The sequence below is a fragment of the Ranitomeya variabilis genome, chromosome 2 (assembly GCF_051348905.1).
Source record: "Ranitomeya variabilis isolate aRanVar5 chromosome 2, aRanVar5.hap1, whole genome shotgun sequence".
Lineage (NCBI taxonomy): Eukaryota > Metazoa > Chordata > Amphibia > Anura > Dendrobatidae > Ranitomeya > Ranitomeya variabilis.
In genome coordinates, this window is record NC_135233.1 from 743,221,555 (window position 1) to 743,509,912 (window position 288,358).

The following is a 288,358-nucleotide window of genomic DNA, read 5'->3' on the forward strand; positions in this document are numbered from 1 at the left end:
ACATGAGCGGTCACGCGACCAATCACAAGCCGCAACGTCATCGAAGGTCCTTCACTCTGCATTCTTAGGAACGGAGGCTGCCGGTTACATCGCTAAGGTCCAGGGTCCGCCGGAGGTGTTGAGTATATCCATATTTTTTATTTTTATTCTTTATTTTTTACATGAATATGGATCCCAGGGTCTGAAGGAGAGTTTCCTCTCCTTCAGACCCTGGGAACCATCCAGGATACCTTCCGATATTTGTGTCCCATTGACTTGTATTGGTATCGGGTATCGGTATAGGCAAGATCCGATATTTTGCCGGTATCGGCCGATCCAATCCGATACCAATACTTTCGAATATCGGAAGGTATCGCTTAACACTACTGGAGAGTAGATGAGAATATCATCCAGATAGACTACGACCGAGGTGGTGAGCATCTCCCGGAAGATGTCGTTCACAAAGTCTTGGAAAACAGCTGGGGCATTACAGAGCCCGAAGGACATCACCAGATATTCATAGTGCCCATCCCTGGTGTTAAAAGCCATCTTCCACTCGTCCCCCTCACGGATGCGAATCAGGTTATAAGCACCCCGCAAATCTAATTTAGTAAATACCCTTGCTCCCCGTAGCCTATCAAAGAGCTCAGATATCAGGGGTAATGGGTACTTGTTTTTAACGGTGATGGCGTTAAGACACCTGTAGTCAATGCATGGACGTAATCCTCCACTCTTCTTCTGCACGAAGAAGAACCCAGCCCCTGCAGGTGACACTGACTTCCTAATAAAACCTCTTGCCAGATTCTCTTGGATATACTGAGACATTGCCTCTGTCTACGGGAGAGATAACGGATAGACTCGACCCCGGGGAGGCTCAGCACCATGTAAGAGATCGATAGGACAGTCATAGGGGCGGTGAGGCGGAAGGGTCTCCGCAGCCCTTTTGGAGAACACATCTGCATAAGGCCAATAGTGCTTGGGGAGAGAGGAAATATCTGCGGGTACCTCAGTTGTGGCAACCTGAACGCACTCCCTCTGACATCTACCCTCACAGGATTTACTCCATCCCAAAATTTTCCCAGAGGACCACTCTATATGAGGAGAATGAAAATGAAGCCAGGGTATCCCCAACAGGACCTCATCAACTCCCTCAGGAAGGACCAAAAGAGAGATAATCTCCTGATGTGATGGAGATACAGAAAGAGTGAAAGGGATGGTTTTGTGTGTAATCTGTGAAGGTAGTGTCGACCCATTTACCACTCGAATGGTTATTGGCTTGGCGAGCATCACCAGGGGTATTGCGTGTCGCTGAGCAAAAGCGGATGACATAAAATTACCCTCCGCCCCAGAGTTCATGCAAAGCTCTACCATAAGAGTGGATGGGCCTATGGTAATTGTCCCCTTGAAGGACAATTTTGAGGTAAACGTCGCTGTGTCTAATGTACCTCCTCCAACTGCCACTAGACGCTGACGTTTCCTCGACCGCTGCGGACACTTGGAGGCAAGATGTCCGGACTGCCGGCAAACATGACAGACCTTAAGGGCACGAGCTGCCTGGGACTTAGACCCCGCTCGCGACCCCTCTATGGCCTCATGTGACTCGGGCGCCTGGACCGGAGATTCCAAAGGTCTGGCGAAGGTGGGAGCCAGCCGAAACCTCTGCTTACACTGGGCTCGCTCCAACCGCCGCTCGTGAAAACGAAGGTCTATGCGAGTTGATATAGATATGAGCTCCTCCAGTGTAGCGGGAATCTCCCTAGTGGCCAAAGCGTCCTTCACATGGTCAGCCAGCCCCCTCCAAAATACTGGGATGAGGGTTTTATCTGACCACTCCAACTCAGACGCTAAAGTCCGGAATAGAATGGCAAATTGGCTGACCATGGCCGAACCCTGAGTCAATGCCAGCAGTTGGAGTGCCGTATCATGGGTTTTCTGCTCTATGTAGTGACTTTCCTATGTCACTCTCTTTCCAAGTATTATTTGATATTGGAAATATTCATTTGTTGTTTTTTTTTGTCAATTATTTGAATACATACTGTAGCTCTACATACAGCACATGTACAGAATTTATTCAATATAACTTAAAATGCATGTATTTTATGCAAAGCAATTTATAAAATAATGCATAACATATAATAAAATAATAGTTCACTTTTAAAGATGACATATTTCTACACAATATTAAAATGTAATAATAAACTCATAAATGTTATAAATTATTATTATTAGTAGTAGTAGATTTAGTAGTAGTACTACTGCTACATTTACTATACTTTTATTTTCTATATATCATACATAGCACATCTATATGTCTAATAATAAAAATATCATTATCAGCAGATGCATAGATTTGACATGTCGTAAATACAGTATATAACATGAAGAATAAAGTCTGTTTTTAACTCAAGTGAGTGCTGGACACATCCTTTCATCTTGCTTATCTAACATCCTGTTGTCAAGTCCACGCACCAGATCTCTGATTGATCTTGTGTGCTGTTTTTATTTCTTAAAAATAGTTATGAATGCTAAAATAGATCAGTTTTTTGATAGATGATCTTTTTAGTTTACACTTTGTATTTAAGCAAATTTTTTTAATGAAATTTTGCAAATATTATGTGCTATTGTTCAAAGGAAATAGAACATGAATAGCATCTTCCAAATATCTGATATACAAATATGTCCGGGGTGAGTATATGGAACCAGTTTTGGATCTGAGCCCACACATACAGTTCTGGAACACTTCAATGTATCCCACTGATTTTGAAATAGCTTTTCGTGACATATTGTACTTCATGTTAGTGGTAAAAGTTCTTATATATAACTTGAGTTTATTTATGAAAAAAATTGAAATTTGGCAAAAATTTAGAAAATTTTGCAACTTCCAAACTTTTAATTTTTGTACCTTTAAATCAGAGAGCGGTGTCACAATAAATAGTTAATAAATAACATTTCCCACATGTCTACTTTACATCAGCACAAGTTTGGAAACATAATTTTGTTTTGCTAGGACGTTATAAAGGTAAAAAATTGACCAGCGATTTGTATTTTTCGAACAAAATTTACAAAACCATTTTTTTAGGGACTAAATCACATTTGCAGTGAGATTTCGGGTCAAAATAACAGAAAATACCCAAAAGTGACACCATTCTAAAAAGTGCAACTCTCAAGGTGCGCAAAACCACATTCAATAAGTTTATTAACATTGTGGGCGTGCGCTAGCGATGCGTCTGACATTACATTCAATGGCAGCGTTAATGGACTACTTTACACCGCGTTATGCCGCGGTATAATGTAGTCCATTTAACGGAGTCACTGAACGCAATGTGAAACCAGCCTAATCAGTTGTGATTGTGGACTGGCGTCCAGCTGCTTCTTCCAAGGTTGAACTTGTGAGACTTTACTTGCATTTCTCTAATGATTAATAAACACTATATGTGTATATATACTGTATATACTGTATATCTTTATATACAGTGAATGAAATAAGTATTAAACACATCACCAATAGTGATGAACGAATGTGCTTGAATAACATCTTATCCGAACACGCTCGGGTGTTATCTGAGAATCTGGGAGTGCACGTATATTATGTTCGAGTCCTTGCTGGCTGCATGATTTGCAGTTGATAGACGGCCTGAATACATGCAGGGATTGCCTGTTTGTTAGGGAATCCCCACATGTGTTGAGGCTGTCTTACATCCGCAAAACATGCAGCTGCAGGGGCTCGAACATAAAATACGAGCACTCTCAGATGCTTGTATAACACCCGAGTAAGCTCGGATAAGACATTATCCGAGCACATTGGTTTATCACTGGTTGCCAATATTGTAAGTAAATATATTTCTGAAGGTGCTATTGACAAGATACTTTCACAAAATGTCCGTAACGAGCCATCAAATACGCACAGATAAAGAAGTCAAACCATTGATGTCTATAGATTAAGTTATGTGTAACAATAATAAATTATAGGAAAGAATAAAGAGAGGTGCAAAAAGCCATGGAAAGTCATGACACCAGCTGAAATCTACCAGGTATTAGAAAGCAATCCTGCCACTTAGTAAAAAAATAACATCAGCTGATTTAACTGATGACCTATAAAAAGGTGTCTCATTAACAAGGTGCCATACAAGAAACATTTCATGATGGGTAAAACGAATGAGCTGTCTCAGTCCTTCACAACCTTATTATTGCAAAACATACTGGTGGCATTGGTTACAGAAGAATTTCTAAACTACTGAAGGTTCCAGAGATCACAGTTGGGACCATAATGTGGAAGCAGAAAAACATCACAATAAGCCAGCAATGGACAGCTGCCTTCTGAAATATTTCAGAGAGAGAAGTAAATAGAATTATCAGAAAAGTTGTCCAAGAGCTAAGGACTACCCGTGGAGAGCTACAGAAAGATCTGGATTCAACAAGTACAATTGTTTCAAAGAAAACAATAAGTAATGCACTCAATATCCATGGCCTGTGTGCACACTCATCATTTTGATACAGGACTGCCCCAGCTCCAACGGAAGAGGCATCCATCTCCAAGATGAAGGACTTGTCAACATCGGGCCAATGCACAACTGGTGCCCTAGTGAAGTGATACTATAGGGAGGTAAAGGCCTTGGAGACTTCCTCGGACCACTGTCTAGGGTTAGCTCCCTTCTTGGTTAGGGCTACCAATGGAGCTGCTGATGTTGAAAAGTGGGGAATGAATTGGTGGTAATAATTGATAAACCCCATAAAGCGCTGCACCACTATAAGGGAATGCAGTTCCTGCCAGTTCAACACCGATTCCAGCTTGGCAGGATCCATAGCTAATTGATTGGCCGAAACGATGCACCCAAGGAATGGTAAGTAGTGTTGAGCGATACCGTCCGATACTTGAAAGTATCGGTATCAGAAAGTATCGGCCGATACCGGCAAAGTATCGGATCTAATCCGATACTGATACCCGATACCAATACAAGTCAATGGGACTCAAGTATCGGACGGTATCCCTGATGGTTCCCAGGGTCTGAAGGAGAGGAAACTCTCCTTCAGGCCCTGGGATCCATATTACTGTGTAAAATAAAGAATTAAAATAAAAAATATTGCTATACTCACCTCTCCGATGCAGCCTGCACCTTACCGAGGGAACCGGCAGCCTTCTTTGCTTAAAATGCGCGCGTTTACTGCCTTCCGTGATGTCACGGCTTCTGATTGGTCGCGTGCCGCCCATGTGACGGCGACGCGACCAATCACAACAAGCCGTGACGTAATTTCAGGTCCTGAATGCCTAATTCTAGGCATTCAGGATTTGAAAATTACGTCACGGCTTGTGATTGGTCGCGTCGCGTTCACATGGGCGGCACGCGACCAATCACAAGCCGTGACGTAATTTTCAAATCCTGAATGCCTAGAATTAGGCATTCAGGACCTGAAATTACGTCACGGCTTGTTGTGATTGGTCGCGGTCACATGGGCGGCACGCAACCAATCACAAGCCGTGACGTCACGGAAGGCAGTAAACGCGCGCATTTTAAGCAAAGAAGGCTGCCGGTTCCCTCGGAGAGGTGAGTATAGCAATATTTTTTATTTTAATTCTTTATTTTACACATTGCTATTAATCCCGATACCCATTCCCGATATCACAAAAGTATTGGATCTCGGTATTGTAATTCCGATACCCGCAAGTATCGGCCAATACCCGATACTTGCGGTATCGGAATGCTCAACACTAATGGTAAGAACTCTTGCTCAAACATGCACTTCTCTAGTTTGGCAAAAAGAGAATTGCGCATAAGACCTAAAAAACCTTACACACATTTTTACGGTGAGTATCAACATCTGGGGAATAGATGAGTATGTCAAGATATACTACCACAGATGTGGATAATAATTCCCGAAAGATGAAATTTACAAAGTCTTGAAAGACTGCCGGAGCATTACAGAGACCGAATGGCATGACCAAGTACTCACAATGACTGTCCCGGGTATTAAAGGCGGTTTTCCATTCATCCCCTTCATGTATGAAGATAAGATTATAAGCCCCACGCAAGTCCAACTTCGTGAATATCCTAGCACCCCGCAGCCTATTGAAGAGCTCGGACATTAATGGTAGAGGATATTTGTTTTTAATAGTCACCGCGTTTAAATCCCTATAATCAATTCAGGGATGTAATGCTCCATTCTTCTTTTGAACAAAGAAGAAACCTGCCCCAGCAGGAGACACTGACTTCCTGATAAACCCCCTTGCCAAATTCTCCCTGATATACTCAGACATAGCTTCTGTCTCCAGGAGAGACAAAGTGTAAACAAATCCACGAGGAGGCTCTGCCCCTGGAATGAGATCTATAGGGCAATCATAGGCATGACGAGGAGGAAGCATCTCCGCTTCCATATTGGAGAAAACGTCCACGTATTGCTAGTAGTGCTTAGGTAGGGAGGTTAGCTCAGTTGTGACCTTGAACGCCCCAAACTGAACTTGGGCCCTAAGACATTGTTCCTCATATGAAGTACCCCATCCCTGTATGCTCCCTGTTGCCCAATCAATGCGGGGTGAATTACGATGCAACCAAGGAATGACCAGAAGTACCTCATCCATGCCCTCTGAGAATTAACAAGAAAAGAAATTGTCTGCTGATGTTTTGGAGACATCATGAGGGTAAGAGGTAAAGTCTGATGAGTAATTTGAGTAGGAAGGATGGACCCATTAACCACCAGAAAGGTGATTGACTTTGGGAGCATCACTAAGGGAATTGCGTGCCGTTGGGCGAAGGTGGAAGACAAAAAATTGCCTTCAGCCCCGGAATCCACACAGGCCTCTGTAGTGAGAGTAGTTGACCCATATGACAGGGAAACCTTAAAGGTTAACTTGGAGGACAAATCTACCGTGCCTAGTGAACCTCCTCCTATAGCCACTAGACGCGGTCATTTCCCTGAAGCCTGTGACACTTATTGGCCCAATGGCCAACCTACCTACAAACAAAGCAGATCGGTTGAGAACATATGGGCCAGGAGTTAGCTTCCACCCAATAGACTTCCATGGGCTCCTTATGATCGCTTGTCAGAGTCAGAGCTTTCAAAGGATTAAGAAAGTTTGGGGCTAACCGAATCCTTTGTCTACAGTGGGCTCACTCTAATTTTTGCTCAGTGTGTCGAAGATTGATGCGAGTGGACACAGATATGAAGTCCTCCAGAGTAGTAAGAATCTCCCTGGTGGCCAAAGCATCCTTTACATGGCCAGCTAGGCCCCTCCAGAATATGGGAATCAGGACCTTATCTGGCCACTACAACTCAAAAGCTAAAGAGAGGAACTGGATGGTGAACTGACTGACCATGGAAGAGCCCTGGGTTAATGCCAACAGTTGGTGTGTGGCATCATAGGTAATTCAAGGTCCCAAAAATAAATGTCTCAGAGCATCCAGAAAACAAGAGGTGTTCTGGACCACCTGATAGATATGCTCCCATAGTGGCATAGCCCACTCCAATGCCCTATCGGTCAAAATGGACACCACAAATTCCACCTTGGCCCACTCGGATGGGAATCGTGAGGCCAGTAGCTCCAGCTGAATAGTGCACTGGTTCATGAAACCCATGCAAGCCTTGCTGTGCCCCGAGAACTTATCGGGCAGCGAATAGCGAGAAAAAGGTGGGTCAAAGGGCAGAACAGAAACCATAGTGGTGGCTTTGCTGGCTGCTTGTATGTCACTGTGGAAAGATCCACAGGTTAATTTGCCCTCTCAAGAGTGGACAACCTGCCCTCTAGCTTCTGGATGTACCACTGAAGCTGCTGCTCGTCCACCATTACTAGCCAGACCCTGGTGCCAGTGTACTGTTAGGATTGGTAGATTGCACTTAATAAAATATAAGATGAAGTGCAATAGCAACCCGGGGTCCACTGTGCAGAGATGAACCCTGCTGCTAGTGAACCATGAGGGCATACAACAGCAAGCGTTACCTTGAACACACAGAGTTAACGCCACTCAGTGTGAACAAAACACTGCGTTCCAAGCTCAGTTACTTTACTGAGAGGTTTGGCACAAGTATACGAAGTGCTATACCCTGTTAATGTCACTGGGATAATAGCACATGGATTGGGCTAGCTCTGCAACTAAACAGTGCTAACTGCACACATGAATTAAACAGATGCTGAGCTATGAGAGAGCTCTTTGATGCTAGATACAATACCCTGTCACGTTCACAGAGACGTATATCATAAGGGTTGAGCTTGCTCTGTAACTGAACTGTGCCAAACACGCACATGTATGAAACAGATGCTAAGCCAGGCGGCTAGTTAACCCAGTCCTGACACTACTGAACCTGTGCTTTATTGGTACCCTAGCATGTAGCAGACTAGAGACCCTGGCGTTGAGCCAAGACATACACACAAACGTGCAAAGTGGTAGAGTAGCCACCCACACACACCAAACATAAATGACACTATCATGCCTGCATGCACCGCTGAGAGCCTTTTATACGCAAAGCTTCACCCCAAACACTCATGCCCAGTCGACTGATACATCGCCCATGAGCCAATTCGGGGCTACCACATCATCAGAGCAGCTAACACCAATGAGAAGCTGCCACATCACGGACATGCTCATTAAAGTGATCTCAGGACTTAGACTCCAGAAATCAAGGCTGCATCCGCATATCATTGGTTACCATAGACTTGATTGGAGAGCCAGCTGTAACCAATCATATACCCCGAGCCTGAGCAAGACACTGGGACTAATGTCTATGCTGAGCAGCAATTGCAGCCGCCGGACCTGAATGGGAGACCGTAGAAGCAGATAATCCTTGGGATCTATCCTGCGCAGCAGGAGAATCCTGACACCTAACACACAGCCAAGGAAATTTTCAATTGGTTTTAGAAAAAAAAATGAAGCTACTAGAATGGCCCAGTCACTCCCTGACCTGAAACCAAAAGAAAATTTATTGAAGGAGCTAAAGCTCATAGTTCACAGAAGGAGACAATGGAAGTTTCACAATTTGAAAAGTGTTTTTGTGGAAGAATGAGTCAAAATCACAACTGAGCAATGCATGCGACTAGTTTCACCATACAGGACGCATATTGAAGCTGCCATCTCCAACAAAAGCTTTTGTACAAAATATTAAATAGAATGGCGTCACTTTTGGATATTTTCTGTCATATAAGCCCCTCAAAGTCTCTTCAAATGTGATGTGGTCCCTAGAAGCATAGTTTTGTAAATTTTAATGGAAAAATGAGAAATCGCTGGTCACCTTTTAACCCTTATAATTATGCTTCAAAATTGTATTGCTTTAAAGTAGACATGAGGTAAATGTCATTTATTAACTATTGATTTAAGGTCATAAAATATAGTTTGATAATTGTGAAATTTTTGCCAAATTTCCAATTTTCTCACAAATAAATGCAAGTCATATTGGAGAAATTTTACCTCTATCTTGAAGTGCAAAATGTCATAAAAAATACATTCGTAGAATCACTGGGATCCATTATAGTGTTTTAGAGTTATTACTTCATATAATGATACTGGTCAGAATTGTAAAATTTGGCCTGATCACGAAGGTAAAAACTGGCTTGGGGGGTGAAGCAGTCAAAGCGTGACACCATTTTTATCAGCAGCGATATGGGATTCAGAGATGCTTCCTGAGGACTTCCCCATGCTGTTCTTCTTCTACTCAGCACTTTTTCCATCCATTTAAATTTTTTCATTCCCCCCACCATGACCTCCTTGTAGGGGCTGCCTGTAAAATGCTCAAATTTCACATTGACTACCATTATACTCTCTACTCGAAACGAGCATCCGAGCATTACGAATTGGGTTTGTACATGCAGGCTTTTTTATATCACTAAGAGCAACTAGTTTTGTAGGGTAACTGTTTCAGGAAACATTAATTCTTTTGCAGATTTTGGAGGAGTTTTTTGTTTGCTTAAGCAGTTTTTGCAGTCAATTCATTAGACTGTGTCTAGTTTGAGCATATTCCATGAGGATCTGCTTCAAAGAAGTGACCTATGCATGTATTCTTTTCAAAACCTACAATTAGAAACAAAAGCTTGGAAGACTAAATGTATGAATAGCAAAGTCTATCTATAACAATAAAAATAAGTAGGAGCTTTTTAAGCATTTTTGAAAAGAGTTTTCAGAAATGTATTCTTAATTCACTTACTCAAAAACTCCTTTGAAAACTCTTTGCGTACATACCCTAACACACTGTTGTGAGTGACATCTCCTCAAGGATTCTTTTAGTTTTTTGTTATACTACATTCTCTGCTTTTGTGGTGTCTTTTTTTTGAGAAATGCTCTATTTGTCGTGCAGCCTTTCAAAGCCAGTGGTACAAGTTGTCTGAGCCATCCTTCATTAGCCAAATTTTCAAATTTTTACAAGGGACCATCTCCAATAGCTCTTGGTCAGAGCAGTAAGGTTCTATTTATTCTTGTACTGCTCAAAGATCTATTCTGGTCCTGTTGTTTTTGGCTTTGACCTGGTTACTTCTGACTATGACTTAGCTGTGCATTGTAATCTCTGCCCTTCTGCTATCTACAATGAAACTCTGCTTTGAATGTGTCTGATTTCTGTTTGCATTTGTTAACAGTCACTTCTCTGGGTGACCTGGAAATTTTCTGTGATAAGTCAAAACCTTCTTGTGGGGATTAAGAACAATCCCATAAATTCTGTTCTCTATTGTTTTGAAAATTTTAGATTTCTTTTGTGTTATAAACATGCATGTGAGACGTGAAAGTGTAGTTGTCATTAAACTTTTTTTTATATAAATTATTGACACTGCAAATAGCTGTTTGGAAACCGGAACCTAGTGCTTGTACAAGACACTGCTCTAAAGTGTGCAGGTCTTTTTAACAGATGTCCAGGATCAATAGCATGTCTAAGGATCAGTACATTCCACCTCACAGAGCAATGGTCTATTAGCTTACTATTGACCAGTTACTCCACACATTCTGCGTGCTTTTCTAACAAGAGCTATGCACTTAAGAGTCATGTTTTGTGTGATTGGTAGAAATTTCTGGACCGAGATCCTCACCGATTGACAGCTATTTGGAGAGTCTACAGTATAATGAAATATGTAAAAATAAATATTTTACTGACAGTTACACTTTACCATAATGAATTCACATGCCCTTCTTTTGGCTTTTTACAGTCTATATATTTTTTCAATTTTTTCTGTTCTACATATAACATTTTCTGTAATTCAAAGGCATAGTGTAGATCTTAATGAACTCTGATGGATAGCTTTGTCTAGATTTTACTCAATGCATGATGAAATAATGATATCTTTGAAAGATTTTGCAGTTTCCTTTGTATAGACTAGTTGTATGACACACTTCATAGCTCCTCTAAGACAGATTTTATCCTTGAGTGCCAGTCAGATGGGATACTTTATGTAAATTACAACTTTTATAGAACTCATTACAGAATTAGGCCCATAGTAATCAGTCCTTTATGCACCTGTTCTAAAGCTTTCCATGCTTCGTCTTTGAGAAATATTCAGTGCATAATGTTAAAAAGCAGGACTGATTATGAATTGACAAAGTGTTGTAATTAAATGTAATCTAATACAAGGCATATGTCTGATTTTATTTTAAGTGAAATAACTTAAGGCTGATGTTTTAGAGTAGTCTGTTCTATGAATACACAGGTGTCCATATTTTCATAGATAGAGATATTAAGAGTATTTAAAAAAATGTTTTAGTTATACCAGGCCAATATTTAGAGCTGTTAAAAGTATTTATACATAAGTTATTTCATGGTAAAAAAAAATCCTAAATCATTATACATATTATACTATATTTTTTAGGTTTTCCTTAATATAAAAAATATGAATATTAATTTTTCACTGCAACATTCAAAGAGAAATGCAATGGTTTGCAATGCACAGGGTGGCGCTCATAGAAATCTGGCATCAAAAAGCATAGAGGTCTCAAGGAAACCTCTGATTGTCATGCCGATGCACCGATGACCCCTGATCATGTGATGGGGGTCACCGGTGCGCGCATTTCCGGCTGGATGGCCGGAAGCACTTGTTAAATGCCTCTGCCAGAGTTTGACTTTGGCATTTAACTAGTTAATAGACGTGGGTGGATCGCAATTCCACCAGCACCTATTGCAGGCACATGTCAGCTGTGCAAAGCAGCTGACATGTCCCAGCTTTCAGGTTGGCTCAGCACTGGAGCCCACCTAAAAGTGGGGGATACTGCCAGCTGACGTACTATTCCATCAGCTGGCAGAAATGGGTTAAATCGTTTTTTTTACTTTTGAGGGTGTTTTTTACCATCAGATAAGAGGCACTGCTATGGGGTCGAAGGTTGCACCAACCTATGCAAATCTTTAAATGGGGGTTTTTGATAGTATTTTTATAGATAATCATGATTGGTCAGACTTTTTTATATGGAATAATGCCAACAATGACCTAGATATTTTTATTTCTCATATTAACCCTAGAACGCGTACCTGGGGCCTCGCAGGCCTGCTAAGTTAATTGATTTCTATTTTCTGCAAGATTACTTTAGTTAGAATTCTGAAACTCTAGGTATTCCTCAGGAATATAGTTGTTAGTAATTTCCAGTTGTTCATATATTTTTATGTTACAGGCATTTCGGTATAACAACTCTTTGGGAATACCCCATATTCACATACCTGGGGCCTTTTAGGCCTGTACTAGGTTTATATGTGATTACATGTGATTATATTGTAGATGATGTAGTTTTGTGTACTAACTTAGAAGGAAAACGTATTGCTTCAGTAAGATAAAAAAAATGGAAAAATATAACAAAAGAGGAACTGTATGCTTATATTGCCCTTCTAGTGAAACTCATCCAGAATTCCATGCCAACAGGAAGGACAAGAGACGTCTATTCTTGAAGGAACTTTGCTATGTACTTTTAATGCCTACCATGATGGAGCAAAGCAACACGAAATGCTTGCCAAGGCAAACTACGGAAGCTATGATCCAATGTGGTATACATTTTCAGGAACATCCAGAGCCAAGAGAAAAAAAAAAGTGTTGTTATATTTGTCCAGGAAAGGAAATCTGAGCTTATCTGTATGCTCCTTAGCTGGAGTCACCAGGAGGTCAGATCCATTATGGATCCCCTCCTGACGGACCCCAGTGCTGCTAGTGGGAATGCATCCTTACTTTGCAATTTCAAATAAACTTTGAACAGTATTTTTATTTGAGTTATTCCATGTTATTTGCACAGAGGCCTAAAAGGCCCCAGGTATGTGAAAGTGTAGATTTCTATGGTTGCACGTTCTAGGGTTAATGATAATAATTGGGGTCCTTCTTTCTCTCCTATATATAATGCGCATAATATACATTTTTTGGACATTAATATTTTTGCAGAAAATAATATCATTTCTACTAAAACTTATTTAAAGAAGTAGACAAAAACAGCTATATTCACTACAAAAGTGGACATTACATAAAATGTCTGAATAATATTCCCAATAATCAATTTCTTAGAATTAGAAAGAATTGTACCTCTGAGAAAGATTTTAGAAAACAAGCACACATTCTACAAGAGAGGGTCTCAGTTCAAAAATATCCGGACAAATTGATAAAGAGTTTTATCACAAGTCCAAAGACAGTGTTGTGCACACCTCAAAATTGACATATTTAAACAAAATCCCCATTTGTCAAATATTAGAGAGGCATAGGCAAAAGCATGAATTCAATAAAAACATCTTTTAAATAGAAAAATAGTTAAAAAAACAGTAATATTCAACAGGAGAATCCTCTTAATAAAAGCAGCTGGGAACAGTATCAGAGTAAGGTAATATACCAATTATGTTAATATAGCAACAAAAACCTGTGTCACAATCTAAGAAGGCAGCACATTCAATAACCTATAGCCAAACCTAGCTAGAAAAATGCATTCAATATGTCAGATTATCATGGAACATATGCTCCTATGATTGTAAAGCAGCCATGAATATACTCTATAACCCTTAGTGGCATGCTCAGCCTAAGTAAAGTGCATCGTGCATATCAAATAAACTGCACACAGTAACGTTGCTTAAATTAGTAAACTCACATAAATAAGACTCCAAGTGAAAAGTGTTCCACCGTGACCCCGACAGCGCCGTTTCGCCTGACTGGCTTCCTCAAATAGGGGGCATTGCCAGTCAGGCAAAAACGGCGCTGTCGGGGTCGCTGTGCAACACTCTTCACTTGGAGTCTTATTTATGTGAGTTTACTAATTTAAGCAATGTCACTGTGTGCAGTTTATTTGATATGCACGATGCACTTTACTTAGGCTGAGCACGCCACTAAGGGTTATAGAGTACTAGCTATTGAACCCGTTCTACGCCCGGGTGGCGAGCATTTATATTGGTATATGGTCTCCATCCTGGTATGTGCTGCTCCCATCTTGCTCTCCCATCCTGTCATGTGCTGCTCCATCCTGCGCCCCCATCCTGTCATGTGCTGCTCCACCGTGTCATGTGCTGCTCCATCCTGCATCCCCATCCTGTCATGTGCTGCTCTGTCATGAATCCCCAATGGCTAGGGATAGCACAGGATTAGCAAAGTATAATAAATATCGGACGAGCTCTAGGGTGATGGAACCTGGGCTGACCGCTGCCCTACGCCTGACAAACGCAACTAGAGATAGCCAGGGAGCGTGCCTACGTTGGTTCTAGACGCCACGCACCAGCCTAAGAGCTAACTAGTACTGCAGAGGAAACAAAGACCTCACTTGCCTCCAGAGGAATTAACCCCAAAGATATAGTTGCCCCCCACAAGTATTGACGGTGAAATGAGAGGAAGGCACACACATAGAGATGATGTATATAGCTTTAGCAAATAGAGGCCCGCTGAAAACTAGAAAGCAGAATGACACAAAAGGGGACTGAGCGGTCAGCAAAAAACCCTAATCAAAAAAACCATCCTGAGATTACAAGAACCCATGTGCCAACTCATGGCACATGGGGAGAACCTCAGTCCACTAGAGCAACCAGCTAACAAAGAGACATTCTAAGCAAGCTGGACAAAAAAACCAAACAACTGAAAATCAGCACTTAGCTTATCCTGAAAGATCTGGGAGCAGGTAGGCAGGAACCAAACAGAGCACATCTGAACACATTGATAGCCGGCAAGGGAAATGACAGAAAGGCCAGGTAAAATAGGAAACACCCAGCCTCTGATGGACAGATGGAAACCAAAGGCCGCAACCCACCAAAGTCACCCAGTACCAGCAGTAACCACCAGAGGGAGCCCGCAAACAGAATCCACAACAGTACCCCCCCCTTGAGGAGGGGTCACCGAACCCTCACGAGAACCCCCAGGGCGATCAGGGTGAGCTCTATGGAAGGCGCGGACCAAATCAGTCGCATGAACATCGGAGGCGACCACCCAGGAATTGTCCTCCTGACCATAACCCTTCCACTTAACCAAATACTGGAGTTTGCGTCTGGAAACACGAGAATCCGAGATCTTTTCAACAACATACTCCAATTCTCCCTCCACCAGCACCGGAGCAGGAGGCTCGACCGAAGGAACAACAGGCACCTCATACCTCCGCAACAACGACCGATGGAACACATTATGAATAGCGAACGATGCTGGGAGATCCAAACGGAAAGATACAGGGTTAAGAATCTCCGAGATCCTATAAGGACCGATGAACCGAGGCTTGAACTTAGGAGAAGAGACCTTCATAGGGACAAAACGAGAAGACAACCACACCAAGTCCCCAACAAAAAGTCGGGGGCCCACGCGGCGACGGCGATTAGCAAACTGCTGAGTCTTCTCCTGAGATAACTTCAAATTGTCCACCACCTGATTCCAAATGTGATGTAGCCTGTCCACCACCACGTCCACTCCAGGACAATCCGAAGACTCCACCTGACCAGAGGAAAAACGAGGATGAAACCCCGAATTACAAAAAAAAGGAGAGACCAACGTGGCCGAACTAGCCCGATTATTAAGAGCAAATTCGGCCAGTGGCAAAAAAGCAACCCAGTCATCCTGATCAGCAGAAACAAAACACCTCAAATAAGTTTCCAAGGTCTGATTAGTTCGCTCCGTCTGGCCATTCGTCTGAGGATGGAATGCAGACGAGAAAGACAAATCAATGCCCATCTTGGCACAAAACGTCCGCCAAAATCTAGACACAAACTGGGATCCCCTGTCAGAAACGATATTCTCCGGAATCCCATGCAAACGAACCACGTTCTGAAAAAACAAAGGAACCAACTCAGAGGAGGAGGGCAACTTAGGCAAGGGCACCAAATGAACCATCTTAGAAAAGCGGTCACACACAACCCAGATAACGGACATTTTCTGTGAAACCGGGAGATCAGAAATAAAATCCATGGAAATGTGCGTCCAAGGCCTCTTCGGCATGGGCAAGGATAACAACAACCCACTAGCCCGTGAACAGCAAGGCTTAGCTCGAGCACACACTTCACAAGACTGCACAAAGGTACGCACATCCCTAGACAAGGAAGGCCACCAAAAAGACCTGGCCACCAAGTCTCTTGTACCAAATATTCCAGGATGACCAGCCAACACAGAAGAATGGACCTCGGAGATGACTCTACTGGTCCAATCATCCGGAACAAACAGTCTTTCTGGTGGACATCGATCCGGTTTATCCACCTGAAACTCCTGCAATGCGCGTCGCAAGTCTGGGGATACGGCGGACAATATTACCCCATCCCTAAGGATACCAGCAGGCCCAGTGTCTCCAGGAGAGTCAGGCACAAAACTCCTGGAAAGAGCATCTGCCTTCACATTCTTTGAACCTGGCAGGTATGAAACCACGAAATTGAAACGAGAAAAAAATAACGACCAACGAGCCTGTCTAGGATTCAAACGCCTGGCAGACTCAAGGTAAATGAGATTCTTGTGATCAGTCAAGACCACCACGCGATGTTTAGCACCCTCAAGCCAATGACGCCACTCCTCAAATGCCCACTTCATGGCCAAAAGCTCCCGATTACCCACATCATAATTGCGCTCGGCGGGCGAGAATTTTCTAGAGAAGAAAGCACATGGCTTCATCACCGAGCCATTAGAACTTCTCTGTGACAAAACCGCCCCCGCTCCAATCTCGGAAGCATCAACCTCCACCTGGAAAGGAAGTGAAACATCTGGTTGACACAACACAGGAGCAGAAGAAAACCGGCGCTTAAGTTCCCGAAAGGCCTCCACGGCCGTAGGAGACCAATCAGCAACATCAGCACCCTTTTTAGTCAAATCAGTCAAAGGTTTAACAATACTGGAAAAATTAGCAATGAACCGACGATAAAAATTAGCAAACCCCAAGAACTTCTGAAGGCTCTTAACAGATGTAGGTTGTGTCCAGTCACAAATAGCCTGAACCTTAACGGGATCCATCTCAATAGTAGAAGGAGAAAAAATGTACCCCAAAAAAGAAATCTTCTGGACTCCGAAGAGACACTTTGAGCCCTTCACAGAGAATTGGCCCGCAAAACCTGAAACACCTTCCTGACCTGTAGAACATGAGACTCCCAGTCATCAGAAAACACCAAAATATCATCCAAATACACAATCATAAACTTATCCAGATATTCACGGAAAATATTGTGCATAAAGGACTGAAAGACTGACGGAGCATTGGAGAGTCCAAAAGGCATTACCAAATACTCAAAATGGCCCTCAGGCGTATTAAATGCGGTTTTCCACTCATCACCCTGTTTTATCCGCACCAGATTATACGCACCACGAAGATCTATTTTAGTGAACCACCTAGCCCCCTTAATGCGAGCAAACAAATCAGTAAATAATGGCAATGGATACTGGTATTTGACTGTAATCTTATTCAGAAGGCGATAATCTATACAAGGCCTCAAGGAACCATCTTTTTTTGCCACGAAAAAAAAACCTGCTCCCAGAGGGGACGAAGATGGATGAATATGTCCCTTTTCCAAGGACTCCTTAATATAATTCCGCATAGCAGTATGCTCTGGCAGTGACAGATTAAATAAACGACCCTTAGGGAACTTACTGCCAGGAATCAATTCTATAGCACAGTCACACTCTCTATGGGGAGGGAGCGAATTGAGCTTAGGCTCCTCAAAAACATCCCTATAATCCGACAAAAATGCAGGGATCTCCGAAGGAGTAGATGAAGAGATAGAAATCGGAGGTGCATCATCATGAACCCCCTGACATCCCCAGCTTAGCACAGACATTGTTTTCCAGTCCAGGACAGGATTATGAGTTTGTAACCATGGCAGACCAAGCACTAGTACATCATGTAAATTATACAGTACAAGGAAGCGAATCACCTCCTGATGAACGGGAGTCATGCGCATGGTCACTTGTGTCCAATACTGCGGTTTATTCATAGCCAATGGTGTAGAGTCAATTCCTTTCAGAGGAATAGGAACTTCCAGAGGCTCTAGACTAAAACCGCAGCGTTTAGCAAATGACCAATCCATAAGACTCAGGGCAGCGCCTGAATCCACATAGGCATCGACGGAAATGGAAGACAGTGAAAAAATCAGAGTCACAGACAAAATGAACTTAGACTGCAGAGTATCAATGGCAAAAGATTTATCAACCCTTTTTGTGCGTTTAGAGCATGCTGATATAACATGAGCTGAATCACCACAATAAAAACACAAACCATTTTTCCGCCTATAATTTTGCCATTCACTTCTGGACTGAATTCTATCACATTGCATAGTCTCAGGTGCCTGTTCAGAAGACACCGCCAACTGGTGCACGGGTTTGCGCTCCCGTAAACGCCGATCAATCTGAATGGCCATAGCCATAGACTCATTCAGACCTGTAGGCGCAGGGAACCCCACCATAATATCCTTAATGGCCTCAGAAAGACCATTTCTGAAGTTTGCAGCCAGGGCGCACTCATTCCACTGAGTAAGCACCGACCATTTCCGAAATTTCTGACAATATATTTCCGCTTCATCATGCCCCTGAGAGAGGGCTAATAAAGCCTTTTCAGCCTGAATCTCTAGGTTAGGTTCCTCATAGAGCAATCCCAATGCCAGAAAAAACGCATCCACACTGAGCAATGCAGGATCCCCTGGTGCCAATGCAAATGCCCAATTCTGAGGGTCGCCCCGTAGGAACGATATAACAATCTTGACCTGTTGAGCAGGGTCTCCAGAGGAGCGAGATTTCAAAGAGAGAAACAATTTACAATTGTTCCTGAAATTCAGGAAGGTAGATCTATCTCCAGAAAAACACTCTGGAATAGGAATTCTAGGTTCAGACATGGGAGTGTGAACAACGAAATCCTGTATGTTTTGAACCTTTGCCGCGAGATTACTCTGGCTGGAAGCCAAACTCTGGACATCCATGATAAACAGCTAAGATCAGAGCCATTCAAGGGTTAAGAGGAGGTAAGAAGCAGCTAGACAGCAATTAAGGGCTAGGCAGCAAAACTCTGAAGGAAAAAAAAAAAAAAATATCCCTTGAACACTTCTATATCTCCTGCTTCAGCCCAAACAATTAACACTTTGTGGGCCGGCTATACTGTCATGAATCCCCAATGGCTAGGGATAGCACAGGATTAGCAAAGTATAATAAATATCGGACGAGCTCTAGGGTGATGGAACCTGGGCTAACCGCTGCCCTACGCCTGACAAACGCAACTAGAGATAGCCAGGGAGCGTGCCTACGTTGGTTCTAGACGCCACGCACCAGCCTAAGAGCTAACTAGTACTGCAGAGGAAACAAAGACCTCACTTGCCTCCAGAGGAATTAACCCCAAAGATATAGTTGCCCGCCACAAGTATTGACGGTGAAATGAGAGGAAGGCACACACATAGAGATGATGTATATAGCTTTAGCAAATAGAGGCCCGCTGAAAACTAGAAAGCAGAATGACACAAAAGGGGACTGAGCGGTCAGCAAAAAACCCTAATCAAAAAAACCATCCTGAGATTACAAGAACCCATGTGCCAACTCATGGCACATGGGGAGAACCTCAGTCCACTAGAGCAACCAGCTAACAAAGAGACATTCTAAGCAAGCTGGACAAAAAAACCAAACAACTGAAAATCAGCACTTAGCTTATCCTGAAAGATCTGGGAGCAGGTAGGCAGGAACCAAACAGAGCACATCTGAACACATTGATAGCCGGCAAGGGAAATGACAGAAAGGCCAGGTAAAATAGGAAACACCCAGCCTCTGATGGACAGATGGAAACCAAATGCCGCAACCCACCAAAGTCACCCAGTACCAGCAGTAACCACCAGAGGGAGCCCGCAAACAGAATCCACAACACTGCTCCACCGTGTCATGTGCTGCTCCATCCTGCGCCCCCAAGCTGTCATGTGCTGCTCCACCGTGTCATGTGCTGCTCCATCTTGCGCCCCCATCCTGTCATGTGCTGCTCCACCGTGTCATGTGCTGCTCCATCCTGCATCCCCATCCTGTCATGTGCTGCTCCACCGTGTCATGTGCTGCGCCATCCTGCGCCCCCATCCTGTCATGTGCTGCTCCACCGTGTCATGTGCTGCTCCATCCTGCATCCCCATCCTGTCATGTGCTCCCATCCTGCGCCCCCATCCTATCACGTGCTGCTCCATCCTGCGCCCCCATCAGTGCGGGCGGCTGTGCTGAGTGCGGGCGGCTGTGCTGAGTGCGGGTGGCTGTGCTGAGTGCGGGCGGCTGTGCTGAGTGCGGGCGGCTGTATGTGGCTGTGCTGAGTGCGGGCGGCTGTATGTGGCGTGGCTGTGCATGGCTGTGCTGGGTGCAGGCGGCTGTGGGTGGCTGTGCGTGGCTGGGCTGGGTGCGGCGGCTGTGGTGGCTGTGCTGGGTGCAGCGGCTGTGCGTGGCTGTGGGCGGCTGTGCTGGGTGCGGTGGCTGTGGTGGGTGTGGCGGCTGTGGACGGCTGTGCTGGGTGCGGTGGCTGTGCGTGGCTGTAGGTGGCTGTGCGTGGCTGTGGGCGGCTGTGCGTGGCTGTGGGCGGCTGTGCGTGGCTGTGCTGGGTGCGGCGGCTGTGCTGGGTGCGGCGGCTGTGCGTGGCTGTGCTGGGTGCGGTGGCTGTGGTGGGTGCGGCGGCTGTGGATGGCTGTGCTGGGTGCGGTGGCTGTGCGTGGCTGTGCTGGGTGCGGTGGGTGCGGCGGCTGTGGACGGCTGTGCTGGGTGCGGTGGCTGTGCGTGGCTGTGCTGGGTGCGGTGGCTGTGGTGGGTGCGGTGGCTGTGGGTGGCTGTGCTCGGTGCGGCAGCTGTGGACGGCTGTGCTGGGTGCGGTGGCTGTGCTGGGTGCGGTGGCTGTGCTGGGTGCAGCGGCTGTGCGTGGCTGTAGGCGGCTGTGCGTGGCTGTGGGCGGCTGTGCGTGGCTGTGCTGGGTGCGGCGGCTGTGCTGGGTGCGGCGGCTGTGCTGGGTGCAGCGGCTGTGCTGGGTGCGGTGGCTGTGGTGGGTGCGGCGGCTGTGCTGGGTGCGGTGGCTGTGGTGGGTGCGGCGGCTGTGGACGGCTGTGCTGGGTGCGGTGGCTGTGCTGGGTGCGGTGGCTGTGCTGGGTGCAGCGGCTGTGCGTGGCTGTAGGCGGCTGTGCGTGGCTGTGGGCGGCTGTGCGTGGCTGTGCTGGGTGCGGCGGCTGTGGTGGGTGCGGCGGCTGTGCTGGGTGCGGCGGCTGTGGTTGGTGCGGCGGCTGTGGACGGCTGTGCTGGGTGCGTCAGCTGTGGACGGCTGTGCTGGGTGCGGCGGCTGTCGCCACCTGATTCATTTCCGCCACCATTTTCTTGTCCTGCTCCCGGAATCGGCGCCTGCGCAGTCCGCGCTTTCCGGCGCCATTTTCTTGAAGACACACTGCAATGTGTCTTCAAGAAAATGGCGCCGGAAAGCGCGGACTGCGCAGGCGCCGATTCCGGGAGCAGGACCAAGAAAATGGCGGCGGAAATGAATCAGGTGGTGTAAGTAACAAATAGCTGTGGCATGAAGTGCCACAGTCTCATGGCACAGCAATTTGTTACTTGCGCTACCTCATTCATTTCCGGCGCCATTTTCTGTGTCCTCCTGGTGCCGGAATTGGCGCCTGCGCAGTCCGCGCTTTCCGGCGCCATTTTCTTGAAGACACACTGCAATGTGTCTTCAATAAAATGGCGCCGGAAAGCGCGGACTGCGCAGGCGCCGATTCCGGGAGCAGGGGGACATTCATGGCCCGGAATCGCGTCGGTGGAACGGGACAGGTAAGTATACTCACCCTCCGCCTCCTGGCTCATCCCTGCTTCTCCGTTGGAGATCGCCGTGTGCGTTCAGCGCTTACGCATACCGCGATCTCCTGGGAGCATCGCTCTGTGGGGTCCAGACTGCGCCGGCGCTTGCGCTTGCGCAGTCTATAAAGGCTTCGGACAGAGTGACGCTCCCAGCGTTATATTATAGATATTCATGGCTGCTTTACAATCATAGGAGCATATGTTCCATGATAATCTGACATATTGAATGCATTTTTCTAGCTAGGTTTGGCTATAGGTTATTGAATGTGCTGCCTTCTTAGATTGTGACACAGGTTTTTGTTGCTATATTAACATAATTGGTATATTACCTTACTCTGATACTGTTCCCAGCTGCTTTTTATTAAGAGGATTCTCCTGTTGAATATTACTGTTTTTTTTAACTATTTTTTTTTTTAAAAGATGTTTTTATTGAATTCATGCTTTTGCCTATGCCTCTTTTTCCCTAATATTTGACATATGGGGATTTTGTTTAAACTGATAAAGAGGGCATTTAGAAATTCATTGTCCACTGACCAAAATTCTCTTTTAACAAGTAAAAGTAATAAAAATTAGGTAGACAATAAATTTACAATGAATTTTGTTATGACATATAATTCCCAGCATAGAGGAATTAGGATGATTTTGGAAAAGAATTGGCATATTTTATTAAATGACCCCATTCTAAGCAGCTGTATAACCAGGAACCTGGGTATCACATTTCGTAGTGCACCTACTGTAAAGCTCATTTTCGCTCCCAGCCATTTAAAAACAATTCGAAAAAATGATAAAACCGCATCTAAATATGGGATTTTTAAGTGTGGATCCAGAAATTGTTTATGTTGCCAAACAATTAATCATAAGAGAAATTTCCTATAAAACAAGTCCTAAATTGTATGACCGATTTTGTGATCTATTTAATTGAATGTAAATGTGGAAAACAATACATTGGTAGAACTATACAACCTTCACATTTAAAACTAATTCGCACTGACACAATATCAAAAAAAGGTTTTTTATTACTTGGACTTTCCAAACATTTTTTCACAGAACATAACAAAAACCATAAAGATTTGAGGATTGAGTCCTATTGAACATATTCCAATAGGCACTAACAATAGAATTCAAAATCTGAATCGTAAAGAAATCTACTGGATATATAAACTCAATAATTTAACGCCATATGGACTAAACTTAATTACTGAGGTTCTTCGCTAAAATAAAATAAAATAATTTCCCTTCTGAAATTTCTTTTTAAGTATATCTATTAATCACTTAGGAACAGTGATTGGTTTGTATTGAAGAAATATTTTTAAAATGCTAACAGATGATTTATTTATATAATATATTATTATTTTTATATTAATAATCACTAAACTATTAGTCACTTTTTCAAAATTATATTTATAATCATTGGTCACTTTTTTCTAAATTATATTTATAATCATGATCACAAAAATTTATTAAATAAGACACCTGACATTGAAGAGTGTTATGCTTTTCACTCACTATTAAAACACTACAATTTTACTAATTTATTTCAATTAATTAATTCATTTCCCATTTGTCTCACTATCATTGGCAAATGGATACTATATGCACTAATGAAAGAATATTTGTTTATCTTTTACATAAAAAAAAATTCCAGGGATAATTGAACCGGTGATATCTAAGCTAGTGATGGTCTGCACAGGATCACCTTCAACTCCTTCCAGTTGGTCCTGTTTTGGGTTGTGCGTTACAGGTCCAGCAAGCTGTGTTTCAGAAGATCTGAGGTTATATGTTTTTATCTATCAGTAATTATATAATTTTTTCAACTATACAAAAAGCTGGGTGATATGTCTGCTGGGGGATCCTGCCTCTGTCTTTGTTAGGTGTCGAGTTCCCGCTTCTGCACAGGGGGAATATCGAACCACCTCCGCTGCAGTCTCCCATTTTCCTCCAGCTGCAGTGGAGCTTGCTCAGCGGAGACGTCGGTCCCAGCATCTGGCTCAGGCTGATACTGGGCGACTGATTTCTACTGTTCTTCCAGGCTCTGCCTTTGTAGCCAGTACTGGTCAGCAGCAAGCAGACGTCTCTGGGACTAAGTCCTGCTTTTCCCCTTCTGAGCATGCCCAGGGTAAGACCTCTCATTGGTGGTCGGGGGTCACATGCTCAGATACTGCAGCAGCTCCCATTGGTCCTCTAGGAAGGTCCTGAAGTTGCTCAGGTACTGTAGCAGCTCCCATTGGTCCTCTAGGAAGGTCCTGAAGTTGCTGCAGCTATAAAAGGTTTGCATGGCTGCACGGCCATACGCTAGTATCAAACCAATGTCTATGAGCTCAGAGCCTGTGTGGTCATGTCTGGATGCAGTTAGGGTTTGGCTGAAATAAGCCCCTAGAATACTGGCACCTCCGGTGAGGAGTTTGTATGAGTGTATTCAGGGCCTTGGCTGAAATAAGTCGCTAGAATACCGGTACCTCCGGTGAGGAGTTGTTTGTCTGTTTTCTCTGACTGCATGACCACAGTTTGCTCTGGTTGGTAGCTGTGTACCTCTGTGAGGTTAACAGGGCACAGCATCTTGTACCTAGTGACTCTGTGGAGTTAACAGAGTTCGCTTATACCGCCATATAGCGCAACCATTTGCCAGCAGCAGGTTCCTCTCATGCATGGTGGACCCCGGGTTTCGAACACACCTAATAATGCATATATATACATATATATATTCGGTGCGTTCCGCCATCCCTAACAGTCTTGATCCTGTTGATTGGTGGGACCACCTCTTCTCGAGTGCTGATGTGTATAGCAGCAGTTTATGCCATGTGCTATTTCATAATGATTAGGATCTCATTGCGGATTTCCTTTTGAACATTTCTATAATGAATCCACACCTTTTATGGTTTTAAAGGTTTTTATATGAACTGTTATTTTTTAGTGCAACCCTTCAAGAACCCAGTGCCTCCTTTTACATATATATATATATATATATATATATATAATAAAAAAACACTTGTTTTTTTATTTTTTTAGAATGTATTTAATCAAATTAATTGGTTTTACTATATTTCCTTTCGATATAAGATACAGTATATCCACATGGATGGTGGCGCATCTGAAGATGACATTTGGATAAGTGAATTCACTCATGAAAAGTTCTCTTTCTTTTTTTTGAACGGTAGGTAGTGTTGAGCATTCCGATACTGCAAATATTGGGTATCAGAGTTCCGATACTGAGTTCCGATACTTTTACAATATCGAATACTGGAATCGGAAGTTCCCATATTGCAATGAGCCAGTTGAGGATCCTAAGAAGTGTGGGCACATCCTGTTAGACATGTTAGCCATGTTAACTAATGGCATGGCTGTGATTGGCTCCTGAAATGATGTCATGATGCAGTATAACGGAGTGTGGGCGGTGCGTGGGCGGAAACTGCATGTCTGCGTGTGTGGACGGCGTCTGTGCGTGACCGTGGGGGGTCTGTGCGGGCCTGCCGGGGGTCTGTGCAGGCTGCCGGGGGGTTGTGCGGGCCTGCTGGGGGTTGTGTGTGTGCAGGCATCGTCCGATGGGACTACAAGTCCCATCGGGCTATGCCTGCTACAATGACAGTGATTGACACGTTAGCCAATGATGGGACAGTAGTAGTCCCATCACACGGCTAATGTGTTGAATGTAAAAAAACACAAACATACATATTACATACTACATACATACAACATACTACATACATACAACATACATGCAACATGCATACTACATACATACAATATACTACATACATACTACATATACTACATACATAAAACATACATACTGCATAATAGGGGGACATTGTATGTATGTAGTGTGTATGTAGTATGTTGTATGTATGTTGTATGTATGAAGTATGTATGTAGTATGTATGTATGTAGTATGTATGCAGTATGTATGTAGTATGTATGTTGTATGTATGTAGTATGTATGTAGTATGTATGTAGTATGTATGTAGTATGTGTGTAGTATGTTGTATGTATGTATGTAGTATGTATGTAGTATGTTGTATGTATGTAGTATGTATGTAGTATATGCTATGTTGTATGTATGTATGTATGTTGTATGTATGTAGTATGTAGTATGTATGCAGCATGTATGTAGTGTGTATGTAGTATGTTGTATGTATGTGGTATGTAGTATGTATGTAGTATGTTGTATGTATGTAGTATGTAGTATGTATGCTGTATGTATGTAGTATGTATGTTGTATGTATGTATGTATGTTGTATGTATGTAGTAAGTAGTATGTATGTAGCATGTATGTAGTATGTATGTAGTATGTTGTATGTATGTTGTATGTATGTAGTATGTATGTAGTAAATAGTATGTTGTATGTATGTATGTATGTTGTATGTATGTAGTATGTAGTATGTATGTAGTATTTATGTTGTATGTACAGTACAGACCAACAGTTTGGACACACCTTCTCATTTAAAGATTTTTCTGTATTTTCATGACTATGAAAATTGTACATTCACACTGAAGGCATCAAAACTATGAATTAACACATGTGGAATTATATACTTAACAAAAAAGTGTGAAACAACTGAAATTATGTCTTATATTCTAGGTTCTTCAAAGTAGCCAACTTTTGCTTTGATGACTGCTTTGCACACTTTTGGCATTCTCTTGATGAGCTTCAAGAGGTAGTCATCGGGTATGGTTTTTACTTCACAGGTGTGCCCTGTCAGGTTTAATAGGTGGGATTTCTTGCCTTATAAATGGGGTTGGGACCATCACTTGTGTTGTGCAGAAGTCTGATGGATACACAGCTGATAGTCCTACTGAATAGACTGTTAGAATTTGTATTATGGCAAGAAAAAAGCAGCTAAGTAAAGAAAAATGAGAGGCCATCATTACTTTAAGAAATGAAGATCAGTCAGTTCGAAAAATTGGGAAAACTTTGAAAATGTCCCCAAGTGCAGTGGCAAAAACCATCAAGCGCTACAAAGAAACTGGCTTACATGAGGACCGCCCCAGGAAAGGAAGACCAAGAGTCACCTTTGCTTCTGAGGATAAATTTATCCGAGTCACCAGCCTCAGAAATCGCAGGATAACATCAGCTCAGATTAGAGACCAGGTCAATGCCACACAGAGTTCTAGCAGCAGACACATCTCTGCAACAACTGTTAAGAGGAGACTTTGTGCAGCAGGCCTTCATGGTAAAATAGTTGCTAGGAAACCACTGCTAAGGACAGGCAACAAGCAGAAGAGACTTGTTTGGGCTAAAGAACACAAGGAATGGACATTAGACCAGTAGAAATCTGTGCTTTGGTCTGATGAGTCCAAATTTGAGATCTTTGGTTCCAACCACCGTGCCTTTGTGCGACGCAGAAAAGGTGAACGGATGGACTCTACATGCCTGGTTCCCACCGTGAAGCATGGAGGAGGAGGTGTGACGATGTGGAGGTGCTTTGCTGGTGACACTGTTGGGGATTTATTCAAAATTGAAGGCATACTGAACCAGCATGGCTACCACAGCATCTTGCAGCAGCATGCTTTTCCATCTTCCATCCGGTTTGTGTTTAGTTGGACCATCATTTATTTTTCAACAGGACAATGACCCCAAACACACCTCCAAGCTGTGTAAGGGCTATTTGACCAAGAAGGAGAGTGAAGAGGTGCTATGCCAGATGACATGGCCTCCACAGTCACCAGACCTGAACCCAATCGAGATGGTTTGGGGTGAGCTGGACTGCAGAGTGAAGGCAAAAGGGCCAACAAGTGCTAAGCATTTCTGGGAACTCCTTCAAGATTGTTAGAAGACCATTCCCGGTGACAACCTCTTGAAGCTCATCAAGAAAATGCCAAGAGTGTGCAAAGCAGTCATCAAAGCAAAAGGTGGCTACTTTGAAGAACCTAGAATATAAGACATATTTTCAGTTGTTTCATACTTTTTTGTTAAGTATATAATTCCACATGTGTTAATTCATAGTTTTGATGCCTTCAGTGTGAATGTACAATTTTCATAGTCATGAAAATACAGAAAAATCTTTAAATGAGAAGGTGTGTCCAAACTTTTGGTCTGTACTGTATGTAGTATGTATGTTGTATGTATGTAGTATGTATGTAGTATATTGTATGTAGTATGTATGTTTTTTTTTTTCATTCAACACATTAGCCGCATGATGGGACTACTACTGTTCAATCATTGGCTAATGTGTCAATCACTGTCATTGTAGCAGGCATAGCCTGATGGGACTTGTAGTCGATGCCTGCATACAGACACAAAGACTCCCGAGAGGCCCGCACAGACCCCCAAGAGGCCCGCACAGACCCCCGAGAGGCCCGTATAAGCCCCGGCAGGCCCGCACTGACACCCGAGAGGCCCGTACAGGCCCCGGCAGGCCCACACAGACCCCCGAGAGCCCCATACAGGCCCGCACAGACCCCCAAGCGGTCTGTACAGGCCCCGGCAGGCCCGCACAGAACCCCGAGAGGCCCATACAGACCCCGCCCGCACACACAGACATGCACAATCTCGCCCATGTACCGCCCACACTCTTCCCACCTCCTGAACTGGATGTGTAGGGAAAGAAAGGGTTTATTTTCATTCTGATATGTGTGTCCCATTGACTTACATTGGTTTCCGGTATTTTTGGGGTATCTGTTTGATCCAATCCGATCTGATATTTCCCGATATCGGAAGGTATCGCTAAACACTATCGGTGTCAATTTATTCTTTAATAGCACTTCGCTTGCTTTTGTTTTCCCTGATTTCTTCTGTTCCTACAATGGAAACATAAAAGACATTGTTAGAAAAGGATTATTTTATAATGAATTATACTGTTTAATATTGGATTTTTTTCTATGTACTTTGACATGTCATGTGACGTTGTTTGGCGCTGAATTTTGAACCTGGTACCTATTTAAGAACTGTCAAACAAGTATCTATGTATATACATTTGTGGTGTCCTGATGAAGGAATCATAGTGCTCCGAAATGCATTGAATACAACCACATTTTCATTTGATTTTCTTTTTTGCCTTGTAAGTTTTGTCATTCTCGGCAACCTGTGCTGTCTCAGAACGTGTCTACAGGGCTGTTGGTGGTGTCCTGACCACTGTTCCCTGAAAGTGTAGACCACTTTCCTCAAGATGAACAAGTCATAGATCTCCAATGACTTTTGCATCTCAGTTACAAACTGGGCAGACTAGATGATGGTGTCGTCTTTAGTGTGCTGCATTGATCTTGCACAATTGCTCTCTGTTATTCATGTTAGTGCATCCTGTAACATGCTGTAATGTGCCAAGTACTGATGCACTGTTATTTCCTTTGTAGTTTTTACCTGACCATCTATTATATCGCATATCTCATAATATCTGTTATGACCCCAATGGCGAGGGTCTCAGAGGAACGTGGAAGTCTGCAGAATACAAAAATCCAGCTCATAGGGCAGTGGTAACTGGGTTGACCATATATCTACTCCTAACGCCAACACTAGAAGTAGCCGGGGATCATTCCTACGTTGATTCTAGATGACACGCGCCAGCCGGAGAATCTAGCTACCCCTAGCCGAGGAAAACAAAGACCTTTCTTGCCTCCAGAGAAGGGGACCCCAAAGCTGGATAGAAGCCCCCCACAAATAATGACGGTGAGGTAAGAGGAAATGACAAACACAGAAATGAACCAGGTTTAGCACAGAGAGGCCCGCTTACTGATAGCAGAATAAAGAAAGGTAACTTATATGGTCAACAAAAACCCTATCAAAATCCACACTGGAAATTCAAGAACCCCCGAACCGTCTAACGGTCCGGGGGGAGAACACCAGCCCCCTAGAGCTTCCAGCAAAGGTCAGGATATAGATTTGGAACAAGCTGGACAAAAATACAAAACCAAAACAAATAGCAAAAAGCAAAAGGCAGACTTAGCTGATATAACTGGAACCAGGATCAGTAGACAAGAGCACAGCAGACTAGCTCTGATAACACGTTGCCAGGCATTGAACTGAAGGTCCAGGGAGCTTATATAGCAACACCCCTAACTAACGACCCAGGTGCGGATAAAAGGAATGACAGAAAAACCAGAGTCAAAAAACTAGTAACCACTAGAGGGAGCAAAAAGCAAATTCACAACAGTACCACCCCCTTAGTGAGGGGTCACCGAACCCTCACCACGACCACCAGGGCGATCAGGATGAGCGGCATGAAAGGCACGAACCAAATCGGCCGCATGAACATCAGAGGCGACCACCCAGGAATTATCCTCCTGACCATAGCCCTTCCACTTGACCAGGTACTGAAGCCTCCGCCTGGAGAGGCGAGAATCCAAGATCTTCTCCACCACGTACTCCAACTCGCCCTCAACCAACACCGGAGCAGGAGGCTCAGCAGAAGGAACTACAGGCACAATGTACCGCGGCAACAAGGACCTATGAAATACATTGTGAATAGCAAACGACACAGGAAGATCCAGACGAAAAGATACAGGATTAAGGATTTCCAATATCCTGTAAGGCCCAATAAAACGAGGTTTAAATTTGGGAGAGGAGACCTTCATAGGAACAAAGCGGGAAGAAAGCCATACCAAATCCCCAACGCGTAGTCGGGGACCCACACCGCGGCGGCGGTTGGCAAAGCGCTGAGCCTTCTCCTGTGACAACTTCAAGTTGTCCACCACATGATTCCAGATCTGCTGCAACCTATCCACCACAGAATCCACCCCAGGACAGTCAGAAGGCTCCACATGACCCGAAGAAAAGCGAGGATGGAAACCAGAGTTGCAGAAAAAAGGCGAAACCAAGGTGGCGGAACTAGCCCGATTATTAAGGGCAAACTCAGCCAACGGCAAGAATGTCACCCAATCGTCCTGATCAGCAGAGACAAAACACCTCAAATAAGCCTCCAAAGTCTGATTGATTCGCTCCGTCTGTCCATTAGTCTGAGGATGGAAAGCAGACGAAAACGACAAATCAATGCCCATCCTACTACAAAAGGATCGCCAGAACCTGGAAACGAACTGGGATCCTCTGTCTGACACAATATTCTCAGGGATGCCGTGCAACCGAACCACGTTCTGGAAAAACACAGGAACCAGATCGGAAGAGGAAGGCAGCTTAGGCAAAGGAACCAAATGGACCATCTTAGAGAAGCGATCACATATCACCCAGATAACGGACATGCCCTGAGATAGCGGAAGATCAGAAATGAAATCCATGGAGATATGTGTCCAAGGTCTCTTCGGGACAGGCAAGGGCAAGAGCAAACCGCTGGCACGAGAACAGCAAGGCTTAGCTCGAGCACAAGTCCCACAGGACTGCACAAATGACCGCACATCCCTTGACAAGGAAGGCCACCAAAAGGACCTGGCCACCAGATCTCTGGTGCCAAAAATTCCCGGGTGACCTGCCAACACCGAGGAATGAACCTCGGAAATGACTCTGCTGGTCCACTTATCCGGGACAAACAGTCTGTCAGGTGGACAAGACTCAGGCCTATCAGCCTGAAATCTCTGCAACACACGTCGCAGATCCGGAGAAATAGCTGACAAGATAACTCCATCTTTAAGAATACCAACAGGATCCGCGACTCCAGGAGCATCAGGCACAAAGCTCCTAGAAAGAGCATCGGCCTTCACATTCTTTGAACCTGGTAAATACGAGACAACAAAATCAAAGCGGGAGAAAAACAATGACCAGCGGGCCTGTCTCGGATTAAGGCGTTTAGCAGACTCGAGATACATCAGATTTTTGTGATCAGTCAAGACCACCACACGATGCTTAGCACCCTCGAGCCAATGACGCCACTCCTCAAATGCCCATTTCATGGCCAACAACTCCCGATTGCCCACATCATAATTTCGCTCGGCAGGCGAAAACTTCCTAGAGAAAAAGGCACAAGGTTTCATAACAGAGCAACCAGGGCCTCTCTGCGACAAAACGGCCACTGCCCCAATCTCCGAAGCATCCACCTCAACCTGAAAGGGAAGTGAGACGTCAGGCTGGCACAAAACAGGCGCCGAAGTAAACCGGCGTTTCAACTCCTGGAAAGCCTCCACGGCAGCAGGAGCCCAGTTAGCTACATCGGAGCCCTTCTTGGTCATATCCGTCAAAGGTTTCACAATGCTAGAAAAATTAGCGATAAAACGACGGTAGAAGTTAGCGAAGCCCAAGAACTTCTGAAGACTCTTAACTGACGAAGGCTGAGTCCAATCAAGAATAGCTCGGACCTTGACTGGGTCCATCTCCACAGCAGAAGGGGAAAAAATGAACCCCAAAAAGGGAACCTTCTGTACACCAAAGAGACACTTTGAGCCCTTGACAAACAAAGAATTTTCACGCAAAATTTTAAAGACCAACCTGACCTGCTCCACATGCGAATCCCAATTATCAGAAAAAACCAAAATATCATCCAGATAAACAATCAAAAATTTATCCAGATACTTCCGGAAAATGTCATGCATAAAGGACTGAAAAACTGAAGGCGCATTGGAGAGACCAAAAGGCATCACCAAGTACTCAAAATGACCTTCGGGCGTATTGAATGCGGTTTTCCATTCATCACCTTGCTTAATGCGCACAAGGTTGTACGCACCACGAAGGTCTATCTTGGTGAACCACTTGGCACCCTTAATCCGGGCAAACAAGTCAGACAACAGCGGTAAAGGATACTGAAATTTGACAGTGATCTTATTTAAAAGCCGATAATCAATACAAGGTCTCAAAGATCCGTCCTTTTTTGCCACAAAAAAGAATCCCGCACCAAGAGGGGAAGAAGACGGACGAATATGTCCTTTCTCCAGAGACTCCTTGATATATGAACGCATAGCGGTATGTTCAGGTACCGACAGATTAAACAGTCTTCCCTTAGGAAATTTACTGCCTGGGATCAAATCTATAGCACAGTCACAGTCCCTATGAGGAGGCAGTGCACTGGACTCAGACTCACTGAAGACATCCTGATAATCAGACAAATACTCCGGAACTTCCGAAGGCGTAGAAGAAGCAATAGACACAGGCAGGGAATCCCCATGAATACCACGACAGCCCCAACTTGAGACTGACATAGCCTTCCAGTCCAGGACTGGATTATGGGTCTGTAACCATGGCAGCCCTAAAACAACCAAATCATGCATTTTATGTAAAACCAGGAAACGTATCACCTCGCGGTGTTCAGGAGTCATGCACATGGTAACCTGTGTCCAATACTGCGGTTTATTTGCTGCCAATGGTGTAGCATCAATACCCCTAAGAGGAATAGGATTTTCTAATGGTTCAAGAGTAAAACCACAGCGCTTAGCAAATGAGAGATCCATGAGACTCAGGGCAGCACCTGAATCTACAAACGCCATGACAGGATAAGATGACAGTGAGCAAATCAAAGTTACAGACAGAATAAATTTAGGTTGCAAATTACCAACGGTGACAGGACTAACAACCTTAGCTATACGTTTAGAGCATGCTGAGATAACATGTGTAGAATCACCACAGTAGTAGCACAAGCCATTCCGGCGTCTATGAATTTTCCGCTCATTTCTAGTCAGGATTCTATCACATTGCATTAAATCAGGTGTCTGTTCAGACAACACCATGAGGGAATTTGCGGTTTTTCTATCACATTGCACCGAATTAGGTGTCTGTTCAGACAACACCATGAGGGAATTTGCGGTTTTGCGCTCCCGCAACCGCCGGTCAATTTGAATAGCCAGTGCCATAGTATCATTCAGACCTGTGGGAATAGGAAAACCCACCATAACATTCTTAATGGCTTCAGAAAGGCCATTTCTAAAATTAGCGGCCAGTGCACACTCGTTCCAATGTGTCAGCACGGACCATTTCCGAAATTTTTGGCAATACACTTCAGCCTCGTCCTGCCCCTGAGACATAGCCAGCAAGGCCTTTTCTGCCTGAATCTCAAGATTGGGTTCCTCATAAAGTAAACCGAGCGCCAAAAAAAACGCATCAAGATCAGCCAATGCCGGATCTCCTGGCGCCAGCGAAAAAGCCCAATCCTGAGGGTCGCCCCGTAAGAACGAAATAACAATTTTTACTTGCTGAGCAGAATCTCCAGATGAACAGGGTCTCAGGGACAAAAACAATTTACAATTATTCACGAAATTCCTAAACTTAAACCTGTCTCCGGAAAACAGTTCAGGAATCGGTATTTTAGGTTCTGACCTAGGATTTCTGATAACATAGTCTTGTATGCCCTGCACACGAGTAGCCAGCTGGTCCACACTTGTAATCAAGGTCTGGACATTCATGTCTGCAGCAAGCATAGCCACTCTGAGGTAAAGGGGAAGAAGAAAAAAAAAAAAACTCAGAATCTTCTTTCTTATAATCCCTCTTCTGCAATGCATTAAACATTTAATACTGGCCTGGCAAACTGTTATGACCCCAATGGCGAGGGTCTCAGAGGAACGTGGAAGTCTGCAGAATACAAAAATCCAGCTCATAGGGCAGTGGTAACTGGGTTGACCATATATCTACTCCTAACGCCAACACTAGAAGTAGCCGGGGATCATTCCTACGTTGATTCTAGATGACACGCGCCAGCCGGAGAATCTAGCTACACCTAGCCGAGGAAAACAAAGACCTTTCTTGCCTCCAGAGAAGGGGACCCCAAAGCTGGATAGAAGCCCCCCACAAATAATGACGGTGAGGTAAGAGGAAATGACAAACACAGAAATGAACCAGGTTTAGCACAGAGAGGCCCGCTTACTGATAGCAGAATAAAGAAAGGTAACTTATATGGTCAACAAAAACCCTATCAAAATCCACACTGGAAATTCAAGAACCCCCGAACCGTCTAACGGTCCGGGGGGAGAACACCAGCCCCCTAGAGCTTCCAGCAAAGGTCAGGATATAGATTTGGAACAAGCTGGACAAAAATACAAAACCAAAACAAATAGCAAAAAGCAAAAGGCAGACTTAGCTGATATAACTGGAACCAGGATCAGTAGACAAGAGCACAGCAGACTAGCTCTGATAACACGTTGCCAGGCATTGAACTGAAGGTCCAGGGAGCTTATATAGCAACACCCCTAACTAACGACCCAGGTGCGGATAAAAGGAATGACAGAAAAACCAGAGTCAAAAAACTAGTAACCACTAGAGGGAGCAAAAAGCAAATTCACAACAAATATCATCCACTATTGTTGTTCATCGTTCACCATCTCAATAAATAAAGACTTAAGGACCTATACAGTCTGTTTACTGAGGAAGTGGATGAAGGTTTATCTGTATACTGGAATCCATACAGCATCATATGTGGAGGAAGGAAGAGCAACGCTATTACTACAAACAATTTAGATTCCTAAATGTGGACTCCTGGCTGGATAGAAAATAGCAGCACTAAATATTTATTTACTGAAATGTGGCCTTGTTTCAGGACCACAGTATTAGCACAAAGAATTAGTATTTTCCCCAGTGTAAACAGGCAATTTTTGCACTTTATGGGTCACCAATGATGCATTTAATTTTACCGCTACTATATGTTCCCTTATCAGCATCTGTCAAGGGTATGGTGCTGTGACTCTGCAGCACATGTATCCACTTTCATCCTAAATATGTGAATCTTCTTATCATCTATCTTTGCATTCAGGTACAATTGTACATTAGATTTTTCACCTCAAAATATATATTCAGTTGCACTGGACCTCATATATGATGAATTTACAGTGTTTCTGGTAGCTCTCCCTGTGAATTAGCTTTCTGCAATCTATTGTGATTTATTTTAAATATGTTCAATAAAATGTATGCTTTTTATAAGAAGTAAGTTTTATACTTTTTGGGGGGTTCAAAAGTTCCAGTCTGACCTCTATCATTGTCCACATTGTGTGGTCCTTTCTCATGGTTCTCGCATATTTGTTACAAATGTGGACTCCTGCCTAGCTCAAAATATTATCAGCCCCAAATATGTTTCTGCAGAAATGTAGACTTGTTGCAGGATCACAGTATTAGCACTAAAAATGTATATTTTTTAAAATGTGGACTCCTACCTAGCCCAAAATATAAACAGCCACAAATTCTCTTCTGCACAAATATGAACTTGTTTCAGGACCACTGCATTAGCACAAACAATTAATATTTTAAGAGAAAAAGAAAAAAGAGATTACCTCCGCACAGCTGCAGCCAAGCTAACCACCTAGCATAACAAACAAAAACAATACTGAGAGTCCCTCACGGCAGCTCCAGTGGTGCAGTATCCAAGGAAAACAAGACAATAAATATCCAAATGTATAGGAAGAGAGGAACGCACTCACCGGGCAGGTAAAATCCAATCCTTTATTGAAGCATGGATAAACTTAGCAGGGAGGGGAGTGGAGGGTGACGGACGACGGTCGTTTCATCCTGACGAGCGCTTCTACGGGTCCTGACAACAGGAAGCGGGGAGATCCCTTTTCACCTGTGTTAGCTCAAGGTAAACTCCCACACGTCCTGTGTCATAGTCATCAGCTCCGCCTAACAGAGCAAAATACATGTGACTTAAAATGCATAAAAACATTGATACAAAAGACCAATTTTTTGGAATACAAAAAGGACCTTCATGATAATCACCTTATTTCACAAACCCTTTTTACAAAAGAACCGCCATGTCGATTTTATCATTAAGCCCAACAGGACCTGCAGCATTAGTGTGTATTATCCACCTGGCCTCTCTTCTCAAGAGAAGCCGGTGCCAGTCTCCTCCATGGCGTGGTGTATCCACCCATTCTAAACCCACAAAACGCAGCATACTTACGTCACCCGCATGGACCTGTCTAACATGGGTGATCAGGCGGGGGGCTCCCTTCCCAGTGTGAATAGAGTGCAAGTGTTCCCTAATTCTTTTAAATAGAGGTCGAATTGTTTTGCCGATGTAAAAGAGCCCACACGGGCAAAAAATGATGTAGGCAACATGTGTAGTTCGACATGAAATAAAGTCCCGGACCTGATGGTGGATGGGACCCACCTGCACTCTATCGCCTGTAAGATGTAATTGGCAAAAATTGCACAGGCCACATCTAAAATTGCCCTTAGGAATGCTGGTTACCAACCAATTATCTTTTTTTGTTTCAAAACGATTCTGCACAAGTAAATCCTTAATGTTCTTACCACGCCTGCAAGCAAAAAGCGGACCTTTTGCTACCATCTCCTTCAAATCAGCATCACCCCCCAGAATATGCCAATTCTTTCTCACTGCCGACCTAATATGTGCATCCATAGGACTGTATTTGAAACTAAAGACAAATTTTTTGTCATTTCTATTAGTCTGTCTTCTATTTGCCGCATGTCCCTCAGGATATCCGTTGTCCGTTATAGCTCTATCCAATGCTCTGTCTAACACAGGGCGAGGATAATATTTTAAAATGTGGACTTCTATCTACCCCTAAATATTACCAGCACAAATAGTTTTCAACACAAATGTGGCCTTGTTTCAGTACCACGGTATTAGCACAAACAATTTAGTCCCTGCTTAATTGTCATGTATGATTATCTCTACTCAGATTGTGTCAGTCGAACAAATGCTAGATACAGAAACACTATTTTTAAACCAATAGAAAATTTAGATTTTTTTTCAATCTTCTTGCTGACACACCTCAAATGCGGAGTAATGAAGATTATTGCCTCTGCTAAATTATCATGCAGGATTATCGCAAAACAGCTAGATAAAGATACGCTATTTTTTAAAACAGCTGAAAATTATGATTTTTATTTCAATTGCCTTGCTGACATGTTATGGAAATTTGGTTTGGATAAATCTATCCCTGTGTGTGCTGCGGCCGTTCCCAATAAGACTGAGTATTTTGAGCGCTCATCAAGAATGGACTGTACACCATTGTGACAGAGAAACATTCCATCAATACTGATGATTTATTGTACATACATGGATTTATAATTGCATATAGAAAGGGGTGGTTAGGGGTGGTTAGTTAATTACCATATTGTCTAGCTCCTCTGTTATTGGTTATCTAAATATATATATGGAATATTGTGATTAATGCACATATGAATGCTGATTAAACAACTAAAGTGTAGCTCTCTGCATCTATGACAAAGTTGAGACATCTGATCATCACTTAATACATCTGGTACTGTTCTGCTTTTGGGGCGTCTGGAAAGTACCAAGAAACCATCTGGCCTAGCTCATGTGGTCAAGTCGAGCAATTGATTACAAACTAGCTGAGTATATATTAGCTGTGGATATATGAGTATATATGATTATAGAGGAGTATACATGCAAGTGAGATCTACATGATATATATATATATATATATATCACAAGCCCCCCTTAGATATCACTTGCCCTAATCCTAGCCTTCTGTCCCAAAGCCGTGCAACTCTTTTGTGCTGCCGGTGAACTGACGCATGCCTAGCGCATATGCCCCACTCGGTACAGACTTTTCGCAAATGGGCGGTCAGGAGATCTGTCCCTAACGGGGGTTCTTTGCAATCAGACTCTCAGTCAACGGCATGTGTAGTCAGCGGTGTGTATTCTTTATCGGGTAGGTCATCTATTCGGTCAGGCAGGGCATCCACAACATCATTCTGGCTTGGGTGTCATCCTCTGGTGGGGGAGCTTTCTTGCAATGCGATGAGTGGATCCAAGTGGGTGTTCCCTCCAGCTTCACAGAGGTTGGTGTCATCAGCAGCACTTGGAAAGGACCATCAAATCTGGGATCGAGCGGTGTTCTCCTTACAAACTTTTTTCACCAACACCCAGTCTCCTGGCTTCAAGGAGTGCGTACCGGACGCTGAATCTGGATCTGGCAATGAAGAAAAAAACTTGAGAATGGATGTTAGCAAGTTTCTTGGTGAGTTCAATTACATGAGCAGACAAAGTATCATATTGCATAATCAGCTGCTGGGGGAAAGAATACCCCTAACCTGGGACTATACCCAAACAAAATTTCATATGGTGACAGTTTTTCTGGGCCTCTGGAAGTGTGCCTTACACTAAGTAGTGTGATTGGGAGTGTCTCATGCCATGGTTTGCGTGTCTCTTGGGCAACTTCCAACATCCTGTTCTTAAGTGTCCCATTCTGTCTTTCCACTTTCTCGCTACTCTGGGGATTGTTAGGAGTGTGTAGGCCTATATCTGACCCTACTGCTGACCAGATCTCCTGTGTGAGATTTGCTGTGAATGCGGGTCCCTGGTCACTCTCTATGACTTCTGGGACCCCATATCTGCATACTATCTCTGAGAGTGGCTTCTTTGCAGTAGTCTTTGCTGACTGGTTCCTCACTGGGAAAACTTCTGGCCATCCTGAGAACATGTCCTCGACCATAAGGGCATATTCGAATCCCTCACTTGGCGGCGTCTGGATGTGGTCTGGCAAGATGATGTGTGGGAACTATCTCCATTCTTCCAGGGTTGCATTTGCCGCAGGTCAAACAGCTGCTAGTGAACTTGGCTGTTAGGGTGGAGATCCCTGGAGTGAACCAGTAAACACCAATCAGATCATTCATGTGTCTTTGATCTTTGTGTGGGCCCATGTGCCCACTGTACATGCTTCTGGGTAAACAGGGTTTGTAGTCCATTGCGTATACCCTTCCTTCTTCATTTGTTGCTCCCTTCCGCATCCAGCATCCCTTCTTGTCATTTTGGGGCTTGCTCTTGCAGCTTTTTGAGCAGATTCCAGGACGTCATTTGGTCAGGTTTCTTGTCTTCAGTCGTCATGTAGTAGCCATCCAGCTCTATGACCTCTCCCACTTCTCCATATTGTCTTCCTTTGACTGCTTCTTTGGCTGCCATATCCACCATGTTGTTGCCTCGTGCCTCTACTGGGTTTAGTTTTCCATGCGCTTTGACTTTTAGTACTGCCACCATTTTGGAAGGTGAAGTACGTTCAGCAGGTCCTTAATGGCTCCATGATGCTTCACGGTTGTTCCGCTTTCTGTGATGAAGTCCCTTGCAGCCCAGATGGGTCCAAAGTCGTGTGCTATGCCATGCGAGTACCTTGAATCGGTATGTATGTTGGCAGTTTTGCCTTCTGCAATCTGGCAGGCCTTTGTCAGAGCTATCAGTTCTGCTTCCTGGGCTGACAGGCTAGGCGGCAGACTTCTGGACCACAGGATTTCTTGATTGCTGGTCACTGCACATCCCGTGTGGAATCTTCCTTCATCATCTTCAAATCTGGAGCCATCCACATAGAGGATCAACTCTGGGTTGGTCAGTGGCTCTTCTGCCACCTTGGGTAGTCCTGATGTTTCCTGTTGCATGATGCTGAAGCAATCATGGTCACCTGTGCAGAGCAAATCCAGATCCCTACGGAAGGTGTCATGCAGATTTTGATCAGAATTTTGATCTGAGGGTCCATATCTGTATCCCCCCTTGGGAGAGGGAGTAGAGTGGACAGGTTGAGGACTGTGCATCTGGAGATGGTGACATTGTTGGTCAGGAGTAGAGAGCACTGGAGGCGAAGATGCCTGGTGGTGGAGAGATGTTTTGGCTGGGTTTGATTGAGGATTGCTGAAATGTCATGCAGAGCCAGGATTTCCAATGGATATCCAAGAATGATGTCAGCAGTCCTGTCCAGGAGGGCGCATGCTGCAAATGCTACTCTCATGCAGGAGGGCGCTCCCTTTGCAACTGGATCCAGGGGAGCTGAAAAGTAGCCTAAAGGTCTCTGCTTTCCCCCCTGAAGCTGCGTCAGGACTCCAGTAGCAAGTCCTTCTTTTTCCATCAGGTAGAGATGGAATGGCTTCTTGTAAACAGGTAAGCCTAGTGCTGGTGCTGAGACTACAAAGCCTTTTAACTTCTTGAATGAGCTGAAGGCTGCATCTGTCAGGAGTAGTGTTGAGCAATACCTTCCGATATTTCAAAATATCGGTATCGGTTTGGATCGGCCAATATTCGAAAAATATCGGATATCGCCGATTCCGATACCCGATACCAATGCAAGTCAAGGGACAAAAATATCGGAATTAAGATAAACTCTTTCTTTCCTTGTAGGTTCATTCAACATGAAGGAAAACAACTAAGAATAATGTAGGATGTATTGGGGGAGGTGGAGGACACATTAAAGGCATAGAGATTTAGCCCAATCAAATGGAATAGCAGGAATTAATTTTTTTTAAAGACGTTCGGAGTTACAAAGATATTGACTATGTTAAGATTTTTTATATTTTGTCAGATATTGATGTTTCACTAATTCCATGCTCTTCACCTTCTGTTTTACTTCTCCGAAACTTTCTTCTTCATCATCCTCAGCAGCAGCATCTTTTGCATCAACTTTTTCACCTTATTCATCTTCTTCTTCTTCTTCTTCACCTTCTTCCTATTATTCTTTTTTGTTACATTCTTCATATTCTTTTTAGTCAACTATTATTCTTCTTCATATTCTACTTCTTCATCATATTCTTATTTGTGACAGGTATTCCTGAAGTTGTTATCTATAAAAGTTTGAAGATTACACCTTCCGTTCTGCCTGTCACAAAAGAGTTACAACAGGATTTGCCCGCGCTCAGTTTGGCCTGCAGCAGCAGGCTTTATCCAGGGGCACCACGAGGAGGAACAGACTCACCCCCATACACTGCTTAGTCTTCTTTTGCTTATAATTTAGATAATATCTTTTGCTCTGATGTTTAGTCTTATGCTTAATGTTCTTCTGCTCTTTGTTCTGCAGCTTCTTGTTCTTCTGCTTCTCGGTCTTCCGGGTCGTCGTCTCCAGGGTCGTCGTCTCCGGGGTCGTCATCGTCATCTTAGGGGTGGTCTTCAGGGTCGTCATCTTTAGGGTCTTGAACTTGGAAATGTAGCAGAAGGTACAAGAAGGCTGAGAAAATGCCGAGAACCAGCTGATGGAACTGGAACCCGGATGGCTACCCAAAGGTCCAAGAGCCAATGGAACTACCGAGGACCAGCTGACATTACTGGAACCCGGTTTCTAAGCAGCAGGTACCCGTGCCAGAAAGCACTACCAAGGACCACCTGACGTTGGTGGAACTCGGATACCCAGAAGGAGGCACCTAAGCCAAAGGCTCTGCCCAGAACCAGCTGACGGTACTGGAACCAGGATGGAGAGCAGAAGGTAGAAGAGCAAAAGACACTGCCGAGAACCAGCTGGAGCCCAGGGTCAGCAGGAGGAGCAGAGTGTAGGCCGAAGCCTGCACTTGAGGCAGTTTAATACATGTTGTTGTGTCTGTGTGGCAGTCGCAGGACACATTGCTGGCTACACAGCAGGGGAACAGCTGGCATTACTGAACCCCACTGACACAGTGGCGAGTGTTTTTCTCTGTGCAGCCAGCACTTCCGGGCACCAACTGGCGGTGTTGGAGCCCAGGGTCAGCAGGGGAAGCAGAGTGTAGGCCGAAGCCTGCACTCGTGGCAGTTTAACATCTGTTGGAGTGTCAGCATGGCAGTCGCAGGACACATTGCTGGATACACAGCTGTTGATCAGCTGACAATACTGAAACCCAATAACACAGCAGCAAGTGTTGACTGTGCAAACAGCACTTCAGAGCAGCAACTAGTGGCGTTGGAGCCCAGGGTCAGCAGGAGGAGCAGAGTGTAGGCCGAAGCCTGCACTCAAGGCAGTTTTATAACTGATGGAGTGTCCGCGTGGCGGTCGCTGGACACATTGCCGGATACACAGCAGGGGAGCAGCTGACGTTACTGAACCCCACTGACACAGGAGCAAGTGTTTTTCTCTATGCAAACGGCACTTCAGAGCACCAACTGGCGATGTTGGAACCCAGGGTCAGCAGGAGGAGCAGAGTGTAGGCCAAAGCCTGCACTCGGGGCAGTTTTACATCTGATGGAGTGTCCGCGTGGCAGTCGCTGGACACATTGCCGGATACACAGCAGGGGAGCAGCTGACGTTACTGAACCCCACTAACACAGGAGCAAGTGTTTTTCTCTGTGCAAACAGCACTTCCGAGCACCAACTGGCAGTGTTGGAACCCAGGGTCAGCAGGAGGAGCAGAGTGTAGGCCGAAGCCTGCACTCGAGGAAGTTTTATATCTGATGGAGTGTCCACGTGGCGGTCGCTGGACACATTGCCGGATACACATCAGGGGATCAGCTGACGTTACTGAACCCCAAAAACAGAGGAGCAACTGTTAACTGTGCAGACAGCACTTCCGGGCAACAACTGGCGGTGTTGGAACCCAGGGTCAGCAAGGGGAGCAGAGTGTAGGCCGAAGCCTGCACTTGAGGCAGTTTTATATCTGATGGAGTGTCCGCGTGGCAGTCGCAGGACACATTGCCGGATATACAGCAGGGGAGCAGCTGACGTTACTGAACCCCACTAACACAGGAGCAAGTGTTTTTCGCTGTGCAAACAGCACTTCCGAGCACCAACTGGCGGTGTTGGAACCCAGGGTCAGCAGGAGGAGCAGAGTGTAGGCTGAAGCCTGCACTCGAGGCAGTTTTATATCTGATGGAGTGTCCGCGTGGCACTTCCGGGCAGCAACTGGCAGTGTTGAAGCCCAGGGAAAGCAGGAGAAGAAGGCTAGAGTTATTGCCGCAACACAGCAGGGGAGCAGCTGGCGGTACTGAACCCCAATAACAGAGGAGCAACTGTTAACTGTGCAGACAGCACTTCCGGACAGCAACTGGCGGTGTTGAAGCCCAGGGAAAGCAGGAGGAGCAGAGTGTAGGCTGAGGCCTAATTGGAGCAAGTTGAAAGGGAACCTTTAACCCCCCTGCAGGCGTTTGTAGCTGAAAGAGCCAACTTGTGCAGCACTAATGTTGCAAAAGTAAAAGGTGGCTCTTTTAATTATGCTCCTTGCAAACGCACAACTAAACACTTATAAAATGTGTCCCCTGATACCGTGAAATCATCCCGGAGGTGGGACTTTCCTTCGTGATGGGACGCAGCAGGTTATTCCTAACCCCTTGGCGGCGTGCACCGCCTCCTCAGTGTTGTTTGAATCTGTCACCGAACCTGCGATGTTATGTTCAACCTTGGCCATGCGCAGTTAGCGCTGCCCGTCTTCTCACATCATTTGGTGTCAGGCGGGCTGTGCCGGTGCGGCCGCGCTGCCCGAGATCCTACCTCGCAGTGTCGTCTAATGTAATCACACTGCGGGCCTGGGATCCATGGGCATGCGCAGTGCATATCTTTGCCTCTCACTCACCTCCTTTCGTCTTCTTCAGACTGTGTGGCGTCACAGCCGTGGCATGCTATTAGGGATCAGCTGACGACGCCCAGTCTGAAGAAGGCAGAGGGAGATGAGTGAGAGCCTTAGGTGAAGATATGCACTGTGCATGCCCATGGATCCCAGGCCCGCAGTATGATTAAATCAGAAGAGACTGCGAGGCAGGATCTCGGGCAGCGCGGCATCACAGGCCCAGTCCGCCTGACACCAAATGATGTCAGAAGACGGGCATCGCAAACAGCGCATGGTAAAGGTTGAACATTTTATAAGTGTTAAGTTCAGCGTGTGCAAGGAGCAAAAGTAAAAGAGCTACCTTTTCCTTGGGGATCAGCTGACGTTACTGAAACCCAATAACACTGGGTCATGTGTTTTGACTGTGCAGATGGCACTTCTGAGCATCAACTGGTGGTGTTGGAGCCCAGGGATTAAAGTTCAGGTGGTAGAAACATGAACGCAACAGGAGACCTGGATACTGTAGACAACCAATTATTTAATCTGGAAGAGGAGTGGCAAATTCCTTTGAGATCCAGGCCTGGTTCATTTTCATAAAAGTAAGCTGGTCAATGTTATCGGAGGATAGTCGCATGCGACAGTCTGTTAATACACCACCTGCAGCACTAAAGACGCGTTCTGATAATACACTAGCAGCAGGGCAAGCCAGCACCTCCAATGCATACTGGCTTAGCTCTGGCCATGTATCCAGCTTAGAGACCCAAAACTTGAAAGGGGAAGAGCCGTCTGGGAGTACAGTAAGAGGGCAAGACATGTAGTCTATCACCATCTGACGGAAACGTTGCCTCATGCTGACTGGAGCCGCCGGTGATGGTGTAGACATTTGTGACGGGCACACAAAAATGTGCCACAGTTGGGCCATACTGGTCTTGCCTTGTGCTGAGGCACTGCTTCTGCTCCCTCTTTGTGCAGAGCCTCCTCCACTGCCTCAATGCACTGAACTGCTTTGTAAAGCACTAGCAGCACTGCTCTCAGTTGGACTGGAGAAGATGATGGAATTCACCAGTGTGTCTTGGTACTCCCTCATTTTACGCTCCCGGTTCAACGGTGTTATGAGGCTTTGTAAGTTGTCCCGGTAGCAAGGATCTAGGAGGGTGTACACCCAATAATCAGCCGTGTTGAGAATGTGGGCGATGCGGCGGTCGTTTCTCAGGCACTGAAGCATGTAATCAACCATGTGCTGCAGACTGCCAACTGGCCAAGAAACGCTATCCCCTGCTTGAGGTGTGATCTCTGCCTGCTCTGCATCATCCCACCCTCGCTCTACACACTGACTATTGGAGAATTGTGTAACTCCCTCTTCTGGACCGATGTCTTCCTCCTCCATTGACTCCTCCTCATCCTCCTCACAAAGTGTCCCCTGCCTAGGCCTTTGTGAGGAACCACATAGCGCTGACTGTCCAGAAGCTGATGGAATTGGTGACTCCTCATCCTCCACCTCTTCCAAAACATCATCCCTTAGCGCTTGCAGTGTTTGTTGAAGCAGGCAGATAAGGGGGACAGTAATGCTGACTAGTGCATCATCTGCACTCGCCATCCGCGTGGAATCATTGAAGGAACGCAAAACCAGGCAGACGTCCTTCATAGTGGCCCACTCTGTGGTTGTGAAGTCTGAACGGCACGCAGTGCGACTTCTTTGCGCCTGATGCAGCTGGTACTTTATTACTGCTTGCTGCTGCTCACACAACCGCTCCAACATATGTAAAGTGGAATTCCTCCTGGTGGGTAGGTCACATATGATGCAATGTTCCGGAAGGCGGAATCGGCGCTGCAGAGCTGCAATGCGCGATCTTGCCATGCTGGAACGCTGCAAGTGAGCACACTCTAGGCGGACCTTGTGCATCAAGATCCAGATAGTCCCTCAAATAACTCTGCACAACCAAGTTGAGCACATGTGCCAGACATGGGATGTGAGTGAGGTTGCCTAGGCCCAGAGCTGCCACCAGATTTCGGCCATTGTCACACACCACCATGCCTGGCTGGAGATTCGCTGGCACAAACCACACGTCGCTCCCCTACTTGATGGCATTCCAGAGCTCCTGCGCTGTGTGGCTCCGATTCCCCAAAGAAATTAATTTCAAGACGGCCTGTTGACGTTTGGCCACGTCTGCGCTCATATCGGTCGTAACAGGTAAATGTTCACGGGTCCATGTGGAGGTGGACTGTGACGGCTCCTGCAGTGATGATTCTGAGTAACTTGTGTATGAGGAGGAGTCAATGCATACAGACTGGATTCCTGCAATCCTTGGAGTTGGCAGAACACGTCCTGCACCACTCGCACGATCTGTACCTGACTCAACAACATTAACCCAATGGGCAGTGTTGGAAAGGTATCGCCCCTGTCCATGGTGACTGGTCCACGCATCAGTGGTGAGGTGGACCTTGCTACTGATGGTGTTCAGTAGTGCGTGTTTTATGTGTCCATCCACATGCTTGTGCAGGGCAGGGACGGCTTGCCTGCTGGAATAAAAGCGGCTGGGCACATTGTATTGTGGGACTGCCAATGCCATCAAGTTATGGAAGCTGTCAGTCTCCACCAGCCTGAATGACAGCATTTCAAGGGACAGTAGTTTTGCAATGCCTGCATGCAGAGCCTGTGCTCGGGGGTGATTTGCCGAGAATGGCTGCCTTTTCTCCCATGCCTGTGCTACCGATGGCTGTAGACTGGGCTGGGAGTCTGAGGATGACTGGGAATATGGTGATGTGGGTGGAATTACACTGGGTCTGTGGATAACAGTGCCAGAGGTTCTTCCATGGCAATCCTGTGAGGAAGCCGAACCAGCTGTGTGGAAGCTGGAGGAAGAGGCAACAACATGAGCTGAAGAGGTGGTAGGTACCGCTGTAGGATGGCCTAGGTCTTCAGTGTGTTTTTGTAACTCCACCGCGTGCCTGGTCCGCACATGTTTCCACATATTTGTGGTATTGAGGTTGCTGACATTTCTCCCTCTTTTGACTTTCTGATGACACACCTTGCATTTGACAAAGCAAATGTCATCTGCAACTGTGTCAAAAAAGGACCAGGCACTGCAAGTCTTGGGAGCGCCCGTTTTGGCTTTTGGAAGAGGCATGCTCCTAACGGGTGCCAAAGTGGAGGCTACAGGCTCCACAGCCTTCCCCCTCCCTCTCCCTCTTTGGGCCGTTTGGGGAATCTCTTCCTCAGAGGTGCTCCCACCACCTTCCTGTACCTCATGCCATGATGAGTAAAGGACCTCATCATCTACACTACCCTCTTCCACCCACTGCTTCTCCTGGGTAGTCTCAGCAGCACAGTATGCACCTGAAAGTGGCACCTGAGTCTCATCATCAGATGCGTACTGAGGTGTGCTGACCAGAGGCACTGGCCCACCCATCTCTTAAGAGCCAGAGAGACAAAGTTGTTGGGCATCACTGCATACTGCCTCTTCTTCCATTTCTCCAATGCTGCTTGGCTGGCCCCCTGTTTCTAAGCCAAGAGATTCAGAGAACAGAAGTATAGATGGCTCCTGTCCTGGGCTCTCTGACTGCCTGGGTAATTTGGCAGGTGGTGTAGAGACAGATGGGTGCTCTCTAGTGCTCTGTGCCTGAGAGGATGTGGCACTAATTGAAGTCAATGCGTTAGCTGCCATCCATCCGACAATGGCTTCAATTTGTTCTTCACGCAGCAGCGGTGTACGGCGATCTCCTACAAAGCTGTGCATGAAGGACTGTTCCCTGCTGAAACTGGGTGATGATGAGTCACCGGTGCCCGCAGCAGGCACAGAATCCCCACGTCCTCTCCCTGCTCCACGCCCACGCCCCTGTGCCTTACTCCCTGCCTTCTTCATCTTGGTTGACTGTTGTGAATTCCGTTCTCGGACTCCCTCCCGTGGTCATGAATGGTACTTTGGTTAGTTCTGCTCTTAGACTCCCTCTGGTTGCTTTGAGCAGAACTGTTGGTCACTGAGGTTGCTTTGTCAGCTGCTCTCATTTATTGCTATGCTGGCTTCCCTATTTAACTCCACTCAGATCGTTACTTCATGCCAGCTGTCAATGTTTCAGTATTGGTTCAGATCTCTCTTGGACTTCTCTGAGGACCTGTCTACTCCTGCAGAAGCTAAGTCTTTGCTAGTTCATTTGTTGTTACTGCTTCCTGAATATATTTCTTAGTACTGCTAATTTCTAGTCCAGCTTGCTATCATGATATTCCCTTGCTAGCTGGAAGCTCTGGGGTACAGAGTGGCACCTCCACACCGTGAGTCGGTGTGGGGAGTCTTTTTGCTTACTCTGCATGGTTTTTTGTAGTCTTTTGTGCTGACCGCATAGTTCCCTTTTCTATCCTCTGACTATTTAGTGAAGTCTGGCCTCCTTTGCTAAAACCTGTTTTATTCCTGTGTTTGTGACTTTCCTCTTAACTCACAGTCAATATATGTGGGGGGCTGCCTTTACCTTTGGGGAATTTCTCTGAGGCAAGGTTAGGCTTCTATTTCTATCTTTAGGGGTAGTTAGCTCTTAGGCTGTGAAGAGGCATCTAGGGAGAGTTAGGTACTCTCCACAGCTATTTCTAGTGTGTGTGATAGGAGTAGGGTTTGCGGTCAGCAGAGTTCCCATTTTCCCAGAGCTTGTTCCGAATACTAGTTTACTCATGAGGTCATTCCGGGTGCTCCTAACCACCAGGTCCATAACAGTACAGCTGGCCCACAAAGTGTTAATGCATCTCAAAAGAGGGATAAGAGAAGTTCTGAACCCATTTTTTTTTCTTTGCAGTGTGTTTTGTCTCTCTTTTCCCCTTAATCTCTGGGTAGTTCAGGACTCAGGTGTAGATATGGATATTCAAGGTCTGTCCTCTTGTGTGGATCATCTCACTGCAAGAGTACAAAGCATTCAAGATTATGTAGTTCAGAATCCGATGTTAGAGCCTAGAATTCCAATTCCTGATTTGTTTTCTGGGGATAGATCTAAGTTTCTGAATTTCAAAAATAATTGTAAACTGTTTCTTGCTTTGAAACCCCGCTCCTCTGGTGACCCCATTCAGCAAGTAAAAATTATTATTTCTTTGTTGCGTGGCGACCCTCAAGACTGGGCATTCTCCCTTGCGCCAGGAGATCCTGCATTGCTTAATGTAGATGCATTTTTTCTGGCGCTTGGATTGCTTTATGACGAACCGAATTCAGTGGATCAGGCAGAGAAAATCTTGCTTGCTTTGTGTCAGGGTCAGGATGAAGCGGAGATATATTGTCAGAAGTTTAGAAAATGGTCTGTGCTTACTCAATGGAATGAGTGTGCCCTGGCAGCAATTTTTAGAAAGGGTCTTTCTGAAGCCCTTAAGGATGTTATGGTGGGATTCCCCACGCCTGCTGGTCTGAATGAATCAATGTCCTTGGCCATCCAAATTGATCGGCGTTTGCGTGAGCGCAAAATTGTGCACCATTTGGCGGTGTCCTCTGAGCAGAGGCTTGAGCTTATGCAATGTGATAGAACTTTGACCAGAACTGAACGGCAAGAACACAGACGTCAGAATGGGCTGTGTTTTTACTGTGGTGACCCAACTCATGCTATCTCTGATTGTCCTAAGCGCACTAAGCGGTTCGCTAGGTCTGTCACCATTGGTACTGTACAGCCTAAATTTCTTTTGTCTGTTACTCTGATTTGCTCTTTGTCATCCTACTCGGTTATGGCATTTGTGGATTCAGGCGCTGCCCTGAATTTGATGCACTTGGAGTTTGCCAGGCGCTGTGGTTTTTTCTTGGAGCCTTTGCAGTATCCTATTCCATTAAGGGGAATTGATGCCACGCCGTTGGCCAAGAATAAACCTCAGTACTGGACTCAGTTGACCATGTGCATGGCTCCTGCACATCAGGAAGATATTCACTTTTTGGTGTTGCATAATTTGCATGATGTGGTCGTGTTGGGTTTGCCTTGGCTGCAGGTTCATAATCCAGTATTGGATTGGAATTCAATGTCTGTGTCTAGTTGGGGTTGTCAAGGGGTACATGGCGATGTTCCGTTGGTGTCAATTTCTGCTTCCACTCCTTCTGAAGTCCCTGAGTTTCTGTCGGATTACCAGGATGTATTTGATGAGCCCAAATCCAGTGTCCTACCCCCTCATAGGGATTGTGATTGTGCTATAAATCTGATTCCTGGTAGTAAGTTTCCTAAGGGCCGACTTTTCAATTTATCTGCGCCAGAGCACGCCGCTATGCGGAGTTATATAAAGGAGTCCTTGGAGAAAGGGCATATTCACCCGTCTTCATCACCGTTGGGAGCAGGGTTCTTTTTTGTGGCCAAGAAGGATGGTTCTCTGAGACCTTGTATAGATTACCGCCTTCTCAATAAGATCACGGTCAAATTTCAGTACCCTTTGCCTCTGCTGTCTGATTTGTTTGCTTGGATTAAGGGGGCTAGTTGGTTCACCAAGATAGATCTTCGAGGGGCGTATAACCTTGTGCGTATTAAACAGGGTGATGAATGGAAAACAGCATTTAATACGCCCGAGGGCCATTTTGAGTACCTGGTAATGCCATTCGGGCTTTCAAATGCTCCATCTGTGTTTCAGTCCTTTATGCATGACATCTTCCGAAAGTATCTGGATAGATTCATGATTGTATATTTGGATGATATTTTGGTCTTTTCGGATGATTGGGAGTCTCATGTGAAACAGGTCAGAATGGTATTCCAGGTCCTTCGTGCGAATTCCTTGTTTGTGAAGGGTCTAAATGTCTCTTCGGAGTTCAGAAGGTTTCCTTTTTGGGCTTCATTTTTTCCCCTTCTACTATCGAGATGGACCCTGTTAAAGTTCAGGCCATTTATGATTGGACTCAACCTACATCTGTGAAGAGCCTCCAGAAATTCCTGGGCTTTGCTAATTTTTACCGTCGCTTCATCGCTAATTTTTCTAGTGTGGTTAAACCTTTGACTGATTTGACAAAGAAAGGTGCTGATGTGGTGAATTGGTCCTCTGCGGCCGTTGAGGCTTTTCAGGAGCTGAAACATCGTTTTTCTTCGGCCCCTGTGTTGCGTCAGCCAGATGTTTCGCTCCCTTTTCAGGTTGAGGTTGATGCTTCTGAGATTGGAGCAGGGGCTGTTTTGTCTCAAAGAAGTTCTGATGGCTTTGTGATGAAGCCATGTGCCTTCTTTTCTAGAAAGTTTTCGCCTGCTGAGCGTAATTATGATGTTGGCAATCGGGAGCTGCTAGCTATGAAGTGGGCATTCGAGGAGTGGCGACATTGGCTTGAGGGAGCCAAGCACCGCGTGGTGGTCTTGACGGATCACAAAAATCTGACTTATCTCGAGTCTGCCAAGCGGTTGAATCCTAGACAGACTCGATGGTCGCTGTTTTTCTCCCATTTCGATTTTGTGGTCTCATACCTTCCAGGTTCTAAGAATGTGAAGGCGGATGCCCTTTCTAGGAGTTTTGTGCCTGATTCTCCGGGAGTCCCTGAGCCGGCTGGTATTCTCAAAGAGGGGGTAATTCTGTCTGCCATCTCCCCTGATTTGCGGCGGGTGCTGCAGGAGTTTGAGCCGGATAGACCTGACCGTTGTCCAGCGGAGAAACTATTTGTCCCTGATAGATGGACTTGCAGAGTTATTTCTGAGGTTCATTGCTCAGTGTTGGCTGGTCATCCTGGGATTTTTGGGACCAGAGATTTGGTGGCTAGGTCCTTTTGGTGGCCTTCCTTGTCACGGGATGTGCGTTCTTTTGTGCAGTCCTGTGGGACTTGTGCTCAGGCTAAGCCCTGCTGTTCTCGTGCCAGTGGGTTGCTTTTGCCCTTGCCAGTCCCGAAAAGGCCTTGGACGCATGTTTCCATGGATTTTATTTCAGATCTTCCTGTCTCTCAAAGGATGTCTGTCATCTGGGTGGTTTGTGATCGCTTTTCTAAGATGGTCCTTTTGGTACCCTTGCCTAAATTACCTTCCTCCTCTGATTTGGTGCCATTATTTTTTCAACATGTGGTTCGTTTGCATGGCATTCCGGAGAACATTGTGTCGGACAGAGGTTCCCAGTTTGTCTCTAGGTTTTGGCGGTCCTTTTGTGCTAAGATGGGCATTGATTTGTCTTTTTCTTCGGCTTTCCATCCTCAAACAAATGGCCAAACCGAACGAACCAACCAGACTTTGGAAACCTATCTGAGATGCTTTGTTTCTGCTGATCAGGATGATTGGGTGACCTTCTTGCCATTGGCTGAGTTCGCCCTTAATAATCGGGCTAGTTCAGCTACTTTGGTTTCGCCTTTTTTTTGCATTTCTGGTTTTCATCCTCGTTTTTCTTCGGGGCAGGTTGAGCCTTCTGACTGTCCTGGTGTGGATTCTGTGGTGGACAGGTTGCAGCAAATTTGGACTCACGTAGTGGACAATCTGACGTTGTCCCAGGAGAAGGCTCAACGTTTCGCTAACCGCCGTCGTTGTGTTGGTCCCCGACTTCGTGTTGGGGATTTGGTTTGGTTGTCTTCTCGTTATGTTCCTATGAAGGTTTCTTCTCCTAAGTTTAAGCCTCGTTTCATTGGTCCTTATAAGATTTCTGAAATTCTCAACCCTGTGTCATTTCGTTTGGTCCTTTCAGCTTCTTTTGCCATCCATAATGTGTTCCATAGGTCGTTGTTGCGGAGGTACGAGGCGCCTATGGTTCCCTCCGTTGATCCTCCTGCCCCGGTGTTGGTTGAGGGGGAGTTGGAGTATGTGGTGGAAAAAACTTTGGATTCTCGTATTTCGAGACGGAAGCTTCAGTACCTGGTTAAGTGGAAGGGTTATGGTCAGGAGGATAATTCCTGGGTTGTTGCCTCCGATGTCCAAGCTGCCGATTTAGTTCGTGCCTTTCATTTGGCTCGTCCTGATCGGCCTGGGGGCCCTGGTGAGGGTTCGGTGACCCCTCCTCAAGGGGGGGTACTGTTGTGAATTCCGTTCTCGGACTCCCTCCTGTGGTCATGAATGGTACTTTGGTTAGTTCTGCTCTTAGACTCCCTCTGGTGGCTTTGAGCGGAACTGCTGGTCACTGAGGTTGCTTTGTCAGCTGCTCTCGTTTATTGCTATGCTGGCTTCCCTATATAACTCCACTCAGATCGTTACTTCATGCCAGCTGTCAATGTTTCAGTATTGGTTCAGATCTCTCTTGGACTTCTCTGAGGACCTGTCTACTCCTGCAGAAGCTAAGTCTTTGCTAGTTCATTTGTTGTTACTGCTTCCTGAATATATTTCTTAGTACTGCTAATTTCTAGTCCAGCTTGCTATCATGATATTCCCTTGCTAGCTGGAAGCTCTGGGGTGCAGAGTGGCACCTCCACACCGTGAGTCGGTGTGGGGAGTCTTTTTGCTTACTCTGCGTGGTTTTTTGTAGTCTTTTGTGCTGACTGCATAGTTCCCTTTTCTATCCTCTGACTATTTAGTGAAGTCTGGCCTCCTTTGCTAAAACCTGTTTCATTCCTGTGTTTGTGACTTTCCTCTTAACTCACAGTCAATATATGTGGGGGCTGCCTTTACCTTTGAGGAATTTCTCTGAGGCAAGGTTAGGCTTCTATTTCTGTCTTTAGGGGTAGTTAGCTCTTAGGCTGTGAAGAGGCGTCTAGGGAGAGTTAGGTACGCTCCACGGCTATTTCTAGTGTGTGTGATAGGAGTAGGGTTTGCGATCAGCAGAGTTCCCATTTTCCCAGAGCTTGTTCCGAATACTAGTTTACTCATCAGGTCATTCCGGGTGCTCCTAACCACCAGGTCCATAACAGTTGACTGATAAAGATAAGCAGAAAAGTACTAAGGGCTTAGTGTGCTTAGTCCGGAAAAGCTCGTAACAGGCATAAGAAACACTAATTTTCTAAAGAGCGGACGAGACTTTAATATGAGCTAATGTGGCCTACACAACTGTAAAGTGGTGTGTTTGGTGAACTTTATTAATTTTTTTTTGCAGAACTGACTACAGAGTGAGCTGCACTCACACACAGACCATGCAGACAGCCGTGAACGGCACTGCAAGGCCAAAACAAGCTCTTCTATGTAATCCTATATAGTGTTTTTCCACAATCTAGCAGGATACGGAGGGAAAGCCACTAATAAGATAAATTTGAAAAAATGTGCAGCAGGCTGCACTAATTGAGAAACAGACAATGGAACGGTATGAGGCAGTGACGCACCCTGAGCTGACTACAACCGGCTGTGGCTGTGGACAGACTACAGAGCGATGTGCACCCACACAGAGACCATGCAGACAGCCATAAACGGCGCTGCAAGGCCCAAAAAAGCTCCTCTATGTAATCCTATGTAGTGTTTTTCCAAAATTTAGCTGGATACGGATGGAAAGCCACTAATAGGAAATATTTGAAAAAATGTGCAGCAGGCTGCACTAATTGCAAAAAAGGACAATGGATTGAACAGTATGAGGCACTGACGCACCCTGAGCTGACTACAACCGGCTGTGGCTGCAGACAGACTACAGAGCGATTTGCACTCACACAGAGACACTGCAGACAGCCGTAAACGGTGCTGCAAGGCCAAAAAAACCTCCTCTATGTTTTCCTATGTAGTGTTTTTCCACAATTTAGCTGGATACGGATGGAAAGCCACTAATAGGAAATATTTGAAAAAATGTTCAGCAGGCTGCACTCATTGCAAAAAAGGACAATGGATAGAACAGTATGAGGCAGTGACGCACCCTGAGCTGACTACAACTGGCTGTGGCTGCGGACAGACTACAGAGTGAGCTGCACTCACACACACAGAGACCTTGCAGACAGCTGTGAACAGCGCTGCAAGGCAAAAGCAGGGTTCTCACCCAGTGGTTGCTAACTTAGCTTGGGTAAAGCACAATGAAGCAAATCGCTATCTCTAAACTGGCCCTCATTCAGAACACAGCGTCCTGTCGGTAACTGAATTCACAGCAGAGTGAGCCCAAAATGGCATCAGCGACTTTTATAGTGCATCATGACATCGTTTCAGCAGCCAATCACAGTCATGCCAGTAGTTACATGCCCTCCATGCAGAACAGGATGTGCCCACACGTCTAATCATTCCTCATTGGCTGAATTTGGGCACTTTGAATTCTGGGAACTTCTGATTCCGGTATCCGATATACTTAAAATATCGGAACTTGGTATCGGAATTTCGATACCACAAATATTGGCCGATACCCGATACTTGCGGTATCGGAATGCTCAACACTAGTCAGGAGGAACGGGGTTACGTTGACGCAATCATACAGAGGCTGCATTGGGACTGAGGCATCAGGATCCAAGCTCTGCAATAAGAAACTAGACCAAGGAAGGCCTGTAGCGCCTTTGGAGTTGTTGGAGGAACCATCTTCTCCATTGTGGTCTTCCAGTCATCTGTCAGATGTTTCGTCTGGTGAGCAATACAGTGTCTCTGGAACGTAACTCGCTTCAGACACCACTTGACTTTGTGTAATAATTATAGGGGATAACTCAGGAGACTCTTTGCGTCGAACAAGACAACTACAGGACACAGTTTTATAAGTGGTAAAGTCTATATTATCACACGGTGATTCAATCAGGTGCAGAGAGAAACTTAAGTCCACAACACTTGGTGCAAATATCAAATGCAGCTCAGCAGTCTATAGGAAACTTCAGAGGAAAATGCAATCACGCAGAAAGTCTATGAAGCACAATTATTCTTGAGGATACTTGACACGAATAAGTCCTTCCTTAGTCCAAAACACAGATAGATATGCTTATAAGGCAGTTCAAATAATATCTTAGCTCAACAAGGGAGGTCTGGGTAATAGTCTGAGGTTCTTGCAGAGCAGAAACAGCTTAAATGTCCAGCAAATGCAGATGGAAGCAAACATGAGCAGCAGATGACGGAGGATTACTGGAACTGGTGTATGCAGCAGGAACTCAGAGCAGAGTAGCAGGATAACCCCACAGGTTCACAGGAGCAGGTATATAGCCAGGGAGTAACCAGAGGTCAGGAGCTGGATGCAAGGCAGAATACTCTAGCACAGACTGAAGGCTGGGGTGGAGTTCTATAGCAGGAGGACACAGTGAACATGAGACCAAAGACACCATCTTGGAAAAGGGCAGTAATGCACAAAAAGGTAATAAAAAATGTTCAGAGTCCTGACATTACTCCCTCCTTAGAAGCGGCCACAGGACGATCCTGGACCTGGTTTCTCAGGGAATCTCTGATGAAAACGAGAAATCTTCTGTTGGGCATTGATGTTTTCCACAGGTTCCCAAGAGTCTTCCTCAGGGGGATATCCCTGCCATCTTTTCAGATATTAGAGCCGATTCCTGCGAATCCTGGAATCAACAATTTCCTCCACCACAAATTGTTCTTGCCCATCAATCACCACAGGCTGTGGAGGTGGCACAACATGTCCCTGGAAGGTATTAGGAGATACAGGCTTTAGTAAAGATACATGAAAAACTGGGTGTACCTTCATAGTCCTAGGCAGCTTCAGCCGGCAGGCCACAGAGCTCACAATACCGTTGATCTTGAAAGGGCCAATGAATTTCTGTCCAAGTTTTTGTGAAGGAACGTTTAATTTCATATTCTTATTTGCTAACCACACGGACTCTCCTACCTTGAACATGGGTGCAGGTTTACGGAATCTATCAGCCGATCTCTTATAACGTTCTTGAGCTGTGGTCAGGGATTCATTCAGAACCTCCAGATTTTGCCTCATCACAGTCAGCCTTTCCTCCACTGCCGCAACCGGAGAATTAATTGGAGACCTAGGTAAGATACATGGATGATAACCCAGATTGGCAAAGAAAGGTGTAAATTTATTGGAGGCGCTCTGAGAATTGTTATATGAAAATTCGGCCAACGGCAGCAACTCCAACCAATCATCTTGGAGATGGCTGACATAGCATCTTAGATTTTGTTCCAGCGTCTGGTTGGTATGCTCAGTCTGACCATTTGTCTGGGGATGGTAAGCAGAAGAGAGACAGACATTAATATTGAGTGCAGAGCAAAACCCCTTCCAGAATCTTGAAGTGAACTGTACTCCATGGTCAGAGATTATCTCATCCAGAACCCCATGCAACCGAAAGACATTCTGTATAACCAAGTTTACTGTATCTTTAGCTGAGGGAGGCCGCTGCACGGAACAAAATGAGCAGCCTTAGTCAGGCGATCAACTACCACCATGATTGTATTCATGCCCCCCGATGTAGGCAGCTCCACAATAAAGTCCATTGACATAGACCCCCAAGGGCTGGATGGAACAGGTAATGGTTGTAGAAGACCCGTAGGTGCCACATGAGGAGTCTTGTAACGTGCACATACCTTGCAAGAGAGAACATAGTCCTTGGTATCCTTCAGGCAAGATGGCCACCAGAAGAATCGGCTCAGGAACTCTTGTGTCTTCTGTACCACCCTGTGACCAGCCAACTTGGAGTCATGTACCAACTTGAGGATCTGCAGACGGACGACCTCAGGGACATAGATACCTCGATCTCTGAACCACATGCCACCCTTAAAGACAAGATTAATATCCACAGGTGGGTTGGCCAGAAGTACATCACCGTCATAGGCCTCCCTGCACTCCTTCCACAAGTCCTGATCGTGGATAACTCCGATGAAATTGGCATCAGATAGAATGGTCTTGGACGGGGCTCCAGGTACGGAATCCGCAGCATGGATTCGGGATAAAGCATCAGCCTTCCCATTACGAGAACCTGGACGGTACGAGATAACAAAGTTAAATTGATTTAAAAATAAGTTCCAACGAGCCTGATGAGGAGAAAGACATCTAGCGGATCCAAGGAACTCTAAATTGCGATGGTCAGTTAGCACTATGATCTGTTGTGCAGCTCCTTGCAGATGATGCCTCCATTCTTTGAAAGCCGCAATAAGAGCCAGCAATTTCTTGTCTCCCACGTCGTAATTCTTCTCTACTGAGGTAAGTCTATGGGAAAAGAAAGCACAAGGATGTAGCAGACCCTTCTCTCCAGTTCTTTGGGAGAGAATAGCCCCCAAAGCATTATCAGACGCGTCCACCTCCACAATGAAAGAAAGTGTTGGATCTGGGTGTATCAACAGCGGTGCTGATGTGAAACAGATCTTAAGCCGATCAAAAGCTTCTTGAGCCTGTGATGACCACTTAAAGGGCTTTTCCTTCTTTGTCAAGGAAGTAATGGGACGGACAATATCAGAAAAATTTCGAATGAAGCGTCTGTAGAAATTTGCAAAACCAATAAAACGTTGGACCTCCTTAACGTTCTTGGGTACCGGCTAGGGTTGAGCGAAACGGATCGGTCATTTTCATAAATCGCCGACTTTCAGGCAAAGTCGGGTTTCATGAAACCCGACCCGATCCCAGCGTGGGATCGGCCATGCGGTACACGATCTTCGCGCCAAAGTCGCGTTTCATATGACGCTTAAAGCGCCATTTCTCAGCCAATGAAGGTGCACGCAGAGTGTGGGCAGCGTGATGACATAGGTCTCGGTCCCCACCATCTTAGAGAAGGGCATGGCAGTGATTGGCTTGCTTTCTGTGGCATCACAGGGGCTATAAAGGGGCGTGCACGCCGACCGCCATCTTACTTTTGCCGAACTGAGCATAGGGAGAGGTTGCTGCAGCTTCGTCAGAAGCAGGGATATTGTTACGGAGGGAAGATTAACCCCCAAACCGCTTGTGCTGTAGCGATTTCCACTGTCCAACACCACCTTTTTGTCCAGGGACAGTGGAGGTCATATTTTAGTTCATCATCTGCATAGCTGTGTGCACGGTGCTGTGCAAACCAACTGCTTTTTTGAAAGCAAAAATCCTGTTGCTCCTTTCTGCACAGTTACCTGTCTTGTTTATTTGTCCACACTTTTTTGTTCTGAAGTCCTTTTTTATTGCTGCCATACTTGTCCTGAGATCATTGTAGGGACTAGGGAGCATGTTATTGCAGTACCTTTTTTTTTCTTTATAATAATTCCAGCCACTTTCTGCCACGTTCATAGTGTTGTGTTATACCACAGGGCCAGAGTTAGGTTTCAGTGTCTCCCCCCAAAAAATGGAGATTCAAATTCTCACACAGTGTATATTCAGCTGTACTGCTAGTGCATTGTATATCAGGCAGCCACTTTCTGCCACGTTCATAGTGTTGTGTTATACCACAGGGCCAGAGATAGGGTTCAGTGTCTCCCCCCAAAAAATGGAGATTCAAATTCTCACACAGTGTATATTCAGCTGTACTGCTAGTGCGTTGTATATCAGGCAGCCACTTTCTGCCACGTTCATAGTGTTGTGTTATACCACAGGGCCAGAGTTAGGGTTCAGTGTCTCCCCCCAAAAAATGGAGATTCAAATTCTCACACAGTGTATACTCAGCTGTACTGCTAGTGCGTCGTATATCAGGCAGCCACTTTCTGCCACGTTCATAGTGTTGTATTATACCACAGGGCCAGAGTTAGGGTTCAGTGTCTCCCCCCAAAAAATGGAGATTCAAATTCTCACACAGTGTATATTCAGCTGTACTGCTAGTGCGTCGTATATCAGGCAGCCACTTTCTGCCACGTTCATAGTGTTGTGTTATACCACAGGGCCAGAGTTGGGGTTCTTTGTCTCCCCCCAAAAGCAAGTCATCTTTCAGGCAAGCTACGTGTCAGCAGGGGAAGGTGGGCAAAAGAATGTGAAATCCATGATTGATTAATTTAAATGAAGGTTAGCTAATCAACATTTTTGGTAGCCAGACGTGTTCTTTTTTTCGGTCAGTATTGAACCAGCAGCACTGAACACTCTTTCTGAAAGCACACTGACAGCAGGGCAATCGAGGTCCTGTAATCCATATTCTGGCAATTCAGGCCAGGTGTCTAGTTTAGATGCCCAGTAATCAAAGGGGAATGACCTGTGAGGGAGAACATCGATAAGGGTGGAAAAGTAGTTTGTAACCATACTGGACTAATGCTGTCTCCTGTCACTTTGAATCGATGCAGCTGTCCCTGTTGTGTCAGTGGTCATTGCAGAATCATTCCACAACCTTGTCATAAAACCCCTCTGTCCAACGCCACTTCGGATTTCTGCACCTCTAGCACCTCTTCCATGTTGCCCCCTGCAGCTCGTGTGAGAACCATCACCGCCGCTGTGTGCTGGGAATGCCTGAACCAAACGGTCTACAAGAGTTGCTTGTTTGGTTGCCTGTTATGATCCGGTGACCTTGGAGCCGCATGAGACTTTCTCAGGAGTAGGTGGAACCTGTACTGACCGCAAACCCTAAACTGTCACTGCAACTAGAAGTAGCCGTGGGGTGTACCTAACACATCCTAGACACCTCAACACAGCCGGAGGACTAAATACCCCTATAGGAAGGAAATGGGAATTCTATCTTGCCTCAGAGCAGAACCCCAAAGGATAGGCAGCCCCCACAAATATTGACTGTGAGTATTAGAGGAAAGACACACGCAGGCAGAAATCAGGATTTAGCAAAAGAGGTCACGCTAGCTAAATAGGAAAGGATAGGACAGAATACTAAGCGGTCAGTATTAAAACCCTAAAAATATCCACAGCAGATAATACAAAAATTCCACCATCTAAGTAAAGACATGGAATGTATATCTGCATCTCCTGAGAATCCAACTTGACTGAAATATCCAAACACAGTCTAAGCTGGGCAAGAAAAAACATTGAATAGTACTGAATTGTAAAGCACACAGCATGTGTGCTGTAGAAACAAAAACAGACACTTATCTTTGCTGATTTGGCAGCAGGGCAGGAGGAACCAGACAGAGATGCAAAACCTCCAAGAACAATGGACAACTGGCAAGGGCTAAAGAATCCTGCACACCTAACTATCCCAGTCAGAGCTGCAATCAACAGGGACACCTGCCCAGGATTGCAACCCAGGGACAACTGCATTACTACCAACAACCACCGGAGGGAACCAAAGAGCAGAATTCACAACAGTACCCCCCCTTGAAGAGGGGTCACCGAACCCTCACCAGAGCCCCCAGGCCGATCAGGACGAGCCAGATGAAAGGCACGGACCAAATCAGCAGCATGGATATCAGAGGCAAAAACCCAAGAATTATCCTCCTGGCCATAACCCTTCCATTTATCAAGATACTGAAGCCTCCGCCTCGAAAAGCGAGAATCCAAAATCTTCTCAACCACATACTCCAACTCCCCATCAACCAACACAGGGGCCGGAGGATCAACAGAGGGAACAACGGGCACCACATATTTCCGCAATAAAGATCTATGGAAGACATTATCGATAGCAAAAGAAGCCGGAAGGGCCAATCGAAAAGACACCGGATTAATAATCTCAGAAATCCTATAAGGACCAATAAAGCGAGGCTTAAACTTAGGGGAAGAAACCTTCATAGGAACATGACGGGAAGACAACCAGACCAGATCCCCAACCCGAAGCCGGGAACCAACACACCGACGACGGTTAGCAAAACGTTGAGCCTCCTCCTGAGACAATACCAAATTGTCCACCACATGAGCCCAAATCTGCTGCAACCTGTCAACCACAGAATCCACACCAGGACAGTCAGAAGGCTCAACCTGCCCCGAAGAAAAACGAGGATGAAAACCAAAATTACAAAAGAAGGGCGAAACCAAGGTAGCCGAACTAGCCCGATTATTAAGGGCAAACTTGGCCAATGGCAAGAAAGCCACCCAATCATCCTGATCAGCAGACACAAAGCATCTCAGATAAGTTTCTAAAGTCTGATTAGTTCGCTCGGTCTGGCCATTTGTCTGAGGATGAAATGCGGAAGAAAAAGACAAATCAATGCCCAGCTTAGCACAAAAGGCCCGCCAAAACCGAGAAACAAACTGGGACCCTCTGTCGGACACAATATTCTCCGGAATACCATGCAAACGAACCACATGCTGAAAAAACAATGGAACCAAATCAGAAGAGGAAGGCAATTTAGGCAAAGGCACCAAATGGACCATCTTAGAGAACCGGTCACGCACAACCCAGATGACAGACATCTTCTGGGAAACCGGAAGATTAGAAATAAAATCCATAGAAATATGCGTCCAGGGCCTCTCAGGGACCGGCAAAGGCAAAAGAAACCCACTAGCACGGGAACAAGGCTTGGCCCGCGCACAAGTTCCACAGGACTGCACAAAAGAACGCACATCACGTGACAAAGAAGGCCACCAAAAGGACCTACCAACCAAATCTCTGGTACCAAAAATACCAGGATGGCCAGCCAACACAGAACAATGAACCTCAGAAATCACTCTACTAGTCCATCTATCAGGAACAAACAGTTTCCCCACTGGACAGCGGTCAGGTTTGTCAGCCTGAAATTCCTGAAGAACCCGTCGTAAATCAGGGGAAATGGCAGAAAGGACCACCCCTTCTTTCAGAATGCCGACCGGTTCAAGGATCTTAGGAGAATCAGGCAAAAAACTCCTAGAGAGGGCATCAGCCTTAATATTCTTAGAACCCGGAAGATACGAGACCACGAAATCAAAACGGGAAAAAAACAAGGACCATCGAGCCTGTCTAGGATTCAGCCGCCTGGCAGACTCGAGGTAAATCAGATTTTTATGATCGGTCAAGACCACAATACGGTGCTTAGCTCCCTCGAGCCAATGTCGCCACTCCTCAAACGCCCACTTCATAGCCAACAACTTCCGATTGCCGACATCATAATTGTGTTCAGTGGGCGAAAACGTACGGGAAAAGAAGGCCCACGGTTTCATCAAGGAACCAACAGGATCCCTCTGAGACAAAACGGCCCATGCCCCAATCTCAGAAGCGTCAACCTCAACCTGAAACGGAAGAGAAACATCCGGTTGACGCAACACCGGGGCAGAAGTAAATTGGCGTTTAAGCTCCTGAAAGGCAGAGACAGCCGCAGAGGACCAATTCGTCACATCAGCGCCTTTCTTCGTCAAATTGGTCAAGGGTTTAACCACACTGGAGAAGTTAGCAATGAAACGGCGATAAAAATTAGCAAAGCCCAAAAATTTCTGAAGGCTCTTCACAGATATGGGTTGAATCCAATCATGAATGGCCTGAACCTTAACCGGATCCATCTCTATAGATGAGGGATAAAAAGTAAAGCCCAAAAAAGAAACCTTCTGCACTCCAAAGAGACACTTAGACCCCTTCACAAACAAAGCATTATCACGAAGGATCTGAAATACCATCCTGACTTGTTTCACATGAGACTCCCAATCATCGGAAAAAATTAAAATGTCATCCAAATATACAATCATGAATTTATCAAGATAAGTCCGGAAGATATCGCGCATGAAGGACTGAAAAACAGATGGAGCATTAGAGAGCCCGAATGGCATCACAAGGTATTCAAAATGGCCTTCGGGTGTATTAAAAGCAGTTTTCCATTCATCACCCTGCTTAATACGAACAAGATTATATGCCCCCCGAAGGTCAATCTTAGTAAACCAACTAGCCCCCGTAATCCTAGCAAACAAATCGGAAAGCAGAGGTAAAGGGTATTGAAACTTGACCGTGATCTTATTCAAGAGGCGATAATCAATACAGGGTCTCAAGGAGCCATCCTTCTTAGCAACAAAAAAAAAACCTGCTCCCAACGGTGAAGAAGATGGCCGAATATGTCCTTTCTCCAAAGACTCCTTAACATAACTCCGCATGGCGGTATATTCAGGCACAGACAGGTTGAAAAGTCGGCCCTTAGGAAACTTACAGCCTGGAATCAAGTCAATCGCACAATCACAGTCCCTATGCGGTGGAAGGGAACTGGACTTGGGCTCATCGAATACATCCTGAAAATCAGACAAAAACTCTGGAATTTCAGAAGTGGAAGAAGAGGAGATTGACATCAAAGGAACATCATTATGAACCCCCTGGCATCCCCAACTAGTCACAGACATAGACTTCCAATCCAACACAGGATTATGTGCCTGCAACCACGGAAAACCCAGCACGATAGCATCATGTAAATTATGCAACACCAGAAATCGACAATCTTCCTGATGGGCTGGCGCCATGCACAAAGTCACCTGTGTCCAGAACTGGGGCTTATTTTTAGCCAAAGGTGTAGCATCAATGCTCCTTAAAGGAATAGGGTTCTGCAAAGACTGCAAGGGAAAACCACAACGCCTGGCAAACTCAAAGTCCATTAAGTTCAAGGCGGCGCCTGAATCCACAAACGCCATGACAGAAAATGATGATAATGAGCAGATCAAGGACACAGATAATAAAAATTTAGGTTGTACAGTACTGATGGTAAATGAACTAGCGATCCTCTTTGTACGCCTAGGGCAGACTGAAAAGACATGAGAAGCATCGCCACAATAAAAACACAACCCATTCTGACGTCTGAATCCCTGTTGTTCCATTCTAGACAGAATCCTATCACACTGCATTGACTCAGGCATCTGCTCTGAGGACAACGCCACAGCGCGCACAGTTCTGCGCTCCCGCAAACGCCGATCAGTCTGAATGGCCAGAGACATAGAATCACTCAGACCGAAAGGCGTGGGAAACCCCACCATAACATCTTTAACGGATTCAGAAAGACCCTTTCTGAAAATTGCCGCCAAAGCATCATCATTCCATTTAGTCAACACAGACCATTTTCTAAATTTCTGACAATACAATTCTGCCGCTTCTTGACCCTGAGACAGGACCAATAAGGTCTTCTCCGCTTGATCCATAGAATTTGGTTCATCATATAATAATCCTAAAGCCTGAAAAAAGGCGTCTACATTAAGCAAGGCCGGATTCCCAGATTTCAGGTAAAAATGCCCAATCCTGAGGATCACCACTCAGCAGGGAGATGACAATTTTAACCTGCTGAATGGAATCACCAGAGGATCGAGGTCTCAGAGCAAAAAACAGTTTACAGTTGTTTTTAAAACTCAAAAATTTTGACCTATCCCCAAAAAACAAATCAGGGGTAGGAATCTTAGGCTCTAAAACTGGAGTCTGAACAATATAATCAGAAATACCCTGTACCCTAGCAGCAAGCTGGTCTACACGAGAAGCTAATCCCTGAACATCCATGCTAGCACAAGACTCTTCAGCCACCCAGAGAAAGAGGGAAGAAAAGACAAAGCAGGCTACAGAAAAAAATGGCTCTTTCTTCCCTTCTTCTGAGATGCATTTAACTCATTGTTGGCCAGTTGTACTGTTATGATCCAGTGACCTTGGAGCCGCATGAGACTTTCTCAGGAGTAGGTGGAACCTGTACTGACCGCAAACCCTAAACTGTCACCGCAACTAGAAGTAGCCGTGGGGTGTACCTAACACATCCTAGACACCTCGACAAAGCCGGAGGACTATATACCCCTATAGGAAGGAAATGGGAATTCTATCTTGCCTCAGAGCAGAACCCCAAAGGATAGGCAGCCCCCACAAATATTAACTGTGAGTATTAGAGGAAACACACATCAGGCAGAAATCAGGATTTAGCAAAAGAGGTCACGCTAGCTAAATAGGAAAGGATAGGACAGAATACTAAGTGGTCAGTATTAAAACCCTAAAAATATCCACAGCAGATAATACAAAAATTCCACCATCTAACTAAAGACATGGAATGTATATCTGCATCTCCTGAGAATCCAACTTGACTGAAATATCCAAACACAGTCTAAGCTGGGCAAGAAAAAACATTGAATAGTACTGAATTGTAAAGCACACAGCATGTGTGCTGTAGAAACAAAAACAGACAGTTATCTTTGCTGATTTGGCAGCAGGGCAGGAGGAACCAGACAGAGATGCAAAACCTCCAAGAACAATGGACAACTGGCAAGGGCTAAAGAATCCTGCACACCTAACTATCCCAGTCAGAGCTGCAATCAGCAGGGACACCTGCCCAGGATTGCAACCCAAGGACAACTGCATTACTACCAACAACCACCGGAGGGAACCCAAGAGCAGAATTCACAACAGTAGCCAGTATTTGACCTAGGTTCTCATGTGGCATGATATTTTGCAGTTTTCCTTTATATCTTGTATCCATGAGGCAGGCCAACCAGTTGCCGTCATCGGTCATCATTTTAACAATGCGGGGGTCCCTTTTTAGGATACGCAAGGCATACTCAGCCATGTGGGCCAATGTTCCAGGTGTCAATTAACTGTTTCTGCTGGGTTAAGGTCCACTTTCTCGCAAATCAACATCACAAGTGTCTCGCAATAAACCTGTACCAGACCTTGCAATGCCACCAGTTTCTATTGCCACCTGAGAATCATCCTCCTCCCATACATATTCATCCCCATCATCCTCCTCCTCATCCTCTTCATCTGCCAATTCGTCCTGGACAGTTCCTGAGCAGACAATGGCTGTCTGTCATCAAGGCTTCCCTCCTCCTTGGCTGCAAATGCCTGCTCCTTAATGTGCATCAAACTTTGCATCAGCAGACGCATAAGTGGGATGCTAATGCTTATGATGGCGTCGACCACTGCACACCAGACAACTCCATGTCTGCCATCCAAGTGCCTGCCCGTGTATCCTCCCACAAATTAATTACAGCACGCCTCTGTTCGCACAGCCTCTAAGTCATGTGCAGTGTGGAGTTCCACCTTGTTGCAACGTCGATTATTAGGCGGTGCTGGGGAAGATTCAGCGATCGCTGATGGTTCAGCATACGGCTGGAGTGTATGGGCATCCGGCAGATGTGCGAGCAAAATCTTCGCACCTTCAGGAGCAGGGCTGGTAACTTTGGATAATTTTTGAGGAAGCCCTGCACCACCAGGTTAAAGGTGTGAGCCAGGCAAGGTATGTGTTTCAGTTCTGAAAGGGCTATGGCAGCCATAAAATTCCTTCCGTTATCACTGAATACCTTGCCTGCCTCAAGATGTACACTGCCCAGCCATGACTGAGTTTGTTGCTGCAAGTACTTGTAGGGATTTCACTCACTCAGGTGCAACGGCTGACACTTAGGAGGCAGGTTCCAACAAAAGTTCAAAGGTTTATTGCTCCATAAACCAATTAGCATAAACAGAAAACAAATAGCCTTTAGCTCAGGCAAAGGGAAAAACAAGTGTCCATTCCTTCAGGCTCAGTCCTGTAGCCTTAACACCCTCTGGAGGCTAGCACCTCCACACATATCCACTGTGTTAAGCATTAGCCTGTCTTATATAGAGCTAACCACACCCAGTAACCCATCACATGATTAGCCATGTGGTCTGACATCACCACAGGTCCTGAAACAGATATATATACATGGTTATGTGCAACAAAGAAATACTCCGGGCTACATTACAGCAACAAGCCACCTATGCGACACATATCTCCCGTCGACTACACACCCTTTAACCATGCTACATACCTCCCCCCTCTGCCTAAAGCTGTGGGGCTTGGCACTTTCCCCCACTAAACAAGGGATTCTTGATAGGGCATCCGCATTACCGTGCAGCTTTCCCGCCCTATATTCCACATGGAAACTGAAGTCCTGCAGGGCTAAGAACCAACGGGTGACCCTAGCATTTCTACCTTTTGTTTCCCTCATCCATCTAAGTGGGGAACGGTCAGATATTAGTCTGAATTTAGGACCCAGCAGATAGTACCGTAACGTGTCCACCACCCACTTTATGGCCAAACACTCTTTTTCTACGACTGAGTAGTTCTTCTCAGATGAGGACAGCTTTCTACTCAGATAGAGAACAGGATGCTCCTCCCCATGTAGCTCTTGGGAAAGGACTGCTCCTACCCCAACATCTGAGGCATCTGTCTGAAGAATAAATTATTTCTTGAAGTCTGGGGCCATCAGAACGGGCTGCTTACATAGAGCCCCTTTCAACTCTTGGAAGGCTGACTCTGTCTCTTTGGACCATTTAACCATCACCGATTTTGTCCCCTTTAGCAGATCAGTCAGAGGCGCAGCCACTGTGGCGAAGTTCGGGATGAACCTCCTGTAATATCCCACGATTCCCAGAAAGGTTTTAACTTGCTTTTTGGAGAGTGGTTTCGGCCATGTTTGCATTGCCTCCACTTTCCTGATTTGGGGCTTTATTTCTCCACGACCCACTATATAGCCTAGGTATTTAGCTTTTTCCTTACCCAAGGCACACTTCTTCGGGTTTATTGTAAACCCCGCCTCTCTTAGAGCATCAAACACCGCTTGGACTTTCTCCAGATGACTTTCCCAGTCCGGGCTAAAGATGATGATATCATCTAGGTACGCAGCAGCGTAGGCCTTATGGGGTGCAAGGACTCTATCCATAGCCCTCTGGAAGGTCGCCGGAGCTCCCTGTAGGCCAAACGGCATCCGGACATACTGGGAGCATCCATCAGGTGTCGAAAAGGCCGTCTTCTCCTTGGCTTCCTGTGCCATGGGGATCTGCCAATACCCCTTTGTCAAATCCAAGGTGGATATATATCTGGCATGCCCAAGCCTTTCGATGAGCTCATCAACGCGGGGCATGGGATAAGCGTCAAACTTGGAGACCTCATTCAACTTCCGATAGTCGTTGCAAAACCTCCACTCTCCATCAGGTTTTGGGACCAGGACAATTGGGATCGACCAACCGCTCTTGGATTCCTCAATGACTCCAAGCTTCAACATACGCTCCACTTCCTTGGAGATAACTTCTCGACGAGCCTCAGGAATACGATAGGGCTTCACGTTCACCCGCACATGTGGCTCTGTTAGGACCTCATGCTCTATGACCTTCGTGTGTCCTGGCAACTCTGAAAACAGGTCCCTGTTTTTCTGGAGTAACTCCCGGCACTGCTGTTTCTGGGTCTTTGATAGCGTCTCCGCTATAGTAACCGCTCCAACCTCACCTTCTGGGTTGCTTAACAACGATGGAGTTACTGTCGGCTCTCTATCTTGCCACGGCTTGATGAGGTTGACATGGTATACTTGGAATGGTTTCCGTCTTCCTGGTTGGTGAATTTTATAATTTACTTCACCAAGTTTCTCGACAACCTCATATGGCCCTTGCCATTTGGCCAAGAACTTGCTTTCCACCGTCGGAACTAAAAAAGAACTCGGTCTCCCGGATTGAACTGCCTCACTCTTGCAGACCAGTTGTAGACTCTGGCCTGAGCTTCTTGTGCCTGGAGGAGGTGTTCTTTCACGATAGGCATCACCTTTGCAATCCTCTGCTGCATCAGGGCCACATGCTCAATGACGCTTCTGTGGGGCGTGGCTTCGGCTTCCCAGGTTTCCTTGGCTATATCCAGGAGTCCTCGCGGATGTCGGCCATATAGAAGCTCAAACGGTGAGAACCCTGTGGAGGCCTGTGGAAATTCATGAATGGAAAACATCAGATAGGGTAAGAGACAATCCCAGTCTCTACCGTCTTTCTCTATTGCTTTTCTCAGCATGCTCTTCAGTGTCTTGTTAAATCTCTCAACAAGGCCATCTGACTGGGGTTGGTACACCGAGGTCCTCAACTGGGAGATTTTCAGGGCTTTGCATAACTCCCTCATCACCTTGCTCATGAAAGGTGTCCCCTGGTCAGTCAGGATCTCCTTCGGCAGACCTGTCCGGGAAAAGACATGGACCAACTCGCGGGCTATACTCTTCGAGGAAGAATTTCTCAAGGGAATTGCCTCAGGATAGCGTGTGGCATAGTCCAGGATGACTAATATATACTGATGGCCCCGGGCTGATTTAACTAAGGGACCAACCAAGTCCATGGCAATTCTCTCGAACGGCACCTCAATAATGGGCAGTGGCACAAGGGGGTTCCGGAAATGAGGAGTGGGAGCAGTTAGCTGACATGTAGGGCAGGACCTGCAATAGTTCACTATTTCCCGGTGACACCCAGGCCAATAGAACCTCTGCACAACCCGTTCCTGCGTTTTTTTCCACCCCTAGGTGTCCACCCAAGATGTGTGAATGGGCCATGTCCAACACCTTCCGTCTATATGGACCCGGCACTACCAACTGCTCTACCAACTCCTCCCTTATTTTCGTGACCTGGTACAACATCTCCCCACTCATCAGAAAATGGGGAAATCTTGTGTCTGCCCCAGGCTCCTGTACCACCCCATCAATAACTGTGACATTATTAAAGGCTTCCCTCAGAGTGGGGTCCCTATGTTGGGCAGTCCCAAAATTTTCACCGGTTACCTCTAACTCCATAATGTCAGATGCAGGGGACACTTCCTCCTCATCCCCAACCAGAACACAAAAAGGAAACCTGTCTGTCTCTGGGTGTGGAGACACCCTTCCAGGGTTCATTGGTTCCCTACTCTTGCTAGGGAGCTCAGAACCTTTTCCCCACAAATCCCAAAACAAACAGAAATCCCGGCCAATAATTATAGGGTGCAACAAGTCCTGCACGACGCCGACTATGTGGGACTCAGTGCCACATGCCGTTTCAATGTCGACCCTGGCCAAAGGGTAGTCCTTTGCATCACCATGTATGCACCGCACTCCGACCTTCTTTCCCGGGAGCAGGTGGAGAGGAAAAGTGGCCCTCACCAGGGTCACTAGGCTCCCCAAGTCTAACAGTGCCGTGACTGCTCGACCATTCACCTTTACGGGACACGCTTGAGGTCCCTCGTTGGGAGGAGAGTTCACACTGCAGGCTGGATATGCATAGTATGAACAACGGCGTCCCATGCTGCAGTCCATCTGCTCAGTGGTCTGGGAACAACGGGCAGCTATATGTCCGGGCCCGTGGCACCTCCAGCAAATAATATCACCCGTAGGGACCTTGGGCACCACCTCCCCCGCCCTTTGTGACCTTGGACGCCCCACCCCTTTTTGGGACTCAGCACCTTTCTGGGACCCCCAGTACGGCATGGGCTGCCTCCCGAAGGTGCCTTCCATCCCTTGGTATCTCTCGACCAGTCCGATCAGTTCGTCGTCATTCTGGGGATCACCCTGGGCAACCCAAGTCTGTATGGACCTCGGGAGGGAATACACAAACCGATCCATCATCACCCGTTCTACCTTCTGTGCAGGCGTAGAGGTCTCTGGCTGCAGCCATTTCTGGACCAGGTGCAACAGGTCAAACATTTGGGAGCGAGGCGGTTTATCCCGGTGATAGGCTCAGCAGTGAATTCGCTGTGCCCTAACAGTCAGTGTCACCCCCAAACGTGCGAGAATCTCGGCTTTCAATTTGTGATACTCCTTGGCATCCTGCAAGGTTAAATCATAGTACGCCTTCTGAGGTTCTCCCGTCAGGTAAGGCGCCAATACCTCTGCCCACTGCTCTGGCGGAAGTTTCTCCCTCTCAGCGACCCTCTCAAACACCGTCAGGAAGGCCTCAACATCATCCCCAGGAGTCATTTTCTGCAATGCGCGTCTTACCGTCTTCCGGACGTGGGTGTCATCAGCCAGACCTGGGATTGGGGTGCTCGTCTTGCCATGGATGGCGGATGCCAGAAGCTGCATCTGCTGCTGTTGCTCCTGCTGGCTCTGCCGTTGCTCCTGCTGGCTCTGTTGTATCTGCTGCATCAACAGCCTGTTCGTCTCTTGCTGTACCTGCTGCCGTTGCTCCTGCTGTGATTGCAACTGGACCAAGTGTTTCAGCAGGTCCTCCATTTTCCCTGGCAATGCTTGCTGGCTTACAGCAGACTTGACCCAGGACATTCAAAAATAGACTTACGTCTCCACTGGGAACGCTGCCCGCACGTCTACCACCAATTGTAGGGATTTCACTCACTCAGGTGCGATGGCTGACACTTAGGAGGCAGGTTCCAACAAAAGTTCAAAGGTTTATTGCTCCATAAACCAATTAGCATAAACAGAAAACAAATAGCCTTTAGCTCAGGCAAAGGGAAAAACAAGTGTCCATTCCTTCAGGCTCAGTCCTGTAGCCTTAACACCCTCTGGAGGCTAGCACCTCCACACATATCCACTGTGTTAAGCATTAGCCTGTCTTATATAGAGCTAACCACACCCAGTAACCCATCACATGATTAGCCATGTGGTCTGACATCACCACAGGTCCTGAAACAGATATATATACATGGTTATGTGCAACAAAGAAATACTCCGGGCTACATTACAGCAACAAGCCACCTATGCGACACATATCTCCTGTCGACTACACACCCTTTAGCCATGCTACATACTCCACCAGTACTTCCGCGGTGTGTCTATTGTCACCCAAGCACTTCATTTGAAACACAGCCTGCTGACACTTACCACTAGCTGTTTGATAATGGGACACCCCGTGTGCAACACTGGCAGCTGCGGATGGAGTGGTAGGGCGACTGCGCTCTGTGCACGAGCTTTTGCTTCTTGAGGAGGAGGAGGAGGAGTGGCGAACGCCTTATGCCAACTGTTTCCTTAGACTGTGGGATAGGCTGAACTGTCCCACTATGGCTGCCCCCTGTGGACCCTGCATCCTACACATTAACTCAGTGTGCTGTGATGGACACGTAACGTCCCCGGCCATGCCTACTGGTCCACGCATCTGTTGTGAGGTGCACCTTTCCACTGACTGATTGCCTCAAGGCATGGACAATGCGGTCTTTGACATGCTGGTGGAGGGCTGGGATGGCTTTTCTCGCAAAGAAGTGGTGACTGGGTAGGTCATAGCAAAGTACTGCGTGGGCCATCAGGTCTTTGAAAGCTTCACTTTCAACCAAACGGTAGGGCATCATCTTTAATGAGATTAGTATAGCAATGTGGGCGTTCAAATCCTGTGTACGCGGATGAGAGGATAAGTACTTTCTTTTTCTAAAGAGAGTCTCTTGTAGAGTGAGCTGGACTGGAGAGCTGCATATGGTGGAACTAGCGGTGGTGGTGGTGGACATGGCGGATTGAGAGAGAGTTTGTTATGGTATTCTTGTTGGCCTACATACAGTCTTTCCTACCAATAACCTTGTGATTCCCTGACTGCTTTGGCCTTACGATGATACCTCCACTTTTGCTGCTTGTGGTGTCCTAACCGGTGGGCTTACAGTGAGGGAAGCAATGTAGCATTGCTGACTACCTTCATTCCGAGCAGGTGCACCAACGGTACGGGACGTTTGGTAGTTAGTCCAGGCTTGCAAGTGCATGCTGGTTAATTGTCTAAGCATGCACGTTGTATTTAAATTTTGAAGATTCTTCTCTCTGCTAAAGGTCTTTGAGCATTTCTTACAGATAACTTTTGACTGATCATTCTGATCTTGGTTAAAAAATTGCTACACTACACTCTTCCTACTATCGAAAACCTTTTCAGGCATTGTGCACTGTGCTACTTTCACTGAATGGCCACGCTCTCCTAAAACTGTTTTTGTTTTTCGCAAACATTTTTGGCCTGATACGGGCCTGCCAGATGACAGCTGTTGCAATGTAGATGGCTGCTGCAGATCATCCTCCTCCGCTTCTGAGCTAGTGGCAGTGGCACCCTCTTCCCCCAATGGCTGCCAATCTGGGTCAACAACCGGGTCATCTATCACCTCCTCCTCAATGTCATGTGCACCTTCCTCAGTGTCACCGTGTAAGGTGCTATAGCATTCGGCACAGGGCACCATAGTCTCATCAGGGTCACATTCTGGCTCAGTAAACTGCGAGGGCAATGTAGTGATCAGAGTCAATGGAACAGCTTCACAATCTAGCTGTGGCTGTGCATCACTGCACTCCATGTCCGATTCTTCTTGTAATTGGCAGTGTACAATTTCCCTTTCTAACCCAGGCACGGTATGTGTAAAGAGCTCCATGGAGTAACCTGTAGTGTCGCCTGATGCATCCTTCACTTTTGGTTTGGGAGAAGGACACAAGGAAACGTCTTTTTCCTGACCGGGAGCATCCACTGACGACTGGCTGCTCTTACATTTAGAACTTTGGGAAGAGGAGGCGAAAGAGCTAGAGGGTGAGTCAGCAAGGAAAGACAACACTTTTTCCTGCTTCTCCGGCTTTAAAAGCTGTTTTCCTACTCCCAGGTAAGGGAGCCTTCGAGGCCTTGTGTAGCCAGACGATGACGCAGGCTGAACACCTCCAGCCTTAGGTGCTACTGTGCTTTTGCCACTACCATGAGATGCAGCACCACCAGCACCATCAGTACCAGCTGGCAACCCCCGCCCGCGGCCTCTTTCACCAGACTTCCTCATTTTTTGGGGGGAGACACTGAACCACAACTTATATTACACCGTCGTAATATGAGGGGCCCTGTGCCAGTACCGCCGCCCACGAGAGAGTGTTCCCCCCCCAGCTTGAACAGTGCTCTACCACTTGCAATACTACCTCTCCCAGCTCCACCACTGTGTAGTCTGTGCGGTTAAAACCTTAAATGGCACTGCCAATACTAATTATTTGAAATGATAGATGATAGTTAAAATATACAGGGGCCCTGGCCTCCATTTAATACTTTGCGCCTACTACCACTGTCTTTATTATTTGGGCATAATAACGGTGTCTGCCGCTGCTTCTTTTTTTTCCTTCACTGAACAAAGCTGAACTTCAACTGTTGTCCCGTTTCAAATATTAAACTGCATTTGGCCTACTTGTTGGGTTGGGGTGTCTGCCGCTCCTTGGTGTTTTCCTGGTTTATTTTTCTTGCGCTTCAATCTTCAGGCTTTCGTTTAAATATTTTTTATATTAAACTGCATTTGGCCTACTTGTTGGGTTGGGCCTAGTAACATTGTCTGCTGCCGCCTCTTGTTTTCCTCTACTAAACAAAGCTGAGCTTGAAGCTTCAGGCTTTCGGCCTGTAACAACAATATGAAACTACATTTGGCCTAGTTCTTGTTTGGGCCTAGTAACGTTGTCTGCTGCTGCCTCTTGTTTTCCTCTACTACACAAAGCTGAGCTTCAATCTTTAGGCTTTCGGCCTATATTTAGAATATGAAACTGCATTTGGCCTACTTGTTTGGTTGGGCCTACTAACGGTGTCTGCCGCTGATTGTTGTTCTCCTCCCCTGAACAAACCAATGCCGCCTGTTTACTCCTGTTACCAATTTTTAACAGCTTTTAGCCTACTTTTTTTATTTTGGGCCTATATCTGTGTTTCCTCCTCATTCCTGCCCATTGCCCAGCCACTGCTAGATGAGTCAGCTGGTACATTGACACAGACCACTACATTCCCCTTGCACTTTACACAGCCTGAATCTGACCCTGCTGAAACTCAGGTTCCCCTTCCCGCATACTATACCATCTTACATGGGGACAAAGAGGAAGGTGCAGATGAAAGTGCAGGTTCCTTCAACAGTTGGGGGGCATACTCAATGGTGACGTCACTGGCACAGGGCCCCTCATAGTACGCAAAAGTGTCTCTGCCGGTGAGAGGCGCCCCCGCCGTCAATCACAACGCCGTACTTTGAGGGGCCCTGTGCCAGTGGCAATGCAGACGAGTGTGCCCCCCCTGCTTGCTCAGGATCACAGCACTTGCAAAGTTGAAATACTTACCTCTCCCTGCTCCACCGCCGTGACGTAGTCCGCATTTCCTAGGCCCACAAAAAACTTGAGCCAGTCCTACTCCCCCCACAACTGTTGCCAAATGACCCCCAAATTTTCAATGGCTAACTATTATTATAAGGTAAATTAAGATTGACAAGCTTAAGTAACAAGAAGTGATGTTTTTGGCATTAAAATGGGCTCTGTTGGTGTTTTCCTGTCCTCCAATCACTGCTGACTTTGATTCTCCATTGACTTGCATTGGGTTTCGTGTTTCGGTCGGATCCCCGACTTTTCGAAATAATCGGCCGATTTCACCCGACCCGAGTTTTGACAAAGTCGGGTTTTGCGAAACCCGACTCGATCCTGAAAAAGTAAAAGTCGCTCAACCCTAGTACCGGCCAGTCAAAGATAGCCTGAATCTTACCAGATTCCATGTTCATCCCCTGGGGAGAGATGATATAACCTAAAAACTGTATCTCAGAACGATGGAACTCGCATTTCTCCGGCTTAATATACAGATGGTTGTCTTTCAGACGTCTTAAAACAGTTTTGACATGTTCTTCATGTTCCTGTAGAGAGTCAGAAAAGATTAGTATATCGTCCAAATAGATCACTACAAACTGGTCCAACAAATCTCTGAAAATGTCATTAGCAAGGTGTTGAAACGTTGCAGGGGCGTTACAAAGCCCGAAGGGCAACACAACAGATTCAAAGTGTCCATACCGGCATCTGAATGCTGTCTTCCACTCATCCCCTGGATGAATACGCACCAAATTATAAGCCCCACGAAGATCCAGTTTAGAGAACACCTTAGCATGGCGGACTCTTTCCAGTAATTCTGGAATCAGAGGCAAAGGGTAACGGTTTCGTACGGTTACCTTATTGAGTTCCTGATAGTCAACACAGGGTCTCAGGGTCCCATCCTTCTTCTGTACAAAAAAGATAGGTGCCCCTGCTGGTGAGGAAGAAGGATGTATGAAGCCTTTGGCCAGAGTTTCATCAATATACTCCTTTAAGGCTTGAAGCTCAGGTGCCGCCAAAGGGTATACGTTATCAAAAGGAATAGCTGCCCCAGGAAGCAACTCAATAGGACAGTCGTAATGCCTGTGTGGAGGAAGCTGATCTGCATTCTTCTTGTAACAGATGTCAGAGAACTCTTTATATGCTGGAGGTAAAGAAAATACCTGTACATGTGGTTCCATAGCCGTGGACTCAGGGACAGCTTCTGTTAACGCTGAGTTGCTCCATGTTGGAAAGATAATCTCCTTGGTCTCCCAGTTGATAATTGGGTTCTGAGAACGCAACCAAGGAATGCCTAAAATCACAGGAAAATGAGGAGAAGAAATTAGCAAGAAAGAAAGTTTAAGTTTAAGCCCAGAGATTAAAGGTGACCCATCCACTGTTTCCATGGTAATTGGAGAGGCTCTTTGCTGAATTTCAATACCATGTTCTTTGGCAAATGTGATATCCATGAAATTGCCACCTGCACCAGAGTCAATCATAGCTGCACTGGAAATCCACTGTCCTGAACACAGGATCTTAATAGGGAGAGAAAAGTGAGAGTTCTTTTCCTTAAGCTCCTTGGGGGGTGAAGTCATAGAAAGTGAATGGAATACAGCGTTTAAAGGCAGGCTACATTCAGAAATGTCAGATTCATCATCAGAGTTGTCATACTCCCCTACTGCTGCTAGCACCTTGTTAGGCCGTCTAGGACACTTAGGACAATTGATCAAGAAGTGGTCAGACTGGCCGCAGTAGAAACATAGACCTTCACGAAGGCGATGCTCCCGGCCCTCATTGATCATGCGCCTCTAAACGGAATCAATTTGCATGGGCACCTCCTCCACCTCCCGAGATGTTTTACCTGCAGGCTCTTTGGAAGGAAGGGAAAAGTTAGAAATACGGTTATATGCAGCAAACTTCTCCTGCCTACGCTCAGTAAGGCGAATGTCAATGCGCACACAATGCTGTATAAATGTCTCTAGCTCTTGTGGTGACTGAGAGCGAGCTAGTTCATCTTTTACAATACTAGACAGACCCCTTTTAAAAATAGGCAATTGTGCATAACTGTCCCAATTGGTATCTACCGCTAATCTCCTGAATTCAGTAGCATACTCAATAACAGAACGTTTTGCCTGGCGTAAAGACAATAAAGCAGATTCAGCGGTTGCACAGCGATTAGGATCATCAAACATTAATGCCATAGCGGCCAAGAAATCATCCAAGTTATTTAACCGTGGGTCACGAGACTCAATCATCGGATTCACCCAGGCGAGCGCTCGTGCGGTCATCAGCATTATTACACACAATACTTACTTTGGATCTATCATTAGGAAAACGGTCAGCATGCACATCAAAATATAGCATACATTGATTCACAAAGTCACGAAATTTGTCGCAATCACCATTAAATCTGAATGGGGCAACTTAGGTGGGCTAGCTGGTGGCGGTTGCCCAGAAGGAAAAGTCGCTTGTGCAGCTATTTGCGTGCTTATGTCTTGAAAAGCCCATCCATACTGGGACTCTATGCCAGCAAGTTTGTTTTCCTGGGATGCCATGCGGGTGCTTAAGTCCTGCAAAGTCTGTCCAAACACTTGTTGATTGAGTTCAAAGCTTCCAAACTTCTTTTGCAGACCTTCCACATCTTTCTGCAGTGATCTAATTATGGAAAACACCTGCTCTAGTCTGCTTGCTGCAGTCATTGTTCCAGCAGTCTCCTTTTTTTTTTTTTTTTTAGACTAGAGTATCCGGTAATAATTATAGGTTATAACTCAGGAGACTCTTTGCGTGGAACAAGACAACTACAGGCCACAGTTTTATAAGTGGTAAAGTCTATATTATCACACGGTGATTCAAACAGGTGCAGAGAGAAACTCAAGTCCACAACACTTGGTGCAAATATCAAATGCAGCTCAGCAGTCTATAGGAAACTTCAGAGGAAAATGCAATCACGCAGAAAGTCTATGAAGCACAATTATTCTTGAGGATACTTGACACGAATAAGTCCTTGCTTAGCCCAAAACACAGATAGATATGCTTATAAGGCAGTTCAAATAATATCTTAGCTCAACAAGGGAGGTCTGTGTAATATTCTCAGGTTCTTGCAGAGCAGAAACAGCTTACATGTCCAGCAAATGCAGATGGAAGCAAACATGAGCAGCAGATGACGGAGGATTACCGGAACTGGTGTATGCAGCAGGAACTCAGAGCAGAGTGGCAGGATAACCCCACAGGTTCAAAGGAGCAGGTATATAGCCAGGGAGTAACCAGAGGTCAGGAGCTGGATGCAAGGCAGAATACTCTAGCAGAGACTGAAGGCTGGGGTGGAGTTTTATAGCAGGAGGACACAGTGCACATGAGACCAAAGACGCCATCTTGGAAAAGGGCAGTATTGCACAGAAAGGTAATAAAAAATGTTCAGAGTCCTGACACTTTGTTGTTTGAGACCTTGCAGTGGTCAGAGGCAGCTTGACTCTGGGCGATGGACAGGGGATACTGGGCCTTACGAGGATATGGAGTGCCTGGCTTGAGTGATACCCGCACTGGGGCAACTTGAGGTTTTCCCACGTCTTGGGGTCCCTTAGACCATAGACTTTCTGGTACTACATCCAGTACCTCCTTAGGTAGGTCTCATCGGTTGTTTGAGGTTCCTGAAGGGCCGCCAGCATGACTGACTCTTCCAGGGTCAGAGGTGAAGAAAGGGTTACGTCCCATCTTTCTGGAACACTATGGTTGCCTTTCGTTTTTGTAATAGGTCTACCCCCAGTAGGTTGAGTGGGCAGGTTCTTGACACCACAAACTGGGACAGGATAGAGTGTCCTGGCTGAGTGCACACGCTCAAAGGCATTGTGGGCTGGGAGTGTCTGACTTGACCATCAATGCCCATGCGAGACACAGAGAATTCTGATAGGCAGGTGGGATCGGGGAGTTCCACCGGTCTCATCACTAGTGTTGAGCATTCCGATCCCGCAAGTATCGGGTATCGGCCGATACTTGCGGTATCGGAATTCCGATACCGAGATCCGATACTTTTGTGGTATCGGGAATTGGAATCGGAAGTTCCCAGTGTATGGTTCCCAGGGTCTGAAGGAGAGGAAACTCTACTTCAGGCCCTGGGATCCATATCCGTGTAAAAAATAAAGAATTAAAATAAAAAATAGGGATATACTCAACCTCTGACGCGCCCTGGTAGTAACCGGCAGCCTGCTTTGCTTAAAATGAGCGTGTTCAGCACCTTCCATGACGTCACGGCTTCTGATTGGTCGCGTGCGCTCATGTGACCCACACGCGACCAATCACAAGCCGTGACGTCATTCTCAGGTCCTAAATTCCTAATTCTAGGAATTTAGGACCTGAGAATAACGTCACGGCTTGTGATTGGTCGCGTGGCGGTCACATGAGCGCACGCGACCAATCAGAAGCCGTGACTTCATGGAAGGCCCTAAACGCGCTCATTTTAAGCAAAGAAGGCTGCCGGTTAACAGCGGTGAGGTGCAGGGGCCTCCGGAGAGGTGAGTATATCAATATTTATTATTTTAATTCTTTATTTTACACATTAATATGGATCCCAGGGCCTGAAGGAGAGTTTCCTCTCCTTCAGACCCTGGGAACCATCAGGATACCTTCCGATACTTGGTGTCCCATTGACTTGTATTGGTATCGGGTATCGGTATCAGCGATATACGATATATTTCGGGTATCGGCCGATAAAATCCGATACCGATACTTTCAAGTATTGGACGGTATCGCTCAACACTACTCATCACACTTCTGGCTGCATCGGTGTGCAGAAGAAGAGATCTGACAACGCCATCCACTTTCAGGGTAATTTGAGGTATTGGTCCTGCAGATGGGATTTTACATGTCAGGAGCATAGTGTCTTGTGGACCTGGCTTGCTTGCCTTGACCTGTTTCTCTGGACCAACTCTTGGGTTGCATGGGTGTTCTGCACTGGTTCCGGAAATGGCCAAACTTTCCACAGATGTAACACTGGACACTTCTGTCTTTGTAGGGTGGTTGCGCTTCCAGGTCAGTGGTGACCATCAGAGGGGCTGTCTTCTGCACCCCTGGTTGGGACTCAATCCCTTTGGCTACTGTGGGCAATGGCATGATGGGCACTGTAGCAGCAGCGGGGTCCAGCCTGCTGATTGAAGCTGTGGGCCCTGTGGGGTCTGGTGGTAAGATGGGGCCTGCAGATGCGTCCGTGGTGAGGCCCGGGGGTGCCATGAGACCGGCGGCTGCATTCAACCAGAGATCTTGGGGCATTACAGGGGCTGTGGCTGCATCTGCCACCACTTCTTCCCCTGCTAACCTTACTGAGGTCAGTGTCTCCTCTCTGGAGTCTGCAGCGGTTGTTCCGGTGTGTCATTTGACACTTTGCAGCATCTTCACTTCAGGCTCCCCTTCCGGCATTCTCAGCAGCGCGGCACCCGTTTCCTTCTTCGTGCTCTTTGTGGCGCTATGATGGCGGCAGTTTTGGTGACAATCGGCAATAAACAGTCTCCTAGGTGCACATAACCCGTTTTGCTGGGTCAGTCCACTGCTATTGACCTGTTCTCAGGCTTAGCCACTATCAGTGGTTTCCTGATTGGTCTCCGTCCATGAGCAAAGGCCTGTGCCGACATTTGCCTGTGTATCTGGTCATGAATGGTGAAGCCCAAGTCTTGGAATACTTGCATTACTCTGCCATGAAACTTCTTTACAGACTCTGTCTTGTGTTGGCTCATGTCATGGAAGCAGAGGGCTTGTCCTGCCAATCTGCCTTTGGCCCACTCTCTGAGCTGCTCAATTAGCTGTGGCCCTGACTCCCAAGCGTGTACATCTAATTCTGTTGGAGATTTGAATTGTTCCTTCATGATTGGCCAGAGTGCATCACCTGCTTGTATTTCCATTTATGGCCCGGAGATCATTCCAGGAGGCTGCATATGTTCGCTAGTTCTGCTACATTCTTCATTAAAATGGCAAGGGATGCATCCCTGTGTCTGGAAGATTGTCACCTGACTTGGGGTGAAGTGCACATAGTGTAATGGTGGTGCCTCTATCTGCCCCTGCATTCTTGGTGCCTGTGGGTTTCTCTTTCTAGTACTGAACAGCATGTATGATGTTCCCTCCTCATCTTCATCAGAGGAATAGTTGTGATAGTATGTGCTGGGGTCATACACTGACTGGTTTTGGACTTAGAAGTTGCTTTTGTAATGATGTCTCCCCCTTGCTGCAGCTGTGGTGGATTAGGCTTATAGTTCTATGTTGGTGTGAATGTAGGCAGCTCTGACCAGTGCTGAAGTTGTACATTATCAGCAGATGGTGATGTCAGTCCTCCCCCTCTGCACCCAGGGCTGAGCTGTCTCCTGCCTGATATGTCAGGGGGCTGCCTACTGCATTGTGTGTAGGGGGATTTTCACCTTCTTTCCCCGATATCACAACTGGCAATGGCTGGACTATGCCAGGGACATAGAAGGGGTGCCTTGTGCTGTAAGCACCACATTGTTTGAATTAGGCCTTGGCCCAGCCTGAACAAAGAAGAAGAGTGGGAAACAGGAGGAGATATATCAGGCAGAGAAGAAGGAGAAGATGATGGGAGGTGTGGAAGAGAGAGAAGAGGAGGAGAAGAGAGGTGTGGAGATGGATGTGAAGAAGGAAGAGCAGGAGGAGATAGGTGTGGTGGGGGAGTGAAGAAGGAGGAGAGAAGGAGGAGAGACAGAGTGAGTGAAAAAGGAGGAAAGCGCTATGGAGAAGAAGGAATAGGAGGAGTAGAGAGGTGTGGAGGAGAGAGATAGAGAGAGGGAAAGGAGAGTGAGAGAGAAGAAGGAGGAGAGAAAGAGTGACAGAGAAAAAGGAGGATAGAGAATTCCTCCCCCCTCTGTGCAGTCTTAGAGAGCATGGTTGGAACAATGGTGCCTTCTCCCTGTAGGGAGGGATGAGGAGCGCCACATACTGTGCAAAAAAACTCCCTATACCATGGATTCTGCTGAGAGCAGACTGCACATGCCTAATGTATGGGGAGGCGCTGATGGCTTAATACATTCCCCCATCTTATACACATAAAAATCACTTCCTGGTTTGCTCACATATGTTTCTGTACCACCTAAATGATGTTAGCTCTGCTGCTGCTGTATACCATGTATTAGCATTCAGCAATTTAACATCAGCTAACTTCCCTTATTTTCCTTTCTACGTCATGCCATTCCGCAGCTCGAAGTCTGCCATTCTTATGAATTTCACATACTTTATACCTTCTAAAATTCTTCACATACTTAACACCTTCGTGTTCTGCCACTATCTGGGGGGTTGTTTTCTCATCAGGAAGCAAAAGACCCTCCTGTTGCTTCGCCACTCTATTTCCCATTGCAAAAAGAAAAAGAAAAAACACAACAACAAAAACCTCAAAAAGATGGGTATATCAAAACACAAAAAAACAAAAAGAAAAGAAAACCTTCAAAAAGTTGGTACAAGAAGTTGAAACCAAAAGAAAAGAAAACCATCAAAAACTTGGTACACAACCAAAAGCTTAAAATTTTGATACAGAAAGAAAAACTTTAAAAAGTAAAAAGGCAGAAGGAAAAACTTCAAAGAGTAAAAAGTTAAAATGGCTTTTTTCTCTGTGCTCAAACGCAGTCAGACACACACACTTCCCCTTTTCTTATGCTGCTGTATCGAAAGTTACTAAAATCGCATATCTGAAAACAAGTATGTCACAGCAAAAATGATAGATACCATTTAGTTTCACTTCTTCAAAAATTGCTACACTGTAGCACTACTCAGAATGCAGAAACAGGAAACTTTGCAAAAACAGATGTGACAGTGTGATTTACAATGCATATATCTGCTAGCAGCGTGAAGAAGGGAAAAAACTTCTCTATACAGTTGTATGCACTTAAAGCAGCAATATGTGACATGAACAAACAGATACAGATGTCCGGGAGAACAGATGCTCTCTTTATTATTCTGTGACACGTGCAGGTTGCTCTGGGAACAGACTACTGCCAATCGCACTGGGCACACCTGTGGCCGGGCCGTCTGAGTGAGAAACACAACAAGCAGGAAATCTACCACCCTGGTCCGGTCATCCTAACTGGCTCATCGGCACTACGGGAATCTGCAGTAGCCCTCTAAGTTATCACTACCCGATCCTGGAGCCTGGGACCACCTGCCCCAGGATTACCTGTCTCTCCTATGCACGAGAATCCTTCAATAACTTATCGAGCGATTTGACCTCCTGCGGTCTGTTACCCAGCAACCACAAGCAAAACAGTCACCGTTCCAACTGTCTCCCAGATCTTACACAAACACAGAACACATACACGGCACACAGCAGACACCTTGACTTATATCCCAGGGTTTGGATATGGGCTTGGACTTTTTACACTACCTGGGATTGCAGTGGTGACAACACCTGACCAGCAAGAGGCATAGAGCCGGACTGGGCACAGGGGACTTTCAGGTAAGATGATAACATTTTCTTACCTTACTTATGGAGCTGCACTGTCTCTGTCCCATGAACCAAGCCCATGGCCAACACCTCCATCTCTCTGGTCAGCAGGTTCCCCTGTGTGTTTTGTCCATTGCCCCACATTGGGCGCCAGATGTTATGGAAATGTGATTTGGATAAATCTATCCCTGTGTGTGCTGTGGCCGTTCCCAATAAGACTAAGAGTATTTTGAGCGCTCATCAAGAATGGACTGTACACGATTGTGACGGAAAAACATTCCATCAACACTGATGATTTATTGTACATACATGGATTTATAATTGCATATAGAAAGGTGTGGTTAGTTAATTACCATATTGTCTAGCTCCTCTGTTATTGGTTGTCTAAATATATATGGAATATTGTGATTAATGCACATATGAATGCTGATTAAGCAACTAAAGTGTAGCTCTCTGCATCTATGACAAAGTTGAGACATCTGATCATCACTTAATACATCTGGTACTATTCCGCTTTTTGGGTGTCTGGAAAGTACCGAGGAACCATCTGGCCTAGCTCATGTGGTCAAGTCGAGCAATTGATTATAAACTAGCTGAGTATATATTAGCTGTGGATATATGAGTATATATGATTATAGAGGAGTATACATGCAAGTGAGATCTTCATGAGATATATATTTCTATCACAGACACACTCCAAATGTGGAGTATTGAAGATTATTACCCCTGCTAAATTGTCATGTATAATTATCTCTACCCAGATTGCACAAAACTGCTGCACAAATATTAGGTATTTTAGGTGGAAAATAGCAGAATGCTGCAGTGCAGCGCCCCAGGGTCCTGGTTGTTGCAGTAATGTCATTTTCCTCTAGGGGAGAGTAATATTACATTTGGAGGCAAAGAAGGACAACTGCATCCAGGTATCACAAACATGCAACATATTTTACACTCCAGGCCACCAGGGGGAGCTCTGCTCCTATTTATTAGGTCACTCCTCACATTGGTAAAACTGTTTGCCTGTAGGAAAAGTTAGTTAGTTGCTGGCTGAGCTTCGCTCAGGTAGATGGTCCCTGGCAGGGGTGGGATCCTGTCAGAGATCGAGACAGGAGGACATGGAGCTGTGCATGCCCTGAGAGTTGCAGCTTCTAGAAAGAGACACTGAAAGAGAACTGTATTGCAGAGAGGGTGAAAGAAGTTGTAGCAAAGGAGTGGATACCAGGAGGGGAACAGCCCTACACAGGCTGCCTCCTTCTGAGGCACAGGATCCCAGTACCGGAACACCGAGGGAGCAACGATCCTTTATGCCTTGCTCCAGAGATCGGTAGGACAGCTAATTTCATGTTACCTGCCCGCCCTATACCCAGGAGGCAAGGTGGCACCCCTTAGAGGCCTGGGCATGATAGAGTCCCTGTAAAATGCCTCAAGCCACCAGTCATAAAGGTTTGTCCCATCTGGGGACAGAGAGAGAGACATAACATCCACAACATCTGTGAGGACCTTATGAGAAGCTTAGCAGTAAGGGACTATAACACTGCAGCGCTAGAGGAAGGCTACTGATTTCCACCTGGACAAGGGGACTCTGGACTTGCCTCCAAACCAGCCGGACTCTGCCTGCCCTGTGATCTGGTGCCCTGGACTGTGGATGTTGAAGCCTTCAGTAAAGGTAAAGAGACTGCAACATTGTGTCCTCATTCTTCACTGCACCTCTCACCAACCACCATCTACACACTGGGAAGCCCTGGGGAAATACTTCACCTGTGGGAAGGTATACCATCTAGCTGCCATAACATCACCCCAGCGGACCCCTTAAAGCAGCGTCGGTCATCCTGACCGAACACCACAGGTGGCGTCATGAACATTTCCCCTTTAAGACCTTTCCCTTTAATACGGACGTCCCAGGACGTCCGTAATACGGACCGGGTCAGCCACCGTGACATTCCCCCTGTGAACCGAAGGACCTGGTATCGAGTACCCCACAGCCCCATGGGGGCACTCCAAACTTTGGCGTCACGAACAGGATCTACTAAAGCCTGAAAATGCGGTCATGTGCGCCTAGAGACTGGAATCGTGCTTGAACTGTGATTTATTGAAGACTGTGTATTGCAAAACACCTCCAAAATTCCCACCAAAACCGCCACCATTACAGCACCACAAGGAGCACAGGAGAAGAAGAAGGACATGCCAACATTGGAGGAGACTACCAAAGCGGCGCCAAAAGTGGTGAATGCCCCCTCCGGCTGCTGCTACATGATGAGGACGTGCCCAGCAGCCAAGGAGGTCCGCCCCCTCATTGGCAATGGCGGGAACAAGGAGAAGAAGGAGTCCCGCCCCCAGAAAATGGAGAAGCAGCGTGCATGTACGGCCGCAGATCCAGGAGCAGGGATGGCGACCAATGGGTACCTGAACGACGACAAAGTGACCCTTGACTATCCCAGGCAATCGGAGGTGAACCCAAGCTAGCTGCTGCTGGAGGATCCGGACTTCTTGGATCCACAGGTGGAGGAGCCGAGCCACTAGCTCCTGGACGTGGAGCTGACCGCGGTGAAGAAATGGAAGTTGACCCTGTGCAGGAAGATCGCGCTGGAGGAGTCGCAGTCCATGCAGCAGCTGACTCCAGCATCCTCATCAGCGGAGTGGACCGGCATCGATGGAACCACATCAGACGCAGGTACCGAAAGCGATCCTGCCCCAACGACCAATCCTGCTCCAGCGACCGTTTCCCCCAGCTGCTGATCCTGCTTCAGTGACCGTTCCTCCTCCAGACTGTGACCGAACACCAGCCATCGCTCCAGGTCCAGCGACTCCCCACACCACTGAGGAGACACCACTCCCATCCCTAGCGACTGAGGGCATACCGCTGGACGTGAGCCCTGAGGGGGTGATCTTTCGATGGGTTCTCTGAGAGATGGGTTGAACAGGGCCTATATTGGAATCCTCACCTGGGAGGAGTACAGACAATGCCTGCTGTTACACTGGAGAGACAGAAAGGAGCGAGAAGCCCAATGTAAAGTGCAGACCCATAAAACCAAATGCTGTAATAGGAGTCCAGCGACGTGGGGGATAGTCATAGCCTTTCACCCAAAAAGGGGTTGGGGCTTCATTCAGGAACCGGACTGCAGACAGAAGTCTATGTCACCAGCCGTAACGTGGAAACCTGTTATGACCCCAATGGCAGAGGGTCTCAGGAATAATTGCTAAGTCTGTAAACACAGAAAACCAGCTCATAGGGCAGTGGTAACTGGGCTGACCATATATCTAATCCTAGCACCACAAATACCAGCAGCCGGGGAACGTTCCTACGTTGATCCTGGACGTCTCGCGCCAGCCGGAGAACTAACTAACCCTAGAAGAGAAAAGAAAGACCTTTCTTGCCTCCAGAGAAAATACCCCAAAAGTTGGATAGAAGCCCCCAACAAATAATAACGGTGAGGCAAGAGGAAAAGACAAACATAAGAATGAGCTAGGTATTTAGCAAAGAGAGGCCCACTAGCTAATAGCAGAATATAGAAAGATAACTTATCTGGTCAGCAAAAAACCCTATCAAAAATATCCACACTGGAAATTCAAGAACCCCCGAACCGTCTAACGGCCCGGGGGGAGAACACCAGCCCCCTAGAGCTTCCAGCAAGGTCAGGAATCACATTTAGTACAAGCTGGACAAAAATGAGAGCAAGCAAATAACCCAAAAAACAAAGAAGCAGGACTTAGCTTAATTTTGCACGAACCAGGACCAGCAGATAGGAGCAAACAGAATGTGTCTGATTACAACGATGCCAGGCACTGGACTAAGGTTCCAGGAGGTTTATATAGCAACACCCCTGAACTAACGACCCAGCTGGGTGCAAACTGAGGGAAGAAAATCCCAGAGTCATATCACTAGTAACCACAAGAGGGAGCCAAAAAGTCTAATTCACAACAGTACCCCCCCCTTAAGGAGGGGTCACCGAACCCTCACCAAGACCACCAGGGCGATCAGGATGAGCAGCGTGAAAGGCACGAACTAAATCGGCCGCCTGCACATCAGAGGCAACCACCCAGGAATTATCCTCCTGACCATAGCCCTTCCACTTGACCAAATACTGAAGCCTCCATCTGGAGAGACGAGAATCCAAGATCTTCTCCACCACGTACTCCAACTCGCCCTCAACCAACACCGGAGCAGGAGGCTCAGCAGAAGGAACCACAGGCACAACATAGCGTCGTAACAAAGACCTATGGAACACGTTGTGAATGGCAAACGAAACCGGAAGATCCAAGCGAAAGGACACTGGATTAAGGATTTCCAATATCTTGTAAGGACCGATGAAGCGAGGCTTAAATTTAGGAGAGGAGACCTTCATAGGAACAAATCGAGAAGACAGCCACACCAAATCCCCAACACGAAGTCAGGGACCCACACCGCGGCGGCGGTTGGCAAAACGCTGAGCCTTCTCCTGTGACAATTTTAAGTTGTCTACCACATGATTCCAGATCAGCTGCAACCTATCCACCACAGAATCCACCCCAGGGCAGTCAGAAGGCTCCACATGTCCCGAGGAAAAACGAGGATGGAAACCAGAGTTGCAGAAAAATGGCGAAACCAAAGTAGCGGAACTAGCCCGATTATTAAGGGCAAACTCAGCCAACGGCAAGAAGGTCACCCAATCATCCTGATCTGCCGAAACAAAACACCTCAAGTAAGCCTCCAGAGTCTGATTAGTTCGCTCAGTTTGTCCATTAGTCTGAGGATGAAAGGCAGACGAGAACGACAAATCAATGCCCATCCTAGCATAAAAGGATCGCCAGAACCTGGAAACAAACTGGGATCCTCTGTCAGACACAATATTCTCAGGAATGCCGTGTAAACGAACCACATTCTGAAGGAACACAGGAACCAGATCGGAAGAGGAAGGCAGCTTAGGCAAAGGCACCAAATGGACCATTTTTGAAAAGCGATCACATACCACCCAGATGACAGACATACCCTGAGACACCGGGAGATCAGAAATGAAATCCATGGAAATGTGTGTCCAAGGCCTCTTCGGGACAGGCAAGGGCAAGAGCAACCCGCTGGCACGAGAACAGCAAGGCTTAGCTCGAGCACAATTCCCACAGGACTGCACAAATGACCGTACATCCCGTGACAAGGAAGGCCACCAAAATGACCTAGCCACCAGATCTCTGGTGCCAAAAATTCCCGGATGACCTGCCAACACCGAGGAATGAACCTCGGAAATGACTCTGCTGGTCCACTTATCAGGAACAAACAGTCTGTCAGGTGGACAAGAGTCAGGTCTACCAGCCTGAAATCTCTGCAACACACGTCGCAAATCAGGAGAAATGGCTGACAAGATAACTCCCTCTTTAAGAATACCAACAGGTTCTGTGACTCCAGGAGAGTCAGGCACAAAGCTACTTGAAAGAGCATCAGCTTTCACATTCTTTGAAACTGGTAAATACGAGACCACAAAGTCAAAACGGGAGAAAAACAATGACCAGCGGGCCTGTCTAGGATTCAGGCGTTTAGCAGACTCGAGATACATCAAATTTTTGTGATCAGTCAAGACCACCACACGATGCTTAGCACCCTCGAGCCAATGACGCCACTCCTCAAATGCCCACTTCATGGCCAGTAACTCCTGATTGCCAACATCATAATTCCGCTCAGCAGGCGAAAACTTCCTAGAGAAGAAAGCACATGGTCTCATTACAGAGCAACCAGGGCCTCGCTGTGACAAAATGGCCCCTGCCCCAATCTCAGAAGCATCCACCTCGACCTGAAAGGGAAGTGAGACATCAGGCTGGCACAAAACAGGCGCCGAAGTAAACCGGTGCTTCAACTCCTGGAACGCCTCCACGGCTGCAGGAGCCCAGTTAGCAACATCAGAACCTTTCTTGGTCATATCCGTCAAAGGTTTAACAACGCTAGAAAAATTAGCGATAAAACGACGGTAGAAGTTAGCAAAACCCAAGAACTTCTGAAGACTCTTAACTGACGTGGGTTGAGTCCACTCATGAATAGCTCGGACCTTGACTGGGTCCATCTCCACAGCAGAAGGGGAAAAAATAAACCCCAAAAAGGGAACCTTCTGTACTCCAACGAGACACTTTGAGCCTTTAACAAACAAAGCATTCTCACGCAAAACCTGAAACACCATCCTGACCTGCTCCACATGTGAGTCCCAATCTTCAGAGAAAACCAGAATATCATCCAGATAAACAATCATAAATTTATCCAGATACTTCCGGAAAATATCATGCATAAAGGACTGAAACACTGAGGGAGCATTAGAGAGCCCAAAAGGCATCACCAAGTACTCAAAATGACCTTCGGGCGTATTAAATGCAGTCTTCCATTCATCACCTTGCTTAATGCGCACAAGGTTGTACGCACCACGAAGATCTATCTTGGTGAACCACTTGGCACCTTTAATCAGGGCAAACAAGTCCGACAACAGAGGCAAAGGATACTGAAATTTTACAGTGATTTTATTCAGAAGCCGATAGTCAATACAAGGTCTCAAAGATCCGTCCTTCTTGGCCACAAAAAAGAATCCCGCACCAAGAGGGGAAGAGGATGGACGGATATGCTCCTTCTCCAGAGACTCCTTGATATACGAACGCATTGCGGCATGCTCAGGTACAGACAAATTAAATAATCTTCCCTTAGGAAATTTACTACCTGGGATCAAATCTATGGCGCAGTCACAGTCCCTATGAGGAGGCAGAGCACTGGATCTGGACTCACTGAATACATCCTGATAATCAGACAAATACTCAGGAACTTCCGAAGGAGTAGAGGAAGCAATAGACACCGGCGGGGAATCAGCATGAATTCCCTGACAGCCCCAACTTGACACAGACATTGCCTTCCAATCCAAGACTGGATTGTGGGTCTGTAACCATGGCAGACCCAAAACGACCAAATCATGCATTTTATGCAGAACAAGAAAACGAATCACCTCCCGATGTTCAGGAGTCATGCACATGGTCACCTGCGTCCAAAACTGCGGTTTGTTTTCCGCCAATGGCGTAGCATCAATACCTCTAAGAGGAATAGGATTTACTAACGGTTCAAGAACAAAACCACAGCGCTTGGCAAATGACAGATCCATAAGACTCAGGGCAGCACCTGAATCCACAAACGCCATAACAGGGTATGAAGACAAAGAGCAAATTAAAGTCACAGACAAAATAAATTTAGGTTGCAAATTACCAATGGCGACAGGACTAACAACCCTTGTTAGGCGTTTAGAGCATGCTGATATAACATGTGTAGAATCACCACAGTAAAAACACAACCCATTCTGACGTCTATGATTTTTCCGCTCATTTCTAGTCTGAATTCTATCACATTGCATTAAATCAGGTGTTTGTTCAGACAACACCACCAGAGGATTAGCGGTTTTGCGCTCCCGCAAACGCCGGTCAATTTGAATAGCAAGCGCCATAGAATCATTCAGACTTGTAGGAATGGGGAAACCCACCATCACATTCTTAAAGGCTTCAGAAAGGCCATTTCTGAAATTTGCGGCCAGAGCACACTCATTCCACTGAGTAAGCACGGACCATTTCCGAAATTTTTGGCAATACACTTCAGCTTCATCCTGACCCTGAGAAATAGCCAGCAAGGCTTTTTCTGCCTGAATTTCAAGATTGGGTTCCTCGTAAAGCAATCCGAGCGCCAGAAAAAACGCATCAATATTTGCCAATGCCGGATCTCCTGGCGCTAGCGAGAAAGCCCAATCCTGAGGGTCGCCCCGCAAAAAAGAAATAACAATTTTAACTTGCTGAGCTGAATCTCCAGATGAACGGGGTCTCAGAGAAAGAAATAATTTACAATTATTCTTGAAATTCCTAAACCTAAATCGGTCTCCAGAAAACAATTCCGGAATAGGTATTTTAGGTTCAGACATAGGACTACTGGTAACAAAATCTTGTATGCCCTGCACACGAGCACTTGTAATCAAGGTCTGGACATTCATGTCTGCAGCAAGCATAAGCCACTCAAAGGTAAAGGGGAGGAAGAGAGGAAAGAAAAAAAAAAAACTCAGAATTTCCTTTCTTATTATCCCACTTCTGCAATGCATTAAACATTCAATGTCGGCCTGGCATACTGTTATGACCCCAATGGCAGAGGGTCTCAGGAATAATTGCTAAGTCTGTAAACACAGAAAACCAGCTCATAGGGCAGTGGTAACTGGGCTGACCATATATCTAATCCTAGCACCACAAATACCAGCAGCCGGGGAACGTTCCTACGTTGATCCTAGACGTCTCGCGCCAGCCGGAGAACTAACTAACCCTAGATGGGAAAAGAAAGACCTTTCTTGCCTCCAGAGAAAATACCCCAAAAGTTGGATAGAAGCCCCCAACAAATAATAACGGTGAGGCAAGAGGAAAAGACAAACATAAGAATGAGCTAGGTATTTAGCAAAGAGAGGCCCACTAGCTAATAGCAGAATATAGAAAGATAACTTATCTGGTCAGCAAAAAACCCTATCAAAAATATCCACACTGGAAATTCAAGAACCCCCGAACCGTCTAACGGCCCGGGGGGAGAACACCAGCCCCCTAGAGCTTCCAGCAAGGTCAGGAATCACATTTAGTACAAGCTGGACAAAAATGAGAGCAAGCAAATAACCCAAAAAACAAAGAAGCAGGACTTAGCTTAATTTTGCACAAACCAGGACCAGCAGATAGGAGCAAACAGAATGTGTCTGATTACAACGATGCCAGGCACTGGACTAAGGTTCCAGGAGGTTTATATAGCAACACCCCTGAACTAACGACCCAGCTGGGTGCAAACTGAGGGAAGAAAATCCCAGAGTCATATCACTAGTAACCACAAGAGGGAGCCAAAAAGTCTAATTCACAACAGAAACCCATCTCCGGGAAGGACATCCTGACAGAGACTTGAGTCGAGGGGTTCATGTGATCTACACCCATCACTGGAGCAAGAAAGGTTGGTACGCCAAGAATGTTAAATGATGTGCACCTGCAGTAGCGCCACCTGGTGTGAAAACTAAAACCACCAGCACTACCCCTCCAGTCCCTGAAACAGCAATTCCACAAACCAACACTACTACTGTGTGCATAATCACCGCCACTGAAACTGCTGCTGTGGCAAATGCTAAAGCTGACATCCATACTCAGGCAGCTAATGACTTGACCACACCTGAGAGACAAACCAATGATGTTGATATAGCATCAGATGAGGACTCGGATACAAACCTTCCCCGACCAGGAAGTGTTCGTTACGGACTGATGCCTTGCCAGCAACTATAAGAGATCCACACAAATCTGAAAATGACTGTAAATAGTTTATGTTCATCATTCTGCTGCTAAAGTTTATTGCACCCGGCCAGGGTATTTCTTAAAGGGGTCCCATGTTAAAGGGATCCTGTTTTTCTGCACAAGTTACCTTCCATTTAAAGAACATTGGAATCATGGACGGTGAATGATTTACAAACTGTCTTGTAAATAGGTTGCACCTTCTTAAGGGTGCTTCCAACTGGTTTTACAACAGAGGCTTTTACAGAGACTGCCTCCAACAGAGACAGTTGCTAATCTTGTTATGAGAACTGCTTTGTTTTTCAGAGACCTGAAGAAAAACCCGTTGGTGTGGCAGAATTCCGGGTCTGGATACACGCCTTGTAGCCCACTCAAACCCACCGTTGGGGGTTAATAGCGGGTCCCTCACATCGTTCCTGCTGTTATAATGTTATTAATTGACTTGAATATTGATTATTTGCACTACCTCATTGAGTTGTTTGAAACTTTAAGGGGAATGTTGAATTGTTGCACTTTGATAAACTTGTGTTTAGAGTTGAGTTGTTATGCTAGTTAGTTGGTACACTAGAGAGTTAATGTATTAAAGAGCGACGCCGAAAGGGAACTTGTCGTGGAACATCAGCTAAGGCGGAGCTGGTAGGATAGGATAATAACTGAGCAGACGTGGGAGTCTGTAGCTCCTGGCAGGAAAGAGGAACCGGAGAAGGAAAGTACATCATCCAGTTAGTTAGATAGTAGGAAGCTGATATTGTAGAGCACTTTGAATAAATTGAAGAAACTGCAGCGAGCCCATGGGGGTTGATAGACTGTTCTGCAACTGAATAAAGTAAACCCTTGGGGGTTGGTTGAAACTTTGCACTTAGAAAAGAATAGGAGTAATAAAATGTTGATTTGCACTGTAAGGTTTTAAGATAGTATACCCGTATGGGTAGTTGCATTTCATAGTTAATGTACTGTTTTGCTAAATTGTTCCATTCTACAATAAAAAATATGTTTTTGTTATGCAACGTTCAAGAGACCTCACCTCCCATAAAGGAAAGCATCAGTTTATATTATTTGTTTTATTGCATTCAAATTTTGTCTGTCTTTTGCTAATGTACTGTTGTTTTCTTTCCCAGTCTGGGAGTACTGGATTTAACGGGGAGGGGGGGGGAGTGCAGTGCCCTAGGGTCCTGGTCATTGCAGCAATGTCATTTTCCTCTAGGGGAGAGTGATATTACGTTTGGAGGCAAATATGGACAACTTCATCCAGGTATCACAAACATGCAACACATTTCACACTCCAGGCCACCAGGTGGAGCTCTTCTCCTATTTATTAGGTCACTCCTCACATTGGTAAAACTGGTTGCCTGTAGGAAAAGTTAGGTAGTTGCTGGCTGAGCTTTGCTCAGATATTTGGTTCCTGGCAGGGGTGGGATCCTGTCAGAGATCGAGACAGGAGGACACAGAGCTGTGCATGCCCTGAGAGCTGCAGCTTCCAGAAAGAGACACTGAAAGAGAACTGTATTGCAGAGAGGGTGAAATAAGTTTTAGAAAAAAGTGGATACCAGAAGGGGAACAGCCCTACACAGGCTGCCTCCTTCTGAGGCGCAGGATCCCAGTAGCCGGAACACCGAGGGAGCAACGATCCTTTATGCCTTGCTCCAGAGACCGGCAGGACAGCTAATTTCACGTTACCTGCCCGCCAGGGGGCAAGGTGGCACCCCTTAGCGGCTGGGGCATGATAGAGTCCCTGTAAAACACCTCAAACCACCGGTCATATGGGTTTGTCCTATCCTATCCAGGGGACAAAGAGAGAGACATAACATCTACAACATCTGTAAGGACCTTATGAGAAGCTTAGCAGTAAGGGACTACAACACTGCAGCGCTAGAGGAAGGCTACTGATTTCCACCTGGACAAGGGGACTCTGGACTTGCCTCCAAACCAGCCAGACTCTGCCTGCCCTGTGATCTAGTGCCCTGGACTGTGGATGCTGAAGCTGTCAGTAAAGGTAAAGAGACTGCAACCTTGTGTCCTCATTCTTCACTGCGCCTCTCACCATCCACCATTTACACACTCGGAAGCCCTGGGGACAAACTTCACCTGTGGGAAGGTATACCATCTAGCTACCATAACATCACCCCAGCGGACCCCTTAAAGCATCGTCGGTTATCCTGACCGAAATCCACAGGTGGTGTCACAAACATTTCCCCTTTAGAAACATTTCCCTTTAATATGGACGTCCCAGGGCCATGGACCGGGTCAGCCACCGTGACATCCCCCTGGGAACCGAAGGACCCGGTACCGAGTACCCCACGGCCCCATGGGGGCACTCCAGCAGCATGTACTTGCAATGATCAGAACACCCAGGTGCTTGCCTTTCACCAAGCTACCCTCCCTCCCTCCTATTAAAACTCTCCCTACTAAATCCTCACCTAACAAACAAAAACAAGCAATCTTGACAGTGTTCAGTTCTTAAAAGAGCTTTTTGGAATAAATAAAGCTAAACATAACTTTCTTCTTGTCCCTGCGCTCCTTTCACTTTCCCTTTCCCTATACTGAAACAATGCTCTCTCTACACTGTTTCTGGCTGCAATGTGTGCAAGATGGCATTGGCAGCCTTTAAATGGCCTCTATGATGCTGGAAGGCCAGCCAATCACATTAATGTCACAGCAAATATGGCCCTGGCATTACTGTGATTGGTAAGCCAGCCCAGCATGTTCATTGGCTGCAAATAAAGTGCCAAACATGCTGGGTGGGTCACTCGAATGTACTGAGGCATATACCAAATTACTTGCAGAGTAACGATTAGTCTGAATACCATACTATTCATATGAGTAAGGATAAATATAGCTAGGATTGTTGACTATGCCACCCTGTTGAGTTGGATGGGTTCATGACCAACAGTGTATCATTAGACAAGAAAACTCACAAGAAAGTTGAGTTAAATTTCTCAGAAGCTCATGGGGTGTAATAGTATATTGCTGTCAGACCCCTGTTTGGTGTGGGATCCAATGCTGAGTGTGCACCTTTCCGGGCACATGACAGCTGATATATACAGCTGACATGTGGCCACAACAGCAGCGGGTGAAATCGCAATCCACCCATGCCTGTTAACTAGTTAAATGCTGCTGTCCATCTCTGACAGCGCCATTAAACTCACGCTTCCAGCAAGCGCTCTGGAAATCCCGCCCATCAGTGACCCTGTCAGGTGATTGCGGGTCACCGATGGGTTGGCAAAACATCAGCTAGGCACACAAAAAATAAGCCCTCACCCAACTCGATATCACTAAAAATAGAGACGCTATGGGTATCGGAAAATGGCGCAAATTTTATGTTTTTAACATACTTTGTAACTTTTTTCACCACTTAAATGAAAAAGAACCTATACATGTTTGGTGTTGAGGACTATGGGATGCATTATACTGTATGGAGGACGTTTTGGTGTGCACTCTACTATGTGTAGGACTATGGGGAGTGTAGTATACTATATTGTGGACTATAGGGAGCTTATTATACTATATGGAGGACTATGGGGAGTGTATAATACTATATTAAGGACCATGGTGAGTATATTATACTATATTGAGGACTATGGGTTGTGCATTATACTATACGGCGGACAATGGGGTGCATTATACTAAACAAGCAAAATGCTCCCTATTCATCGAGTAATTGGATTGTTTATGATGGATCAAAAAGAATTGTTTTCTGAAGCACATCACCTGTTGAAAACTGCAGGTATGCTAATTAAAAAAATGATACTGTATGGGAACAGATTGATCTACCAGTGATCGTTCTTTGCTCATCATTCTTCCTCAGACAGTGTAAAGAGGCCGAGAAACAAGCATCAACTTAAATATTGTCGATCATGCTCATTTAATAGCCTGAACCCAGCATATGTAAATGCAACCAAAATATTTCTGTCTGTTGATGCAATATTTTATTATTTGGGGCCCCACTTTAAACTTTTGGCCAGCGCTCCACTTTGTTTAAAACCAGCCCTGACAGACTTTAAAACTTATACTTAATGGACTCAGGGTGGTTTAACCCTTAATGACAGCCAATACTTCTTTTAGCTGACCTGAGATATAAGAGAATAGCATCCCCATACAGGTGACAATCCCGCTGTACACTATAGCTGACAACTTGCTGCATCAGCCGTGATCAGTGTTTGCACCATCCAAATCTGTTTAACCCCTTAGATGCTGCTTTCAATAGTGACTACATCATTATACTGTAAATGGCTAACAGACTGTGGGGGCTTCCTCCTAATCCCAATTGTTGCCCTCAGATCATGATTGTGTGGTCCTGATGTTTGCAATTGGCAATTCATGACCAAATTCTAGCCTAAGAGTCTGCCAGCTGTTGTAACCTGTTCAGAAGTTAGAGGCATTTAGGTGGTAAAACTGCACATTTTCTTTTCTGTCATGTCACTTTGCATTAATTCCTGAAAAGCAACTAAAGGGTTAATAAACTACCTGACAACAGTTTTCAATATGTCAGGGGGTGCTGTTTTTAAAATGGTATCACTTTTGGGGGTTTCCAAATATATGGGACCCCTAAAGTCCCTTCAAACATGGCTAAGTCCCTAAAAAAATAAAATTTTGTAAATTTCCTTGAAAAAATGAAAAATTACTGCTATATTTTTAAACCTCCTAATATGCTAACAAAATAAAAGAACATTTTACAAATGGTGCTTATGCAAAGCAGACATGAGGGAAATGTTATTTATTAATGTTTTGCTGTGGCATGACTATCTGGATTAAAGGGATAATCATTCAAAGTTTGAAAATTGCTAAATTTTCAACATTTTTCTCAAATTTCTGATATTTTCTATAAATAAACACAAAACATATCGACCTAAATTCACCATTATCATAAATTATAATGTGTCACGAAAAAACAATATCAAATTCACTGGGATTTGTTGAAGCTTTCCAGAGTTATTACCACATAAAGTGACACTGGTCAGATTTCAAAAATTTGGCTCCGTCACTAAGGGGTTAAGGAAAAAGCCATGTCCCTGACCAGTCTTCTAGAATCAACATGTCCTGGGAAGGACAGTTTGATTATCAGCAGTATTGCTGACAATGGAATTCTATAAATAATAACATATTAGGGTATTGCATGCTACAGTATATAAAGAGATTTAACTAAAATGTATTGGATTCTACTACTAGAACTGGAACTAGTCTGATTGCCGTATGTGGAGTCGGAAAGGAATTTTTTTCCCCAATGTGGAGCTTTCTCTTTGCCACATGGTTTTTTTTTGCCTTCCTCTGGATCAACATGTTAGGGCATTTTAGGTTAGGCTATGGGTTGAACTAGATGGACTTAAAGTCTTCCTTCAACCTTAATAACTATGTTACTATGTTACTATGTTACTTGATTATTGGATTGTAAAACAAGTTAGAATAACAAAAAATGTATACTTAACTTTTTCCTTTGACTGAAGACTATAGAACTTGTTTGCTATGCATGATTTTACAGAAATCACAGAGAAAAGAGTAAACCAAGTGTTTGTATGTGTGGTGAGCAGCATTTCCAATAGAAGGAGGGGCAAATCTACTCTCTGTCAATTAAAATAGAGTCTAGATGCAAATAGCATATCAGCACCAATTTTATCACTTGAGAACTTTAAGATCAAATGCAATTACCTTCAATGGCATCTTGTTTTTATGTGTCTACCCGTCATAGCAGTGGCTAGTAGGGCTGACTAAACCATAATTTACACTGACATCTAATTTCAGCAGATCTGCAAGCAATCTAACTGGAGATGGAGATAGAGAGAAAAGCAGAATCTAGCTTTATTCTGGCTGGCATAAAGATGTATTATTTTTGCCAACACTGAAATACAGAACTGTATAAAAATGATTATTCTATATCTCTCTTGTTTTGCATATCTAATTCCAAACATTATATTTCCATTTTAACAAAATCTTATCTATCCTTAACTAAATGATTACATATCATGTACATATTTGCAAAAATGATAGATGCTCCAAGATTCCTAATCTTTTATACAAATAAGAGAAAAAACTGAAATAAACCCTTTCATGCGCTTGCACTAATCATTTTTCAAGAAGCATTTAAGAACCTGGCAAACCTGTGCTGTGTGAAAAACATAGTATTGAGGCAAGATTGCTGTATGAAATACTTTTATCATTAGAAATCTGACTGAAAAGTAATTGATGTAAATGACCAAAAACTGGTTCGTTGGTCTGTACTGGAATCTTGGAATTTTTAATTAAAGACATTTTAAGACTACATTATTCTGATTCAAAAAATTTTTGGCACGAATATGTCATCTAAAATATAATATTATCAGTTTTGCTTTTTCGTCAAATATTTTGGACGTTGTGTGAAGGAACAAAAGAAAATATGGCAATGAATATACTGTAGGTTACAGACAGGTCATTAATGCTATAGAAAGGTTAGAGATAATTTTAGAACATTTCTGACTGCTTGACACAGTACCTCAGCTCTCCAGGGTGCAAGACTCATCTAATCTACATCAATGTATAAAGGAAAAGTATTAGTAGAATGAAAACTCAACTGAAAAAACACTGTCTGGTCCTATCCAAAGACCACTGACAACATCTGTTACTGGTCGGCCTACTCGACTTCCTTTCTTTGTCAGCCGCACAGCAGTATGCCTTGTAGATGAAGCTCAAAAAGAGCATGTGCTCGAGTGGATGGCAAGCGCTGCATCAAGTGGCATCTCCTCCTCTTCCTTTACCTTAACATCACACACAGTACAATCTTCAGAGGTGGCACCTTAATCACCCTTGTTTCACCCTGATCAAAAATTTCCAAACATCCAAATGACTGTGGGGAACCACAGATGGGCCATTCTCAAGAGCTGTTCACACATTGTATTCAATAGGCATAAGAGATCTGCTCAGAAGAATCACAGAATCCAGAGGAGGAAAGTATCTACACCTATGCCCAAAATGTTTTTTCATATTTGATGCATGGCCGGAGAAAGTAGAGTTCGAGCAGAATCCAGACCCTCATCACCAGACGTTAACCACTAAGGGGGAAGTGATCCTGATGAGACTCAAATATCAGAGGCGCATGCTGACTGTACTGTGGCGTCAGGGCAGGAAGAGGAGGAGGGTTCACACTCAGGGTGAGGAGTGTGAGAACAGAGAGGATGTTGCGGCTTCCCACACAAACACGAAGTGACACAATCACAACAAGCACTGCATCCTCAGCTCCTACTCTTGCTGTGGCCATCACCGGCCATGAGTGTGAAGTTCGCAAGGGTGGCAAGGGTTGCTTAGGCTGGGTGATTTTTTAGACCACAAAGGATTACCCAACACACGTTATCTGTCAAATTGGCAAAAAAACCTCAGTAGATGATAAATATGCAATAATTTGACAGCTAAACTGGCACATGTGTGATGAACATGCCTTTGTGTGGGAATCTCACTGCACTAAAATGTGGACTAGCGGACCTCACCAACCCACGGCCGTACTATCAGCATAATTTTCTGCTTCTTCCTCCTCGTTACCATTCCAAGTCTTTACAAAGTGGTCTTCGGATGCAGAAGCTAATTGTTTTCCGTACCAGAGTTGGGGTGAGTGAGAGCCAGTCAACTATTATGGAAGTAAATATGACTGCTGTTTTTGTGTCACTTCTCCTGAGCTGAAAATCACATTTAAAGAATTCCCTAGACTGGTGTCCACTAGTGATGGGCGAGCACAAAAATGCTCGGGTGCTCGTTGCTCGGGTCGAGCAAATTGGCATACTCGGGTACTTGACCCGAGCAACGAGCCCAATGTAAGTCTATGGGAAACCCAAGTATTTTTACCGCAATCCCCCAGGGCTCCTTTTAAGGTCTAAAAACATTTAAAAATGATGGAAACACTGCTCAAATGATACAGGAACATCATGGGGATCGCCCCTGGAAGCATTTCTGACTTCTAGATCACAGCTGTAAGCAATGTTGTCAGAGTTTCATGCCATTTTTGCAGGTGCACCAAAAAAAGAAACCAAAATGGATTTTGCTGGGAAATATGGTAAGGTACATTCTTTCCAGGATAATGACTTGTATATAAGGCAAAATAATTAACTCATGACCAAAATGTTCCTCCACCACTTGGGCTATGTTCACAGGCAGCACTTTTGATGCATTTTTTAACTTTAACATTGCTTTCAACAAATACAAATGCATTCACTAGGAAATGTCATTGTAACATTGAACAACCCTAGCTGGCCATGTGTTTTGTGACATATAACGAGACATATCTTGTTTCATTTATGAAGGAGCGACTCTTAAAGTCACAAAGCCTATTTTTAGAGGTGCATCAGGCGGCATTAATATTCTTAAAGGGCCATTATTAAACAGTGGGTCTTCTATGCTGCTATTGCCTATGCAGTGAGTGGCTGGGCTGCCAAGAGTAACGACACACCTCAATACCCCTTTCACGAGAGGTACAGGAGGGCTTCTGAAAAAATGTTGCATTGAATGCAAGGCTTGCCCTGCTATCAAATCATATGCACCCCAAGAATCCTTTGAACCCAGGTACTGGATGGCCACAGGAAAATCCACTTCACATTAGTCATTTTGTAATACTATACTGTTTTCTTATGTATTGACTGCAAGGCCTGCCCTGCTACCAAGTGATATGCACCCAATAAGCCTTTGAATCCAGGTACTGGATGGCCACAGGAAAAGCCACTTCACATTATTCAAATGGTCCTGCCATACTGTTTTCTTATGTATTAACTGCAAGGTCTGCTGTGCTACCAAGCCATATGCACCCCAATAAGCCTTTGAACCCAGGTACTGGCTGGCCACAGGAAAATCCATTTCACATTCTTCAGTTGGTCCTGCCATATTGTTTCCTTATGCATTGAATGCAAGGGCCGCCTTGACCCAAATTTGCATGCAACACAATTTCCCCTTGGAAGAAATATGGAGGAAGGCCTCATAAAAAAACTGTCCCATTACAAATTAGCAGGTCTCCTAGACTCGTAATGCCCATACACTAAATGCATGGGCTGACAAACATTTCCCCATGGGGGGTACATTTTTTAAAGTATTTATGGGGATCATAGACACATTGCCAAAAATTGGACTGGATATAGCAGCACGGAACATGTTAACCCTGGTGATCTAGTGGCAGTGGATGATGAGACGTTGAGGAAGGCATAATTAAAAACTAGGCCCAATTTTAAGGAGTGGGTCTACTAGACTTGCAATGCCCATACACTAAGTGCATGGACTGACAAACATTTCCCCATGGGGGGTACATTTTTAAAAAAATATTTTATGGTGATCATAGACACCCTTGCCCAAGAATTGACTGGCTGTAGCAGAAAGGAACACTTTAACCCTGGTGAACTAGCGGTGGAGAATGATGAGACGTTGATGAAGGTATCATTAAAAACTAGGCCCAATGTAAAGGAGTGGGTCTCCTAGACTTGTAATGCCCATACACTAAGTGCATGGGCTGACAAACATTTCCCTATGGGGGTATATTTTAAAAAAATATTTCATGGGCATCATAGACACCCTTGCCAAAAATTGGACTGGATGTAGCAGCACGTAACACCTTAACCATGGTGATCTAGTGGCGGTGGATGATGAGACGTTCAGGAAGGCCTCATTAATAACTAGGCCCAATTTAAAGGAGCGGGCCTCCTAGACTTTTAATGCCCATACACTAAGTGCATGGGCTGACAAACATTTCCCCATGGGGGGATACATTTTTAAAAATATTTTATGGGCATCATAGACACCCTTGCCAGAAATTGGACTGGCTGTAGTAGCACGGAACTAGTTAACCCTGGTGATCTAGTGGCAGTGGATGATGAGATGTTGAGGAAGGCCTCATAAAAAACGTGGCCCAATTTAAAGGAGCGGATCTCCTAGACTTGTAATGCCCATACACTAAGTGCATGGGCTGACAAACATTTCCCCATGGGGGGTACATTTAAAAAAAATATTTTATGGGGATCATAGACACCCTTGTCCAAAAATTGACTGGCTGTAGCAGAAAGGAACATGCTAACCCGGGTGATCTAGTGGTGGAGAACGATGAGACGTTGATGAAGGTATCATTAAAAACTAGGCCCAATGTAAAGGAGAAGGTCTCCTAGACTTGTAATGCCCATACACTAAGTGCATGGGCTGACAAACATTTCCCTATGGGAGTACATTTTTAAAAAATATTTCATGGGCATCATAGACACCCTTGCCAAAAATTGGACTGGATATAGCAGCACGAAACACCATAACCATGGTGATCTAGTGTCGGTGGATGATGAGACGTTGAGGAAGGCCTCATTAATAACTAGGCCCAATTTAAAGGAGCAGGTCTCCTAGACTTATAATGCCCATACACTAAGTGTATGGGCTGACAAACATTTCCCCATGGGGAGGTACATTTTTAAAAGTATTTTATGGGCATCATAGACACCATTGCCAAAAATTGGACTGGCTGTAGCAGAAAGGAACACGTTAACCCTGGTGATCTAGTGGTGGAGAATGATGAGATGTTAAAGAAGGCCTCATTAATAACTAGGCCCAATTTAAAGGACCGGGTCTCCTAGACTTGCAATGCCCATACACCATGTGCATGGGCTGACAAACATTTCCCCATGGGGGTACATTTTAAAATATATTTTATGGACATCATAGACATCATTGCCAAAAACTGCACTGGAAGTAACAGCATGGAACACGTTAACCCTGGTGATCTAGTGGCGGTGGATGATGAGATTTAAAGGAGCGGGTTTACTAGACTTGCAATGCAAGTGTATGGGCAAGTGTATGAGCTTACAAACATTTCCCCATGGGGTTAAAAAAACGTAAATATTTTTATGGGGATCATAGACACTCTTGCCAAAAAATTGACTGGCTGTAGCAGCATAGAACACGTTAACCCTAATGTTCTAGTGGTGGTGGATGATGAGACGTGGATGAAGGCCTCATTAAAAAATAGGCACAATTTAAAGGAACGGGTCTCCTACATTTTGAATGCCCACACTAGGGTTGAGCGACTTTCATTTTTTTAAGATCGAGTAGGGTTTTGGGAAACCCGATTTTGTCCAGAGTCGAGTCGAGTGCAGTCGGCCGATTATCGCTAAAAGTCGGGGATCGACCGAAACACGAAACCCAATGCAAGTCAATGGGGAAGCATAGTCGGCAGTGAGTGGAGGCCAGGAAAACACCTACAGTGCCCATTTTAATGCCAAAAACATCCATTCTTGTTTCTGAAGCTTGCCAATCTTAATTAACTGTATAATAATAGTTGGGCATAAGGAATTGGGGGAAAGTTGTGGGGGGAGTAGGGCTGGCTCAAGTTTTTCGTGGGCCCAGGAAATGCGGACTACGTCACGGCGGTGTTGCAGGGAAAGGTAAGTATTTAAAAGTTGCAAGTGCTGTGATCCTGAGCAAGCAGGGGGGGCCCACTCGTTCGCATTGCCACTGGCACAGGGCCCCTCAAAGTACGGCGGTGTGTTTGCATGGCGGGGGCGCCTCCCACCAGCAGCGACACTTTTGCGTACTCTGAGGGGCCCTGTGCCAGTGACGTCGCCAACGAGTATGCCCCCCCACCTGATGAAGGAACCTGCACTTTCATCTGCACCTTCCTCTTTGTCCCTGTGTAAGGTGGTATAACATGCGGGAAGGGGAACCTTACTTTCAGCAGGGTCAGATTCTGGCTGTGTAGAGTACAAGGGGAATGTAGTGGTCTAGGTCAATGTACCAGCAGACTCATTTAGCAGTGGCTGGGCAATGGGCAGGATGAGGAGGAAACAGATATAGGGCCAAAGAATAAAGTAGGCTACATGCAGTTCAAAATTGGTAACAGGACTAAACAGGCGGCATTGCTTTGTTCAGTGGAGTAGCAAACCCAAGAGCAGCAGACACTGTTTCAAGGGCCTAACCACACTAGTAGGCCAAATGCAGTTTAATATCTGATAGTATAGGGCGAAAGCCAGAATGTGGAAGCTCAGCTTTGTTCAGTTGAGGACAACACCAGGGAGGGGCAGACACCTTTAGTAGGCCGGAAAAGCCTATTGCATTTTTTAAAATGGTAATTTGGAGCAGAAGGTTGAAGCTCAGCTTTATTTAGTTGAGGGCAACACCAGGGAGGGGCAGAAGCCGTTAGTAGGCCCTAACCACCATTTTTTTTTTTTTTAAAACCACTTAATGAGAGCCGGAAGGTTGAAGCTCAGCTTTATTTAGTTGAGGACAACACCAGGGAGGGGCAGAAGCCGTTAGTAGGCCCTAACCACCATTTTTTTTTTAAAACCACATAATGAGAGCCGGAAGGTTGAAGCTCAGCTTTATTTAGTTGAGGACAACACCAGGGAGGGGCAGAAGCCGTTAGTAGGCCCTAACCACCATTTTTTTTTTAAAACCACTTAATGAGAGCCGGAAGGTTGAAGCTCAGCTTTATTTAGTTGAGGACAACACCAGGGAGGGGCAGAAGCCGTTAGTAGGCCCTAACCACCATTTTTTTTTTTTTTAAAACCACATAATGAGAGCCGGAAGGTTGAAGCTCAGCTTTATTTAGTTGAGGACAACACCAGGGAGGGGCAGAAGCCGTTAGTAGGCCCTAACCACCATTTTTTTTTTAAAACCACTTAATGAGAGCCGGAAGGTTGAAGCTCAGCTTTATTTAGTTGAGGACAACACCAGGGAGGGGCAGAAGCCGTTAGTAGGCCCTAACCACCATTTTTTTTTTTTAAACCACATAATGAGAGCCGGAAGGTTGAAGCTCAGCTTTATTTAGTTGAGGACAACACCAGGGAGGGGCAGAAGCCGTTAGTAGGCCCTAACCACCAATTTTTTTTTTTTTAAAACCACTTAATGAGAGCCGGAAGGTTGAAGCTCAGCTTTATTTAGTTGAGGACAACACCAGGGAGGGGCAGAAGCCGTTAGTAGGCCCTAACCACCATTTTTTTTTAAAAACCACTTAATGAGAGCCGGAAGGTTGAAGCTCAGCTTTATTTAGTTGAGGACAACACCAGGGAGGGGCAGAAGCCGTTAGTAGGCCCTAACCACCATTTTTTTTTTAAAACCACTTAATGAGAGCCGGAAGGTTGAAGCTCAGCTTTATTTAGTTGAGGACAACACCAGGGAGGGGCAGAAGCCGTTAGTAGGCCCTAACCACCATTTTTTTTTTTTAAACCACATAATGAGAGCCGGAAGGTTGAAGCTCAGCTTTATTTAGTTGAGGACAACACCAGGGAGGGGCAGAAGCCGTTAGTAGGCCCTAACCACCAATTTTTTTTTTTTAAAAACCACTTAATGAGAGCCGGAAGGTTGAAGCTCAGCTTTATTTAGTTGAGGACAACACCAGGGAGGGGCAGAAGCCGTTAGTAGGCCCTAACCAAAGTTGAAGGCCAAATGCAGTTTAATTTCTGATACTATAGGCCGAAAGCCAGAAGGTGGAAGTTCCGATTTAGACAGTGGAGGACAATTTGAATTAGGGACTGCAGACAGACTTAGTAGGCTGTCCCCTGTGGACCATGCATCCACCACATTAACCCATTGCGCCGTAATGGACACGTAATCTTCCGTGGCCATGCCTACAGGTCCATGCGTCTGTTGTCAGGTGCACCTTTGTACTCACAGATTGCCAGAGTGCATGGACAATGCGGTCTTCTACATGCTGGTGGAGGGTTGGGATGGCTTTTCTCGCAAAAGAAGTGTCGACTGGTTAGCTTGTAGCGTGGTACAGCGTAGTCCATCATGGCCTTATTAATAGTAAATAAAATATATAACTAGGCTCTATGAACTTTTAAATAGGTTCCAGGGGTACACGGGCAGCATTGGTGTGGTCAGTGGAGGAGTATTGCAAGTAGGGGCTGCAGACAGGCTATCAAAGGCCTAAAATAACAAACAGTAGGCAGTCATGGCAGTTTTACATCGGTTACATGGATACACAGGCAGGCACTCCAGGCAGCATTGTGCTCAGTGGAGGAGTATTGCAAGTAGGGGCCGCAGACAGGCTATCAAAGGCCTAAAATAACAAACAGTAGGCAGTCATGGCAGTTTTACATCGGTTACATGGATACACAGGCAGGCACTCCAGGCAGCATTGTGGTCAGTGGAGGAGTATTGCAAGTAGGGGCCGCAGACAGGCTATCAAAGGCCTAAAATAACAAACAGTAGGCAGTCATGGCAGTTTTACATCGGTTACATGGATACACAGGCAGCTAGGTGGTGAGTGGAGGAGTATTTAAAGTAAGGACCGCAGACAGGCTATCAAAGGCCTAACATAACAAACAATAGGCTCATGGCAGTTTTACAGCGGTTACATGGATACACGGGCAGGCAGCTTGGTGGTGAGTGGAGGAGTATTTAAAGTATGGACCGCAGACAGGCTTCGAAGGCCTAACACAATAAAATGGGCTGGCTGTAGGCACTTTAAAATTGGTTCCAGGGGTACACGGGCAGCAGTGGTCTGGTCAGTGGAGGACTAGTGGAAGTATGGACCGCAGACAGGCTTCGAAGGCCTAACACAATAAAATGGGCTGGCTGTAGGCACTTTAAAATTGGTTCCAGGGGTACACGGGCAGCAGTGGTCTGGTCAGTGGAGGCCTAGTGGAAGTATGGACCGCAGACAGGCTTCGAAGGCCTAACACAATAAAATGGGCTGGCTGTAGGCACTTTAAAATTGGTTCCAGGGGTACACGGGCAGCAGTGGTCTGGTCAGTGGAGGCCTAGTGGAAGTATGGACCGCAGACAGGCTTCGAAGGCCTAACACAATAAAATGGGCTGGCTGTAGGCACTTTAAAATTGGTTCCAGGGGTACACGGGCAGCAGTGGTCTGGTCAGTGGAGGCCTAGTGGAAGGAGGGACCGCAGACAGGCTTCGAAGGCCTAACACAATAAAATGGGCTGGCTGTAGGCACTTTAAAATTGGTTCCAGGGGTACACGGGCAGCAGTGGTCTGGTCAGTGGAGGCCTAGTGGAAGGAGGGACCGCAGACAGGCTTCGAAGGCCTAACACAATAAAATGGGCTGGCTGTAGGCACTTTAAAATTGGTTCCAGGGGTACACGGGCAGCAGTGGTCTGGTCAGTGGAGGCCTAGTGGAAGGAGGGACCGCAGACAGGCTTCGAAGGCCTAACACAATAAAATGGGCTGGCTGTAGGCACTTTAAAATTGGTTCCAGGGGTACACGGGCAGCAGTGGTCTGGTCAGTGGAGGCCTAGTGGAAGTATGGACCGCAGACAGGCTTCGAAGGCCTAACACAATAAAATGGGCTGGCTGTAGGCACTTTAAAATTGGTTCCAGGGGTACACGGGCAGCAGTGGTCTGGTCAGTGGAGGACTAGTGGAAGGAGGGAGCGCAGAAAGGCTTCAAAGGCCTAAAATAACAAACAATAGGCTCATGGCAGTTTTACAGCGGTTACATGGATACACGGGCAGGCAGCTTGGTGGTCAGTGGAGGAGTAGGGACCGCAGACAGGCTATCAAAGGCCTAAAATAACAAACAATAGGCTCATGGCAGTTTTACAGCGGTTACATGGATACACGGGCAGGCAGCTTGGTGCTGAGTGGAGGAGTAGTGCAAGGAGTGTCTGTCCCAGTACTCCCAAAATATAAATAGATGTTAATGTCTCGCAAAACAACCAAAACAAAAAAAAAGATGGCATACTTAGGTACAGGGGTGGGCTCATCTGCTGTGTTTCTGACATAGTAATTTGGCAGTAACTATTTAATGGTGCCAATATAGGACACAGACACAGACTACTTTAAGTTGCATCATAGATGTCTACAAATTTGTATTGTCAGTGCCAGACATTGAATGATGTCAGCGAATAGACTAAAGATTGGTGGAGCTGTGCGACATAATTTTGCACGTAGTACAGCCCAGTTTGAGCTGGGGTAGGGGGGAACTCTCTTGAGGCCGGCGGGACCGCCCCAGGGCCACTCATGTTACAACGGTGTGTCTGACGTTGGGTGCGCACCACCACCGCCAGAGACACTACATTGTACTATGAGGGACCCAGTAGCAATGCCGTCAACCAAAAGCGAGCACACCCACCTCTTCAGACAAACAGCAGTCTCACGGGTGCTTGCGCCAAGTCGCGATACCACGGCCCCGTGTGGGGAGTTTGGCCATTTAGGGAGGTGTAAACATGTCGTATGCTGTACAATCTGCAGCAGCAAATTAGACATTAGAAAAGTAATTCACAGGCAAGAGCTTTTCATAGGAAAGCTAGGTGTCGGCCGGGCAAGGTGGGGCAAAAGATTTTGAAATCCAGTTGTGGTTCATTTTAATGAATGTTAGATCGTCAACATTTTGGGTAGCCAGACGAGTCCTTTTTTCGGTTAATATTGACCCTGCAGCACTGAATACTCTTTCTGATAGGACACTTGCTGCCGGGCAAGCAAGCTCCTGCAATGCATATTCTGCCAATTCTGGCCAGGTGTCTAATTTGGAGGCCCAGTAATCAAATGGGAATGACGGTTGAGGGAGAACATCGATAAGGGATGAAAAATAGTTAGTAACCATACTGGACAAATGTTGTCTCCTGTCACTTTCAATTGATGCAGCAGTACCTGTCCTGTCTGCGGTCATAGCAAAATCACTCCACAACCTGGTCAGAAAACCCCTCTGTCCAACGCCACTTCTGATGTGTGCACCCCTAACACTCCTAGTCTGCTGCCCCCTGGAGCTCGTGTGAGAACGATCACGTGCGCTGTGTGCTGGGAATGCCTGAAGCAAACGGTCAACAAGAGTTGATTGTTTGGTTGCTAATATTAGTTCCAAGTTCTCATGTGGCATAACATTTTGCAATTTGCCTTTATAGCGTGGATCAAGGAGGCAGGCCAACCAGTAATCGTCATCGTTCATCATTTTCGTAATGCGTGTGTCCCTTTGTAGGATACGTAAGGCATAATCCGCCATGTGGGCCAAAGTTCCACTTGTCAAATCTCCGGTTGTGATTGGTTGAGGGGCAGTTGCAGGCAAATCTACGTCACTTGTGTCCCTCAAAAAACCAGAACCCGGCCGTGACACGCAACCAATTTCCTGTGCCCCCGTGAAAGTTTCCGCATTAAAAATATACTCATCCCCATCATCCTCCTCGTCCTCCACCTCCTCTTCGCCCGCTACCTCGTCCTGTACACTGCCCTGACCAGACAATGGCTGACTGTCATCAAGGCTTCCCTCTTCCTCTGGTGCAGACGCCTGCTCCTTTATGTGCGTCAAACTTTGCATCAGCAGACGCATTAGGGGGATGCTCATGCTTATTACGGCGTTGTCTGCACTAACCAGCCGTGTGCATTCCTCAAAACACTGAAGGACTTGACACATGTCTTGTATCTTCGACCACTGCACACCTGACAACTCCATGTCTGCCATCCTACTGCCTGCCCGTGTATCCTCCCACAAATAAATAACAGCACGCCTCTGTTCGCACAGTCTCTGAAGCATGTGCAGTGTTGAGTTCCACCTTGTTGCAACGTCTATGATTAGGCGATGCTGGGGAAGGTTCAAAGACCGCTGATAGGTCTGCATACGGCTGGCGTGTACAGGCGAACGTCGGATATGTGAGCAAAGTGCACGCACTTTGAGGAGCAGGTCGGAGAACCCAGGATAAGTTTTCAATAAGCACTGCACCACCAGGTTTAAGGTGTGAGCCAGGCAAGGAATGTGTTTCAGTTGGGAAAGGGAGATGGCAGCCATGAAATTCCTTCCGTTATCACTCACTACCTTGCCTGCCTCAAGATCTACTGTGCCCAGCCACGACTGCGTTTCTTGTTGCAAGAACTCGGACAGAACTTCCGCGGTGTGTCTGTTGTCGCCCAAACACTTCATAGCCAATACAGCCTGCTGACGCTTGGCAGTAGCTGGCCCATAATGGGACAACTGGTGTGCAACAGTGTCATCTGCCGATGGAGTGGTTGGCCGACTGCGTTCTGTGGAAGAGCTGTAGCTTCTGCAGGAGGACGAGGAGGAGGAGGAGGGGGTGCGAACGCCTACAGCCAACTGTTTCCTAGACCGTGGGCTAGGCACAACTGTCCCTAAATTGATGTCGCCTGTGGACCCTGCATCCACCACATTCACCCAGTGTGCCGTGATGGACACATAACGTCCCTGGCCATGCCTACTGGTCCATGCATCTGTAGTCAGGTGCACCTTTGTACTCACAGATTGCCTGAGTGCATGGACGATGCGCTGTTTAACATGCTGGTGCAGGGCTGGGATGGCTTTTCTGGAAAAAAAGTGTCGACTGGGTAGCTCGTATCGTGGTTCAGCGTACTCCATCAGGGCTTTGAAAGCTTCGCTTTCAACTAACCGGTAGGGCATCATCTCTAACGAGATTAGTCTAGCTATGTGGGCGTTAAAACCCTGTGTACGCGGATGCGAGGATAAGTACTTCCTTTTTCTAACCAGAGTCTCATGTAGGGTGAGCTGGACTGGAGAGCTGTAGATCGTGGAACTTTCGGGTGTGCCGGTGGACATGGCAGACTGAGAGACGGTTGGAGACGGTATTGTTTCCGCCGGTGCCCTACATGCAATATTTCCTCCTACAAAACTGGTGATTCCCTGACCCTGACTGCTTTTGGCTGGCAAAGAAACCTGCACAGATACTGCCGGTGGTGCGGAAAATGGTGGCCTTACAGTGACGGAAGGGATGTTGCGTTGCTGACTAGCTTCATTGGCCGAGGGTGCTACAACCTTGAGGGACGTTTGGTAGTTAGTCCAGGCTTGAGAATGCATGGTGGTTAAGTGTCTATGCATGCAACTAGTATTTAGACTTTTCAGATTCTGACCTCTGCTTAAGCTAGTTGAACATTTTTGACAGATGACTTTGCGCTGATCAGTTGGATGTTGTTTAAAAAAATGCCAGACTGCACTCTTCCTAGACTCTGATCCCTTTTCAGGGATTGCAGACTGAGCTTTAACCGGATGGCAACGCTGTGCTCCAACAGGTTTTGGCTTTGACACGCGTTTTGGTCCAGATACGGGCCCGGCAGATGGAACCTGTTGCGATGTTGATGCCTGCTGCGGCCCCTCCTCCACCTCCGCTTCTGAACTACTGCCGCCTGCACCCTGTTCCCCCAATGGCTGCCAATCGGGGTCAATAACTGGGTCATCTATTACCTCCTCTTCGAGCTCGTGTGCAACTTCGTCTGTGTCACTGTGTCGGTCGGTGGTATAGCGTTCGTGGCGGGGCAACATAGTCTCATCAGGGTCTGATTGTGGATCTGTACCCTGAGAGGGCAATGTGGTGGTCTGAGTCAAAGGAGCAGCATAGTACTCTGGCTGTGGCTGTGCATCAGTGCACTCCATGTCAGAATATACTTGTAATGGGCATGGCCTGTTAAATGTTTCACTTTCTAAGCCAGGGACGGTATGTGTAAAGAGCTCCATGGAGTGACCCGTTGTGTCGCCTGCTGCATCCTTCTCTCTTGTTGTAGTTTTTGCTGAGGAGGACAAGGAAGCGACTTGTCCCTGACCGTGAACATCCACAAGCGACGCGCTGCTTTTACATTTACCAGTTTCGGAAGAGGAGGCAAAAGAGCTAGAGGCTGAGTCTGCAATGTAAGCCAAAACTTGCTGTTGCTGCTCCGCCTTTAAAAGCGGTTTTCCTACTCCCAGAAAAGAGAGCGTTCGAGGCCTTGTGTAGCCTGACGACGAAACTGGCTCCACAGCTCCAGACTTAGGTGGAATATTTTTATCCCCACGACCACCTGATGCTCCACTACCACTACCATCATTACCAGCTGACAATGAACGCCCACGACGACCTCTTGCACCAGACTTCCTCATTGTTTTAAAATCTTAACCAAAGTAACTTTATTTGTTGCTATCAAACAACTTACACGGTGAGCTATAACTTCAGTATGATTTCAATATCCCTTAACAGGTTGGTGAGACCACAAGGAAAATCAGGCACAATGTTACACACTCTGTTTTCTGTGGCACAAAATCACAGAGATGACACACACGCAGGACTGTCACTCAAGCACTAATGTCAATATTAATCTCCCACCTAATTTATTTATTTTTTTTTCTCAGGGAGACTTTAGAAACCAAATAATATTAAAAAAAAAAAAAAAAGGCTTTCTATGGCCCACAATTAGAGAGAGAGAGGTGGCACAACCAGGAGTCAAGACTGGCACACAAGCTGAAAGGGCAATATTACTCTCCCACTGTTTTTTTAGGTTTTTTTTTTTTTTTCAGGGAGAATTAGAAACCAAATAATATTAAAAAAAAAAAAAATAGGCTTTCTATGGCCCACTGAATGAAAGGGAGAGAGGTGGCACACCCAGGAGTCAAGACTGGCACACAAGCTGAAAGGGCAATATTACTCTCCCACTGTTTTTTTAGGTTTTTTTTTTTTTTTCAGGGAGAATTAGAAACCAAATAATATTAAAAAAAAAAAAAATAGGCTTTCTATGGCCCACTGAATGAAAGGGAGAGAGGTGGCACACCCAGGAGTCAAGACTGGCACACAAGCTGAAAGGGCAATATTACTCTCCCACTGTTTTTTTATGTATTTTTTGTTTTTTCAGGGAGACTTTAGAAACCCAATAATATTTTAAAAAAAAAATAAATAGGCTTTCTATGGCCCACTGAATGAGAGGGAGAGAGGTGGCACACCCAGGAGTCAAGACTGGCACACAAGCTGAAAGGGCAATATTACTCTCCCACTGTTTTTTTAGGTTTTTTTTTTTTTTTCAGGGAGAATTAGAAACCAAATAATATTAAAAAAAAAAAAAAAAAAAAAAAAAATAGGCTTGCTATAGCCCACTGAATGAGAGATAGCACACACAGCAGTGGCACACAAGCCCTTACTGAGGCCAATATTTTTCTCCCACTGATTGATGTAGTGTTTTTGTGTTGAGGTAGAATTTAGAACACAAATCACGGAAAAAATAAATAGGCTTTCTATGGCCCACTGAATGAAAGGGAGAGAGGTGGCACACCCAGGAGTCAAGACTGGCACACAAGCTGAAAGGGCAATATTACTCTCCCACTGTTTTTTTATGTATTTTTTGTTTTTTCAGGGAGACTTTAGAAACCCAATAATATTTAAAAAAAAAAATAAATAGGCTTTCTATGGCCCACTGAATGAGAGGGAGAGAGGTGGCACACCCAGGAGTCAAGACTGGCACACAAGCTGAAAGGGCAATATTACTCTCCCACTGTTTTTTTAGGTTTTTTTTTTTTTTTCAGGGAGAATTAGAAACCAAATAATATTAAAAAAAAAAAAATAGGCTTTCTATGGCCCACTGAATGAAAGGGAGAGAGGTGGCACACCCAGGAGTCAAGACTGGCACACAAGCTGAAAGGGCAATATTACTCTCCCACTGTTTTTTTATGTATTTTTTGTTTTTTTCAGGGAGACTTTAGAAACCCAATAATATTTAAAAAAAAAAATAAATAGGCTTTCTATGGCCCACTGAATGAGAGGGAGAGAGGTGGCACACCCAGGAGTCAAGACTGGCACACAAGCTGAAAGGGCAATATTACTCTCCCACTGTTTTTTTATGTATTTTTTGTTTTTTTCAGGGAGACTTTAGAAACCCAATAATATTTAAAAAAAAAAATAAATAGGCTTTCTATGGCCCACTGAATGAGAGGGAGAGAGGTGGCACACCCAGGAGTCAAGACTGGCACACAAGCTGAAAGGGCAATATTACTCTCCCACTGTTTTTTTAGGTTTTTTTTTTTTTTCAGGGAGACTTTTGAAACCAAATAATATTAAAAAAAAAAAAAAAAAAAAAATATAGGCTTGCTATAGCCCACTGAATGATAGCGCACACACAGCAGTGGCACACAAGCCCTGACTGAGGCCAATATTTTTCTCCCACTGATTGATGTAGTGTTTCTGTGTTGAGGTAGATTTTAGAACACAAATCACGGAAAAAATAAATAGGCTTTCTATGGCCCACTCAGTGAGAGATGGCACACACAGGGATGGCACTGTAGCAGAAATGCCAATCTTAATCTCCCACAAAAAAAAAACAAAACAAAAAAAAAACTGTCCTACAATTACTATCTCCCTGCAGTAATGTAAGCCAGGTATGGCAGGCAGCAATAGGAGTGGACTGATGCACAAATTAAATAAAAAGTGTGGACAAACAAAAAAGATAGCTGTGCAGAAAGGAAGGAACAAGAGGATATGTGCTTTGAAAAAAGCAGTTGGTTTCCACAGTGGCGTACACACAGCAATACAGCTATCACGGAGCCTTCTAGGGCAGCCCAATGAGCTACAGCGCTGAGGGGAAAAAAAAAAAAAAATAGCTTCCACTGTTCCTGCACACCGAAGGTGGTGTTGGACAGTGGAAATCGCTGCAGCACAAGCGGTTTGGTGGTTAGTGGACCCTGCCTAACGCTCTCCCTGCTTCTGACGAAGCGGCAGCAACCTGTCCCTAAGCTCAGATCAGCAGCAGTAAGATGGCGGTCGGCGGGAACGCCCCTTTATAGCCCCTGTGACGCCGCAGACAGCAAGCCAATCACTGCAATGCCCTTCTCTAAGATGGTGGGGACCAGGATCTATGTCATCACGCTGCCCACACTCTGCGTTCACCTTCATTGGCTGAGAAATGGCGCTTTTCGCGTCATTGAAACGCGACTTTGGCGCGAAAGTCGCGTACCGCATGGCCGACAAGCACAGGGGTCGGATCGGGTTTCATGAGACGCCGACTTAGCCAAAAGTCGGCGACTTTTGAAAATGATCGACCCGTTTCGCTCAACCCTAGCCCACACACTAAGTGTATGGGCTGACAAAAATTTCCCCCAGGGGGTACAAAATTTAAATTTTTGATAAGTATTTACGGGCATCATAACAACACCCTTGCACAAAAATTGAGTGACTTTTGCATCACAAAACACGTTCACCCTGGTGTTATAGTGGTTGTGAATGATGAGGATGAGGATAAGGAGGATGATAACACCAAACAGACAAAATCAGGAAGTGTATACCTATGTGTGGTTGTGAAGAGGTGCATGAGAATACACCTCCACAAAAAAGACAATGTATTTGAGGTTATGTTTCGCTGTTTTCATTCAGTGGTGTACAGAAGTCTTACCCAATCCAGCCCTTGTTCATTTTTATAAGATTCAGCCTGCCAGCATTTTCAGTTGATAGGAGGATGTGCTTATATGCTATAATTCTGCCAGCAACACTAAAAACCCACTCTGACAGAACGCTAGCAGCAGGGCAGGCCAGGACCTCCAAGGCATAGAGAGCCAGTTCAGGCCACATGTCCAGTTGGATACCCAATAATTAAAAGGCACAGAGGAAGCACGGAGGATGTTTGTGCGATCAGCAGGGTACTCCCTCACCATCTTCCCAAACATTGCACTTCTTGTGACAGCACCCCTTGCCTCTGTGCCGCCACAATGGGAGGGTCTGAGAAAACTGTCCCAGAACTTGGCCATTGTTCCCCTGCCTGAGCTGTATTGTACTTCTGTCTCTCTCACTTGGACTCCTTGGTTGTACAACAAACTCTGACGTCTGCTGCCAGTGTTCTCACATGGGAATTTTCTAAGTAATTCCACTACAAGGGCTCTCTGGTACTGCAACATTTTAGTACACCTCTCTGCCTCTGGTAGAAGAGATTGAAAGTTCTTCTTGTAGCGTGGGTCTAGAAGTCTCACCAACCAGTAATGAGTGTCACCCAAAATTTTTATAATGCGAGGGTCATGGGAAACGCAGCGCAACATAAAGTCAGCCATGCATGCCAGACTGCTAACAGGCAAGACTTCCGTATCCTCACCAAGAGGACGACTGACCATGCTGTCCTCCTCCTCCTCATCCACCTCCTTTTTCTCCCTGTCTTCAGGTCATCCACGCTGAACAGACGATATGACCGTTGTGCAGGTAGTACCATCTATAGCGCGTGAAAGTAGCTCCTGTTCTTCCTCCTCCTCCTCTTCCTCATTGTCTACCAATCCACGTTGGGACGACATAAGGCTAGGCTGTGTGTAATCACCCTGTATTTTTCCTTGCTCCATGTCCTCGTGCTCCACCTGCAATGCATCCTTTTTAAGTGTGAGCAGAGAAGTTTTCAGAATGCAGAGAAGCGGGATGGTGATGCTAATTATGGCGTCATCGCTGCTCACGATCTTGGTACAATCCTCAAAGTTTTGGAGGATGGCACATATGTCTGACATCCATGTCCACTCCTGATGTCTTATGTGTGGAGTCTGAACTGAATAACAACGGCCTTGTTGATGCTGGTAGTCAACAACTGCCCTCAAATCCTTTCCAACATATGCAGTGTAGAGTTCCAACGTGTGCCGGAAGCTGCAAACACTGCTGAAGCAAGGCAAGGGCGGCTGAAGCTGTAGCTGACTTTGAAAAATGGGCAGACAGGTGGCGTACTTTAACTAGCAGATCTGGCAGCTCTGGGTAGCATTTCAGAAAATTTTGAATGACGAGGTTAAGCACATGGGCCAGGCAAGGTACCTGTGTGAGCTCACCTTGTCTCAGAGCCACCACCAGGATCCAGCCATTGTCACACATGACCATGCCTGGCTGTAGGTTCAGCGGTGACAGCCAAAAATCTGACTGCTCTTTCAGCGCTGTATACAACTCTTCAGCATTGTGCAGTTTGTCACCTAACCAGATTTGCTTCAGCAGAGCCTGTTGCCGCTTGGCTGAGGCAGTGCTGCAGTGCTTTCAGCTTCTGACTGATGTGCTCATTTCAGAGATAGAGGCTGAAGAGGAGGAGGAGGAGGTGCAGGAGCTGTAGACTGTGGGGGCAACCCTGATTGACTTAGGGCACGCAATCCTTGGCATCGGGAGGATGTGTTCCATCTCAAGGTCCGACTGGGTCCCGGCTTCCTCTATGTTAACCCAGTGTGCCGTCAGTGAGATGTACAGTCCCTGCCCACAAGTACTTGTCTACATTTCCGTGGTTAGGTGGACTTTTCCAATGACAGCATTGTTGAGGGCATGGCTTATGTTGTGGGACATGTGCTGTTGCAATGTAATAGTGGCGACTGGGGACCGAGTACCTTGGGGCCGCCGCCATCAGGTTGCAGAAAGTTTTCATCTCAACAAGCCTAAAAGGCAACATTTCGAGCACAAGCAGATGAGAAATGTGAGAATTTAGTACTGTGGCCTGTGGGGCGTTGACTGCGTATTTCCGCTTGCATTCCAATGACTAGGGTATAGACAACTGAAGGCTGTGCTGGCACAAGGACGTGGACATGCTTGATAATTGTGTTAGTTGACTGTGGGCAACAATAGGTGCAGGGCATGAGGCATCTTCACATGCACCGTGGACTGGGGATTGGCTTGTACGCAAAACAGTGGCAGAAGCAGTGGTGTCACCTGCAGATAGTGTTCCAGGAGCCTGGGGTTCGGCCCACAAAGTTGGGTGCTTTGCTGCAATGTGCCTGATCATGCTGGTCGTGGTCAGGCTGGTAGTTTTGCCACCTCTGCTGATGCGGGCTTGGCAGGTGCTGCAAATGGCCTGTTTGGGGTTATCGTCAGAGTTTTTTAAAAAATAACCATAGATTAACATAAATAAACTTGGCACTCAACTTAATGCAAAAAGAGTTTTTAATGCAGTCCCAAAATAAGTATAACAAACATTTCTGTCTTAATGGACCTTTATCAGTATACTGCAACATACAGTAATAGAAACAGAAAAATAATAAATTACTCATCAATTTGAGGAAAGGAGAAGACAGAGAACTGCATATAAATTTAATAAATCAATAAAAAGAAAAAAATTATTTTGCAGAGCGTACAGTATGTGGTAATACATGCAAAACACCATGGATGTGGAGAAGGAGAGGTGAGGGTAAAATGAGGAAAGGAACAAGGATACCTACCCGACTGCTTAATTGTAATTGTGTAGAAAGGGCTGTAAGATTTTTCTTACTGAGTGTATTGGGGGACACTCACTTGGCGCGGGATTAATGTAGCCAGGCACAATTTTCTAACAAAACAGTCCATGCGGTATATTGAATATGCCATAAACCGGGTTATGCAAAGTTCATTACTTATATCACATAAAACACAACAGGCACCAACAGTCTCTTTGGTACCTGACGGGAGCTCCTGCTCCTCATGCCGACTCCGTTAACCTCTTCTGGGTAAGCTGCCTAACGGGGATCACCAACTTGCCTGGTCAATACACAGTAGTCAGTCCAGACCTCACCGAAGGACTCCAGCTTCCCCACACTCCATTAACACTCTTCTGGGTAAGCTGCCTAACGGGGATCCCCAACTTGCCTGTCCGGCACACAGTAGTCAGTCCAGACCTCACCGAAGGACTCCAGCTTCCCCACACAGTAACTGTCACTGGCTCCGCAGATCCGGTCCTCACCTCGTGCTATTCAGGGATCCGGTCCACCTCGCAGGACCTCCCAACACCCAGGTAGCCAGGACCCCGCCTGGTGGCCTAGTCCGGGTACTCTTCAGGACGTCCTTCCCCAGCCGGGAATGTCCAATACCCAGGCCACCCGAAGCCAAGTCTCATGGTCTCAGGTGCTTGCAGGACCCTAGTCATTTCTAGGACAATCCAGCAACGACCATATATCAGGTTCCTCGGTTCCAGGTGCTCACAGGACCCTAGTCATTCCTAGGACGATCCAGCACCTTCACCGGTCAGGTCCATACACAGGAACCACACAGGACCTACCGGACACACCTCTCAGCTCCACACACAGGGAGCTCACAACCAACACTGACCCACACCCTGGTCACGTTACATACTGGTAACCACTCCCCTGGGTGGGAGTGTGTGTGTGGCTAGTCTGACCCTCCCATCTCTCATGACTAGCCCTGCCAATCTCCCATGAGAACTACACACATAACACAAACTCTTGAGGGACTACAGGTCCCAGCAGACCAACTTACACTCAGATTGACAGTGCAGAGTAACCTCCTCTGCAACACACATATTGGCCATTCACAATCCTGCCAAACTTTCTCTCTATACCATCACGTATCCAAGCGCATACTGGGGAGATCATGCAGCGCCCCCTACCTGTTACAGGGGTTACTGCATCACATATATCACATATCCCCCCCTCTGTTCACACCTGTAGGGTTGAACACCTGTCAAACACCCGAAACCTCGAGACAGGTCACACACACTACCTCGACCTACCAGTCGAGAAGGTTTTGAACAACACTCATAATCATACCCATGTTGGGTTTACCCCGCTCCCAGCGGTCAACACGTAGGCCTTGAGCTTTGGCCCTTAAGTCACAGTCTGTCTGTGTCACCAAATCTTTAGTCACCACATTTTTTCTACCAGGTCTCCCACCTAAGTCACTCACCACTGTTTCGTCTCTAGTGCCCAATGCACACTACACGCTTCTACTGCCTTTTGAAGGCTTCATGCACACCCTCACCGGTACACGCATCTTGCGCCTCTTCGGGTACATCTATCACACACTTGACGAGTGGATTCTCACTTTCTTCAGGAACGGATGGCCCCTGTTTTGCCATCGACCTTTCCGACAAGACATCTGCCACAACCGGGTGACTATCTCGTTCGACATGTTCTTTCACTGTCTCTTTAATCAGCTCTATTTCAGATGGGTTAGTTTGCTCACCCACACTCTGGCTCTTCAGAGATCTTCCTATCTCTTCACTAACAGGTTCAACCCTCTCTAGGGCTTCAGTAGTGACAACCTTAGCCTCGTCCTGATTCACAGGGACTTCAGAGTACTTCACACACTCCAGGTCTTCCGTATCTCCCATCAAATCTTCACAAGGCGCAACTGGTTCAGCCCCTTTGCCTCTTTTACGTCTTCGGCGACGGGAGGAAGTTTTGCTCCTTATACCAGAGTCAGTCTTACTGCCCTCTTTACCGCCTTCGTTACCTTCTGATTGGGAGTCACCACCACCCGATCTGTCATCCAGGAACCAGCCGTCCCTTTCTAAACAGGTCACAACTTCTGGAATGGCTGCCCCCGCTATCATGACTTCAGTCTGTGGAGCCCTGTCGTTTCTCTGTGTCAGTACGTGTGTTAGCACAGGGTCATACTCCGCTCCAGCGCCTATTACTGGCCATGACCGGTCATAGTCACCACCCAGAGTATGAAGATCCCGCAAGTCCCTCTCTGTCTGGGTGTCAGCTCCACTTATTTCATCCACCAGACCACTACCAGTCGCATTGTGGCACACTTCAGGTGGCATGTCCGTAAGTTGGGCACGTTTATCATTTTCTTTGGTCCCGCCCACCTTAGGACTGTCAACTCTAGGGGGCGCATTCTCACTAATACTACCACCCTTCCACATAACATCCACAAACACTTCACCCTTTTTCCACCAGTCCCACAGTGTCACCAAATCTTGTCCTATAACCATAGGACATGGCAAGGTCGGGACTACAACCACCTCATGGTATGTGGAAACATCAGCTGCAGTAACAGAGAGAGTGGCTGCCTGAAGACATTTAGTGTCCCCAGGTGATACAGAACTTCCTGGCAGGGTTCTCAGTAAAGACGCTTCTCTCCCCGGGTCTAACAACCCCTGCACACGCTCTCCATTCAGCCAAAAAGGACTCAGACGTGGCTCCTCACTGATTGCCAGCCAAAATAGGACATAGTCGTGACTCCTCACTGATTGCCACCCCTTTTTTGGCTCCGCCCCCTTTTTTGGACAAGTGCTCTGTTTTTTGACACCACCCCTGTTCGGGATATAGCCCCCTCTTGTGATTCCACCCCTTTTTGGGCTACTACCCCTATTCGGGTTACCGCCCCTTTTTGGGACTCCGCCCCTTTTTGGACAACCATCTCCATTTGGGACACCGCTCACAATTTGGGATAGACCCTTCCCTGGGATACACCCCGTGGACTTCCCCACGGCACTCAGACCCCAGTTCACACAATACACTAATGTGACTCTGGCCCTTTAAGAGTCTGCAAACAGAAAAAAAAGTCCCTCTTTTGTTTTTTTTTGTTTTTTTTCGACTCTTCACCAGCACCTGCTGGCACTGCCACAGCTCGCGCTGCAGTCACACATAACCGGCAGCAAACCACAAGTCACCGCTGCTGTCACTGCAGCTCTGGCTGCTACGGAACCTCTCGCTGCAACCGCGGCTACTCTCCACACGGCTCTGCACGGCTCCACCGCTGCCGCTTGTCACCTTCGTGACCCCGCCGAGTCACAGCAGACGCTTGTCACCTTCGTAACCCCGCCGAGTTACAGCTAGACGCTTGTCACCTTCGTGGCTCTGCCACAGCAATTAACTCCACGTGTGCCACCTGGATCGTTGCCAAAATTCTCCACCACATGTAAGATTTCTCTTACTGAGTGTATTGGGGGACACTCACTTGGCGCGGGATTAATGTAGCCAGGCACAATTTTCTAACAAAACAGTCCATGCAGTTAATTGAATATGCCATAAACCAGGTTATGCAAAGTTCATTACTTATATCACATAAAACACAACAGGCACCAACAGTCTCTTTGGTACCTGACGGGAGCTCCTGCTCCTCATGCCGACTCCGTTAACCTCTTCTGGGTAAGCTGCCTAACGGGGATCACCAACTTGCCTGGTCAATACACAGTAGTCAGTCCAGACCTCACCGAAGGACTCCAGCTTCCCCACACTCCGTTAACACTCTTCTGGGTAAGCTGCCTAACGGGGATCCCCAACTTGCCTGTCCGGCACACAGTAGTCAGTCCAGACCTCACCGAAGGACTCCAGCTTCCCCACACAGTAACTGTCACTGGCTCCGCAGATCCCGGTCCTCACCTCGTGCTATTCAGGGATCCGGTCCACCTCGCAGGACCTCCCAACACCCAGGTAGCCAGGACCCCGCCTGGTGGCCTAGTCCGGGTACTCTTCAGGACGTCCTTCCCCAGCCGGGAACGTCCAATACCCAGGCCACCCGAAGCCAAGTCTCACGGTCTCAGGTGCTTGCAGGACCCTAGTCATTTCTAGGACAATCCAGCACCGACCATACATCAGGTTCCTCGGTTCCAGGTGCTCACAGGACCCTAGTCATTCCTAGGACGATCCAGCACCTTCACCGGTCAGGTCCATACACAGGAACCACACAGGACCTACCGGACACACCTCTCAGCTCCACACACAGGGAGCTCACAACCAACACTGACCCACACCCTGGTCACGTTACATACTGGTAACCACTCCCCTGGGTGGGAGTGTGTGTGTGGCTAGTCTGACCCTCCCATCTCTCATGACTAGCCCTGCCAATCTCCCATGAGAACTACACACATAACACAAACTCTTGAGGGACTACAGGTCCCAGCAGACCAACTTACACTCAGATTGACAGTGCAGAGTAACCTCCTCTGCAACACACATATTGGCCATTCACAATCCTGCCAAACTTTCTCTCTATACCATCACGTATCCAAGCGCATACTGGGGAGATCATGCAGCGCCCCCTACCTGTTACAGGGGTTACTGCATCACATATATCACATATCCCCCCCCTCTGTTCACACCTGTAGGGTTGAACACCTGTCAAACACCCGAAACCTCGAGACAGGTCACACACACTACCTCGCCCTACCAGTCGAGAAGGTTTTGAACAACACTCATAATCATACCCATGTTGGGTTTACCCCGCTCCCAGCGGTCAACACGTAGGCCTTGAGCTTTGGCCCTTAAGTCACAGTCTGTCTGTGTCACCAAATCTTTAGTCACCACATTTTTTCTACCAGGTCTCCCACCTAAGTCACTCACCACTGTTTCGTCTCTAGTGCCCAATGCACACTACACGCTTCTACTGCCTTTTGAAGGCTTCATGCACACCCTCACCGGTACATGCATCTTGTGCCTCTTCGGGTACATCTATCACACACTTGACGAGTGGATTCTCACTTTCTTCAGGAACGGATGGCCCCTGTTTTGCCATCGACCTTTCCGACAAGACATCTGCCACAACCGGGTGACTATCTCGTTCGACATGTTCTTTCACTGTCTCTTTAATCAGCTCTATTTCAGATGGGTTAGTTTGCTCACCCACACTCTGGCTCTTCAGAGATCTTCCTATCTCTTCACTAACAGGTTCAACCCTCTCTAGGGCTTCAGTAGTGACAACCTTAGCCTCGTCCTGATTCACAGGGACTTCAGAGTACTTCACACACTCCAGGTCTTCCGTATCTCCCATCAAATCTTCACAAGGCGCAACTGGTTCAGCCCCTTTGCCTCTTTTACGTCTTCGGCGACGGGAGGAAGTTTTGCTCCTTATACCAGAGTCAGTCTTACTGCCCTCTTTACCGCCTTCGTTACCTTCTGATTGGGAGTCACCACCACCCGATCTGTCATCCAGGAACCAGCCGTCCCTTTCTAAACAGGTCACAACTTCTGGAATGGCTGCCCCCGCTATCATGACTTCAGTCTGTGGAGCCCTGTCGTTTCTCTGTGTCAGTACGTGTGTTAGCACAGGGTCATACTCCGCTCCAGCGCCTATTACTGGCCATGACCGGTCATAGTCACCACCCAGAGTACGAAGATCCCGCAAGTCCCTCTCTGTCTGGGTGTCAGCTCCACTTATTTCATCCACCAGACCACTACCAGTCGCATTGTGGCACACTTCAGGTGGCATGTCCGTAAGTTGGGCACGTTTATCATTTTCTTTGGTCCCGCCCACCTTAGGACTGTCAACTCTAGGGGGCGCATTCTCACTAATACTACCACCCTTCCACATAACATCCACAAACACTTCACCCTTTTTCCACCAGTCCCACAGTGTCACCAAATCTTGTCCTATAACCATAGGACACGGCAAGGTCGGGACTACAACCACCTCATGGTATGTGGAAACATCAGCTGCAGTAACAGAGAGAGTGGCTGCCTGAAGACATTTAGTGTCCCCAGGTGATACAGAACTTCCTGGCAGGGTTCTCAGTAAAGACGCTTCTCTCCCCGGGTCTAACAACCCCTGCACACGCTCTCCATTCAGCCAAAAAGGACACAGACGTGGCTCCTCACTGAATGCCAGCCAAATAGGACATAGTCGTGACTCCTCACTGATTGCCACCCCTTTTTTGGCTCCACCCCCTTTTTGGACAAGTGCTCTGTTTTTTGACACCACCCCTGTTCGGGATATAGCCCCCTCTTGTGATTCCACCCCTTTTTGGGCTACTACCCCTATTCGGGTTACCGCCCCTTTTTGGGACTCCGCCCCTTTTTGGACAACCATCTCCATTTGGGACACCGCTCACAATTTGGGATAGACCCTTCCCTGGGATACACCCCGTGGACTTCCCCACGGCACTCAGACCCCAGTTCACACAATACACTAATGTGACTCTGGCCCTTTAAGAGTCTGCAAACAGAAAAAAAAGTCCCTCTTTTGTTTTTTTTTGTTTTTTTTCGACTCTTCACCAGCACCTGCTGGCACTGCCACAGCTCGCGCTGCAGTCACACATAACCGGCAGCAAACCACAAGTCACCGCTGCTGTCACTGCAGCTCTGGCTGCTACGGAACCTCTCGCTGCAACCGCGGCTACTCTCCACACGGCTCTGCACGGCTCCACCGCTGCCGCTTGTCACCTTCGTGACCCCGCCGAGTCACAGCAGACGCTTGTCACCTTCGTAACCCCGCCGAGTTACAGCTAGACGCTTGTCACCTTCGTGGCTCTGCCACAGCAATTAACTCCACGTGTGCCACCTGGATCGTTGCCAAAATTCTCCACCACATGTAAGATTTCTCTTACTGAGTGTATTGGGGGACACTCACTTGGCGCGGGATTAATGTAGCCAGGCACAATTTTCTAACAAAACAGTCCATGCAGTTAATTGAATATGCCATAAACCAGGTTATGCAAAGTTCATTACTTATATCACATAAAACACAACAGGCACCAACAGTCTCTTTGGTACCTGACGGGAGCTCCTGCTCCTCATGCCGACTCCGTTAACCTCTTCTGGGTAAGCTGCCTAACGGGGATCACCAACTTGCCTGGTCAATACACAGTAGTCAGTCCAGACCTCACCGAAGGACTCCAGCTTCCCCACACTCCGTTAACACTCTTCTGGGTAAGCTGCCTAACGGGGATCCCCAACTTGCCTGTCCGGCACACAGTAGTCAGTCCAGACCTCACCGAAGGACTCCAGCTTCCCCACACAGTAACTGTCACTGGCTCCGCAGATCCCGATCCTCACCTCGTGCTATTCAGGGATCCGGTCCACCTCGCAGGACCTCCTAACACCCAGGTAGCCAGGACCCCGCCTGGTGGCCTAGTCCGGGTACTCTTCAGGATGTCCTTCCCCAGCCGGGAACGTCCAATACCCAGGCCACCCGAAGCCAAGTCTCACGGTCTCAGGTGCTTGCAGGACCCTAGTCATTTCTAGGACAATCCAGCACCGACCATACATCAGGTTCCTCGGTTCCAGGTGCTCACAGGACCCTAGTCATTCCTAGGACGATCCAGCACCTTCACCGGTCAGGTCCATACACAGGAACCACACAGGACCTACCGGACACACCTCTCAGCTCCACACACAGGGAGCTCACAACCAACACTGACCCACACCCTGGTCACGTTACATACTGGTAACCACTCCCCTGGGTGGGAGTGTGTGTGTGGCTAGTCTGACCCTCCCATCTCTCATGACTAGTCCTGCCAATCTCCCATGAGAACTACACACATAACACAAACTCTTGAGGGACTACAGGTCCCAGCAGACCAACTTACACTCAGATTGACAGTGCAGAGTAACCTCCTCTGCAACACACATATTGGCCATTCACAATCCTGCCAAACTTTCTCTCTATACCATCACGTATCCAAGCGCATACTGGGGAGATCATGCAGCGCCCCCTACCTGTTACAGGGGTTACTGCATCACATATATCACAGGGCAATTGAATATACTTGGACTGCAATGGAAGAATAATAATGAAAGTCACGTGACAATCAAGTGTCAATGGCTATGGTCTAAGGTATAGTTGTAAGCATACCTTTAGGTATGAAGTGGCACAGTTGGAGGCTTGCTTCAATAAAGCTATGTTTATCAGTAGTGTTGAGCGATACCTTCCGATACTTGAAAGTATCGGTATCGGATAGTATTGGCCGATACCCGAAAAATATCGGATATCGCCGATACCGATACCCGATACCAATACAAGTCAATGGGACTCAAGTATCGGAAGGTATCCTGGATGGTTCCCAGTGTCTGAAGGAGAGGAAACTCTCCTTCAGGCCCTGGGATCCATATTCATGTAAAAAATAAAGAATTAAAATAAAAAATATGGATATACTCACCCCTCCGGCGGCCCCTGGACCTTACCGCTGTTAACCAGCAGCCTCTGTTCCTAAGAATGAGGAGTTTAGGACCTTAGATGACGTCACAGCTGACGTCGAGTTGTGATTGGTCGCGTGACCGCTCATGTGACCGCTCACGCGACCAATCACAGGCCACGACATCATCGCAGGTCCTAAACTCCTCATTCTTAGGAACGGAGGCTTCCGATTAACAGCGGTAAGGTCCAGGGGCCGCCGGACGTGTGAGTATATCCATATTTTTTATTTTAATTCTTTATTTTTTACATGAATATGGATCCCAGGGCCTGAAGGAGAGTCTCCTCTCCTCCAGACCCTGGGAACCATACACTGGGAACTTCCGATTCTGATTTCTGATATCACAAAAATATCGGAACTCGGTATCGGAATTCCGATACCGCAAGTATCGGCCGATACCCGATACTTGCGGTATCGGAATGCTCAACACTATTTATCAGGTAACATTACTATGATAGATAGTGAACATATAATGAAAAATATAATGAAAAATAATTCCAGAAAATTAATGAAATGTACGTTAGTTATAAAAGGTAATGATGCCTACCATAGCATAATATCAAATTGAGAAGGGGACTACACTGTCCAGAGGTTGGTATAGTAGTCCTAGAGAAAAGGAGGAAAAATTGATAACTCAAGGGGAATCCTGGAATTGTCTCCCCAAAATAAATAATCTATATGAAATAATGCTCACTGGTGTTGCAAGAATATGCTCAATCTTTTTTAGCTCTGGTATATGCCGGTAGAGCCAGGGCAAGAGGAGCTCTGTGGAACCCATATGGAAATAAGTAGCCATAATATAATAAAATAATTTAAATGTTAGGATCTTACCAGAGCTGGTTAGTGGTGCTGTGCCTGCTTCTAACGCAGTATCTATCGCTTGTTGGAATGTAAGGGTGCATGTACATGGTTCTATTTAGATGTTTGCGTTCCACATCCATAGTAACTGGAAATGCATCGCCGGAAGTGAAGTATCTATGTGTTCCATCATGTCAAAATGTATGTTTTCAACATCTAATTGCTAAAATAGTGTATGCAACTAGTGTGGGAGCAATTGTGGATGTTGGCAGTGTTATTAAGGGCGAAGGCGGAGTCAGTCGAGTAGGAGGGAGGGAGAAGGATGGTCCAAGGGAGCAGGTCAGGCAGGGGAGTTACTGGACACGATCAGTATAAACCACTCTGTAGAGAAAGACAATTGAATTAGTATGACATTCAGCATCAAAATGAATAAAAGTAGAGTTAACAAGAATACAATCCATCTTAAGAAACATAGAGATAGTGCAACAATGATTATATCAATCGGTTAATAGTAATAGTATTCATATTCAAGCCTTCTCGTTTATAAAAACGCCTGTACTTCGGATTCTCTATTTAGATCTCGTGGAGACATTGTCTGCAATTCATGGATCCAATAAGATTCTCTCCTTTTAAGAAAGAGAATCTGATCACCCCCACGTCTGGGGGGTGGGATATGCTCAATCACCTGGAATTTAAGCTGTGCAATTGTATGGCCCCTGGAAATAAAATGGTAAGGTAATGGTAATAACATATTTTTACAACAGATGGTGGACTTGTGTTTGGAGATTCAATCTTTAATGGGTTGGTTGGTTTCACCGATATATAAAAGGCCAGAAGTGCATTGGATAAGATATATAACATAAGAGGAAGCACATGTAGAATAATCCCTTAAGGTATATTTTTTCCCAGAGTGTGGCTGATAGAAAGTATCACCTTTTAGTACATTATTGCACTGGTTGCAATGTAAGCATGGATACATCCTAGGGTTCTGAAGGAATCTTTGTGTTGTGACGCGTCCCTTAGTTCCTATGTCAGCTTTTATCAATGAATCGCGAATGTTGGGTGGACGTTTGTAACATGGTAAAAAAGGTTGTTTGAATTCCATAACGTTAGGGTATGCAGTTTGAAGGAGGACCCAGTGTCTTTTGATAGTCTGATATAGAATATGTACATTTGAGTGGTATGTATGTACCAGGGGAATACGTCTTTCTACTTGGCGAGTATGAGTTGGTTCCAAGGCTTCTGTTAATATTTTAGGAGGGTAACCGCGTTCCCTAAATTTGGTCTGCATTTCTTGAAGTCTCCGGGAACTCTGTAAAGGATCAGTGACGATCCTCTGTACTCTCTTAAATTGCGATCTAGGGAATGCTTTTTTATGGGCATAGGGTGTGAACTCTGAAAATGGAGAAGGCTATTACGATCTGTAGGTTTAGTAAATAAGTCAGTGCTTAATAGTCCCTTATCATTTTTAAGGACTAATGTGTCAAGAAAGCTCACTTTGTGCCCTGGCTCTACCGGCATATACAGTGCTTTGCGAAAGTATTCAGCCCCCTGGAACTTTTCAACCTTTTCCCACATATCATGCTTCAAACATAAAGATACCAAATGTAAATTTTTGGTGAAGAATCAACAACAAGTGGAACACAATTGTGAAGTTGAATGAAATGTATTGGTTATTTTAAATTTTTGTGGAAATTCAAAAATTGAAAAGAGGGGCGTGCAATATTATTCGGCTCTTTTAACTTAATACTTTGTTGTGCCACCTTTTGCTGCGATTACAGCTGCAAGTTGCTTGGGGTATGTCTCTATCAGTTTTGTACATCGAGAGACTGAAATTATTGCCCATTCTTCCTTGGCAAACAGCTCGAGCTCATTGAGGTTTGATGGAGATTGTTAGTGAACAGCAGTTTTCAGCACTTTCCACAGATTCTCGATTGGATTGAGGTCTGGACTTTGACTTGGCCATTCTAACACCTGGATACATTTATTTGTGAACTATTCCATTGTAGATTTTGCTTTATGTTTGGGATCATTGTCTTGTTGGAAGACAAATCTCAGTCCCAGTCTCAGGTCTTTTGCAGACTCAAACAGGTTTTCTTCAAGAATTTGGCTCCATTCATCTTCCCATCAATTGTAACCATCTTCCCTGTCCCTGCTGAAGAAAAGCAGGCCAAAACCATGATGCTGCCACCACCATGTTTGACAGTGGGGATGGTTTGTTCAGGGTGATGAGCTGTGTTGCCTTTACGCCAAATATATCGTTTGGCATTGTTGCCGAAAAGTTTGATTTTGGTTTCATCTGACCAGAGCACCTTTATCCACATGTTTGGTGTGTCTCCCAGGTGGCTTGTTGCAAACTTTAAACAACACTTTTTTTTGGATATCTATGAGAAATGGCTTTCTTTTTGCCACTCTTCCATAAAGGCCAGATTTGTGCAGTGTACGACTGATTGCTGTTCTATGGACCGACTGTCCCACCTCAGCTATAGATCTCTGCAGTTCATCCAGAGTGATCATGGGTCTCTTAGGTGCATCTATGATCAGTCTTCTCCTTGTTAGTGATGAAAGTTTAGAAGGACGGCTAGGTCTTGGTAGATTTTCAGTGGTATGATACGCCTTCCATTTCAATATAATTGCTTGCACAATGCTCCTTGGGATGTTTAAAGTTTTGGAAATCATTTTGTATCCAAATCTGGCTTTAAACTTCTCCACAACAGTATCACAGACCTGCCTGTTGTGTTCCTTGTTCTTCATGATGCTCTCTGTGCAGAACCACGAGACTATCATAGAGCAGGTGCATTTATACGGAGAGTTGATTACACACAGGTGGATTATATATCATCATTAGGCATTTAGGACAACATTGGATCATTCAGAGATCCACAATGAACTTCTGGAGTGAGTTTGGTGCACTGAAAATAAAGGGGCCGAGTAATATTGCATGCCTCACTTTTCAGTTTTTGAATTTCCACAAAAATTTAAAATAACCAATAAATTTCGTCCAACTTCACAATTGTATCCATGTGTTGTTGATTCTTCACCAAAAAAATTACATTTGGTATCTTTATGTTTGAAGCATCATATGTGGGAAACGGTTGAAAAGTTCCAGGGGGCCGAATACTTTCGTAAGGCACTGTATCAGAGCTACATGAAAGATTGAGCACGTTCTTGCAAAACAAGTGAGCATTATTTCATATAGATTATTTATTTTGGGCAGACAATTCCAGGATTCCCCTTGAGTTATCCATTTTTCCTCCTTTTTTTCTAGGGCTACTATACCAACCGCTGGACAGTGTAGTCCCCTTCTCAGTTTGACATTATGCTATGGTAGGCATCATTACCTTTTATAACTGACGTACATTTCATTAATTTTCTGTAATTATTTTTCATTATATTTTTCATTATATGTTCACTATCTATTATAGTAATGTTACCTGATAAATATTGCTTTTTTGAATCATGCCTGCAACTGTGCCGCTTCTTACCTAAAGGTATGCTAACAACTATACCTTAGACTATAGCCATTGACACTAGATTGTCACTTGACTTTCATTATTATTCTACTATTGCAGTCCACGTTTATTCAATTGCCCTTCCTACACAATTATATTTGAGCAGTCGGGTAGGTATCCTTGTTCCTTTCCTCATTTTACCCTCACCTCTCCTCCACATCCACGGTGTTTTGTGTGTATTATGACATATTGTACACTCTGCAAAATAATATTTTTCTTTGTATTGCTTTATTCAATTTATATGGGGTTCTCTGTCTTCTTCTTTCCTCGAATTGATGAGTAATTTATTATTTTTATGTTTCTATTACTGTATGTTGCAGTATACTGATGAAGGTCCATTAAGACCAAAATGTTTGTTATACTTTTTTTTTTGGGACTGCACTGAAAACTCTTTTCAACAGATTGCATTAAGTTGAGTGCCAAGTTTATCTATATTAATCTATGGGAAGTTCTAACAGTTGGAATGGAACTTCCGTCATGTTTGTGTTATGGGGAACAGATGCACGCCTTCCGTCTGCGGCCACCACACTGCTTCTTCCTACCTGTTGGAGTGCTATGCCTCCTTCCCCATGTGGGCTTCTGTCCTTGCTCTGCATGCCCTCCTGCCAGGTTTAGTCAGTTACTATGTCATACACCACCTTGTCTTCCACATCTGCACCCTGCTCATCCTCCTGACTTTCTGGCAATTGTGTCTTATCATCGTCCACCTCTTGTAACACTTTACCACCATTGCGTTCGTATGTCCGTGGCTGCTCAAATCTTTGGGCATCGCTGGATGCGATTTCATCTTGCCCCAATTCAAGTTGACCGGCCAAGTGTCTGGAATCTTTAAAGTGAAAAGTGAACAGCTCTTTGGAGTGTTCAAGTGTGGGATCAGTTTTCTCAGGGCACTCAGCATGGTGGGAGGAAGGAGGATCAGGGTGAGTAACATGTGGTCCAGACTCACGACTACTCAGACTTGACCATGTGGAAGACGTGGTGGTGGCTAAGTGACTGGAAGCATTATCCGCTATCCAACCATCAACCGTTTCCCACTGCTTTGGCTTCAATAGTGGTGTGCTGCAGTCCCCTAGAACAGGACAGGAAGGTCGAGCGAGAAGTTGTTGGTCTTTGTTGTGGCCCACTTTCAGCTTGGCCTCGGCCTCATCCTCTGCATGCACCATCAGCATCACATCCACTTCCCTATTCCTTGGCTTTTTCCTTGCCCATTTTAAATAGACTACTGAAAATATTTTAAAAGTTCAATACGAATGGATTAATTTTGAGAGTACTTATATGTGTGCTGAAAAACACACTTTTAATTCAATGGAATGTTAGTAATTTTATTATTTTGTTTTTAACTAATTTTATTAATAATTAGGGTAAAACACACCAAAACCAGTTCAAAGGAGCACTCAAATGCAACAATTTTTAACCCACAGATAGAGGAAGTGTCTGACAGAGAAACCACAATGTTCAATATGTAGCCTTTTTTTAATTTTTTTAAAGGCAAATTACTGTCATGAAGTAGGCTAACTCAATGCCAAAAAAGTGGAATGCATGCTTGAAAAGCAAGTATTTGGAGACCACAGATAAACTGCACATCTGACTGAGATAACCGACTCTTTCAATATGTGGCCTGGAGTTTTTAAATTTTTTTAACCCCTAAATACTGTATAGACCAACGGTAGCAGACAGACAAAAAAGCGGAATGTAAGCCTGAAATGTAAGTATTTGGAGACCACTTATAGACTGGGTGTCTAACTGAGATAACAGACTGTTTCAATATGTGGTCTTGTGTCTTTTTTTTTTTTTTAACCCCAAAATGCTGTATAGACTACGGGTAGCAGACCGACAAAAAAGTGGAATCACAATGATAAATATAAAAACTGTAGCTAAATATTTTGGGGCCAGCGAAAGATTTTTTGGTCAGAAAAATGGTGTCCAAAAATGTTGTAAGACACTCCAAAAAAAGGCCAGAATTTTCTGAGCACTCACATCTGATGCCTGTGACAAAAACCCATTTTAAATTGTTAGATTTTCATGCTCTTGTATTAAAATGACCTGCCTGTAGTCTGCAGTATGACCAAGCATATGAATGTAGAAAAAAGAGGGCTATGGATTAGCAGGCATAAGTTGCAAAAAAAAATCCTAGCCACGGATACCTGCAGCTAGGTTTATATAAAATTCACAGCAGCAGACAGTAATGGAGCCTTTTGATGTATGCAGTGAGATCTATATACTCACATGCTGTGCCTGCATTCCTTGCACTGATGTGGATATACGCACATAGACTACCCTGCCTACCTAGCACTGCAATCTATATACCCCCGAATTAGCCCTAAAAAGGACTGTTGGTTTATCAGGATTTGTGGATTGAACAATAGTAGACCCACACTAACTAATACAAGAATGAATCTGACTATCTCAGCAGCAGCTCTCCATACACTAGCTAAGTCCGGAGCATAGTGCGCCCAGCAAGGCGGCGCCAGGTCTCTTAAAGACCTGATGATGCTGTGAGGCCAGCCAATCACTGTAATACCACAACAAAGATGGCTGTGGTATAACAGTGCATGTTCAAAATTGAAAGAAGAAGAAACCCAAGCTCCCGCCAAATAATCACGGAAATATTCGGTGCTCACCGAGTACACCGAGTACCGTGATACATGCTCGCTCATCACTAGTCCCCACGTGTTGGAACTCTACACTGCAGATGTTGGAAAAGATTTGTGAGCAGAAGAGGACAGTTGTTGACTACCAGCATCAACAAGGCCGTTGGTATTCACTTATTCAGTTCAGACATTAGACCTCAGGAGTGGACAAGGATGTCAGAAATATGTACCATACTCCAATACTTTGAGGTCTCCACCATGATGATGAGCGGTGATGCCATAATTAGAGTCACCATCCTTCTTCTCTGTGTTCTGAAATGCTCTCTACTCACAATAAAAGAGAATGCATTGCAGGCGCAGCACGATGAGATGGAGCAAGGAGCCATAAAGAGTTATTACACACAGCCCAGCCTCATCTCATCCCAACGGGAATTGGGTGACAATGAGGAAGAGGAAAATGATGAGGAGGAGCAAGAACAGGAGCTGGTTTCATGTGCTATCAACACTACTACCTGCACAACTGTCATACCGTCTGTTCAGCATGGATGGCCTAAGGACAGGGAGGAGGAGAGCATGGTCAGTTGTCCTATTGAGTGAGGACATGGAAGTCTTGCCTGTTAGAAGTCTGGCACGCATGGCTGAGTTTAATGTTACACTGCCTTTCCCATGACCCTCGGCTTCTCCAAATTTTGGGTGACAGTCATTACTGGTTGATGACACTGCTAGACCCACACTGCAAGGAGAACTTTCTATCTCTTATTTCCAAGGTGGACAGGTCTACTAAAATGGGGCCATACCAGAAAGCCCTTGCTGCGGAATTAAAAAAAAATTCCCATCTGAAAACAGTGGTGGCAGAGGTCACAGTTCGTTGGACAACCAAGGAGTACAGGCGAGACAGACACAACTCCAATCCAGCAGAGGCAGGGGAACACTGGCAAAGTTCTGGGAGAGTTTTCTCAGACCCTCCCATCGCACAGGCCCTGAGGCACAGGGTACTCTCACAAGGAGTGTAAAGTTTTGGAAGATGCTGAGGGAGTACCTTGTTGACTGTACCAACGTCCTCCGTGATTCCTCTATGCTTTACAATTATTAGTTATCCAAGCTGGACACGTGGCATGAACTGGCTCTCTACGCCTTGGAGGTCTTGGCCTGCCCTGCCTCTAGCGTTTTGTCAGAGCGGGTTTTTAGTGCCGCTGGTGGAATGATAACTGATAAGCGCATCCACCTGACAACTGAAAAATGCTGACAGGCTGAATCTTATAAAAATGAACAAGGGCTGGATTGGGCCAGACTTCTCAACACCACCGAATGATAGCAGCATTACATAAACTCAAATCCAGTGTCTTTTTTTGGGATGTCTATTCCCTTGCACCTCTTCACAACCACACATAGGTATACGTTTCTGATTTTGGCTATTTACTGTTGTCCTCCTCCTTTTCCTCATCCTCCACCACCATATCACCAGGGTGACCATTGTCCGTGATGAAACACCCACATAATTTTTTTAAAGGGTGTTTATGATGCCCGTAAAAAGAATGGTTATACAGTATGTCATGTATACTCCCCAGGGGTAAATGTTTGTCAGCCCATACACTTAGTGCTTGGGCATTACAGGTATAGGAGACCCGCTCCTTTCTAATGGGATCATTTTATATGAGGCCCTCCTCCAGGTCTCTTCCAAGGGGCATTGGAGTGCTTCTAAATTTTTGTCAGCCCTTGCATTCACTGCATAGGCAAACAGTATGGGAGACCAACTTCCTAATAATGAGAACAATGTTTTCAGGAGGCCCTCATGTATGTTTCTTCACAGGGGCATTGGAGTGCCCTCCTCTACATCTCTTCAAAGGGGCATTGGAGTGTCTCCAAATTTTTGGCAGACCTTGCATTCACTGCATAGGCAAATAGTATGGAAGACCAACTTTCTAATAATGGGAACATTGCTTTTAAGAGGCCCTCCTGTACCTCTCTTCAAAGGGGCATTAGAGTGCCTCCAAATATTTGGAAGCCCTTGCATTCACTGCATAGGGAAACACTATGGGAGACCCACTTCCTAATAATGGGAACATGTTTTCATGAGGCCCTCCTATATGTCTCTTCAAAGGGGCATTGGAGTGCCTCCAAAGTTTTGGCAGCCCTATGGGAGACCCACTTCCTAATAATGTTAATTCTAACATTATATTCAGGAGGCCCCCTTGAAAGGAGTATTGGGGTGCAGCCAAATTTTGGGCACCCTTGCCACTCACTGCATATGTAATAACAGTATAGGACCCACTTTTTAATAATTGGAAAAACATAGTATAGCCGGCTGGGCTGACTGCTGGCCCTTTAAGAATAGTAAAGGCCACCTGATGGCCCTATAAAAATAGGCTTTGTGACTTTCAGAGTCCCTCCTTCGTAAATGAAACAGGATGTGTCTGTTGATGTGTCACACACCACATGGCCAGATAAGGTTGTAAAATGTTAAAATGACATTTCACAATGAATGCATTTGTCTTGGTTGAAAGCAATGCTAAAGTTCAAAACGCATCAAAAACGCTACGTGTGAACATAGCCCAAGGTGTGGAGGAGAATTTTTGTTTTTGGTTATTTATTTTGCCTTATATACAAATCATCACCCTGGAAAGGATGTTCCATTACATATTTCCTAGGAAAATCCGTTTTGACTTTGTTTTTGTATGTTTTATTGTGTCTGTAAAAGTGGTGTAAGACTCTGACAGCATTGTTCACAGCAGTGTCCTGGGAGTCAGAATTGCTTCCAGGGGGTCTTCCCCATGCTTTTCCCATCTCATTTGAGCACTGTTCCCATCGATTTCCACAATTTCTAGTCACTCTGCGGAACGCCGGCAGGCGCCAGAAAAATGCTCGAGTTTCGCATAGACTTACATTGGGCTCGTTGCTTGGGTTGAACACCCAAGCATTCCAATTTGCTTGACCCGAGCATTTTAGTGCTCACCCATCACTAATCGCTACAGAGGTCTTTCAGTTTACCAGTTAACTATTTGATTAGTGATGTTCCAACACAGTGGAATTCCACTTTGCACATTTTGTAGCAGTTGTGGCAGGAGCGATGAACCCTGGTGCAGTATGTCTTTTTGAATAACCTGGGCCAACGCAGTCAGGATGGGGTGCAAATCATGCTTGTGGAGTGAGCACAGATGAAAGACCTCTGCACTAGTGATGAGCGAATAGTGAAATTAAGGAAATCGGCACAAATAATTTCTAATATCTGTGTGTTCGTACCAGGGGTATCATGTCTGGGGGCCTGAGAAAAAAAGGTGAAATGGATGGGAAAGAGCTAAAACTATATGGGAACAGCATGGAGAAGATGCCTGCATGACTTTCTGACAAACATATGGTATCTGCGAATAATCTTGTCAGACTACTGCGGCGGTTTTACGGATGAATAAAAAGACCTACCAAAGCAAACCTAAATTGCTTTTAAAGGGAAAAATGTTAAACATTTTTTTCCTTTATAATTATTTGTATAAAATGCAAAATAAAAAAAAATAAAAAAATTATACCTCCCCTTTGGCATATGTTCACACGGAGCGTTTTGGCTTTATTTTTTCCTATAACATTTGTGAGGGCACTCCCTCATTCCAAATTCTCAGCTAGATAATGGAATACATATTCCATATCACTTTAGAATGCCAGCTAGTGATGAGCGAGCACAAAAATGCTCGGGACGAGCAGATTGGAATGCTCGGGTACTCGACCCGAGCAACAAGCCCAATGTAAGTCTATAGGAGATTTTTACCTTGATCCCCCCGGGGGAGCTTTTAAGGTCTAAAAACATCTGAAAATGATGGAAACACTGCTCAAATAACACAGGAACATCATGGGGATCGCCCGTGGAAGCATTCCTGACTCCTAGTTCACAGCTGTAAAAAAAAAATTCCGAGATTCATGCCATTTTTCCCGCTTTCACAAAAAACACACTAAAACAAAACCAAAGCAGATTTTGCTGGGAAATATGTTAAGTTACATCCTTTGCAGGTTAATGACTTGCCTGTAAGGCCAAATAATTAACCCCAGACCGAAAATTTCCTCCATCACTTGGGCTTAGTTCAGACGCAGCATTTTTTAAGCGTTTTTCAACTTTAACATTGCTTTCAACCACTACAAATGCATTCACTGGGAAATGTCATTGTAACATTTAACACCCCTAGCTGGCCATGTGGTGTGTGACACATAAGCAGACCCATCTTGTTTCATTTATGAAGGAGGGACTCTTAAAGTTACAGAGCCTATTTGTACTGATGCATTAGGCGGCATTAATCTTCTTAAAGGGCCATTATTAAACTGTGGGTCTCCTAAACTGTTGTAGCCTATGCTGTGAGTGGATGGGCTGCCAAGAATTACGACGTAATACCCCTTTCATAAGATGTCCAGGAGGGCCGCCTGAAAAAATGTTGCATTGAATGCAAGGCCTGCCCTGCTACCAATTCATATGCATCCCATTACGCCTTGGAACCAACATACTGGATGGGCCCATGAAAATCCACTTCACAATATTCATTTTGTACTCCCATACTCCTTTGTTTTACACAGTGACAGCAATGTCTGCCCTTCTGCATAGTCATATGCACCCCATTACGCCTTGGAACCCACATACTGGATGGGCCCATGAAAATCCACTTCACAATACTCATTTTGTACATCCATAAGTCGCCAACGATAGACATTAAAGGTCTAACGTAATGTACCCAAGTGATTATTAATGAGGCTTCAGTGCAAGATTTCCAACATATAAAAGTAAATGGAATTTCCACGCCAAAAAAATTAATTACACCTCCATGCAAAGTGTGCATTTTCTCCACAGAAACACTTGAAGATCATGATATTTTTTCTTGACTGTTATTGTATCAGATAAAGAAAATAATGTTGCTTCTCTGAAATCGTCTTCTGATGGAAAAGAAAAGCATTCAGTGAACTGTTAAACTCTAGACACAGATCGTACATTGCAACACGGTGGACGTTAAACAAGGCATGGTTCCAAAGGTTTTTTTTCAGATGTCAGAAAAGTGCGTTCTTCTCCTACCAAATCCACTTCTCAATGTTCAAATAAAAAATCACATATAAAATCACACAGAGTTAAGGAGAACTGACTGCAAGGAGAAAAAAGGAAAGGATTTTTTTTCTCTTCCACCAAAACTTGCTAACACTTCGGAGTTGTGGCTGATAAAAATATCACCAATCAGTCCAAAAGCGAGTGAAACAGATTACTTTAAATCTTTGTAAGACTAAAAAAGTTTACTAATGTGACACAAAACGATGTCTGTTTTCGGTTAAGCTTTTGAGAATACCCAACAATGCAGTCTGAATGACGTGATTGGAGACAGGAGACTGTTACTTTGAAAAAAAAAATTGTGCACCATGAAACCTCAAGCTGTCAAACCATTTCTTGTTTTTCAAATGGTAATGGAATCCCGACACTAAGGTTCAGATACGGCTTTAAAGAAGGCTAATACTTGAAAATACAACGCAATTTTATTTCAAAATACAAAATTCAAGGAATAGTATGATTGAATAGTATGAGTGCGTACACTTTTGTATATGTTAACATACAAAGGTTAAGTACATATTTGAATTAAATACATATAATGATTAAGTATATATAAAGATTAACTACTTACAGTATACTTACATCATCACCAAGAGGCTTTTAAACATCATCCGTCTGGAATATCAGAGAAGCAACACCAAGACAGATAACTCCTGGGAAATTACCTACACTGCATGGGCGTCCCCATTTATGCAGGTATGAGCACAATGTACATGTACAGGTACCCCAGTTTTGACATCTGTCTTAGTCATGTTTCTCTGGTCTTATATTGTGATTTACATGATGTAGTAACTCTAGTTTCACCCAGCCCTTCAATTGGCCAGCTTTCAAGGTCAGATGAAACTGAGATATCATGGAGTCATCATACGAGGGGCCCTAAACCCTTAGAATATAAAAGACACAAGGATTTAGATAAAACCACCACAGGCAGAGGTTCAGTAAACCTTAATGTTTTACAATGGCAAACAACAGACACATAGAAGCTTAGAACTGTTTGTGAAGTGAATAAACAAACATTTCTCAAGATTGTGTCACTCTGAGCATTATCTGTCACATCTGTAAATGTTTTACAAGAAATGCAGCCATATAATTGTCTAAATGCTTTCACTATATTTCAATCTGGATCCCAAATCGCCAATTGAATATTCACACTACACTATTAACAGCAATCATATCTATATTCAGCCTTTCTAGAAAAACTTAAGCTTAACCCATTGAGTACTCTGGATAATCATGACAATTTTCTTGACCAGTATCTATAGGTAAGTAATGTTAAAATTAGCTGCTACTTTGTATTCTGGAAATAAAAGTGAGAACTGCAAGAATGTGAAGATGTTCTAAAAAATAACTGTGACCATGCTCAATTTTCCATAACTGTTCTGTTCAGCTGTGTAGTAAATATTAGAGACACAATCGATGATCTGACATCCTTTCAAATAATTACTTTACAGATAAAAAGAGCATATATTATAATTCCTGTTAATTAACCTAGAAAGAAAGGAAGAACATGCTGTCTCCCTCATACAAGTTATCTTAGCCAAAATGGATTAAGTCCGCTGCATCTACAAGCATTCACCCATCACTTTTTTGTATTGAACTCTTACAATTTGATGCAGCCAAAGTTATGGCTCTCAAGGAGAGAAACTAATATAGTGGACAAATAAATATTTGTAGTGAACTACTGAGCCAAACTAACAGCATTGCTTTATCAAATTTATATGATGTGTATTGTGTCCAATGTGAGCAACCAGGCAACACAAAAAGGCGCTTTTTAAGTGAGCTCTTTAAGGTACACAAATGTTATTAGGTCTTTGTCAACAAGGATGTGGTTTCACCAATGGGAGGTACATTTCTTAAAAATATACTATTGCCATCACAGCCCAAAATTCACCGGCCTATAACAGTACAGAGCACGTTAACCCTGGTCATGTAGTCAGAGATAAGCAAGAGACATTGCAGGAAACCGAGTTAAGAAGTAGGCACAATGTAGGGGTGGCGGTCTCTGAGACTTGTAATGGAGTGCATGAGCTGACAAAAAATTTCCAAATGGGGGTATCTTTTTTAATAAATAAACTAGTGCCATCACATCCCCTTGCCCAAAATTCACCGGCCTATAACAGTGCAGAGCACATTAACCCTGATGATCTGGTGGCAGGTATGGAAGAGACATTGCAGGAAACCGAGTTAAGAAGTAGGCCCAATGTAGGGGTGTGGGTCTCTGAGACATGTAATGGAGTGCATGAGCTGACAAACAATTGCCCAATGGGTGTTTTTTTTTTAATAAATAAACTAGTGCCATCACAACCCCCTTGCCCAAAATTCAGTGGCCCATAACAGTACAGAGCACGTTAAACCTGGTGATCTAGTGGCAGGTAAGGAAGAGACATTGCAGGAAGCCTAGTTAAGAAGTAGGCCCACAGCCCCTCTTGCCCAACATTCACCGGCCTATAACAGAACAGAACACGTTCACCCAGGTCATGTAGTAGGAGATAAGGAATAGACATTGCAGGAAACCGAGTTAAGAAGTAGGCCCAATGTAGGGGTATGGGTCTCTGAGACTTGTAATGGAGTGCATGAGCTGACAAACAATTCCCAATTGGGGGAACATTTTTTTAAAATATTTCATGGGGATCATAGACACCCTTGCCAAAAAATTGACTGTCTGTTGCAGCACGGAACACGTGAACCCTGGTGATCTAGTGGTGGAAAATGATGAGAGGTGGAGGAAGGCCTCATTATAAAGTAGGTCCAATGTAAAGGAGCGGGTCTCCTAGACTTGTAATGCCCATACACTAAGTGCATGGGCTGTGAAACATTTCCCCATGGGGGGGTTAATTTTTTTCAAAAAAATTGTTTATGGGCATAATAAACACCTTGCAAAACTGTAAAGTGGTTTCCTACACAGTTGCTGCAGGGAAGGTGCATTTAAAAAAATAAAATGGCAGATGAATAGTTGGATGAAGTGATCAGGAAAAGGGGCATGGTGATGACAGGAATAGGAATGTACATGATTAATAACAGCGGTGGCTATGGGAGGTATTTCCTCTACAAGATATGGACGATGATGGTATTGATGACCACTTTGAAATTTACCACATCCACACCAAGAAGATGAAGATCGCAGCTGCAAAAAATGTGCAAAAAAGGCCGTGAATGTCTGGAAAATAATTTTCTCTTGGGCAAACTTTCCCTTTTACTAAAGTGGTACTGAATGATGCATACACAGCTCTCATGTCTATTTAGCATGAGATGGTTGAAAGATGATGTATTCTGTTTTGTCCATGTCCACTTTTTGAAAGCGAGCAGAAAGGAAGGATGAAATAGCTGGAAGACGTGTGATTTTGGTCAGTAAGGAGGTGAAATCAGGTACAGATAGGTAGATCTGCGTGTCATCGGCGTACTGATGAAATTGCAAACCGTGCCATTACATCAGCTGTCCCAGGCTGAAGGTGTAGATGGAGAAGAGTAGGGGTCCTAGAACTGAGCCTTGGGGAACACTGAAAGACTGGGGTCGAGGTGAGGAGGTGGTGTGGGAGAGGGAGATACTGAATGTCCCCGTAACAGCCTGGTTGCTTTTTACAGACTGTGCCGATAAACCCAAAAATGCCATTTGCACCACCAGCCATGCCCGCATCAGCAGGGGTAGCAAAAGTCCCATCCCTACCACCACAAGCATGATCAGGCATATGGCAGCAATGCGCCCGACCTTTTTGGTTGAACACAAGGCTCCATGAACAGTGTCTGTGGGTGATACCACTGCATCTTCTGATGTTGTGCGTGCAAGACAATCCCCTGTCCATGGTGCATGCAAAGATGCCTCATGCCCTGCATCTGCAGTTGCACACAAACTCAACTTGTACCATCAACAAGCACATCCATGCCCTTGTCTCAGCGCAGCGTTTAGTTGTCCATAACCCAGTCCTTGGATTGCAAGTGGAAATACTCAGCCAATGGCACAGTACTAAATTCACACATTTGTCGTCTGCTTGCACTCAAAACGTTGCATTTTAGGCCCTGTGGGAGATGTAAGCTTTCCGCAACCTGATGGCAGTGACCATCACAAGGTACTCGTTACCCAGCCACCACGATTTTTCCCGGTCTGCAGTCATGACATTACACAAGCAAGCACGTGTCCCACAACATTACCCGTTCCCTCCACAATGCTGTTATTGGGAAAGTCCACCTAACCACAGACACGTGGACAAGTGCTTGTGGTCAGGGATGTTACATCTCACTAGTGGCACACTGGGTTAACATAGTGGACGCCGGGACCAAGTCGGACCTTGGGATGGTGCACGTCCTCCCAACCCTGAGTATTGCGGTCCCTATGTCAATCTGAGTTGCCCCCACAGTCTACAGCTCCTGCACCTCCTCCTCCTTCACGTCCTCCTCTGCCTCCATCTCCGAAAGTAACACATCAGTCACAAGCTGGAAGCACTGCAGCACTGCCTCAGCCAAGCAGCAACAGGCTGTGCTGAAGCTAATATGCTTATGTGACAAGCTGCACAATGATGAAGAGTTGTGGACAGCTCTGAAAGAGCAGGCAGATCTGTGGCTGACACCACTGAACCTACAGCCAGGCATGGTCGTGTGTGACAATGGCTGGAACCTGGTGGCTGCTCTGTGTCGAGGCGAACTCACACACGTGCCATGCCTGGCCTATGTGCTTAACCTCATTGTTGAACGTTTTCAGAAAAGCAACACGGAGGTGCCAGATCTGCTAGGAAAAGTACAAGGCTCTGCGTACCCATTTTAGAAAGTCAGCTAGAGCTTCATACGCCCTTGCCTTGCTTCTGCAGCACTTGCAGCTTCTGGCTCGCTGACTAGTGTGTGATGTCCTCACCATGCATTGGAACTTTACACTGCATATTTTGGAAAGGATTTGTGAGCATAAGAGGGCAGTTGTTGACTATCAGCATCAACAAGGCCGTCGGTATTCAGTTCTGACTTCACACATAAGATCTCAGGAGTGGACATGGATGTCAGACATATATACCATTTTCCATAACTTTGAGGAATTCACCAAGATGGTGATCGGCAATGACGCCATAATTAACATCTCCATCCTGCTTCACTGTGTTCTAATATTAATATTTATAGTTATTTATATAGCGTCAACATATTTACAGTTCAAAACACAACAGTCCTAAGTAACAACGATAACAATAATACAATTATTAACATAAAACTACCCTGCTCATGACAGCTTACAATCTACACTAAGTAACAACGATAACAATAATTAAACCCCCCAAAAAGATCCTGCTCGTGACAACTTACAATCTACAATGAGGTGGGGGAGATAAAAACTACAGGTGAATGTATTTACTGTACAATGATGTATTTACAATGATATTACTGAGTTTTGTCAAAAGTCATGGAGGCCTGAGGACAAAGAGGAGGAGGAGACCATGGTCAGTTGTCCTCTTGGTGAGGACATGGAAGTATTGACTGTTAGCAGTCTTGTACGCATGGCTGAGTTTATGTTACGCTGCCTTTCCCCGTCACCCTCTTGTTCTCAAGCGCTGGCAGAAGAGGTCACAGTTCATTGGCCAAGCAAGGAGTACAGGTGAGAGAGCCACAACTCAAATCCAGCAGAGGCAGTGGAACACTGACAAAGTTCTGGGAGAGTTTTCTCAGACTCTTCCATTGCCCTGGCCCTGAGGCATGGGGGACTCTCACAAGGAGTGCAAAGTTTGGGAAAATGCTGAGTGAGTACCTTGCTGACCGTACCAACGTCCTCTGTCATTCCTCTGTGCCCTTTAATTATTGTTTAGCAAAGCTGAACATGGAGCATGAACTGTCTCTCTCTACTGCGCACGTGCACTGTACTCGCATTCATGGAGCACATGGTGCCTCGCTCTCTGGCGGTCACTGGGCACATGACTACTCACTTTCTGGCAGTACCGCTTTTGTTGGCAGGAGCAAACACCTTCGTAATACAGAGACAGAGTACAACACCGCCCAAGCGTTGACACTCTGCTCCTCAGACTTTCTATGTGCACAGTGACTGCCTCTAGGCAGAAGATGATGATGGTGGTAGTAGAAGTTGGAGCATTTAAGACAGTCATGAAGCAGCCATCACAAGTTTAAAGAGAAGTATATTTACCGAGAAACCACACTGTTCGATATGTGGCCTGTATTAATTTTTTACTAACTAACTAAAAAAGTGTATCGAACTAGGGTAACAGACAGCAAATACAGCAGAATGTAGGCCTGAATTTCCACAATTTGTAAGCCACAAATGCATGAGACGTCTGACAGCGATACCACACCAAGTATGTTGCCTGTATTTTTTTCTATGCAAAATAGTGCTGTATATAAGTACAGTAACAGACAGAAAAAACAGTGGAAAACCTGCCTAAATGACCAAACTTGGAGCACGCAGATATATGAGGCCTGTCACGGAAATACCACACTGCTAAATTCTCTATGTGGCCTGTACTTTTTGTGGGGTCTGCAAAATAGTGTTGTATATAACTAGAGTAACAGACAGCAAAAACAGTGGAAAACTGGTCTAAAATGCCCAAACTTGGGGCACGCAGATATATGAGGCCTGTCACGCAAATATCACACTGCCAAATACGTGGCCTGTACAATTTGTGGGGTCTGCAATATAGTGCTGTATAAAGCTAGAGTAACAGACAGCAAAAACAGTAGAAAACCGGCCTTAAAATGCCCAAACTTAGAGCACGCAGATATATGAGGCCTGTCACTGAAATACCACACTGCCAAATACTCTATGTGGCCTGTACTTTTTGTGGGGTCTGCAAAATAGTGCTGCATTTAGAGTAGCAGACAGCAAAAACAGTGGAAAACCAGCCTAAAATGCCCAAACTTGGAGCACGCAGATATATGAGGCCTGTCATTCAAATACCACACTGCCAAATATGTGGCCTGTATTGTTTTCATTGCAAAATAGTGCTGTATATAGATAGAATAACCACACTGCTTCTTCCTGTCTGTTGGGGTGATATGCCTCCTTCCCCGTTTGTGCTGCTGTCTTCGCTCTGCATGTCCTCCTGCCAGTTTAGGTCAGTCACTATGTCATCCACCACCTCGTCTTCCACATCAGCACCGTTCCCCATCATCTTGACTCTCTGCCAATTGTGTCTACTCATCGTCCACCTCTTGTGACACTTTCCCACCATCGCCTTCATGCGACTGTGGCTGGTCAAAGCTTTGGGCATCGCTGCATGCGATCTCATTTGTCCCCACTTCAAGTTGACCTTCCGAGAGTCTGGAATCTTGAAATGGAAAACTGAACAGCTCTTCAGAATGTCCAAGTGTGGGATCAGTTGACTCAGGGCACTCGGCATTGTGGGAGGAAGGAGGATCATGGTGAGGAATATACGGGCCACACTCATGGCTACTCAGACTTGACCATGTGGAAGACGTGGTGGTGGTGGTGGTGGTGGTTAAGTGACTGAAAGCATTATCTGCTATCCATCCAACAACCGTTTCACACTGCTCTGGCTTCTATAGTGGTGTGCTGCGGTCCTCTTGAAACTGGGACAGGAAGGTTGAGCGAGAAGATATGGCCCACTTTCAGCCTGACATAACAGGTTGTAATAACTTTTTTTATGGTTTTGTAAAATTTTTAAAATAAAAAAAGAACAAGGCTAGTGTTTTGTAGAATTTTGAAAAAAAAAGAACAAGGCTAGCAGATAGAGCTATGAAACTTATGCCTGTCAAGCTTTGATTTTTCAAACACAGATACAACAGGCCTCAGCCTGACATAACAGACTGTATTAATTTTTTTTAGGGTTTTGTAGAATTTTTAAAATAAAAAAAAGAGTGGATCAAGGCTAGCAGACAGAACTATGAAACTTATGCCTGTCAAGCTAAGATTTTTACAACACAGATACAACAGGCCTCAGACTGTCATAACAGACTGTACTATTTTTTTTAGTATTTTGTAGACTTTTGAAAATAAAAAAAAAGAACAAAGCTAGCAGACAGAACTATGAAACTTATGCCTGTCAAGCTACAATTTTTCCAGCACAGATACAACAGGCCTCAGCCTGACATGACAGACTGTATTAAATTTTTTTTAGGGTTTTGGAGAATTTTTAAAATAATAAAAAATAGAGAAGGAGGCTAGCAAACAGAACTCTGAAACTTATTCCTGTGAAGCTACAATTTTTCCACCACAGATACAACAGTCCTCAGAGTGACATAACAGACTGTATTACATTTTTGGGGGGTTTTGTAGAATTTTTAAAATAAAATAAAAAGAGTGGAACAAGGCTAGCACACAGAACTATGCTACGTATGCCTGCGTAAATAGGATTTTTTTAAAACAGAAACACCAGCCCTCTGCCTGACATAACAGACTGTATTAATATTTTTTGGGCTTTTGTGTGAATTTATTAAAAAATAAATAAATAAATTGAACAAGGCTAGCACACAGAACTGTGCTACGTATGCCTGACAAACTATGATTTTTAAACAGATACACCAGGCCTGAGTCTGACATAACAGACTGTATAAATATTTTTTTGTTTGTTTTTGGTGAATTTTTGGAAAAAAAAAAAAGGAAAACTGCAGCTAGGTATATAGAAAATAAGCAGCAGCAGACAGTTATGGAGCTTTGGGAAGGATGCAGTGGGAGCTATGTATGCACATACAGTGCCTGCAGGCCTTGCACTGATGTAGATATGCTGTGCCCTGCCTACCTAGCGATGCAATCTCGGGACCCACGAATAAGCCCTAAAAAGGACTGTTGGTTTCTCAGGAGTTTTGAACTAAACAGTTGCAGACCTACATTAAGTCTTAAAAGCATGATTCTGACCCTATCTCAGCAGCAGCTGTCCCTACACTCACTGAATCCGGAGCTGAATGCGGCGAGCACGGCAGCGCCAGGTCTCTTATACTCATGAAGATGCTGTGCGGCCAAGCCAATCACTGCACGACCACAACAAAGATGGCTGCGGCTTTTCATGACCTGGCAGACAATCCCTGCAGCATGATTGTGTCTCTAAAGTCTGCCAAAAATGCTGGTTGGAGACACCAGTTCCCTCCGAGTAATCCCGGAAATGCTTGGTGCTCACCGAGTATGACGAGCACTGTGATACTCGAGCAAGTAACGAGTAGTGGCAAGTGCGTTCGCTCATCACTAATGCCAGCTAAAACATGCCAATTTTAATTTTGGGCTTTGCCTGCGACCACCACCATGTCCACTGCCATGTCATTATGCAGCCATTGCTTCACATTTTCAGTTGGCCAGCAATTGCCGTAAAAACCTGCATTTGGGAAGGACCTTCAGGTGGCCATGAATCATACATTTGGGAAAGCTCTCACTCCTATATTTGGTAGGTCCCTCCCGCATTCCAAATTGTTAGCTCAATAATGGAACACATATTCCCCTTCACTTAAGAAAGCCAGCTAAAACAGGCTCATTTGAATTTTAGGCTTTGCCCACCACCACCACCATGTCCACTGCCAGGTCATTATGTGGCCCTCACTTCAAATTTCAGAGGACCAGCAGTGAAACCTGAGTTTTGTGAGCTCCAGAGTTCATTTTGGCCACCGGAACCCAATGGAACCACTGTCATAGTGGGTGAAACTACTGAAGGCGAATATAATGCCTATAATATATGTATAATGACTTGTATTGTTTAAGATTATTGTACTTGTTTTTATTATGTATACCCCTCCTCACATGTAAAGCACCATGGAATAAATGGCGCTATAACAATAATAATAATAATAATAATAATAATAATAATAATCTGGCAGGCCTGAAACTCATCAGGAACATGTACAAGACTAATTTTACTTGGAAGCGGAAGCAGCCTCCTCAATTGAAAGAGATAGTAGGGCCATTGACCAATCTGCACAAGCCTACACAGTTCTACAAACTACACAAGCAAGCAGAATGCATCTTTTGCATGGTTTTGAGCAAGAATGGATTAATAACAGGATATGTACTAGAGAGTAGGGTTGAGCGAAACGGGTCGGCAATTTTCAGAAGTCGCCGACTTTTGGCAAAGTCGGGTTTCATGAAACCCGACCCGACCCCTGTGTGGGGTCGGCCATGAAGTCGACGATCTTCTGAATCTGGAATCGGAATTCCGATACCGATTCCCGATATGTTTAAGATATCGGGAATTGGTATCGGAATTCAGATTTAAGTGTAAAATAAAGAATTAAAATAAAAAATATCGCCATACTTACCATATGATGCGCCCTGGTACTAAGCGGGAACCTTCCTTCCTTAGAATCAGCCTTCCAGGACCTTGCGGTGACGTTGCGGTGACGTCGCGGCTTGTGATTGGTCGCGCGGCCGCCCATGTGACCGCTCGCGCGACCAATCAAAAGCTGCGACGTCACCGTGATGTCACCGAAGGTCCTGGAAGGGCTGATTCTTAGGAATCATATAAAAATGGCCACCTTGAAAAATGACCACGGTATATTTAGTCAAACAAATAATTATGATAACTCACCCTTAAAGGGAAGGTGCCACAATCTTGTTTTTGTATTAAAAATGCTTGTTTATATAAACAATTATTTTTAATAAAAAAAAATTTTTTTTATCTTTAACCCCTTACTGACCTCGGACGGGATAGTACGTCCGAGGTCAGCTGCCCTGTTTTATGCAGGGCTCCGCGGTGAGCCCGCATCAAAGCCGGGACAAGTCAGCTGTTTTGAACAGCTGACATGTGCCCGCAATAGCGGCGGGTGAAATCGCGATTCACCCGCTGCTATTAACTAGTTAAATGCCGCTGTCAAACGCAGCGGCCAGATATGAGCGCATCGCCGACCCCGTCACATGATCGGAGGTCAGCGATGCTTCTCCATTGTAACTATAGAGGTCCTTGAGACCTCTATGGTTACAGATCCCCGGCAGCTGCGAGCACCACCCTGTGGTCGGCGCTCACAGCACACCTGATTTTCTGCTACATAGCAGCGAACAGCAGATCGCTGCTATGTAGCAGAGGCGATCGTGCTGTGCCTGCTTCTAGCCTCCCATGGAGGCTATTGAAGCATGGCAAAAGTTAAAAAAAAGTTTAAAAAAATGTGAAAAAAATAAAAAAAATATAAAAGTTTAAATCAACCCCTTTTGCCCCAATCAAAATAAATCAATAAAAAAAAATCAAACCTACACATATTTGGTATCGCCACGTTCAGAATCGCCCGATCTATCAATAAAAAAAAGCATTAACCTGATCGCTAAACGGCGTAACGAGAAAAAAAATTGAAATGCCAGAATGTTTTTTTTCGGAATGCAAAAAATAAGCCCTCAACCGACCCCAGATCATGAAAAATGGAGACACTACAAGTATCGGAAAATGGCGCAATTTTTAATTTATTTTTTTTAGCAAAGTTTGGAATTTTTTTTCACCACTTAGGTAAAAAATAACCTAGTCATGTTAGGTGTCTATGAACTTGTAGTGACCTGGAGAATCATAATTGCAGGTCAGTTTTAGCATTTAGTGAACTTAGCAAAAAAGCCAAGCGAAAAACAAGTGTGGGATTGCACTTTTTTTGCAATTTCACCGCACTTGGAATTTTTTTCCTGTTTTCTAGTACACGACATGGTAAAACCAATGATGTCGTTCAAAAGTACAACTCGTCCCGCAAAAAACAAGCTTTCACATGGCCAAATTGACGGAAAAATAAAAAAGTTATGGCTCTGGGAAGGAGGGGAGTGAAAAACGAACACGGAAAAACGAAAAATCCCAAGGTCATGAAGGGGTTAATATCTTTTTTATTATTAATTATTTTTGCAGCCACTGGGCGCCGCCATTTTCCTTTGCAGGAGTGTAAGAGTCCCAGCATAATACTTACACTCTGCAAATACGGCAGCCTTGGGCATAGGAGACTGCGGTCGGCGTCCGACCCCATACCTATCATTGAGCTGCTCCCTGCTGTGATCTGGCCACGCCCCATGGGCTGTCTCCACATCACAGCAGAGGCAGGAGGTCGGCGACATCTTTCTTCAGCCCACAGTGTATCTGTGAGCTCCACTATGACTTGAGAGCTGCGAGAGCTGCACTGTTATAGGAGGGACAGCTCCATCTCTCTCCCCTTTTACACTGTCAGCAGCGGACATTCCCTGTCCTCTTCTATGCTGCCTGGTGCCCTGGCTCTAATCTCTAGAATCGCTAGAGAGGATGAAGTGCTGCGGTTTGATGTCCTTTTATCAAGAGCTGCAGAGGTAACAGAGGGGGATGGGGGAGGCTCTCTGTGCTGCTCCCGCCCTGCCTCTCACTGTAGCTCCTCATCAGGATATCAGACCGTGTATCTCTCACTATACTGTGCTGAGCCATGTATCTAATCCTCTCCTGTGTGATATTGTCTGCTAAGCCGTGTATCTATTCCTATCCTGTATGATACTGACTGCTGAGCCATGTATCTAATCCTCTCCTGTGTGATACGGTCTGCTGAGCCGTGTATCTATTCCTATCCTGTATGATACTGTCTGCTGAGCCATGTATCTAATCCTATCCTGTGTGATACTGTCTGCTGAGCCGTGTATCTAATCCTATCCTGTGTGATACTGTCTGCTGAGCCGTGTATCTAATCCTATCCTGTATGATACTGTCTGCTGAGCCGTGTATCTAATCCTATCCTGTATGATACTGTCTGCTGAGCCGTGTATCTAATCCTATCCTGTGTGATACATGCCTCAGCGCAGTATCTAATCCTATACTGTGTGATACTGTCTGCTGACCAATGTATCTAATCCTATACTGTGAGATACTGTGCTGACCTGTGTATCTAATCCTCCTGTGGAATACTGACTGCTGAGCCGTGTATCTAATCCTCCAGTGTGATACTGACTGCTGAGCCGTGTATCTATTCCTATCCTGTGTGATAGTCTGCTGAGACATGTATCTAATAATCCTCTCCTGTGTGATACTGACTGCTGAGCCGTGTATCTAATCCTCTCCTGTGTGATACTGACTGCTGAGCCATGTATCTAATCCTATCCTGTGTGATACGTTCTGAGCCATGTATCTAATCCTCTCTTGTGTGATACTGTCTGCTGAGCCGTGTATCTAATCCTATCCTGTATGATACTGTCTGCTGAGCCGTGTATCTAATCCTATCCTGTGTGATACTGTCTGCTGAGCCTTGTATCTAATCCTATCCTGTATGATACTGTCTGCTGAGCCGTGTATCTAATCCTATCCTATATGATACTGTCTGCTGAGCCGTGTATCTAATCCTATCCTTTGTGATACTGCGCTGAGGCATGTATCTAATCCTATACTGTGTGATACTGTCTGCTGACCCATGTATCTAATCCTATACTGTGAGATACTGTGCTGACCTGTGTATCTAATCCTCCTGTGGAATACTGACTGCTGAGCCGTGTATCTAATCCTCCAGTGTGATACTGACTGCTGAGCCGTGTATCTATTCCTATCCTGTGTGATAGTCTGCTGAGACATGTATCTAATAATCCTCTCCTGTGTGATACTGACTGCTGAGCCGTGTATCTAATCCTATCCTGTGTGTTACTGACTGCTGAGCCATATATCTAATCCTATCCTGTGTGATACGTTCTGAGCCATGTATCTAATCCTCTCTTGTGTGATACAGTCTGTTGAGCTGTGTATCTAATCCTCTCCTGTGTGATACTGTCTGCTGAGCCGTGTATCTAATCCTCTCCTGTGTGATACTGTCTGCTGACCCATGTATCTAATCCTCCTGTGGGATACTGACTGTTGAGCCGTGTATCTAATCCTATCCTGTGTGATACTGTGCTGAGCCGTGTATCTAATCCTATCCTGTGTGATACTGTGCTGAGCCGTGTACTTAATCCTATCCTGTGTGATACTGTCTGCTAAGACGTGTATCTAATAATCCTCTCCTGTGTGATACTGACTGCTGAGCCATGTATCTAATCCTATCCTGTGTGATACGATCTGATCCATGTATCTAATCCTATCCTGTGTGATACTGTCTGCTGAGCCATGTGTCTAATCCTATCCTGTGTGATACTGTCTGGTGAACCATGTATCTAATCCTCTCCTATGCAATCCTCTCCCCCCTGCATGTCTTTCCCCATTGCACACACAACTCAATGTGTGCGATAACAGGAGCTGCAGGGGTCATGCTGTATTATGGCATTATGTGAGATCTATATGACGGTATTTTGTGATCTGTATGGTGGAATTATGCTTGATCAGTATTGTGAGAATTATATGGTGGTATTGTGTGTGATCTATATGGCGGTATTATGTGAGATCTATGTGGCGGTATTGTGAGAAGTATGTGTCAGTATTGTGTGATCTATATGGCGATATTTTATGAGAACATTGGCAGCATTATGTGTGATCTATATGGCGGTATTATGTGAGAACACTATGGCGGTATTATGTGTGATCTATATGGCGGTATGTGAGAACACTGGCGGTATTATGTGTGATCTATATGGTATTATGTGAGAACTGTATAACAGTATTGTGTGATCTATTTGATAGTATTGTGTGTGATCTATATGGCGGTATTATGTGTGATCTATATGGCGGTATTATGTGAGAACACTATGGCAGTATTATCTTCAGAAAGGGGACCCATTCTATGGTGGTTCTGGCTGAGCACCTGCACGCGGGTCTGGGGTAATAGAGGGGGCAGCATGACCTCCAGTTAGGTGCAGTCAGGGGAAGGCCAGTGAGGCAGCTGAAGAGAGGGGTCTCATTTTTATCGTTACTATATGGCTACATTTCCTTCCCAGCGTCACCCCATACTTCGCCTGTCACCTCGCTTTCACACATCGCCAGGACAGGATGGAGAAGACAGGATCTGAGGAGGGGAATGGCGTCTTTGCATGCAAAGTCTGCATCAGAACAGGCCATCAATCCACAGAAATGTTTCCTGGATTTCTGTGGAGCAGATGGTCCATCAATGTGTATAAAAGACAGCGCTCTATGTACATACAATCCCTGGCTGCTCTGCGCACCAAACAGGGTGCCCCCCATAGACCAGTACACTACTCCCCTGAAATACTCTGTGCTGCTGTCACCCTGCTCCCTCCACCATATATCTCACAGAATCCTTGCTGCCTGCCATCCTCTGTGACTGTCTACTTGTCAGTATAACTCTGCAGTCACCAACAAAATGGCTGCTCACTGGGTTCCTGAATATCATCCTCTCTTATCCCTTAGCAAACACCAGAAGTGGAGGAGAGGAGTGACATCACACACATGTCAGTAGACTGCGGCCATTATTACTGCAGTGCTGTAATGTGAGCTATTTGTACACTAGGTTTTTGTGAAATTTCAGCAGCTGCTCCCCCTAGTGTTTAAAAGTGGAAATTCCAAAACTTTTCAAATTATTTTTCATATTTTACTAAATTATAAACAAATGATAATATTTTTTTACAAAATGTAAACATTAATTCTTTACATTTTTTCAATTGCTGTAAAAAAATAATTTTGATGGCACCTTCCCTTTAATGTGATGGCTGGCGCTGCTTCTCTTTGGTGCAGCTGTGATTTTAGGTGATACTGATCATGTTGCTTCTCACAGCTGCTTTTCCAGGGATGGCATGAAGATCACAGGGGGGCACTGAAATCACAGGGGGGCACAAAGATCACAGGAGGGCACATAGCTGGGGGGCACAGAGATCACGGAGGGGCACATAGTTGAGGCGCGCATAGCTGGAGGGGACAGAGATCACAGGGGCACAGATCACATGGGAGCACAAATATCACAGGGGGGTACAAAGCAGGGGGCACAGGGATTATAGGGGCACATAGATCACATGGAGCACAAAAGCTGGTAGCCACTGAGATCACAGGGGGGCATATAGCTGGAGAGTTTAGAAATCACAGGGGGGCATATTGCTAGAGGGCACAGAAATCACAGGGGTCATATATCTAGAGGGCACAGAAATCACAGGGGGCATATAGCTGGAGGACAAAGAAATCACAGGGGGCATATAGCTGGAGGGCACAAAAATTACAGGGGCCATATAGCTGGAGGGCACATAAATCAGAGGTGGGCAAATAGCTGGAGGAGCAGAGAGATCACAGGGGGAACAGAGATCACAGTGGGCACATAGCTGGGGGGCACAGGGATCACAGGTGGCATATAGCTGGAGGGCACAGAAATCACAGGGTGGCATATAGCTGCGGGGGCAGACAGATCGCAGTGGGAACAGAGATCACTGAGGGGCACAGAAATCAAAGGGGGCACATAGCTGGGAAGCACAGGGATCACAGGGGGACATAACCTATGGGGCACAGAGATCATGGGGTGCACATAGCTGGGGCCACAGAGATCACAGGAGGGCACAGAGATGACATGGGGGTACATAGTTGGGCGGCACAGAGATTACAGGGGGCTTATAGTTGGGGGGGCAAAGTGATCACATGAAGGCACAGAGATCATATTGAGGCACATAGCGAGGGGGCACAGAGATCACAGGGGGGCACATAACTGAGGGGCACAGATCACAAGCACAGAGCTGCCAGCACAGAAATCGCTCTGGACTTTCTGGTAGCAGCTCCTCTTCCAGGACAGGAGGATGGGAGCACATTGGCCGCTAACCCATCATAATTCATGTGCAGGGCAGGCAGCATTCTGTAATGAACGCTGAGTACTGTGCACTTGGGGGTTAAAGGGCCAGCATCTGGCATAGCCTTTATGAGTCTAGGTGTACCAATACATGACAATTTGAGCAGAATGTGTATGAGACCCTCCTTTATGTTTAATACAGGGTGTATCTGAGTCCCTCTGAGTCCCTAATATTTGGCAGCTCTAGCTTCCTTCATAAATTACACTGGAAATTCCTATTTTTGAATTTAAAAAAATCAATTTTGTTTTACTTAAAGCTGCCAATCATTGGTGTGGTCAGGGTTATATAGAGCTCAGCATTCAGGAAACTGCTAAATCTCCAGCAGATGAAACAGGGATTATATTAAAAAAAGACAGCAAGTAGCTCTGTAAGTAACATACAGCTGGAATCAGGATCTCTGCCCCCACATTATGCTGCTCTCAGATGGGGTGGCAAAAGCCTGGTGAAAGATTATCTTTAATAAACACCCGGATGGATTTCAAATAGAGATTTCACATGCTGTCCTCTAAAAGCAAGAATGTGAATATCTCTGCAATGAATTGACAGAGCACAAAAAGAAAAAGAGTGGCAGAATCAGGGGAGCTCATGGATTTATACAAACTGTTGAACTCAATTATTTTTTGGGCAAATGACAGGTCAAATTTAAAGCATAACTGCGCTTTCGCACAAAACTTGTAGCATGGTGTTGTAGTTCTTATCCAGCACAACCGAAAACTGCTGTTTGTGGTTTATATAAGAAACTTTAATACCGATTAGTCAAAGCCTTTTGGCTACATTCTCAAATTCCTTACAAGCTGTGGTCTTTCGCATGCCATAAATTTTACTCCAGTCTCTGAAGTGAGTAAGATTTGCAGTGAGGTGCACAAAGAGGCACACCCCACTTTGCTCCTTACCTGATTCGTCAAGAAATGTGCTCATCTTAATCAATCTGGCTGCTTGCACTCCAACCCATCCCCCATCAACACAGGTGTGAAAAACACAGGTCTTGATAAATGTGGGCCCCTATTTCCCATCCAATGTTTATAGGTAATGCATTAATGGAAATAATATGTTATATTGTGTTAAAAAGTATGATATTCACTTGCAAAATAAGTAATTAGCTTTACTTCCATGACAATAACAATGTTAAACTCCAGTTATATTAATTCTATATACTACCTCAACATTTAATTTCACAAAGCAGACCTATGCATAAACATGTGATGCACATTTGAAATGCTTGCTCATTAGACATTCAGTCCAGATGGCCAGATGCACAAACACAGCATACCTGTGGTCAAATGTTCATACACACATTTAGAGGTCGCCTTGCAGTGTTTGACATCTGTTACACAAGGTTTTTTTTTATTGGCTTCCCATCAGGTTTTGACCAATAGCGATACTCCTTAGGGCAACTTCATGAAAGGATTTATGGCCATATTCAGTCTAAAACAAGCCAGATCTATAAAGGCTGATGTGCACAATAATTCATTGTTTATTGACAGCTACAATTCATTGGCAGGTTAAAAAGAGAATCTGATATAGCACAATTTTTTTCTCGCTCTGAAAAATAGTCATAGTCTTGTGCTTCCATAGCTTCGATCAATTTTATCATCAACATAATACTTTGGTCTTTACAATTAATTTTCAGCTTTAAGAGGTTTAAAGCCTTTCATGAAGAAACCCAGGAAATCAAAGGAAACTGAAGAAATTGCTCCATTAACAATATACTGAATGATTCAAATAGTTGAAATTTCTTGATTGTTTATAGCACAGTTTTAGCGTAGAAAAGAACATATTTATTAAAGCATTAAGATTAGATTAATATTGCTATTTTGAGTTTTATCAAATCTATTATGAACTCCATGGGTAAGAACCAAATCAGACACAAAAATATTCTCTTCCATTATGAAGATGATAATTTTTGCAATTAATTATTATCATGCTGGGACAGGTCATGTCTTCCTGAGCAATTATTTAAAGATTTCTGGCAAAATGATCTTAGAAGCTTAGAAACAACTATGATTGCTTCATCAGTATTAAGTTCCCCTATGTATGGATAGTACACGATGAAGGCTGCACTACAAATATACAGTGGAAATGTCTTGAAAGTCTGCATTTTTAGGTGCTCGGCACTAGTCTAGGTTTGATCGATCATCCTGCTGCTCGAAATACTTGCCACTCGATCCAGTATCCGGGTACTCACTCACCATGCTTGATTCCCAATCCCTCAAGTTTGACACCTGATTTTGAGCCAATAAACATGCAGAGATTGCTTGCCAATCAAAGTAATTCTGTATCCATTTTGGCTACTGGCATTACTGTGATTGTCAGGTCGCATAGCATCATGGGGTCTATATAAGACTCAGTGCCATCATTTTCCTTGCATTGTATGCAAATATAACTTAGGCCGGCCTCACACTAGCGAGTTTTACGGACGTATGAGCGCATAAACTCTGTCCGTAAAATTCGCATTACACACGGCCCAATGATTCCCTATGTCCCAGCTCCTATCTGCCGTATATTACGCATCCGTAATATACGGTCTTGTATGGCTGTAGAAAATCACAGCATGCTGCGTTTGTCACCGTATTGCGCAACAAATTCGCCAATGAAAGTCTATGGGGGCGAGAAAAATACGGATTCCACACGGACCAGCAGTGTGACTTGCGAGAAATACGCAGCGGTGTTAGTGAAAAGCCGGTAATTCAATTGCCGGCTTTTCACATATCTCGCGCTGAATTAAATATACATACAGAATATATATATATATGTGTCTCAATGACATATATATATATATATATATATATATATATACTGTATATATGTTTTACCGAACATTTGAGCACATAAATCCATTAGATGTCGGTTTTGCAAGCCTGCGAGAAAAACTCGCAGTACGGATGCCATACGGATTACATACGGAGGATGCCATGCGCAAAATACGCTGACACACCCTGCCTACGGCTGACATACGGATCACTATTTTGGGGACTTTTCTGCGTATTACGGCCGTAAAAAATGGACCGTATTTTTATACGCTGAGTGTGAGGCCGGCCTTAGGGAGAGCTAAAATAAATGAGGGTCCGGTGGCGTAGTAAAGATTATCATATTAGAGAAATTTTGGCAGATATGATTGCGTTCCAAAGTTTGTGGCTGCCATGCATAAGAAATAATTATTTCACGGACAATTCAACTAGATTCTATTCTTTAATACTATCGCTGATATCTGAAAAAAATTGAGGGTACGGTGGCGTAATAGAGATTATCATATTAGAGACATATCAACTGGTTTAAAGGTTTAATTGCATTGCAGAGATTGTTGCTGTCAGGTATAAAAAATAATTCTTTCATTAACAATTCAAATAGATTAGATTATCTACCTTATACCCCTCATATCTGAAAATGATTTGGTGGTGGAGTAGTAATTATCATATTACAGAATTTTTTTTTATGTTTGATTGCGATACAGACTTTGTTGCTGCCATGTACAAGAAAAAATCTTTGGATTGACAATTCAAATATATTGTATCCTGCAATGATACTGATCTTAGCTGAGTAGATAATTTAAAATGCGCAAGACGTGCGATAAGTGACGTGGGAGTGGACACACTGCTGATGCTGCACCCAAAAGCCACGGCTATGGTCCAGGTGAAACTGTGCCTGCTGCGGGAGCACAACAAACATGCTCATCCACAAGACCTAGCTTTCTGTCACACTTCTCAATGGGGCTCGGGACACCACTCTTGAAGCCAGAATATTGTGAACATGTTGTGAGTTGGACAGCAGATTATGATCCTCCTCTTTCCTCCCACCATGGCGAGTCCTAGATGACAAGTAACCCCATACTTGGACACTCCAAGGAGCTTTTTACCTTTTATGGCTTCTTCTGGCCTGACACCATGCAAGTTTCAAGATGGACATGAAGAGACTGCATACACTAATACCCAAATATTTGAGCAGCGATGGTCAGAAGAAGCTGATGGTGGTGAACGGCAATTACAGTCTCAAGAGGTGTATGATGATGAGACACAGTTGCAAACAAGGCATGTTAAGAGAACAAGTATGGAGGGGGACCAGAGTGATAAAATTAAAGGCGAGGTGTTGGATGATGAAGCCACTGACCTAACCTGGAAAGGTGGCATGTTTGGCGAGCACAGCAGCGCAGAGGGGGAGGTAACCACAGTGCTGCAACAGGCAGGAAGAAGCAGTGTGGCTGGCAGTGGGAGAAGGTGGTCAACTATGCCCCAGAGCACCTACATGCTGCCAGATCCTATGCCAAGGATCAGGTGTTCCCCAGTATGGCACTTTTTTTTACAGAAACTGCAGAAGATAAGAAGATGGCCATTTGCAACCTGTCCTGTAAATATACCTGTTAAAATTTAACGTTTAAGATAACATATTATTTATTATTGTGCTGGCTTTGCAGATTTATAAGAAGACCTACCAAACCAGTTGTTTTTTACAGGGAAAAATGCTAAGAAACATTTTTTCCTCATAATTACTTGTATATAACGCAAAAAAAAACAAAAACCCTCCTATTTAGCTTATGTTCACACGTAATGTTTTGGCTTTAGTTTTTCCTTTTACATTTGGGAGGTCCCTCTATCAATCAAAATTGTTACTTATATAGTGGAATACATATTCCCCAGAACGTAGGTGGACTGGAAAAGAAGGAAACCTCAAGGAGCATCCCATTGATCCTTTTTAACCTGTCAAATTATGTACTAAGGGACAATGAAATAGCCTTATTGGCCAAAGACCTATCTTTTTGTCCCACAGCTTTTCTAGACCAATTCCATTTCTGTCTGCTGATCACTGATTATCACTATCTTTCAATGTATGTATAGTACAGAGTTTCTTGTTTTTAGTTTTCTACATTATATTATATTCTATCCTTTCTACATAGTGTTATGCAAATTTGCAAAAGTATGGTTACACACTGTTACAACATATAAACAGATAGAGGCATAGTCAATTTTTGAATTTTGATTGAAGACAAATATTATGCATTTTATGCTTAATATACATCACAAAAATCCTACAATAATGTGCTCAAACCTCATTAGCCATGAAGTAATAACAATATTCCCCATATATGAAGGGGGGGGGGGAAGAGGCATAAATAAAAGAAGATTAAAATGTCCAATATGTATTAAATAATGCAATAAAAATATTATTAGCCAAAAAATCTTTCAAATACAGAGGGAATCTCAATTAAAAACAAAGCAGCAACAGGGCAAACAGGACATGATAAACATGAACAGCATATGAGGATCTAGAAATGAATAAATATGATCTTATATTCCCCAAATATTTACTAAAGGTCTACAAGATGTACCAAAAATGCAATAAGGTGCAAAGTGCTAAAGACATATGGTCATATGAAGACCTAATCATCATCATAAGCAAATAATATATAAACCTACAATTTATTAGGGATCTGATCATACGTTTTTACAAGATGCTGTATGTTTAAAGGTATATCAAAGGCACATATGTATTAACTTAATGGACATGCAACAAATGTGGCAGACCAAGTGTGAATGCATGGTCTGTCTAATACAATGTGCACATACAAATAACTGTGCATATGAAAGTGAATGAAACTTACATTAGTGCCAATGCGTGATATCACGCGCCCGTGCCGCCACCCTGACAGTGTCGTTTCACCTACCACGCTTCTTGAATGTATGTTCACATTGTATTAGACAGGCCATGCATTCACACTTGGTCTGCCACATTTGTTTCATGTCCATTAAGTTAATACATATGTGCCTTTGATATACCTTTAAACATACAGCATCTTGTAAAAACGTTTGATTAGACCCCTAAAAAATTGTAGGTCTTCATATGACCATATGTCTTTAGCACTTTGTACCTTATTGCATTTTTTGTACATCTTGTAGTCCTTTAGTAAATATCTGGGGAATATAAGATCATATTTATTAATTTCTAGATCCTCATATGCTGTTCATGTTTATCATGTTCTGTTTGCCCTGTTGCTTCTTTGTTTTATTTGAGATTTCCTCTGTATTTGAATGATGTTTTGGCTAATCATATTTTTATTGCATTATTTAATAAAATATTGAACGTTTTAATCTTTTTTTTATGTATGCCTCTTTTTTCCCCCTTCATAAATGGGGAATATTGTTATTATTTTATGCTTAATGTATAAATAGGCACTGCAAGCGGTTTATACCTTGTGGGAATAAAGGGACAAGAAATAGGAAAATCCAACGTGGCTAAACAAAGCAGTAAGGGGGCAATTAACAGTAAAAAGAAAGCATTTAAACTACTAAAGCAGAATGGAACGTTGAAGCTCTAAAAAACAATAGGGAGAAAAATACTTTATCTAAAAAACTAATTAAAGCTGCCAAAACTGAAACAGAGAAACACATTGAAAAGGAGAGTAAAACTAATCCCAACCTGTTCTTCAACTATATCAATAGTAAAAGAATCAAGCGTGAAATAGTAGGCCCCTTAAAAAATTGTGAGGAAAGAATGGTTGTAGTTGATAAGGAAAAAGCTAATTTATTAAACACCTTCTTCTCCACTGTATTCATTATAGAAAATGAAATGCTAGGTGAAATGCCGAGAGACAAAGAAAACCCTATATTAAGGGTCACCAATCTAACCCAAGAAGAGATGCGAAACCGGCTAAATAAGATTAAAATAGATAAATCTCGGGGTCCAGATGGCATACACCCACGAGTAATAAAGAGAACTAAGTAATGTAATAAATAAACAATTATTTCTTTTATTTAGGGACTCTGGGACTCTATAACGATGGGGTCTGTTCCACAGGACTGGCGCATAGCAAATGTAGTACCAATATTCAAAAAAGGCTTTAAAAGTGAACCTGGAAATTATAGGCCAGTAAGTCTAACGTCTATTGTTGGTAAAATATTTGAAGGGTTTCTGAGGGATGTTATTCTGGATTATCTCGATGAGAATAACTGTTTAACTCCATATCAGCATGGGTTTATGAGGAATCGCTCCTGTCAAACCAATCTAATCAGTTTTTATGAAGAGGTAAGCTATAGACTGGACCAAGGTGAGTCATTGGGCGTGGTATATTTTGATTTTTCCAAATTGTTTGATACCAAGCCACACAAGAGGTTGGCATACAAAATGAGAATGCTGTGTCTGGGGGGAAATTAGTGTAAATGGGTAAGTAACTGGCTTAGTGATAGAAAGCAGAGGATGGTTATAAATGGTATATTCTCTAACTGGGTCGCTGTGACCAGTGGGGTACCGCAGGGTTCGGTGTTGGGACCTATCCTCTTCAACATATTTATTAACAATCTGGTAGAAGGTTTACACAGCAAAATATCGATATTTGCAGATGATTCAAAACTATGTAAAGCAGTCAATACAAGAGAAGATAGTATTCTGCTAAAGATGGATCTAGATAAGTTGGAACCTTGGACCAAAAGGTGACAGATGTGGTTTAAAAATGATAAATGTAAGGTTATACACATGGGAAGAAGGAATCAATATCACGGGAAACCACTGAGTAAATCTGACATGGAGAAGGCCTTGAGGATCCTAGTTAATGATAAAATTAACTGGAGCAGCCAGTGCCAGGAAGTGGCTGCCAAGGTAAACAGGATGATGGGGTGCATTAAAAGAGGTCTGGATACACATGTTGAGACGAGCATTATACTGCCTCTGTACAAATCTTTGGTTAGAACCCTCATGGAGTACTGTGTACAGTTTCGGGCACCGGTGCTCAGGAAGGATATAATGGAACTAGAGAAAGTACAAAGGAGGGCAACAAAATGAATGAAGGAGATGGGGTAACTACAATACCCAGAGAGATTAGCAAAATTAGGATTATTTAGTCTAGAAAATAGATGAATGAGGGGCGATCTAATAACCATGTATAAGTATATAAGGGGACAATACAAATATCTCTCCGAAGATCTGTTTATACCAAGGAAGGTGATGGTCACAAGGAGGCATTCTCTGCATCTGGAGGAGAGAAGGTTTTTCCACCAACAGAGAAGAGGATTCTTTATTGTTAGGGTAGTGAAAATCTGGAATTACTTGCCTGAGGAGGTGTTGATAATGAACTCCGTTCAAGAGAGGCCTGGATGTCTTCCTGGAGCGTAAAAATATTGCATCTTACAGTTATTAGGTTCTTTAGAAGGACGTAGATCTGTGGATTTATTCTGATGGAATATAAGCTGAACTGGATGGACAAATTTCTTTTTTTGGCTTGGCTAACTATGTTAATATGTTACTATAAAGTTTTAGGTCAGTTTATATCCAATATCATTAAAAATGATAATTGTCAATTTTCATTTCAATACAATAGTATACAGTTAAGGTTATGAAATAATTGCTTCTGGCATAGCCTGTTATAATCTATAACAAAGTGTTATTGTTTAAAAAAAATATCCATTTCTAAAAATGGAGGTTACAAAACTAAACTTGAAATGCATAAAAAAATACAGAAGGCTGGAGATTCAAATTGCTTGCGACAAGGATTTAACTTCACAATCTCATTCAGGGAAAATCTTAATGTTTAACAGTACAGAGAATTGTGGGTTGTTTCAAGTACGCATCCCAATGGAAAAGTCTTAGTTTTGCTCACTGAACCACAAAATTAAAGTAATATGGAATAAATCCAGATATGCAACAATGCCAGAGTGTGTATCACATTGTACTGAAATGCTTCAAAATTACTGTATTTACACAGGGGTATTCCAGACAGAATAAATGAAAAATTTATGGGCTAAGAAAAGAAACACAATTTTAGTTAACTAGCACTTTTCTACTGCTCAGAGGCTTTTAATGGGAGCAGAGGGAATTTGTACTTGGTGAAGTAGATCAGTGAAATGCTAATTTGTCTTTGAATGGTATACTTTTAGGCCATTAGTTTCTGCCATTATTAACAGATATAAAATACAAGTCAATGACTTACTGAAAGAAAACAGACTAAGAAACTGAATTCTATGAAAAAGTATTGTGTGCTAAGGCATAACTACCCATTCTGACATATCTTTGCTTCTTTATTTTTGGTCCTTAAAAAAGCCATTCAATGGATAAATTTATATTTTTGCCTTTTCTACTCATCTCTATAGATTATAAACTGAGTAAATCTATGATGTATATTATTCAGGGGAAAAAAATTGTATATAAATCACTCAAATAATCCCTATTGAAACATTCTTTGTTAAAATGTAGAGGAATTTTAAAAATATGATATCAAAAAGTGATATGCTTAGTGCAATAAATTCCTAATGCGTATCGTTACCAGATTGTAGCTTAGTTAGTGTGAGATTGGACCAACAGTCCACATATTAGTATACAAAATAAAAAAGGTTTAAAAACTCAGTCATTGGGGAAGATTTTGATGACAGCCCCCCAAAAAATATTTTGACATTAGCTCACATGTATCCTATCCTTTGGTGAGGGACAGAAAATATATCAGGAGTTCAAAGATGACAGGACCAAGATGCACGCATGGTGGAATGAATATCATGTCAGAAAAATTTTCGTTTGAAACATGTAACAAAAAAGTCAACATATATCATAAAGTGCAAAGGTCAAAGAGCAAGACAGAAACGCAAAATATTTAACATTTTTTAAAAATATAGAAAATAAAATGTTGATGTGACATGAAAATAAACCAAGTGTAGTAACAAATACCTGTTTAATACACAATAGATTAATTTAAGATCATAGGGCATGCTCTATATGCACTGTATAGGTTATTGCAATTAAAATTGAGATCATAGTGTATGTGCAAAGGTGAGAGAAAAAATTGTGGTAAGAAAATATACAAAATATACAAAAATAAATAAAAGTACATTTAAGAAAAATGTTTTAGGTTTATTTTTTTGTGCTTTGTGCAAACTGGGTTGTGGCTCCCCTTTTTGTGGGGCTGTTCATTTTTTTTTATATTGCTTTCCATGGGCGGGTGTCTGAACAGTTGGCACCCAGATCCTACTCTGCCTTTATCTGTTTTTACATCTGGTGACACATAGTTAGGTGAACTTCAAGAGTTAGGTACCGATTCGAACACATCTTGTCGTGGTAGGATGATTTTGAATTTTTTTATTAAAACAATGTTAACTAAGTACCCACATGTTATTTACATGTCCTATTACTATTTACTTACTTACTACAGGGTATTTTCTTATTTTGCTTTTATCATAGGTTTAGGTTCTGTTTGTTAAATAACCACAGTGAGAATGCACACCTATGCATTGCTCTTATACCAAGATGTGCTCTGTCATTTTATGTTTTGATAACTGTGTAGTATATTGCAATTAAATTGATATCATAATGCATGTGCAAAAATGACAGACAAAACTGTTTTAAGAAAATATCAAAATAATTAATGTAGGTATATTACAGCTTTACTGAGCCCCCCTAAAATAATTAACTTATCAAGCTTAAAATCCTTATTACCATATATACTCGAGTATAAGCCAAGATTTTCATCCCACATTTTTGGGCTGAAAGTGCCCCTCTCGGCTTATACTCGAGTCATGGTCGGCGGCGGGGTCGGCGGGTGAGGGGGAGAGAGGATTGTTGCATACTCAGCTGCTCCTGGCGTTCCTGACGGGGTCCCCGCATGTCCCACGGTCTTCGGGTGCCGCAGCTCTTCCTCTGTTCAGCGGTCACATGGTACCGCTCATTAAAGTAATGAATATGGACTCCACTCCCATAGGGGCGGAGCCGCATATTCATTCCTGTAATGAGCGGTACCAGTGACCACTGACAGAGTTAGAAGCTGCCGTGCCCGGAGACCATCTGTCCGGGAGAAGGAGCCAGGGACCACGCCGGGGCAGGTGAGTATTTCATATTCACCTGTCTGCGTTCCATCTGCCGGGCCCCGCTCAGTCTTCCCGTCCTCTTGCTGTGACTGTGCAGGTCAGAGGGCACGATGATGTACTAGTGTGCGCGCCGCCCTCTGCCTGAACAGTCAGTGTGGAGAGACGGGACGCCGAGGAGCAGCGGGCAGCAATGAGAGGTGAGTATGTCATTTTTTTTTTATTACAGCAGCAGCATTAAATGTGGCAGTTTTATATGGAGCATCTATGGGGCAATAATGAATTGTATGGCGCATTATATGGAGCATCTAAGGGGCAATAATGAATTGTATGGAGCATCTATGGGGCAATAATGAATTGTATGGCGCATTATATGGGGCATCTATGGGGCAATAGTGATTTGTATGGAGCATCTATGGGGCAATAATGAACTGCATGGAGCATTATATGGAGCATCAATGGGGCAATAATGAACTGCATGGAGCATTATATGGGGCATCTATGGGGCAATAATGAACTGCATGGAGCATTATATGAGGCATCTATGGGGCAATAATGAACTGCATGGAGCATTATATGGGGCATCTATGGGGCAATAATGAATTGTATGGGGCATTATATGGAGCATCTATGGGGCAATAATGAACTGTATGGAGCATTATATGTGGCACAGTTTTATATGGAGCATCAATGGGGCAATAATGAACTGTATGGAGCATTATATTTGGCACATTTTTATATGGAGCATCTTTGGGGCAATAATGAACTGTATGGAGCATTATATGTGGCACAGTTTTATATGGAGCATCTATGGGGCTATAATGAACTTGTAATGCAGCATTACAAGGGGCATTTTTATATATGGAGCATCTTATGGGGCCATAATGAACTTGTAATGCAGCATTACATAAAGCTGCATTTCCTACTCAAGGCTTATACTCGAGTCAATAAGTTTTCCCAGTTTTTTGTGGCAAAAAAAATTTGTGGTCGGCTTATACTCGGGTCGGCTTATACTCGAGTATATACGGTATATTTCTAAAAGATCTTTTGGGTTATTGTGTCTCCATTCAGGTCTAATGTGTTTCCTGCAAATCCTTATTCGTAATATTAATGAAGGCATGTATAAGGATTTTAATGTACAAAGGGTTGCTGGGACTGTATCTCATATCTGCCTACCTTAGCTGTAACCGACCATAGTACATCTCTATATTCTCACCTTATTACTGTGTCACAGACTGTTCTTTTTGTTTCAATGCAGCCCATTCTTTCAGTGCTTCACAGTGCATCTCTCCAGACTGCACAGACTGCTCATTCACTGAGTGCATACAAACATTTGTCAATTCCATATGAGTTCGGATTATGTGTCCCGGTATGGCACCTTCTATGCAGTCACCAGACTCTCAACATCCTTCAAAGTGCCTTATCTGTCCTTTGTACTATCTGTGTCTATAATAGGGGATAGGTTAGTTCTCACTGTCAGACAACTGTTTCAACATAGCTAGCTGCTCAGTAATTTGCCTGATATGGCAACAGGTGTGGTGGTGGTCCTAGCACATTCCGCACTACTCTCCATCTAAGGATTACTGTCAGCTTCCTTCCCAAAATCCAGTAACCCCACTATTCCTGTCTCACCATCCTCTGTTACTACATGTGATCTTGCAAAAAACAGGATTTAGTCTAACTCGCTTAGGCCAGAAGGCTCTACACAAATATTTCTACAGTCTAGATTTTGCTGACCACGTTTACGAATGTATCTCTTATAACCAAAGATTCAAAGCAAAAAGATTATGAATAGTAATTATAGTGTTTATTAATTTATTAGAAAATAGTATAGACTGTACAGTCATGGCCGAAAGTGTTGGCACTAGTGATGAGCGAGTGTACTCGTTACTCGAGATTTCCGAGCATGCTCGGGTGTTCTCCGAGTATTTTGGACGTGCTCGGAGGTTATGTTTGAGTCTCTGCAGCTGCATGATTTGCAGCTGCTAGACAGCCTGAATACATGTGGGGGTTGCCTGTTTGTTAGGGAATCCCCACATGTATTCAGGCTGTCTAGCAGCCGCAAATCATGCAGCTGCGGTGACTCAAACATAATCTTCAAGTACGTGCAAAATACTCGGAGAACACCCGAGCATGCTCGGAAATCTCGAGTAATGAGCACACTCACTCATCACTAGTTGGCACCCTTGAAATTGTTCCAGAAATTAAAGCATTTTTCACAGAAAATTACTTCAATAAAACAGATTTTTTTATGCACATGTTTATTTCCTTTATGTGTATTGGAACACACAAAAAGCAGAGAAAAAGGCAAAGTGGACATAGTTTTATATAAACCCCCAAAATTGGCACCTTTTCACAAATGTGGGTAAACAACTTTGTTTCAAGCATGTGATGTTTGTTCAAAGTCACCTGTGGCAAGTAAAAGGTGTGGGCAATATGAATATCACACTTGAAACCAGATAAAAGGGGAGAAGTTAGCCCAAATCTTTGCATTGTTTGTTTATGTGTGTCACACTAAGCATGGAGAACCGAAAGAGGAGAAGAGAACTGTGAGAACTTGTGATCCAAAATTGTTGAAAAATATCAACAATCTCAAGCTTATAAGTAGTAATTGGCAAACCCCTGGATGTTTGTATCTGGGGGGTTCGGCTGAACATATAAAAAGTTTGGTTCGGAAACCAGAACAATACCTGAACCTGAGCAAGGACCCAGTTCTGATGAATGAGGGGCCTGAACATTCATTGTTTGCCACACTGTCATCTGCATGATAGCACAGCAAGAACATTACTGAAGGTCAGAGAGCTGCAGTTCCCATGCTGTCAGATGACAGTGTGAGCCAGCAGCTGTGACCGGCAGTGAAAATGTTGCAACCCTCAGCTGTCAGCTTTATCATAGCTGATTATCCAGAATAAACTGGTTCCCACTACATTTTAAAAATTATTTAAATAAATATAAAAAAACAGCATGGGGTCTTCCCAATTTTGACAACCCACCAAGCTAAAGCAGACATCTGGGGGCTGGTATTCTCAGGCTGACACAGGGCCACAGATATAATCCCCAGTCTAAATATAGCAGCTCACAGCTGCCACAGAAAATGTGCAAGTATTAGATTAGCCAATTCTGGCACTTTGTCTTGATCTTAATACTTGCACTGTGGCGGTGGCAAGTGGGGTAATGGTTGTGGAGTTGACATCAAGTCCAGCAGTTAGTAATGGAGAGGCACCTATAAGTTATACTCACCTATCGCCCATTCTGCTGGAGTCCTTGTCACCTGTAAAACAGAAAACACAATAAGCAACCATGATACCCACCTTATTGCATTGAAGCTCATCTCCACTGTAAATAAAAGAAAAATAGTAAACAACTATATCACTCACCTGTCTGTAGTGAAGATGTCCCACACTGTAATCCATGTCTATGATATGTGGTTTACAACCTAGACGTGCCATGATGCATCACCGTGCTTGCAGCGATTTTATTAAGTTCGCCATGGTAAATCATTCTGGCTCACAGTGAAGTGTGGGAACACAGCCTCTGTGACCTGCAGAAACCTCAAAAACATTATGTCTAGTCACTGAGGCTGCACTCGCAGCACCTCATTCTACCGTGGTTTTCAGTGTTGGAAGTTGCATCATGGCACCATCTAGGTTTTAAACCACATATTGCAGACATGGATTATGGTGTGGGACATCTTCACTTCAGCCAGATGAGGGATATGGTAATTTATTATTTCTCTTTTTTTACAGGGGACATTGGCTTCAAAGAAATGGGTGTAAGGTGAGCAAGTATCATGGTTGTTTATTATTTTCTCTGCTTTACAGGTGACAAGGGCTTCAATGGTATGGGGGTAAGGTGAGCATAACTGGGTTTAACAGTCTCCTGCTGCCACTTTTTCTCCCGGTGTGGTGTCCCAGCCTTGTGCTATCTTGCATTCAGGAACATAACCTGTGCCCTTACCATGGAGGTTATTGGGATTGTCCACTTAATAACCAACATGTGGACATGCACTTGTGGCCAGGGATGCACTATTTCACTGATGGCAAACTGGGTAAACATTGTGGAGGCCAGGCCGAGTCACACCCTGGCATGGCACATATGCTCCCAATGCCGAGGATTGCTTACCCTACTACTATCAGGGTTTCCTCCACCTCATACATAAGTTTTTGCATCCTCTCCTGCGACTCCCCATCCTCCATTTCCAATGTGGTATCTCAGAGTATGTCGTCCACATCACCCGGAAGCTTTGCAGCACTATGGCAGCAACAGGTTCTCCCAAAGCAGATTTGACTAGGAGACAAGCCGCACAACACGGCAGAGTTAGTTAAAGGAATAACAGACCAGACAGATCTATGGCTTTTGATGCTGAACCTAGGCATGGTTGTTAGCTGGTGGCGACTTTGAAGCTTGGCAAGCTCATCCATATATCATGCTTGGCCCACGTTCTCAACTTAGTTGTTCAGCGTTTATTTGAAAACCTACCCAGATTTACCTGAGCTACTTGTGAAGGTATGCCTAGTGTGCTCCCAAATATGCAAGTAAGCTACAACTGCCATTGGTCTGGCAGTGCTGAAGCAGCACTTGCAAGTGAAAGCTCACTGACTGGTGTGCAAAGTGAACACACGCTGGAACTCCACATTGCAAATGCATCTATAAGACGACCCCCATTACTAACCTCATAGTGATATTGCATAAAAACATACATCCAGAATAAAGTTCTATAATTGAAAGAATGACAGTTTAACTCACGTCAGCGTGAGCACCATGGGAAAAGTTCTAATGGCACCCTCGCTGACATTAGTGAGTTGAATTGAGTTAATTGCCTGTGAACTCCTAGGACCTTTCTCACGACACCGAGAGTGTGAACGTTTTCACGATCATGGTGATGTCAGTCAGGTCATAGGAGTTCACTTTGAGACACTGAGCAGCACTAGCACATGCTGCTCAGTGTCTCTGCTGGATGGCAGACTATATAGTTGCATCATGCAACAATGCAGCCTGCCATCTAGATGTATCACAGCTAGACTCGTGGTGGGACAAATGGATTATTATCTTTTCGGTGAACAGGTAAGTAATATGCTGTTTATTATTTTTTTCTGCTACAGGAGACATTGACTTCAGTGGAATGGGCGATGACGTAAGCATGGTTTAATTTAGATTCACTAAAGGAGTCTATGTCATTCTTTCAATTAAAAAGACTTTATTAGTCTACGTTCACATTAGCGTTCGGCGCCGCAGCGTCGCCGCATGCGTCATGCGCCCCTATATTTAACATGGGGGCGCATGGACATGCGTTGTGCTGCATTGTGCGACGCATGCGTTTTTCTGGCCGCAAGCGTTGGGCGCAGAGAACGCAGCAAGTTGCATTTTTTTGCGTCCAACTTTCGGCGAAAAAGGACGCATGCGTCGCAAAACGCAAATGTGAACGTAGCTTTATGGGTACATGCGTTTTTTATGCACTATCACTATGGGTCAGTAATGGGGGCATCTCATAGACGCCTCTCCATTACTAACCTCTGGGTCTGATGTCACTTACATCAGGGCAAGTGGGCATAGTGAGGTTAAGTGGCAGATTTGGCACATATTATGGATGCGCCTTTTCTAGGGCAGCTGAGAGCTGATGTTTTTAGTCTGGGAGGGGGCCAATATCCATTGCCCTTTCTTAGCCAATTAATGTCAGTATGCAGATATCTGAATAGCCTTTGCTGATTATTAATTATAGGGGAATCCTATGTCATTTTTTAGGGGGGTCCCTCATTTTAATAAACAGTAAAGGCTAAGTTAAGGCTCTATCCACCCCCTCCACTCATCAAACATGTCCCCCTCGCTCATCATTCAGCACCACTATCCTAGCCAATGTCCCAACAAAAGCATTAGTGAAAACTCAATCATTGGGATAAGCTTTGTTTAATAATGGTCAATGTTTATGGATAACATTGTAGATTTTCGACATCAAATGGTGATAGCTATGAGCCAATGGAATTAATTCCTGTTGTAATTTTGTTACGCATAGGGAGGAGGCTAGATAAGGCTAATTTCTTCTCTCGTTCCACAAGAGAATGTGGGTAATTTCTATCAATACATTTCTGAGATATCTCATTAAGCCTAATAGAATGAGTTTTGTGGTCTGATACTATATTCATCCTTCTATGAAATTGAGAAGGGGAAAGACTGTCATTGGTGGATCTCGGATGTCAACTCTTATAATGGTGGAAGCTGTTGTGATGCATAGCTTAAAGAGAACCTGTCACCTGAATTTGGCGGGACCAGTTTTGGGTCATATGGGCGGGGTTTTCGGGTGTTTGATTCACCCTTTCCTTACCCGCTGGCTCCATGCTGGCCGCAATATTGGATTGAAGTTCATGCTGCGTCCTCCGTAGTACACACCTGCACAAGGCAATATTGCCTTGCGCTGGCGTGTACTCTGGAGGACAGGGAATGAACTTCAATCCAATATTGCGGCCAGCATGGAGCCAGCGGGTAAGGAAAGGGTGAATCAAACACCCGAAAACCCCACCCATATGACCCAAAACTGGTCCTGCCAAATTCAGGTGACAGGTTCCCTTTAAGAATAGATGTCAGTAGACATGTGCCCATCTATATCCTTATTGACTGTGTGTCCAAAAATGGAGTAGAAAAGTAATCGTCATTGAGTGTAAATTGTAACTCAGTCCAAGCAGAATTAATATCCTGGACTAAATCTCTCAAAGTTTAAACATTCCATATACAGAAAATATCATTGCTATAGCTATACCAGACTAAAGACTGTACAAAATTGATCATTCGCGTATATGTAGTGGTTTTCAAACCAGTCTATAAAACAGTTGGCATATGATGATGCCACATTGGAACCCATGAACTGAAGGGAGAATTCATCACCAAAAGAAAACAACTGTCAAATGTGAGTAATTCACTACAGAACATGACAGTAAGATAGGACCTTCCCAATAGAATAGTGGTTGCTTGTATTCCTTTGTCGTGCACAATAAAAGTATATAAACCATTGACTTCTAATGTGACTAGCAGGCTCTGGGGTGGAGAAATCGAGAGTAGAGATGATTGAATATTTCAATGTTTGGTTCGGATTACAATTGCTGAATTTGCAATATTCACCTATTTATTCTTCGAATATTTGTCGAACATAGCCGAATGTCATTGGAGTTTGTGGGAGGCAAAAACAAATGCATAAACACCTTCAAATGGGGCAAAAAGCTGCCAAAACACATCAAAGTAGTGGCAGACACCAGGAAAGTGGCCTCAATTAACCCACAGTACAAATTTTAAAATGGCACGGCAGCAATCAGTCATGCATGAGGTATCAGGGTCTGAGCCAGCAATTACAGCTTTAAATTGATCTTCAAATTTAGATGAGGAGGGTGAGGGATTGATGTAGGCCTGATGTGCTGGGAGCCCCGATACCACATTCAACAGCTCAACCTGCTTTGATGCTAAGTCACACTTAGGTAGCACAAATATCAGTTTCATAGACCACTATTGTCAGAAAAATGTAAGGATAGTAATAAGGGTACTTGACTCAAAGGAAATGGAGACCTGACAGGTCAGGCTGGACCAGGTGTTAGACAGAGGAGAACTGGCATGTGCAGGCTGGATCAGCTGATGGACAGAAGAGCACAGACAGGTACGAGCAGATGAGCAAAGGGTAGACAAGAAGATATGCAGACCTGGGAAACCTGACAGCTAGCAAGCCTGGAAGGTAAACTAACAACATTGCTCAGGCACCTCCATATTAGAGGAGGAGCCTTAAATAGAAGGTGGTGTCCAGCTATTGGCCTGGGACTTCAACTGAACCTTGAGGGATACCGACACATAGTGGGTGAGATGAGGAGGTGGTGTGTGAGTGGGAGACACTGAATGTCCTGTGTGTTAGGTACGAGGAGATCCAGCAAAGGGACAAATCTGTAATGCCAAGAGATCAGAAAGGCTGTAGTAACTGGGAGTGGTCCACTCTGCCAATCGCAGGTGCCAGATATAGGGGAAGGAGGACAAACTAGCGTTGCTTTGATTTGGCGGCTAGTGGGTCTTTGGTGACTTTAGTCAGGGCAGCTTCAGAGGAATAGCGTGGTCTGAAGCCAGATTGTAAGCAGTCAAAGAGGGAGCAAGAGGAGAAGTGGGTTGACAGTTCAACATGGAATTGTTTTCTAGTAGTTTGGAGGCATAGGAGAGACATGAGATGGGGTCATAGACATAGAGGGTGGTTCAAGGGATGGCTTTTTGAGGATAGTAAAGAGGAAAGTTGATCTTCCGTGATGGTGAAGTGGGTTTTGAAGGAGGAGAGTTGAGTACTTATGAGGAGGGGCTGTGGGGACTTTAAGCAAGAACTTTGCCTTATGTTGCCAATTTTGTGCTTGAAGAATGAGCCAAAGTCTTCAGATGAGATGTGAGGAGAGGGAGGGAGCTGGTGGATGGAGGAGCAAAATGAAAGTACTGAATAGCTGTTTAGGGTTGTGGAACAGGTGTGATATAAGAGATGAGAAGTATATTTGTTTTGCTGCAGTGAGTAATTGTGTCGCATTTTTACAACTTCTGTTACTGGACAGGCTACTCTACTCCCTTTCTTTAGCATCCACACAGCGGTATGCTTTGTAGATGAGGGCCGGAAAGAACATGTGCTCTAGTAGATGAAAAGCACTGCATCAAGAGGCCTCTCCTGCTCTTCCTCCACCTTAACATCACACACAGTACAGTCCTCAGAGGTGGCACCCCAATAACCCTTGTTTTCCCCCTCGTCACAACTCTCCAACCGCCCAACTGACTGTTTGCGCACTTGGCCTTTACTGTGCAGCCAGGGCAGGAAGAGGAGGAGGATGATTCTCAGGTCGAGGAGTGGTAGAACAAAGAGCATGATAATGAGGTAGTAGATCTCACTTGATGTAAATTCAAAGGCATGCTGCTGAGTAGCTCAGTAGAGGAGGAGGAGGAAGAAGAGGAGGTTACATTGCGGCATCCTGCACAGAGAGAGAGTTATGCAGCCACGACATGCAATGCATCCTCAGCCCCAACTCTGTCAGTGGCTAGCAGCGTTCATGGGTCTGCAGTTGCCTAGCCTGGGTATTTTTTTCAAACAGCCGAAAATGACACAACTCACTTTATCTGTCAACTTTGCTAAAAACGACAGAGTAGAATTTAAAAAAATGCAATAATTTGACTACTACATGCATGAACTGGCACATGCGTGATCAACATGCTTTAATCTGAGAATCTCACTGTGCTAAAATTCAGACTAGTGGGCCTCACCAACCACCATCCATCACATCAACCGCATCTTCTGCTTGTTCCCCCTCCATCACCATGGCAAGTGTTGTCACACAGATCTCCGGCCGCAGAACCTCCATTTGTTTACCTGCTACAGTCGTAGCAAGCAATTGTGCAGCATTTTTACAACTTCTGCTTCTGGTCGGGCTACTCCACTCCCTTTATTTGGCAGCCGTACAGTGGTACAATTTGTAGATGAGGGCCAGAAAGAACATGTTTTCCAGTAAATGGCAAGTGCTTCATCAATGGAAGAACAGTATCAAGGCTGGTGGGACTCACATATGATGACTGACTATTGCTGGAACTTGATGAGAGACAACCCAGAACCAGAAGCTGTACATCACAGATCAGCCAAGAAAAGAAAGTTCAAATAACTGCCATTTGTCATTCATCTGTGAGCCATATATATATATGTGTTTTTATATTTTGCAGTTTAATTCTGTAAGTATATTTGATTTGCTGTACATAGACTTTGTAATCTTTGTTATTCCTTGATTAAAAATATACAATGTAGTATCGAAAATCATGTGTTTTTATCATAAAACATTAGATAGGAGTAGGGTTGAACGAAATGGGTCGACCATTTTCAGAAGTCGCCGACTTTTGGCAAAGTCGGGTTTCATGAAACCCGACCCGACCCCTGTGTGGGGTCGTCCATGAGGTCGGCGATCTTCTGAATCTGGTATCGGGATTCCGATACCGAGTTCCGATATGTTTGCGATATCGGAAATCGGTATCAGAATCCACATTTAAGTGTAAAATAAAGAATTAAAATAAAAAATATTGATATGCTCACCTCTCCGACGCAGCCTGGACATCGCCGCTGGTAACCGGCATCTTCCGTTCCTAAAAATGGCGCTTGAAAGACCTTTCGAATGCTTCATGGCTTGTGATTGGTCGCGGCGGCCCACGTGACCGCTGAGCGACCAATCACAAGCCGGTGACGTAATTCTCAGGTCCTGTTCTGGTTCTCAGGTACATGAGAATTACTTCACGGCTTGTGATTGGTCGCTGAGCGGTCACGTGGGCCGCCGCGACCAATCACAAAGCCGTGACGTCATCGGAAGGTCCTTCACGCATTCATTCTTAAGAAGGAAGGCTGCCGGAAAGAAGCCGAGGGTGAGTATATTCCTATTAGGTATATACTCACCCTCGTTCGCGCCCTGCTTCTTTCCGGCAGCCTTCCTTCTTAAGAATGAACGCGTGAAGGACCTTCCGATGATGTCACGGCTTTGTGATTGGTTGCGGCGACCCACGTGACCGCTCAGCGACCAATCACAAGCCGTGAAGTAATTCTCATGTACCTGAGAACCAGAACAGGACCTGAGAATTACGTCACCGGCTTGTGATTGGTCGCTCAGCGGTCATGTGGGCCGCTGCGACCAATCACAAGCCGTGAAGCATTCGAAAGGTCTTTCAAGCGCCATTTTTAGGAACGGAAGATGCCGGTTACTACCAGGATGCGTCAGAGGGTGAGTATATCAATTTTTTTTATTTTAATTCTTTATTTTACACGTAAATATGGATCCCAGGGCCTGAAGGAGAGTTTCCTCTTCTTCAGACCCTGGGAACCATAGTATCCCATTGCACTGCATTGGGTTTCGCGTTTCGGCCGACCCCGACCCCGACTTTTTTATAGGATCGGCCGATTTCACTCGACCCGACTTTTGAGAAAGTCGGGTTTCGTGAAACCCGACCCGATCCTATAAAAATAAAAGTCACTCAACCCTAGATAGGAGTAATTTTCATCAAAAATTGAAAATCTCAAAATCCTGATGTGATAGCCAAAAACGGAGTTCATATTTGTAATCAGCAGCCAAAATTGACTTAAAATATGTTTTAAAACCTTTTGCCAGAAAAATTGTGTTGACCAGTATTATCTGTCGATTTTTTAAAATATGGCAGAGTAAAAAAAAATGAAATACTTTTACTACTACATGCATGAACTGGCACATGTGCGATCAACATGCGTTAATCTTTGAATGTCACTGTGCTAAAATGCACACCATCAACCGCATCTTATGATTCTTCCTCCTCCCTCACCATGACAAGTGTTGTCACATAGATCTCCAGCCACAGAACCTCCACTTTTTTACCCCTTATAGTTTGGGTGACAGAGAGCCTGTCAGTTGATACAGAAGTGGACATGCCTGCTGTTTTTGACTGATCTTAGATACCAAGAACACCCCATTTTTCTCAATTCACCATAACGTCGCAGCCTGCACGTCTCTCAAAGTCCAGCAGCTTGTCGTGTTCACCATAATCCACCCACTTTCAGCAAACCAGCCAGCCCTCCTTTATGCAATTGTGATCACATAAAAGATTGTTTCCTCCTATGCGTGCCAAAACTATGAGCTTGAGCATCACCATCTTCGATCTACTACTAATAATAACCTTCATTTAAATAGTGCAAACATATTACACAGAGCTATACAAGTCAGCAGTTCATATAAAAAGTCAAAAGTTACACATTTTAAGATAATCAAACAATTAAAGCAAAAATAATGATGACACTGCTCTTCAGAGCTTACAATCTACAGTGAAATGGGGTGACACAAAGTACAGGTGCTTATTTACAGTTATGGTCCAGCCATTTTGAGAAAATGGGGGTAAGATAAAGGCTGCACGAGGCTTTTGAGTATGGTTGAGTTTGATGGCAAATAATGTTCAGAGAAGTAGAGGATAGGCTGTATATAAAGAAGATTTTGATTAGGGAATGTGATAGGCCACACTAAACTGATGTGTTTTTAGGGAGCACTTAAAATGTGTAAGTTGTGGTTATACTCCTAATTTCATGGGGTAGAAAGGGTAAGAGGTAAGTTATCTAGGTAGGAGATTGAACTGAGTCAGACAAAGACCAGATCAGGGGTGTTACCGTCTTTGTGTGTCTCAGAAATTGAAAGTTGTGAAAGGGCACAAGAAGTGGGTAGAGAAAGAAGCTGGGATGCAGTTGGGGAGGTGGGGCTATTGAAGTCTCCCAGGCTAAAGGTTGGCAATTCTGAGGACATGAAGTGTGGCAGCAAGGCAGAAAAGAGGTCAAAGAAGTGTGTGGGTGAGCCTGGGGGATGGTATATGACCACTACTTTGACGGACAGGGGATGGAAGACCCTGATAGCGTGAACCTCCAAAGAAGAAGGCCGTCCAATCGCCCTTTGTTTATTTATTGTTTTAAAAACAGGATTGGTGGTGGCAGATTGGTGGTGGCAGCGAGAGTGTGGGGTTATCGTGGAGATAGCAATTATCGTATGGTGGTATATACAAATATTCCATGCATTGTAATCCAGTGGATTTGCCGTACGCTAACTATTAGTTTTCTGACAACTAATTATTGTGAACAGCCTGCGGTCTCCTCGGTTGATTTTCGCCAAATCGTATAATTGTCCGGACCGCTGATTTCTGTGATAGCTGGATGACAAATCCATCTGTTGGCCACAGAAATGCAGCCTTTACGCCTTGTTTATACAGATAGTTTCTGAAAGCTGATGGCCGACGCAGTCCCCTATTAACAGTTGCACAGTCCCATCACTTCTGTAAGGAAGATGTGCATGTGCTACACCAGCATGTTGACAAAACAACAAGACAGCATCATTCGTTCCCTGAAAAATTCTATGTCTGCCATGGTGCATTTCAACACTGACACCTGGACAAGCAAGCATAGACAGTGGCATTACATCTCGCTGACTGGGCACTGGGTGACTCTGTTAGCTGTGGGGGCAGGCGGGGAAGGGGCTGCTCCACAAGTCTTGGAATCCTCAAGGCTTGCATGGTGCTTGGGGATGGATAACTAAACCACTACACACCATGAGAAGGAGAACTAATCTACTAGACAACAGGGTTTGGTGAAATAAACTATTAAATACCTAAAGTTGGCTAACTAAAGCACTGCACATCAAAAGATGGAGAACTAATCTACTAAATAACAGGAGTTGAAGAACTAAACTACTAAACAGCTATTGTTGGAGAACTAAACTACAACACCAATGGATGGAGAACTAAAGCACAAGACACCAAGGTGTCACTAGACACCAAGTTGTGCAATTCTCAGGGCTTGCGGGACCAACTTCTGTATCTAATAATAATAACAATAATAAACGGGATGAGCAAGTAGTGAAATATTCAGACTCGCTGCACTCGTAACAAGTAAGTCCTAATACTCGGGTTTTCATAACGAGTGAATCCAATGCAAGTCAATGAGTGTGAGAAAAAATCACACAGCAGTCTGATTTTTACGCAATGGTGTCCTATGAAAAGCCAGCAATTCATATGCGGCTATAGTAAAGTCAGACTGACAGGTTGGAATAGAATAGAGAGAATACATATATACACATAGAACAGGTGTATATACTGTATACACACTGCTCAAAAAATAAAGGGAACACTAAAATACCACATCCTAGATATCACTGGATGAAATATTTCAGTTGCAAATCTTTGTTCATTACAGAGTGGAATGTGTTTAGAACAATAAAGCATAAAAATGATCAATGTAAATCAAAATGAATACCCAATGGAGGTCTGGATTTGGAATGATACTTAAAATCAAAGTAGAAAATCAAATTACAGGTTGATCCAACTTCAGTGGAAATGCCTCAAGATAAGGAAATGATGTTCAGTTGTGTGTGTGTTGCCTCCATGTGCCTGTATGACCTCCCTACAATGCCTGGACATGCTCCTGATGAGGCGGTGGATGGTCTCCTGAGGGATCTCCTCCCAGACCTGGACTAAATCATCCACCAACTCCTGGACAGTCTGTAATGCAACGTGACATTGGTGAATGGTGCGAGACATGATGTCCCAGATGTGTTCAATCGGATTCAGGTTTGGGGAATGGGCAGGCCAGTCCATAGCTTCAATGCCTTCATCTTGCAGGAACTGCTGACACACTCTAGCCACATGAGGTCTGGCATTGTCCTGCATTAGGAGGAACCCAGGGCCAACGGCATCAGCATATGATCTCACAAGGGGTCTAAGGATCTCATCTTGGTACCTAAGATGTCAGGCTACCTCTGGCGAGCACATGAAGGGCAATGCGGCCCTCCAAAGAAATGCCACCCCACACTAGTACTGACCCACTGCCAAACCCATCATGTTGAAGGATATTGCAGGCAGCAGATCACTCTCCACAGCATCTCCAGACTTTGTCACATCTGTCACATGTGCTCAGTGTGAACCTGCTTTCATCTATGAAGAGCACAGGGCGCCAGTGGCAATTTTGCCAATACTGGTGTTCTGTGGCACATGCCAATTGTCCTGCACAGTGTTGAGCTGTGAGCACAACCCCCATCTATGGAAGTCGAGCACTCAGACCATCCTAATGGAGTCGGTTTCTAACCATATCTGCAGACACCTGCACATTTGTGGCCTGCTGGAGGACATTTTGCAGGGCTCTGGCAGTGCTCCTCTTGTCCCTCCTTGCACAAAGGCTGAGGTAGCGGTCCTGCTGCTGGTTTGTTGCCCTCCTATGGCCCCCTCAATGTCTCCTGTGTACTGGTCTGTCTCCTGGTTGCGCCTCCAGTCTCTGGACACTACGCTGACAGACACAGCAAACCTTCTTGCCACAGCTCGCATTCATGTGCCATCCTGGATGAGTTGCTCTGCCTGAGCCACTTGGGTGGATTGTAGAGTTCGTCTCATGCTACCACGAGTGTGAAAGCACAACCAACATTCAAAAGTGACCAAAACATCAGCCAGAAAGCATTTTTACTGAGATGTGGTCTGTGGTCCCCACCTGCAGAACCACTCCTTTATTGAGTGTGTCTTGATAATTGCCAATAATTTCCATCTGCTGTCTATTTTATTTGCACAACAGCATATGAAACTGATTGTCAAACAGTGTTGCGTCCTATATGGACAGTTTGATTTCACAGAAGTTTGATTTACTTGGAGTTTTATTCTGTTGTTCAGTGACACACACATATATATTGCACAGAGATATAGATAGAAGACTAGCCGGTAATTCATTTGTCGGGTTCTACAAAATCAATGCAGGAGCCGACAGGATAGGAGACATGGTTTACATACAGTAAATCCATGCAGAATAGTTTGATATATAGATGTGTGTGACCAATACAATGAGTATAGTGTGTGCAAATTATGGGACTTGTATGTATTTAATAAAATAATCTTTTAGGGGAAAAAATGGTGTGGGCTCCCACGCAATTTTCTGGGCCAGAGAGGGAAAGTCTCTTCCCAGGCTATGACTCTCAGCCCGTAGCTGTATATTTAGCCTTTACTGGCTATTAAAATAGGGGGACTCTAAAAAAAAAATATAAGTGGGGTCCCCCTATAAATAATAACCAGAAAAGGCTATGCAGACAGCTGCGGGCTGATATTCATAGCCTAGGAAGGAATCATGGTTATTGGCCCCCAGCTACAAACACGAGCTCACAGCTGCCCCAGAAATGGCGTATCTGTAGCAGTCGCATATGGGGTAATAAGGGGTTAATGTCACCTTTGCATTGTAAGGTGACATCAAGCCAGCTTAGTAATGGAGAGGTGTCAATAAGAAAAAATGCACTGACATTTTCCCACACTCAAGAGTTCACCGCGGATCAGGCTGTGAGGCAGCGCTCGTCACTGATGCTGCGTCGGCAGCTTCTCATTCATTTAGCAGTTGCTTACAGCCGGGACGGTCGCATTAGCACCGCTCCCGGTTGTAAACTGCAAATTCCCTAGATATGGATTACAACGTAAGAATGAATGCCGGACAGGTATGGGTATATTGTTGGTTTATTATTTTTTCTTTCTTACTGGAGATTGAAGTTGTAGCATGGATTAGCAGTAACAATAAAATGGTCAAACTGTTTAGTGTTTTATTTCATTAAAATACTTTTTTCTGGCAGTGTCTTTTTTAACCCATTAATAAGTATAGGATTAGTAATGGATAGGTGTCTTATTGACATCTCTCCATTGCTAAGCCGGCTTGATGTCACCTTACAATGCAAAGGTAATGGTGTGAGTGATGTGCGATTTTTTTCTTGCACCCATTGACTGGGCAGGAGATCCGAATATTGCAAAGTGAGTAGTGAAATACTCGCTATGTTCCGAGTACCATGAGTACTGCGTTAATCGTCGAGTACCGAATACTTGTGAATATACTCGCTCATCCCTAATAATAATTTTTATTTATATAGTGCCAACATATTCTGCAGTGCTTTACAATTCAATAGTTCATATACAACAGTCATAGCAAAAATAATAATGACTATGCCCTTAAGAGCTTACAATCTGCAATGAGGTGGGGGTGACACAAGGCTCACTCACTGCCGGAGCCCACATCAAAGCAGGGGATCTGACCTCGGATTTACTATCCCATCCGAGGTCAGAAAGGGGTTAAGGATGGACTGAGGAGGGGAAAGTTGAGTGAGGGGGAGACCCTCTAACACTTCCGCCAGTGCTTCTGCCTCTTCCACCTACTCTAGGGCCTCCACCTGCACCCTCAACCTCTGCCTTAATTTGACACACATTTCAACACTTCAGAGAGAATCCCCCCAACTCTGTACTGCACAGCCAGGGCTCACCACAATCAGGCAGTATTTAAAATAATATGCCTTGGAGATCTCAGTCATACAGATCAAGAGTTGTGGACAGCTATCCATGCCATGTTTGAGCAATTGCTGTCTCCCTTGAATCTGGAGCCAGGGAAGGCCATGTGCAAAACAGTGCAAATCTGATGGGGGCCCTACACCGAGGGAGCCTCAGAAATGGTTGGTATAGTAATTCCTTCACCACTGATACAGAAACCACTGTCGTTGTGTGCTCACTGTCGCCATTCCACTTACTGTAAGTTTGTATACAGATTTTTTGGCCTACCAGATAACCGATTGATGTGACAACACAGTGGAATTCCACTTTGCACATGTTGCGGAGACTCTGGCAGCACCGCCAAGACCTGGTGCAGTATGACATTTTACATAGCCAGGCACAATGTAGTACCGATGTGGTGTAATTCATACTTGCAGAATGGACACAGATGAAGGATCTCTGCACCCTTTTCACGTTTTCGAAATGGCTGCTAAGATGGTTAGCGCTGACAATGCCATCATCAGCATCACTATTCTGGTCATCTACATGCTGGAGCACACTTTGAATAGTTTGTGGGAGGAGGTGGTGGTCCCTGGCATGCTGAATCACGTTAGCAACTGCAAAAAATATATTTTTTTACTCTGCAACAGCTCTGCACACAGAACAATTTCACTGCCATAAAATGACAAGGTGGGATATAGCGTGCTGTATCAAGTAAAGCAACTAAAATTAATAATATTTTGAAAGGTCTACTCATGCATGGAGCACAATAGAAGCAGTGCACAACATACTTCTATAAAATGTGCCCTGCTGTCTTTGTCTGTAGACGTAACTAACGGCACAAGAAAGAAAAGCTGCTGGAAAGTTGATTTCACAGCCACACAGGACACTAGCTATCTAAACTATCTGACTTAGAAGCAACAGCCTCGCTAACTAGGTAAAATCTATTAGCACCCAGGCCCTGTGTCAAGAACAGCCTCTCTGCGCTGTTATAGTGACAAAATGGTGCTAAAACAAGATGTCCACTTTTTATATAGAGAGGGACATGTGATTTCAGCAGCCAATGACACAAGCCATTGTGTCTGGACATTGTGGATGTTTCCTACTTGTGTATACAAAATAAAATGGAGCTGTTTCTCAATTTAGAAGCATCATACTGATGTACCACTTGTCAATTGGATTGGTCAGCAGATGTATTATCATCACTACTCTCCAATCATCAGTGCATCATCGGACAATGGACTAATCGCGTCTGAATACAAATATTAATTATTGACGATGATGCAGCATGTTATGATTGGCTGGAACATGAGACACATCATACAGGCAGCTCACTAATGATTGGAGCATTTTCAAGCCATATTCAAGCAAGAATATACATGCTCGCCACACTAATTACATCATCATGTATTAGACCGATTGTATATAAGTCTATACCTGTGTTATTAATATAATGCAATATGCTGTAAACATTTCCAATCCTGCACAAGCATAGATAATAGTGACGTAGCAGGCTGTGAACAGTATTTATATATATTATTATTTTTATTATTTATTATTAATATTTATTTATATATCACCATTAATGCCATGGTGCTCTACATGAGAAATATATATATATATATATATATATATATATATATATATATATATATATATATATATATATATATATATATATATATATACACTGTATATACAAGATATATATATATATATATATATATATATATATATATATATATATATACCTTGTCTTTCAGATAATCTACTTTATAATTAAACCATTAAGGCTCTAATCTCTGATGGCACCCAAGAATGTACATTATAATCAAAAGACCAGCAATATTAATCATTTTGAGAATCAGTCTTTACTTTCTTCTATTAAAAATGCTTACACTGAACACTAGATATTCCCTTATATTCATCCAGATGTAATATCTTTTTGAAAATAATATCCAGTAGGTTATGAAGTATTTATAAGGATTATTACATATCAACTATGGACAAATATAGTTACCATAATAGGTTGTGTATAATCTTCAGAAAGGAAAATGAGTGAATTTTAAAGAATTTGAAATAACTTAGGCTATTGCCATAATTCATATTATAACAGTGGTAGATCTAAAATACCTGTCCACTATATAAAGATAAGAGATCTTTTGCTCCAAACATTAAACTAATTTCCCATATCTAGGGTTAATTGATCCTAAAGTAAAAATCCAATTAACATATGAAGATCAGAAGATACAGAAGAATCCAAAAGAATGTGCAAATTAAACCAAATTTAAAAACAATTATGCCCAATAAGATCTCCATTCTTATTTTATATTGTAAGTATATCTCCCTATTCGACATGTACAGGTTTCAATCTACAAAAAGCCCCATGAGAAGCCCTCATTTAATCCCATTGAACTCATAGTGCCAAGGCAATGAATCAATTCAGCTTCTTCTTTCAGCAGAATCTGATCCAGATTACCCTTTCCGTTGTTGAAGGGTATATTTTTGAACACCCTAGAATTGTATAGCTAGAGGATCCGAACTGTGATGGAATCTCATATGGTGCACCCTGTTAATTTCTAATAGACCAGACATGTTGTAAAATACGTCTCCTACATTTTTGGCCAGTCTACCCAGGGCAACTGGCGGTACATACATTACCTGAGGTGGTACATTTAATACAAATTTTAATATTATATATTTTTACGGTTGTTTAAGACTCTTAAATTGTTTATACGAAAGTATAAAGTTGTACACCTTGCAATTCCCGCAGTTGAAACAGCCTGCAGTCTTATTTGTAAGCCAACTGCTACCTGGCTCACCTATTGGTGGGAAAAGACTTGTAGCGAGCATTTTTTTAAATTTCAGTCCTCTCTGAAATGTAATACTCGCATCTTGGGAGATCCTTTCCCTCAGATCTTTATTTCTTTCAAGAGGTACCAATATTTGGTTAGTATTTTTTTTTCCTCTGATGCACCACAATCATAGGTGCTATTAGGTTTGACTGAATAGCTTCAGATAACAGCTTATCCGAATAGCTATAGCACTTACCGAATAGCTGCATCAGTAACCTGGATACCTGGAGTGCTTCTGATAATCAGCTGTTCGGCGCCGCAGTTGCATGTGTCACGGCTGTGTGACAATCACAACACATGCATAGAGAGCCCGACAAACAGGCTATCCATGCATGTGTTGTGACTGTGAAACAGCCATGACCCATGCAGCTGTGGCACTGAACTGCTGATTTTTGTGAGCACTCCAGGTATCCGGGTTACTGATGTAGCTATTCGGGAAGCGCTATAGCTATTTGGATAAGCACTTATCCAAAGCTATTCCATCAACCCTAGTGCCTATGCACTAAATTAAGTGGTCATTTTTGTTTTTTGCAGCAACAGGAAACTTTTGATTTTGTAGAATTTGATCTCTTGATATATGTACTGCAAGATGAAAAGCCTTTTTTAGGAGATTTTTTGGATAGTCTCTATCTCTAAATCTTTTATATAGAGTAGAGCAATTTTCCAAGAAATCTTCCTCTTTTGAGCAATTCCTTCTTGCTTTTAAGTATTGTCCTGTTGGAATACCACTATTGACTGGATGAAAGCTATACCAGTGTAGGAGACTATTAGTCGAGGTTTCTTTTCTGAAAGCCTTTGTCTGGATACAACCATCTGGGTCAGATAATCAGGTCCAAGAAATTAAGAGAGTGAGCATCAATCTCATAAATAAATTTCAAACCTAATTTATTTCCATTTAGAATGTGCACAAAATCAAGAAAAAGTGACTTAGGACCTTCCCAGAAAATTAAAATGTAACATGCCCATAGATAAGCGTGACTGGTGTAAAATGATAAATCCTTGTTAAAGGGAATCTGTCACCTCATTATGGCCCTATAACCTGTGGCCACCGCCATTAGGGGCTTATCTACAGCATTCTGTAGTGATGTGAATAAGCCCCTTATGTAACCGGAAAGATAAGAAAAACAAGTTAGATTAAACTCACCTAGGGGCAGTCCGGTAGGGTCCAGGTCCGATGGGCGTTGCAGGTCTGGGTCCAGTGACTCCCATCTTCATGCGATGACATCCTCTTCCTTGCTTCTGTCACGGCTCGTGCGCAGGCACAATTCTATGCCCTGTTGAGGGCAGAGCAAAGTACTGCAGTGCGCATGTGCCGGGAAAGGTCAGAGAGGCCTGACACCTGCGCACTGCAGTACTTTACGCTGCCCTCAACAGGGCAAATCAGTATGCCTGTAGAGGAGCCGCAACAGAAGCAAGGAGGATGACAACATCGTATGAAGATGGGAGGCACCGGACCCAGATCTGCAACACCCATCGTAACCCGAACCGGGACCGCCCCTGGGTGAGTATAATCTAACTTGTTTTTCTTATCTTTCAGGTTAACTGTGGCAGTGGCCACAGTTTATAGGGTGAAAATGAGGTGACAGATTCCTTTTAAACACAAATTTATCCTCCCACCAACCCAGGAATACATTGGCATAGGATGGAGCACATACCATCTCCATGGCAGTTCCCCTGACTTGGTGGAAGATATCTCCATTAAAAATAATTGTGGAAGGTAATGTGCAAACAAATGCTTGTATAATTTGGTTGACATAAATGCTAGCTCTCTCAGTTAGACACTCATTTCCGGACACAATGGGTCTTCCTGTAGGATTCATGTTATTTTTATGCACCTTCGGCAGTGCATAAAATGTTGTAATTGTAGGATGCCTATTAAGGATAAATTTGTATTCATTTTCACTGATTCAATTTCCTCTTCTCCCCTCCCCTAGTATAGCATTAAACTCATCCAAAAATTTCTCATATATGTGAATTGAGAAGAATTCATATATATGCATTTGTTCCAAATCCTTTGTAACCAAATAAACAAATTTCGCAATAGAAGGATAAGTGGACAAGGATGGTGTTGTCACTGATTTAGGTTTAAGGGATGTAAACGGTCCATTGCATATAAGGGTACCTACTTCATTTTCAGTTCTTGGAGATCAGGTTGAATCAATTTTTTCAAAAGCCCTAATAGTGCACGGTGATTAAACCTTGAGATGCTCCCTTTAACATGTAAGATCAGTGAGTGTTTTAGCAATCTGAGAAAAACCCTTGATAAATGTCCTATAATAGTTTGCAAATCACAGAAAATGCTGCAAAACTTTAGGATTGCGAGTAGTGTTGAGCGATACCTTCCGATACTTGAAAGTATCGGTATCGGATTGTATCGGCCGATACCGATACCCGATACCAATACAAGTCAATGGGACACAAGTATCGGAAGCTATCCTGGATGGTTCCCAGGGTCTGAAGGAGAGGAAACTCTCCTTCAGGCCCTGGGATCCATATTCATGTGTAAAATAAAGAATAAAAATAAAAAATAGGGATATACTCACCCTCTGAGGTGCCCTGGTTGTAACCGCTGCAACCGGCAGCCTCCGTTCCTAAGAATGAGAGCTGAAAAGGACCTTCGATGACGTTGCGGCTTGTGATTGGTCACGTGACCGCTCATGTGACCGCTCACGCAACCAATCACAAGCCGCGACGTCATCGAAGGTCCTTTTCAGCTCTCATTCTTAGGAACGGAGGCAGACGCTTGGACCGGTGAGAGCCGAGGCCGCTGGAGGGGTGAGTATATCCATATTTTTTTTTTTTATTCTTTATTTTTTACATGAATATGGATCCCAGGGCCTGAAGGAGAGTCTCCTCTCCTCCAGACCCTGGGAACCATACACTGGGAACTTCCGATTCCGATTTCCGATATCACAAAAATATCGGAACTCGGTTTCGGAATTCCGATACCGCAAATATCGGCCGATACCCGATACTTGCGGTATCGGAATGCTCAACACTAATTGCGAGATTGAATCCAATCAATTATGGCATGCACTTTCCATGGTCCATCCTAAACACTTTTGCTGGCAAGATAAACCTCAAGAATGAAGCTTGATGAACAGTAAAACACATTTTTCTAATGTAGCAAAGAGTTCTCCTTCAATCTCTGTAACGCAAAACAGACATGTTCCTGGTGAGAGTACAAATCTGGCAAGAAAATTAGAATATCATCCAGGTAAATCACAACATATCTTCCAATTCAATCAGAGAAAATGTTATTCATAACATTTGGAAAAACACCAGGTACATTGGATAATCAAAACTGCATGGCAAGGTTTTCTAACAGACTTTCCGACGTTAAAAGCACCATTTTCCACTCATCACCCTTTCTGATGCATATCAAATTGTAAGCGATTTTTTGGGGGGCTGGGGTCCATCAATTGCCAGTCTCACTTCATCTTCCCTGATTACGCCTGCCAAAACATGGAAAGAGGTCATCCTCTGAGCCAGGAATGGTTTCAGCCAGGAAAGCTAACATCCCATTTCGATCCAGATCCCTCTTTCCCAAGAGGTGTGAGTAGAAGGACCTGACAACCTCCAGGATCCCTGATTTGGATCTTTTCAGGGAGCCCATACTGTCGATCAGTCCCATTACCGCCTTACAATTCACTGACCTCTTACATTTTCTATAGGAGTCGGGCAAGTGGTAACTCCCAAAATCCCTCTCAAAAACTAGAAAAGTGTGTCTTTCATACTGACACCTCTTGAGGAAAGACTTCACTGTTCGACTTTCCTCCTCAGATCCTGACACAGGCGATACCTGTTCAGACCTCTAAGGCTCGAGGATTGATGGAAGAAACTCGCTATCCTTTCTTTGAAGATCTCCCACCACTCAGACTTACAGCTACAGAGATCCAAGGATGTCTGGATTTGAAGAAACTCCTCAAAAGACTGTCTCACCTCCGCTTCTACCAGAATGGATGAATTCATTTCCAAAGGCCTTTCTGGGGAGTCTCTACAACATTTAAGAAAAAGAAAATCAGACAGTGGTCAGAGAATTCCACCTCAACAGCAGACACTGCCAAAAAGATAGCTTCCTCCTTTAAAAAAAACTATCTATTCTAGACCTACTGCTACCCCTTTGAAAGCTAAACCCCCCATGATCTGGGGTGTGCCAGATGTAGACATCTACCAGATGAGCTTTGGTAGTTATGCTATTTAAGGCTATGTGATCATAAGCCAGCTGGTCTCTGGGACCTCCCCTATCACGGGATCTAGTTTTGGTACTAATATCCCCACCAAAGACCACCTGCCAGCTCGTAAAAAGATTGGGCTTGATCTTCAGGAAGATACATTTATGGTTCCACATAGACTCTGGCCCATAGCAATTAATGAGCCAAGCTCTTGTCCCTTGATGAAGACATCCAAGATCAGGCACCTTTTCATTTCTATCTCAATCACTTGTCGGCATTCTACCAATGCGGCCTTAAAAAAGACCACTCACTTTTTGCTTTATAAATGGCCTTCATGTCTGTTATTCTAGTCTCATGCAAAAACAAAATGTCAGCCTCTATTCGGGTGAGAAAATCAAAGACCAGAAATCTAGCCACATCCGAATTTATGCTGGCAGTGGCCACATTAATCTACTCCAGAGTCAATGCGATGGGTTGCACCATCATGAATGATTAAGCTAGATTGCCTTTTTCTTCCCCACCCCCTTACCTTTCCCCTTCAAAGAGGAGTCCGGCTCATCCCTCCTTTTGAAAGATACTGATATAGCAATTTTGCCCTCCATCCCATTTTCTCCTCACCTCTGAGCACCAGGGCAGTTCCCCCTCCAGAAGAAACAGCGTACTGCAGAGGACAGACCCCGCCACCCCCTGAAAACCCCTCAGGTGCAGCTCCTGGCATCTCACCCGTGGCCGCCATCTCAGCAGAGTCGTCGAGGATTTGGAATCGGTTGGAGAGGGGGATCAGATGGGAAATGGTGAGCCCTTTCTTAGGCACACTCATGGTCAGGGGGAGAAGTTTCTTTACCCTTCCTTTTTTCCCTTTTTTGGTCCTTTTGCCATCCTCTTTTCTAGGCAGTTCAGTGATCTTCTCATCCACACTTTCATACTGGGAGGAATTATCGGAATCAGACAGTTCCTTCTTCTCCATCCTCCTGATCTCCTCGCATACCTCTTCCTTCCCTGTGGCCCCAGAGACACTGGCCATGGCCCCTGGGGGGGACAAATATATCCACAGTTTCCTGAGGCCCTCCCATCCCCTCGCCTCCATGGCGCTTAACCTGCCTCCCCTGATAGGATGCATTTCTGGCCTTGTCTTTCCTCACCGACCCCTCAGCATCTTCCTCATCTCCATCACACAATGCCAGGGGCTCCCACCTGCCTGGCCAGAGGTGGCATTGGAAAAGGAGTGAGGGAAGCAGCTATACGGGTGACCTAGATAACCAGACAGGTGACACCTATTGTCTCCACAGGATGCAGCAAGATGACCTACCCCACCACACAAGGCACATTTCTGTACCCTGCAGCGTGCGCTGAAGTAGTGGAGATCACCAAACCTGTGGCAGACCTTCAGTTGCCCCTGGTAGAAGACAAGGATCCTGTCCTTTCCCAAGGACACTGAGGAAGGGATGTGGGTGACAGTACCGCCTGAAACCTTCAATCTATATTTATGAGGCATTGTGATTACTCGCTAATCCCGCCCCCTGCACAGTAGCTCCACCCCCACCCCATTACCACACATAATCCCGCCCCCAACCCCATTACCAAACACAATCCTGCCCCCCACCATATTTCCACACACAATCCCGCCCCCCACCACATCACCAGACACAATCCCACCTCCACATCACCACAAACAATCCCGCCCCTCACCACATCACCACACACAATCCCACCCCCCACCACATTACCACACACAATCCCGCCCCCCACCACATCACCACACACAATCCCGCCCCCCCACATCACCACACACAATCCCACCCCCACAACATCACCACACATGATTCCACCCCCCACCACAACACCACACATAATCCTGCCCCCACCACACATAATCCCACCCCCCCACCACATTACCACACATAGTCCCGCCCCCCACCACATTACCACACACAATCCCACCCTCCACCACATCACCACACACAATCCAGCCCCCACCACATCACCACACACAATCCCACCCCCCACCACATCACCACACATAATCCTGCCCCCCACCACACATAATCCCACCCCCCCACCACATTACTACACAATATCCCGCCCCCCACCACATTACCACACACAATCCCGCCCCCCACCACATTACCACACACAATCCCGCCCCCCACCACATCACCACACACAATCCCGCCCCTCCACCACATCACCACACAGAATCCCACCCCCCACCACATCACCACACATAATCCCGCCCCCCACCACACATAATCCCGCCCCCCACCACATTACCACACACAATCCCGCCCCCCACCACATCACCACACACAATCCCACCCCTCCACCACATCACCACACATAATCCTGCCCCCCACCACACATAATCCCGCCCCCATCACATTACCACACATAATCCCGCCCCCCCACCACATTACCACACACAATCCCACCCCTCACCACATCACCACACACAATCCTGCCCCCCACCACATCACCACACACAATCCCACCCCCCACCACATCACCACACATAATCCCGCCCCCCACCACATATAGTCCCACCCCCCCACCACATTACCACACACAATCCTGCCAACCACCACATTACAACACACAATCCCGCCCCCCACCACATTACCACACACAATCCTGCACCCCACTACATTACCAAACATAATCCCGCCCAGGGGCAGTTGATAATAGGGTCAATCTGGGCGGTAGCCCAGGGCCCAGTGGTGTGGGGGCCCTGGGCTACCGCTCAGATTGCCCGCCGCCATCAGGGCATTACTGCCCTGACTGGTGTATGGGCCCGGTGGACAGAGGGGGCCCGCATCGGGCCCAGTCTCAACTGATCACAGTCGCTGCGGCAGTAAGGCTGGCTATTGACGTGGGGGTGCGGGCCCGCACGTCAATAGTTAACAGTCGCCAGCCAATCGGAGGCTGGCAGCTGACGTGTGCCGCAGGGTGCACATCGCCGGCGTCTGATGTCATTGTCAGCCACTGGCGAGTGCACATGGAGGGAGGAAGCTTCGCCCGCCGGCCGCCGCAGGTAAATAAGAACTCGTGTTGTTTTTTGGTTTTTTTTAGAGCGGCGATCCCGGGGCAGAAATGCTGGACATTGGACAAGCTAGGGGCAGAAATGCTGGACAAGCTGGGGGCAATATGCTCGACACACTGGGGCAGAAAGATGGACTCACTGGGGGCAATATGCTGGAGACACTGGGGGCAGGATGCTGGAGACACTGGGGCAGATTGCTGGATACACTGGGGCAGAATTCTGGATGCACTGGGGGCAATATGCTGGAGACACTGGGGGCAGGATGCTGGAGACACTGGGGCAGATTGCTGGACACACTGGGGGAAGAATGCTGGAGACACTGGGGCAGATTGCTAGACACACTGGGGCAGAATGCTGGACACACTGGGGGCAATATGCTGGAGACACTGGGGCAGATTGCTGGACACACTGGGGCAGAATGATGGACACACTGGGGGCAATATGCTGGAGACACTGGGGCAGATTGCTGGACACACTGGGGCAGAATGCTGGACACACTGGGGGCAATATGCTGGAGACAATGGGGCAGATTGCTGGACACACTGGGGCAGAATGCTGGACACACTGGGGGCAATATGCTGGAGACACTGGGGCAGATTGCTGGACACACTGGGGCAGAATGCTGGACACACTGGGGGCAATATGCTGGAGACACTGGGGCAGATTGCTGGACACACTGGGGCAGAATGCTGGACACACTGGGGGCAGGATGCTGGAGACACTGGGGAAGATTGCTGGACACACTGGGGCAGGATGCTGTAGACACTGGGGCAGATTGCTGGACACACTGGGGGCAATATGCTGGACACACTGGGGGCAATATGCTGGTCACATTGGGGGCAGAGATGCTGAACACATTGGGGGCAGAGATTCTGGACACTGGGGGCAGAGATGCTGGACACACTGGGGGCAGAGATGCTGGACACACTGGGGGCAGGACTGGAGACATGGGCAGAATGTAGATACGGGGCATGATTGGAGACCCGGGGCAGAATGAAAGACATGGGGCAGGATTGGAGACAGATCGTGCAGGATCATGGGGCAGGATGGATACGATGGAGACTGATGGGGCAGGATTGGGAGATCATATGGTGCAGGATGGATACTCATGAGTGCAGGATGGGAGAACATATGGCTGGAGCCAGGAATGAGATACACAGGGCCAGGATGGGGGCTATTATTATTACCATAGGGGCTAATTAAGGGATATTATTACTGCAGTGATGTATTTATTTTATTTTTTGAGTATACTGTTTTAAATGGGGGGGCGGTCCTGTTACTGTGCAGAGTGACACTATGTCGCCTTTTTTCATCATGTGGTGTAATGTAGAAGTTAAGAAAAATTAAGTAATGTGTTCTGCAAGCGTAGCTCAAGATAACTGCGTTATTTCCTGCAGAGACAAGCCCTGGCTGGAAGAAGTGATGGTGATCTGTGCTGGATGAGCGATGAAACATGAAGGCCTTCACCTAGAGACGTCACTGGTGAGTAAGAATGACCTATACACTGACACTACACACTGTATACTATATACTGAACTGAAGGGTAAATTGACTAGATCAATGGATGTTTGACAGGTTATAGTTTCAAACAGCAACTATTTTTCTGGAATAATCTGGTTCAGGTATATGATAACCCCGTCACATGACCCCCGTCACATGACCGAGGAGCCCACAGTGTCTGAACAGCTCGGGGCCGTGGCTACCTTTAATCCACCCCTGATCCCAACCCCCACCACATCACCACACATTATCCCGCCCCCACCACCACATTACCACACATAATCCCGCCCCCCACCACACATAATCCCATCCCCCACCACATCACCACACATAATCCCGCCCCCCAACACATCACCAGACATAATCCTGCCCCCCACCACATCACCACACATAATCCCACCCCCCACCACATCACCACACATAATACCGCCCCCCACCACATTACCACAGATAATCCCACCCCCCACCACATCACCACACATAATCCCGCCCCCCACCACATCACCACACATAATACCGCCCCCCACCACATTACCACAGATAATCCCACCCCCATCACATCACCACACATAATCCCTCCCCCACCACATCACCACACATAATCTCGCCCCGAACACATCACCATACATAATCCCGCACCCCCACCCCATTACCGCACATAATCCCGCCCCCACCACATCACCACACATAATCCCACCACCCCACAACATCACCACACATAATCCCACCCCCCACCTCTTTACTACACATAATCCCGCCCCCACCACATTACCACACATAATCCCGCCCCCCACCACATTAACACACATAATCCCGCCCCCCACCACATTATCATACATAATCCTGCCCCCCACCCCCCCACCACATTAACACACATAATCCCGCCCTTCACCATATCACCACACATAATCCCGCCCCACCACCACATCACCACACATAATCCCGCCCCCACCCCATTACCACACATAATGCTGCCCCCCAACACATTACCACACATAATCCCACCCCCCCACCACATCACCACACATAATCCCGCCCCATCACATCACCACACATAATCCCGTCCCCCGACCCCATTACCCCACATAATACCACCCCCCACCACATCACCACACATAATCCCGCCCCCCACCACATCGCCACACATAATCCCGCCCCCCACCACATTATCATACATAATCCTGCCCCCTGCCCCTCAATACATCACCACACATAATCCCGCCCACCCACCCCATTACCACACATAATCCTGCCCCCCACCACATTACCACAGATAATCCCCCCCCACCACATTACCACACATATTCCCGCCCCCAACCACATCACCACACATAATCCCGCCCTCACCACATCACCACACATAATCTCGCCCCCAACACATCACCACACATAATCCCACCCCCCAACACATCACTACACAAAATCCCACCCCCCACCATATCACCACACAATCCCGCCCCCCACCACACATAATCCCACCCCCCTCCACATCACTACACATAATCCTGCCCCCCACCACATTACCAGATAATCCCGCCCCCCCACCACAATACCACACATAATCCCACCCCCCACCACATTACCACATATAATCCCTCCCCCGCCACATTACCACACATAATCCCGCCCCCCACCACATCACCACATAATCCTGGCCCCCAACACATTATCACATATAATCCCGCCCCACACCACATTACCACATATTCCCGCCCCCTGACCCCATTACCACACATAATGCTGCCCCCCAACACATTACCACACATAATCCCACCCCCCCACCACATGGCCACACATAATCCCATCCCCCCACCACATTACCACACATAATCCCAACCCCCGACCCCATTACCACACATAATTTCGCCCCCACCACATAACCACACATAATACCACCCTCCACCACATCACCACACATAATATCGCCCCCCACCACATCACCACACATAATCTGCCCCCCCACCACATTATCACACATAATCCCGCCCCCCACCACATCACCACACATAATCCCGCCCCCCCAACACATCACCACACATAATCCCACCCCCCAACACATCACCACAAATAATCCCGCCCCCCACCACATTACCACATAATCCCGCCCCCCGACCCCATTACCAGACAATGCTGCCCCCCAACACATTACCACACATAATCCCGCCCCCCCACCACATCACCACACATAATCCTTCCCCCCACCACATTACCACACATAATCCCCCCCACCACATTACCACACATAATCCCGCCCCCACCACATAACCACACATAATCCCACCCCCCACCACATCCCCACACATAATCCCGCCCCCATCACATCACAACACATAATCCCGCCCCCTGACCCCATTACCACACATAATCCCACCCCCCACCACATCACCACACATAATACCGCCCCCCCATTACATGGCCACACATAATCCCGTCCCCCCACCACATTACCACACATAATCCCACCCCCCGACCCCATTACCACACATAATTTCGCCCCCACCACATAACCACACATAATACCACCCTCCACCACATCACCACACATAATCCCACCCCCATCACATCACCACACATAATCCCGCCCCCCGACCCCATTACCACACATAATCCCACCCCCCACCACATTACCACACATAATCACTCCCCCACCACATCACCACACATAATCCCGCCCCCCACCACATTACCACACATAACCCTGCCCCCACCACATTACCACACATAATCCCACCCCCCACATTACCACACATAATCCCACCCCCCCACATCACCACACATAATCCCACCCCCCACCACATCACCACGCATAATCCTGCCCCCCAACACATCACAACACATAATCCCACCCCCCAACACATTACCACACATAATCCTGCCCCCCACCCCATTTTCACACATAATCCTGCCCCCAACACATTACCACACATGATCCCAACCCCACCCCATTACCATACATAAATCCGCCCCCACCACATCACAACACATAATACCGCCCCCCACCACATCACAACACATAATACCGCCCCCCACCACATCACCACACATAATCTAGCCCCCACCACATCACCACACATAATCCCGCCCCCCACCACATTACCACAGATAATCTCGCCCCCACCACATTACCACACATAATCCCGTCCCCCACCATATTACCACAATTATTGTTATTAACTTCATTTTAAGTTAATTTACCACCTGTGTAAGTGCTATTGAATGTTGTCATTAATTCCTTTAGTTTAATCACCAGCAGCGTTAATTAGATAGCAATGAGCGTGCCGAGCGTTAGCTGGCTGGAAACAGCTAGTTTTAACATTAATGTCCAGCCCCCCCCCGGCAAGATGCCATACTCATCCCTGTTCTTTTTTGGGACTCCCATGACTTTAATGGGAAAGCAACGTAAGGATATCTACCCCAGAAAGTGACTCGTTACTTGTTAATATGGTCACTTTCTTGATTCCTTTCTGACGATACACCGCCTGTAAGATGCAGTCTTGCCAGCTAGACTCCTCCTTCACCAGCTTGTAATTCAACCAAAAGAGCTCCAGCCCCTCCAGGTAAAATGAAACTGATGTTGAAGACAGGGGTACCAATGGATGGATCAAGGCAAAGATGTCCGTCGTCCTGAAGCCTATCTTCATGAAGAGTACCACAGCACTAACCCTGGGTTGGCATGTTTCACCACACCTCCAACGAAGACAGACCTTATTCCTCCTGGCCACCTCCGGCCCAGCTGTCGGGAGGGACAATGTGGTTTCCCTCCTCTTCTCTCTTGCAAGGCTGCCAAGCCATGTCTCTCTAAGGCTAGTTTCACATTTGCGTTTAAAAACGCAGCGTTTAAAACGCAAACGCAGGTGGTGAAAAAACGCATGTAAATGCGTGCAAACGCTGCATTTTTTTGATACATGCGTTTTCTCATGCGGTAAAAAAACGTGGCGTTTTGACGCGTTTACATGCGTTTTTTCTTGCGTTTGCGTTTTTGAAACGCATGCTGAGAAGTGTGTGACAGCTGCCAATAATCAAAATTAGGGTTGAGCGAAACAGAATGGCCAATTTCAAAAGTCGCCGACTTTTGGCAAAGTCGGGTTTCGTTTTTTTTATATATATATATATATATATATATATATATATATATATATATATATATACTGTATATATATATATATATATATATATATATATATATATATAATTGAGACACATATATATATATATATATATATATATATATATATATATATATATATTTATTTATATTTCCTTCAGCATGATATAGCAGAAAAGCCGATTGCCGGCTTTTCATTTCTCCTGCCTAAACCCGACATGATATGAGACATGGTTTACATACAGTAAACCATGTCATATCCCCCTTTTTTTTGCATATTCCACACTATTAATGTTAGTAGTGTGTATGTGCAAAATTTCGGAGCTGTAGCTATTAAATTTAAGGGTAAAATTGCGGAAAAAATTGGCGTGGGCTCCTGCGCAATTTTCTCCGCCAGAGTGGTAAAGCCAATGACTGAGGGCAGATATTAATAGCCTAGAGAGGGTCCACGGTTATTGGCCCCCCTGGCTAAAAACATCTGTCCCCAGCCACCCCAGAAAAGGCACATCTGGAAGATGCGCCTATTCTGGCACTTGGCCACTCTCTTCCCACTCCCGTGTAGCGGTGGGATATGGGGTAATGAAGGGTTAATGTCACCTTGCTATTGTAAGGTGACATTAAGCCAGATTAATAATGGAGAGGCGTCAATTATGTTCCCACGCTTGACGTCATATGAGGACATCCAGCAGAGGGCGCATCACCGCGACTGAAGGTAACTATAGGTCATTGACCTACATTACCTTCATTCCCCGGGGTTTACAGGCAGGAGCACAGCTGCATTATAGCAGAGCTCCTGCCTGTAAAATATTTTAACCCCTTCAGATGGATTTACATCGTGGGATGTTACAGATCTACGGAAGGTATGTATATTGTTGGTTTATTATTTTTAATTTGTTACAGAACGAGGGTCTTCAGGTGGATTGAGAGAGCAATAAAATATTACAACAACCTGTGTGTTTATTTCATTAAAATACTTTGCAATATTGTGTGTGTGTTTTTTTTAACCATTTCATACAATTGGATTAATAATGGATAGGTGTCATAATTGACGCCTCTCCATTATTAATCTGGCTTAATGTCACCTTACAATAGCAAGGTGACATTAACCCTTCATTACCCCATATCCCATCGCTACACGGGAGTGGGAAGAGAGTGGCCAAGTGCCAGAATAGGCGCATCTTCCAGATGTGCCTATTCTGGGGTGGCTGGGGGCAGATGTTTTTAGCCGGGGGGGCCAATAACCGTGGATCCTCTCCAGGCTATTAATATCTGCCCTCAGTCACTGGCTTTACCACTCTGGCGGAGAAAATTGCGCAGGAGCCCACGCCAATTTTTTCCGCGATTTAACCCTTAAATTTAATAGTTACAGCGCCGAAATTTTGCACATACACACTACTAACATTAGTAGTGTGGAATATGCAAAAAAAAAGGGATATGACATGTTTACTGTATGTAAACCATGTCTCATACCATGTCGGGTTTAGGCAGGAGAAATGAAAAGCCGGCAATTGAATTACCGGCTTTAGGATTAGGGGTAGGGTTAGGGGTAGGGTTAGGGGTAGGGTTTGGATCCCTTTATCACCTTGATGGTGGGGGGTTGCTTATCAGTGTGTATTCTTGTTTTTTTCTATTGAAACGCATGCATTTAAAACGCAACCAAACGCATGTGCTTAAAAACGCATGCGTTTACATAGACAGCAATACGTTTTTTTGCTGCAAAAAAACGCCTCTAGAAATTACTACATGTTGCATTTCTGCAACAAAACGCAAGCATAGAAAAGACGCATGCATCGTCAAACACGGCAAAATGCATACAACAAAAACGCATGCGTTTTTAATGTTAAATATAGGGAAAAAACGCATGCGTTTTTTTGTGCTAAAACGCAGCGGCAAAAAACACAAATGTGAAACCAGCCTAACCTGAAAGACAGATCCACCTCTCTTCCCTCTACATTGACTGTCCGCTCTCCTTTTTAAGGGTCTCCAAGAAACGGCAGTGAAAAAAGGCCGTCCCCAGAACCAAGAGGTGAAGAGACCCCCCTGATAATTCAACAGAGCACCAGCTACAACCCCTACAAAACTACAAGGGACATGCAGCTTAGGGAACAGATGGACCAGCCCCCCCTCCCCTACAACCCCACCACTAACACTCACATGATTCATCCCATCACTCGTACCCTCAACTGCAGACACATCCATACACTCATCACTTTCACTACCATTCACACCAGACACCACATTACACACCATACCAACACCCACACCATTTACATTTTTATTTACACGTGTTGAGTTACTTGTACAGCTTTTTACCTCAGCTGGGGCTGTTGGACACTCTTTACATTTTTGACATTTTTGCTGTTTTTTCATATGAGCGTCGCTGGCCCTTTAAGAGTGACACTGCAGTTTTTAATCAGTGTGCTCTTCTCCAGGGATGCAGAACTCAGACCAGAGAAGCGGTGGACAAACTTCCTGTTCCAGCTCCCACTACCACAGGTATGGACATCACCGAAACCACAGTGGCCCACACTGCCCAAAAAGGGAAGGACCAAGAAGCAGGGGACCCCAGCAGCCTGGTGCCCCTGCTGTTGCTCGGGGCAATTTCAGGGGTGAGGTTACACATCCTGCTGCCAGGACAGTCGCTGCTGACCCCTTCACAGAAACTAAGCCCCAGTGGGCAGGCCAAGCAGAAGCCACACCCAATTTGTAGGCTGTGGGTGGTGTTACCTCCATTTCAGCCATGCCCCCGGAATGGGCCGCACCCCCAGAACTTGCCATGCTGGGGCCCCGGCGCTGATCCTGTACTGAATCTGTACACAGGCACCACCGGTATCGCAGTACAGACCCCTTAAACCCACACCTGTCACCACCACTGACCTTTTAAGATCTGGCCACTCCCCTCGGCATCCAGCAGCTGTGGGGCCCCTGATGCTGACCCATTACTGGTTTTACATACAGGGGCCCCAACCCAGTCATCGACACCATCAGGGGAGCGGCCAATTTTTTATACTTTTTTGCTGCAGCTGGCTCAGCCTCTTTTCATTTTCCTGGTGCCTCGGTCCCCAAAAATGATCCAGCTTTTGTGGATTCTTGCGGACCCAGATATCCCAGGACACACCACCGGAGATGTGGCCCCAGCTGTCTGCACCCTACCGGCAGTGCCGGAGGTCTTGGCAATCACGCACACCATCCCCTGCATGCCAGTGTGTGCACCAGGTACCATGCCAGTCCTCCCTGCCACACTCCAAAGGGGACTTAGGCCAAGCACCTCCACATTTATTAACACTGCCCACTGCTGGGCCACCTTCCATGCCATACTTCATATCACTGTTCTCCAAAGCCATGCCATCACCAGCAGAGGCGGTGCACTGCTCCTGCCAGTCAATACTCTCAACAGACTAACAACAGTAGGTGAGTCACGGTGGGTATTGGGTACTATACAGTGGGACTGGGGAATCCTAGGAAGGGAGAGGTAGACTAACTTATCCACAGTTGTATTTTTAACTCTCTTACGCTGATGTTTTTTTCCCCCTCTTGTAGCCTAGTCTGAGCAGATCTCACCTCCAAACATTAGCTGGTTAAAACATATTGAGGACTCAATCTGCCGGATTTGCTGCAAGATAAGGCAGTCCCCCTCACTACTACTCCCAGCCTTCTCCTCCCCTTCACTCCCGCTACCCTTTGATAAACTGGAGTCAGGCATAAAAGCCACTTGTTCAGGGGCTATTACACTGTGCAGCACCTGCTGATCACTTAGTAGGCCTCCAGGTGTGAATGGCATGACCTGCACATGCTCATCTTTCACAACCTCCTCTTACTCCTCATCCTCCACCACCTGGACAGGGCTCCGAGACCCACCAGGAGCCCCACTAGTCAGGGCTCTGAAACGGTCTTCCTTTTTCAACTTTTCCTCAAAGGGGCCACTCCCACAGAGGATGACCGCTCTCCTCTCTTCCAGCTTGTGGAAGGACCCCTTCAGCTTTTTCGGTATAGTTAACTATTAACTATACTGAATTTTGATATGCATTAAGGAGATCCCCTTATTCATTACTAGCGGATGGTGCCCGCTCAAATTGTGTTTTTCCCTTCAGCTTTTTCACCACAGCTGAGAGCTCTGATCTTTTGGTGTTGGATGCTCTATTTATCTTAGCTCTTGCTTATTTCTATTCCTCCCAGAGTAACCTTAGCTGCCTTTTCATACTCGCAGAGGTGTGCTTGTATGCAGGTGCCAAATATGGTGACTGACTCCCATGCTCCCTTAGTGCCCCAGTCAAGGGGCACTGCTGCCGCACCTCTGCCAAACCTTTACTTACCTCCGGGAGGAGGAGCCAATGTGGCCATGACTTCAGGGGTTTTGCGGCCCTCCGAGGTCCTCCTCTGTGGAATCTAGCACACTCCATCCAGGGGTGGCCCGACCTTGTTCCTCTCTCCGTTTCCTGAGGCCTCCCACCCCCTGCTGGCTTGGACCAGGAGGTAAGAGCCTGGAGCCCAGCCCCAGAATCCAGTCTCATTTGCTGGGAAGGGACAGACAAAAATTTCTGGATGGTAAAACTTTTCCTCCCTTCCCAACACCTGCTTCAAACACAGCACACCCCCGATGCACAGCCAAGCTCCTCCTCTTCCTCCACATACAGGGAATTTCCATGGCTGCTGGCACCAGATTTGGTTTCCAATGGATGCTCGTTAAAGAATTGAACTACTTATTCCAATGATGGCCCCTCTAAATTGTCATGTATGGCTATTTTGTCTTGCAATAACAACTGCTGATTCAGTTTAGGAGTTGTTAATTTGCTAGACTGCTGCTATCCTTGAATGTGTTTCCCCTTTATCAGGCTGCCTCTCTGGAAAATAATTCTCATTCTCTGTTAACCATGTTTAGCATGGAATGGAGCTCGTGTGACACGGGGAAGGGGTCAAAGGGAGATCAGCATGCTGCGTGGTCAGGTCTCAAAGCATACAGAAAACAACCTTTTCACATGGAAGATGAAGTGAATGGCTTTCAGAGAATAACACGGCCACCACACCTCATGACCCTCCGCACCCAAGACAATGCACAGGGTTGATCGGGAGAGGGGCAAGGGCATGGAGGCCTATTATGCCTTTATTAGGCTTAGACCTGCCTCCCCCTTAGGAGTACTTTTTTTTTAGATTCCACGTTATTTTAAGTCATTTCCCTATGCATATTCATTTGCAGGGCACTTGTCCTGCTCTTACCTCAATTTTGCTTCCTTTTGCAGTCACCTAGCCTTTACTATGACCATTTTACAGCCATTTTAAAGCACTGAAGTTTGGGTCATGTTCAGATGCCGAACTGAACTTTGATCTGTAGTTTGGCCGAACCTGACGAACCCAAACATTTACGGGTTAATTATAGTCACTCCCTCCAAATTTTTAGAAGGTCATTCTGTTTCACTCTCTCCAAAATTTTTGAGTACCATTAAAGTCACTCTCTAAAATTTTTTAGAAGGTCATTATGGGTCACTCTCTCCAAAATTTTAGAGTTTCATTGCAGTCACTCTCTCCAAATTTTTAGAAGGTTATTATGCATCACTCTCACCAAATTTTTGGAGAGTCATTAGTCACTCTCTTCAAATTTTTAAAGGGCCATTTTTGGATCACTCTCTCCAAATATTAAAGGGAACCTGTCACCCCATTTTTTAAAGATGAGATAAAAAAAGCGTTAAATAAGGGCAGAGCTGTGCTTTACATTAGTGTCTTTTTTGTGCCTTTATTCCACCCCTATGCTGCCGAAATACCTTTGTAAAGTCGCCGTTTTGTGCTGTCACTCACGCTGGTCTGGTCATATGGGCGTTATGAAATTGTGCTTCCTCCCCCACCTCTTGCTATTCCCTGCAAAATTTATTCCCGCCGTTGGCGTTGTCTTTAGCGCCTGCGCAGTAACGTCTAATTTGGCGCCTGCGCATTATGCTTTGCCCAACTGTGGGCATAGCATACTTTACATCATTGCGCATGCGCGGGTCGTCACTTTAACCTGTTAGAATGATGTTAGAATTTTCTGCACCAGAGGGGGAAAGCCGACGGCCGTGGACCAATCTTTGTAGCCTGCTATGAATATCAGCACGCAGCTGTCTGTGTAGCCTTTACTGGCTATTAAAATAGGGTGAACCCCCCAAAAAAAATGACGTGGGGTCCCCCTATATTTTATAGCCAGAAAGGTTACGCAGACAGCTGCATCTGTAAGATGCACCAATCCTCGCACTTAGCCCCTCTCTTCCCACTCCCGTGTAGCAGTGGGATATGGGGTAATAAGGGGTTAATGTCACCTTGCTATCGTAAGGTGACATGCAAGTAATGATGTTGCATGTCGCATGTGGTAGCATGTTGTAGCAGGTATCTGCATGTTGTTGAATGTCGCATGTAGTCGCATGTTGCATGTCGCATGTTGTCGCATGTTCTTGCATGTAGCATGTTGTCGCATGTTGTTGATTGTCACATGTAGTAGCATGCCGCATGTTGTTGCATGTCGGATGTAGTGGTATGTAATTGCATGTCGCATGTAGTCGCATTTTTCTTGCATGTTGCATTGCATGTTGCTGCATGTCGCATGTAGTCGCATGTTGCATGTTGTCGCATGTTGTATGTAGTTGCATGTTGCATGTGTCATGTAGTCACATGTAGTTGCATGTGGCATGTCGCATTTTGTTGCATGTCGCATGTTGTTGCATGACGCATGTAGTCGCATGGTGCATGTTGTTGCATGTTGCATGTATTCGCATGTAGTCTCATGTTGCATGTCGCCTGCTGTTGCATATCGCATGTAGTCGCATGTTGCGTGTCACATGTTTTTGTATGTCGCATGTTGTCGTCGCACGTTGCATGTCGAACATAGTATGTTGAAATTCGTATGTTGCATGTCAAATGTTGTAGTTTGAAAATCGTATATCGCTGGGTGTATGTCATAAGTGTTTATGTTGCCGGGTGTATGTTGTATGTAATCTGCTCTTAGATAGATGAGATAGATAAATAGATAGAAAGAAGGAATAAGAAAGTTAGAAGGTATACCACAGATAGAATGGGATAGGTAGCTGAAAAGAGATAGATAGATAATAGATAGATAGATAATAGATAGATAGATAGATAGATAGATAGATAGATAGATAGTAAGAACGATAGATAGATAATAGATAGATAGATAGAAAGATCGATAGATAGATAGATAATAGATAGATAGATAGAAAGAACGATAGATAGATAATAGATAGATAGAAAGATCGATAGATAGATAGAAAGAACTATAGATAGATAATAGATAGATACATCGATAGATAGAAAGAATGATAGATAAATAGATAATAGATAGATAGAAAGATCGATAGCTAGATAGATAGAAAGAAAGATAGATAGATAGATAGTAAGAATGATAGATAGATAGATAATAGATAGAAAGATCGATAGATAATAGATAGATAGAAAGAACGATAGATAGATAGATAGATAGATAGATAGATAGATAGATAGATAGATAAATAGATAGGTAGGTAGATAGATAGATAGATAGATAGATAGAAAGAACGATAGATAAATAATAGATAAAGAGAGAGATCGATAGATAGATAGATACAAAGAACGATAGATAATAGATAGATAGATAGATAGATAGATAGATAGATAGATAGATAGAAAGAACAATAGATAAATAGATAATAGATAGAGAGAAAGATCGATAGATTGATAGATAGAAAGACAGATAGATAGTAAGAACGATAGATAGATAATAGATAGATATAAAGATCGATAGATAGATAATAGATAGAAAGAACGATAGATAGATAATAGATAGATAGAAAGATCGATAGATAGATAGAAAGAACGATAGATAGATAATAGATAAATAGATCGATAGATAGAAATAACGATAGATAAATAGATAATAGATAGATAGAAAGATCGATAGATAGATAGAACGATAGATAATAGATAGATAGAAAGATAGATAGTAAGAACGATAGAAAGATAGATAATAGATAGATAGAAAGATCGATAGATAGAAAGAACTATAGATAGATAATAGATAGATACATCGATAGATAGAAAGAATGATAGATAAATAGATAATAGATAGATAGAAAGATCGATAGCTAGATAGATAGAAAGATCGATAGCTAGATAGATAGAAAGATAGATAGATAGATATATAGATAGATAGATAGATAGTAAGAACGATAGATAGATAATAGATAGATAGAAAGATCGATAGATTATAGATAGATAGAAAGAACGATAGATAGATAATAGATAGATAGGTAAATAGATAGATAGTTAGAAAGAACGATAGATAAATAATAGATAAAGAGAGAGATCGATAGATAGATAGATACAAGGAACGATAGATAGATAATAGATAGATAGATAGAAAGAACGATAGATAAATAGATAATAGATAGAGAGAAAGATCAATAGATAGATAGATCGATAGATAGATAGAAAGACAGATAGATAGATAGATAGATAGATAATAGATAGATATAAAGATCGATAGATAGATAATAGATAGAAAGAACAATAGAAAGATAGATAGAAAGAACGATAGATAGATAATAGATAGATAGAAAGATCAATAGATAGATTGAAAGAACGATAGATAGATAATAGATAAATAGATCGATAGATAGAAAGAACGATAGATAAATAGATAATAGATAGAAAGATCGATAGATAGATAGATAGATAGATAGAACGATAGATAGAACGATAGATAGATAATAGATAGATAGATCGATAGATAGATAGAAAGAAGGATAGATAGATAATAAATATATAGAAATAACGATAGATAGATAGATAGAAAGATAGATAGATAATAGATAGATAGATAGATAGATAGATAGATAGATATAAAGATTGATAGATAGATAGATAGATAGATAGATAGATAGAAAGGATAGATAGGTAATAGATAGATAGAAAGAAGGATAGATAGATAATAGATAGATAATAGATAGAAAGATAGATAGAAAGAATGATAGATAGAACGATAGATAGATAATAGATAGATAGATAGAAAGAGCGATAGATAGATAGATAGATAGATAGATAGATAGATAGATAGATAGAAAGAACGATAGATAGATAGGTAGGTAAGCGATTTTGGCACCAAACTTACGCTCGCAGTTCGGGCAGAGTAAATTTTACCGGCATCCAGATAAACACTATGCGCATATGATCACTTCCGGGGCAACCAGGTAACAGTGACGACCCGCGCATGCGAAGTGATGTAAAGTATGCGATGCCCACAGTTGGGCAAATCATAATGCGCAGGCGCAAGAGGCGAATTCACTGCGCAACTGCGAAGAAAGAGCGCGATCTGTGCGATTCACAGATCGAATTTACGCCAGACATGCCGAGGAGCAGGGGGGAGGAACCGCAATTTCACAACGCCCATATGACCAGACCAGCTTGAGTGACAGCACAAAATGGCGACTTTACAAAGGTATTTCGGCAGCATAGGGGTGGAATAAAGGCACAAAAAAGACACTAATGTAAAGCACAGCTCTGCCCCTATTTAACGCTTTTTTATCTCATCTTTAAAAAACGGGGTGACAGGTTCCCTTTAAGAAGGTCATCACTCGTTCAAAATTGTTGTCTTCCAGGGTGTATTGCAGTCACTCCTTCTAATTTTTGGCAGCCTTTGCACTTTTAGGCTAGTTTCACATTTGCGTTAGAATCCGCAGCATTTAATCCGCATCCGCAAGTGCATGAAAAATGCATAGAAAAGCATGCAAACGCGGCATTTTTTAGACGCATGCAGGAATGCATGCAATTAAAAAAACGCATCGTTTGCACGCTTTTCTATGCGTTTTTTCCTGCGTTTGCATTTTTGGTGTGCATGGTGACAATTTTTACAGGAGAAAAATCTAGATAACCAGACACTGCCAATGGGACTACAGAGGGCGTGTATTATGGGATCTCTATATATAGACCCTAGGACTGCTGAAATCTTAACAGTTTGCTACTGTATCCTGTGTCATGATGGATGTTCGCATGGAGAGCTTTTATATCAACCTGGATTTAAGCATCAAGCTGTTTCTTGCCTGTGCGTTTGCTTGGGAGCAAGACAGAAATTGCGAAAGATGGAGAAGGAGACGTCGTAGGCATGTATGGCGTGCTTAATGCCAACCCGGACAAATTCCCAGAATATACAAGGATGTCGCAAGACTCGTTCCGGGATTTGCTTGCTCGTGTCCAAGGAGCCATACGGAGACAGGACACCCAGCTCCATAGAGCGATTCCACCAGAGGAACGTCTGCTGGTTACATTAAGGTACGTAACAAATCTAAACCAATGGAAGTGCTAATTTTGGGTGTTCTGACATGTTTTTTTGGGGTATTTGCCTTTATGTCTTTAGCATAACAACACCATAAATAGAACTGATTGTATTTTTTTTTTTTCTTCCAGATTTCTGGCAACTGGAGAGAGTTTATCATCCCTCCACTTCCAATACCGGCTTGGAATTTCCACCCTGTCCGGAATAGTTGCGGACACCTGCTGGGCTTTGTGGAATGTACTCTGGGATGAGTTTATACCCCCACCCACCTTGCACATGTGGATTGGAATTGCGGAAAAATTCTGGAGTGTGTGAGATTTCTCCAACTGTTTGGGAGTGGTGGATGGAAAGCACATCCGCATTATCAAACCAGCCAGAACAGGATCAGAGTACTTCAATTATAAAAAATATTTTTCTGTTGTGCTCATGGCAATAGCTGATGCGGACTGTCGCTTCATCGCCATGGACATTGGAGCTTTTGGCCGTGGCAATGATTCACAGATTTTTAAGAACTCTGATATGGGCCGCCGTGTGTATGGCAAAAATTTTAATTTTCCACGGCCACGACCTCTCCCCAACACTCAAGGTCTACCAATGCCATTTGTTATGGTTGGTGATGAGGCCTTTCAGATGTGTGAAAACCTACTGAAGCCATATTCCAGCCGGGACTTGAACCACACTAAAAGGATTTTTAACTACAGACTGACCAGGGCCCGAAGAACAGTAGAGTGTACCTTTGGGATTCTTGTCTCAAAATGGCACATTCTTGCATCAGCCATTAATCTAAAATGGAGACAGTCGACGAGGTGGTCAAAGGCTGTGTGGTTCTGCACAATTACATAATGGCTAAGGAGCAGCCCAACATTGAACTGGATGAACCAGTTGGAAACCCATTGCCAGATTACTAGCATCACTCGCTGCGGTCAACAGCTGAAGTTGGCCACATGCGGGACCAATTTGCTGCCTTTTTTGATTCGGATATTGGACGTGTGTCATGGCTGGACAATGTTGTGTAAATGTCCTTTTTTGATTTTATCTGTATCTGTTGTTTATATGTATATTTCTCGTTAATAAACTTTATTTTTTGGTGTCTTGACCATGTCTCCTATGTCTTTCCTCTACAAACCCAGGCTGTCCTCACACTAGCAGTATTTGGTCTGTATTTAATATCAGTATTTTTAATCCAAAACCAGGAGTGGGTGATAAAGGCTGAGGTGCTTGATATGTTCATATTATAATTTTCCTATAATTGTTCCAATCATTGTTTTGTATTACAAATACTGATATAAAATACTGACCACATACTGCTAGTGTGATGGCAGCCATGTTGTTAGTGGTAAGGTTGTTGACTTCATTGCGTCCTAATTCTGTTCTGCAGTATCCATTGGACACAGACTGAAGAGACAATGGCTGTCATACAAAACAGATCTATACTCATCAAGTCAGGTGTCAGAAGTAATGAATTCATGATGCACATATAACAGCCTCATGCATTCACTATTTTTGACACATGTCCAGGTGAGCATAGATATGCCTTGTATGACCACCATCGTCCCTTCACTTTGTGTGAAATCTTACATACACAGAAGAGAAAATGGAGGTTATACAAGGCAGTTCTCTACTCACAAGGTCAGGTGTCCTAACTAATGAGTTTTTGGACACCTGACCTGTTGAGTATAGTTCTGCATTGTATTTCCCCCATTTTCTTTTCAGTCTGCAAAACTAGTCACAGACTAAGCAGAAGGAAGAGATTATGGAGATAATACAATTATTAATTTTTTGGCCCATATCATATCTCTATACTAAAGACACACAAAGCTGCAGTCTTTTACTTGCTAACTACTGGAGTTATGATGTGGCCACAAAAATTAAGTGTTTGGCGCACTGTGTGTGTTGACGGCGGCGAAATACACAAGTAAACCACACATAATTGGGGGCAAAAACAATATAATTTATTTTGTTATACACAAACTTTTTATTTAACTGCACCTGCTTGGGTCAGAGTGATGTAAACGGGGGGTGTGAAGCTGTGAAGCCTGGCTAACTGTGGACGACGCAGAGGTGGCAGGAGAAGGGGCAATGAAACTTGTGGAGTCTGGTAGTTCGGGGATAGGGCTTGACACATGAGAGGCCTGAGATGCACTGGAAGGGTGAGACAAACCTGACATTACAGACACACTGGGAGGTGAGGGGGGAGGAATACTAAGAGTCCACTTTTTTTTTCCCCTTTCTGGGATTGCTGGGTTCTGGGAAGCCTCGGTGGGCTCATATGTCGTGGTATGGTCGTGGTTGATGCCCTGTCAGGGTCCGGCTGCACTGTGCCAGAGTCCATAGTGCTCGTAGAGCATGCAGCCATGCCAGAGTCCATAGTGCTCATAGAGCATGCAGTCATGCCAGAGTCCATAGTGCTCGTAGAGCGTGCAGCCATGCCAGAGTCCATAGCACTTGTAGAGCGGAAGGCCATGCCTGGGTCCTGCTGCATCGTGGTGGTGGCGGTACGGAAGTCCATGCCTGGGTCCTGCTGCATCGTGGTGGTGCAGGTACGGAAGTCCATGCCTGGGCCCTGCTGTATCATGATGGTGGCAGTATGGAAGGCCGTGCTTGGGTCCTGCTGCATCGTGGTGGTGGTGGTAGTGAAGGCCATGCCAGGGTGCTGCTGCTGCATCATGGTGTCAGTGGAGGAGGTCCAAGCAGGAACAGTGGTTGTCATGGTGGTGGCGGTGGGCTGTCCTACAGCACTCAGCATGGTGTTGGTGCTGTAGTGGTGTCCGGCAGTGCTAGGAATAGAGGTGGCCGTGCAGTGGTATGCAGCAGAGGTCGGCATTGAGGTTAATCGTGACAGTGAAGGCACAGGTGGATATGCCGCCACAGTCTGCTGAAAATACTGACTCTGCTGCATAGCCTGCATGTAAGCAGCATTGCAGGCCTGCATTACACTAAGCTGGAGATCAGGAGTAAGGTGTTCCGACATGCCCTGCTCAATTTGGTTAAAAAAATGATGTGCTGGCTTCTGGAGGTTGGCTTTTACTTGGTCAAGGCTTTTGGTGACCTCCTGAATACGTGTATTCATGTGGCTAAGGGAAATATCCATTCGGTCACCCAAATCCTTGAGTCCTTCATGAAAAACCGAGCTCAAGTGCAAAAACTCGGGCATGAGGGACCTGTCCGATGCCCTCTGCCGCTGCCGGGAGGAGCCCAAAAAAAAGGGGCAGAGGCAGAGGACTGGGAAAGGGGAAGACCTGATGGACCAGCTTCCTGGTCTCCAGTTTGTGTGGCAGGTCCAGCACTGCTGGATGGCTGGGACAGGTCCATGGCTGTCTGATGAAGGACTGCTCCAGAACCTGGGCCAACAGTGCTGCTCCATGTGCTGTGAAAAAAGGATAAAAAAATTAATACCAAAAATTAACCAGATGCCAACTCCTGTGGAATAGAAACATACAGATTATGGCAATACAACACAATGCACAGGAGAAATACTTACGTTCTCTGGGCAAGGACCGGTCTTAAAAATGCCAGAATGTGATGGTATTTGTACTTTCGTATCCTTGCTCCAGAACCACTGGGAACACTGCTCTCTTGACGCAGGTCCTTGTTGAAGCGGTCCTTCATTGAACGCCAACGTGTTTTGACTCTGGCCACTGTGGAAAAAACAAAACATAATGGTTAGACAATGGTCTTTTGGCCGTGCTCACACAACTGTGTGTGCTGAGAGAAACTCTCAGGAGTTTCTCTCATCATACACAGTTGTGTGAGCACTGCCAAGGTCTCTGCTGCTTCACACTGCATTGCAATACTTACCAAATGCAGTTCGGACCCAAGTCGGGGCATTGTCCCAGCCATCCCACATTGCTTTGGCCACCTCATTCCATAGGCGCCGGATCGTCACATTGTCCGAGTGCTGTGGAACCCAGGTGTCCCACAACGGGACTCGCTCCTGGACCAGGGAGATGAGGAGGTCATTTTCTATGAGGTCTTCATCCCATTCTGGAACCTAAAAATTAAATAAAGACATTAATGTTGGATACATTAGCATAAGGAAAAGAAAGAAAGCAGAGGATGAGAAATGGCATGAATAAGGAAAGTCAAGATACAAAAGGAGTCCAGAAGAAAATTATAAAGAAAGAGTAAAGTACAGAAAGGAAGATTCAAGAATACTAAAGTGAGGATACAGTAAACAGTCAGCCTTGTATACTTACACGCTGCCGCCTTGACACTCGTCCGTGACCCTGCTGCTCCTGCCCAGTCTCTGCCACAGTAGAAGAAGTGCTCTAAAAAATCAAAAACAAAAATTGTCATATGTGTAGATGTGACAGTGAATACTTACCAATCTGAGGAGGCGAGTACTCACTTCACTGACATATTCTACTTCAGAAGGCCCAGGACGTTGCTCCTCATCAGAAGAAGAAGACATTCTGATGCATGCAGAAAGAATGAAATGAAAGAAATTAAGACATGTAGAGACATAAAATAGAAAATAAAGGCATTGGCTAGGATATACTTACATTGTTCAGAGTCTTGTTTCCTCCAAGGTGCTTTCCTGCTTCTGGTCTGCTTCCCAGTCTGCTGTGTAGTGACCTGCCAATGCCCACTCCCTCCTTTTATCAGTTTGTATGTGGGGGGTGGCTAATCAGTGTCTAGACATGCTTTTCTCTGGTGCAACGCATGCGTTCACAAACGCATGCAAACTCATGTGCTTGCGGCCGCATGCATTCACATAGACAGCAATGCGTTTTTTTGGCGCATTTCGACCGCTAACAACCGCATACGTTTCTAGGTGGCAAATTGACACCTCTAAAATTACTACATGTAGCATTTACCGTGCCAAACCGCAGACGACGAAACGACGCATGTGTCGTCAAACGAGGCAAAACGCAATCAAACGCAGAGGCTTGCGTTCCTAATGTTAAATATAGGAAAACACAACTCATGCGAATTATTGTGGAAGAAACACTGCGGACACAACTGCAAATGTGAAACCGGCCTTAGTGGATTAAGGTTTATAAGTTGAGGAGTCTCAGAAAGTGTATGAGGCCATCCTTTATGTCTAATACAGAGGTTCCATCTTCCTTATAATTTTTTGCAGTTCTTACATTGTCCACATAGGCTTTGCGAGTTTCAGAGCCCCTAGTTTTTGAATTAGTTGTTTGACTTCTTTATTAGGGGTGTTTTATAGACAGCCAAATAGCCTGTGCTGTGGCAGCTGAGAATGGCCCTCAAGCATCGCCTCCAGAGTACTTCTGGGTTCAATGTCCAGTGATATGCCAGTGTGCCCAGATGTGTCATTGGGAGGAGCAGATTGACGCATTACTTATAGGATTGCCAGGGAGATCAGGACTCTGAGGCTCCAGCACCATCCCACACTCCGTGGAGAAAAATTATGAGCAGAAAATAGGCTCCTAAAATATGGTAAAAGGGCTTGTGTGCCCCTGCGAATATAGTAACATGAAAAGATATCCATAGAATGTGAAAAAAATAACAATATATGAAAACAAAATATCGCTAAAGACTCAATATGAAGATCATGACAATCTGTGTATAGAGAATAAAAAACAAAAAAGAGTTACAATAGTGGTTGACAGTAGAATAATTAAGAAAACACATGTTTGAAAATGTTTAATAAATATAGAAATAAAGATAACTATTAAATAAAAAGGATTATGAATACATATAATAAAAATAAAAATACAAAATAATAGTAAATTAAAATAATTTATTTATTGCTTAATTAGTCTCGATGCCAATAACTATTGAGCAGCTCAGCCTATTAATATCAGCTCACAACTGTTTGCTTATCCTTTGTGGTAATTACAAAGGGGTACCCTAAAAAAATGATGTGGCGTACCATTTAATTTTAAGGTTAATCCGACAGCTATGGGCTGATAATAAAGGGATCCTGTCACCCCTAAAATCGAAGATGAGAGAAGCCCACCAACATCAGGGGCTTACAATGCTGTAGATAAGCCCCCGATGTATCCTGAAAGATGAGAAAAAGAGGTTAGATTATACTCACCCAGGGGCATTCCCACTGCGGTCCGGTCCAATAGGTGTCGTGGTCTGGTCTGGGGCTGTTGAGGGCAGAGCAAAGTACTGCAGAGCGCAGGTGCCAGGAAAGGTCAGAGAGGCCTGGCACTGTAGTAATTATAGGGGATAACTCAGGAGACTCTTTGCGTGGAACAAGACAACTACAGGACACAGTTTTAGAAGTGGTAAAGTCTATATTATCACACGGTGATTTAAACAGGTGCAGAGAGAAACTCAAGTCCACAACACTTGGTGCAAATAATAAACGCAGCTTAGCAGTCTATAGGAAACTTCAGAGGAAAATGCAATCAAGCAGAAAGTCTAAGAAGCACAGTTATTCTTGAGGATACTTGACACAAGTAAATCCTTGTCTTAGTCCAGGCACAGATAGATATGCTTATTAGGCAGTTCAAATAATATCTTAGCTCAACCAGGGAGGCCTGGTAAATAGTCTCAGGTTATTACAAAGCAGAAACAGCTTACATGTCCAGCAAATGCAGATGGAAGTAAACATGAGCAGCAGATGAAGGAGGATTACTGGAAACTTGTGTATGCAGCAGGAACTCAGAGCAGAGTAGCAGGATCACCACACAGGTTCACAGGAGCAGGTATATAGCCAGGGAGTAATCAGAGGTCAGGAGCTAAATGCAAGGCAGAATACTCTAGCACAGACTGAAGGTTGGGGTGGAGTTTTATAGCAGGAAGACACAGTGCACATGAGACCAAAGACGCCATCTTGAAAAAGGGCAGTAATGCACAAAAGGTAAAAAATGTTCAGAGTCCTGACAGGCACCTACGCACTGCAGTACTTTGTTCTGCCCTCAACAGAGCAGACAAAGTACGCCTGCGCCGGAGCCGCAGCATTAAGACAAGAAGAGGACATCATCCTATGAAGATAGGAGGCCCCGGACCGCGATGCTCATCGGATCGGACCGCCCACCCAGGTGAGTTTAATCCAGAATGCTGTAGATAAGCCCCTGATGCTGGTGGGCTTAGCTCATCTTCGATTTTGGGAGTGACAAGTTCCCTTTAATAGGTTGGAAAGATCAATGGATATTGGCTCCCTTAACCCCTTCGTGCCATGCGCCGTACTAGTACGGCGCTGCCGGCACTGCATTAGTGCCAGCCGCAGTACTAGTACGGCGCATCGATCACCGCGGTCTCGCGCTGAGCACCGTGGTGATCGGATGCTGGTGTCAGCTGTATATGACAGCTGACACCCCGCAGCAATGCCCACGATCGGCGCTATCGCCGATCGCAGGCATTTAACCCCTCTGATGCCGCTGTCAATGGTGACAGCGGCATAGAGGGGGATCGCGCAGGGATGGGGGCTCCCTGCGCTCTCCCACCGGAGCAACGCGATGAGATCGCGCTGCTCCGGTGACCTGGAAGGAGTCATTTACTGACCTGGCTTGCCGGCGCCTGCAAGAGCTGCAGAGAGCAGGCGCCGGCAAGCCTCTGCTCTTGTGTGTGAGATCGGTGATCTGACAGAGTGCTGTGCAGTGTGCACAGATCACCGATCTGTGATGTCCCCCCCTGGGACAAAGTAAAAAAGTAAAAAAAAAAATGTCCACATGTGTAAAAAAAAATTAAAAAAAAATTCCTAAATAAAGAAAAAAAAAATATTCCCATAAATACATTTCTTTATCTAAATAAAAAAAATCACACAATAAAAGTACACATATTTATTATCGCCACGTCCATAACAACCCCACCTATAAAACTATATCACTAATTAACCCCTTCAGTGAACACCGTAAAAAAAAAAAATGAGGCAAAAAACAACGCTTTATTCTCATACCGCCAAACAAAAAGTGGAATAACACGCAATCAAAAAGACGGATATAAATAACCATGGTACCGCTAAAAACGTCATCTTGTCCCGCAAAAAAAAAGCCACTATCCAGCATCATCAGCAGAAAAATAAAAAAGTTATAGCTCTCAGAATAAAGCGATGCAAAAACAATTATTTTTTTATATAAAATAGTTTTTATTGTGTAAAAGCGCCAAAACATAAAAAAATTACATAAATGAGGTATCGCTGTAATCGTACTGACCTGAAGAATAAAAATGCTTTATCAATTTTACCACACGTGGAATGGTATAAACGCCCCCCCTAAAAGAATTTCAGGAATTGCTGGTTTTTGTTCATTCCGCCTCCCAAAAATCGGAATAAAAAGCGATCAAAAAATGTCATGTGCCCGAAAATGGTACCAATAAAAATGTCAACTCGTCCCACAAAAAACAAGATCTCACATGACTCTGTGGGCCAAAATATGGATAAATTATAGCTCTCAAAATGTGGTGATGCAAAAACTATTTTTTGCAATAAAAAGCGTCTTTTAGTGTGTGATGGCTGCCAACCATAAAAATCCGCCCAAAAAACGCTATAAAAGTAAATCAAATCCCCCTTCATCACCCCCTTAGTTAGGGAAAAATAATAAAATTTTAAAAAATATATTTATTTCCATTTTCCCGTTAGGCTACTTTCACACTAGCGTCGGTACGGGGCCGTCGCGCTGCAAGCGCCGCACAACGGGGGCAGCGGATGCTGTTTTTCCACGCATCCGCTGCTCCATTGTGAGGTGCGGGGAGATGGGGGCGGAGTTCCAGCCGCGCATGCGCGGTCGGAAATGGTGGACCGTCGGCACAAAAAAAGTTACATGTAACGTTTTTTGCTGCCGGCGGTCCGCCACAACACGACGCAACCATTGCAAGACGGTTGCGACGTGTGTCAATACGTTGCAATGCATCGCTAATGTTAGTCTATGGGGAAAAAACGCATCCTGCAGATGACTTTGCAGGATGCGTTTTTTCGCCAAAACGACGCATTGCGACGTATGCAAAAAAAACGTAGTGTGAAAGTAGCGCTAGGGTTAGGACTAGGGTTAGGGCTAGGGTTAGGGTTGGGGTTAGGGCTAGGGTTAGGGCTAGGGTTAGGGTTGGGGTTAGGGCTGGGGTTAGGGTTGGGGTTAGGGTTTCAGTTAGAATTGGGGAGTTTTCACTGTTTAGGCACATCAGGGGCTCTCCAAATGCGACATGGCATCCGATCTCAATTCCAGCCAATTCTGCTTTGAAAAACTAAAACAGTGCTCCTTCCCTTTCGAGTTCTCCTGTGCGCCCAAACAGTGGTTCCCCCCAACATATGGGGTATCAGCGTTCTCAGGACAAGTTGGACAAGAACTTTTGGGGTCCAATTTGTCCTGTTACCCTTGGGAAAATAAAAACGTGGGGGCTAAAATATCAGTTTCGTGGAAAAAATATATTTTTTATTTTCACGGCTCTGTGTGATAAACTGTAGTGAAACACTTGTTGGTTCAAAGTTCTCACAACACATCTAGATAAGTTCCCTGGGGGGTCTAGTTTCCAATATGGGGTCACTTGTGAGGGGTTTCTACTGTTTAGGTACATCAGGGGCTCTGCAAATGCAACATGACACCTGCAGACCAATCCATCTAAGTCTGCAATTCAAACGGCGCTCCTTCCCTTCCGAGCTCTGCCGTGCGCCCAAACAGTGGTTCCCCCCCATATATGGGGTATCAGCGTACTCAGAACAAATTGGACAATAACTTTTGTGGTCCAATTTCTCCTGTTACCCTTGGGAAAATAAAAATGTGGGGGCTAAAATATCATTTTCGTGGAAAAAAATATATTTTTTATTTTCTACTGTTTAGGTACATCAGGGGCTCTGCAAATGCAACATGACACCTGCAGACCAATCCATCTAAGTCTGCAATTCAAACGGCGCTCTGTTGTGAATTCCGTTCTCGGGCTCCCTCCTGTGGTCGTGAATGGTACTTTGGTGAGTTCTGTCCTTGGACACCCTCTGGTGGCTTTGAGTGGAACTGCTGATCTTTGAGGTTGGCTTTCTCAGCTGCCCTCGTTTATTGCTGCTGCTGGCTTCCCTATTTAACTCTGCCCAGGTCGTTAGTCCATGCCAGCTGTCAATGTCCAAGTACTGGTTCAGACCTCTCTTGGAATTCTCAGATGACCTGACTACTCCAGCAGAAGCTAAGTCCTTGCTAGTCATTTGCTGTTCATTGGTTTTTGAATATATTTTTCAGTACATGCTTTGTTTCAGTCCAGCCTGCTATTATGATATTTCCTTGCTAGCTGGAAGCTCTGGGGGTGCAGAGCTGCACCTCCACACCGTGAGTCGGTGTGGAGGTCTTTTTGCACACTCTGCGTGGTTTTTGTAGTTTTTTATACTGACCGCATAGTTCCCTTTCCTATCCTCTGTCTTTCTAGAGAAGATTCGGCCTCCTTTGCTAAAATCTGTTTCATTCCTGTGTTTGTCACTTCCCTCTTAACTCACAGTTAATATTTGTGGGGGTCTACCTTTACTTTGGGAATTTCTCTGAGGCAAGGTAGGCTGCTATTTCTATCTTTAGGGGTAGTTAGATCTTAGGCTGTGAAGAGGCGTCTAGGGAGAGTTAGGTACACTCCACGGCTATTTCTAGTGTGTGATAGGATTAGGGATTGCGGTCAGTAGAGTTACCACCTCCTCAGAGCTTGTTCCAGGTTTTCTGTTTTAACCATCAGGTCACTTCGTGTGCTCCTAACCACCAGGTCATAACAGCGCTCCATCCCTTCCAAGCTCTGCCGTGCGCCCAAACAGTGGTTCCCCCCAATGTATGGGGTATCAGCATACTCAGGACAAATTGGACAATAACTTTTGTGGTCCAATTTCTCCTGTTACCCTTGAGAAAAAAAAATTGCGGGCTAAAACATTATTTTGTGGAAAGAAAAAATGATTTTTTAATTTTCACAGCGCTACATTCTAAACTTTAGTGAAACAATTGGGGGTTAAAAGTGCTCACCACACATCTAGATAAGTTCCTTAGGGGGTCTTCTTTCCAAAATGGTGTCACTTGTGGGGGTTTCCACTGTTTAGGCACGTCAGGGGCTCTCCAAACACGACATGGGTTCCGATCTCAATTCCAGCCAATTTTGCATTGAAAAGTCAAATGGCGCTCCTTCCCTTCCGCGCTCTGTCATGCGCTAAAACAGTGGTTTATCCCCATATATGAAGTATCAGCATACTCAGGACAAATTGCACAACAACTTTTGGGGTCCAATTTATCCTGTTACCCTTGGGAAAAAAAAAATTTGGGGCAAAAAGATCATTTTTTGTGAAAATTAATATGAATTTTTTTTTACGGCTCTACATTATAAACTTCTGTGAAGCACTTGGAGGTTCAAAGTGCTCACCACACATCTAGATTAGTTCCTTAGAGGGTCTAGTTTCCAAAATGGTGTCACTTGTGGGGGTTTCCACTGTTTAGGCACGTCAGGGGCTCTCCAATCGCAACATGGGTTCCGATCTCAATTCCAGAAAATCTTGCATTGAAAAGTCAAATGGCGCTCCTTCCCTTCCGAGCTCTGCCATGTGTCCAATCAATGGTTTACCCCAACATGTGGGGTATCGGCGTACTCAGGACAAATTGTACAACAACTTTTTTCATCCAATTTCTCCTGTTACCCTTGGTAAAATAAAACAAATTGGATCTGAAGTAAAAATTTTGTGAAAAAAAAGTTAAATGTTCAATTTTTTTTAAACATTCCAAAAATTCCTGTGAAGCACCTGAAGGGTTAATAAACTTTTTGAATGTGGTTTTGAGTACCTTGAGGGGTGCAGTTTTTAGAATGGTGTCACTTTTGGGCATTTTCTGTCATATAGACCCCTCAAAGTCACTTCAAGTGTGAGGTGGTCCGTAAAAAAAATGGTTTTGCAAATTTTGTTGCAAAAATGAGAAATCGCTGGTCAACTTTTAACCCTTATAACTCCCTAACAAAAAAAAATTATGTTTCCAAAATTGTGCTGATGTAAAGCAGACATGTGGGAAATGTTGTTTATTAACTATATTATGAGATATAACTCTCTAATTTAAGGGCATAAAAACTAAAAGTTTGAAAATTGCTAAATTTTCATAATTTTCGACAAATTTTGGTTTTTTTCACAAATAAATGAAAGTCATATCGAAGAAGTTTTACCACTATCATAAAGTACAATATGTCACGAGAAAACATTGTCAAAATCGCCAGTATCCGTTGAAGCGTTTTAGAGTTATGACCTCATAAAGTGACAGTGGTCAGAATTCTAAAAATTGGCCCTGTCACTTAGGTGAAAACAGGCTTCGGGGTGAAGGGGTTAATCCTAACAAGACCAGTCCTCAGCTGCTCCAGAAATGGTGCGCAAATTATGCTGAAAGCTCATCTCTTCCCAATTGTTTCAGCTCATTGGCAATCAGGGTAATGGTTTTTGAGGTTAATGTCAACTATGTAATGTTCACTGACATGAAGTCCAGGGGTTAGTAATGGAGAGACTTTAGTCAGACACCCCTAGCACTACCTCCATAGTCAAAAGGAAAAAAACAAACACACACACAAAAGTTCTTTATTTGTAGAAAGCACTCCCCAACAATTTCACTCTTTCCCCCATTTATTGCTATAAAAAATAATCCACAGGGTCTGTTGTAATCCAAATGGAGGTCCCACGACAATCCCCATCTTCTTTGTCCAGTGTATGAAGCCCAATTAAGAGAACAGAGCTTTGCACACTAGAGCAGCAGCCACTGCTGGGTCAGTGCCTTCAGCTGCTGATTAAGCAGAGCCAGAGGAGTATTTTTGTATATGTCTGGAACTAAATATACCATTTTTTTCTAAACACAGAAAATCCTTCAACAAATTGTTCAATTTAGAAAACATTTTGTCATATAGTGCCTTAGGGAATTCTGTGTAAGTATAGAGAGTCCCATGTTCAACATTTTGATCTCTTGACCACAAGAAGCAGGTAGTGTCTAAAGTAGACAATCCATTTAAATGAACAAATCACTGCTTCTCATAGATTTGTGCATTTCCTGATTAATGGGGCATGGGACTTTAGAAAATCATCATATGAAGGCAGCTGTTCACTTTTCATGGCCTTAAAAATGTGTTCAATGTATATGTTTCCATGACCTTGGCATAAAAACTTTTTTCTATTTTAGTTCTAAAAGTCTGAGAGTGATTTAGAAATCTCATGTCTGCCAAAACTGCAAGAATGAAGAATTTGCTTCTGTCTACATTTTACACAAAATCCCTGTGGTCATTACTAAATAATGTATAACAGTCTTACATCAAAAAAGTCTAAAAAGAAATAAGTTCACAGCAGCTAAACGATAAAATTGGAAAATTCTCAAATGGCTGATAAGCTTAACCAAGCAAAGATGAGCATATAAGCAAACAAACTGCTGGTGTGTGAAAGAGGAAAAGGGTAGTTAAGCTAGTGGCTGAACTTGTTCACTTCACTTTATGATACAGCTGAATGAGCAAGTAGGGACAAGTAGCGAGACTTGCAAAAGTCCATTTAGCTACTGGCCTTCATTTTTTTTAACATTTTGTTCAAAATGGTTAAGCAAGTTATAAATCAAAAGTATCATTGCTCTTCTAAAGGGCAACGCTACCATCATTCCTTAACGGGGATGTAATAGTAAAAAGAAAATACTGTGTGTAATGGAAAGAGGAAATTGGTTAAAATGTGTAAAGAATTGTTTGTCATGAAAATCAATTCCTTGTTATGAATATTTCATTTCCAATTACAAGATGAAATCTGTCTATGCATGTTGGAACTACTTGCCAGTCTCCACAGGATTAATGACTCAACATAATGTTGACTTTCCAGAGATTGGAGTACAAAACAATATAGAAGTAAATCAAGTTCATTGTGAATAGCATAGCAGGACAAAAATATTCATGTAAATTTTAGAGGTATTTTAGTTTGACAACTGTAGCAAACTGATACCCAAATAATGTTAATTCATAGTTACTATATATGTTCTTTATTGCATACAAAACTTAAAAGTAAGCATTAAAAGGAACCTGTCACACGAAAAAACACTATTAATCATCAGATGTGAGGTTAATCTGCAGGTTAATAATGTTCTAAACCTGCTCAGAGCTGGCACTTAGACCCCTGCTGCTGGGAAGATATTAACTTGTTTTCTCCCAGGAGTGCACAGGTTTTAAGTAAAGAGGTGGCGCCGGCATTGATTCACCATTCAGTGTATAGAAAATGGGGGCTGTTGCCACTCCCTGGTCCCTGACTGACTGCAGCTCAGCATTAGACCTGGCTATCAGTGTTGGGGGTGTGTTTACAGCCGCTGCTCTCTGTACACTGAGCTGTGACTGAACCCGCATTGACACCACCCCTGTGGCTGAAACCGGAACACTGCCAAGGGGAATAAAGTTTATTTCCTCCTGACAGCGAGTGCAGGCACCAGGCAGGTTTCTTTTAAGTAGAAATATTTAGTCTATTTAATTTATTTCAGATATGACATTTTGAAACTTTAAGAAGAAACTGTATCCATGCAACTATTGACTGGTAAGTTTGAGATTAGAGCCCTGAAAATTTTTTGAAGGCTTTATGTGATGATCTGCAAAAATGTTTAGCAATGAGTAATCAAATAACTATCTACCATGGATTCCTAAATCACAAGCTACATTATGTCTATATCTTGAATTTATCAAGACATTTGACCCTGTAAAACACAACAACCTTGTGTTGGATACAATGTGAATACAGAATTGATGAAAAAGTCATATACAGAATATAAAATGACATCTGGTTTCATAGTGATGCACGTGACATTATCCTGTCAACTGAGCTGGAAAAGTAGCTGATATAGAGAGTGAACAGGTTCATCAAGACCAGAGCTTCTTCCTGGTTTGGCAAAATGGTTGTGATTTTAAAGCCAACATTGTCAAATCAGGTAGGTCCAGATTGATTGCACCGCTACTTTCACATTCTAAAAATATATATTAGAATACTACTGTATTGAGAATTTAAAAGCTCACTAAATTAGACTGGAGATTCTTCATATATTGAGATTAGAAAAAAGGTACCTTAGAGGTGATTGCATTTATATGTAGAAATACATTTATATAACTTGCAATACAAATAACATCATTTTCTACATATTCAGTAAGATTGCACCAACCACAAATTTCTACAGGTAATTTCAGAATGTACTATCTGTAATCTGTAATAATAATAGTAATAATTTTTTATTCATAGCATCAACATATTCCGCAGCACTTTGCAATTGAGCGGGGACATGTACAGACAATAAAGACATTACAGAGTAACACATAATTCAACAATTAGAGGAGGAGAGAAGGCCCTTCTCACAAGCTTGCAATCTATAGAGATGCAGGAGACACAATAGGTAAAAAGTGCTTGTCATGTATGGTCCAGCCATCATTATAATAAGTAGGGGTAATGATATAAGACTGTATGAGCAGTAAAGACACATGCAGAATGCTTACGTGAGGATTTTTTCTGTGGGACAAGTTGCAGGGTTTGTTGGAAGAATTTTTTATCATACAAATTATGTTTTCTATGGCTTTATATTTTTTTGGGGGGGCAGTGGGCCAGATATATCTTTATTTTTAGAAGAATCTTTATTTTTGCATAGGGCTAACAAACTCCGCAGCACTTTACAGTTTGCACACATTTTTATCACTGTCCCCGACAGGGCTCACAATCTAAATCCCTAACAGTATGTCTTTGGAATGTGGGAGGAAACCGGAGAACCCGGAGGAAACCCACTCAACCATAGAGAGAACATACAAACTCCTTACAGATGTTGTCCTTGGTGGGATTTGAACCCAGGATTCCAGCACTGCAAGGCTGCAGTGCTATACACTGAGCCACCCTGCTGCCCCTGGACACATAAAATATTATGTACTTTGGCTTTGCTTTTGGGTTCTATTTTTATACTGATCAACTTACAGCATAAATTACATGTTAACTACAGTGGCAGGTAAATGTTTGGGCACCACTGGTAAAAATTATTCTTATTGTGAATAGTTAAGCAAGTTGACGATTAAGTGATCTCTAAAAAGCCTAAATTCAAAAGTGACACATTTCCTTTGTATCTTGCCAGCCATTAAGCATGGTGGTGGATTAATCATCTTTTTGGGTTGTGCTGCAGATATTGGCAAGGGGAACATTTCACAGGTAGAGGGAAGAATGGATTCAATGAAAATTCATAAAATTCTTGATGCAAACATAACACTATCTGCAAAAAAGCCGAAGTTGAAAAGAGTATGGCTTCTACAAATGGATAATGATCCTAAACATACATCAATATCCACAATAGACTCCTCAGAAGGAGCAAGCTGAAGGTTTTACAATGTCGCTCATAGTCTTCTGATCTGAACAAAATAGCAGTGCATGCAAAACAACCCAGGAATCTGAAAGAAGTGGAAAAAAATTATCAAGGAAGAATGGATGAAAATCCCTCAAACAAGACTAGCTACAAAAAGCATTTACAATCTGTGATATTTGCAAAAGGGGGTACTTTTAGGTACTAACCGTGCAGTTGCATCAGCCCATTTACCATTTTGAAATTTTTAAAAAAGAAAAAAAAACAATATATGTTTTTGGGCTACAATAGAAAGGAAATATATCATCTTTATCTTTAGCCCTTTTAGAGATCATTTCATCTTTGACCTGCTTAACTGTTCACAATAACAATGATTTTCACCCAGGGTGCCCAAACTACTACTACTTTTACATAATAAATCACTTTTTTCCCATCAGAGTATATTTTTAGGTTGTATTTTCTGAAAGTCAAAAGTTGTATTACTCTAAGGGTAGGTTCACACATTTTTTTTTTAATGCAGGCAGCAATTATTCCTTTTTCTGGTGTACACCATTTCAGAAAATGCTGGTATTTTTTATTTTTTTATCCTAGAAGGTTTTTATTAACATTTTGTTAATGTTCCCTAAAGAGTTTCATCATGTTTTCTGTAAACTTTTAATTTGAGCAGGTTTTTTTAACATTTCTCTAGCATTTTGAAATACATTAAGCAGTGAATAAAACATACATTTTTTTGTGAAAATGCTAACAAAACACTAAAAAAAGAGCTCTGTTGCATTCTGGGTATTTTTTTATCTATTTCATTGTTTTTAAAGATGGAACTGCTCAATAGCGGAAAACACCTAAAAAATTGTAAACTCACTTTTTTTTAACTGCTTGGTACTTTGCAAACCTGAAGCAGTTAAAATATGGTGAAAAGCGTCAATGTATGAACAACAAAGTGGTTTTACAATATAAATTAATAGGAAGAGTCTATCAATCAGTTTGTGATATCTATTTCAGGTACCTTTTGGAGCAGGTAAATGGAAGAAAAAATGGTGTTACCATACTGTAACTGTACATAAAATTTTTATCCACTTTTTAGGTAGGCAAGATTAACATACGACAGCAATTTTGGTATTTTTTTCTACAGAGTTCACAAAGCAGATTGAATAATATGATATTTTTTAAAGTTTCAGTTGCTATTTGCACGCTACACTAAATATGCGTATTTCTGATATAATTGTACATTTTTGATTTATGGGAAAGCTTTTTTTCTTCTATTATAAGTAGGTAACATCTTTTAGTCCCACTAGAAGACATGTTTTGTATTATAATTTAACACTTCGGTATTGCAAAGTTTTATGTCTGTCAGCAGTAGGGCTTATTCCCATTGGCAAATTTTTGGTCTGTGTGCTGCCGTACTGAATGGACAGCTCACGGACCACACTAAGACCAATGTTATTCAATAGGGCAGTGTAAATGAGCGATATTGTTTTACTGATTGAATCTGTGTGTGAAGAAAATCACAGCATGGACTAGTTTCTTTTATGTGTCTGATGTGACTCGCCCATTTATCTCTGTAGAAGTGCCAAAAAATCGGATGAAGTATGCAGCCAAAGTATGTCATCTATTTTTTTATACTTTTGTAATTCTTTAACATACAAAACTAAATTATAAATTGTCTTGTAAATTAGTAATATTTGTTTCTGTAAAAAAAACAGACTACATGCAGACTGCACAAGCAGAGAAAAAAATTGTCAACATTTTCTGGATGAAACTCTGATAATTTTCCATATGGTCATGTGAACCTGGCCTTGTACTAATAGGAAATTCGTTAGACCCATTACTCTGGGTTAAGGCTTTAACTGCCATACAAAATTAATGTCAGTTGAAAATAAAGTTGTGGAGGAGTAGGGTGACAAGGAAGCCCCTGAAACTCATGTGCTGTAATCAACTTATTTGTCATGGTTGCAATTGACCACAGCATCTAAAGGATTGAGTAGCTCAATTTGGAGTTGTATCCAAGTCTGGTGACTATTGTCAGTAACAGCTAGGCTTGTAAGAGATCGCTCCGTAAATCTCCTGTGACTGCCAGATCACCTTCAACTACTTCTATAACATTTTGTGGCATGTGTTGTGATATACTGACCATCAAATGTCAGAAATGGGTTAAAAATCTATTTATGTTTCCATTAAAGATTACAATATTTGTCTTGTATAAAAATACTAAATGTAGCATACAAATGTCAGAGCTAACAAATTAAATCTTGGAACTGTTTTTCTTGAGAGGATAATGCAATTGTTCTGGACTAGACTGTTGATGACTAGTGTTGAGCATTCCGATACCGCAAGTATCGGGTATCGGCCGATACTTGCGGGTATCGGAATTCCGATACCGAGATCCGATACTTTTGTGGTATCGGGAATCGGTATCGGGATTAATATCAATGTGTAAAAGAAAGAATTAAAATAAAAAATAGGGATATACTCACCTCTCCGACGCAGCCTGGACTTTACCGCCGTAACCGGGAGCCGTTGTACCTAAAAATGCGCGCTTGAAGGGCCTTAGATGACGTCACGGCGCTCTGATTGGTCCGTAGCGGTCGCGTGACCGCTACGCGACCAATCACAAAGCAGTGATGTCACCTAAGGTCTTTCAAGCGCTTGAAAGACCTTAGGTGACGTCACTGCTTTGTGATTGGTCGCGTAGCGGTCACGCGACCGCTACGGACCAATCAGAGCGCCGTGACGTCATCTAAGGCCCTTCAAGCGCGCATTCTTAGGTACAACGGCTCCCGGTTACGGCGGTAAAGTCCAGGCTGTGTCGGAGAGGTGAGTATATCCCTATTTTTTATTTTAATTCTTTCTTTTACACATTGATATGGATCCCAGGGCCTGAAGGAGAGTTTCCTCTCCTTCAGACCCTGGGAACCATACAGGATACCGTCCGATACTTGGTGTCCCATTGACTTGTATTGGTATCGGGTATCGGTATCGGATTAGATCCGATACTTTGCCGGTATCGGCCGATACTTTCCGATACCAATACTTTCAAGTATCGGACGGTATCGCTCAACACTATTGATGACTTATATGTAGGATCCACTGCCATTTACTGAAGTTTATCTCCCTTTTGAGTGGCCTTGTGTATGGATCTCTGGTGTTCTGCTCTTTAAATTGCTTACATCTGACACATCCGAAAATTGCTAAAGCAGATATTAGCTGATCAGTGCAGGTGCTCGGAGTCAGAACACCACCAATTTCATACTGATAACATATCCTGCATCCTTGGATATTACCTTTATGAAAATTAGAAAAAAATAACAAGAAATGTAAGATAAAAAGTTCACCAATTACTACTATATATTCAAACATATGTAAAACATTTCAAATGTTCTGCTTCAGCATCATACCAGGGCTTACTCTATCTCTCATTGAAATTTTGATTTCTATCCTGGAGTGGTTACATCATCAGAATAAAGTTTACAGTTAAAACATCGACATGTGGTCCAGTACCATCTAATCTGAAGAAAAATAACTCCACTATGATTCTTTTATGAAAAAAGCTATAACACAGCAGTAAGGCACAATATAAGAGCCGAGGTACTAGGCTTTGTTATTCACAGTAAGAAAGACAAGTAAAAACATGGAAAAATTTACTGAAATCAATTCAGAAAATATAAAGTATATAGCAAAGAAAAATGTATTAAATATATTAAATACTGTACACATAAGGTTCCTTAAAGGTTTATTTCCATATTATAAAAGAATGATGAGAAGAAAGATGGTAATGATGAGCGAATGTGCCAAAATTTTATTTCAGCAGTTTGCTCAAATTTGGTGAATAAATCTGATTTTCCTTTCAAGTTATTTTAAACAAATCAAAGATTACTTATTATGCTGCAGTATCTCTCCAGACCTTAAAGCATAATATACAGCTCTGGTAAAAATTAAGAGAGCACTGCAAAATATTCAGTTTGTCTGATTTTTCTTCTTTATAGGTATATTTTTGAGTAAAATATAAATTGTTCTTTTATTCTATAAACTTCTGACATGTCTCTGAATTTCCAAGCAATAAGTTTTGTATTTTTTTTTCTGACAAATAAAAATGGTCAAAATAAAAAAAAGCAAACAGTGCTTTAAGACCTCAAATAATGCAAAAAAAAAAACAAGTTCCTAATCAACTCAAGAAGAGTTCAGAAATCAATATTTCAATACAAAGCAATTTCAATTAAACTTTATCATATTTTCTCTTATCTCAAAGGCGGTTTAAAAAATGTTAGTTTACAATTAGCTTGTTTTTTACTCTGTTGAACTTGACATCTACTTTTTAGTATTTTATTGCTTAGGCTAGGTTCACATTGCGTTAGGGCAATCCGTTTAGCGCATATGCTAGCAGATTACGCTAACGCAATGTCCCAAAAGGGATCGCGTTTGGCAATCCCGCTAGCGCAGATGCCCGATCTGTGCTAGCGAGGAACGGACCTCGGATGCTGCAAGCAGTGTTCGAGGTCCTTTCGAAAATAATGGGACATCGCTAGTGCATGCCAAAAATGGCATGCATTAGCGATGCGTTAGCGACCCGTTAGCACATTGCGGTCAATGGGTGCGCTAACGGACCCATTACATAGCGTTAATTGCGACAATTGCACCATGTAACGGAATCCGCTAGGGGACACCCATTGACGCAATGTGAACCTAGCCTTATAGTTTATTACCAAAGGTGACTGGCCACTACTGTTGACTTGGGCAAACATGTATACTTGTTACAATACAGTATCACTGTGCTCACTTCACCGGTCTGCAAAAAATAAAATTTAAAGAGCTGTTTTGGTTATTCCATGTAATCTTTATATTTTTTTGTGCGCTGAATCTGAGCATGACCTCCATTTTGTCATAGGATATCATGTTTCCTGCTAATTTAGGTAAATATGTTAAATAAGGCAATACCGCAAAATAAATGAAAATAGATTTATAAAATTAATTTTTTATTACAAGTTTTTCATGAAAATCATTTTTTAACTGAAATGAGCTTAACAGCACTCACTAAAATCATTTTTTTTCCCTGTGAGGCTCCTCTTGGTACATTTACGCTTGTGAGTATCATCTGGAATGTCTCTCTGAAGCGTCCAACAGTAGTCTGCCATCATCGTAATGCTCCATCTTCCCTGGTATCTTCTTTCCATATCTTTAATGTCCTGGTGGAATCGTTCACCTTGCTCTTCACTCACAGCATCCAAATTTCCAGGAAAGTAGTCAAAGTGGGAATGGAGAAAATGCACTTTCAAACTCATCAGGCAACCTAAAGCTTGAAATGCTTTCAGCATTCATCCGTCGATCTTTTTGTATTCAGGATCTTTTTTGTTGCCTAAAAAATTCTCTATGATCTCTTTAAATGCAATCCACCCTTCTTTTTAGAATCCTTCATGATATTGACAAACTCTTTATCAGCTATAAGCCTTCTAATGTCTGGTCCAATGAGCACACTTTCTTCTTTTGCAGAAGCAGGCAGAGGTTTTCAAAAACTTGGAGATGTTCATCAATATCAGAGTTGTCCTCATTGAACTGTGGTATATCCTGGCACCTTAAAGATGCGGACCCTTCTCTCCTGTTATCCACAGTCCTCTGCAAGGAGGCAGGTAGGGTACTTCTACATGCACTTCCAGATATTTGCTTAACATTGCCGCCCACTCTATCTTTGTGGCCCTATTTCCTAGTGCATCCGGCATCCGCCTCAACTTAGTCAGTTGATCCTCTGACATCTGGATGAAAGCCCTGGTGTGTGGTTCCTCCACGGAGATGTCTCTTCGACATCTAAACTGATTTCCTCCAGTGGGTGCTTATGGTCATAGTTGGCCAAGCATTTTAATAGGGTTGCCTGGTTGCCCTTCTGCAACCACTCTAGCTCTCTCTCAGAGCAAAGGGCTCCCTGCTCATTCTTCCTGATCTTCTTGTAGATGTAGTCTGCCATTTCTTCTGCTAAGTCACAGCTCAGTAACTTTCCCTGGTATGCTGTCCAGAGATAAGTGATCCCACCTGCTGCCACAACTTGTAATGATTTGAGGTTGTAGGTTGTAATAATTAAATAAGCTTGTTAACGGTGAAATTATTTTTTATTCCTTATGTCCATGGTTTTAAAGAAAATCCAGGTAGATGGCCAAAATACATTGCACCTAGCCCACAAGATTCCTTCCTCATGGCCAGTACACCCACTGCAGTCCACGCTACTCCAGACAACCGATAAGGCTACTTTCACACTAGCGTCGTGCACTGCACATCGCTATGCGTCGTTTTGGAGAAAAAACGCATCCTGCAAAAGTGCTTGCAGGATGCATTTTTTCTCCATAGACTTTTATTAACGACGCAGTGCGACGCATTGCCACATGTCGCAACCGTCGTGCGACGTTTGCGTTGTGTTGCGTTGGACCATCGCCACCAAACAACGTTGCTTGTAACATTTTTTGGTGCGTCGTTCCCGTCTTTTCCAACCGCGCATGCGCGGCTGGAACTCCGCCCCCGCCTCCCCGCACCTCACAATGGGGCAGCGGATGCATTGAAAAACAGCATCCGCTGCCCCTGTTGTGCGGCGCTTCCACAGCTAGCGCCGGTGCGCCGCCACATCGCATAGCGATGTGCAGCGCACGACGCTAGTGTGAAAGTAGCCTAACACAACCGAAGCCCAACAGCAGCAGGGGTACCTTATCAAAGACCTAGGCCAAATTTATGACACCATCCCAGCATCCAGGGCCTGATGACCAGGTATTTTTGACAAGAGGGAAAAGTTTTTAAAGATGGTCAAGCAATACCTGGTCGACCAAACCAACGTTCTCTCTAATTCCTCTGCAACCTTCAATTATCGGGTCTCAAAGCTGTTCACCTGGCATGATCTGTCCCTCTATACCTATTATTATTATTTATTCCATGGTGCTTTACATGTGAAAAGGGGTATACATAGTAAAAACAAGTACCTATGAGGTGTTGTGCTGCCATGCCATTAGGGTCTTGTCTGAACCAGTTTTTAGTGCCTCAAGGAAGGTAATAACAGACAGGAACTTTCATCTGTCAGCAGGGAATGCTTACAGTATTACTTTTTACTTATTTAGTTACAGCAAGATTTTTGGTTTATTTTGTTTTTTGCAGGTTTTATATGCTTCATGGCCAAGGTGAACATGTGTTTATGTGCTACATGTATACCAACTTAATCCAAGCTAAATTTTTGTGTTTTAAGGCATTAAACAGGAAAGAATGTTTGTTAACATTTTTTTCTTGTAAACTTCAATTTCTCATTGAATTTTAATATTTTATTGCTTGTTCTCAGCAGTGATCTTAGATTCAGAGATGCTTCTAATGGTCTTCCCCATGCTGTTCTCCTTCCATTCAGCACTTTTTCCATCCATTTCAACATATTCACTGCCCTTCAGATCTCAGACCTCCTTGAAGGGTATACCGAAAAAATGCATGGATTTCCCATTGACTCCCATTATACTCGTTACTTGAAACGAGCATACAGTTAGGTCCATATATATTTGGACACAGACAAAATTTTTCTAATTTTGGTTATAGACATTACCACAATGAATTTTAAACAAAACAATTCCGATGCAGTTGAAGTTCAGACTTTCAGCTTTCATTTGGGGGTATCCACATTAAAATTGGATGAAGGGTTTAGGAGTTTCAACTCCTTAACATGTGCCTCCCTGTTTTTAAAGGGACCAAAAGTAATTGGACAGATTAAATAATTTTAAATAAAATGTTCATTTCTAGTACTTGGTTGAAAACCCTTTGTTGGCAATGACTGCCTGAAGTCTTGAACTCATGGACATCACCAGACGCTGTGTTTCCTCCTTTTTGATGCTCTGCCAGGCCTTCACTGCAGTGGTTTTCAGTTGCTGTTTGTTTGTGGGCCTTACTGTCTGTAGTTTAGTCTTTAACAAGTGAAATGCATGCTCAATTGGGTTGAGATCAGGTGACTGACTTTGCCATTCAAGAATATTCCACTTCTTTGCTTTAATAAACTCCTGGGTTGCTTTGGCTTTATGTTTTGAGTCGTTGTCCATCTGTAGTATGAAATGACGACCAATCAGTTTGGCTGCATTTGGCTGGATCTGAGCACACAGTGTGGGTCTGAATACCTCAGAATTCATTCGGCTGCTTCAGTCCTGTGTGACATCATCAATAAACACTAGTGACCCAGTGCCACTGGCAGCCATGCATGCCCAAGCCATCACACTGCCTCCGCCGTGTTTTACAGATGATGCGGTATGCTTTGGATCATGAGCTGTACCACGCCTTCGCCATACTTTTCTCTTTCCATCATTCTGGTAGAGGATGATCTAGGTTTCATCTGTCCAAAGAATGTTCTTCCAGAACTGTGCTGGCTTTTTTAGATGTTTTTTAGCAAAGTCCAGTCTAGCCTTTTTATTCTTGATGCTTATGAGTGGCTTGCACCGTGCAGTGAACCCTCTGTATTTACTTTCATGCAGTTTTCTCTTTATAGTAGATTTGGATACTGATACGCCGACCTCCTGGAGAGTGTTCTTCACTTGGTTGGCTGTTGGAAAGAAGTTTCTCTTCACCATGGAGATTATTCTGCGATCATCCCCCACTGTTGTCTTACGTGGGCGCTCAGGTCTTTTTGCATTGATGAGTTCACCAGTGCTTTCTTTCTTTCTCAGGATGCACCAAACTGTTGATTTTGCCACTCTTAATATTGTAGCAATTTCTCGAATGTTTTTTTTTTCTGTTTTCGCAGCTTAAGGATGGCTTGTTTCACCTGCATGGAGAGCTCCTTTGACCGCATGTTTACTTCACAGCAAAACCTTCCAAATGCAAGCACCACACCTCAAATCAACTCCAGGCCTTTTATCTGCTTAATTTAGAATGACATAACGAAGGGACTGCCCACACCTGTCCATGAAATAGCCTTGGAGTCAATTGTCCAATTACTTTTGGTCCCTTTAAAAACAGGGTGGCACTTGTTAAGGAGCTGAAACTCCTAAACCCTTCATCCAATTTTAATGTGGATACCCTCAAATGAAAGCTGAAAGTCTGAACTTCAACTGCATCTGAATTGTTTTGCTTAAAATTCATTGTGGTAATGTCTATAACCAAAATTAGAAAAATGTCGTCTCTGTCCAAATATATATGGATCTAACTGTATGAGCATTAGGAATTGCTCAGTTCAAGCAAGGAGCATCCAAGCATTGCTTGCTCATCCCTAATATTAACTTATTGATGTTACGCATTGCAAATGACAAGTCAAACATATAAAGTGCAATCCTTCCTTTAGTGTTCTCTGGAAGTGACCTATCATAGTGAGCTATGCAGACAGGCTGGCGAGGAGTTTTCTTTCAGCTACCGTAGACTCAATGAAAGAAATCATGTCCGTGGGAGTGTCTGTGTTTTAACAGCTAAAATGCCCCAAGAAATCGCGTGTGAAGAAAAAAACACAATGAAAAAAAAAGGGTTGCTCATGTATCCAAGCAGAATGAATATAGTAAAGGTAAGTGCTGAATGAAGTATATGGTATATCAACGCATAAGGTCATGTGAAAGAATGGTATCTTGTATACCTACAGTATGTTTTGCACAACAATACAATAATAAAAATAGATTTATATGACATGTGCATGTTTATAACACCTGAAGCATTTCACAGTTATATTAGCAATATAGGAGCAATATAACAATATACCCACATAATATGGTATTATAACAATAAAAATTATTCTTATAAAATGTTTATTCATAATACTTGGAACATTTTTCATTCATGGCATCAAAATAGTGGGCAGTGTGATACAGAATACAGATCAGCTGTGTGTTGGCCCACAAGGGCTGGGTGCAATCGATCTGAACTCCTTATACCAAGAGTAAGAGACGATGGGAATCAAATGACACGACTGATCGGAACCTTTGATGACCAAAATAAAAAGGTCATGGGTATTCTTAAGAGATTTTGGGGGGTGCTTAAAGCAGACCCTGATATTGGCAGAATCATTTCGCCTCAACCTTCTGTCACATTTAGGAAAGGGAAATCTGTCCGTGACTTTGTATCACATAGTCATTTCAATCCACCAAAACCGGTAGGCACTTGGCTGGATCGCAGAGAACAGGGAACATTTAGATGTGGTTCATGTAGTTTTTGCAAATTTATCACACCCAGCAAAACTTTCACTAGCGCCGTCACTGGCAGAACCTATCAGAACAGATATTTTGCCAATTGCAAGACAACAGGGGTAGTGTACTTGTGCACTTGCACATGTCCACTTAACTATGTGGGAAAAACAAAGTGACAACTAAAGTGAGGATTGGGGAGCATATTGGAGACATTATTCATAAAAGAGATACCACCTTGGCACGTCATGTAAAAGAAACACATTCGGGGGGATCTCAAATCAATTTCATTTAGGGTGATTGAGACTGTACCTCAATCTGATAGACAGGGGAATTGGGACAGGAGGATCATCCAGAGGGAGACTAGATGGATCTATTGGATGGAATCTGTCAGTCCTGGGGCCCTCAATGAGCAACTCAATTTTGGGTGCTTCATTTAATCTGGTAAACACCGTCTAAAAATATGTCTTGCCTATCTTATATTAGTCCTTACAGACCATGACGCAATTCATTGACCTGTCACCTTTGTGTGGGTGACTTTCTCTATGTTAATACTATTATGGGACCATATATGTCTGTTTATTGGCTATTGCGGTTCATTGGATATGGATCTTGCATAAATATTGCTTTGAGCATGCTTCAGCAACTAACTTATATATTTCTTTGAAATGACAACTAATTACAGAAATATTTCTTCTAAGATGTATAATTATGGGAGATTTTTCAGTGTTACTCTTATACTTAATTTTATATAATACCACATTAGGCTAATATTCTCTATTGTGCTTCAGGGCGCGCTACACATATTTACAGCTGTGCAGCTACCAGGCACTCTTAATTTTATATTATCTGGGAGCGCATATGTGATTCATATACTCCGCAATTAACCAGATGTTATGACTTGTGCCTGTCCCAGCATTGCCTAGTGTGGAATGCACATTGCTCCACCGTCGCCGCTGCATCTACACCGTAACTAACTAGATGTGAGGCACTGACTTGCGCCGATCCCACTATTGCTCAGTGTGGAACGCATACAGTGTCCCACCGTCGCCGCTGCTATTTGCGCAAGACATTTCTGCACACAGAGACGCTGGGACATGCGCACTAGATCCATAAGGGTGCAAATAGTGCCTCAGTCTGCACCGGAAGTAATACAGATACTTCTGGGGCCCGTGTATTTGTTGCTGAATTTTGCATGCTCTCAGATCCATTGTACCCGGACCGCGTGCAGCGTCTTTATATCCCGCTGCCCATGCCTACTATTGGCATTCCCCTGATGAACCCCTTTGGATCTCCTTTGGGGAGAAATGCTTTGGGATGGGACACTGTTTCCCTAAGATAAGTGTACCATAACCACACACTTGTGCTGTTGAACTGGCTGCTTGCCATTATGTCTGTGCTGCACCATGTTAGCCATGAATATTACTATATGACCTCTTCACTAATTTGACTTATATGCTATTGTCTGGTGATGATGCCTTCATATATATTTGAATGAATTACTTTTCTGGTGGTGATGCCATCATCTTTCTATACTGACGGAGCATTATATCTCTGGCAATGACGCCATTTTGCACTGACAGCCATTAGCAACAACAGCACATTAGTGTATCTATTCATTGTCTTTTTTTGTGGTGTGTTTTGGGTGGTGGCTTTGGTAGGGATACCTTTTAGGGTTTTCAGGGTCAGTCTTCATTGAGCGGGGGCGCCATATTGTATCCCAGGGTGCCAACCTCCGCTGCAAGGAAAGGACTCCAGTAGGGTGAGGCACTTCTATCTTCCCTAGCCCTTTCCTTATTAGCGATTATCTTTACCTAACGATTATCTGATCCTATTTTTGGGCTCCCTACCAGTGTTTTTTGTTTGGTATGTGTGGTTTCCAGTTCTATATTTTAATTATTGTTATTAAAGAATATTTTTAGGTCTTTTTTTGTAATTCATTGGTTTTCTCTGTTGGTCAATAAGGGCCTTTTCACAATGAATTGGTATATTGTATGAAATTGGATAAAAAACAGAATGAGTTAAAATTGTATTTATGATCAAGTTCCTGATTTTTTAAAAATTATTACTTTATTAATTGGCTCTTCTGTGAATATATGTAAGTGAGTTAACTATTCAAGGAAAAATTTCATGATGGGATATGGGCCATACAATGTAGGAGAAAAGAACTTCAAGGGGCCTTCGGAAGGTGAGCATATGTTTATTTTTTATTTTAAGTCTTTTTTAACCACGCATATAGTGTCCACATTGCTATATCCTACGTGGGCCTACGTAGCTGTGCAATACACTACGTGACTGTGTTATATACTACGTTGCTGTTCAATATACTACGTGGCTCTGTGCTATATACTCCATGGCCTGTGCTATATACTCCGTGGGCTTTGCAATATACTCCGTGGGCTGTGCAATATACTCCATGGCTGTGCAATATACTACGTGGCTGGGCTATATACTGTATGGGCTGTGCAATATACTATGTGGGCTGTGCAATATACTATGTGGCTGGGCTATATACTGCATGGGCTGTGCAATATACTATGTGGCTGTGCTATATACTATGTGGCTGGGCAATATACTCCATGGCTGTGCAATATACTACGTGGGCTGTGCAATATACTACGTGGCTGGGCTATATACTGCATGGGCTGTGCAATATACTATGTGGCTGTGCTATATACTACATGGCTGGGCAATATACTACGTGGCTGGGCAATATACTACGTGGCTGGGTAAAATACTACGTGGACATGCATATTCTAGAATACCCGATTAGAAACGTGCCACCGTCTAGTATAATAATACTTATCAGTGGAGGATATTGATAACCATACAACCCAAAAAAGGGATAAAAAATTGTATGAAAACATTTGTCAAGATATATGTACATTTGGGTGAAGAATGAGGTCATTATAGTCCAAGGCTGATGATCTATAGATAATGAGGACTTTTTTCCTTTGAGGCTGATGATCTATTGAAAGGCTTCATCGCAAATAAACTGCAGTAACCTTACTGACGTCAGCACTTATCACAGAAGCCAGATTCACACGCTACTTTCAGTGTGTGCCAAATGCTGTGGTGAGCAGTCATATTACCGAAGTCACTGCTCACTGCAGCATACAAATGTAGCAGAGTTGGTGATTGTTGTGGGACGTGGGATGGATTAATGGTGGAACCCCTATGGATTAATTAATTTTTAAAAGTAATAAATGGGCAAAAGAGGGTCGGGAGTGCTATGTACAAATAAAGGACTTTTCTCTGTGTGTGTGTTTTGCTTTTGACTACAGGTTAAGTAATGGAGGTGTCTACTATAGACACTTCTCCATTATAAACTCATGGGATTGATGTCATCTGACATCAGTCAACCAGAACCAACTGCAGCTCACATCAACCCCAGAACCAATACCTCACTTGCCAACGCACCAGGGCAAGTGTGAACAGCTGAGGCTTAGAGTCAGAATTGGTGCATCTAAAGGATGTGCCATTTCTGGAGCAGTTGAGGGCTGGTGTTATTAGTCTCAGAAGGGGACAATATCAATGGCCATTGCCCTGCCTATTAATATCAGCCTACACCTGTCAATTTAGCCTTTGCTGGTTATTAACCCCTTTCTGCCATCGGACGTACTATCCAGTCCACGTGACCTGAGACTTAATTCCCATGGACGGGATAGTATGTCATGCGCTATCAGCTGCGCTCACGGGGAGTGCGGCCGATCGCGGCTGGGTATCAGCTGATAATCACAGCTGACACCTGGCACTATGTGCCAGGAGTGGTCACGGACCTCTTCCGGCACTTTAACACCCGGAACACAGCGATCAAACAAGATTGCAGTGTTCCGGTGGCATAGGGAAGCATCGCACAGGAAGGGGGCTCCCTGCGTACTTCCTTGAGACCCTCAGAACAACGTGATGTGATGGCGTTGTTCCGAGAGTCTCCTCCCTGCAGGCCCCCAGATCCAAGATGGCTGCAGGGTCCTTCTGGGTCCTGCAGGGAGGTAGCTTGCCAGTGCCTGCTGAGAGCAGGTGCCAACCAGCCTCATTCAATGCCTGTCAGATCGCTGATCTGACACAGTGCTCTGCAAAGTTTCAGATCAGCGATCTGACTTTATACAGTGATGTCCCACCCTGGGACAATGTAAAAAAGTGAAAAAAAAAATTAAATCTGTAAAAATATTTTGAAAAAAATACTTAATAAAGAAAAAAATATGTATTTTTCCAAAAAAACATTTCTTTATGAATATATAAAAAAAATTAAAAGTACACATATTTAGTATAAAACTGTCTCACTATTTAACTGCTTCAGTGAACACCGTAAAAAAAAAACATAAAAAATGAGGCAAAAAGGAATGCTTTATCATCATACCACCGAACAAAAAGTGGAATAACACGCGATCAAAAAGACGGATGTAAATAATCATGGTATCGCTAAAAATGTCATCTTGTTTTGCAAAAAACAAGCCACCATACAGCATCATCAGCAAAATAATAAAAAAAGTTATAGCTCTCAGAATAAAGTGATGGAAAAATAATTATTTTTTATATAAAATAGTTTTATTGTATAAAAGCACCAAAACATAAAAAATGATATAAATGAGGTAATCGTACTGACCCAAAGAATAAAACTGCTTTAACAATTTTACCACACGTGGGACGGTATAAACGCCCCACCCAAAAGAAATTCATGAATTGCTGGTTTTTGTTCATTCTGCCTAACAAAAATCATAATGAAAAGAGATTTAAAAATGTCATGTGCCCGAAAATTGTACCAATAAAAACTTCAACTCATCCCACAAAAAACAAAACCTCACATGACTCCATGGGCCAAAATATGGAAAAATTATAGCTCTCAAAATGTGGTGATGCAAAAACTTTTTTTTGCAATAAATAGCGTCTCTTAGTGTGTGACAGCTGCCAAACAAAAACCCACTATAAAACTCCACTATAAAAAGTAAATCAAACCCCCCTTTATCACCCCCTTAGTTAGGGAAAAATAATAATATTAAAAAAAATTATTTATTTCCATTTTCCCATTAGGGTTAGGGCTAAAGTTAAGGTTGGGGGTAAAGTTAGTGTTAAGGTTGGGGCTAAAGGGTTTGGATTAGGGTTGGGATTAGGGTTAGGGGTGTGTCAGGTTTAGGGGTGTGGTTAGGGTTATGGTTAGGGTTGGGATTAGGGTTAGGGGCATGTTGGGGTTAGGGGCAAGGTTAGGGTTATGGTTAGGAATGGGATTAGGGTTAGGGGTGTGTTCGGGTTAGGGTTGGAGTTAGAATTGGGGGTTTCCACTGTTTAGTAACATCAGGGGCTCTCCAAATGCGACATGGCGTCCGATCTCAATTCCATCCAATTCTGCATTGAAAAAGTTAAACAGTTGTTCTTCCCTTCCGAGCTCTGCCGTGCGCCCAAACAGTGGTTTACCCCAACATATGGGGTATCAGCGTTCTCAGGACAAATTGGATAACATCTTCTCCTGTTACCCTTGGGAAAATAAAGAAATGGGGGCGAAAAAATCATTTTTGTGAATCATTTTTACGGCTCTGCATTATAACCTTCTGTGAAGCACTTGGTGGTTCAAAGTGCTCACAACACATCTAGATAAGTTCCTTAGGGGGACCACTTTCCAAAATGGTGTTACTTGGGGGGTTAGTTTAGGCACTGTTTAGGCACATTAGGGGGTCTCCAAACGCAACATGGTGTCCTTTCTCAATTCCAGACAATTTTGCATTGAAAAGTCAAACGGCGCCCCTTCCCTTTCCGAGCTCTGCCATATGCCAAAACAGTGGTTCCCCCCACATATGTGGTATCTGCATACTTAGGACAAGTTGTACAACAACATTTGGGGTCCAATTTCTCCTGTTACCCTTGGTAAAATAAAGAAAATTGGATCTGAAGTAAATTTTTTGTGAAAAAAAGTTAAATGTTCATTTTTTTAAATATTGCAAAAATTCCTGTGAAGCACCTGAAGAGTTAATAAACTGTTAGGGCTAGCGGAACACACCAAATTATAAGAGAGATGGTATAGGTGTGTTCGCAGCCCGGGGTCCAACGAGCAGAGATGGAACCTGCTGCTGACTAATGACGGACTATATGGCATTACAATGTGGATACACACATGGGTTAACTTCACCCAGTGTGAAGGAAGCAAACCCTGTTGCATCACAGGGCCGTGGTACCACACCAAGAGCGCAAGCAAGGAGTCTCAGGACTCTATCCTATAGAGTACGTTCAGACCACGTGCGCTCGACACCGCAACTGGGGTGTCAGAGTAACTGAAAATATAACTTAAATTCACAAGAGTGCATGCTGTGCCGCTCTGGTAGATGCCACTAACCACCCAGACTTGGGATAGGAAAGCGCTCTAATAGCACACGGCACTGCACTGGCGGTCACAGTAATTAGACGCTGTTTCGTGTGTTTAAAGCTGATAGCTCAGCCAGGCGCTAGATAGCAGACATCCACCTTATGCGAGCAGTCATACACAAGGGAGGGGATGATTAAAGAACCACTTGCACTCATCAACACTCACACATTTTCAAATGTACACTAGCGCGTGGCCGAGCGGCCATGCAAACCTTTTATAGCGGAAGTGGTACAAGACCTTCCAGATGGACCAATAGGAGCCGCAACAAGACCTGAGCATGTGACCCCCGACCTCCAATGGGAGGTCGTCCCGTGGGCGTGCTCAGTATGGGAAAAGCAGGACTTAGTCCCAGAAAGACCTGCTCGCTGCTGAACATTGCTGGCTACAAGGACAGAGCCTGGAAGGGCAGTAGTAACCAGTCATCCAGTATCAGCCTGAGCTAGACGCTGGGACCGACATCTCCGTTGAGCAGACTGCACTGTGGCTGGAGGAGAATGGGAGACCGCAGCGGAGATGGTTTGAGAGTCCCGCTGCAGAGGCGGGAACTTGACACCTAACATAAACTTCTTGAATGTGGTTTTGAGCATCTTGAGGGGTGCAGTTTTAAGAATGGTGTCACTTTTGGGTATTTTCTATCATATAGACCCCTCAAAGTGACTTCAAATGTGATGTGGTCCCTAAAAAAATGGTGTTGTAAAAATGAGAAATCGCTGGTCAACTAACAAAAAAAATGTTGGTTCCAAAATTGTGCTGATGTAAAGTAAACATGTGGCAAATGTTACTTATTAAGTATTTTGTGTGACATATCCCTGTGATTTAAGGGCATGAAAATTAAAAATTAGAAAATTGCAAAATTTTCAAAATTTTCACCAAATTTCTGTGTTTTTCACAAATAAATGCATGTATTATTGAGGAAATTTTACCAATAACATGAAGTACAATAATTATGAGAAAGCAGTGTTGGAATCACCGGGATCCATGCAAGTGTTCCAGAGTTATAACCTCATAAATGGACAGTGGTCAGAATTGTAGAAATTGGCCCAGTCAAACCACCCTTGGAGTTAAGTGATTAAAAATAGGGGGGACCAAGGTAATTTTTTGGGGGGGATTCTGCCATTTTAATAACCAGTAAAGTCTACGCAGACTCCTGAGGGATGGTATTAATAGCCTGGGAAGCTTCATGGATATTGGCCTTTTCCCAGAATAATAACACCAGTCTCCAGCTGTCTGCTTTTCCTCTGCTGGATATTAAAAATAAAAGGGACACCATGTCATTTTGTTCTTTTATTTATTTATTTATTTATTTGTTAGTTAAATACATGCACAGTAAGCTACACATGCACTGCACTTATTATATAACTCACTGGCATCTTTATTACTATGCACATTTGCTGGCTGATGAATATTCTCTTCAACGTTGCCTGCTCTCGCTGCTATCAGTGAGACCAGGCATACGATGATAAGTGTAGTAGTCATCAGGTGATGCCTGACCGATGGCAAGCTTTTCACCACCAGTTTTTAAGAATATGTATGTTGATTGAAGATATACAAAATGAATGCATGCATACAAAATGGACGCTTAGCTGAATATATATGAATCAAAGAGACTGATTATGTGTCTATGTGCTAGAAGTCATACCTGTCAGCACTTAGGTGGACTTTGACATGGTAGTGAAGCCCACTCTGCTAATACATAGTGAAGTAATACTTAAAGGGACTCTGTCACCTAAATTTGGAGGGAACAAATTTCAGCCATATGGGGCGGGGTTTTCGGGTGTTTGATTCACCCTTTCCTTACCCGCTGGCTGCATGCTGGCTGCAATATTGGATTGAAGTTCATTCTCTGTCCTCCGTAGTACATGCCTGCACAAGGCAATCTTGCCTTACGCAGGCGTGTACTATGGAGGACAGAGAATGAACTTCAATCCAATAATGCAGCCAGCGGGTAAGGAAAGGGTGAATCAAACACCCAAAAACCCCGCCCCATATGGCTGAAAATTGTTCCCTCCAAATTCAGGTGACAGAGTCCCTTTAAGATAAGAACAGAATCATAAAGCCAATCATTATAAATTAAAGTCCTCCTGAAGGAGGAGCAGTTAGGGGGTTTTAGTAAAAATCAGTATGACAAGTAATAACCTATATAAGAATGGGCCTTTCCAGAAATAAAACAGATTTTCTGCTCGTTACTGTGTGTTCGATCACTAGTAGCTTTTCTCTGTGTACAAATATCTCTGATATACAATTTGGCAACAGACAAATAAGATGATCACACAGCTTTAGTGTGACCCTAATACAGTCACAGCAGCTGGCTCACACGCTGTCCTCTGTGTGACAGCATGTAAATTCGCAGTGGTCTGCAATACAAAGCGACACTGAAGGGTAAGTAAGGTTACCACCAGTCAGAGCTGATGTTTCCCACACTCACACAGATGACAGCATGGGAACCGCCGGATGTTGGGGCCCATTTACTTGAATGGGGTTTGCGATCAAGTTCGGGTACCATTCTGGCACTTGAACCAAGCTTCATTATAACATTTGGCTGAACCTGACGGTCCCAATCATCCATGGGTACACTCATCCATATTCCTGACTTACAACAATTCTGACTTCAGATTTTAAATTTGCACACTTGATTTATTTTAGGACATATGGTTTTTGCACAGTACAGGAGAATTTTTTTTTGTGCTGTGGTATGTTTGTGGTCATTGTTCTGCTTGACCTAGGCAGCAAACAAAGCTTTTTGACACTGTGCACTACATTGCAAACCCAAAATACTTTGGTAATCTTCAGATTTCATGATGCGTTGCACACAGTCAATGCAACCAAATGCCAGAGGCAACAAATGAACTCCAAAACATCTCTGAACACTTGCCATATTTGTCTGTAGGTATTGGGTTCTTTTCTTTGTACGCCTCATTCTGTTTTCAATAAACAGCAGCATGATGTTACCAAAAAGTTCTATCTTGGTCTCATCTGTCCACAAGACATTTTCCCAGAAAGATTTTGGATTACTCATGTACATTTTGACAAACTGCAGGCTAGCTTTTTTATGTCTTTGTGTCAATGATGAGGTCCTCCTGGGTCTCCTGCTATAGCTGTCACGGTTCCACCCCTCAGGGTGTCTGGGATGCAGTAACTGACAGCTCGGCCATCCAATCTGGTATAGGGGTGTGCTGAAGCTGTCAGTACTTCCATTGACAGTTTGGCCATCCAATCTGGTACAGGGGCGCGCTGAGCTGTCAGTGTGTTGATTGACAGCTCGACTATTCAATCTAAGACTGTGAGGCGTAGGCTGTCTCATGTGTTCATCATTCCACTGAATGGCCATGCTTCTTAACTAAGCTGAGTTTCCCAGAACACTGCCAGATGTACATTTATCTTGTGAGGTTTGTGCTGTGCTCTCTGTGCCTTGAGTTCTATATGTTTGATCTGTTGCCTGACCTTGGACTTTGTTCTGACTACCCTCCTGTTTAACCCCTTTAGCTCTGATCCGTTATCCTCCCGGTACTCTGACCTCGGAACGCTACCTGACCAAGCTTTTGTCTCTTCCTTCTGTTTATGATGTACTCTCCTGGCTTCTGACCTTGGACTCCTTGACCACTGAGAAGTGACTAGTGTCACAATAGCATTTAATTTCATTCAAATGTCAACAGATAGTTTCCGCTGACATTGATGCACCTTAAGCCAGCAGTACAGCTTAATTTTTTTCTGAACTTGATTGAGGCTGCTTATCTACAATAAATACTATTCTGCTTTGCAACCATCATCAATTTTTCTCTATATAAAACAAGAGGGGATTATAGGGAGAGAAATGGGAAGCACAGACTTCTGAGTGCAGCAGTTAGTTTCCAAAGGTGTATACTCAGTGTGAATCCACTCACCTTTTTGGTGTCTTGATATACTGCGTATAGATCCAATCCATGGATCACTCCATTCCTCTTTCTATTCAGTTTGCTGCAGAGATCTGGGAACTGATGAGCGCACTGAACAGTGCTTTCATAGGTGATAACACTTTGTAAATGTTTTCCCCAGCAATATGTGCTACTGAAGGATGATGATGGAACTCGATATTCTGATTCAAGGATGATTTTTATTTCAAACTAAAATACATCCGGTTTTGACTTCTTGGAGTCTTCCTTGGGTATAATGTAATGCATATAAACAGATCTGTCTGACAAACAGATCTTTCAGCCCCCACCCAAATTCACATGCAGGGATATCTGCTATAAAATGTGTTCAGATAGATCAGTTTATAAGCATGACATTATATCTGAGGATGACTCCAAGAAGTCGAAACCGGTTGTATTTTAGTTTGAATTAAAAATCATCCTTGAATCAGAATATCGAGTTCCATCATCATTCTTCAGGAGTGCATATTGCTGGGGAAAACATTTACAAATTTTCTCTGCCGTTCACATGCAGGGAGATTAGCTACAGTGCCATAGATTGTATACTCCTTGATTGCTGCACACCATGGATAAAGGATCATCAAGATCTCTGGACTTACACTTGCAACTATGAGTTTGTTGATATGTTTCTACAATTTTGGTTCCCAAATCCTCAGACAGTTCTTTTCTCCTCTTTTGGTTCTCCATGCTTAGTGTGCCACACACAGACACACAGTCAACTTCTCCCCATTTTATCTGGTTTCAGGTGTGATTTCATGTTGCCCACACCAGTTGCTTGCCACAGGTAACTTTGATTGAGCATTACATGCTTAAAATAAAGTTGTTTATGCAAATTTTTTGGCCCAGTCCATTTTTAGAGTTTTGTATGAAATTATATCCAATTTGCCTTTTTTCTGTTTTTTTGTGATGTTCCAATGCACACAAAGGAAGTAAACATGTGTATAACAAAACATGTGTAATTACAAAAGCTTTCTGGAACAATTTCAAGAGTGCCAACACTTTCGGCCATGACTGAATATATCTTCAGTATGTGGGAAGGACCATACAATCAATACACAACCAACAGGATTTATAAATATAGATATAATATCTGCAATGGAGTCACCAATCATAGTTTATTATTATTATTATTTATTTATATAGCACCATTAATTCCATGGAGCTGTACATGAGTTATATAGATATTGTTCACAGTAAACAAATTTACAATGACAGACTGCTATAGAAGGGAGAGGACCCTGTCCTTGCAGACTTACATTCAATGGGATAATGGGGAAGAGACAGAAGGTCGGGGGAGCAGCAGCTCTGGTGGTGGTGAGCCGGCAGCTCGGGTGGTAGTGAGGCAGCAGAATGGTTATTGCAGGCTGTAAGCTTTCCTAAAGAGATGTTTTCAGGTATCAAAACATTCCTTAAAGCAATCCTGTCAGCAGGATTTTGCTATGTAAACTACAGGCATTGTCAGGTTGGCGCTGTTACACTTGTGTTTCTTGTGTAATCAGTGTTAGAAGCTTTCAGTAGATGAGATGCTCATGCTTTAGGGTGGAACTGTAGGCAGAGTCTTATCTTGGTGATCTAGACCAGAGATACCAAGTGGAGACTTGCCCACAGATCTGCCCTGAAGCGCAAATAGTATGTTTCTCTCACTTTCTCTATGATGAGGAACATGTTTGTGCTTCGGGACAGGCCGGTGGGCAGGTGTTTTCTTGGTTTCTCTGGTCTAGAGCACCAAGATCAGACCTGCCTACAGTCCTGCCCTAGAGAATGAGCATCTCATTTACTGAAAACTTTTAACACTGATAACAAAAGAACCACAAGATGGATTTCTTCACCCCAGATATCATTTTAATCAGTGTAACAGCGTCAACCTGACAATGCCTGTAGTTTACTTAGAAAAACACTGCTGACAGGTTCAATTTAACAAAACACAAAAAAAGATCCTTGTAGTCTTAATTTAATCATAATAGAACAGATACCGGAAAAAGCTCTCAACGCTATCAGAAGCTCATCAACAGAGAATCATTTTAGATTTTTAAATTATCAACCTTAATTACCAATAATCTGAATTGATGCAGAGAACACAAATTAAGGGAGAGTTAATAGACGATCAGGCAGTCATAGGAACAGATGATATTCATGTTCAATCGTCTTACCGCTATAATATATGATATGATCCTTTTTGGTTCATTATCATATTAGTTTGCATATATGGTGGATTGCAATATTTCATTTGTATTTGCATTTTCATTTTTAATGTGTATTTTTATTACTGTGCATGTATCATTTTTTATCCAATCGGTGTAAAATCAATGACCCGAATAATGGTCATGCACAACATTACATTTCAAATGTACCTGACAAAGAAGTCCTATCGACCCTGGAATGCGTGGTCCAAATTCAAAGGGTTTTTTTGCATATTATCTTGATCTTCAATCCTGGTGGTGTTCAGCAAGTCCGGAGTATTATGTTTGTCATTGTTCCTTATCCAGTCTTGGAGTTCAAAGGTCAAGGAGCTTGAGGACTGATGAAGAAAGTTTTTCCATGTGATTACTATTGTTGTGACTGCCTCGCACAACACATCTAGTTGTGCGCAACAACTCAAGGTTACTCCTTATCCTTAGTTGATCTTATTTGATTTGTTTTCACCATATTCTGATTTCTGGGAGGCAGACTGAACAAATAATGAGCAATTTAAGACTAGTATTCTTTTCCTCATTCTCAAATATGTATAAGTGATAAGACTGCTTTGTTCTTGAGGACAGCGAGATTTCATATATACCAAATTTATATTGATTTTTTTTGGCTTTGCTATTTTTACACTGTAAAAATGCTTTTCTTATGAAAAATAGTTTTTTTGTCTCCATGTTGTGAGAACAATAACTTTTTTATTTTTTGGAGTAAATTGCTGTAGGGGCCTTTTTTTGTGGGACAAGTTGCAGTTTTTATTGGTACCATTATGGGTTACATATGTACAATTTTTTGATTGCTTTTCATTCAAGTTGAATGTAGAATGAACAAAAACAAACAATTTAGTTATTGTTGTAAATTTTATTTTTGTATGTGGTTCAGCATATGGTAAAAATGATAAGACTTAAGTAGTCTTTGGGTCAGTACAATTATAGTGATACCAGATTTATACAGTTTTTTATGTTTTGCTTCTTTAGCCCACTAAAAACCATATCTTATACAAAAAAATAATTTGCTCTTGCAATGCCCTATTCTGAGAGCTATCATTTTTTTTTTCTTTTTTGCTGAAAGAGCCATACGAGGGCTTGTTTTTACAAAACAATGTAATGTTTCCATCTGTACATTTTTTTAACATGTGAATTTTTGATAATTTTTGGAGTAACAGGTTAAACAATATATATTGACTGAATTAAAACATATCCAACTATATAAAGTCTGATCATTTAATTGTTTTGTACAACAAAATAAATAAAAAAACACTTTTGCTTATGGAAGTCACCACATGCTGTTAGCAAAGAACATATGAATCAAGACAAAATCACTTTCATAATTATTGACTTGTTTACCTCTTTCTTTGAACCTACAATAATTACTGAGACATAGAGTTGAACATAGTGTAAGAAAATTCAACTGAGAGCAAGTTATACTGTGTTTTTATGTTTTCTCTACTGGATACCATATCTTAAAGCAGAACTGAAGCCTCGGGATATCAAAATAACAGCTGGAGTAGAAAAGCAAGACTTTAACTTTATATTTTCACTAGATTTACAATGGCCTCTCAGATTGTTTGACTTAAATCTCTCAGTGGAATTGCTCTTGGACTGTTGTGAAAGCCTAGGGCTTGACTTTATCAGTAAGGAAAAATGAAGTTGATCGATGTTAGTTGTTGTTTCCTTTTGGTTGTTTTATATTTTTATTATTCTGGTTGCCTCTGATTCTCACTGTTTAGATATGTTTTTGATTCAACAGCTTGTAGGTGCAGTAATTTTATAAGACACTGATACGTAATTAATTGTTTCCTGAACAGTTATTAAGCACTCTGAATTGACCTTTGATGTATTGTGACACAGTTATCACAGTAGCCCTCATTTTGATAATCTTCCTGATTATAGTTTCCCATCTCATTTTTACTTTGGTAGTCCACCTTAAAATCCACTCAAGCTCTTTTTTTCTGCACTGGTATCCATAACTAGCCACCTTATTCTACGATATTGTTAATGCACAATCTGATTAATGATTTCAAAAGTGGTAGATTTATGTTCTTGTCATGTGCATTTATGTTCATTTTATTTTTTTCTAAGATCTTATTTGTCTTTGCTGCTCCCTTCCAAAGGAGCACTTTTATTCTATCAATTAAATTCAAATTAGGGTGCCTTACATGCACCCATGCGTTTTGACGGCTGGTTACTCTGATTATCCTAAAAATCTGATATGTCAGAGCATTTGTAAGGACACTTACAAAGGCTTTCGAAAGTACTAAAATCCTTGGCATTTTTCGTATTTTGCTGCCTCACAAACCTAGAATTTCACTTTTTTTACGGTTTACATCAGTACAGGTAAAGAACATGCCTACAACTGTGAACATTTGCTTTTCGTTTTTATTATTAAGCAAATAACAAATAAGACAAAATAATTGAAAACTTCAGTGTGCATAACTATTCACCCCACTAAAGTTAGTACTTTATAGAGCCTCATTTTAAGGTAATTACACCTACAAGTCGCTTTGGATAAGTCTCTTTGAGCTTTCCCCATCTTTACACTGGGATTTTTTACCATTCCAGCTCCTTCAAGTTAGATAGTTTCTTCTGGTGTACAGTAATCGTCAAGCCTTACCACACATTCTCAATTCATTTAAGGTCTAGGCTTTGACTAAGCCACTCCAAAACATTTACACATTTCCCCTTAAACTATATGAGTGTTGTTTGAGCAGTATGCTTTGGGTCTTTGACTTGTTGGAAGGTCAACCTCTATTACAGTCTGAAATCACTGACAGACTGAAACAGATTTTGCTCAAGAATATCCCTATATTTTGCACCATCCATCTTCCCCTTGACTTGGACCATTCTCCCTTTCACTGCTGCTGAAAAACATCTCCACAGCATGATGCTGCCATCACTATGTTTCACTGTGGGATAGTATTCTTGGGGTAATGAGCTGTGTTGGTTTGGCGCCAGACATAGCGTTTACTTTTGTTGGCAAAAAGTTTAATTTTTCTGTCATCTGACCACAACACTTTCCTCCATATTTTTGGGGAGTCTCCCACATGTCTTTTAGCAAATTTAAAACAAGCCCTACAATTTTTGTTTGTGTCTAAAGGCTATTTTCTGTCCACTCTTCCCTAAAGGCCACCTCTATGGAGTTTACAGCTTACTGTGTGTATTATGGATAGCTACTACAGTCTCTGCTTGGGAACTCTGCAGCTCATTTATGGTTACAATTGATCTCTGTGCTGCCTCTCTGATTTTTGCGCTCCTTGCCCAGGCTGGGAGTTTTGGTGGATGGCCCTCTCTTGACAGAGTTGTTGTATCATGTTCTTTCCATTTGGTGATTAAGGATTTGATGGTACTTTGTCCCTGACTAGTTTGGAGATCTCCTTGGTCTTCATGGTGGTGTCTGGTTACTGATATCTCTTGTTTAATGGTTTTGCTGCCTCTGTGGCCCTTCAGAAAAGATGTGTATATACTAAAAGACCGTGCGACACTTAGATTGCACACAGGTGGACTTCCTTTCACTACGCATGTGACTTATGAAGATAATTGCTTGCGCCATATTTTGGGGGGCTTCATAGCAAAGGGGATGAATACATATGCACATGCCAATTTTTAGGTTTTTTGATCCCATAAATTTAATATATTTGATGTAATTTATTTACTGCTGATTAGTGTTGAGCATTCCGATACTGAAAATATGGGGTATCAGCCAATATTCGCTGTATTGGAATTCCGATACCGATTTCCGATATTTCTGCGATATTGGATTTGGAAGTTCCCACTGTGCAAAAATGCAGTATAATTGAGTGTGGGCAGTGCGTGGGTGGAGACTGCGTGCCTCTGTGTGGGCGGGGTCTGTGCAGGACCATGGGGGGTCTGTACGGCCTGCCGGGGGGTCTGTATGGCCTCTCTGGGAACTGTGCGGCCTCTCCAGGGTCTCTGTGGCCTCTCCAGGGTCTGTGCAGCATGCCGGGGGTCTGTACGGCCTGCTGGGGGGTCTGTATGGCCTCTCCAGAGTCTGTGCGGCTTGCCGGGGGTCTATACGGCCTCTCCGGGGTCTGTACGGCCTGCCGGGGGGTCTGTACGGCCTCTCTGGGGTCTGTGTGGCTTGCCAGGGGGTCTATACGGCCTGCCAGGGGGTCTGTATGGCCTCTCTGGGGTCTGTGCGGACTGCCGGGGGTCTTTGTGTCTGTGCAGGCATCGTCCGATGGGACTATAAGTCCTATCAGGCTATGCCTGCTACAATGACAGTGATTGACACATTAGCCAATGATGGGACAGTAGTAGTCCCATTATCCGGCTAATGTGTTGAATGTAAAAAAAACAAATACTCCATACATGCTCCATACATGCTCCATACATGCTACATACATACTACATACATGCTACATGCTACATACATGCTACATACATTTTACATACTACATACATACATGCTACATACTACATACATACATGCTACATACATACATACTACATACATGCTACATACATGCTACATACATACTACATACATACATGCTACATACATGCTACATGCTATATACATGCTACATGCTATATACATGCTACATACATGCTACATACATGCTACATACATGCTACATACTACATACATACATGCTACATACATGCTACATGCTACATACATGCTACATACATGCTTCATACATGCTACATACATACATGCTACAAACATGCTACATAAATGCTACATACTACATACGTACACGCTACATACATGCTACATACATGCTACATGCTATGTACATGCTACATACATGTTACATACATACATACTACATACATACTGCATACATACTACATACATACATACATGCTACATACATGCTACATGCTACATACATGCTACATACATACTACATACATACATACAACATACATACTGCATACATATTACATACATCCATACATACATATTACATACATACATACATACTCCATACATACATACTGCATACATACATACATACTACATACCCACTACATACATACTACATACATACATATGTACATACTACATACATACTACTTACAATACATTCATACATTACATACAATGCAAACATACAGACATACAGTACATTAAACATAGATTACATACTCACCATTACTTGTCATTTTGATCCCCGAAGCCAGTGTCATCTGTAAAAAAAATGAAAAAAACAAACAACCAATATACTTCCTGTCCGCAGAAATCCACGAGTGTCCCACGACGATCTCCCGTGGAGAACGGCAGCAACAGCTGTCCGCATTGTATTCCTCCGCCGCTGTAAAAAAAAAAGTCCCTAGCTCACTTTATGGCATTGCTGGGTGAGAAATTTTCCCAGGCAACAATTGCCATAAAGTGAGACTTTGTTCTAAGGTAACCTCTCAGTGATGCACTGCAGGAGCCATTGTCTCCTGTCAGAGTGTCACTGAGGGTCCTATAGAGCAGTGACATCACCCGATGTCACTGTTCTATAGGGGAGATCATCGTGGGACTTCGTTATTAATTGGACTACGGCGGACAGGTAGTATACGGTTTATTATTTTATGGTTTTTGCAGGCGCTGAAGTATGGTAAGTATGGTGAAATGATGAATATTAAAATACTTTTTCCTAATGTGTATGTGTTTTATTAACCCTTTCTTACTATTGGATTAATAAAGTATAGGCGTCTTATTGACGCCTCTCCATTGTTAACCCGGCTTAATGTCACCATACAATAGCAAGGTGACATTAATCCCTTACTACCCCATTGTCCATCGCTTCCGCCATTTTCTACTGCGCATGAGCTGCAGAGACTCTGCCCCCTCCTCCCCCGCACTTCAGAATGGGCAGCGGATGCATTGAAAAACTGCATCCGCTGCCCACGATGTGCACAAATTTCACAACGTGCGTCGGTACATCGGCCCGACGCATAGCGACGGACCCATACCAATGCAAGTGTGAAACAGGCCTTTATGAGCGTTGAAAAAAAAAACCGGAAAAAACGGCGTGGGCTCCTGTTGTGAATTCCGTTTCTGTTGTGAATTCTGTTCTAGGGCTCCCTCCTGTGGCCGCGAATGGTATTTTAGTGAGTTCTGTCCTTGGACACCCTCTGGTGGCTTTGAGTGGAACTACTGATCTTTGAGGTTGGCTTTCTCAGCTGCCCTCATTTATTGTTTCTGCTGGCTTCCCTATTTAACTCTGCTCTGGTCGTTAGTTCATGCCAGCTGTCAATGTCTCAGTACTGGTTCAGATCTCTCTTGGATTTCTCTGATGACCGGTCTACTCCAGCCGAAGCTAAGTCCCTGCTAGTTCATTTGTTGTCCATTTGTTTTTGAGTATATTTCTCAGTACATGCTATGTTTCTAGTCCAGCTTGCTAATATGATATTTCCTTGCTAGCTGGAAGCTCTGGGGTGCAGAGTGGCACCGGTGTGGAGGTCTTTTTGCACACTCTGCGTGGCTTTTTGTAGTTTTTAATACTGACCGCATAGTTCCCTTTCCTATCTTCTGTCTATCTAGAGAAGATTCGGCCTCCTTTGCTAAATCTGTTTTCATTCCTGTGTTTGTCACTTCCCTCTTAACTCACAGTCAATATTTGTGGGGGCTACCTTTTCCTTTGGGGAATTTCTCTGAGGCAAGGTAGGCTCTTATTTCTATCTTCAGGGGTAGTTAGTAGTGTTGAGCATTCCGATACCGCAAGTATCGGGTATCGGCCGATACTTGCGGGTATCGGAATTCCGATACCGAGATCCGATACTTTTGTGGTATCGGGTATCGGTATCGAAACAACATTAATGTGTAAAATAAAGAATTAAAATAAAAAATAGGGATATACTCACCTCTCCGACGCAGCCTGCACCTTACCGAGGGAACCGGCAGCCTTCTTTGCTTAAAATGCGCGCTGTTGTGAAATTGGATTTTGGGCTCCCCCGGTGGCCACTGGTGGAATTGAACTGGTGTGCATCATCCTCTCTGTTCACCTGTTTCCATCAGGATGTGGGAGTCGCTATTTAGCCTTGCTCCTCTGTCACTTCCATGCCGGTCAACATTGTAATCAGAAGCCTTTCTGTGCATGTTCCTGCTGCTAGACAACTCCCAGCTAAGTTGGACTTAGTCCTTGTTTGTTTTTGCATTTTGTTCCAGTTCACAGCTGTAGTTTCGTTTCTGTGTCTGGAAAGCTCTTGTGATCTGAAATTGCCACTCTGATGTTATGAGTTAATACTAGAGTCTTAAAGTAATTTCAGGATGGTATTTTGATAGGGTTTTCAGCTGACCATGAAAGTGCCCTTTCTGTCTTCCTGCTATCTAGTAAGCGGACCTCAATTTTGCTAAACCTATTTTCATACTACGTTTGTCATTTCATCTAAAATCACCGCCAATATTTGTGGGGGCCTCTGTCTGCCTTTCGGGGAAATTTCTCTAGAGGTGAGCCAGGACTATATTTTCCTCTGCCAGGATTAGTTAGTCCTCCGGCCGGCGCTGGGCGTCTAGGGATAATACGCAGGCTACGCTACCCGGCTACTGTTAGTTGTGCGGCAGGTTTAGTTCATGGTCAGTTTAGTTTCCATCCTTCCAAGAGCTAGTTCGTATGTTTGCTGGGCTATGTTCTCTTGCCATTGAGAACCATAACAGTTTGACCGGCCTAAAAGGGTTAAATTAATTGACAGAGAAAGGAGAGAAAAGAGAAGTCTGCTGAAGATTTTTTTTTTTTTTTTTCTCAGTTCTGAGTGTGCTTGTAATTGAATCTCTTGCAAGTCTGCCTATATTGCAGCCTTTCTCTCTCTCTCTCCTTCTAATCCTGGAATGGCTCTGTGTTCACCTGTTTAAAATGGATATTCAGAGTTTAGCTGCAGGTTTGAATAATCTCACCACGAAAGTTCAAAACTTACAAGATTTTGTTGTTCATGTTCCTATATCTGAACCTAGAATTCCTTTGCCTGAATTTTTCTCGGGGAATAGATCTTGCTTTCAAAATTTCAAAAATAATTGCAAGTTGTTTTTGTCCCTGAAATCTCGCTCTGCTGGAGATCCTGCTCAGCAGGTCAGGATTGTGATTTCTCTGCTCCGGGGCGACCCTCAGGATTGGGCTTTTGCATTGGCTCCAGGGGATCCTGCGTTGCTCAATGTGGATGCGTTTTTTCTGGCCTTGGGGTTGCTTTATGAGGAACCTCAGTTAGAACTTCAGGCGGAAAAGGCCTTGATGTCCCTATCTCAGGGGCAAGACGAAGCTGAAATATACTGCCAGAAATTCCGTAAATGGGCTGTGCTTACTCAGTGGAATGAGTGCGCCCTGGCGGCGAATTTCAGAGAGGGTCTCTCTGATGCCATTAAGGATGTTATGGTGGGGTTCCCTGTGCCTGCGGGTCTGAATGAGTCCATGACAATGGCTATCCAGATCGATAGGCGTCTGCGGGAGCGCAAACCTGTGCACCATTTGGCGGTGTCTACTGAGAAGACGCCAGAGAATATGCAATGTGATAGAATTCTGTCCAGAAGTGAACGGCAGAATTTTAGACGAAAAAATGGGTTGTGCTTCTATTGCGGTGATTCAACTCATGTTATATCAGCATGCTCTAAGCGTACTAAGAAGCTTGATAAGTCTGTTTCAATTGGCACTTTACAGTCTAAGTTTATTCTATCTGTGACCCTGGTTTGTTCTTTATCATCTATTACCGCGGATGCCTATGTCGACTCTGGCGCCGCTTTGAGTCTTATGGATTGGTCCTTTGCCAAACGCTGTGGGTATGATTTGGAGCCTCTTGAAACTCCTATACCCCTGAAGGGGATTGACTCCACCCCATTGGCTAGCAATAAACCACAATACTGGACACAAGTAACTATGCGGATTAATCCGGATCACCAGGAGATTATTCGCTTTCTTGTGCTGTATAACCTACATGATGTGTTGGTGCTTTGATTGCCATGGCTGCAATCTCATAACCCAGTCCTTGACTGGAAAGCTATGTCTGTGTTAAGCTGGGGATGTAAGGGGACGCATGGGGACGTACCTGTGGTTTCCATTTCATCATCTATTCCCTCTGAGATTCCTGAATTCTTGACTGAATATCGTGACGTTTTTGAAGAACCTAAGCTTGGTTCATTACCTCCGCACCGGGAGTGCGATTGTGCCATAGATTTGATTCCGGGTAGTAAATACCCTAAGGGTCGTTTATTTAATCTGTCTGTGCCTGAACATGCTGCTATGCGAGAATATATAAAGGAGTCCTTGGAAAAGGGACATATTCGTCCTTCGTCATCTCCCTTAGGAGCCGGTTTTTTCTTTGTGGCTAAGAAAGATGGCTCTTTGAGGCCGTGCATTGATTATCGGCTTTTGAATAAAATCACGGTTAAATATCAATATCCGTTGCCACTTCTGACTGATTTGTTTGCTCGCATAAAGGGGGCCAAGTGGTTCTCTAAGATAGATCTTCGTGGGGCGTATAATTTGGTGCGAATTAAGCAGGGGGATGAGTGGAAAACCGCATTTAATACGCCCGAGGGCCACTTTGAGTATTTGGTGATGCCTTTTGGTCTTTCAAATGCCCCTTCAGTCTTTCAGTCCTTTATGCATGACATTTTCCGTGATTATTTGGATAAATTTATGATTGTGTATCTGGATGATATTTTGATTTTTTCGGATGACTGGGACTCTCATGTCCAGCAGGTCAGGAGGGTTTTTCAGGTTTTGCGGTCTAATTCCTTGTGTGTGAAGGGTTCTAAGTGCGTTTTTGGGGTTCAAAAGATTTCCTTTTTGGGATATATTTTTTCCCCCTTTTCCATCGAGATGGATCCTGTCAAGGTTCAGGCTATTTGTGATTGGACGCAACCCTCTTCTCTTAAGAGTCTTCAGAAATTTTTGGGCTTTGCTAACTTTTATCGTCGATTTATTGCTGGTTTTTCTGATGTTGTTAAACCATTGACTGATTTGACTAAGAAGGGTGCTGATGTTGCTGATTGGTCCCCTGCTGCTGTGGAGGCCTTTCGGGAGCTTAAGCGCCGCTTTTCTTCTGCCCCTGTGTTGCGTCAGCCTGATGTTGCTCTTCCTTTTCAGGTTGAGGTCGACGCTTCTGAAATCGGAGCTGGGGCGGTTTTGTCGCAGAGAAGTTCCGATTGCTCCGTGATGAGACCTTGTGCTTTTTTCTCGCGTAAATTTTCGCCCGCCGAGCGGAATTATGATGTTGGGAATCGGGAGCTTTTGGCCATGAAGTGGGCTTTTGAGGAGTGGCGTCATTGGCTTGAGGGGGCTAGACATCAGGTGGTGGTATTGACTGACCACAAAAATCTAATTTATCTTGAGTCCGCCAGACACCTGAATCCTAGACAGGCGCGCTGGTCGTTGTTTTTCTCTCGGTTTAATTTTGTGGTGTCCTACCTGCCGGGTTCTAAGAATGTTAAGGCGGATGCCCTTTCTAGGAGTTTTGAGCCTGACTCCCCTGGTAATTCTGAACCTACAGGTATCCTTAAGGATGGAGTGATATTGTCTGCCGTTTCTCCAGACCTGCGGCGGGCCTTGCAGGAGTTTCAGGCGGATAGACCTGATCGTTGCCCACCTGGTAGACTGTTTGTTCCTGATGATTGGACCAGTAAAGTCATTTCTGAGGTTCATTCTTCTGCGTTGGCAGGTCATCCTGGAATCTTTGGTACCAGGGATTTGGTGGCAAGGTCCTTCTGGTGGCCTTCCCTGTCTCGAGATGTGCGAGGCTTCGTGCAGTCTTGTGACGTTTGTGCTCGGGCCAAGCCTTGTTGTTCTCGAGCTAGTGGATTGTTGTTGCCCTTGCCTATCCCGAAGAGGCCCTGGACGCACATCTCGATGGATTTTATTTCGGATCTTCCTGTTTCTCAGAAGATGTCTGTCATCTGGGTGGTGTGTGATCATTTCTCTAAGATGGTCCATTTGGTTCCCCTGCCTAAGTTGCCTTCTTCTTCCGAGTTGGTTCCTCTGTTTTTTCAAAATGTGGTCCGTTTGCATGGTATTCCGGAGAATATCGTTTCTGACAGAGGTACCCAATTCGTGTCTAGATTTTGGCGAGCATTCTGTGCTAGGATGGGCATAGATTTGTCTTTCTCGTCTGCTTTCCATCCTCAGACTAATGGCCAGACCGAGCGGACGAATCAGACCTTGGAGACATATTTGAGGTGTTTTGTGTCGGCAGATCAGGATGATTGGGTTGCTTTTTTGCCTTTAGCGGAGTTTGCCCTCAATAATCGGGCCAGTTCTGCCACCTTGGTGTCTCCCTTTTTCTGTAATTCGGGGTTTCATCCTCGATTTTCTTCTGGTCAGGTGGAATCTTCGGATTGTCCTGGAGTGGATGCTGTGGTGGAGAGGTTGCATCAGATTTGGGGGCAGGTAGTGGACAATTTGAAGTTGTCCCAGGAGAAGACTCAGCTTTTTGCCAACCGCCGGCGTCGGGTTGGTCCTCGGCTTTGTGTTGGGGACTTGGTGTGGTTGTCTTCTCGTTTTGTCCCTATGAGGGTTTCTTCCCCCAAGTTTAAGCCTCGGTTCATCGGCCCGTACAAGATATTGGAGATTCTTAACCCTGTGTCCTTCCGTTTGGACCTCCCTGCATCTTTTTCTATTCATAATGTTTTTCATCGGTCATTATTGCGCAGGTATGAGGTACCGGTTGTGCCTTCCGTTGAGCCTCCTGCTCCGGTGTTGGTTGAGGGCGAGTTGGAGTACGTTGTGGAAAAAATCTTGGACTCCCGTGTTTCCAGACGGAAACTCCAGTATCTGGTCAAATGGAAGGGATACGGTCAGGAGGATAATTCTTGGGTGACTGCCTCTGATGTTCATGCCTCCGATTTGGTCCGTGCCTTTCATAGGGCTCATCCTGATCGCCCTGGTGGTTCTGGTGAGGGTTCGGTGCCCCCTCCTTGAGGGGGGGGTACTGTTGTGAAATTGGATTTTGGGCTCCCCCGGTGGCCACTGGTGGAATTGAACTGGTGTGCATCATCCTCTCTGTTCACCTGTTTCCATCAGGATGTGGGAGTCGCTATTTAGCCTTGCTCCTCTGTCACTTCCATGCCGGTCAACATTGTAATCAGAAGCCTTTCTGTGCATGTTCCTGCTGCTAGACAACTCCCAGCTAAGTTGGACTTAGTCCTTGTTTGTTTTTGCATTTTGTTCCAGTTCACAGCTGTAGTTTCGTTTCTGTGTCTGGAAAGCTCTTGTGATCTGAAATTGCCACTCTGATGTTATGAGTTAATACTAGAGTCTTAAAGTAATTTCAGGATGGTATTTTGATAGGGTTTTCAGCTGACCAGTGCCCTTTCTGTCTTCCTGCTATCTAGTAAGTGGACCTCAATTTTGCTAAACCTATTTTCATACTACGTTTGTCATTTCATCTAAAATCACCGCCAATATTTGTGGGGGCCTCTGTCTGCCTTTCGGGGAAATTTCTCTAGAGGTGAGCCAGGACTATATTTTCCTCTGCCAGGATTAGTTAGTCCTCCGGCCGGCGCTGGGCGTCTAGGGATAATACGCAGGCTACGCTACCCGGCTACTGTTAGTTGTGCGGCAGGTTTAGTTCATGGTCAGTTTAGTTTCCATCCTTCCAAGAGCTAGTTCGTATGTTTGCTGGGCTATGTTCTCTTGCCATTGAGAACCATAACAGCGCGCGTTTACTGCCTTCCGTGACGTCACGGCTTGTGATTGGTCGTGTGCCGCCCATGTGGCCGCGACGCGACCAATCACAGCAAGCCGTGACGTAATTTTCAGGTCCTGAATGCCTAATTCTAGGCATTCAGGATTTTAAAATTACGTTACGGCTTGTGATTGGTCGCGTCGCGGTCACATAGGCGACGCGACCAATCACAAGCCGTGACGTCACGGGAGGCAGGATACGCGCGCATTTTAAGCAAAGAACGCTGACGGTTCCCTCGGTGAGGTCCAGGCTGCGTCGGAGAGGTGAGTATAGCAATAATTTTTATTTTAATTCTTTATTTTAGACATTAATATGGATCCCAGGGCCTGAAGGAGAGTTTCCTCTCCTTCAGACCCTGGGAACCATCAGGGATACCGTCCGATACTTGAGTCCCATTGACTTGTATTGGTATCGGGTATCGGTATCGGATTAGATCCGATACTTTGCCGGTATCGGCCGATAGTTTCCGATACCGATACTTTCAAGTATCGGACGGTATCGCTCAACACTAGTAGTTAGCTCTTAGGCTGTGTGGAGGCGTCTAGGGAGAGATAGGAACGCTCCACGGCTATTTCTAGTGTTGGCGATAGGATTAGGGATTGCGGTCAGTAGAGTTACCACCTCCTCAGAGCTTGTCTCAGGTTTTCGGTTTAACCATCAGGTCATTCCGGGTGCTCCTAACAACCAGGTCCATAACAGTACAGCTGGCCTACAAAGTGTTAATGCATCTCAAAAGAGGGATAAGAGAAGTTCTGAGTCCATTTTTTTTTCTCTTTGCTGCTTGTTTTGTCTTTATTTTCCCCTTAACCTCTGGGTGGTTCAGGACTCAGGTGTAGATATGAATATTCAAGGTTTGTCCTCTTGTGTGGATCAACTCACTGCAAGGGTACAAAGTATTCAAGATTATGTAGTTCAGAATCCGATGTTAGAGCCTAGAACTCCAATTCCTCATTTATTTTCTGGGGATAGATCTAAATTTTTGAATTTCAAAAATAATTGCAGATTGTTTTTTGCTCTGAAACCCCGCTCCTCTGGTGACCCCATTCAGCAAGTAAAGATTATTATTTCTTTGCTGCGTGGTGACCCGCAAGACTGGGCATTCTCCCTTGAGCCACGAAACCCTGCATTGCTTAATGTAGATGCATTTTTTCAAGCGCTCGGATTGCTTTATGACGAACCAAATTCTGTGGATCAGGCAGAAAAGACCTTGCTGGCTCTATGTCAGGGTCAGGATGAAGCAGAAGTATATTGCCAGAAGTTTAGAAAGTGGTCGGTACTTACACAATGGAATGAATATGCCCTGGCAGCAATTTTCAGAAAGGGTCTGTCTGAAACCCTTAAAGATGTTATGGTGGGGTTCCCCACGCCTGCTGCTCTGAATGAATCAATGTCTTTGGCCATTCAGATTGATCGGCGTTTGCGCGAGCGCAAAGTTGTGCGCCATTTGGCAGTGTCCTCTGAGCAGAGGCCTGAGCCTATGCAATGTGATAGGACTTTCACCAGAGCTGAACGGCAAGAACACAGACATCAGAATGGGCTGTGTTTTTACTGTGGTGACTCCACTCATTCTATTTCTGATTGTCCTAAGCGCACTAAGAGGTTCGCTAGGTCTGTCACCATTAGTACTGTACAGCCTAAATTTCTCTTGTCTATTACTCTGATTTGCTCATTGTCGTCCTATTCTGTTATGGCATTTGTGGATTCGGGCGCTGCCCTGAACCTAATGGACTTGGAGTTTGCCAGGCGCTGTGGTTTTTCTTTGGAGCCTTTGCAGAGTCCTATTCCCTTAAGGGGGATTGATGCTACGCCATTGGCCAAGAATAAACCTCAGTACTGGACTCAGCTGACCATGTACATGGCTCCCGCACATCAGGAAAATATTCGCTTTTTGGTGTTGCATAATTTGCATGATGTGGTTGTGTTGGGTTTTCCATGGCTACAGGTTCATAATCCAGTACTGGATTGGAAATCAATGACTGTGTCTAGTTGGGGTTGTCAAGGGATACATAGTGATGTTCCTTTGATGTCAATTTCTTCTTCCACTCCTTCTGAAGTCCCTGAGTTTTTGTCGGATTACCAGGATGTATTTGATGAGCCCAAGTCCAGTGTCCTACCTCCTCATAGGTACTGTGATTGTGCTATTAATTTGATTCCTGGTAGTAAGTTCCCTAAGGGCCGACTTTTCAATTTGTCTGTGCCAGAACATGCCGCTATGCGGAGTTATGTAAAGGAGTCCTTGGAGAAAGGGCTTATTCGCCCGTCTTCGTCACCGTTGGGAGCAGGGTTCTTTTTTGTGGCCAAGAAGGATGGCTCTCTGAGACCCTGTATAGATTACCGCCTTCTCAATAAAATCACGGTCAAATTTCAGTTTCCTTTGCCTCTGCTTTCTGATTTGTTTGCTCGGATTAAGGGGGCTAGTTGGCTTACCAAGATTGACCTTCGAGGGGCGTATAATCTTGTTCGTATTAAACAGGGCGATGAATGGAAAACAGCATTTAATATGCCCGAGGGCCATTTTGAGTACCTGGTGATGCCATTCAGGCTTTCTAATGCTCCATCTGTGTTTCAGTCCTTTATGCATGACATCTTCCGGAAGTATCTGGATAAATTTATGATTGTATATTTGGATGATATTTTGGTCTTTTCGGATGATTGGGAGTCTCATGTGAAGCAGGTCAGGATGGTGTTCCAGGTCCTTCGTGCTAATGCGTTGTTTGTGAAGGGGTCTAAATGTCTCTTTGTGGTTCAGAAGGTTTCCTTTTTGGGCTTCATTTTTTCCCCATCTACTATCGAGATGGACCCTGTTAAAGTTCAGGCCATTTATGATTGGACTCAGCCTACATCTGTGAAGAGTCTTCAGAAGTTTTTGGGCTTTGCAAATTTTTACCGTCGCTTCATCGCTAATTTTTCCAGTGAGGTTAAGTCTTTGACTGATTTGACGAAGAAAGGCGCTGATGTGGTGAATTGGTCTCCTGCGGCCGTTGAGGCTTTTCAGGAGCTTAAACGTCGTTTTACTTCGGCCCCTTTGTTGCGTCAGCCAGATGTTTCGCTCCCTTTTCAGGTCGAGGTTGATGCTTCTGAGATTGGAGCAGGGGCTGTTTTGTCTCAAAGAAGTTCTGATGGCTCTGTGATGAAGCCATGTGCCTTCTTTTCTAGAAAGTTTTCGCCTGCTGAGCGTAATTATGATGTCGGCAATCGGGAGTTATTGGCTATGAAGTGGGCATTCGAGGAGTGGCGACATTGGCTTGAGGGAGCCAAACATCGCGTGGTGGTCTTGACTGATCACAAGAATCTGACTTACCTCGAGTCTGCCAAGCGGTTGAATCCTAGACAGGCTCGATGGTCGCTGTTTTTCGCCCGTTTCGATTTTGTGGTCTCGTACCTTCCGGGATCTAAGAATGTGAAGGCGGATGCCCTTTCTAGGAGTTTTTTGCCTGATTCTCCGGGAGTCCTTGAGCCGGCTGGTATTCTCAAGGAGGGGGTGATTCTGTCTGCCATCTCCCCTGATTTGCGGCGGGTGCCGCAGGAGTTTCAGGCTGATAGACCTGACCGCTGTCCAGTGGAGAAACTGTTTGTCCCTGATAGATGGACTAGTAAAGTTATTTCTGAGGTTCATTGTTCAGTATTGGCTGGTCATCCTGGGATTTTTGGTACCAGAGATTTGGTTGCTAGGTCCTTTTGGTGGCCTTCCTTGTGCGTTCTTTTGTGCAGTCCTGTGGGACTTGTGCTCGGGCCAAGCCTTGCTGTTCTCGTGCCAGTGGGTTGCTTTTGCCTTTGCCTGTCCCGAAGAGGCCCTGGACGCATATTTCCATGGATTTTATTTCTGATCTTCATGTCTCTCAGAGGATGTCTGTCATCTGGGTGGTTTGTGATCGGTTTTCTAAGATGGTCCATTTGGTACCCTTGCCTAAATTGCCCTCCTCCTCTGATTTGGTTCCATTATTTTTTCAGTATGTGGTTCGTTTGCATGGCATTCCGGAGAACATTGTGTCTGATAGAGGTTCCCAGTTTGTTTCCAGGTTTTGGCGGTCCTTTTGTGCTAAGATGGGCATTGATTTGTCTTTTTCTTCAGCGTTCCACCCTCAGACAAATGGCCAAACCGAGCAAACCAATCAGACCTTGGAAAATTATCTGAGATGCTTTGTTTCTGCTGATCAGGATGATTGGGTGACCTTCTTGCCATTGGCCGAGTTTGCCCTTAATAATCGGGCTAGTTCGGCTACTTTGGTTTCGCCTTTTTTTTGTAATTCTGGTTTTCATCCTCGTTTTTCTTCAGGGCATGTTGAGCCTTCTGACTCTCCTGGTGTGGATTCTGTGGTGGACAGGTTGCAGCAAATTTGGACTCACGTGGTGGACAATTTAACGTTGTCTCAGGAGAAGGCGCAACGTTTTGCTAACCGCCGTCGCTGTGTTGGTCCCCGACTTCGTGTTGGGGATTTGGTTTGGTTATCTTCTCGTCATGTTCCTATGAAGGTTTCTTCCCCTAAGTTTAAGCCTCGTTTTATTGGTCCTTATAAGATTTCTGAAATTATCAATCCTGTGTCGTTTCATTTGGTCCTTCCAGCTTCTTTTGCCATCCATAATGTATTCCATAGGTCTTTGTTGCGGAGATATGTGGCACCTATGGTTCCTTCCGTTGATCCTCCTGCTCTGGTGTTGGTTGAGGGGGAGTTGGAGTATGTGGTGGAGAAGATTTTGGATTCTCATGTTTCGAGACGGAAGCTTCAGTACCTGGTTAAGTGGAAGGGTTATGGTCAGGAGGATAATTCCTGGGTTGTTGCCTCCGAAGTCCATGCTGCCGATTTGGTTCATGCCTTTCATTCGGCTCATCCTGATCGGCCTGGGGGCTCTAGTGAGGGTTTGCTGACCCCTCCTCAAGGGGGGGGGGTACTGTTGTGAATTCCGTTTCTGTTGTGAATTCCGTTCTAGGGCTCCCTCCTGTGGTCGTGAATGGTATTTTAGTGAGTTCTGTCCTTGGACACCCTCTGGTGGCTTTGAGTGGAACTACTGATCTTTGAGGTTGGCTTTCTCAGCTGCCCTCATTTATTGTTTCTGCTGGCTTCCCTATTTAACTCTGCTCTGGTCGTTAGTTCATGCCAGCTGTCAATGTCTCAGTACTGGTTCAGATCTCTCTTGGATTTCTCTGATGACCTGTCTACTCCAGCCGAAGCTAAGTCCCTGCTAGTTCATTTGTTGTCCATTTGTTTTTGAGTATATTTCTCAGTACATGCTATGTTTCTAGTCCAGCTTGCTAATATGATATTTCCTTGCTAGCTGGAAGCTCTGGGGTGCAGAGTGGCACCTCCACACCGTGAGTCGGTGTGGAGGTCTTTTTGCACACTCTGCGTGGCTTTTTGTAGTTTTTAATACTGACCGCATAGTTCCCTTTCTTATATTCTGTCTATCTAGAGAAGATTCGGCCTCCTTTGCTAAATCTGTTTTCATTCCTGTGTTTGTCACTTCCCTCTTAACTCACAGTCAATATTTGTGGGGGCTACCTTTTCCTTTGGGGAATTTCTCTGAGGCAAGGTAGGCTCTTATTTCTATCTTTAGGGGTAGTTAGCTCTTAGGCTGTGTAGAGGCATCTAGGGAGAGTTAGGAATGCTCCACGGCTATTTCTAGTGTTGGCGATAGGATTAGGGATTGCGGTCAGTAGAGTTACCACCTCCTCAGAGCTTGTCTCAGGTTTTCGGTTTAACCATCAGGTCATTCCGGGTGCTCCTAACCACCAGGTCCATAACAGGCTCCCGCGCAATTTTCTGCACCATAGGGGGAAAGCCGACAGCCAGGGGCCAATATTTGTAGCCTGCTATGAATATCAGCCCACAGCTGTCTGTGTAGCCTTTACTGGCTATTAAAATAGGGGGACCCCCAAAAAAATGACGTGGGGTCCCTCTATATTTTATAGCCAGAAAGGCTACGTGGACAGCTGAGGGCTGATATTCATAGCCTAGAGAGGGGCCATGGATATTTGCTCCCCCCGGCTACAAATACCAGTCCGCAGCCGCCCCAGAAATGGCGCATCTGTACGATGCGCGAATTCCAGCACTTAGCCCCTCTCTTCCCACTCCCGTGTAGCGGTGGGATATGGGGTAATAAGGGGTTAATGTCACCTTGCTATTGTAAGGTGACATTAAGCCGGGTTAATAACGGAGAGGCGTCAATAAGATGCCTATCCGTTACTAATCCAATAGTAAGAAAGGGTTAATAAAATACGCACACATTAGGAAAAAAGTATTTTAATATTCTTCATTTCACCATACTTACCATACTTCAGCACCTGCAAAAAAGGTAAAATAATAAACCGCATACTACCTGTCCACCGTAGTCCAATTAATAACGAGTGTCCCATGACGATCTCCCCTATAGAACAGTGACATCGGATGATGTCACTGCTATATAGGACATTCAGTGACACACTGACAGGAGACAATGGCTCCTGTAGTGCATCACTGAGAGGTTACCTTAGGACAAAGTCTCACTTTATGGCAATTGCTGCCTGGGAAAATTTCTCACCCAGCAATGCCATAAAGTGAGACTAGAGATTTTTTTTTTTACCATGGCGGAGGAATACAATGCAGAAGGATAACTTCCTCCCATCATTGTGTTCCTGGAGCCCCTGGAAAGCGGTTGCAACAGCTGTTGCTGCCGTTCTCCACGGGAGATTGTCGTGGGACACTCGTGGATTTCTGCGGACAGGGAGTTTATTGGTTGTTTGTTTTTTTCATATTTTTTACAGGTTGACACTGGCTTCGGGGATCAAAATGACAAGTAATGGTGAGCCTGTAATCTATGTTTAATGTACTGTATGTCTATATGTATGTCATGTATGTAATGTATGAATGTACTGTATGTAGTATGTATGTATGCATGTAGTATGTATGTATGTAGCATGTATGTATGTAATATGTATGTAGTATGTATGTATGTAGCATGTATGTAGCATGTAGTATGTATGTAGTACATATGTAGCATGTATGTAGCATGTATGTAGTGTGTATGTAGCATGTAGCATGTATGTAGCATGTATGTAGTATGTATGTAGCATGTTTGTATGTATGTATGTATGGAGTATTTTTTTTTTACATTCAACACATTAGCCGGATGATGGGACTACTACTGTCCCATCATTGGCTAATGTGTCAATCACTGTCAGTGTAGCAGGCATCGTCCAATGGGACTTGTATTTCGATCAGACGATGCCTGCACACACGTACAGAGCCCCAGCACGCCGCACAGAGACCCCCCCACGCCACACAGAGACCCCCCCATGCCACATAGAGCCCGGGCCACCCACATAGAGCGCCAGCACACCACATAGAGCCTGGGCAGCCCGCATACAGCCCCGCATAGAATTAGATCCCTGGCAGGCCCGCACAGACCCCACCCGCACACACAGACACTCACAGTGTCCGCCCACGCACCGCCCATACTCTTCCCCCCTCCGGAACAGCATATAGAAGGACAGAAAGGGCTTATTTACATTCCGATATTTGTGTCCCATTGACTTGCATTGGTATCGGTATCGGCGATATCCGATATTTTTTGGATATCGGCCGATCCAATCCGATAAGGATACTTCTGGATATCGGACGGTATTGCTCAACACTACTGCTGATGCATCGCACTAAAATCAGATTACAAAAATATTTAAACACATGTTGTAATGTAACAAAATAGGGAAAAAGCCAAAGTGGGTGAATACTTACAGTACAAACACCTGTATAAATTTTTTTTATTGTACTGGGTATCGCAAAGCAGAGGCGTTCTATTACATCTGGAAAGTAGGAACATAGATTTTTGGTTCAAGAACATAAGGAAAAATCACATAGTGGCTATTGAAAAACATATTAAAAAGAAACTCATGCTCATAGCAACAGAGAAAATGAAAGGAAAAAATATATTAAAAAATGCAGCAATTTTTCAGCTTGCTGATAAGCATATTTAACTTATTGTCTTTGAAAATGTAACTAGAGTTCTCATTGCAGATATAACACCATAAAGTCTATCTTGTGTAATGTGTAACATTTATTTGTCTACTTGGAAATTCTGCTAAATTCACAGAAGGTGTTTTTCCATCACATTAGATAACACTGATTTTAGTATGTTCTTGACAAATCTTGTCCAAATAAAGATAAATAGCAGCCGACAGCACTTCAATGCAGGGGTGCACGTTCCAATCCAATGGCCCAATTGGAGAGAAAGCACAGTCCAGTAAAAAGAAGGAACAGCATCCCATCCAGGTGACAGAAGTTAAAAAAGCTTTATTCTGCCATGATGCAACGTTTCGACCATTTTAGGTCTTTATCAAGCATGATACCCAAACACGGGAAGAACTTACAAACGCCTTGCAGATGTTTTCCTTGGTGGGATACGAACTCAGCACTGCAAGGCTGTAGTGATAGCCACTGAGCCAACGTGCTGATCATAGTGTTTATTTTGAGATAAAAAAGTTATCTAGAAATATGATTTTCCAGGTAAGTATGTTTACGGTGATATCAATTTTGCATTATATTTTTTTCTATTTAATTGATGAAAAAAAATGAAGGGTTTGTAAAAGAAAGGTTTTTTTTGCTTTGTGTAGCCGTATTACTAGACCCACAATGATTTCATTTTCCATTGGAGTTGAGAGGAGGCTGGCAACAATTTTATTAATACCAATTTGGGGACATACTGTCTTTTGAATGCTTCTTAATGCATTTTTTGGGAGGTACAGTGACCAAAAATGCTATTCTGTTGTTTAGATTTTTTTTCCTCATTATTTCATTATGTTATTTATTTTAACATTTTGGTTTTCAATGCTTTTACAGATACATTGACTGCAAATATGTGTTTTTGCAAATTTGAATTTTTAAAAATGTATTTCATATTTGAAAAAAATGTTTTTAACCATGGATCAGGCAGCATGGATCAGCTGTCAGTTTACCTTCAATGAATATAACGGTATTGGATTAAGTTGCAGGGATCTTTGAGTTATTTCTATTGTTATATTTTAAGGTGTTCATAAAATAATTATATTAAAGAGTTGGTGAATGTTTCAGAAGCGAGTATTTCTGGGGTGCTCTTAATTCTGAGATTATTCAGTCAGTTAAGTATTTTGTGATCCTTCCACACAAAGAACGTTTTGTAAATGTGTTCTTCTGTCAACTCTAGATAGGTTGTACTTGTAACCTTATTTCTAGTATTGATGCTAAGGTCATTTACAGTTATTTAACTGTGTGCTTTACTTGACAAAACTAATTTAATATCTGATATTAGTTTGAAGGTTGTAGTAAGAGTACACTTGTTTAAGGACCATGAAACAGGTACTTGCACATTGTCATTTCCTTCTTATACTTTTTTCTTGTTCTTGAGTCTGAATTGCCTTAGAAGGTTAAATATAGTTGTAAGGAGAGAGAGTTTTTTATTGTAGATTTTGCAACTTTTTTTTCAAAATATTTTATGGTGTGAATTGGTGCTTTATGGGCACAGGTTAGCCTTGTGAAAACTTCATATCTCCTTTAGGATGCTTCAAGCTTGGATGCTTATAGGGTAGAACTAGCTGTTTCCAGCCAGCTAATGCTCGGCACACTCATTGCTATCTAATTAATGCTGCTGGGTAATGTGTGGGGACTGAGCCTCGTGTGGTAATGTGGTGGGGGGTGGGATTATGTGTGGTAATGTGGTGGGGGGGCAAGATTATCTGTGGTAATGTGGTGGGGGGCGGGATTATGTGTGGTGATGTGGTGGGGGAGCGGGATTATGTGTGGTGATGTGGTGGAGGGGTGGGATTATGTGTGGTGATGTGGTGGAGGGGCGGAATTGTGGTGATGTGGTGGGGGCGGGATTGTGTGTGTTGATGTGGTGGAGGGGCAGGATTGTGGTGATGTGGTGGGGGTGGGATTATGTGTGGTGATGTGGTGGGGGGTGGGATTATGTGTGGTGATGTGGTGGGGGCGGGATTATGTGTGCTGATGTGGTGGGGGGGTGGGATTATGTGTGGTGATGTGGTGTGGATTGTGTGTGGTAATATGGTGGGGGGGCAGGATTGTGTGTGGTAATGTGGTGGGGGGGCGAGATTATGTGTGGTGATGTGGTGGGGGCAGGATTATGTGTGGTAATTTGGTGGGGGTGGGATTATGTGTGGTGATGTGGTGGGGGGCGGGATTATGTGTGGTGATGTGGTGGGGGGCAGGATTATGTGTGGGGATGTGGTGGGGGGTGGGATTATGTGTGGTGATGTGGTGCGGATTGTGTGTGGTAATGTGGTGGGGGGGCAGGATTATGTGTGGGGGGCGGGATTGTGTGTGGTGATGTGGTGGGCGGTGGGATTATCTGTGGTGATGTGGTGGGGGGGCTGGGATTGTGCGTGGTAATGTGGTGGGGAGTGGGATTATGTGTGGTGATGTGGTGGGGGGTGGGATTATGTGTGGTAATGTGATAAGGGGCATGATTATGTGGTGATGTGGTGGGGGGCGGGATTATGTGTGGTAATGTGGTGGGGGCGGGATTATGTGTGGTAATGTGGTGGGGAGGCGGTATTGTGTGTGGTAATGTGGTGGGGGGCCGGGATTATGTGTGGTGATGTGGTGGGGAGTGGGATTATGTGTGGTAATGTGGTGGGGGACGGGATTATGTGTGGTAATGTGGTGGGGGGCGGGATTGTGTGTGGTGATATGGTGGGGGGCAGGATTATGTGTGGTAATGGGGTGGGGGGCAGGATTGTGTGTGGTAATGTGGTGGGGGCAGGATTATGTATGGTAATGTGGTAGGGGGGTGGGATTATGTGTGGTAATGTGGTGGGGGGACGGGATTATGTGTGGTGATGTGGTGGTGGGGCGGGAATATGTGTGGTGATGTGGTGGTGGGGCAGGATTATGTGTGGTGATGTGGTAGGGGTGGGATTATATGTGGTGATGTGGTGCGCATTGTGTGTGGTAATTGATGGGGGGGCAAGATTATGAATGGTGATGGGGGGCGGGATTATGTGTGGTGATGTGGTGGGGGCGGGATTGTGTGTGGTAATATGGTGGGGGGCAGGATTGTGTGTGGTAATGTGGTGGGGGGTGGGATTATGTGTGGTAATGTGATGAGGGGCGGGATTATGTGTGGTGATGTGGTGTGGGGGCGGGATTATGTGTGGTAATGTGGTGGGGGGTGGGATTATGTGTGGTGATGTGGTGGGGGAGCGGGATTATGTGTGGTGATGTGGTGGGGTGGGATTATGTGTGGTGATGTGGTGGTGGGGGGGATTATGTGTGGTGATGTGGTAGGGGGGTGGGATTATGTGGGGTAATGTGGTGGTGATGGGATTGTGTGTGGTAATGTGGTGGGGTCGGGATTGTGTGTGGTTATGTTGTGAGGGCGGGATTGTGTGTGGTAATGTGGTGGGGGGTGGGATTATGTGTGGTAATGTGGTGGGGGCGGGATTATGTGTTGTAATGTGGTGGGGGCAGGATTGTGTGTGGTAATGTGGTGGGGTCGGGATTATGTGTGGTGATGTGGTGGGGGCAGGATTAGTGAGTAATCACGATGCCTCTTATATATATAGATATCAAGAATGTAAAAATGTAAAAAATTATTAATTATAACTAGAAAGTATTGAAATTGACATGCAAAGCACATGTTTTTATATTGTTTAGCTTTTCAATATAATTTCTTGGAAATTAGTTTTATAGTTTCTATTCTTGGAATATCCAGCACTATTCAGCAAGAATTTAATCCTGTGAATCCTAGTTTAATCTTATATACTTTTAGAGTTAATGCTGTTTGGGGAGCAATTTGATAATCCCTTACCTTCCTAAGAACACTAACAAACATCTAAAAGAATGTGATTTATAGGTAAAAGAAACTCAAGCACAATAAGATAATATTGGGTGTGGAGTAGTATTGCACAGAAACACAAGTGATATCTCTGAAATATACAGTTTTGGCCATATTTAATAAAACAAACATATAACTTTTAATGCACTGTTGAAAGAGATATCTCAAATAAACTACTAACTTTTCGAGGTTGAGCATGTAGTCTTAATATTGCAAGACCTTGAGATTGATAGTGGGCCTTGTATTACCTATTTATCAACCTAATTTAAATGGAATCTGTTAACAAGATTTCACACCCCAATCTATTTATATTCACTTGTAGCTCTTTGAAGTCAGACAGCATAAAGGCTATCAGTCAAGTAGAAAGGTGGTGCTGAGCAGAGCATAGAGTTGAAGTGACAGTCCTTTGATCTAAATCTTCATTTGCATGTCAAGTGAGATACTGATTTTTCAGAAATGGGACTGTTTAGGTAAAGGTATTTTTGGACTTGTCTTTGAAATATCTATCTGCACATATTAATAGTTTGTGGGGTGAAATCCTGCTGACAGATTCCCTTTAATATATATCTTGTGGGTGTTTGCATTTGAAGGGAAGACTAAGCTTTAAGCAAGCCCAAAATCACTACAAACCTGAAAACATCATGAGCATTCCTGAAACCAGGATTTTGTTATTGTCAAAGGCACATCATACATGATCTTAGAATATAAAATCATAAAATAACTTATGTACAGCAACATGATATCCACATAAAAATAGCATCATATAAAGATGTCAAAGAGTTTCCTCTTCTGTTATATATGCAGTGCCTTGCAAAGGTATTCGGCTCCCTGGACCTTTTCAACCTTTTCCCACATATCATGCTTCAAACATAAAGATACCAAATGTAAATTTTTGGTGAAGAATCAACAGCAACTGGAACACAATTGTGAAGTTGAACGAAATTTATTGGTTATTTAAAAATGTTTTGGAAATTCCAAAACTGAAAATTGGAGCGTGCAATATTATTCGGCCTCTTTAACTTAATACTTTGCTGCACCACCTTTTGCTGCGTTTACTGTCATGGTTCCCAATGGCAAGGGAACGTCAGAGAACTTAAACTACAGACTAGCTCCTGGGTGATGGAATCTCGAGCTGACCGTGAGCTAAACCTACCACACAACTAACAGTGGCCGGGTGGCGTACCTACGTTTTATCCCTAGACGCCTAGCGCCAGCCGGAGGACTAACTAACCCTAATAGAGGAAAAGACAGACCTGGCTTACCTCTAGGGAAATTCCCCCAAAAAGGAGACAGAAGCCCCCCACATATATTGACGGTGAGTTCAGAGGAAAAGACATACGCAGTATGAAGGTAGGTTCAGCAAAGCGAGGTCCGCTTACTAGATAGCAAGAAGATACAATAGGGAACTTCACGGTCAGCTGAAAACCCTATTAAAATACCATCCCGAAATTACTTTAAGACTCATGTGTCAACTCATGACACCGGAGTGGCAATTTCGGCCCACAAGAGCTTCCAGCTACAGAAAAATAACATAACTGTGAACTGGAACAAAAATGCAAAACAAACTTAGGACTAAGAGTCCAACTTAGCTGATAGTAGTCTAGAAGCAGGAACATGCAACAGAAAGGCTCTGGTTACATTGATGGCCGGCACTAGAATAACTGAGCAGCAAGGCTAAATAGGATACACCCATATCCTGATGGAAACAGGTGAACAGAGAAAGTGAAGCACACAAGTCCAGTACCACCAGTGACCACCGGGGGAGCCCAAAAACCAAATTCACAACAGTACCCCCCCTCAAGGAGGGGGCACCGAACCCTCACAAGAACCACCAGGGCGATCAGGATGAGCCCTATGAAAGGCACGGACCAAATCAGAGGCATGAACATCAGAGGCTGTCACCCAAGAATTATCCTCTTGACCGTAGCCCTTCCACTTGGCCAGATACTGAAGTTTCCGTCTGGAAACACGGGAGTCCAAGATCTTCTCCACAACGTACTCCAATTCACCCTCAACCAACACCGGAGCGGGAGGCTCAACGGAAGGCACAACCGGTACCTCATACCTGCGCAATAATGACCGATGGAAGACATTATGGATAGAAAAAGATGCTGGGAGGTCCAATCGAAAGGACACAGGGTTAAGAATCTCCAAAATCTTATACGGGCCGATGAACCGAGGCTTAAACTTAGGAGAAGAAACCCTCATAGGGACAAAACGAGAAGACAACCACACCAAGTCCCCAACACGAAGACGAGGACCAACACGACGACGGCGGTTAGCAAAATGCCGAGTCTTCTCCTGGGACAACTCCAAATTGTCCACCACCTGTCCCCAAATCCGATGCAACCTATCCACCACAGTATCCACTCCAGGACAATCCGAAGACTCCAGCTGACCGGAAGAAAAACGAGGATGAAACCCCGAATTGCAAAAGAAAGGAGAAACCAAAGTGGCAGAACTAGCCCGATTATTGAGGGCAAACTCCGCCAACGGCAAAAAGGCAACCCAGTCATCCAGATCCGCAGACACAAAACACCTCAAATAAGTCTCCAAGGTCTGATTAGTTCGCTCAGTCTGGCCATTAGTCTGAGGATGGAACGCAGACGAAAAAGACAAATCAATGCCCATCCTAGCACAGAACGCCCGCCAAAATCTAGACACGAACTGGGTCCCCCTGTCAGAAACGATATTCTCCGGAATACCATGCAAGCGAACCACATTTTGAAAAAACAGAGGAACCAACTCGGATGAGGAAGGCAACTTAGGCAAGGGCATCAAATGGACCATCTTAGAAAAACGGTCACACACCACCCAGATGACAGACATTTTCTGAGAAACAGGGAGATCAGAAATAAAATCCATAGAGATGTGAGTCCAAGGCCTCTTCGGAATAGGCAAAGATAACAACAATCCGCTGGCCCGAGAACAACAAGGTTTGGCCCGAGCACAAACATCACAAGACTGCACAAAAACTCGTACATCTCGAGATAGGGAAGGCCACCAGAAGGACCTAGCCACCAAATCCCTGGTACCAAAGATCCTGGGATGACCTGCCAACACAGAAGAATGAACCTCCGAGATGACTCTACTGGTCCAATCATCAGGAACAAACAGTCTACCAGGCGGGCAACGATCAGGTCTATCCGCCTGAAACTCCTGCAAAGCCCGTCGCAGGTCTGGGGAAACAGCAGATAATATCACCCCATCCTTAAGGATACCTGTAGGTTCAGAATCACCAGGGGAATCAGGCTCAAAACTCCTAGAAAAGGCATCCGCCTTCACATTTTTAGAACCTGGTAAGTATGAGACCACAAAATTAAACCGAGAGAAAAACAACGACCAGCGCGACTGTCTAGGATTCAGGCGCCTGGCAGACTCAAGATAAATCAAATTCTTGTGATCGGTCAATACCACCACCTGATGTCTAGCCCCCTCAAGCCAATGACGCCACTCCTCAAAAGCCCACTTCATAGCCAAAAGCTCCCGATTACCAATATCATAATTTCGCTCGGCGGGCGAAAATTTTCGAGAAAAGAACGCACAAGGTCTCATCACGGAGCAGTCGGAACTTTTCTGCGACAAGACCGCCCCAGCTCCGATCTCGGAAGCATCGACCTCAACCTGAAAAGGAAGAGTAACATCAGGCTGACGCAACACAGGGGCGGAAGAAAAGCGGCGCTTAAGCTCCCGAAAGGCCTCCACAGCAGCAGGGGACCAATCAGCAACATCAGCACCCTTTTTGGTCAAATCAGTCAAAGGTTTAGCAACATCAGAAAAACCAGTTATAAATCGACGATAAAAATTAGCAAAGCCCAAAAATTTCTGAAGGCTCTTAAGAGAAGAAGGTTGCGTCCAATCACAAATAGCCCGAACCTTGACAGGATCCATCTCAATGGAAGAGGGGGAAAAAATGTACCCCAAAAAAGAAATCTTTTGAACCCCAAAAATACACTTAGAACCCTTCACACACAAGGAATTAGCCCGCAAAACCTGAAAAACCCTCCTGACCTGTTGGACATGAGAATCCCAGTCATCCGAAAAAATCAAAATATCATCCAGATACACGATCATAAATTTATCCAAATATTCACGGAAAATGTCATGCATAAAGGACTGAAAGACTGAAGGGGCATTTGAAAGACCAAAAGGCATTACTAAATACTCAAAATGGCCCTCGGGCGTATTAAATGCGGTTTTCCACTCATCCCCCTGCTTAATTCGCACCAAATTATACGCCCCACGGAGATCAATCTTAGAGAACCACTTAGCCCCCTTTATTCGAGCAAACAAATCAGTCAGCAGTGGCAGAGGATACTGATATTTGACTGTAATTTTATTCAAGAGTCGATAATCAATACACGGCCTCAAAGAGCCATCTTTTTTAGATACAAAGAAAAAACCGGCTCCTAAGGGAGATGAAGAAGGACGAATATGTCCCTTTTCCAGGGACTCCTTAATATATTCTCGCATAGCAGCATGTTCAGGTACAGATAGATTAAATAAACGACCCTTTGGAAATTTACTGCCCGGAATCAGATCTATGGTACAATCGCAATCTCTGTGAGGAGGTAGTGAACCAAGCTTAGTCTCCTCAAACACATCACGATAATCAGACAAAAATTCCGGAATCTCAGAGGGAATAGATGACGAAATGGAAACCAAAGGTACGTCCCCATGAGCCCCCTGACATCCCCAGCTTAACACAGACATAGCTTTCCAGTCAAGGACTGGGTTATGAGATTGTAACCATGGTAATCCGAGCACCAAAACGTCATGTAGATTGTACAACACAAGGAAGCGAATCATCTCCTGATGGTCTGGATTCATACGCATAGTCACTTGTGTCCAGTATTGTGGTTTATTACTAGCCAATGGTGTAGAGTCAATACCCTTCAGAGGTATAGGAACTTCCAGAGGCTCTAGATCAAACCCACAGCGCCTGGCAAAGGACCAATCCATTAGACTCAAAGGGGCGCTAGAGTCGACATAGGCATCCGCGGTAATTGACGATAATGAACAAATCAAGGTCACAGACAGAATAAACTTAGACTGTAAAGTGCAAATTGAAATAGACTTATCAATCTTTTTTGTACGTTTAGAGCATGCTGATATAACATGAGTTGAATCACCACAATAGAAGCACAACCCATTCTTTCGCCTAAAATTCTGCCGTTCGCTTCTGGACAGAATTCTATCACATTGCATATTTTCTGGAGCCTTCTCAGAAGACACCGCCAAATGGTGCACAGGTTTGCGCTCCCGCAAACGCCGATCAATCTGAATAGCCATTGTCATGGACTCATTCAGACCTGTAGGTGCAGGGAACCCCACCATAACATCTTTAATGGCATCAGAGAGACCCTCTCTGAAATTCGCCGCCAGGGCGCACTCATTCCACTGAGTAAGCACAGACCATTTACAAAATTTTTGGCAGTATATTTCAGCTTCATCTTGCCCTTGAGATAGGGCCATCAAGGCTTTTTCAGCCTGAATCTCTAAGTTAGGTTCCTCATAAAGCAACCCCAAAGCCAGAAAAAAAGCATCCACATTGAGCAACGCAGGATCCCCGGGTGCCAATGCAAATGCCCAGTTTTGAGGGTCACCCCGCAGCAAGGAAATTACTATCTTAACCTGCTGTGCGGGATCTCCAGCGGAGCGAGATCTCAGGGAAAGAAATAATTTACAATTATTTTTGAAATTCAGGAAACGAGATCTATCCCCGGAGAAAAATTCTGGTATAGGAATTCTAGGTTCAGATATAGGAGCATGAATAACAAAATCCTGTAAATTTTGAACCTTCGTAGCAAGATTATTCAAACCTGTAACCAAACTCTGAGGATCCATTTTAATCAGGTGAGATCAGAGCCATTCAAGGATTAGAAGGAGAGAGAGAGACAAAGGCTGCAATTAAAGCAGAAATGCAACTGAGTCAACTAAAAAGCAAGCTCAGAAGAAAAAAAAAAAAAATCTGCAGACTTCTTTTTCTCTCCTTTCTTCTGCCAACGGTTTTAACCCTGGGCCGGCCATACTGTCATGGTTCCCAATGGCAAGGGAACGTCAGAGAACTTAAACTACAGACTAGCTCCTGGGTGATGGAATCTCGAGCTGACCGTGAGCTAAACCTACCACACAACTAACAGTGGCCGGGTGGCGTACCTACGTTTTATCCCTAGACGCCTAGCGCCAGCCGGAGGACTAACTAACCCTAATAGAGGAAAAGACAGACCTGGCTTACCTCTAGGGAAATTCCCCCAAAAAGGAGACAGAAGCCCCCCACATATATTGACGGTGAGTTCAGAGGAAAAGACATACGCAGTATGAAGGTAGGTTCAGCAAAGCGAGGTCCGCTTACTAGATAGCAAGAAGATACAATAGGGAACTTCACGGTCAGCTGAAAACCCTATTAAAATACCATCCCGAAATTACTTTAAGACTCATGTGTCAACTCATGACACCAGAGTGGCAATTTCGGCCCACAAGAGCTTCCAGCTACAGAAAAATAACATAACTGTGAACTGGAACAAAAATGCAAAACAAACTTAGGACTAAGAGTCCAACTTAGCTGATAGTAGTCTAGAAGCAGGAACATGCAACAGAAAGGCTCTGGTTACATTGATGGCCGGCACTAGAATAACTGAGCAGCAAGGCTAAATAGGATACACCCATATCCTGATGGAAACAGGTGAACAGAGAAAGTGAAGCACACAAGTCCAGTACCACCAGTGACCACCGGGGGAGCCCAAAAACCAAATTCACAACAGTTTACAGCTGCAAGTCGCTTGTGGTATGTCTCTATCAGTTTTGTACATCGATAGACTGAAATTCTTGCCCATTCTTCCTTGGCAAGCAGGTCGAGCTCAGTGAGGTTTGATGGAGATCGTTTGTGAACATCAGTTTTCAGCTCTTTCCACAGATTCTCGATTGGATTGAGGTCTGGACTTTGACATGGCCATTCTATCACCTGGATATGTTTATTTGTGAACCATTCCATTGTAGATTTTGCTTTATGTTTGGGATCATTGTCTTGTTGGAAGACAAATCTCCTTCCCAGTCTCAGGTCTTTTGCAGACTCCATCAGGTTTTCTTCAAGAATGGTCCTGTATTTGGCTCCATTCATCTTCCCATCAATTTTAACCATCTTCCCTTTCCCTGCTGAAGAAAAGCAGGCCCAAACCATGAAGCTGCCACCACCATGTTTGACAGTCTTCTCCTTGCTTGAGATGAAAGTTTAGAGGGACGGCTGGGTCTTGGTAGATTTGCAGTGGTATGATACTCCTTCCATTTCAATATGCTTGCTTGCACAGTGCTCCTTGGGATGTTTAAAGTTTTGGAAATCATTTTGTATCCCAATCTGGATTTAAACTTATCCACAACAGTATCACGGACCTGCCTGTGCTTCAAACGGAACCCTGAGACTATCAAAGAGGAGGTGCACTTATATGGAGACTTAATTACATACAGGTGAATAATATTTATCATCATTAGTAGTGATGAGCGAGTGTACTCGTTGCTTGGGTTTTCCCGAGCATGCTCGGGAGACCTCCGAGTATTTATGACTGCTAGGAGATTTAGTTTTCATCAGGCAGCTGAATGATTTACAGCTACTAGCCAGGCTAAGTACATGTGTAGGTTGCCTGTTTGCTAGGGAATCCCCACATGTAATCAAGCTGGCTAATAGCTGTAAATCATTCAGCTGCCGCCATGAAAACTAAATCTCCGAGCAGTCATAAATGCTCAGAGGTCACCCAAGAGTACTCGGGAAAACCCGAGCAACGAGTACACTCGCTCATCACTAATCATTAGGCTTTTAGGAGAACAGTGGATCATTCAGAGATCCACAATGAACTTCTGGAGTGAGTTTACTGCACTGAAAGTAAAGGGGCCGAATAATATTGCACTCCCCACTTTTCAGTTTTGAATTTCCCAAAAAATGTAAAATAACCAATAAATTTAATTCAACTTCACAATTGTGTTCCACTTGTTGTTAATTCTTCACCAAAAATTTACATTTGGTATCTTTATGTTTGAAGCATGATATGTGAGAAAAGTTTGAAAAGTTCCAGGGAGCCGAATACTTTCGCAAGGCACTGTAATTCATAAGGAAACCCAAAACAGTTTATGTGTCTCAAATAAAGTAGAAAAGTCTGCAAATGCACAGTTTTTTTTGTTGAAAAACAATATATATATGCTAGAACAGCAAAGATATGAATCTTTATTCCCAAACTTAGAATGGTGGGGTGAGCATGATAAGCTCTTACTCTGTAGATATGCAATTATTTTTTGGAATGATGCCCAAAGTATTGTTCAAAATAGATGTTGGGTCACTGTGTGAGAATGATAAACTTTACATCCTCCATTTATAATACATGGACTAAAGAGACTGTCATTTTTCATGCCTCTTAATTAATAAGGTGAGGTGCAAAGTGGCAGATGCCTCCATGTATTTAGGACTGGAGTAAGATTTGTGGTTTAATGTAAGCACTTTCTCATCATGAGTTTTATGATCATGGTTCAACACACTCTCACATGGCTCTATCCTACTCTAGATCTGCCAATTTTCTGGTGTAAAATCTTTGATGGATTGGTGCCGTATTCTTTAAAATACATGCTTATTTCTTTAAATTAATTGATTAATTTTCTGGGAAACATTTCAGTAGTTAAAGAGTAGCAAATCTTCCAAACTTTGAATTTGTCATTTTCAAAGATGTATTCATTTAAGTCTATGTCTCACTAAAATATCTAATAACATAGGGCCTAAACAATGCGTTCCGAGTGATTTTTTCACATACTTCTTAACTTAAAGGACAATGACTAATTTACTTAACTAATTCATTTTGAGGTCATGCCTCCAAACCAAACCTCTATTGTGGTATGTATTAATTTGGCTAGTGAAATAGGCGCAAACCACAAAGGTTGAAACAAAATCTTTGTATTAGGTGCAGAAAAACTTAGATATGTTTTGCAGGAAAAAAATGAATAAACCTGGATAGTTCGATAATTACATTGGATTCATACATCAGAATAGGATTGTTTCTGCAGTATGTACATATATTTCTGCAAGCCTCATCTGACCAACTAGGGGAATGGCAAAAAGTAGCTTATCAAAATTAAAGTATAATAAATTAAAGTATAAAATTAAACAAAATAAAAGGGCAAATGGTTTTAATCCTTCATCTTTGGATTGATATTGCAGTGGGTGAAGATTAAAAATGACTATTATTAACTCCTTTAGGAACTGGCCAATTTGTAAGTTAATGACCAAGCCGCATTTCTTAAATCTGACCAGTGTCACTTTATGAGGTAATAACTCTGGAAAGCTTCAACAGATTCCAGTGATTCTGAGATTTTTTTTTTCACATGACATATTGTACTTCATGATAGTGGTAAAATTTGTTCTATATGACTTGTGCTTATTAGTGGAAATATCAGAAATTTGGTGAAAATTTTGCAATTTTTAAATTTTTAACCATTAAGCCTTTAAACCAGAGAGTTATGTCACACAAAAGTTTGAAGTGCTAAAAGATGATCATCAATTTCTCATTTTTCCAACAAAATTTACAAAACCATTTTTTTAGGGATCACATCACATTTGAATTGACTTTGGGAGGCCTTTAAAACAGAAAATACCCAAAAGTAACAACATTCTAAAACTGCACCAGTCAACATCCTAAAAAACACATTGAATAAGTTTACAGTGGGGAAATAAGTATTTGATCACTTGCTGATTTTGTAAGTTTGCCCACTGATAAAATCCAGAAAATCACATTGTATAAATTATATAAATTTAATTGCATTTTGCAGTGAGAAATAAGTATTTGACCCCTTACCAACCATTAAGAGTTCTGGCTCCTGCAGACCAGTTAGATGCTCCTAATCAACTTGTTACCTGCATTAAAGACAGCTGTCTTACTTAGTCTCCTTTATGAAAGACTCCTGTCCACAGACTCTAACAGCTACAACATTGGCAAGACCAAAGAGCTTTATAAGAATATTAGATGGTGGCCTGATTCTAATGCATTGGGTATTCTAGAATATGTATGTATGTATGTATGTATATAGCAGCCACATAGTATATAGCACAGGACACGTAGTATATAGCAGCCATGCAGTATATAACACAGCCATGTAGTATATAACACAGCCCACATAATGTAGAGCACAGGCTACACAGTATATAACACAGGCCACACAGTATATAACACAGCCCATGCAGTATATACTGTAACACAGCCCACGTAATATATAGCACAGCCCACGTAGTATAAAACACAGCCCATGCAGTATGTAGCACAGCCCATGCAGTATATAACACAGCACACTCAGTATATAACACAGCCCACGCAGTATATAACACAGCCCACGAAATATATAGCACAGCCCACATAATATATAGCACAGCCCATGCAGTATATAACACAGTCACGCAGCATATAACAGCCTATGCAGTATATAACACAGGCCACGCAGTGTATAACACAGGCCATGCAGTATATAACAGTGGCCACGCAGTATAAACCAGTGGCTATGCAGTATATAACACAGCCCATGCAGTATATAACACAGCCCATGAAGTACATAACACTGCCCACATAGTATATAGCAGTGTGGGCACCATATCCCTGTTAAAAAAATAATTAAAATAAAAAATAGTTATATACTCACCCTCCGGCTTCCAGCGAAGCTGTCCCGATGCACGCAGCTGCCGCCAGCTTCCGTTCCCAGAGATGCATTGTGAAATTACCCAGATGACTTAGCGGTCTCGCGAGCTCTTAGCTTTACATTGGTTGCCGTAGGCCACACTGATTGGCTGTATGAGACCATGTGATGTGATAGCTGCAGGGTATTATGGGGAAGTATGCCTGTTTATGACTAACATCATGGGGAATTTTTTTGGGGAAAATTCAGATGAATCGAATCACAAACTGTTCAACTTTGTATTTCCAGTAAATTTGACTTAAAATTGATTCTTAGCATATCAATTTGAGAATTTGTACTTCTAACATTTTTGTGCTCATGGTATTATAATTCACTTACTCTCATTGGTTAGTTGAAGCATCTGTTGAGCGATTGATTTTTTTGAGATGTAAAAATTGTAATGTTACATGATATTAGGCCTACGTAAAATTATATTTAATGATATTTTACAAGATTTTGTTCCAATCTTAGGATTAGATGGCTATTCTCTGCAATTAGTCATTATATATTGTGGTACTACCTACAGTATGTTACCGAACACAGTATACAATAGTTTGACGCTGTGATAATGTCAAAAAATATTGGAGATTCAAAACCAACTGTTATATTTTAAAATGTAACCTAAAAAAGGATCCGGAACTTTGCCTTAAGCTGTTTTCAATTATGCAATTAACAAAATAGATAAGCAAGTGTAGGTGAGACCCCGACTTGTAGGGTTATGAACAACAAGTCATTTCAAAAGGAATAAATTAAAGTATCACATTCTGTTTTGGATTTTGATGGTTCTCTTAATTTTCCTTGTGTCAAAAAAATCCAAATTTAGTTTCTTTGAGAAATATAGTGTTGTCATATGCAGGAAAGTCACGATGTGCATGAGAAGTCAATATATATACTTGTATTTGATAGCTTTGCTTGGCAATCAATCACTGCAAGACAACCATATTCATCCTAACCCTCTCACTGTGCAGAGAACTGTGTGATTGCATTTCTGCTTGTTGCTTGAAAGCGGAAGTTTAGATGTTGTGTAAAAAGCCTGTTCTAATCACTAAATTCTAGCACATCCTCATTTTATCTGTGCAATCAAGCCCAAAATGCAACTGCAAGATGCCTTAGAATGTAGACATCTTACATCTTCATTACTGTACTGCAACTTATAGAACTTCAGCTTAGTAAAATATTGCACACATTTCTGAAGACGTCCATGGCATGTTAGAACTTAAAATTATATGACTTGTATCTTGCAAATTTTTTACCAGTGCTATCCTCTACATGAATCATCACTAATTTTCAGTTGGTAGACTGTAATGCCTCCTATACATGCTATACAGCAGTATGAGGGTTTTAAAAAGGCTTACTAATGCATAAACTTTGCAAATTCCCAAAACACTTAATTTGATAATTTTTTTACCATCAAAATTGAGGACCAATGGAGTAAAAGAGGATAAATATTTGTACTTCCACAAATATAGTAAATAGCTACATATAAAAAAAACTGTACATACATTAGAATAATTTTTTTTTGGCAGTTTGTGCATGGATTTCTGCAAACCTTGTTAATAAATAAATGGTGCATTGGCATAAAATTTTGGCTTTCAGGATATTGTTGTCAGTTGCTGTATCAAGAATATAGTACTCATGCATATTGACATACATGTTTTTTTCTGATTATGTGGATATACAAGCTCACTGTTTTGACTAATGGGTGCCAAGAAGAAAAGAAACATCTAAACATCTTTGGTATATTGGCACCCACAAGAGAACATGATGCTAAATATTGTATTATTATTTCTCAATTGCAGAAAATTTCAATTAACATTTCAGCCTATTATAGCCTTTATCAAGTATTATTTGCATGGTGATAACATAAAACAGGAAAATAAAACATATATGAAGGCAAAAAATGAAAATACTAGTAATTGAATTTGAGGATATATAAATTAAAATAATTCATTACATAAAATAGGTAAACATAATTCATTTGTAACAGGAGCAAACAGAAATAAATCTAGAGAATGTAAAACTTAGGTAGACCTCAGTAAATGTATATAGGTATAATGTGGTAATATGGTGCAAGAATGTCACACCTAGAGGGAAAGACAAATAGACAATATAGAATATGTCCATGCAAAATAAGGTACCTGTAAAGGGGAAAATAAGATGTATAAAATAAAGGTAGGAAGTACAGAAAATCTGGCCAAAATAGGAGAAATACAGGGTAAAGGAGGAGGTATAAGCATGATAAATACTGAAATGATTGGGAAAAGTAAAAGGCAAAAAAAAACAAAAAAGATGGCACATCAATAGGGTATTGAAGGAATATATAAGTAATAGTGAGTGACTTAATAAAAGTTGCAAAGCTGAACAAGGTAAATACAAGGTAAGTGTATGATGAGTGTTAGACAATACAGCGGATTGCATAGGAATATTAGAATTTAGTGGATTCAAGAGAATAGGCATAAAAACATCTAAATGTGGTCTCCAAGTGTGAAGCAGTGTATGAGGCAGAGTAGAGACAGAAGTGTTAAAAGTCTATTTTTATCAAATAGATGTAAAGTGCTGAATGAACAAGAGAAAAAAACAAAATCACATCAATATTTAATGTGACATAGTAACATAGTAAGCAAGGCTGAAAAAAGACATTTGTCCATCCAGTTCAGCCTATATTCCGTCAGAATAAATCCCCAGATCTATGTCCTTCTAAAGAACCTAATAACTGTAAGATACAATATTGTTACGCTCCAGGAAGACATCCAGGCCTCTCTTGAACCCCTCAACTAGGTTCACCATCACCACCTCCTCAGGCAAGGAATTCCAGATTCTCACTGCCCTAACAGTAAAGAATCCTCTTCTATGTTGGTGGAAAAACCTTCTCTCCTCCAGATGCAGAGAATGCCCCCTTGTGAACGTCACATTCACATTCCTTGGTATAAACAGATCGTCAGAAAGATATTTGTATTGTCCCCTTATATACTTATACATGGTTATTAGATCGCCCCTCAGTCATTTTTTTTTCTAGACTAAATAATCCTAATTTTGCTAATCTCTCTGGGGATTGTAGTTCCCCCATCCCCTTTATTAATTTTGTTGCCCTCCTTTGTATTTGCTCTAATTCCATTATATCCTTCATGAGCATCGGTGCCCAAAACGGGTACACAGTACTCCATGTGTGGTCTAACTAGGGATTTGTACAGAGGCAGTATAATGCTCTCATCATATGTATCCAGACCTCTTTTAATGCACCCCATGATCCTGTTTGCCTTGGGAGCCGCTGCTTCAGGTAGGTTTATCATTAACTAGGATCCCAAGTCCATCACCCTGTCAGAGTTACCCAATGGTTTCCCATTCAGTGTGTAATGGTGATATTGATTCCTTCTTCCCATGTGTATAACCTTACATTTATCATTGTTAAACCTCATTTGCCACCTTTTGGCCCAAGTTTCCAACTTATCCAGATCCATCTGTAGCAGAATACTATCTTCTCTTGTATTGACTTCCTTACATAGTTTTGTATCATCTGCAAATATTGAAATTTTGCACTGTAAACCTTCTACCAGATCGTTAATAAATATGTTGAAGAGAATAGGTCCCAACACCGACCCCTGCGGTACCCCACTGGTCACAGCGACCCAGTTAGAGAATAAACCATTTATAACCACCCTCTGCTTTCTATCACTAAGCAAGTGACCACTCTTTGCTTTCAAAAGAGCATCACTTCTCATGTTCACACAGTTTTTGGAGTATCTATTCAGGAAGGTTGCTCCAAATATCTTGAAGAATTAAACAAAGATCTGAGAATGTACGTTATTGTAAATCCTTCTGTCTCTTCATGTAATCTCATACAGACTCGATAATGTTGAGATCATGGTTCTGTAGGGGCCATATCATAATTTCCAAGAATAGAGGCAGATTAGGAATAATAGCTCCAAAAAGAGAAAAAAATCTATAATAAATGGAGACTCCTTTAAATTTAATATCATCTTTATTGAATCAAAAAACAAACATGATAAAAGAATGGAAAAATAAATGGAATAAGAGTCACAGGAAAGAATAGCTAAAGGGGTATTCCCATCTCCATGATCCTATCTCAGTATGTAGTAACTGTAATAAAAATATTAGCAATTACCTCCAATTAGAAATGCAGTATGGTTTTTGTGATTCAGAATTGCTGGACCTTAGGTATCTATGGTTAATACCACTAGCATCTGCCTAACTCACTGTCACTGTATCAGTGGCCTTAACCATGGATACCTAAGGTACTGCAATGCCTTCATTTGAGGAAAAGACATAGTGAATAAGAAAAAACATATTAGATTTCTAATTGGAGTTATTTGCTAATATTATTATTATTATTACACCTAATATATATTGGGATAGGATCTTGGAGATGGGAATACCCCTTTACGTCTTATAGTACAAATACATTTAATACATTAATTGTAAATATAAGTGTATTCAGAAATATACAATCCAACCAGAGATCACATTAGATAAAAATATTTCTTCAAATAAAAAGGGTGTAGGAGAAAAGTTATAGTTACTGCGTAAATCTTTACTTGGTAAATAAAGAGATAGTTTAATATTCATGAAGAGATATTTTGTTGTTCAGAAAGTGCAGTTTACTCTAAACAAGGTCAAGTGAGAAAATTAACAAAGTCCTAAAATAGAATGTGAAACTCTATAGTAAATCTAATGTATTGTGTATGCTCACTTTTTAGTAAATACATAGGGCAAGTAAAGTATAATTATCAAATATTAAAAGTAATAATTTCAAACAGGACTATCAAATATACTGTGCCAGAATAGTAACAGAAGTTAAAAGGAATTTATAATACCAGTATAAGCCAAAGTGGTACAGCAAGAACTCCCCTTCATTTATTTGAAGCCAATAAGATAGCTAACCTGAAATGTGTTTACCTATTGTCTAAGGAATCAATAAACTACTTGGAATGAAATTGTCCACATTGTGCATATTTTTGATGGATGCAGTAGGAACAAATGAACCCTCTTTTTGTAAAGCAGACAGGTGTAACACTTGTTTTGCAAAAAAAAGTTATGTTTTTTTCCATTCTGTACAACTTTAAAGGCTACTAATAATATAGCACCAAGATAAAATAATATTAGAAACATTGCTAAATTAGTTATTTCATACAGCATAGTGAAATATTTAATAATAAATCTCCACGTGTTTAAAATGTCTAATTATTTTTATGGGCATATGTTGTGGTAGATCACCTTCCCGTGTTACTTCCTTCTCCCACTGGGAACTAAGCTTCTTCGTGTAATAACAAATGATACCTTACCAAAATGAGACATGTTGTAAATTTACATAGAATGTTTTGTTAACTAAAAACATTTTGTTTCTAAGAAATATGTGGCCTGCAAACAAATATTT